A 288,358-nucleotide genomic window follows, 5' to 3' on the forward strand; every position below is an offset into this window, starting at 1 on the left:
GAACATTTTGCAAATGCACATAAAAACTACTGAAATATCACATTTACAGAAGTATTCAAACCCTTTACTTACTACTTTATTGAAGCACCTTTGGCAGCGATTACAGCCTCAAGTTTTCTTCAATATGAAGCTACAAGATTAGCACACCTGTATTTGGGGAGTTTCTCCCATTCTTCTCTGCAGATCCTCTCAAGCTCTGTCAGGTTGGATGGGGAGCGTTGCTGCACAGCTATTTTCAGGACTCTCTAGAGATGTTTGATCGGGTTCAAGTCCGGGCTCTGGCTGGTTCACTCAAGGACAATCAGAGACTTGTCCCGTAGCCACTCCTGCGTTGTCTTGGATGTGTGCTTAGGGTCATTGTCCTGTTGGAAGGTGGACCTTTGCCCCAATCTGAGGTCCTGAGCGCTCTGGAGCAGGTTTTCATAAAGGATATCTCTGTACTTCGCTCCATTCATCTTTCCCTCGCTCCTGACTAATCTCCAGTCCCTGCTGCTGAAAAACATCCCCACAGCATGATACTGCCACCACAATTCTTCACCATAGGGATGGTACCAGGGTATCCTCCAGATGTGACGCTTGGCATTCAGGCCAATGAGTTCAATCTTGGTTTAATCAGACCAGAGAATATTGTTTCGCATGGTCTGAGAGTCATTTAGGTGCCTTTTGGCAAACTCCAAGCAGGATGTCATGTGCCTTTTACTGAGGAGAGGCTTCCGTCTGGCCACTTTACCATAAAGGCCTGATTGGTAGAGTGCTGCAGAGATGGTTATCCTTCTGGAAGGTTCTCCCATCTCCATCAAGGAACTCTGGAGCACTGTCAGAGTGACCATCTGATTCTTGGTCACCTCCCTGACCAACGCACTTCTCCCCCGATTGCTCAGTTTTGCCGGTTGGCCAGCTCTAGGAAGAGTCTTGGTGGTTACAAATTCCTTCCATTTAAGAATGATGGTGGCCACTGTGTTCTTGGGGACCTTCAATGCTGCAGACATTTTTTGGTACCCTTCCCCAGATCCTTGCCTCAACACAATCCTGTCTCGGAGCTCTACGGACAATTTGCTTGACTTCATGGCTTGGTTTTTGCTCTGACATGCACTGTCAACTGTGGGACCTTTTACAGACAGGTGTGTGCCTTTCCAAATCATGTCCAATCAATTGAGTTTACCACAGGTGGACTCCAATAAAGTTGTATGTTGTTTCATAGCAAAGGATCTGAATACTTTGTTTTTTAAACAGAAAACATTTCAAAAAAACAGTTTTTGCTTTGTTGTTATGGGTTATTGTGTGTAGATTGATTACGATTTTTTACATTTAATCCATTTTAGAATAAAGCTGTAACGTACCAAAAGGTGGCAAAAGTTGAGGGGTCTGAATACTTTCCAAATGCACTGCATGTATTAGTAATGTCCCTAGCCGCTCATTTGTGGGGGCTCTTCCGGGATATTATATTATTGTTTTCCTTGAATGATACCGGTGTATGTTGCATACTTATTAACCATAATTGCTCAACTTTTATGCTGAGTCACTGTACTGAATGCAAACTGCTAGTTGTTAGTGCTGTGTTTTTTTCTCTCACTCTTGCTGCCTAATTAAGTATACAACATGGAGGTAGATGAGATTGTAGCCTGGAGCACTGAGCAAATAATAGTTCTACTGAGTAATGTATCTGTTGAAGTGACAGATGAAGAACTAAACAAAGACTTGAGTCATGTCAAAGCTTTTGGGAAGGTGTTGGTGCCCAATCAATGCTCATATTCCTCTGGTAAAAAGCAGCAAATCTTGGTTGAGATATCACATGACGTAAGACAAGAGTGTCAGATGTTGTAGGGATACCTGGGGAGGTTGGTCCCTGGCCTGTGCATGTCATTGTTACATCACCTGTATCTCCTGCTGATTGTGAATATTTCCAGTCTAAGCTGCTGTATCTTCTGAGGAACAAAGAGAAGATTGTTGCTGATGTATAAGTCCTGCCCTTGCTGTTGATCTAAACACTGAGCTGGTTAGCGCCATTATCTCATTGGTGGAGAAATGTCACAGTGTGCCTACTGATATGCTACTGTAAGTCTCGCATGTTCTCTGGTGTGAAGTCTACTCCCAGTAGAGAAGAGGAGCATGATCCTTGGGCTGAGCAGCTTTCAACCCAGTTGCTGCTGTAACCATATACTGCAAGCTAACAGTGAAATGGAGCTGCTGAGAAAATAACAGAATCATTTGAAAACTGAGATGACTCATCTTATGTCTGCTGCTGTCACCACAAGTAAGCCTGACACATACTCTTATTATATTCCAAAGTCAGACAGAAGAATGCTTATCCATCTCAAGGCCCTACCAAGGGTGAAGGTAGACTTGATATCTTCTGCTATAAACGTGGAGAGGATAGACACTTCAAATGAGACAGGGCAAAGAAAATCTGAAGAAATTCAACAAGAGTCTCATCAGCCAGAAACAGTCAATGGGAAACTACAAGGGACCCAGTAAAGGAGCGACCTGACATCCCGGTGAAGATACGTTACACCAAGTGCTGATACACCAAGTGCAGCAAGAAACATGCAGAAATTAAAGTCGTACTACCTATTGGCTTAGTGGGCCCTAGCGCTGTTGTTCCCGTACAGATTTAAGGCATCTATACTAAAACTTTACTTGTTAGTGGATCTCAGATTACTTTACTCTCCAGGTCCTTTTACAAGTACTTGACGCATCTGCCATTAAAGCCCATTGAACACTGAAAGATTAGCTCAGAGCAATACCCCTACGATGGCTATTTGTCACTGAAGTTGAAGTTCTTAAGATCAGTAGTAGGTGTAGCGGAGACTATTGATGCACTTGTGTTGCTATTTCCTGACTCGGCCATGACAGTTGAAGTCTGTATGCTGGTTGGTACGAACATTTCTGTGGTGATATGGCTGATGATGGCCTGCGAAGAGAAAGGAGGTGAAGACTTCCTGAGCACACTACGAGTTCATCCTGAGAAATCCCAACTGATGTTGATGACGAGAAAAGAGGAACAGTATGGTTCTCACAGACAAAACCAGTAACATTGCTACCTGGTGGAATAACAAGACTCACCAGAATTCCAAATTTTCCTGGATCACCTTGTACCCAAACCATCCTGGTGGATAGGCCTGACGAATTCCAATTTCCAGAAGATTCCCGGTGTCCATAAGAATTTCTTGTGAGACCTGAAATTCAGACATGCATAACAGTTGCAGTCAGGAATGTGTTATTGCAGGAAATCACCTCAAAAACTTGGCATGCCCATTGCTTACCTGTTTCCTGTAGATATAGCTCCTGATCCTGATGCCCCTGAGGGGATAAGCTCAACTTACCTGACAATCTGACTACTTCTTCATTCGACTTTGGTGATATACCTGTATCTGAAGATTGGAAGAAGAGGTTTTAACTGATAAGATGATGGAACGAAAATAAGTTCTCAACTCATGAGTTTGATGTTGGTTGTTCCAAGAGTACTCACCATAACATCAGAGTCACTGATGACACATCATTTAGGGAGAGGTCTCGGCGGCTTGCCCCAGCTGACATGGAAGATTTGAGAAAGCACCTGAAAAATGCTGAAATAATTTCTCAGTCAAGAAGACCCTGCTGATTGTGGTGATGAGGAAGAAGAACGGAACCATACGAATGTGTGTGGAATATAGAACACTCAACAGACATACAGTTCCTGACCAATACCCATTTCCACTGATTGAAGACACCCTGACCAATTTGAATGGAAGCAAATGGATCATGTTGGATCAAATAAGTCGATATTATCAAATTCCGATGACTGAAGGTGTCAAAGAGAAGAATGATTTCATACACTGAGTATACCAATCATTAGGAACACCTTCCTAATATTGAGTTTAAAATGTAATGATATTTTAGTGATATTGAATTGTATTTGGTTGTCAAATCAACCAAATATCAACATTTGAAGGAGATGAATCCTCTGATTAGATAGTTACAGGTTTCAGGTTAGAGAGTGAATTTCAGAAACATAAATTTTATTCTATAAGTACTTTTTATTAACTTAAGCAATAAATGGTAAATGCAATTTTCATATATACGGGTCCGCTGTAACACCACGCTGGGTAGAACAGAGAACTGGCCAACACACTAATATTATCTTCTAAAATACTCTGACAGAAGTAGTTCCTGCTTCCGAGCTGGCCAGTCAGAGTAGAGACTGGGCGTGGTTTAAACTCACTCAGCCTATCGTTGATTGTTGGCGCACGAGCTGGTCCCAGCCCCTAGTCTCTTCAGTTGATAGATGTAACTGTTGCTGTGTAGAATATCTATGCACTCATACTCTCGATACAGTTATCACACACCTGGCTCCTGTTATCTAACAGAATACCATTTGTTCTCGCAACACTATGTTCTGTATGTGTCCCAGCTCATTAATTAAATAGATAAACGCTTTTTGAGTCCCCCTTTTGACACCCCCTAGGGTGTCACTCATTATCCTTTATTTCAGCGGTCCCAACATAGTAATATGTTAATAGCATTTCATCAAAATAATAAAAAGTGTATTATTATTATTCAGAAACACAGAAAAAATCAACAACTGAAATATGCTTTTCGACTCTCCCATTTGACACCCACAAGGGTGTCATACTCAGAATACAAAGGTTAAAAGAAACACACATTTATTGTATAAAGAATAAAACCCCTCTTTTCCACCCTATTACTAAATCTTCTACATCCAATCACACCTCTATTTTTATTAGAATATTAAAAAGGCACACATCTATTTTTATTAGAAATATTTATTGTTTTCCAAATACAACCTAATAGGAACCAATACATGCATTTACACTGGCTGCTGTAGGCCTACATCAGAATCATATCTCTAATTATCAGGATTTTCGTTACCATCTTCATCAAAGAAACAGTCTAGCATCAAAACAAGATACAACCTAGAATCTCCAAACATCAAAATGGTCTCATAAAACATAGGCTTCTCAATGTGAAGGATACAGATTCATTCATCTACTAGGTCTGAGGCATGTATTCATCATTCCACTGGTCAGAGCTTGGAATCGGTCCGTATCTCACCATCTGTTGTGTCATTGATTTCTCCAGAGTCCTAGAAATAAGAACCTTTCACACCGGAATCATCCGCACAAAACTAAGACAATCACACAGGTGAAGATAGCCCTCAATACAGTGATCATGACATTTTCCCATTTTCCAAACATACTGTCAATCCAATTAGTCAGAGACGTATCCACCCCAGAGTTCTCTGCCAGCTCATGAGCTAGGTTGGTTAAACCAACCAGGGCCTTGGTCACTGATCCATCCGGAGCTGTGTCATCGGGGATGAAATCACAACATTCTGCTCAGAACCTCATACACCCCCACCCTTTTCAGCCAGTGACATATCCAAGACTATTCTATTCTGTCATCCCATCAACCTAGTTGCAACTGTTATCACCAGAAGATGCTTGATTCCTATTCAGAACTCATCAGGTAGCCCCCTTGGAACTCCAATGCTATCAATGTAAACTCTATTGTCAAAAGATCCTGATGGAGCACTCCTTCTCACTCTTCTACCTGACTCTGGGTAAGAGTAAAGACTCTTTCCTATGGCAAGCTCTATGTTCTTACTTCCCCTACGTCCCCTCCATGTGTGGAGTAGCGAGCCATACAATAATAATATCCTCCTGTAACTGTGAAAGGGGGAAGTCTGGATGTACTCGGCACCTGGGGACAGATATCACAGATCAACGCAACTGTCATTGTTCATCTCCTTGCCCTCTGGAACAGCTTTACCACACAGGCCATTCCCCTAGGTGAAGAATTCCATCAAATGGAAAGGGAATGGTTATGAACTGAGGTTTTGCTGTGGCGCAGGCCTAGCATTCTTCTTTCGCTACTGATCTGGCTTTATACTGAATTCATTCTAACCATAGGTTAGAATCCCCATAACCAGTTTCCACCTCAATCACTTCCTTAAGGAATAATGATATCGCTGACAAACAAAATGAATTTATTACATTTTGGCAAAATTGTAAACACAACACTATACTTACTGCACATGCATATACTGTACACCACACACCAGTACATAGCTTATTTATCATTACAATCACGAGTTTAGCATTTCTTTATAGAACTTCCAAATCAAATGCAATTCTAAGCTTGAGTTTACAGCGCACTGATGACGCAATGTCAAAGTGGCAAGCTTTCTAGCTCCCAATAATAGTAACAAAATCAAATCAGCCAAAAATATACAGCTTTTTAGAGTACAAATAATGCTACAAAATCATATCAGCAAATCAATAAACTGAGTAAGCAGTTAGATAAAGAGCGTTTTGTTAAAGCACACATTTGTTTATTTTGCAGTTATGTTAGAGAATGTTATAATTAGCCATAACAAAGAGAATGATGTTCTACTTTTCAAATTCATGATCAACATTAATTATGTTTTAACAATTTTTGGGCAAAATGACAAAAGTATTCTCAATTTATCTTAATGATGTAGGGAGAATGCATACGTGCTTTTCTTTAAAGCTAGAATCCTTAGTGGCTACATACATTTTTGACTTCTTGAAGAATAGAATTTATAAATGCCTCATGAACTTAGTTCAACTGTCGTACCCCATCAGAACAAAGTATACCCTTGTTTTACTCCAATGTTTGTAAATAATGTAAATGTAAGCAAACACTGTATTGATATCAAACTCTACATGTGATATCATGGATGGTCAGTCCTTGCTTCCATAGCGCTGTCTATGATTTTGAGTGTTACATTTCTCCAGCCCCATCCCTTAACTTTTTAGCGAAACAGAGGAAGGGATAGAGCTTAATTTATTATTTGCCTTTCTTTCTATTGGGGGGGGGGGGGGGGGGGGGGGGGTGTGTATATATCCTTTAATATTGCAGATATATTGTAGGTTCTATCAATTTAACTCCAACCCTCCGATGTCCACAGGGATAACGCTTTGTTATTGTTTCAATTAAGGATTTTAGCTTGAAGGCTTATTTGTCCCCCTAAAAATGAATAGCACATTGTTAGAGCTTTGAAATTAATCACGTGTGTTCCCACATCACCTCCACACAAGTGGTACCTCGAACTGCATTCAACTCCCTCCATTATACTCATTAATTTTTTTGTTTTTGTTTTCAGGAGATCCAGGGATATACAGATGCAGTATCTTAATTTGACCCTGCTTCTCACAGCAGGCAAATAGTCCTGCAGCAACAGGAAATGTGAATTATTATGAGGATTGTAATAAATGGCCATTTTTGTCTGGGTTGATAAATTTTTCGTTAGGAAAAATCAAGCCTGACATTTTTTAAAGTGGAAATTACAAATATTAGAAGCCTTAAGATAGATCTGTACATGCAGACCATTAGGCTTACTTTTACTCTTACAGGTGTTCATATTTGCGTAATAAAACGTCATAGTCTGACGACCACTGGGATTGGAGAACCACGTGTAAGATCACCCAGGACACCTGTATCTGTCTGACATTAACGTATGATTACATATACTTTTCAGGGTTGAAATCAGCAATGTAACATGTAGCCAGCCAGATTTTTTATTTTATTTTTATAATTAAAATTATTCTACAAAATTCTTGCAACCAATAGAATGTTATGTATATGGGGGATACAACCATCCCTGCTCTGTAGATTTTGCTGCGAAGGGACAGAATCATTAGATAATTTGTTTTGGTACTGTCCTTATGTAGCTTTTTTTTGGTCGCAGGTTCAGGAATGGCTGAAAAACCACAATATTTACTTGAAAATAGCACTGCTGGGTGGTCAGTCGATCAATAATATAATAGTACTTTTAGTAATGCTGGATGGTTTTTAGAGATAGATGGGAGAGGTTGATGGTAGCTGAAGGGTAAAAACATTTTTTATAACTAATGTAAAAGGTACCATGTACCATGTCCCGTGTCCATAAAATGTATATAGTATGTATAAGCTGGAAGTAGAAGCCTAAGTATTGTTGTCCATTAGTTTACTCCAATTAGGGGAGGGGAGGTAGGGTTAGGGGAAAATAATAAAGGAAAATACACTGCTCAAAAAAATAAAGGGAACACTTAAACAACACAATGTAACTCCAAGTCAATCACACTTCTGTGAAATCAAACTGTCCACTTAGGAAGCAACACTGATTGACAATGAATTTCACATGCTGTTGTGCAAATGGAATAGATAACAGGTGGAAATTATAGGCAATTAGCAAGACACCCCCAATAAAGGAGTGGTTCTGCAGGTGGTGACCACAGACCACTTCTCAGTTCCTATGCTTCCTGGCTGATGTTTTGGTCACGTTTGAATGCTGGCGGTGCTTTCACTCTAGTGGTAGCATGAGACGGAGTCTACAACCCACACAAGTGGCTCAGGTAGTGCAGCTCATCCAGGATGGCACATCAATGCGAGCTGTGGCAAGAAGGTTTGCTGTGTCTGTCAGCGTAGTGTCCAGAGAATGGAGGCGCTACCAGGAGACAGGCCAGTACATCAGGAGACGTGGAGGAGGCCGTAGGAGGGCAACAACCCAGCAGCAGGACCGCTACCTCCGCCTTTGTGCAAGGAGGAGCAGGAGGAGCACTGCCAGAGCCCTGCAAAATGACCTCCAGCAGGCCACAAATGTGCATGTGTCTGCTCAAACGGTCAGAAACAGACTCCATGAGGGTGGTATGAGGGCCCGACGTCCACAGGTGGGGGTTGTGCTTACAGCCCAAAACCGTGCAGGACGTTTGGCCTTTGCCAGAGAACACCAAGATTGGCAAATTCGCCACTGGCGCCCTGTGCTATTCACAGATGAAAGCAGCTTCACACTGAGCACATGTGACAGACGTGACAGAGTCTGGAGACGCCGTGGAGAACGTTCTGCTGCCTGCAACATCCTCCAGCATGACCGGTTTGGCGGTGGGTCAGTCATGGTGTGGGGTAGCATTTCTTTGGGGGGTCGCACAGCCCTCCATGTGCTCGCCAGAGGTAGCCTGACTGCCATTAGGTACCGAGATGAGATCCTCAGACCCCTTGTGAGACCATATGCTGGTGCGGTTGGCCCTGGGTTCCTCCTAATGCAAGACAATGCTAGACCTCATGTGACTGGAGTGTGTCAGCAGTTCCTGCAAGAGGAGGGCATTGATGCTATGGACTGGCCCGCCTGTTCCCCAGACCTGAATCCAATTGAGCACATCTGGGACATCATGTCTCGCTCCATCCACCAACGCCACGTTGCACCACAGACTGTCCAGGAGTTGGCGGATGCTTTAGTCCAGGTCTGGGAGGAGATCCCTCAGGAAACCATCCGCCACCTCATCAGGAGCATGCCCAGGCGTTGTAGGGAGGTCATACAGGCACGCGGAGGCCACACACACTACTGAGCCTCATTTTGACTTGTTTTAAGGACATTACATCAAAGTTGGATCAGCCTGTAGTGTGGTTTTCCACTTTAATTTTGAGTGTGACTTCCAATCCAGACCTCCATGGGTTGATAAATTTGATTTCCATTGATAATTTTTTGTGATTTTGTTGTCAGCACATTCAACTATGTAAAGAAAAAAGTATTTAATAAGAATATTTCATTCATTCAGATCTAGGATGTGTTATTTTAGTGTTCCCTTTATTTTTTTGAGCAGTGTATATTTTAAAAAATAAGAAAGAAAGAAATATATGGGGGATTGGAAATAATGCAAACAACTACATTGATAGAACCCACAATCTGCAATATTAAAGCTGATCTAACCCCCTTCTTTTTTTTTTACAAACATTCAAATAAAACACGTAGCCATGTATTCCGTATTTTACTCCAGTTTCCTAAATGTACATTATATTACATTTCTTCTCCTGTTCCCAATCAATTACAGTAACCGTCTCACAACAGTGACTACAACCATATAGGTCATGTATCTCCATCCAGCGCAACTGCACTACAGGGAGCGATCAGAGTTGGCTGAACTCTCTATAGTAAATACAAACACTCAGGCACTGATGGAGCCACAGTCAGCCACCTGTAGACTTCTAGCAGGACTAATACAATGGCACAGATCATCCATAACTCTCTGGCACTATAACTATCCGTAGTAAAAAGCTGCAAAGCTTACACATATTGACAGAGCTTACACATATTGACAGAGCTTACTCATATTGACAGAGCTTACTCATATTGACAGAGCTTACTCATATTGACAGAGCTTACTCATATTGACAGAGCTTACTCATATTGACAGAGCTTACTCATATTGACAGAGCTTACTCATATTGACAGAGCTTACTCGTATTGACAGAGCTTACTCGTATTGACAGAGCTTACTCATATTGACAGAGCTTACTCATATCTCGATTGCTACTAGCTAGAAATTATTGAAACTAAAGTGGGATTCTCATTACAGTATTAGTTCATTGCACACATTCCCCTTTTATTCAGGATCTGTAATGTTAAGGAACAATTTGAAAGAGACTCAGCCTGGGCTGGGACCATGACTCATCATGAGGTGTGGATGTGTAGGAGATGATCCACTCTTTCAATAATGCAACGACTTGAACAAATTTTCGCTGCGTGGTGAACCACTTTGAATCAAAGGCCAGCATCCTAATATCCCCACTTCTCCGAACATTGTTAATGGATCATTTTTATCCGTTATTCCGGATATTAACTCAAACGTTAAACATCTATGGGCATTTGTATACTCTGGTTGCTTTTGTTGAATACCATTCAGCCACAAATGAATGGATCACTAACTCCGGTTACCCCACCCATTCCAACTTTCTCATGTGGCCCAGAACATTTCAAATTAATCTCTTGGCAAAGTGGAGGTAAAACAATAGCAAAATGTCTTATGCTCTGAGCTGGGGCTTTTGTGCAGAACATATGGTGGTGCTGTACAGTGTTGTCCCTGGGTCAAGGGGTAGAACTTTTTAGCTTTATATATTTTTTATATCAAACTTAGAAATGTGTTGTTTTCACATATGTAGACACTGGTATTGTGCTTGGGATAATACAAATTAGGTTGAAAAGTGGTGAAATTGCCCTTTAAAGGCAGTTAGTGCTCTCTCTCTCTTAACATCATGTTATTCCTCTTTCCCTCTGAGTATAACAACCTAATGAGAAGCGTACCTAATGAAATGCACTAACAAGAGCAGAGTAGCCCTGCAGTGATCCTTGGGAGTGACCCATAACACTCTGCAGAGGAGTTAGGTGTTGATTATGGTTTTTACGATCAGCCAAACACCGAGAATCCTAAATTATAAAACTGTTAATTGCCTGAATCTTATCATTCTGCAATAGGTGATAGTGCTTATTCAAGGGTAATTATATGGATTACTTTTCCAATCAAATGCATCCTGCAATACCATAAAGCAGGGGTTCTTAAACTTTTTCAGCTCGAAACCCAAATGAGAAATTGACCGTCCTCATGTTACTCAAATCATCCTTCAACAACTCAAATTAAAAGAATAATTACTGTATATACGTAGATGTATAATGCCCAGGACCCACTTTGGGTCCCGACCCATAGTGTGAGAAACCTTGCCCTAAAGGGCTTGATATGTTACCACATTGTTTTGTGAATACTCACTTACTCATGTTAAAACAAGCTTGCTTTATCTACAGCACTGTGTGATTAATTCCTGCCTCACTCATCTCATGTTGCCCTGGTGTGGCTTTGATCTGAGTTTGCCCAGATGTGGAGTTGGTCTCAGATTGCCCAGGTGTGGAGTTGGTCTCAGATTGCCCAGGTGTGGAGTTGATCTCAGATTGCCCAGGTGTGGAGTTGATCTCAGATTGCCCAGGTGTGGAGTTGGTCTCAGATTGCCCAGGTGTGGAGTTGATCTCAGATTGCCCAGGTGTGGAGTTGATCTCAGATTGCCCAGGTGTGGAGTTGATCTCAGATTGCCCAGGTGTGGAGTTGATCTCAGATTGCCCAGGTGTGGAGTTGATCTCAGATTGCCCAGGTGTGGAGTTGATCTCAGATTGCCCAGGTGTGGAGTTGATCTCAGATTGCCCAGGTGTGGAGTTGATCTCAGATTGCCCAGGTGTGGAGTTGATCTCAGATTGCCCAGGTGTGGAGTTGATCTCACCAAAGCTTGTGTCTTTCCTCTCTTCCTTCCGGTGATGCAGATCCTTCCTCTCTTGGGCTGAGGAGGTGTCTTTGCTCTGCCACTCTGTCACTGTGTCAGTGCAGGTCACTCTCCTTGCCCCCTGTTTGGTCTCGTTGCTAGTCTGTTGGGAGGTGCGTGGGTCCCTGGCCATGCTGTAGCCGGTCTGGTTCATGGAGAGTGTACAGTGGGCCTCCAGCCTCTGGCACTGGGAGAGCCCGCGGAATGCTGAACGGAACTTCTGAGACATCAGGTTGTACACTACAGGGTTGATGGCACTGTTGGCATACATACAAATCCGACAGAACAGTACAAACCAGGCGTCCAGGTAAGGTGTGTCAACGAAGGAGTTAATAAGGACCAAGGTCCGGTAGGGCATCCACAGTAAGGCGAACAGGATCACCACCACTGACAGCATCTTGGTGACCTGTGGTAGAGACAGGAGAGGTGAGACCAGGGAAGACGTGTTGCAGTATCATTATAACACAATTTGGTATGTATCTGTGTGAGGCTTGGTTTAAGCAAACAAACACACTTTGGCCACTCTCAGCCAGAGTGGATTGGGTCTACGAGGCCCCAGTTGCCCTGAGTGACTTAGGGAGAACAGGCCCCCATCTGAGAGCTAGGCACATCCTCAAAGAAATCAGAGAGAGAGTACTGTAGGATCACTCAGCCCCTGGCTTTGTGACCATGGTGACGGCACACAGGCAGACATTCCAGAACCCCGGTGAGACAGATGGATAGAACCACCGTAACCACCACTCATTAGCCTTATCACTTCCAAACAATGGCACAGGCTTTCTTTTATCCCCTGCTCACCTTTCTGTCTGTATGAATTTTATACATGTGTTGTTGAAGCATGGCCACCTTTTTTTAGTCTTCCTACGTTTGATCATGGCAACACAAAAGAGGCAGGTTGACATTTATTGGGATGAGTCTTGTCCTTGTGTCAGAACTGAGCGATTTCCGCTAGATGGGCCAGCTCCAAAGTCAAAATTGGTTATTATTGTAAAAATTTATGTAAATAATAATGAGCTTTTTGGTCTTAATTTAAGGTTAGGGTTATGCATTTGGGTTAGCAGTGTGGTTAAGGTTAGGGTTAGGCTTATTAGGCAGATTTGATGACTTTGCTGCTGTGCCAGCTGGTGACCACACTGCAGAGCTGCCTTCAGAACAAAAACGGTAACCTGCACAAAAGAGGGGCAGTTGATAAACCTATCATACACGACCTATTTAAGCTTAATGCTATTCGAGATAAAGTACGCTTGTTAAACAGCAGTCATTGACAGCAATCCTGGTTGAAATAAAGAAATTCATGACACAACAAAGTGTTTAATTGAGGCGAGAGAAGTAGGGAGGTGGAAGCTTTAATTTTCCAACGGTGAGATGATGACACTTAACGCATCACCAGTAGAGGGATTATCAACATGAAGCCACAAACAAAACAGACAGCTTCAGGTTTGCATTAGGTTGAATACAGAACTCCAGTTTACCTTTGGATACACTACAATGATAATCACTGGTCTAGCTAATAGTGCAGAAAGAGTCACCCTTTGCAGCATCCTTTCTTATTAGGTACATTGGGAGATTGTCAACAAAAATCATATACTTATACTACGTCCTCGATTCAATCAGATCGAGCGTTAACCTGAGTTAGCTGACAACTGCATGTTTTGGCGCTCTTGGAGGTGTATGAGCTAACAAATCAGTGAGCGGCTGCTCGTGTGTCAAAAACCACTCCCTTCCTATTATCCTTACCACGTTAGAAGTTCAAAAGGGCAATAGAAAGTGTAGGCTCTATTAAGTATAGAAATAATGACAGTGTTGTGTTAATTTCAATGGGGGTATTTATAGCCTTTCAGTCTAATCGAGGTGTAGACAATATAACGGTTGCATGAACTTACGCGGTTGCATGGGATTTGAAGGATATAAAGTTGGGTGTAGTTTTGTTCCATCCAATGGCAATGTCCGTCATTTGTGGATTTGACAGCTCTATGTCATGGTTCCACTGTACACAGAGGGCAGCAGAGACCGCCCTAGAGACATTAACGACACTCAGGTGTGACCTATTTACTCGTTATGATTTCCCTGTTGAAACAAGTGTGTTTTCTGTTATCCTTTGCTGAAGCTTGAATTGTGTGGAATGTGCATTTGTCTCCTGAGTGAGTTTAAGACTTAGTGTTTGTTGTTTTCCCAGTGTTACTGTGATCCTTCCGTTACCATTTCTAAGTAAAGTACTATGTTATCCTTAACCACTGATTCATCATCTGGTCTCTTCACCTCACCATGTCACAGCAAGCTTACAGCACCTGGGGTTCCCAAGCAGTCTCCCAACCAAGTACTAACCAGGCACAACCCTGCTTAGCTTCCGAAATCACACGAGACAGGGCTTATGGCCATACCAGCCTGAATATGCCAGATCTCGGCATATTCATGCAATTCCAGTCTTGTTACATGAGTGAAAACATTAGCAGAATAATATTTTTTTTATACCACCATTATTCTGAGCTAATAGTCGGCGGTCCAATTAATAGACCTACTCTATTTAATGACAATAATATAATAATTTAGATCAAATCACCAATGTCTCTAGTAAAGGAGTTTTGTAGCCTATGTTTATTTTCTCTTTTTGACGCGGTCGCTGTTTGCAAATAATTACATCTGAGACCTCGTATGATCCTAAGCATTGTAACCTAATTTCAAAACGTAGCCTTACATCGCAGAGAGAGCCCCGACAGGGGGTGGTTCTACTAAGCTGACATATGGAATTGTTTTAAGATGGTCATACCATGGATCATTTAGAATTTTAGGACACCTGTAGGTATCAATAAAAAAAATATACAAAGTTGAAGTCGGAAGTTTGCATACACTTAGGTTGGAGTCATTAAAACTTGTTTTCAACCATTCCACAAATTTCTTGTTAACAAACTATCATTTTGGCAAGTCGGTTAGGACATCTACTTTGTGCATGACACAAGTAGTTTTTCCAACAATTGTTTACAGACAGATTATTTGACGTATAATTCACTGTATCACAATTCCAGTGGGTCAGAAGTTTACATACACTAAGTTGACTGTGCCTTTAAAAAGCTTGGAAAATTCCAGAAAATTATGTCATGGCTTTAGAAGCTTCTGATAGGCTAATTGACATAATTTGAATCAATTGGAGGTGTACCTGTGGATGTATTTCAAGGCCTACATTCAAACTCAGTGCCTCTTTGCTTGACATCATGTGAAAATCAAAAGAAATCAGCCAAAAAAATGTGTAGACCTCCACAAGTCTGGTTCATCCTTGGGAGCAATTTCCAAACGCCTGAAGGTACCACATTCATCTGTACAAACAATAGTACGCAAGTATGAACACCATGGGACCACGCAGCCTTCATACCGCTCAGGAAGGAGAAGCGTTCTGTCTCCTAGAGATTAACGTACTTTGGTGCGGAAAGTGCAAATCAATTCCAGAACAACAGCAAAGGACCTTGTGAAGATGCTAGAGGACACAGGTACAAAAGTATCTATATTCACAGTAAAACGAGTCCTATATCGACATAACCTGAAAGGATGCTCAGCAAGGAAGAAGCCACTGCTCCAAAACCGCCATAAAAATGCCAGACTACGGTTTGCAACTGCACATGGGGACAAAGATAGTACTTTTTGGAGAAACAAAAATAGAACTGTCGGGCCATAATAACCATCGTTATGTTTGGAGGAAAAAGGGGGACGCTTGCAAGCCGAAGAACAGCATCCCAACTGTGAAGCACGGGGGGTGGCAGCATCATGTTGTGGGGGTGGTTTGCTGCAGGAGGGACTGGTGCACTTCACAAAATAGATGGCAGCATGAGGAAGGGAAATTATGTGGATATATTGAAGCAACATCTCAAGACATGAGTTAAAGCTTGGTCGCAAATGGGTCTTACAAATGGACAATGACCCCAAGCATACTTCCAAAGTTGTGGCAAAATGGCTTAAGGACAACAAAGCCAAGGTTTTGGAGAGGCCATCACAAAGCCCTGACCTCAATCCCATAGACAATTTGTGGGCAGAACTGAAAAAGTGTGTGCGAGCAAGGAGGCCTAAAAAAGCTGACCCAGTTACACCAGCTCTGTCAGGAGGAATGGGCCAAAATTCACCCAACTTATTGTGGGAAACTTGTGGAAGGCTACCCAAAACGTTTGGCCCAATTAATAAATTTAAAGGCAAAGGCAAGTACTAATTGAGTGTATGTAAACTTCTGACCCACTGGGAATGTGATGAAATAAATACAACCTGAAATAAATCCTTCTCTCTACTATTATTCTGACATTTCACATTCTTAAAATAAAGTGCTGATCCTAACTGACCTAAAACAGGATTTTTTACTTGGATTAAATGTCAGGAATTGTGAAAAACTGAGTTTAAATGTATTTGGCTAAGGTGTATGTAAACTTCCGACTTCAACTGTATATTGGATGAAACTTTGAATTAAGACTTAATGCTATTAGCCCAGAGAAATTATTTAAATAATGTTTTGTACACTCAGTGTATAAGGATATATGCTTTACTGTGGATTGACCCGGATACCTTTGACACTGAAATGCTCTATTCACTTTCATTCATGTTTCAGCCCAGTACTCGGTTACCTAAAGACGAGGCTTGAGTCATAGTGCTATCTAACCTCCAAACGAGCTTCAATGCCATACAACACTCCTTCCATACAACACTCCTTCCGTGGCCTCCAACTGCTCTTAAACGCTAGTAAAACCAAATGCATGCTTTTCAACCGTTCGCTGCCTGCACCCGCACGCCCGACTAGCATCACCACCCTGGATGGTTCCGACCTAGAATATGTGGACATCTATAAATACCTAGGTGTCTGGCTAGACTGTAAACTCTCCTTCCAGACTCATATCAAACATCTCCAATCTAAAATCAAATCTAGAATCGGCTTTCTATTCCGCAACAAAGCCTCCTTCACTCACGCCGCCAAACTTACCCTAGTAAAACTGACTATCCTGCCGATCCTCGACTTCAGCGATGTCATCTACAAAATAGCTTCCAACACTCTACTCAGCAAACTGGATGCAGTTTATCACAGTGCCATCCGTTTTGTTACTAAAGCACCTTATACCACCCACCACTGCGACTTGTATGCTCTAGTCGGCTGGCCCTCGCTACATATTCGTCGCCAGACCCACTGGCTCCAGGTCATCTACAAGTCCATGCTAGGTAAAGCTCCGCCTTATCTCAGTTCACTGGTCATGATGGCAACACCCACCCGTAGCACGCGCTCCAGCAGGTGTATCTCACTGATCATCCCTAAAGCCAACACCTCATTTGGCCGCCTTTCGTTCCAGTTCTCTGCTGCCTGTGACTGGAACGAATTGCAAAAATCGCTGAAGTTGGAGACTTTTATCTCCCTCACCAACTTCAAACATTTGCTATATGAGCAGCTAACCGATCGCTGCAGCTGTACATAGTCTATCAGTAATTAGCCCACCCAATTTGACCTACCTCATCCCCATACTGTTTATATTTATTTACTTTTCTGCTCTTTTGCACACCAATATCTCTCTACCTGTACATGACCATCTGATCATCTATCATTCCAGTGTTAATCTGCAAAATTGTAATTATTCTCCTACCTCCTCATGCCTTTTGCACACAATGTATATAGACTCTCTTTTTTTCTACTGTGTTATTGACTTGTTAATTGTTTACTCCATGTGTAACTCTGTGTTGTCTGTTCACACTGCTATGCTTTATCTTGGCCAGGTCGCAGTTGCAAATGAGAACTTGTTCTCAACTAGCCTACCTGGTTAAATAAAGGTGAAATAAAAAAATAAAATAGTGCAATACAACCTACATGTAGGCCTACGTGTTCATGAGAGTCTCAGCTTTTGAATGGTGGGGTCATATTAGTTGCTATTAGTTGCTATCCCAAAGCATTTGGTTTTTCGGGATGTCTCCTGGTCTGTCACCTTCCACCACAGTTACAGAAGCAGGTTGATGTTTATTGTCATGAATCTTGACCTGGAGGCAGAACTGAGCTCCAAACTTGGCTATTATCATAAAGATGTATGAAAACAAACATTTGCTTTTTGGTCTAAATGTAAGGTTAGGGTTAGGCCTTAGGGTTATCAGTGTGGTTAAGGTTTGAATCAGATTTAAGACTTTGTGGCTGTTCCAAATAGTGACCCCTCTGCAGAGCTGCCTCCAGTACATGAGCTACCCCAGCCAAATCTGGACAAGGCAGGGCCAATTGTGCACCGACCTATGGGACTCCCAATCCCAGCTGGATGTGATGCAGCCTGGATTCAAACCAGGGACTGCAGTGATGCCTCTTGCACTGAGATGCAGTGCCTTAGACCGCTGCGCCACCCGGGAGCCCAGATTGAAATGCTGTGGATTGAGATGCAGCCCATGCAAGAATATAGAAACCTCTAACTTTTTGATGGGGATTTTTTATTATCCTCATTAAATTTCCTCGTGGGCGCACACATCGACTCTAGTTAAACACCTTTTTAACAGAAGGTGAATAGCTCAATTGATAGCAACATAGGACTATTACTAGTCTCTTTTTGTTTTTCTCAACTATAGATCTTCATAGCTCAGCGTCTGAATTTCATAGAGACAAACTAAAGATATCCCAATATGCATCGGAGTCAGTGGAGGCTGCTGAGGGGAGGACGGCTCATAATAATGGATGGAACTGAGCCAATGGAATGGCATCAACAACATGTAAACCATGTGTTTGATGTATTTGATACAATTACACTTATTACGCTTCATCCATTACCATCAGCCTGTCCTCACCAATTAAGGTGTCACCAACCTCCTGTGATCGGAGTTGCATCTTTCTTGTGCATTTTGCAGCTAATTTCTAGCGTAAAGTATTGCGGAGGAAAGCGCCATTCTAGATTGCTTTATACAATCAGAATCCGGTTTCGTTTTTCAAAGATGTAAGCTAACAAGGGGTTTGCTTTTTGCCATTTTCTTTAACAAAAATAGACTATGGCATACCCTCACATAGGCCTACCCCTTCAATTCAAGCACTGGTTTTAACTTAACACATCAAGCCCTTCATGGACACAGAGGTATTTAAAGAGTGGTGACACTATTGGAGGAGTTGGCAGACAAATCTGTGGACAGTCCATAATTTAGTCTGTTAAACAGGTAGGGCTACCTCTTATTGATTGCGCTGCGGCTGCCGCTTCATGTTTCAGCACCACAAAGCTGTCATGCAGTTACTCTAATCTGGTTTATTGTGAGGTCAATACCGCTGATAAAAAGCCTCATCATGCCTCACCTTTGGAGAGGCAAATATCAAAGATGCGACGAATATAAGCCAGGAGCCGACAGCAGCAACCCATGTGGGGACTTTGGCATGGGCTAGTGTATAAGGAAAGTACCAAAATACCTTGATAGGGGAGTCACTTTGTTGCAAGCAAGTTTGCTTTAACACTCAGGTGCATGTAATCTCCCAGTAGTAGCTTTTTAAGAAATCCGTTAGTAAAGCGTAGCACAGCACTACATTCTGCCTGTTGGTTGCAATTCACCCCCTCAGTATTGTGTGCTTGTTGTTTAACCATTGATACATTACATAGCCAAAAGTATGCGGACACCTGCTTGTCGAACATTTCATTCCAAAATCATGAGCATTAATATGGAGTTGATCCCCCCTTTGCTGCTACAGTATAACATCCTCCACTATTCTGGGAATGCTTTCCACTAGATGTTGGAAAATTACTGCGGGGACTTGCTTCCATTCAGCCACAAGAGTATTAGTGAGGTCGGACACTGATGTTGGGCGATTAGGCCTGGCTCGCAGTCGGCATTCAAATGAATTCCAAAGGTGTTCGATGTGGTTGAGGTCAGGGCTATGTGCAGGCCAACTGAATGTTCTAGGGGCCATTTTGAGACCTTAAGGAGCACCAGGTACTGCTGGAATGTCTACCAATGGCATGTCCATCTTTTTGTGAGAAATTACACTGGCCGCTCAAAACATTTATAAAGAATTTATAAAGTATAAATATCCCACACTTTAGATGAGGACACATAAAACGACTTAACTAATGGTTAGTAAATGGTTTATAAGGACCTGAACATGAGTGATGTTATTAATCATTATTAATTACTTTAAAAGTTGTTTATAAATGCGTGAATAACTAGATTACTATCATGATAAACAATTTACTAATTCATTATAAATGCTTTTGCACACGGTGTTATTATAAAGTGCTACTGATGATTATAGTCTCAGTTCTCCAACAGATACTCTTTGCTCTTTTATTCATTGGAAGTCTGAAGTTCTGATGAAACTCCTGTATACTTTTGAATGACTGGGCTAGATTCTATCAGATCCACGCCAGCCGACATCCGCAAAGCAGTTTTGGCGGTGTCGGAGGTGGAACTGCGTTAGAGTGTCATGGTTCTACCTGTCACCAGAGGGCGGCAGAGAACAACCAAGAGACATTAACGACACTCAGGTGTGTCCTATTTACTTATTATGATTTCCCTGTTAAAAGAGGTGTGTTTTCTGTTGTCCTTTGCTGAAGCTTGAATTGTGTTCCTTGTGCGTTTGTCTCCTGGGGGCGTTTGAGACTTAGAAGTAGTAAGCCTGTATTTCATTCAAGTGTTTCCCCTAAAATGGCAAAATAATACGGCCTAATATACAGTGGGGCAAAAAAGTATTTAGTCAGCCACCAATTGTGCAAGTTACCTCACTTAAAAAGATGAGAGAGGCCTATAATTTTCATCATAAGTACACTTCAACTATGACAGACAAAATAAGAAAAAAAAATCCAGAAAATCACATTGTGGGATTTTTAATGAATTTATTTGCAAATTATGGTGGAAAATAAGTATTTGGTCAATAACAAAAGTTTATCTCAATACTTTGTTATATACCCTTTGTTGGCAATGACAGAGGTCAAACGTTTTCTGTAAGTGTTCACAAGGTTTTCACACACTGTTGCTGGTATTTTGGCCATTTCCTCCATGCAGATCTCCTCTAAAGCAATGATGTTTTGGGGCTGTTGCTGGGCAACACGGACTTTCAACTCCCTCCAAAGATTTTCTATGGGGTTGAGATCTGGAGACTGGCTAGGCCACTCCAGGACCTTGAAAGGTTCCTTCTTACGAAGCCACTCCTTCGTTGCCCGGGCGGTGTGTTTGGGATCATTGTCATGCTGAAAGACCTAGCCACGTTTCATCTTCAATGCCCTTGCTGATGGAAGGAGGTTTTCACTCAAAATCTCACGATACATGGCCCCATTCATTCTTTCCTTTACACGGATCAGTCGTCCTGGTCCCTATGCAGAAAAACAGCCCCAAAGCATGATGTTTCCACCCCCATACTTCACAGTAGGTATGGTGTTCTTTGGATGCAACTCAGCATTCTTTGTCCTACAAACGCAACGAGTTGAGTTTTTACCGAAAAGTTATATTTTGGTTTCATCTGACCATATGACATTCTCCCAATCTTCTTCTGGATCATCCAAATGCTCTCTAGCAAACTTCAGACGGGCCTGGACATGTACTGGCTTAAGCAGGGGGACACGTCTGGCACTGCAGGATTTGAGTCCCTGGTGGCGTAGTGTGTTACTGATGGTAGGCTTTGTTACGTTGGTCCCAGCTCTCTGCAGGTCATTCACTAGGTCCCCCCCGTGTGGTTCTGGGATTTTTGCTCACCGTTCTTGTGATCATTTTGACCCCACGGGGTGAGATCTTGCGTGGAGCCCCAGATCGAGGGAGATTATCAGTGGTCTTGTATGTCTTCCATTTCCTAATAATTGCTCCCACAGTTGATTTCTTCAAACCAAGCTGCTTACCTATTACAGATTCAGTCTACAATTTTGTTTCTGGTGTCCTTTGACAGCTCTTTGGTCTTGGCCATAGTGGAGTTTGGAGTGTGACTGTTTGAGGTTGTGGACAGGTGTCTTTTATACTGTTAACAAGTTCAAACAGGTGCCATTAATATAGGTAACGAGTGGAGGACAGAGGAGCCTCTTAAAGAAGAAGTTACAGGTCTTTGAGAGCCAGATACTTATTTTCCACCATAATTTTCAAATAAATTCATAAAAAATCCTACAATGAGATTTTCAGGATTTTTTTCTCATTTTGTCTGTCATAGTTGAAGTGTACAGGTGTCTATGATGAAAATTACAGGCCTCTCATCTTTTTAAGTGGGAGAACTTGCACAATTGGTGGCTGACTAAATACTTTTTTGCCCCACTGTATGCCATTTCATAGAACTTTATTAGCCTACAGATTCATTCAATTATATATATACATTTCCTTCAGACCTCTTGACATTTCCCACATTTTGTTACATTAGTCTTATTCAATAATGAATGAAAAAAAAATATATTAAATGACAGCAATCTACACACAGTACTCATCAATGACAAAGCGAAAACATTTTTTTAGAATGTTTGCAGATTTATAAAAAATAAAAAACAGACATGCCTTATTTACATAAGTATTCAGACCCTATGCTATAAGACTCAAAATTGAGCTCAGGTGCATCCTGTTTCCATTGATAATCCTTGAGATGTTTCTACAACTTGGTTGGAGTCCACATGTGGTAAATTCAATTGATTGGACATGATTTGGAAAGGCACACGCCTGTCTATTTAAGGTCCCACAGTTGACAACAAAAACCAAGCCTTTAGGCCAAACAAATTGTCCGTAGAGCTTCGAGACACAATTGTGTCGAGGCACAGACAGATCTGGGGAAGGGTATCAAAACATTTTTGCAGCATTGAATGTCCAAAAGAACACAGTGGCCTCCATTTCTTAAATGGAAAAAGTTTGGAACCACCAAGACTCTTCCTAGCGCTGACCAACCATCCAAACTGACCAATCGGGGGACAAGGGTCTTGGTCAGGGAGGTGACCAAGAACCCGATGGTCACTATGAGTTCCTCAGGGGAGATATGAGAACCTTCCAGAAGGACAACCATCTCTGCAGCACTCCACCTATCAGGCCTTCATGGTAGCGTGACCAGAAAGAAGCTACTCCTCAGTTAAAGGCACATGACACACCGCTTGGAGTTTGCCAAAATGCACCTAAAGACTCTCAGACCAGGAGAAACAAGATTCTCTGGTCTGATGAAACCAAGATTGAACTCTTTTGCTTGAATGCCAAGTGTCACATCTGGAGGACACCTGGCACCATCCCTACAGTGAAGCATGGTGGCGGCAGCATCTTACTGTGGGGATGTTTTTCAGCGTCAGGGTCTGGGAGACTAATCAGAATCGACAGAAAGATGAAAAAGCAAAGCAGAGAGATATCCTTGATGAAAACCTGCTCCAGAGCGCACTGCCAAGTCAACGCAGGAGTGGCTTCGGATCAAGTCTCTGAATGTCCTTGAGTGGCCCAGCGAGAGCCTGGACTTGAACCCGATCGAACATCTGCTTTCAAACATTTCTAAAAACGTGAGTTTGATTTGTCATTATGGGGTATTGTATGTAGATTGATGTGTGCATTGTGGCGTACAGCAGGTCAGCCACCAGGGGGAGACTCGTCGAGGCCTGGTGACAGACGGTGTATACATCACGAGGCAATGGCTCCATCTGCTGGATGTGCCAGGTCTCGACAGATTCTCCGGCCAGGACTAATTGGGGCTGATTGGGGATTTGTGAGTAATCAAGGGCTGATTGCTCACCAGCTGTACAAGTCCCATAAAGCTGCCAGAAGGCTAGCACACAGGGGAGAGATTGGGGGGAAGAAAGGACTCCCATATAGTTGGGGACGGTACCAGAGGTAACAGGAGGGAGTTCAGTTTTTGATCCCGACAGGATACAGCGAGACCCGGAGCCCAGAAGACGGTATCCCAGCGAGGGTATCTTGGGGGAGACCTATTCTTATATTTTGGACTATTTAATAAACACCTTTGAAACTGAGCTAATCCTTCTCTGTCTGTGTCTGATCTGTGTAAACGTTCTGAAACCCACTGGTCCCCCCTACGGATCATCGAGGTGCCCTTTGAACGCATTGCCATGGACATAGTGGGACCCCTGGTAAAAACAGCACGAGGACACCGGTACATCCTGGTAATCGTAGACTATGCCACCCGGTATCCCGAGGCCATTCCCTTACGGGCGGTGGTGTCCAAAGGATTCAGGGATTCAGCCAGTACCAGTTACCTTCAGACGAGTCCCGTAAAACTTGTGGGGGTCATAGAGAAAAACAGAGAACACCATCGTATTTGTGATAATCTCCCCTTTCCATAGCGTGGTCATAAAAGTTTGTAGACCAAACAGTTCGGACGCTACAGACAGAAGTTGACACATCGGCGGTAACAACTTCTTGGGAGTCGTGGAGCAAAACAGAAAACAGTATTGTGTTCATGAGAGTCTCATCTTTCCATAGAGTGGTCATAGTTGTTTGTAGGCCAAACATTTTGGATGCTACAGACATTTTGATGAGAAGACTGATTTTCGGGATGTCTCATGGTCTGACAAACATCATCTGTAGCTTGGCCAACTTCTACCGCAGATGAGGAAGTCTGACAAAGGCGGATACGGTGGATTGCAAAAAAACAGATATCTCTAGCTTAAATTGACAAATTTTGATTGGCATTTTGTAATACGTTACTTAGATTGAAGCACAAGCTTTAAGGCTCAGACTTAAAGCTTGTCAATAGACTCATAAAACTCAGACGCACAGGTAGTGTTGGCAAACATTTGCCTGTCAACAGTACTTAGCACCTCTGAACAAAGTGTTGGCAATCAATCTCTTTTGTGTTCAAACCGCAAAGACCTTGGAAGTCGTCAGCCACTCAACCTTGTTAAAATACTCCAAACTAGAAGGTGGCAGTAGCTACCATCCCATAGCATACTTTGCATATGAAGTGTGACTGGCTCATCAGTGGATGTATGGAGGTGCCCGCTTTTTTTGGGGGCTCCCCCATGTATGGGTTTGTTTGGCTCAAAGTCAAGTTGTTGGCCACTAACGAGAATTGTGATTCTACTAGGAGAATCAATAGGTATGTTGCTACCGGGACGGCACGCAGCAGGTATCGTTTTTGTTCTAGCAAGAGAAGGATCAACCTCCCACTGTGATGAGTACCTATTGGCAGTTTATTGGCAGTGAGATACTTGTTGTGTTTCATGCATCACACTAAAATGGCATTATCAAAATTTTCACAATTTCACAGTATTATTTCAACCTCATAATATAATATATATACTGTATGTAAACAACATGACCCAAATTATGTGGGCACCTGCTCGCCGAACATATCATTCCAAACTTATGGGCATTATTATGAAGCTGGTCCCCCCCTTTGCTGCTTTAACAGCCTGGCTCACAGTTTGTGTTCCAATTCATCCCAAAGGTGAAAGATAGGGTTGAGGTCAGGGCTCTGTGCAGGCCAGTCAAGTTCTTCCACACCGATCTCGACAAACCATCGACCTCACTTTGTGCATGGGGGAATTGTCATGCTGAAACAAGAAAGGGCCTTCCGGAAACTGTTGCAACAAAGTTGGAAGCACAGAATTGTCTAGAATGACATTGGATGCTGTAACTAAGATTTCCCTTCACTGGAACTAAGGGACCTAGCCCAAACCATAAAAAGCAGCCCCAGACCATTATTCCTCCTCCACCAAACTTTAAAGTTGTCACTATGCATTCGGGCAAGTAGCGTTCTTCTGGCATCCACCAAACCCAGATTAGTCGTCGGACTGCCAGTTGGTGAAGCTTGATTCATCATTCCAGAGAATGCATTTCCACTTATACTGAGTCCAATGGCGGTGAGCTTTACACCACTCCAACTGATGCTTGGCATTGCGCATGGTGATCTTAGGCTTGTGTGCGGCTGCTCGGCCATGGAAACCCATTTCATGAAGCTCCCGATGAAAAGTTATTGTGCTGACGTTGCTTCCAGAGGCAGTTTTGAACTCGTTATTGAGTGTTGCAACTGAGGACAGAAGATTTATATGCACTACACGCTTCAGCACTCTGGTGTCCATTTCTGTGAGCTTGTGTGGCCTACCAATTCACGACTGAGCCATTGTTGCTCCTAGACGTTTCCACTTCACAATAACATCACGTACAGTTTACTGGGGAAACTCTAAATCAAATCAAATTCTATTGGTCACATACACATGGTTAACATATGTTATTGCAAGTGCAGCAAAATCCTTGTGCTTCTAGTTCAGACAGTGCAGTAATATCTAACAAGTAATATCTAACAATTCTACAACAAATACCTAATACACACAAATATAAGTAAAGGAATGGAATAAGAATATATAAATATATGGATGAGCAATGACAGAGCGGCATAAGCTGAGATGCAATAGATAGTATAGAAAACAGTATATACATATGAGATGAGTAATGCAAGATATGTAAACGTTATTAAAGTGACATTATTAAAGTGGCCAATCATTTCAAGTCTGTATGTAGGCAGCAGCCTATCTGTGCTAGTTTAACAGTCTGATGGCCTTGAGATAGAAGCTGCCTCTCGGTCCCAGCGTTGATGCACCTGTACTGAACTCGCCTTCTGGATGGTAGTGGGGTGAACAGGCAGTGGCTCGGGTGGTTGTTGACCTTGATGATCTTTTTGGCCTTCCTGTGATATCGGGTGCTGTACCCCCGGTGATGCATTGTGCAGACCGCACCACCCTCTGGAGATCCCTGCTGTTGTGGATGGTGCAGTTGCCGTACCAGGCGATGATACAGTGCGACAGGATGCTCTCAATTGTACATCTGTAAACATTTGTGGGGGGTTTAGGTGACAAGCCAAATTTGTTCAGCCTCCTGAGGTTGAAGAGGCGCTGTTGCGCCTTCTTCAACACACTGTCTGTGTGGGTGGACCATTTCAGTTTGTCTGTGAACTTAAACCTTTCCACCTCTCCACTGCTGTCCCGTCGATGTGGATGGGGGGGTGCACCCTCTGCTGTTTCCTGAAGTCCACGATCATCTCCTTTCTTTTGTTGACGTTGAGTGAGAGGTTATTTTCCTGACACCACACTCCGTGAGCCCTCACCTCCTTCCTGTAGGCTGTCTCGCCGTTGTTGGTAATCAAGCCTACTACTGTTGTGTCGTCTGCAAACCTGATGATTGAGTTGGAGGCGTGCATGGCCATGCAGTCATGTGTGAACACGGAGTACAGGAGGGGGCTGAGCACGCACCCTTGTGGGGCCCCAGTGTTGAGGATCAGCGAAGTGGAGTTGTTGTTTCCTACCTTCACCAACTGGGGGCGGCCCATCAGGAAGTCCAGGACCCAATTGCTCAGGGAGGGGTTGAGACCCAGGGCCTCAAGCTTAATGATGAACTTGAAGGGTGCTATGGTGAATGCTGAGATATAGTCAATGAATAGCATTCTTACATAGGTATTCCTCTTTTCCAGATGGGATAGGGCAGAGTGCAGTGTGATGGCAATTGTATTGTCTGTAAACCTATTGGGGGGGTAAGCAAATTGGAGTGGGTCTAGGGTTTCAAGTAGGGTGGAGGTGATATGATCTTTGACTAGTCTCTCAAAACACTTCATTTCGCAACAAAGCATCCTTCACTCATGCTGCCATACGTACCCTCGTAAAACTGACTATCCTACCGATCCTTGACTTCGGCGATGTCATTTACAAAATAGCCTCCAACACTCTACTCAGCAAATTGGATGTAGTCTATCACAGTGCCATCCATTTTGTCACCAAATCTCATATACCACCGACCAATGCGATGTGTATGCTCTCGTTGGCTGGCCTTCGCTTCATACTAGTCACCAAACCCACTGGCTCCAGGTCATCTATAAGTCTTTGCTAGTTAAAGCCCCACCTTATCTTAGCTCACTGGTCAGCATAGCAGCACCCACCCGTAGCACGTGCTCCAGCAGGTATATTTCACTGGTTATCCCCAAAGCCAACACCTCCTTTGGCCTCCTTTCCTTACAGTTCTCTGCTGCCAATGACTGGAACGAATTGCAAAAATCACTGAAGCTGGAGCCTTATATTTCCCTCACTGACTTTAAGCTGCATCAGCTGTCAGAGCAGCTTCCCGATCATTGCACCTGTACACAGCCCATCTGTAAATAGCCCACCCAACTACCTCATCCCCATATTATTATTATTTATTTATTTCTCCTTTGCACCCCAGTATCTCTACTTGCACATTCATCTTCTATACATCTATAACCCCAGTGTTTAATTGCTAAATTGTAATTATTTTGCCACTATGGCCTATTTATTGTCTTATCTCCCTAATCTCCCTACTTTTGAACACACTGTATATAGATTTTTCTATTGTGTTATTGTATGTTTGTTTATCCCATGTGTAACTCTGTGCTGTTTGTGTCACACTGCTTTGCTTTATCTTGGCCAGGTTGCAGTTGTAAATGAGAACTTGTTCTCAACTGGCCTGCCTGGTTAAATAAAGGTAATTATGACAGAAGTGAGTGCAAGTAATTTTGCTTTCTTGGGTACAGGAACAATGGTGGACATCTTGAAGCAAGTGGGGACAGCAGACTGGTATAGGGAGAGATTGAAAATGTCAGTGAACATACCAGCCAGCTGGTCTACCCGGGCTCTGAGGACGCGGCTAGGGATTCCGTCTGGGCCGGCAGCCTTGCGAGTGTTAACACGGAGAAGTACAGCCCACAGTCCTTGGAAGCGGGCCATGTCGGTGGCACTGTATTATCTTCAAAGGGGGCAAAGAAGGTGTTTAGTTTGTCTGGAAGCAAGACGTCGGTTTCCGTGACGTGGCCGGCTTCCTTATGTAGTCCGTGATTGTCTCTAGACCCTGTCACATACATCTCGTGTCTGAGCTGTTGAATTGCGACTCCACTTTGTCTCTATGCTCACATTTTGCTTGTTTGATTGCCTTGCAGAGGGAATAACTACTATTACTCTTTGCATTCGCCATATTCCCAGTCATCTTTCCATGGTTAAATGTGGTGGCTTTGCGCAAATGCCGCCACCTTTTTATTTTTTATTTCACCTTTATTTAACCAGGTAGGCTAGTTGAGAACAAGTTCTCATTTGCAACTGCGACCTGGCCAAGATAAAGCATAGCAGTGTGAACAGACAACACAGAGTTCCACATGGAGTAAACAATTAACAAGTCAATAACACAGTAGAAAAAAAGGAGAGTCTATATACATTGTGTGCAAAAGGCATGAGGAGGTAGGCGAATAATTACAATTTTGCAGATTAACACTGGAGTGATAAATGATCAGATGGTCACATACAGGTAGAGATATTGGTGTGCAAAAGAGCAGAAAAGTAAATAAATAAAAACAGTATGGGGATGAGGTAGGTAAAAATGGGCGGGCTATTTACCGATAGACTATGTACAGCTGCAGCGATCGTTAGCTGCTCAGATAGCAGATGTTTGAAGTTGGTGAGGGAGATAAAAGTCTCCAACTTCAGCGATTTTTGCAATTCGTACCAGTCACAGGCAGCAGAGAACTGGAACGAAAGGCGGCCAAATTAGGTGTTGGCTTTAGGGATGATCAGTGAGATACACCTGCTGGAGCGTGTGTTGCGGGTGGGTGTTGCCATCGTGACCAGTGAACTGAGATAAGGCGGAGCTTTACCTAGCATGGACTTGTAGATGACCTGGAGCCAGTGGGTCTGGCGACGAATATGTAGCGAGGGCCAGCCGACTAGAGCATACAGGTCGCAGTGGTGGGTGGTATAAGGTGCTTTAGTGACAAAACGGATGGCACTGTGATAAACTGCATCCAGTTTGCTGAGTAGAGTGTTGGAAGCAATTTTGTAGATGACATCGCCGAAGTCGAGGATCGGTAGGATAGTCAGTTTTACTAGGGTAAGTTTGGCGACGTGAGTGATGGTTCCTGGTTTCTGGTTTGGGCAGGTTTTAGTAGTCACAGTGGGTACACCATCTCATATACACTTCCTTATAAAAACTCACTCAGCGAATCACGGAAGTTAGAGTAACAGTGGTCCAGTGTTTTTCCAGCGCGAGTGCTACAGTCGATATGCTGATAGAATTTAGGTAGCCTTGTTCTCAAATTTGCTTTGTTAAAATCCCCAGCTACAATAAATGGAATTATATGGTTTCCAGTTTGCATAAAGTCCAGTGAAGTTCCTTGAGGGCCGTTGTGGTATCGGCTTGAAGGGGGAAATACACGACTGTGACAATAATCTAAGAGAATTCTCTTGGGTGATAATATGGTCTGCATTTGATTGTGAGCAATTCTAGGTCAGGTGGACAAAATAACTTGAGTTCCTGTATGTTGTTACAATTACACCATGAGTCGTTTATTCCTGTCGGCTTGATGTTCATTCCTGTCGACGTGACGCACTGACAATCCAGTGGCTGTATTGACTATGACAGCATATCCCGAGAGAGCCATGTTTCCGTGAAACAGAGTATGTTACAATCTCTGATGTCTCTTTGGAAAGCAACCCTTGCCCCGATTTTGTCGAACTTGTTATCTAGGGACCGGACATTAGCGAGTATTATACTCGGAAGTGGTGGTTGGTGTGCACGACTATGAAGTCTGACCAGAAGGCCGCTCTGTCTCCATCTTCTCCGGCGCTGTTGTTTTTGGTCGGCCTCTGGAATCAGTTGAAATGCCCTGGGTGGTGCGGACAAAGGATGCGCTTCGGGAAAGTCGTATTCCTGGTCGTAGTGTAAATTGTAAATTGACATCGCGCTGATATCCAATAGTTATTTCCGGCTGTATGTAATAACACGTAAGATTTTCATCAATGTAAGATTTTCTGTCAATGTGAGAAATAATACATAAAGAAAACACAAATTAGCTGGAAAACTTTGTTTTAGCTATTTTCCAGCAATTCTACGCATTTTGTCATGGGGCGGCTAGAAATCTAGCAGGGCATAAACGTGACAAACTGTTGTTGGAAAGGTGGCATCCTGATGGTGTCACGTTGAAAGTCACTAAGCTCTTCAGTAAGGCCATTTTACTGTCAATATTTGACTATGGAGATTGCATGGCTGTGGGCCAGATTTTATACACCTCTCAGCAACGGGTGTGGCTGAACTAGCCAAATCCACAAAATTTTGAAGGCGTGTCCACATACTTTTGTATATATAAATACACGTTTTTGACTACACTGGGCCTTTAAAATTAACATGAGCCAGTGAGATACCCTGAAGGAGCAGAGCCTAATGCTAAGACTAACATATTGTATGTATTGTAATCTTTTTCTAATCGTTGAATGAATGCGTGGTGTATCCTGTCTGAACCAAGTATATTATATTCCAAAACACAAAAAAATGTATCTGATGATTTTTGCATTGGATGGTGCCCACATTGATCATCCCAATTATAAATATCTGGGCATCTGGATTGATGAAAAGCTATCTTTCAAAAAGCATATTGATGAGTTAGGTGCACCGTTTGGTGTCACATTGTTAGTCAGTATGTGTTACACCTGTGCTGGTTGCCATCTCATTAGTGTTTCACCTTTGCTGGCCCTAATGGTATTCAAGAGTGGCTGGCCTAGTGCTCCAGTGGTCTTGAGAGATGTGGAGGGTTAACACGTTTAGTTGGCGCTCCCTATTTTAACTTCTAGACAAACAATCCTTTATTTGTTTTGTTTTGCTCAACTTTTTGGTTTGCTTCCTGTCTTTAAGTTTTTTGTTTGCCTCTTCTTGGGCAAATTTATTGGGAGCTCGTGGTGGGTGTCTTTTAGATTCCAGTTGTTGTTGTTAGTCAACTTTCAGTGGACACCTCCATGAATGTCTTTTAGAACCCCTCCTAAAACCCCACCAGTTTCGTTTGCCTGTTGTCAGTGACTCTTTGTTAGTTCCCCGTTCTGAGTGACAGTATTTTGTTTTCTTGCTGAGGAACATAACACATTTTAAAGCTAAATTCCAGCAATTCTACACATTTTGTCCTAACTTATGCCATGTTAATATGATATCTGAGTGAGAGTGACAAAATAAATGGGGGCCCCCTGGAGGTCAGGGCCCCTGGGCATGTGCCCTGCATGCCTGGTTGGTATTCGGCCATAATTACTACAAGTTTAGATAGCTGGCTAGACTAATTTAGCAACACCATTTTTTTAAAATCAATTGATCGAATTCTTGTTCTAGGTCATTGACAAAAACTCTGGTAATCAATATGGAAATGACTATAGACAACTTTTCAGAACCACTACCGGGTGAAGAATCCTTTGTTTTTTAATAATTGAAACACAAAGTGTTTATGATCTACTATTTTGAACAAAATAATGAGAAAGGAGACAGTAGAGGACACTGACACACTACAAATAAAAAAATTGTTGGCTGACATGGCAAATTGAGTGACTGTCAATAACTGACATAATAAAAACTGCTGACCCCTGGGCAAAATATTTTGTATCAGAAAACAGGCTAGACTTCTTTAAAGTCTTGTAGATCGATCCATTGCACAAACTTCCACCGTACCTTCATTGTTAACATACAGACGTCCGAGCTGCCAGACCCGGTCTCAGGGATCCCTTAGATCTCCACTGAGTTACTGTAGGTCAATCTGCTTTAAGTTTTTTGCACCTTACTTGTGGAATAATCTCCAAAGCTCTCTGAAACTGAAGGATTCGGTGCCTCTAGGGCCATTCAGACAGCTGATTGAGGACCCTTTTACTGAAGAATGTGTTTTTCTATGATTGAATTGTCTCTCTGTTTTGCTTTTCTTAGTGTGATTTGTATATTCTTTGTAATTATGACTCTCTGTCAAAATAAAGGTTACATAAAATAAAGGGTGCTCCATATTCGTTGACACACGCACCTGTTTCCTGGAGAAGAGCACACTCTTCGGGCGGCCCTGACGACCCCCTTTTCCTTCGTCTGCTGGTTCCTTGCAGCTCCTGCGGAGCGTGGTGGCGCCAGCAGAGACTGTACCCGCGTCGGGCCGGTTGGGGAGTTGGTTGAGGTACAGGACGCGGGCAATGAGGCCGTACAGGACTATGGCCAGGAGCAGAGGGATCACGTAGAAGATGGCAAAGTCAATGAGGTAAATGGGGAGGTAGAGGTCACGGGACACCTTGTAGCCACACTGGATGGTGCTGTCCTTCATTACCTGGATGTCCACCAGGAAGAACCACAGCATGCAGTAGACACAGGTGAACACCCACACCCCTGCTATGATCCGCTTGGCCCGGGACAACGTACACACTGTCTGGGCCCTCATTGGGTGGCAGATAGCAATGTACCTGGAAATGGAGAAGAACAAATAATAGACTCTTCGGCATGTTGTTCTACAGAGACGTTTATACAGTAAATTATTCAGATATTTTTTTGTATACAGTGCATTAGGAAAGCATTCAAACCCCTTGGCACTTTTTCCAAATGTTGTTATGTTACGGTCTTATTCTAAAATTGATTAAATAAAAAATGTTCCTCGTCAATCTACACACAATACCCGATAATGACAAAGCCAAAATAGGTTTTTAGACATTTTTGCAAATGTATAAAAATAAGAAAACAGAAATACCTTATTTACATACAGTTTGGACACACCTACTCATTCAAGGGTTTATCTTTATTTGTACTATTGTCTACATTGTAGAATAATAGTGAAGACATCAAAACTACGAAATAACACATATGGAAACATGTAGTAACAAAAAAAGTGTTAAACAAATCAAAATATATTTTATATTTGATATTCATCAAAGTAGCCACTCTATGCCTTGATGACAGCTTTACACACTCTTGACATTAACCTGTTAGTGATCTCTTCACGCGCCAATCCCTTTAGCGGGATCGATTTGACAACATCCAGTAAAATTGCAGAGTGCCAAATTCAAACTACAGAAATATCAATATTCAAGTTTCACGAAAATATAATCTTAACTTCTTGTTAATCCAGCCGCAGTGTCCGATTTCAAAAAGGCTTTACGGCGAAAGCAGACCATGCGATTATCTGAGGTCAGTGCCCCGCATACAAACACATAAAAATAATTTTCAAACAGGCAGGTGGCGACACAAAAGTCAGAAATAATGATATAATACATGCCTTACCTTTGAAGATCTTCTTCTGTTGGCACTCCAAAATGTCCCAGAAATGGTCCTTTTGTTCGATAATGTCCTTCTTTATATCCCCACAATGTCCATTGATTTTGCACGTTGGATTCAGAAATACATCGGTTCCAACTTTCCCAACTTGACTACAAAGAATCTAATAAGTTACCTGTAAACTTGGTCCAAACATTTCAAACAACATTCCTAATCCAACCTCAGGTATCCTAAAACATAAATAAACAATAAAATTTAAGAAGGGATAAACTGTTTCCAATACCGGATAAAAACAAAGTGAAGCGCGTTCCAGTTCACGCGCAGTCCACATTGAGTGACACTTACAAGTGACACTTCTTATACTCACAGACATTATTTTAACGATTTTAGAAACTTTAGAGTGTATTATATCCAAGTCTACCAATTATATGCATATCCTAGCTTCTGGGCCTGAGTAACAGGCAGTTTACTTTAGGCACGCTTTTCATCCAGACGTAAAAATACTGCCCCGCTGGTTGAGACAGACACCTGTTAATTGAATGCATTTCAATTAACAGGTGTGCCTTGTTAAAAGTTCATTTGTGGAATTTCATTCCTTCTTAATGCGTTTGAGCCAATCAGTTGTGTTGTGACAGGGTCGGGGTGGTATACAGAAGATAGTCCTATTTGGTAAAAGACCAAGTCTATATTATAGCAAGAACAGCTCAAATAAGCAAAGAGAAATGACAGTCCATCATTACTTTAAAACATGAAGATCAGTCAATCAGGAACATTTCAAGAACTTTGAAAGTTTCTTCAAGTGCAGTCGCAAAAACCATCAAGCTCTATGATGAAACTGGCTCTCATGAGGACCGCCACAGGAAATAAAGACCCAGAGTTACCTCTCCTGCAGAGGATAAGTTCATTAGAGTTACCAGCCTCAGAAATGAAGCATGAAGCATGGAGGAGGAGGTGTGATGGTGTCGGGCTGCTTTGCTGGTGACATTGTCTGTGAATTATTTAGAATTCAAGGCACACTTAACCAGCATGGATACCACAGCATTCTGCAGCAATATGGCATCCCACCTGGCTTGCACTTAATGGGACTATCATTTGTTTATCAACAGGAAACAGGAAAATGCCAACAAGTGCTCAGCATATGTGGGTACTCCTTAAAGACTGTTGGAAAAGCATTCCAGGTAAAGGTGGTGGAGAGAATGCTGAGAGTGTGCAAAGCTGTCATCAAGTCAGAGAGTGGCTACTTGGAATAATCAAAAATCAAAAATATATTTTCATTTGTTTAACACTTTTTGGTTACTACATAATTCCATATGTGTTATTCCATACAATGTAGAAAATAGTAAAAAAGAAGAAGAACCCTTGATTGAGTAGGTGTGTCCAAACTTTTGACTGGTACTGCTACAGACCCTTTTACTATGACATTCGAAATTGAGCTCAGGTGTATCCTGTTTCCATTGATCATCCTTGAGATATTTCTACAATTTGATTGGAGACCACATGTGGTAAATTCAGTTGATTGGACATGATTTGGAAAGTCACACACCTGTCTATGTAAGGTCCCACAGTTGAAAGTGCATGTCATAGCAAACACCAAGCCATGAGGTCAAAATAATTTTCTGTAGAGCTCCAAGACAGGATTGTTTTGAGGTACAGATCTGGGAAGGGTAACAAAAAATGTCTGTAGCATTGAAGGTCCCCAAGAACACAGTGGCCTCCATCATTGTTAAACAGAAGAAGTTTGGAACCACCAACACTCTTCCGAGAGCTGGCCGCCTGGCTAAATTGAGCAATCGGGGGAGAAGGGCCTTGGACAGGGAGGTGACCAAGAACCTGATGGTCACTCTGACAGAGCTCCAGAGTTCCTCTGTGGAGATGGGAGTACCTTCCAGAAGGACAAACATCTCTGCAGCACTCCACCAATCAAGCCTTTATCATAGAGTGGCCAGACGGAAGCCACTCTTCAGTAAAAGGCACAACAGCCTACTTTGTCAAAAGGCATCTAAAAGACTTTCAGACCATGAGAAACAAGATTATCTGTTCTGATGAAACCAAGATTGAAGTATTTAGCCTGAATGCTAAGCGTCACATCTAGAGGAAACCGGGCACCTTCCCTACGGTGAAGCATGGTGGTGGCAGCATCATGCTGTGGGGATGTTTTTCAGCGGCAGGGACTGAGAGACTAGTTAGGATTGAGGGAAAGATGAACTGAGCAAAATTCAAAGAGATCCTTAATGAAAACCTGCTTCAGAGCACTCAGGACTTCAGACTGGGGTGAAGGTTCACCTTCCAACAGGGCAATGACCATAAGCACACAGCCAAGACATTGCAGGAGTGGCTTCGGGACAAGTCTTTGAATGTCCTTGAGTGACCCAGCCAGAGCCCGGACTTGAACCCCGTCGAACATCTCTGGATTGACCTGAAAATAGCAGTGTAGTGACACTCCCCATCCAACCTGGAGTACGGATCTGCAGAGAAGAATGTGAGAAACTCCACAAATACAGGTGTGCCAAGATTGTAGCATCATACTCAAGAAGACTTGAGGCTGTAATCGCTGCCAAAGGTTCTTCATTAAAGTACTGAGTGAAGGGTCTGAATACTTATGTAAATGTGATATTTCCGTTTTTTACATTTTTTTACAAATTAACATACGTTTCTAAAACCCTTTTTTTTATTATGGGTTATTATGTGTAGACTGATGAGGGGAAAATAACTATTTCATGCATTGTAGAGTGAGGCTGTAATGTAACAATAATTGGAAAAAGTCAAGGGGTCTGAATACTTTCTGAATATATATATATATGTATATGGCTGGTACTTGATGATGTGTAAATGGGGTACGGTAGTTGAGGTGTCACTTACCTCTCCACAGTGAAGGCTGTAATGGAGCAGGAGGACACATTGATGCCAAGATACTGAAGGTAGGTGATACCAAGGCAGCCAGCATGCCCAAACACCCAGGTGCCCATCAGGCTGTCTGACACATTAGGCAGACCAGCGGCCACCAGCACGGTCAGGTCTGCTATGGCCAGGCTGACCAGGTAGCAGTTGGTGGGCGTACGCATGTGTCGCGTGGTGAGGACCACCAGAACCACCATGATATTACCCACAATGCCAAGTCCACAGACCAGCAGAACCAGGAACACTGCCACAGTCTTGTACTCCAGAGACTGAGATATGGGGTCCCCTGGGCCCACCAAGGAAATGTTGGTTGGGGTGTCCATCCTTGAGCTTACATTTTCTGTCATGATTGCAGGTAGTGAGTTTGTTTCTATTTGAGTAAGACAGAGAGAGTGAATGACACATGAACTGATATGCGTGGGAATGTAGGAATAAGTGTCCCTGTATGTGTTCTGTACTTGTTGCTAATGATAGTAATCCCTTTTAATGGTTTACTATGTTCCGTCTGTCTTTCAACCTATTGATATATTTTGTTTGTTTCTCCTCTTCAAAGCCTCAAAGTCTTGTAGGGATCTACTTTGACTTCAATAATCAAATTAGCACGTTGAAGCTAATTTTCCTCTGCCTTTAGCTCTTTTAAACAAATGAGCATTCCATTGATCCGCCTGAAAATAGAAAAATAATTGTAGTTAATTGGAAGAATACTACTAATCTACCTTTGGAAAGACATGCATTGCTGGACATGGTAGTTTGCTGTTTGTTTGAATGTCGACATTAGGAGTCAAACAATCGGCTCGACATGTGGTGGTTAAACAACACTTTATAAACCATCTTTATAGAACACCTGCTAGGTGTATATTCTCTGCACTGAACATTACTAACAGGGAAACATGATAAGCTACCACAGAGAATTATTAAAATGAGACATTTTAGTTTTGCCCAGCACTAGCTCAGCATAAGAAATTCCTAAAAAGCATGCCAGCGCTTTCCAGACACATTCCCAAAAGGATTAATGTCTAAACAACATACCGTATGTTTACTTGAAGACCACATAAAGCATATAAATATTAAATAGAATATTATTAACCTTAAGGAAAACAGGTTTGAAAGCTTAATGAGTGGGTGAAGTACAATAGAAGCGTCTATTCTCATATATTCAACACAATATCAATCCAATTGAACAAAAACATCAATATAATTTACACAAATATCAATCCAATAACCTCCTCACATTCCAGAGAATGAGTGTTTCAAATCTGCTTTAGGCTTAGTCAGAGTGCACATTTAGTGAGTGAAAGCCATCCAGACATCTGTTGCCCTTTTCAGTCTCCTTCACTTGTAATTGAAATCCGGGTTTTCTCTCTAATAAATGGAGGTGGAAATTAAAAGTAATCTAACTGAAGCCCACCATCAATCAGACACCCCCCCACGTCTCACAGTTCTACATTTTCAAATAAATTAAAATAAAATTGTATTTTTCACATGCGCTGAATACAATGGGTGTAGACTTTACTGTGAAATGCCTTCTTATGAGCCCTTCCAAACGATGCAGAGTTAAAAGGCAGATATGTACATTAAAGCAGGGTAAATTGACTAGGCATAGATAATAATACAAGTATAAAGAACAGGGTAGCAGCAGCATATGATGAGTATAAAAGTGTGTGTGTGTTTGTGTTGTGTCGGTATGCATGTGCACTCTTAGAAAAAAAGTTCCAAAAGAGATATTAGGCTGTCCTCATAGGATAACCATTTTTGGTTACAGGTGGATCCCCTTTGGGTCCCATGTAGAACTATCTGTGGAATGGGTTCTATATTGAACCCAAAAGGGTTCTACCTGGAACCAAAAATGTTTTAATCGAAGGGTTCTCCTATGGGGACAGCTAAAGAACCCTTTCAGGTTTTAGATAGCAGCTTTTTTTTTCTAAGAGTGTGTGATGTGTGTGTGGGGGTGGGGGGGTTGTGTGAGTGTATGTGTATGAAGTGTGTATATATAGTTTTGTGAGTGTGCATAGAGTCAGTGCAATATAGGGTCAGTGCAGATAGTGCAGGTAATCATTTAATTAACTATTTAGCAGTCTTATGGCTATTTAGCAGTCTTATGACTCAGGGGGTAGAAGCTGTCTTGGAGCCTGTTGGTCTGAGAGCCGGTCCTCCGGTATCGTTTGCGGGTAGAAGAGTGAGGGTAGCAGAGTGAACAGACTCTGGCTTGGGTGAGTTGAGTCTTTAGCAAGACTAGGGGTCTTCTTCTGACACGGCCTGATATAGAGGTCCTGGATGGCTGCGAGCTTTGCCCCAATGATGTACTGGGCTGTTCACATCACCGTCTGTAGCGCTTCGGGGTCGAGGGTGGTGCATTTGCCATTCCAAGCGGTGATGCAGCCATTCAAGATTCTCTCGATGGTACAACTGTAGAACTTTTTAAGGATCCGAGGGCCTATTCCAAATCTTTTCAGCCTCCTGGGGGGGAAGAGGTGCTGTCGTGCCCTCTTCACGACTGTGCAGTGTGTGTGTGGACCATGTTAAGTCCTTAGTGATGTGGATGCCAAGGAACTTGAAGCTCTCGACCCGGTCCACTACAGCCCTGTCGACGTGGATGGGGGTGTGCTCTCCCCTATTTCTCCTGTAGACCATATTCAGCTCTTTGGTCTTCCTGACATTGAGGGGGAGGTTGTTGGCCTGGCACCACACTGCTAAGTCCCTGACCTCCTCTCCATAGGCTGTCTTATCACCGTCGGTGATCAGGCCTACCACCGTTGTGTCGTCAGCAAACTTAATGATGGTGTATGAGTCTTGCATGGCCACGCAGTCATGGGTTAACACGGAGTACAGGAGAGGACTAAGCATACACCCCTGAGGGTCCTTCGTGTTGTGGGTCAGCGTGGCGGAGGTGTTGTTGTCTACCCTCACCACCTGGGCCCGGCCTGTCAGGAGATCCTGGATCCAGTTGCAGAGGGAGGTGTTCAGTCCCAGGGTCCCCAGCTTGGTGATGAGCTTGGAGGGGACTATGGTGTTGAACGCTGAGCTTTAATCTATGAACGGCATTCTCACATAATTATTTCCCCTCTTGTCCAGGTGGGAGTGGGCAGTGTGAATTGCAATTGGGACAGCGTCATTTGTGGATCTGTTGGGGCTGTATGTGAATTGGAGTGGGTCCAGGTTGTCTGAGATGATGGTGTTGAGGTATGTCATGACCAGCCTTTCAAAGCACTTAATAATTACAGATATGAGTGCTACAGGGCAATAGTCATTTAGTCAGGTTACCTTGGTTACCTTTAATTATGTTGGGCTGTTTGGCTGAAGCAATTTAATTTCATCACTATGCAGAGTGTAGTCCATGAGCCAGATCCCCAAGTCCCTAGAGTTGGAACATGTGTGAGGCAATGGCAGTGAGGCAATGGCAGCTTTATCTGTGTTATCACTCTTTCTTTCATCCCTCCATCCCATTCATTTTTCCCAGTGGTGTAAAATACTTAATAGAAAATCCTATAAAGTACTACTTAAGTAGTTTTTTGGTGTGTATGTACTTTACTATTTACTTCACTACATTCCTAAAGAAAATGATGTACATTTTACTCCATACTTTTTCCCTGACAACCAAAATTATTCCTTATATTTTGAATGCTTAGCAGGAAATGGAAATGTTCCAATTCACTCACCTATCAAGAGATTATCCATGGTCATCCCTACTGCCTCTGCATCTGATCAAATGCTTAGTTTGTAAATTATGTCTGCATGTTGTATTATGTCCCTGGCTATCCATAAATACATTTAAAAAACAAGAAAATTGTGCTCTATGGTATGCTGAATATAAGCCATTTTAAATTATTTGTACTTTTACTTTTGATACTTAAGCATATATTTTTGCATTTACAATGATACTTAAGTATATTTAAAACAAAATACTTTTAGACTTTTACTCAAGTAGTATTTTACTGGGTGACTTTCACTTTTACTTGAGTCATTTTCTATTAAGTTATTGTGGTGTCCCAGGAGGTCTACCCCGGGGGAGGGTAATAGAGGGGAGGTACGTGAGGCGACGTTGGCTCCCTCTGCTGGGAATACGGGAGCTGGGCACCCCGACACAGACAGCTCTAAGTGGAGGTAATTGGAGGAAAGTGCCAACCAGCCGTGGAGGCCAAATAAAAGGAGCACGGTGGCACACCGCAGGAGAGGAGGGGGAGAGACCGACACCAAGTAAAAGTAGAGAAGAAGGACTGAGCGAAACCGAAGTGATTTACTTTGCTATATTTATTTTCTGTCTTAGTAAAGTTGTTTTTGCGGACAAAAGCCCTGTCTCTGTGTCAATCTCTGCATGCTCAACCCAACACCCCACGGTTTACCACATATGGTGGAGAATGCTGGCATCTCAGTAGCTTTGGGTGCCGTGGTGTCGAGCATATGGAGATTACCATGGAGGAGCTTGTGGCTCAATTCATCCTCAGCCATCAGAAGCAACAGGCTCTCCAGGACCAAGCACTGGAGGAGCAACACCAACAAAACTGCAGACTGGTAGCGGAGGTAGCCCAGTTGAAGGTTGGGAGGGCTCAGGAGTCTGGCCTGAATCAGTTCCTGGTTCAGTTAAGGGAGGAAGATGACTTGGAGTTGTATTTGTTCACCTTCAAGAGGACGGCACAGCGGGAAGGATGGCCCAAGAGGGCCAGCCTGTTGGCACCCTACCTCTCTGGGAAGGCCCAGAAGGCCTACTTTGATTTGAAAACTGACCAGGCTGCGAATTATGAGGGACTCAAACAGGAGATACTGAGCCCTTATGATTTCAATCTCGCACGCCGTGAACAACTGGTCCACAACTGGGCCTTTGACCCCAACCGTTCCCCCCGGGCTCAGATGAGCGACCTGGTGCGCCTGACCAAGGGCTGGCTACTGATGGAAGTACCGTCCCTCCCGATGCTCGACAAGCTCGTCCTGGAAAAATACCTTCGGGCCCTGCCATACGAGATGAAGAAGACGGTGAGCATGGAGAGCCTGGAGGAATTGCTGACCGCGGTGGAAATTCACCAGAACATCCAGGATCTGCTGAAAGGGGCCCAAGCGGAGAGAGGAGACGCTGTGAGGGGGACGAACAACACAGAGGCGAGGAGCTGAAGAGGGCCCGGACAGAACCAGCCGAGGCTGTAAAGCGGGAGGGTGACCCAAACTGAAGCCGGTGGCTGCTGGACCCTGATCAGTAGAGCTATACCTCACGTGGAGCTATCCGGGCCGGGAGGGGGCTATGCCCTCCGCATCTCCCAGCTCTAGGGTAACCCGGGTGGCGAGTTACGTCACCTCCTGTTGGGCGCACACCGAGACAGCCCCTCCGATGGTTCCTGTGCAAATAAATGGCATCGACACCAGTGCTCTGCTGGACTCCGGCAGCATGGTGACCCTGGCCCACCCGCAGTGGCTCACCCGAGAGGGGAAGGAGGAACCGGGGGACAAGGAGGTGACAGTGTCCTGGGGACACGAAGAGGTACCCAACGGTGCCAGTGAGGATAACCACCCCAAGGGGGGAGTGCCAGATGCACGTGGGAGCTGTTCCTAATAACCTATCCGTGTCCATTCTCCTAGGTCGAAACTGCCCTCTCTTCCAGGCACTGTGGAGGAGGGACCTGGGGAGGCTAGCACGGGAGGTAGGAAGAAAAGAAAAATGGACGGTGGCCTGTGCAACCCAACCCCCGCCACAAAAGGTGTCCACTGGGCCCGAGTCGGATCCGGAGGAGGGAGACGACCCTGCTCCGGCAAGCGAGCCACCGGGCGAGGAAGACCTCAGGCTCCCCTTTATGGAGGTGGAGGCCCTAGATGGACCTCCCGACATGGGAATCCTCACAGGTCAGTTTGGGACGGCCCAATTAGAAGACCCCAATCTCCAGAACGCTAGGGGCCAGGTGCTTGTGGTGGATTGGGTACTGTTACCTGGGGTAAGTGATTGGCGCTACCCCCACTTCACAATCAAGCATAATTTATTGTATCAGGTAGTAAAGCATAATGGGGAGACAAAAGACTTGTTACTCATACCCAGCCAGTATGTTAGGACTGTTGCAGCTTGCCTACACCCACCTGCATGGGGCAGCCTGGGGATGGAGAAAACCAGGGAGCGGATCGGGAACTGGTTCCACTGGCCCAGAGTCAAGCGCGCCGTGGAGGACTACTGCCATAGTTGCCTGGCGTGCCAGATCACAGCTCCGAGGGTGCATTATCGAAACCCTTTGGTTCCTTTGCCCATTATAGGAGTGCCATTTGAGTGGGTGGCAATGGATCTGGTGGGTCCATTGGTGAAGACCGTGAGGGGAGACAATACATCCTGGTAATCATGGATTACACCACCCGGTATCCTGAGGCAATCCTGCTAAGCATGGCGGCAGTAAAAGGTATCGCACGGGAGCTCTTCCATTTATTTAGCCAGGTGGGTATTCCGCGGGAAATTCTGACGGACCAGGGCACTGCATTCATGTCTCGTGTGATGAAAGATGTCTGCAATCTGTTACGAATCAAACAGGTGAGGACCAGTGTGTACCATCCACAAATGGACGGGCTGGTGGAACGCTTCAATAAGACCCTAAAACAAATGCTGAAGAAGGTCATCGAGAGAGACGGGAGGAACTGGGACCAGCTGCTGCCCCACATGATGTTTTCAGTGCGCGAGGTATCCCAAGCATCCACGGGGTTCTCCCCCTTTGAGCTCCTGTATGGCCGTCGGCCTCGCGGGCTGCTGGACCTAGCCAAGGAGGTCTGGGAAGAGCAGCCGATCCCCCCCCCCCCCCCCCTTCGCAGTGAAGTAGAACATGTGGAGGAGATGAGGGAGAGGATGATGGCGATTTGGCCAGTGATGAGAGAACACATGCCCAGGAGCATGTCAACAACCCGGGGGCCCAACCACGAGAGTTCCTTCCCGGTGAGAAGGTCTTGGTGCTTATCCTTACAATGGAGAGTAAATTCCTGGCTACGGGCCCTACGACATTGTTGAGGCGACAACTATAAGGTCCACCAACCGGTGTGGAGAAAACCCCTCCAGCTTTACCACGTTAACTTACTGAAGAGATGGCACGCACGCGAGACCATGTTCTTCGAGGTGCCAGGGCGCACGGATCTCGTGGAATATCGGAGCACCAGCGACCTTTCAGCGACTCATGGACCACATCCTGCGGCCGCACAGTGTGTACGCAGCTGCTTATCTGTATGACATCATTGTGCACAGCGACAGTTGGGAGTCATCTTTGTAAGTTACAGGCCGTGGTTGATGCGCTAAGGGATGCAGGCCTGACCGCAAACCCCCACAAGTGCAAGCTGGACTACGCCGAGGTGGAGTACCTGGGATATCAGATCGGGAGGGGAAATGTGAAACCCCAAGAAAAAAAAATCCTGCCATTAGGAGATGGCCGGTCCCCCGAACCAAGAGGCAGGTGAAGTCATTCCTGGGTTTAGCAGGGTACTACAGTAGATGTGTACCTAACTTCTCAAAAAATCTCCTGGTCCAGAGAGACGTGTCTGACACAGGGGTAGGGGCTGTTTTGTCACAGGAGCAGGAAGGTGAGGAGTACCCCATCATGTATGTCAGCAGGAAGCTCCTCCCGAGGGAGAAGAAATACTCAATTGTCGAGAAGGAGGGCCACGCCATGAAGTGGGCACTGGACAACCTCAAGTATTACCTCCTCAGGAGGAAGTTCACCCTAATCACTGACCATGCCCCCCTTGTGTGGATGGCAAGAGGTAAGGACACAAATGACCGTGTCACCCACTGGTTCCTGTCCTTACAGCGATTCCCTATCATCCACAGGTCGGGGGCCCAGCACGGCATATCAGGACGCCCTATCCAGGAGGGATGCAAACCTAGCCCTGAGCATGCCTGCCTCCCAGTCGGGGCTAAGGGGGGGGGGGGGGGGCGTGAGGCGATGTTGGCTCCCTCTGCTGGGAATACGGGAGCTGGGCACGCCGACACGGACAGATCTAAGTGGAGGTAATTAGAGGAAAGTGCAAACCAGCCGTGGCGGCCAAATAAAAGGAGCACGGTGGCACACCACAAGAGAGAAGGGGGAGAGACCGACACCAAGCAAAATTAGAGAAGAAGGACTGAGCGAAACCGAAGTGATTTTCTTGTTATATTTATTTTCTGTCTTAGTAAAGTTGTTTTTGCAGACTAAAGCCTTCCTGTCTCTGTGTCAATCTCTGCATGCTCAACCCAACACCCCACGGTTTACCACAGTATCTTTACTTTTACTCAAGTATGACATTTGGGTACTTTTTCCACCACTGATTTTTCCCATAGGGATTTTACCCTATGACAAACAATGGCTTTTCATCACAAAACCGTTTGATGTTTCCTATTTTCATGATTACTTTATTGCCAAAGTGAGCAAACTTAGGCAGGAAATGCCAACAACGAAAAGTGAGCCATCGTACTCATGTATAAAAAAAAATTATGAAATTATGAAAGAAAAGCAATACAGGTTTGAATTTTGTAAAGTTAGTGTGGGAGAGGTGGAAAAAGTATTGATTGTTGTTGATAATAATGACACACCTCCAGGCATTGACAACATAGATGGAAAGCTGCTGAGGATGATAGTTGACTCTATACCCACTCCAATCTGTTATATCTTTAATCTGAGCCGAAAGGAAAGTCTTTGTCTTCAGGCCTGGAGGGAAGCCAAAGTCATTCCGCTACCCAAGATTGGTAAAGCGGCCTTTACTGGTTCTAACAGCAGACCTTTCAGCTTGCTGCCAGTTCATAGCAAACTGCTGGAAAAAAATGTGTTTGACCAAATACAATGCTACTTCTCTGTAAATAAATGGTTCAGCATGCTTATAGAGAAAGGCACTCAAAATGCACTGCACTGACATAATTGACTGATGATTGGTTGAAATAAATTCATAAGAAGACTGTGGGAGCTGTACTGTTAGATTTCAGTGCAGCCTTTAAATATGATTGACCATAACCTGTTGTTGGGAAAACGTATGTGTTATGGCTTTTCAGCCTCTGTCCTATCGTGGATTCAGAGCTATCTATCTAATAGTGTTTTCTTAAATGGAAGCTTCTCTAATGTCAAGCATGTAAAGTGTGGTGTACTCTAGGGCAGCTCTCTAGGCCCTCTACTCTTTTCTATTTTTACCAATGACCTGCCACTGGCATTAAACAAAGCATGTGTGTCCATGTATGCTAATGAAATCACTGAAACCCTGAAAGAGTTGCAGTCTGTTTTGAAATGGGTGGCAAGTAATAAACTGCCCCTGAACATCTCTAATACTAAGAGCCTTGTATTGTATCTTATATAGCGCAGGTGAACAGCAAACCTGGTTTAAAAAAACAAATAAAGCAACACCTCATGGCACAACGTCTCTACCCATGTGGCCTACTTGTTGTGTGTACTGACATGTACAGTATCAGTCAATAGTTTGGACACGCCTACTCATTCCAGGGTTTTTCTTTATTTGTACGTATTTTCTACATTGTAGAATAATAGTGAAGACATCAAAACTATGAAATAACACAGAAGGAATATTGTAATAACATTACGATTTACATAAATTTAACAACATTAACATGTTAAAGTATTCTGTCTGTAATGTCTTTTCGTTAAATGTCAGACCTCAGTAAGACTAGCTGTCACCATTGGCACCGGCTAATGGGGATTCTAATAGATCAAATCAAATATCAGTATACATTACAAGTTATTGCTCACATATACCCTTTAATCATACAGTTGAAGTCGGAAGTTTACATACACCTTAGAAAAATACATTTAACTCAGTTTTTCACAATTCCTGACATTTAATCCTAGTAAAAATGCCCTGTTTTAGGTCAGTTAGGATCACCACTTTATTTTAAGAATGTGAAATGTAAGAATAATAATAGAGAGTGTAACGGCTGTTGGTGGAAGAAGACCAAGGTGCAGTGTGATACATGTTCATATTTATTTATTGAACACTGAAATAACAAAAATAACAAAGAGAACGAACAAAACCAAAACAGTTGTCTGGTGCAGACACAAAACAGAAAACAACTACCCACAAAACCCATGTGGGAAAAAGCTACCTAAGTATGGTTCTCAATCAGAGACAACGATAGACAGCTGCCTCTGATTGAGAACCACGCCGCCAAACAACAAAGAAATACAAAACATAGAAAATGAACATAGAATGCCCACCCTAGTCACACCCTGGCCTAAACAAAATAGAGAATAAAAGACTCTCTATGGTCAGGGCATGACAGAGATAATTATTTATTTCAGCTTTAATTTCTTTCATCACATTCCCAGTGGGTCAGAAGTTTACATTCACTCAATTAGTATTTGGTAGCATTGCCTTCAAATTGTTTAACTTGGGTCAAATGTTTCGGGTAGTCTTCCACAAGCTTCCCACAATAAGTTGGGTGAATTTGGCTCATTCCTCCCGACAAAGCTGGTGTAACTGAATCAGGCTTGTAGGCCTCCTTGCTCGCACACGCTTTTTCAGTTCTGCCCACAAATGTTCTATAGGGTTGAGGTCAGGGCTTTGTGATGGCCACTCCAATACCTTGACTTTGTTGTCCTTAAGTCATTTTGCCACAACTTTGAAAGTATGATTGGGGTCATTGTCCATTTGTAAGACCCATTTGCGACCAAGTTTTAACTTCCTGACTGATATCCTGAGATGTTGCTTCAACATATCCACGTAATAGTCTTTTCTTATGAGGCCATCTATTTTGTGACATACACCAGTCCCTCCTGCAGCAAAGCACCCCCACAACATGATGCTGCCGCCCCCATGCTTCACCGTTGGGATGGTGTTCTTCAGCTTGCAAGCCTCCCCCTTTTTCCTCCAAACATAATGATGGTCATTATGGCCAAACAGTTCTATTTTTGTTTCATCAGACCAGAGGACATTTCTCCAAAAAGTACGATCTTTGTCCCCATGTGCATTTGCAATCCGTAGTCTGGCATTTTCATGGAGGTTTTGGAGCAGTGGCTTCTTCCTTGCTGAGCGGCCTTTCAGGTTCTGTTGAAAATAAGAATTTGTTCTTAACTGACTTGCCTAGTTAAATAAAGGTAAAATATATATATATATATATATATATATATATATATATATATATATATATATATACACATACATATATATATATATATATATATATATATATATATATATATATATATATATATATATATATATATACAGGACTTGGTTTACTGTGGATATAGATACTTTTGTACCTGTTTCCACCAGCATCTTTCACAAGGTCCTTTGCTGTTATTCTGGGATTGATTTTCATTTTTCGCACCAAAGTACGTTCATCTCTAGGAGACAGAAAGCATCTCCTTCCTGAGCGATATGACAGCTGTGTGGTCCCATAGTGTTTATACTGCGTACTATTGTTTGTACAGATGAATGTGGTACATTCAGGCGTTTGGAAATTGCTCCCAAGGATGAACGAGACTTGTTGAGGTCTACAATTGTTTTTATGAGGTCTTGGCTGATTTCTTTTGATTTTCCCATGGTGTCAAGCAAAGAGGCACTGAGTTTGAAGGTAGGCCTTGAAATAGATCCACAGGTACACCTCCAAAACTATAGTTTGTTAACAAGAATTTGTGGAATGGTTGAAAAATAGTTTTACTGACTCCAACCTAAGTGTATGTAAACTTCTGACTTCAACTGCATATCATTGGAAAGATTCAGAGCTATACATCAGACACATTTTTGGAATGTTCTGGTCAACAGAACCTTGACCATTGAGCTCAAGGATACCATGATACCTTTGATCTCTAGGGGCGGCAGGTAGCGTCACGGTTGGGCCAGTAACCGAAAGGCCGCTGGTTCGAATTGCCAAGCTGACTACGTGAAAAAAATATGTTGATGTGCCCATGAGCAAGGCACTTAAGATGAGCATCTACTAAATGACAACAATTGTAAACATGTAAATGATGCTACCAAGATTACGGATAATCCTGAATGAATCGTGAATAATTAGTTGCAGAGTGTCAAAGACCATACCCCCAAAACATGCTAACTTCTCACCATTACCAATAACAGGGTAGGTTACTTGTATGAAATATAATTGTAGTATGGCCAATACAATCTTAACATTTTTGTTGTGCTGTACAATACACAACCAAATGAGCCAGGTGTGTCAGATATAAACATGTTCAATTATTTATAGAGCTGTGGTAAGAATGTTCCCAAAAAGCTGTGTGAATTGCAGATTTCTGAATATGTCATAATTGCAACATTTAATCTTCAAACATATAAAAATGTTATCCTATTAACTCTTTTCATAAAATGCCAATACATTTAACCTAGTATATTGATGATGAGAGCAGCAAACCATTACACATAGTTTGACTCAATTAAGGTGTATTCTTACTATGGGCCCATAGCAGATTGGTCTGTTACTAGAATACTAAAAGTAATATAATTGGCCTCAACAGGCCCAACATTGGATTTTTACTACATTGTAATGGAATATATGGGGCAGGTTTATAGTCCTCAGTTAAAAGGATAACGTTGTTTATAATTTGAATCAGCCCAAATCCATGATTATTTAGATGTTTAAATCCATTTCACATGGATGGGCAAGCTACAATTATGGTCATACAAAATTGAGTGGTTTGGCGGCCATATTGGATACGTGAATCCTTTGATGGCCCTGTTTCTACAAATATTTTTAATACCCTGTTCTGGCTGTGTGTGTGAAATGTTGTGCATCTATCACCAAATTTATAATCCAAAAACATAGCTGCCCAACTACATGGAATTCAATAGCTAATCTTCCGACATTTTAATGTCAATTGGCTATTTTTAAACAATAGTTGTAGCTGATAGCAAAGTTGATTATATTATATATAATTTGAAAGGTAATTTTATGACATTTCAGAACTCAATTCAAAAGGAACTCGCATATCTGAGCAATCTTATTTGCAGGTGCATGGCAACAATTGAACAAGATGAAGGAAAAAGGATACCGCACACTGCTCTTGATAGTATCACTGATCTTTAATAAACTTACGTATCGGCCTCACGGCCTTCGTCAGAGCTTTTGTGATTTAAAAAAAATGTGCACCCTTATGTAAACCTAGCCCCACCCACATCCGTTCCACACATCGAAGGGGGTTGGAGGCAAAGGAAAAACAAATAAGTGCTACCAAATATAACAATATGCATTTCATAAATATTACACACGTGTATAAATAAGACGTATGAAACACGTCTGTAAAACCACAATGAGGACATGTTTTCATTAGTCATTGGGTACATTGTACGAAAAACATAGTAATCTTAAATAGGCACATAATTCATGTTCAAATTCACAACATAACATACAGTGCCTTGCGAAAGTATTCGGCCCCCTTGAACTTTGCAACCTTTTGCCACATTTCAGGCTTCAAACATAAAGATATAAAACTGTATTTTTTTGTGAAGAATCAACAACAAGTGGGACACAATCATGAAGTGGAACGACATTTATTGGATATTTCAAACTTTTTTAACAAATCAAAAACTGAAAAATTGGGCGTGCAACCGACCTGAACATTGAGTAATAACTTGTTCAAAGGAGGCTGGTGGGAGGAGCTATAAGAGGACATGCTAATTGTGATGGCTGGAATGGAATAATGGAAACAAACACATCAAGCATATGGAAACCACATGTTTGACTCCAGCCATTACAATGAGCATGTCCTTATATAGCTCCCACCACCAGCCTCCTCTGATTTTGTTATATACCAACATTGTTTGTAATAGGGTAAAATTCTTATGGGAAAACTGAATGGGATGGAGGGATGAAAGAAAGTGTGATAACACAGAGAAAGCTACCATTGCTTCACTGCAATCACACATTTACCAACTTTAGAGACGTTCAAGAAAATCACTATGAAACATCATCGGCCCAAGTCAGCCCGACCAAACCCACTGGCTCATGGACTAGAGATGATTGGAAGAAAAATAATTCTGTATTGTGGTCAGTAGGTCATCATCTACCAGCTGCAGGCTGTACCTTTAACAAACTGTTTAATAAACTACTAAGTTTGACCTTAAAAAAATGGAAGTAAGCCTTGTCTGCTAACAACAGATACCTTGTTGTGACTATTACATTTAAAGGCCTTAATTTCATTGTTTCAATTTTGCATATTCATCTAATGACACACATCTTTACAGTGTTCGGTGCAGTTTGAACTCTCTGCTGCCATCGGTTGCTCTGCTCATTCCTGCGAAACACACATCGTGAGAGTCATTATTGCTCTGGGCTTCAATTGCCTTGCTGTGTCATGACGAATGGCAACTTTAATTCTGATTGTGTTGGAAATGACATGATGGTAACTGAAGTCATGTGATGTGAATTAAGCTGTTGCAGATTTTGTGTCCCCTGACAGTATGGTCATAAATGGAAGAAACAATTTGGAACTTGTTTGTAAATCTGTCAGTGTATTTTGTGCCTGAGCTTAATAGCAGTATCTGTGACAACAGCATGAGAATCCACGGAGTCCAGTACAAGTTCTTTAAAATAGGTGGCTCATGGAGGCTTATCACAATCTTTGGGCATCATGGAGTATTGTCACTTCAAATGTCCAAGTAAATTAACTAAAACAATACTGTCATACAGATCTGCATAATTACTGAAATCAATTACATTAACTAATCATCAAACTCATTAATATATACTCAAACTCATAAATAATAATAATATTCAGCATTAACTTTACTGAGAATTAAATGTGATAGGCTTATCAGGTCGTCATGTCTATTTGAGAGACTTATCCACAAAATAATAAACAGCTACAATCTCCCACTACATGTCATTCTCAAATGCATAGCCCATAATACTGTCACCAAAACCCACAAAGATATTCCCCAGAACCCTGCTGTAGTGGCATCTCCCAGAGATTATTAAAAATGTATGGTGAATTTTGCAGGAAAATTGCAGTAAAGTATTAGGCAAACAATGTGAATGAATTATGGCGTTAATAACTTTGATCCCTTGCACATCTCTGGCACTAGTCCTCCACAACATTTGCGCACCTACCTCATATCCATTCTTGATGATTGATGTGCATGGACACACTTCCCCAATTTCTTGTTTCTTCAGATTATTTTCAGCTCTGTTATTCACCTTGAATACTGTGTAGCTAATAATTGTTTCTGTTGTCTAAGAGAATTTACAGTCTCGCGGACCAGCAATGAGGCTATGATGCGCCTTCACAGCCTCTTCAACGCTCTAAGTCGTGCATGCTTTCATCATGGCTCATGTCTCCCCCTTGCGTTGAACCGCTTCCCAAGTGCTGTCATTCACATAGCCTACGCTACTACTGTTCTTCCATCTTTCACTTGCATTAAACTGTTGTGGGGGTGCGTTTTGTTAATCATTAACCCCTGTAATCCTAAAATATGCAGTTCTGCATGCAGGAATACAGACTCCTATAGATAATTCAGCCAGTCATCAAGATCTACAATTATTTTTGACTCAGCTATGGAGGCTTCTTACAGGGTTCTGTTATTCTGATGGTAATCACTAGCCTGTAGCCTACAATGTACATTATTCCCTAAAATTAACACAGCAGGTCTAGCCCTCCACTTACACTTCACCTTCACAAGTCCATCACCTATGGGACAGCACCATCCCACTGAAATCAAATCGTATTTGTCACATGCGCCAAATACAACAGTACCTTACAGTGAAATGCTTACTTACAAGCCCTTAACCAACAATGCAGTTTTGAAAAAATACATAAAGAAAAATACAAAATAAAAGTAAGAAATAATAAAAGACCAGCAGTAACATAACAATAGAAAAGCTATATACAATACAAGTACAATATGTGGGGTCACCGGTTAGTCGAAGTAATTTCTCCATTCCTGTCATTATTGAAAGAGATCGTGATACCTCACATCTCAAAATAGGGCTACTTAATGTTAGATCCCTTACTTCAAAGGCAATTATAGTCAATGAACTAATCACTGATCATAATCTTGATGTGATTGGCCTGACTGAAACATGGCTTAAGCCTGATGAATTTGCTGTGTTTAATGAGGCCTCACCTCCTGGCTACACTAGTGACCATATCCCCCGTGCATCCCGCAAAGGCGGAGGTGTTGCTAACATTTAAGATAGCAAATTTCAATTTACAAAAAGAAAATGACGTTTTCGTCTTTTGAGCTTCTAGTCATGAAATCTATGCAGCCTACTTAATCATTTTTTATAGCTACTGTTTACAGGCCTCCTGGGCCATATATAGCGTTCCTCATTGAGTTCCCTGAATTTCTATTGGACTTTGTAGTCATAGCAGATAATATTCTAATTTTTGGTGACTTTAATATTCACATGGAAAAGTCCACAGACCCACTCCAAAAGGCTTTCGGAGCCATCATCGACTCAGTGGGTTTTGTCCAACATGTCTCTGGACCTACTCACTGTCACAGTCATACTCTGGACCTAGTTTTGTCCCATGGAATAAATGTTGTGGATCTTAATGTTTTTCCCCATAATCCTGGACTATCGGACCACCATTTTATTACGTTTGCAATTGCAACAAATAATCTACTCAGACCCCAACCAAGGAACATCAAAAGTCTTGCTATAAATTCACAGACAACACAAAGATTCCTTGATGTCCTTCCAGACTCCCTCTGTCTATCCAAGGACGTCAGAGGAGGACAAAAAAACATTTAACCACCTAACTGAGGAACTCAATTTAACCTTGCGCAATACCCTAGATGCAGTTGCACCCCTAAAAACTAAAAACATTTCTCATAAGAAACTAGCTCCCTGGTATACAGAAAATACCAGAGCTCTTAAGCAAGCTTCCAGAAAATTGGAACGGAAATGGCGCAACACAAAACGGGAAGTCTTCCGACTAGCTTGGAAAGATAGTACCGTGCAGTATCGAAGAGCCCTTACTGCTGCTCGATCATCCTATTTTCCAACTTAATTGAGGAAAATAAGAACAATCCGAAATTCCTTTTTAATACTGTCGCAAAGCTAACTAAAAAGCAGCATTCCCCAAGAGAGGATGGCTTTCACTTCAGCAGTAATAAATTAATGAACTTCTTTGAGGAAAAGCTCATGATTATTAGAAAGCAAATTACGGACTCCTCTTTAAATCTGCCTATTCCTTCTAAGCTCAGTTGTCCTGAGTCTGCACAACTCTGCCAGGACCTAGGATCAAGAGAGACACTCAAGTGTTTTAGTACTATATCTCTTGACACAATGATGAAACTAATCATGGCCTCTAAACCTTCAAGCTGCATATTGGACCCTATTACAACTAAACTACTGAAAGAGCCGCTTCCTGTGCTTGGCCCTCCTATGTTGAACATAATAAACGGCTCTTTATCCACTCTCTATCTCTGTACCAAACTCACTAAAAGTGGCAATAAAAAAGCCTCTCTTGAAAAAGCCAAACCTTGAACCAGAAAATATAAAAAACTATCGACCTAAATCGAATCTTCCATTCCTCACAAAAATGTTAGAAAAGGACGTTGCGCAGCAACTCACTGCCTTCCTGAAGACAAACAATGTATATGAAATGCTTCAGTCTGATTTTAGACCCCATCATAGCACTGAGACTGCACTTGTGAAGGTGGTACAGTAAATTACCTTATAATGGCATCAGACCGAGGCTTTGCATCTTAGTGCTGCTTTTAATACCATCGATCACCACATTCTTTTGGAGAGATTGGAAACCCAAATTGGTCTACACGGACAAGTTCTGGCCTGGTTTAGATCTTATCTGTCGGAAAGATATCAGTTTGTCTCTGTGAATGGTTTGTCCTCTGACAAATCAACTGTAAATTTCGGTGTTCCTCAAGGTTCCGTTTTAGGACCACTATTTTTTTCACTATATATTTTACCTCTTGGGGATGTCATTCGAAAACATAATGTTAACTTTCTCTGCTATGCGGATGACACACAGCTGTACATTTCAATGAAACATGGTGAAGCCGCAAAATTGCCCTCGCTAGAAGCCTGTGTTGCAGACACAGGACAAAACAGAGATGCTTGTTCTAGGTCCCAAGAAACAAGGAAATCTTCTGTTGAATCTGACAATTAATCTTAATGGTTGTACAGTCGTCTCAAATAAAACTGTGAAGGACCTCGGCGTTACTCTGGACCCTGATCTCTCTTTTGACGAACATATCAAGACTGTTTCAAGGACAGCTTTTTTCCATCTATGTAACATTGCAAAAATCTGAAACCTTCTGTCCAAAAATAATGCAGAAAAATTAATCCATGCTTTTGTTACTTCTAGGTTAGACTACTGCAATGCTCTACTTTTCGGCTACCCGGATAAAGCACTAAATAAACTTCAGTTAGTGCTAAATACGGCTGCTAAAATCCTGACTAGAACCAAAAAATGGATCATATTACTCCAGTGCTAGCCTCCCTACACTGGCTTCCTGTCAAGGCAAGGCCTGATTTCAAGGTTTTACTGCTAACCTACAAAGCATTACATGGTCTTGCTCCTACCTATCTCTCTGGTATGTTCTGCCGTACATACCTACAAGTACGCTAGAGTCACAAGACGCAGGCCTCCTAATTGTCCCTAGAATTTCTAAGCAAACAGCTGGAGGCAGGGCTTTCTCCTATAGAGCTCCATTTTTATGTAACGGTCTGCCTACCCATGTGAGAGACGCAAACTCGGTCTCAACCTTTAAGTCTTTACTGAAGACTCATCTCTTCAGTGGGTCATATGATTGAGTGTAGTCTGGCCCAGGAGTGTGAAGGTGAACGGAAAGGCTCTGGAGCAACGAATCGCCCTTGCTGTCTCTGCCTGGCCGGTTCCCCTCTTTCCACTGGGATTCTCTGCCTCTAACTCTATTACAGGGGCTGAGTCACTGGTGCTCTTTCATGCCGTCCCTAGGAGGGGTGCGTCACTTGAGTGGGTTGAGTCACTGATGTGATCTTCCTGTCTGGGTTGGCACCCCCCCTTGGGTTGTGCCGTGGCAGAGATCTTTGTGGGCTATACTCGGCCTTGTCTCAGGATGGTAAGTTGGTGGTTGAAGATATCCCTCTAGTGGTGTGGGGGCTGTGCTTTGGTAAAGTGGGTGGGGTTATATCCTTCCTGTTTGGCCCTGTCTGGGGGTATCATCGGATGGGGCCACAGTGTCTCAGCCTCCAGTATTTATGCTGCAGTAGTTTATGTGTCAGGGGGCTAGGGTCAGTTTGTTATATCTGGAGTACTTCTCCTGTCTTATCCGGTGTCCTGTGTGAATTTAAGTATGGTCTCTCTAATTCTCTCTTTCTCTCTTTCTTTCTCTCTCTCGGAGGACCTGAGCCCTAGGACCATGCCTCAGGACTACCTGGCATGATGACTCCTTGCTGTCCCCAATCCACCTGGCCATGCTGCTGCTCCAGTTTCAACTGTTCTGCCTGTGATTATTATTATTTGACCATGCTGGTCATTTATGAACATTTGAACATCTTGGCCATGTTCTGTTATAATCTCCACCCGGCACAGCCAGAAGAGGACTGGCCACCCCCGTAGCCTGGTTCCTCTCTAGGTTTCTTCCTAGGTTTTGGCCTTTCTAGGGAGTTTTTCCGAGCCACCGTGCTTCTACACTTGCGTTGCTTGCTGTTTGGGGTTTTAGGCTGGGGTTCTGTACAGCACTTTGAGCTATCAGCTGATGTACGAAGGGCTATATAAATACATTTGATTTGATTTGATTTAATTGAAGTAATATACACATGTAGGTAGAGTTATTAAAGTGCATAGATAATAACAGTAGCAGCAGCGTCCTGCGGGGACCGGGGCCTGGGATTAAAAATAAATAAAATATAAATAGGACAAAACACACATCACAACAAGAGAGACAACACAACACTACATAAAGACAGACTTCAGACAACAACATAGCAAGGCAGCAACACATGACAACACAGCATGGTAGCAACACAACATAACAACAATATGGTAGCAACACAATATGGTAGCAGCACAAAACAGGGTATAAAAAATATTGGGCACAGACAACAGCACAAAGGGCAAGGTAGAGGCAACAATACATTACACAAAGCAGCCACAACTGTCAGTAAGAGTGTCCACGATTGAGCCTTTGAATGAAGATATTGAGATAAAACTGTCCAGTTTGAGTGTTTGTAGCTGCAGCGAATTGAAAAGAGGAGTGACCTAGGGATGTGTGTGCTTTGGGGACCTTTAACAGAATGTGACTGGCAGAACAAGTGTTGTATGTGGAGGATGAGGGCTGCAGTAGATATCTCAGACATGGGGGAGTGAGGCCTTTTATAAATAAGCATCAACCATTGGGTCTTGCGACGGGTATACAGAGATGACCCGTTTACAGAGGAGTATAGAGTGCAGTGATGTGTCCTATAAGGAGCATTGGTGGCAAATCTGATGGCCGAAAGGTAAAGAACATCTAGCCGCTCGAGAGCACTCTTACCTGCCGACCTGTAAATTATGTCTCCGTAATGTGCGAGGGGTAGCCTAGTGGTTAGAGCGTTGGACTAGTAACCATAAGGTTGCAAGATCAATTCCCCAAGGTAAAAATCTATTGTTCTGCCCCTGAACAAGGTAGTTAACCCACTGTTCCTAGGCTGTCATTGAAAATAAGAATTTGTTCTTAACTGACCTGCCTAGTTAAATAAAGATCAAATTATAGCTTGGGTAGGACAGTCATTTGAATCAGGGTTAGTTTGGCAGCTGGGTTAAAAGAGGAGTGAATACGATAGAAGAAACCAAGTCTAGATTTAACTTTAGCCTGCAGCTTTGATATGTGCTGAGAGAAGGACAGTGCACCGTCTAGCCATACTCCCAAGTACTTGTATGAGGTGACTACATCAAGCTCTAAACCCTCAGAGGTAGAAATAACACCTGTAACACATTCTTCTTACCAAACCACATGACCTTTGTTTTGGAGGTGTTCAGAACAAGGTTAAGGGTAGGGAAAGACTTAACCAAATATGAAAATAGGATATAGAAAGATAACCCAGATGAACAAATAGGTCAAAAATCTAACACCAGACTCCCGGGTGGCGCAGTGGTTAAGGGCGCAGTACTGCAGCGCCAGCTGTGCCATCAGAGTCCCTGGGTTTGCGCCCAGGCTCTGTCGTAACCGGCCGCGACCGGGAGGTCCGTGGAGCGATGCACAATTGGCCTAGCGTCGTCCGGGTTAGGGAGGGCTTGGTCGGTAGGGATGTCCTTGTCTCATCGCGCACCAGCGACTCCTGTGGCGGGCTGGGCGCAGTGCTTCGTCTCTCCCGAGCCCGTACGGGAGTTGTAGAGATGAGACAAGATAGTAGCTACTACAACAATTGGATACCACGAAATTGGGGAGAAAAAGGGGTAAAAAATAAAAATAAAAATAAAATAATGATATGAACATCAAAAAATATATATATATAAATTCTAACACCACCATCCTCGTAAAACAAGGTTAAACCACATGACCTTTGTTATGGAGGTATTCAAAACAAGGTTAGGGGTAGAGAAAGCTTGTTGGACACTATTACTTTGTTTGCCAGCTGTATCATCTGCATATAAATGGATAAGAGAGCTTCCTACTGCCTGAGCTATGTTGTGATGTAAATTGAGAAGACTGTGGGGCTTAGGATTGAGCCTTGGGGTACTCCCTTGGTGACACGCAATGTAATTTACAAAATAGCCTCCAGCACTCTACTCAGCAAATTGGATGCGGTCTATCACAGTGACATCCGTTTTGTCACCAAAGCCCCATATAGTACCCACTACTGCGACCTGTATGCTCTCGTTGGCTGGCCCTCGCTTCATATTCCTCATCAAACCCACTGTTTCCAGGTCATCTATAAGTCTTTGCTCGGTAAAGCCCCGCCTTATCTCAGCTCACTGGTCACCATAGCAGCACCCACCCGTAGCACACGCTCCAGCAGGTATATTTCACTGTTCACCCCCAAAGCCAATTTCTCTGTTCAGCGCCTTTCCTTCCAGTTCTCTGCTGCCAATGACTGGAACGAATTGCAAAAATCACTGAAGCTGGAGACTCATATCTCCCTCACTAACTTTAAGCGCCAGCTGTCAGAGCAGTTTACAGATTACTGCCTCTGTACATAGCCCATCTGTAAATATCCCCTCCAACAACCTCACCCCCATACTGTTACTTATTTTTGTTACTCCTTTGCATTTATTGCCTTACCTCCCTTATCCTACCTCATTTGCATTCACTTGTATATAGACGTTTTCTATTGTATTACTGTGTTTGTTTATCCCATGTGTAACTCTGTGTTGTTGTTTGTGTCGCACTGCTTTGCTTTATCTTGGCCAGGTCGCAGTTGTAAATGAGAACTTGTTCTCAACTAGCTTTAAATAAAGGTGAAATAAATTACAAATAAAAAAATCACTGCGGAGTGTTTTTTGTTTTAACGTTATGGAAGTCATGTTTAATATTGAGCGCACGGTGGCGCCAAAGGACAATAACGTTGCCCGTTTGTGACTTAAACTGACAGTGTCGTATTTTGATGACGTCACTGCAATGGCCGCTCTCACTGTATCGTGTAGGTTTTTTTTATTTCCTCCAGGATAGCAGATAAATAACCATACCATTATTTATTGTAGAGCCTCAGACAAAGAGGAAGAGAGACGGGGTTGTTCTTAACGCCGCCTGTCTTCAACGAGGTTCAGGTTGGAAAGGTGACTGAAAATATTTAAAGTTTATGTAGCTAACGTTACTGGTGTTTGTAGGGGGAGGGTTGCATTGTTAATTGAACAGACAAGCATGCTTCGATAGCAGACCAGAAAGTGCTATTTTGCGTGTATAAAGTTGCTTTTCAGTTGCATTGGTTGGTTAAACATTTTTTAACTCATTGTGGCATCTTCTAAATACAAATCAGACGTTAGCCTCTTGTCTGGTATAGCCCTCGCAGTTTTCGGGCCTGCTTCACCCGGTAACTAGCTAACGTTAGCATTGTTGTTGTAAGCTAACGAGACATCTTTTCGTCCTACTGCGCTGAAGTTGCCTCTTAATTTGCTTATATCTAGCTACGCCATTGTTCTACTAAAAACACAGAGTCCCCCAGTTTTAATAAGAATATTGTGTTGAAGGCAGCTATGATCACCTTCTCTAGTTGAAACACAACTAGTTAACGTTCGCTTACTTCGCTAGGTAATTTCCCAATAAAATGTGATTTGATATAAAATATCAATATGTAATCATCTCTGACAGACTTATTGACCTGCGTGAAGATTACTATTCTCGAGATATGGCGGATGCACTCGCTACATGCATGTATCTTATTACGAACTTTGGGGCTATATGCAATCAGATTACTAGCTACAATTCGCGTTTTGACGTCTTCCATCGAGAAAGTGATAGACACACTATGTTGATGATTTAAATGAAATCACATTTTCTTGGTTACATACAGTACCAGTCAAGTTGACACCTACTCATTTAAGGAATTTTATTTTTTACTACATTGTAGAAAAACTATGACATAACACATGGAATCATGTAGTAACCAAAAAAAGACAAATCAAAACATTTTTGATTCTTCAAAGTAGCCACCCTTTGCCTTGACAGCTTTGCACACTCTTGGCATTCTCTCCACCATCTTTACCTGCAATGCTTTCCCAATGGTCTTGAATGAGTACCCACATGTTGAGCACTTGTTGGCTACTTTTCCTTCACTCTGCTGTCCAACTCATCCCAAACCATCTCAATTGGGTTGAGGTTGGGTGATTGTGGAGACCAGGTCATCAGATGCATCACACTCCTTGGTCAATAGACCTTACACTGCCTGGGGGTGTAAAAACAAATGATAGTCCCACTAAGTGCAAACCAGATGGGATGGTGTATCACTGCAGAATTCTGTGGTAGCCATGCTGGTTCAGTGTGCCTTGAATTCAAAATAAATCACTGACAGTGTCACCAGCAAAGCACCATCACACCACCTCCATGCATCACGGTGGGAATCACACATGTGAAGGTCACCAGTTCACCTGCTCTGCGTTTTACAAAGACACAGTGGTTGGAAGCAAAAATCGGAACTTTGGACTCATCAGACCACTGGTCTAATGTCTGTTGCTCGTGTTTCTTGGACCAAGCAAGTCTTCTTAATATTGGTGTCCTTTAGTAGTGGTTCCTTTGCTATAATTTGACCATGAAGGCCTGATTCACACAGTCTCCTGTGAACAGTGGATGTTGAAAAGTGTCTGTTACTTGTACTTTGTGAATCATTTACTTGGGCTGCAATTCTTGAGGCTGGTAACTCTAATGAACTTACCATCTGCAGCAGAGGTAACTCTGGGTCTTTATTTCCTGTGGCAGTCCTCATGAGCCAGTTCCATCATATTTCTTGATGGTTTTTGTGACTGCACTTGAAGAAACTTTCTTAAGTTCTTAAAAAGAAGAAACTTGTTAAAGTTCTTAATTTTTGATATTGACTGACCTTCATGTCTTAAAATAAGTATGGACTATTGTATCTCTTTGCTAATTTGAGCTGTTGCCATAATATGGACTTGGTCTTTTACCAAATAGCACCCCAACTGATTGGCTCAGATGCATTAAGAAGGAAAGAAATACCACAAATGAACTTCTAACAAGGCATACCTGTTAATTGAAATGCATTCCAGGTGACTACCTCATGAAGCCTGTTGAGAGAATGCCAGGAGTGTGTAAAGCTGTCATAAAGGCAAAGGGTGGCTGCTTTGGTGAATGTCAAATATAACATACATTTTGGTTACTACATGATTCCATATGTGTTATTTCATAGTTTATTTCTTCACTATTATTCTACAATGTAGAAAATAGTATAAATAAATAAAAACCCTTGAATGAGTAGCTGTGTCAAATTTTGGCTGGTACTGTATGCTGAACAAAAATATAAACCCAACATGAAACAATTAATGATTTTACTGAGTTCATATAAGGAAACCAGTCAATGTTCTATTATAATCTCCACCCGGCACAGCCAGAGGAGGACTGGCCACTCCTCATAGCCTGGTTCCTATAGGTTTCTTCCTAGGTTTTGGCCTTTCTGGGGAGTTTTTCCTAGCCACCGTGCTTCTTCACATGCATTGCTTGCTGTTTGGGGTTTTTACGGCTGGGTTTCTGTACAGCACTTTGAGATATCAGCTGATGTAAGAAGGGCTATATAAATTGATTTGAATTTAACTATGGATTTCACATAACTGGGCAGGGGCGCAGTCATGGGAGGGCATAGGCACACCAACCTGGGAGCTACTGACAAACATATGGGCCTAGCTCCCAAGTCGGTGGGCCTATGCCCACCTATGGCTGCGCCTAGTTTCATCAGCTGTCCGGGTGGTTGGTCTCAGTTGATCCCACAGGTGAAGAAGCTGGATGTGGAGGTCCTGGGCTGGTGTGGTTACACGTGATCTGCGATTTTGAGGCCTGGTTGGACATACTGCCAAATTCTCTAAAATTATGTTGCTTTATGTTTGAGAAATTAACATTCTATTCTCTGGCAAAAGCTCTGATGGACATTCCTGCAGTCAACATGCCAGTTGCACGCTCCCTCAAATTGAGACATCTTTGGCATTGTATTGTGTGACGACAACTGCACATTTTATAGCGTCCTTTTCTTGTCCCCGGCACAAGGTGCACCTGTGTAATGATTGTGCTGTTTAATCAGCTTTTTGATATGCCACACCTGTCAGGTGGATGGATTATCTTGGAAAATGAGAAATTCTCACTAACTGAGTAAACAAATTTGTGCACAAAATTGGAGTGAAATTTGGAACATTTCTGTGATCTTTTATTTCAGCTCATGAAACATGGGACCAACACTTTACATGTTGCGTTTATATTTTTTTTCTCTGTATATTTATCAGATGTTATTGCAGGTGTATCAAAATGCTTGTGATCCTAGCTCCAACGTTGCAGTAATATCTAACGATACACACTAATGTAAAATATTGGAATTTAGAAGTATTAGGACGCGCAATGTCGGAGTCAGGACTATGTATATGTACAGTTGAAGTCGGAAGTTTACATACACTTTAGCCAACTACATTTAAACTCAGTTTTTCACAATTCCTGACATTTAATCCTATTAAAAATTCCCTGTTTTAGGTCATTTAGGATCACCACTTTATTGTAAGAATGTCAGAAGAATAGTAGAGAGAAGGATTTATTTCAGGTTTTATTTCTTTCATCACATTCCCAGTGGGTCAGAAGTTTACATACACTCAATTAGTACTTGGTAGCATTGCCTTTAAATTTATTAATTCGGCCAAACGTTTCGGGTAGCCTTCCACAAGCTTCCCACAATAAGTTGGGTGAATTGTGGCCCATTCCTCCTGACAGAGCTGGTGTAACCGAGTCAGGTTTGTAGGCCTCCTCGCTCTCACACGCTTTGTCAGTTCTGCCCACAAATTTTCTATGAGATTAAGGTCAGGGCTTTGTGATGGCATATCCAATACCTTACCTTTGTTGTCCTTGAGCCAATTTTCCACGACTTAGGAAGTATGCTTGGGGTCATTGTCCATTTGTAAGACCCATTTGCGACCAAGCTTTAACTTCCTGACTGGTGTCTTGAGATGTTGCTTCAATATGTCCACATAATCTTCCTTCCTCATGACGCCATCTATTTTGTGAAGTGCACCAGTCCCTCCTGCAGCAAAGCACCCCGACAACATGATGCTGCCACCCCTGTGCTTCACAGTTGGGATAGTGTTCTTCGGCTTGCAAGCATTCACCTTTTTCCTACAAACATAACGATGGTCATTATGGCCAAACAGTTCTATATTTGTTTCATCAGACCAGAGGACATTTCTCCAAAAAGTACGATCTTTGTCCCCATGTGCAGTTGCAAACCGTAGTCTGTCTTTATGGCGGTTTTGGAGCAGTTGCGTCTTCCTTGCTGAGCGGCCTTTCAGGTTATGTCGATATAGGACTCGTTTTACTGTGTATATATATATACTTTTGTACCTGCTTCCTCCAGCATCTTCACAAGGTCCTTTTCAGTTCTGGGATTGATTAGCACGTTTCGCACCAAAGTACGTTCATCTCTAGGAGACAGAACGCATCTCCTTCCTGAGCAGTATGATGTCTGCGTGAGTCCATGGTGTTCATACTTGCGTACTATTGTTTGTACAGATGAACATGGTACCTTCATGCATTTGAAAATTGCTCCCAAAGATGAACCAGACTTGTGGAGGTCTCAAACTTTTTTTCTGAGGTCTTGGCTGATTTCTTTTGATTTTCCCATGATGTCAAGCAAAGATGCAATGAGTTTGAAGGAAGGCCTTGAAATACATCCACGGGTACACCTCCAATTGACTCAAATGATGTCAATTAGCCTGTCAGAAGCTTCTAAAGCCATGACATCATGTTCTGGAATTTTCCAAGCTGTTTATTGGCACAGTCAACTTAGTGTATGTAAACTTCTAACCCACTGGAATTGTGATACAGGGAATTATAAGTGAAATCATCTGTATGTAAACAATTGTTGGAAAAATGACTTGTCATACACAAAGTAGATGTCCTAACCGACTTGCCAAAACTTTGGTTTGTTAACAAGAAATGTGTGGAGTCGTTGAAAAACAAGTTTTAATGACTCCAACATAAGTGTATGTAAACTTCCGACTTCAACTGTATGTGTGGTAAGAAGTATAGACATTATGGACAGTATATGAATATAATATGTAGTATATCTGAAGAGTGGTATATGTACAGCAGTATTTCTACAGTGCATTCGGGAATGTATTCAGACCCCTTCCCTTTTTCCACATTTTGATACCTTTCAGCCTTATTCCAAAAAGGATTGACATAAATACAAATTCTCATCAATCTACACACAATGACAAAGTGAAAACAGGTTATTAGAAATGTTTGCTAATTTATTTACATAAGTATTCAGATCCTTTGCTATAAGACTCGGGTGCATCCTGTCCTTGAGATGTTTCTACAACTTGATTGGCGGCCAACTGTGGTGAATTCAATGAATTAAAAAAGAAAAGGAGAGCTGCACACCCTAGGAGCTCAGATGCAATAATTAAATAACCTAATATCTAATGTTTCGACAGACAAGCTGTTTTCATCAGGGTATTTCAATTCATTGGACATGAAAGGCACACACCTGTCTATATACAGGTTGACAGTGCATGTCAGAGCAAAACCAAGCCACGAGGTCGAAGGAATAGTCTGTAGAGCTCTGAGACATGATTGTATTGAGGCACAGATCTGGGGAAGGGTAGCAAAAAATGTCTGCAGCATTGAAGGTCCCCAAGAACACAGTGGACTCCATCATTCTTAAACGGAAGAAGTTTGGAACCACCAAGACTCTTCCTAGAGCTGGCCAAACTGAGTAACCGGGGGAGAAGGGCCTTGCTCAGGGAGGTGACCAAGCACCCGATGGTCACTCTGACAGAGCTCTAGAGTTCCTCTGTGGAGATGGGAGAACCTACCAGAAGGACAACCATCTCTGTAGCACTCCACCAATCAGGCCTTTATGGTAGAGTGGCCAAACAGATGCCACTCCTCAGTAAACGTTACATGACAGCCCGCTTAGAGTTTGCGAAAAAAGGCACCTAGAGGACTCTCAGATCCTCTGGTCTTATGAAACCAAGATTCAACTCTTTAGCCTGAATGCCAAGCATCACATCTGGAGGACACCGGTCACCATCCCTATGGTGAAGCATGGTGGTGGCAGCATCGTGCTTTAAGGATCTTTTTCAGGGACTGGGAAACTAGTCATGATCGAGGAAAATATGAATTGAGTTAATTAAAGCTCCAGAGTGCTCAGACTGGGGCTAAGGTTCACCTTCCAACAGGACAACAACCCGAAGAACACAGCCTAGACAATGCAGGAGTGACTTCGGGGCAAGTCTCTGAGTGGCCCAGACAGAGCCTGGACATGAACCCAATCTAACGTTTCTGAAGAGACCTGAAAATAGCTGTGCAGCAACTCTCCTCATCCAACCTGACAGAGCTTGAGAGGATCTGCAGAGAAGAATGGGAGAAACTCCACAAATACAGGTGTGCCAAGCTTGTGTCATACCCAAGAAGACTCCATGCTGTAATCGCTGCCAATGGTGCTTCAACATGGTACTGAGTAAAGAGTCTGAATGCTTATGTAAATGTGATATTTCAGTTTATTTGTAATAATTTAGCAAAATGTCTAAAAACCCATTTTTGCTTTGTTATTATGGGGTATTGTGTGTAGATTGATGAGGGGGGAAAGATTTAATCCATTTTAGAATAAGGCCATAAGGTAACAAAATGGGAAAAGTCAGAGGTCTGAATATGCACTGTATAGGATAGGCCTTGAATAGAATACAGTACATACTTATGAAGTGGGTAAAACAGTGTGTAAACATTATTAAAGTGACCAGTATTCCATTACGATGTACATAGGGCAGCAGCCTCTAAGGTGCATGGTAGAGTAACTGGGTGCTAGCTGGCTAATGACAGTGACTAAAGTTCAGGGCATGGTACTGAGTGGAGGCTGGCTAGTGACAGTGACTAAAGATCAGGGCAGGGTACTGAGTGGAGGCTGGCTAGTGGTGACTATTTAACAGTCCGATGGCCTTGAGATTTAGTTGTTTTTCATCCTCTCGATCCCAGCTTTGATGCACCTGTACTGGCCTTCTGCATGGTACTGAGGTAAACAGGCTGTGGCTCGGGTGGCTCAAGTCCTTGATGATCTTCTTGGACTTCCTTTGACACCGGGTGCTGTAGATGTCCTGGAGAGCAATGTTCCCCCGGTGATGCGTTGTGCAGACCATGTGATCAAGCCCGACAGAATGTCCTCAATGGCGCATCTGTAAAAGTTGGATGGTTTTAGGGGCCATGCTGAATTTATTCAGCCTCCTGAGGTTGATGAGGTGCTGTTGTGCCTTCTTTACCCACACTGTCTGTTTGGGTGGACCATTTCAGATTGTCAGTGACGTGTATGTCGAGGAACTTAAAGCTTTTCAATTCATCCACTTCGGCTCATCGATGTGGTTGGGGGCATGCTCCCTCTTCTCTCTCCTGAAATCCATGATCAGCTCCTTTGTTTTGTTGACGTTGAGGAAGAGGTTATTTTCCTGGCACCACTCTGCCAGGGCCCTCACCATCTCCCTGTAGGCTGTCTCGTCATCGTTGGTAATCAGGCATACCACTATTATTGTCTGCAAACTTGATGATTGAGTTGGAGGCGTGCATGGCCACGCAGTCATGGGTGAACAGGGAGTACAGGAGGGAGCTGAGCACACACCCTTGTGCGGACCCTGTGGTGAAGATTAGTGGAGTGGAGATGTTGTTTCCTACCTTCACTTGGTGGCCTGTCAGGAAGTACAGGGCCCAGTTGTACAGGGTGTGGTTGAGACCCAGGGCCCCAAGCTTGATGATGAGTTTGTTAGGGTAACATGGTGTTGAAGGCTGAGCTGTAGTCTATGAACAGCATTCTTACATAGGTATTCCGCTTGTCCAGATGGGAGAGGGCTGGGTGCAGTGTGATGATGATTGCGTTATCTGTGGATCTGTTGGGGCGGTATGCAAATTCCAGTGGGTCTAGGGTGTGGTAAGGTGGAGGTGATATGATCCTTAACTAGCCTCTCAAAGCACTTCATGGTGACAGAAGTGAGTGCTACGGAGCGATAGTAATTTAATTCAGTTATTTGCGTTCTTGGGAACATCTTAAAGCAAGTGCAGACAACAGACTTGGATAGGGATTGAATATGTCCGTAAACACTCCAGCCAGCTGGTCTGCGCATGCTCTGACGCGGCTAGGGATGCCGTCTGAGCCGGCAGCCTTGCGAGGGTTAACACGCGTAAATGTTTTACTAATGTCGGCCACGGAGAACGAGAGCTCACAGTCCACGGGAGCGTTGATGGCCCGTGTTGGCGTCACTGTGTTTTCCTCGAAGCAGGCAAAGAAGGTGTTTAGGTTGTCTGGGAGAAAGACGTTGGTGTCCACGACGTGGCTGGTTTCCCTTTATAATCTGTGATTGTCTGGAGTCCTTGCCACAAATGTCTCGTATCTGAGCCGTTGAATTGCGACTCCACTTGATTGCCTTACGAAGGGCATGACTGTTTGTACTCAACCATTTTCCCAGTCACCTTGGTGTGGTTAAATGCAGTGGTTCACGCTTTCAGTTTATTTTGGCAGTTATCTGTATATTGCCTAGAGACATTGTCTTTGTGTATTAACATTGCCAAGTGTATCTATTTTATTGACAGACAATTCTATTAGTAAATTCTTTCTTCTGTTTTAGTGGATCATTCTCCAATGGACACCCCTGAGAGTCCCACCCAGTCTCCTGAAAGCCCCAACCAATCACCCCAATCCCCAGAGGAAGAGAGGGGAATTTCTGACAGTGAGTTCCTGGCATCCCCCGAGGAGGAGGAGGACAGGCTGCTCTCTGACACTGAGCTGCTGAATGATGAAGACAACGGTGGTTTAGATGAAGAGGGTGGTGAAGGTGGGGACTCTGAGCTGGATGATGACGAAGATGGGGGGGTAGTTCAGGAGCGTATCTCTGACCCAGAGGATGATGAAGCTGATGGGGAAGGTGGAAGGGATAGGCATACTATTCTAGAACAGGAGCAGGAGGAGTCAGTGGGGATGGTGATGATGGGACAGGAGCGACAGGAAAGCCAATCAGATGAGGAGGAGGACCGGATCAGCCAAACTCCTAAGTCCCCTGATTCTGAGCCAGAGCAGGAGAGGTCATCCCCCTTAGCTGAGGAGATGTCCAGCCATGAGAAGGAAGATGAGAGTGGGGAACCGTCTGTGAAGCTGGCGGTGGAGACAGCAGAAGTAGATGATGAAGAGGAGGAAGAGAGACTGAGGAGGAGGAGGGTGGTGGTGAATCAGATGAAGGAGGAGTTGTCGTCTGTGTCCAGAGAGCTTGATGAGCATGAGCTGGACTATGACGAGGAGGTTCCTGAGGAGCCCAATGTTCTAGCGCCTGAAGAAGATGACGAGGTGGAGAAAGGACCCAGAGAAGGGGATGAGAAAGAGGACAAGAGCGTCAAAAAGAAAGAGAAGATACCAATCCTTCCTCCATCCCCGAAAGACGGTCCACCTAAGAAGCCTGAAGAGTCCAGGGCTCAGGACAGAGGAAGGAGAGATTCCTTTCGTGACAAAAAGGACGAGGATGACGGAGAGATTGATGAGGGAGAAATAGATGTAAGTAATGTGATTTATATGCTCTCTTCAATCTGCATTATACTTTTAATCAAGAAACTGATTTCTTTGAGTATGCAGGACTACTCACACTGAGATATGGGAGGGAAGCAAAACAGGAGAACAGATCAAGTACAGAACTGCAAAGTCAGAACTGGGGCTGTTGCAGTGACCATATTACGGTCACACCAACAGGCATGTATGTGTATTGACCACAGTCAAATTCCACGTGACCGTTGAGTCACGGTAATCTCCTATGCACTCTGTACATGAATGGCACTGATGCGTTGGGACTACACAACTCGCTAACGACCGTCAAGCCGCTATCGACCGTCAGCCCGCTAATGACTTGATACGCAGTGCACTATTGTCCCTCTAATCCAGCGTTTCCCAAACTCTGTCCTCTGGAATTGACTTTTTTGCCCAAACACTACACAACTGATTCAAATGATCAAAGCTTGAGGATTAGTTGATTATTTGAATCAGCTGGGTAGTGTTTGGGCAAAAACCAAAACGTGCACCCCTTGGGGTCCCGAGGACCGAATTTGCGGAACCCTGCTCTAACCACTCTGACATCAACGCAAATACACTGGAAAATCACATCAAACACTCATCATCAAAACAGTATTGTGCTTTTAAAACTCACTGTGATCGATCAACTTGAAAAAAGAAGTTCAAAAACAGGTTGAAACTAAGTGAAAAACGTGTTCGTTGTGGATCTTGTTTTAAAGCCAAACAAGGAAATGGACAGCACTTTCTAAGGGGATGATTCATTAAAAGCAATTGACGTGGCATGTAGTACGCCTATAGGCATATTAGAGCTTATGCATACGCCTATCTATGATCACGCCTGGGAAAAAAGTCTGAATTAATGTAATCATTGTGCCGTTATACAATACATAGCCTAATAGCCTACCACATATTCTTTGGTACGTAATTGGTCTAGCCTATAATCCAAAACTAAACTAATTCTAGTATTTGCCTTTGAGTGTGGACTGAATTATTATACATACTGGATGGACGGTTTACCTTATGCTACGCTCCAACATTACTATCCATGAGTCTGGGAGAGAACCTTCAGGCCTTGGTGATGCTGTTGGTTCATTGATTGTGCAGGGTGGCTACAGAGTAGGCTGGTTAGCCTACAATTACAGCGAATTAGTATTTGATTAGCCTCACCACCATGTGTTTCCATCTCCTCTCTCGTTCTCGTTCATTCCTTTTTGTGAGCGCATAGAGAGAAATATGTTTCATTGTGTAAAACATGTTACTATCGGTGTTCCTGAACAGATTTCACGTGGTTGCTTTCCCAAACGAAGCACTGTGTAGCTGCAGGAAGAGGGTTGGAGACCCCTTGACATAGTTTGGGTAGAATATCACCAGCTCCTCAAACAGCCCAAACATTTCTATATGCAATCCACAGGAGGCTGGTGGCACCTTAATTGGGGAGGACGGGTTCGTGGTTATGACTGGAGCTGAATCAGTGGAACGGTGTCAAATATATCAAACTCATAGTTTCCAGGTGTTTGATGCCATTCCATTTGCTCCGTTCCAGCCATTATTATGAGCCGTCCTCCCCTCAGCAGCCTCCACTGATACAATCCTGTGTGGAACACAGAGTTTTGATGATTGCCACTTAAAAGAGGATTCCAGCTTTCTACTGCAACTATATTTATTTCTCAGCTGCTAATATTCAGCACATTGCTCCGCTGTAAAACCAGAGTCGCCTACCCGGCACGATGAAAAAAGGAGCTATGGTAAAAAGCAGCCTCCAGTCGCTATTCGAGTGCATACGGATAACGTCTTTTTTCCCTTGCCCCAGTTCTGCACATTTGATAATGGCCCATTTTAAATCGAAACTAATTCCACATATTATTAAAGACAAGATTATATTGAGAATAATCTGATGGGTGCGAATGTGATCACTTGATGAGAGAACAGCGTGTGCAGCCTGAGGCAAGGAACAGAGCACAAGCTTTTTTTGTGACTTTCTCAAAACATAAATATACTCGCATCATGCAGCCCTTATATGTTTTGATTTCTAAGACAATCTAAGGTTTGTATTAGTCACAGCTAAAGTTGCAAAAAATGATGGACTTTTTAAAGGGAAGACTTTCCAAAGGCGCCCATCAGCGGCTTGTATGTGTGAAGGCCTGAAGATGCTGAACGTGTTAATTTAAAGGCAAATTACAGTGAGATCAGCAGTCGTTTGCATGACAGTTACCATCTGACAACATTTAATGACCGCCATAGCCCGAGTCAGAACCATGTGGCAATACAAATAACCTGCCTTGCACCCTGTCCCACTGACCTAGAGTCATAAGGTTACTTCACGGATGCACATGGGGAAGTGAGTTGATATTTAGTTGTTCCATTTGTGCAGGATGATGACCTGGAGGAGGGAGAGGTGAAGGACCCCATGGACAGGAAGGTCAGACCCAGGCCCGTCTGCAGGTTCTTCATGAAAGGTACCTCAACGTACTCTCCTGTGCACCACTCACGTGTACAACACCTGTCACCTGAAACTACACTGTGCAAACATTGCGTGTGCAACTTGAGCATTCCATTCTACACCAGAGACGTATCATGAAGGTTAAACCGAAGGTAAAAACGTGAACCACTTGATCAGCAACACAAGTCTTGCGTGTTGTTGCTTCACTGATGTTCTGCTTCTGTGGCCTGTGTAGCGTTTCTCTTCTTCAATGTAACGGTCCTTTTGAAGCAGTGATATTGAAGACACTTGTTTCAGACAGCAGGGGGAAGCATTGTACTTCATAACTTAAATGAAGATAATGTGGTAATGGAATATTATTAGGAGCTAAGCCACATACAGCGATGATGGATGGCAACTTACACCCAAACACCATTTACTTCAAAGTATTTTAATTCAATGAAAATATGCTTTTTCCAATTCCCATGTGTCTGTTTTCAAAATGATACAGCTCTGTTTTTCTTTTCCAGGTAACTGCACATGGAGTATGAATTGTAGGTTCATCCATCCAGGGGTCAACGACAAGGGCAACTACTCTCTCATCTCCAAGCCAGACCCCTTCTCTCCCAACGGGGCACCACCTGGAGCACCCCACCCCCTCATTCCTGGAAGCAACCCCTGGGTATGCACCACCGCTGCACAGCACCACTGCTGTATTTGGACCTGAAGAGTGTGTGTGTGTGTTTCTGCATTGGGTAAATGTATTGTGTTTACATCTGTTTCCCTGTCTCAGGGTGGACCTGCTGTTGAGGAGCTCCCTCCACCCCCTCCTCCAGTGGAGCCTCCTGTGGAGAGTGCCTGGGAGAGGGGTCTGAGACATGCCAAAGAGGTACAACACCCTCTCAGCTCTTACAAGCATATATGTACTCCTCTTCTGTACAGGTTACTTTTCAGCACCAGCTGATATTGAGTATGTTGATTTTTTTAATTGACATTTTTCTGAGAGGGTCACCCTGCTACATTTGGCTCGTGGTGCATCTTTATAATAATACAAGTGTGCATGTGTGTTTAGCCTCTATGGGTTTGTTCAGTCAGCAGGTTATGGTGAAATCCCAGACTTTCCTTGTGTAAAAATTGCCCTATTCCCCTAGGTGTTGAAAAAAGCTACCATACGCAAAGAGCAGGAGCCAGACTTTGAGGAGAAGCGCTTTAACGTGACCATTGGAGAGGATGAGCGAGACTTTGACAAGGAGAATGATTTCTTTAGGGAACGCAGCTACCGCATCACCAGAGAAATCAGAGACCCGGGGTAAGCTCAGGAGCTATGGTTCAAAAGAGAGAAAATATCTTGCCATGGTGGATGTTTTCAAGAATTGTTTTAGACTACGTCTCTGTTTAAACCGTTTTTGGCCTTTTCTTCCCCCGTAGTGACTTGGAGTTCAGAGACCCAGTCTATCCGTAAGTACAATGTAGGGGGCAGTAGTAACGTCCTCTTTTCATGCATCTCTTATCTCTACGTTTCCCTGCTTGATTATCAGCTCCTGCTCTGCTGTGAGAATCCAGCTGGTCAGTTATAATGATCAGCCCACTCCACTAGGCCTTATGATTCACATGTCTAATTATGGGTTTGTTCAAATATACAAATAAAATGAACCCTAAATTAAATAGATGGTGTATATAGCTGCACAGCTATTTATCTCTATTGTACGATTTGTCCTCGTTTGTGATGTCATTTCAGTAATGACCCTTATGCTGATCCATACTATGACTATGAGATGGAGGCCTTCTGGAGAGGGGGACAGTATGAGAACTTCAGAGTGCAGTACACAGAGACCCCTCTGCCCTACCACTACAGTGTAAGTACACTCAGAGCGACATCCACCACCCAAGGACTACACAACTTTAAACACAAATGCACAATCGATATTAACTTTGTCGGATTTGCATTCTACTTGTAAGTCTTTTGGTTAAAGAGAATCTTGAATGCGCCGTTGAAGCGTGAAGCAGGTTGAGCCTGGCTGGAGGTCTATGGCAGTGTGTTTACAAACCCACCTGTATGAATGTTAGGAGCGTGAACGTGAGCGGGACCCGCGAGAGCGCCATCGTGACCGTGAGCGGGACCACCGCGAGCGAGAACGCCGGCAGAGAGAACGTGAAAGGGAAAGAGAGAGGGAGCGAGAGAAGGAGAGAATGCGCAGAAAGGAGGAGTGGGAGAGGGATCGCATGAAGCGTGATGAGAAGGAGAGGCCCGTCAGGGAGCGGCCTCCACGTGAACCTCGGGAGAAGAAGGAGGGGGAGGACAAGCAGCCTAAAGGTCCCCCCAGGTCCCCCATCGATACCAACATGCCCCCCAAGTGAGTAGCATGTCCTTTATTACAGGTAGCAAGTCCTCTAGACCAGGGGTTCCCAAATTCGGTCCTGGACCCCCCCGTGCACGTTTAGTTTTTTTCCCTAGCAATACACAGCGGATTCTAATAACCAACTCATCATCAAGCCTTGGTTATTTAAACCCGCTGTGTAGTGCTCAGGCACTATTTCAGCTTAAGACCCAAATGACAAGTGGACTATTCTCCCATGACTCAAATAGTCCTCCAATGACTTAAATGAAAGGAAATGATGTGTGATTTATGTGTGATTTATTCTCAAAACTCGTGACCCACCTATCACATGCTGGGTCCCAACCCATAGTTTAAAGCCTCAATCCTTAGTTGAAACTAGGGATGGGCATTTTACATTTTTGCACTGTATTTATCTATATGCCAAGAGATCTCAACAATACTTAATTTATCATAACTATTACAGATAACAAATCCTAATTGCTGATTTGCCCCATATATATGATATACATGCATACATACAGTTGAAGTCGGAAGTTTACATACTCTTAGGTTGGAGTCATTAAAACTTGTTTTTCAACCACTCCACACATTTCTTGTTAACAAACTATAGTTTTGGCAAGTCGGTTAGGACATCTACTTTGTGCATGACACAAGTAAAATTTCCAACAATTGTTTACAGACAGATTAGTTCACTTATATGTGACTGTATCAAAATTCCAGTGGGTCAGAAGTTTACATACACTAAGTTGACTGTGCCTTTAAACAGCTTGGAGAATTCCAGAAAATTATGTAATGGCTTTAGAAGCTTCTGATAGGCTAATTGACATAATTTGTTTCAATTGGAGGTGTACCTGTGGATGTATTTCAAGGCCTACCTTCAAACTCAGTGCCTCTTTGCTTGACATCATGTGAAAATCAAAAGAAATCAGCCAAGACCTCAAAAAAATATGTGTAGACCTCCACAAGACTGGTTCATCCTTGGGAGCAATTTCCAAACGCCTGAAGGTACCATGTTCATATACAAACAATAGTACGCAAGTATAAACACCATGGGACCACACAGCCATCATACCGCTCAGGAAGGAGACACCTTCTGTCTCCTAGAGATTAACGTACTTTGGTGGGAAAAGTGCTAATCAATCCCAGGACAACAGCAAAGGACCTTGTGAAGATGCTGGACGAAACAGGTACAAAAGTATCAATATCCACAGAAAAACGAGTCTTATATCGACATAACCTGAAAGGCCGCTCAGCAAGGAAGACGCCACTGCTCCAAAACCGCCATAAAAATACGGTTTGCAACTGCACATGGTGGCATCATGAGTAGGGAAAATTATGTGGATATATTGAAGCAACATCTCAAGACATCAGTCAGGAAGTTAAAGCTTGTTCTCAAATGGGTCTTCCAAATGGACAATGACCCCAAGCATACTTCCAAAGTTGTGGCAAAATGGCTTAAGGACAACAAAGTTGAGGTATTGGAGTGGCCATCACAAAGCCCTGACCTCAATCCCATAGAACATTTGTATGCAGAACTGAAAAAGCATGTGCGAGCAAGGAGGCCTATAAACCTGACTCAGTTACACAAGCTCTGTCAGGAGGAATGGGCCAAAATTCACCCAACTTATTGTGGGAAGCTTGTGGAAGGCTACCCAAAACGTTTGGCCGAAGTTAAACAATTAAAGGCAATGAGGTGTTAAAAAAAAGGTAACAAATAATTATATAGCGAGGCTATATACAGGGGGCTACCGGTGCTGGTACACTGGTTTGTCGAGGTAATTGAGGTAATATCTACATGTAGGTAGAGTTATTATAGTGACTATGCATAGATGATAACAGAGTAGCAGCAGCGTGGAAGAAGGGGGGAAATGCAAGTAGTCTGTGTAGCCATTTGATTAGATGTTATGGCTTTGGGGTAGAAGATGTTTAGAAGCCTCTTGGACCTGTCGGGTCAGTAACTGGGGGATTTCGACTCATCCTTACCCCATATGAGATGTGCAAATTCATGCTTTCTCCCCCATGTTGAAATTAGACTGCAACCACAGCGCACACAACACGCACAACCAGTTACTTAGTGGGGAGACCAACAGCAGACTGTCAAAACAGCCGTGTTTCCCTGTCTTCGCTCACTTTGTGACCGACAGGCACCTGTCCTATCAATAGATCACTAGAAGATGCATATCATTCATTCTAGTGGGAAAGGGCAATAGTGTGCAACTGTAGCCAGCAATCTGGGGCATTCCTGAATGTGGGCAATCTTGCAGGAAGGCCTCCTCTGAGCGTCCCATTGGTTCTATCATCCCTTCCCACCCCCTCGATCACCCCATTGGTTCCTCTCCAGAGGGTGGTATGGACCTCCAGGACATCTACAGCACCCGGTGTCACAGGAAGGCCAAGATCAGAGGACCTCAGCTACCCGAGCCACTTCCTGTTCACCCTACCACCATTTAGAAGGTGGGAGACAGTGCAGGTTTATCAAAGCTGGGTCCAAGAGACTAAAAAACAGCTTCTCTCTCCAGACAATTAAACAGTCACCACTGAGCCAGCTGTTGTGAGATAATTGAAAGTACATGTCTCTACCATAAGCTGCCTCCAACGTCGTTTTAGAGAATTGGGCAGTATGTCCAACTGGCCTCACAACCGCAAACCACATGTAACCACGCCAGCCCACGACCTCCACATCTGGCTTCTTCACCTGCAGGCTCTTCGGAGACCAGCCATCTGGACAGCTAATGAAACTGTGAGATTGCACAACCTAATCATTTCTGAACAACTGTCAGCAACCGTTTTAGGGAAGTTCATCCGAATGCTCGTCGTCCTCACCAGGGTCTTGACATGACTGCAGTTTGGTGTCGTAACCGACATCATGGGCAAATGCTCACCTTCGATAGCCACTAGCAAGCTGGAGAAGTTTGCTCTTCACGGATGAGTCCCAGTTTCCCGGTATGGCATTGTGTGTGTGAGCTGTTTGCTGATGTCAATGTTGTGAACAGAGTGCTCCATGGTTGCGGTGGGGTTATGGTATGGGCAGGTATAAGCTACGGACAACGAACACAATTGCATTTTATCAATGGCAATTTGTAAGCACAGGATACCGCGATGAGATCCTGAGGCACATTGTTGTGCCATTCATCTACCACCCATCACCTTATGTTTCAGCATGATAATTCACTGCACCATGTCACAAGGATATGTACACAACCCCTGAAATCTGAAATGTCCCAGTTCATGGCCTGCATAGTCACCAGACAAGTCACCCATTGAGCATGCTTTGGATGCTCTGGATCGACAGCGCGTTCCAGTTTATATCCAGAAACATTGCACAGCCATAATCAACAGCCTGTTCAACTCTATGTGAAGGAGATGTCACGCATATATATATTTAAGGTATCTGTGAACAACCGATGCATATCTGTATTCCCAGTCATTTGAATTTCATAGATTAGGGCCTTATTTATTTCAATTAAATAATTTCCTCATATGAGCTGCAACTCAGTAAAATCTTAGAAATTGTTGCACGTCACCTTTAATATTTTTTTTTACTGTACATAGTCATTGAACACTTGCCACTTTAATACATTGTACATACTGTTTTACCTACTTCCTATGTATACACTCTATTCTAGTCAAGGCTCATCCTATATAACTACTGCTGGACACACTTTTCGATTCATATAATTGTCCATACAGTCTATACACACAATCATGTACATATATATTTATTTTCCGGGCTCAGACATTGCTCGTCCTGATAACATCTGCAAAATGTGTACGCGACCAATAACATTTTATTTGAAACTGACAAAATAATGGAAACACAAACATAGTGTCTTAATAAGGCGTTGTCAACCACGAGCCATAACAAATTCAATGCACCTTGGCTTAGATTCTCCAAGTGTATGGAACTCTATTGGAGGGATGCGAGACAATTCCATAATTTGGTGTTTGGTTGATGGTGATGGAAACCGCTGTCTCAGGCGCCGCTCCAGAATCTTCAATAAGTGTTCAATTGGGTTGTGATCTGGTGACAGAGATGGCATATGGCTTACATTGTTTACATGCTCATCAAACTATTCAGTGACCACTCATGCCCTGTGGATGGGAGCATTGTCATCCTATGGGGGCGTAGCCATGGTAGCCAAAATAATGGCTTGCCCAAAATAATGTCCCTAAGCATGATGGGATGTTAATTGCTTAATTAACTTAGGAACCATGTGTGGAAGCATCGGCTCTCAATATACTTCGTATACCTAATTTACTCAAAGGTTTCCATTATTTTAGCAGTTACCTGTATCTTAGTTTGCAAGGTTGGAAGACTTTAGAAAAGCAAGTACTGAATAAGACTCACATTCCTTTCAATCTTTTACCCAGATTTTAGCAGAGAAGCATATTTACACCAGTCAGGTGGATACAGACAGGTCACTACTGTATACAACTTAACAAGCAGAGGGGGATTCAAAAGTACAGTCTTCGTCAGCCGATATGGATAAATCATTAGGGCCGGCAAAAACATTCAAAACCTGCTGTATGTAAAATATTGTGTGCTTGTAAAATGAATAAACTGGACTCTGGATGATAACAATGATGTTTGTTTCCAACATTAGGGCTGTTTCCCTAAAGAAATTAAATCTGTTTTGTTTCTTTGCCATAACACTAACGAGTATCCTGATAAGGGTATCGTCCCGGCCCTATAAATCATGTCAAAACATTTAGCAAAAGCTTTCTCGAAATATCCCAACCTAAAAAAAGACCAATCAAATGTGTGTGTGGAAGTGGGCATGACCAATGGCCAAACATTTTAGAGGCCCCCCTCTTGGCTGCAGACACAATTTTGGCGTTTTAAAGCTAATTACCTTAAATTCTACACTTTTTGCCATGGGGCTGAGAGAAGAAAAAAAACAAGCTCATTTCCTTTTCTTAGAAGGGCCAATCTGCAGTTCCTTCATATATTTTTGGATAAATACCCATTAATTGTTGGAAGAATATAACTCAGGCTTATAAATGCCTCATGAGCTTAGTTAAACTTTCAAACCCCATCAGAACCCTAAATATTTGCTTATATTTACACCAATGTCAGTAAACATTGTAAACAAAAACACGGAATAGCTCTGTCGATGAATTTCAGAGTGGTTACATTTCTCCAGGCCCATCACTATCCAGCTACCTGCCCGGTTTTCAGCTCTGCACATTGAGACTAATGCCCCTTGTATATATAGTCATTAAATGCTAGTCACCTCATCATCTGTTTTATATACTGTTGTTTACTCACTGTGTATGTATACCGTATTCTCAACACAACTCCTAATCCTAATATACAGTGCATTCGGAAAGTATTCAAACACTGATTTTTTCCCACAATTTGTTAAATTACATCCTTATTCTAAAATGGATTAAATTGTTTACTTTCCTCATCAGTCTACACATAATATCCCATAATGACAAAGCAAAAACTGTTTTTTTTGCAAAATACATTTTACATATACATAAGTATTCAGACCCTTACTCGGTATTTCATTGAAGCACCTTTGGCAGTGATTACAGCATTGAGTCTTCTTGGGTATGACGCTATAAGTTTGGCACACCTGTATTTGGGAAGTTTCTCCCATTCTTCTCTGCAGATCCTATCAAGCTTGAATGGGCAGCGTCGCTGCACAGCTATTTTAAGGTCTCTCCAAAAACGTTAGCTCGGGTTCATGTCCAGGCTCTGTCTGGGCCACTCAGAGACTTGTCCCAAAGCCACTCCTGCGCTGTCTAGGCTGTGTGCTTATGGTCGTTGTCCTGTTGGAAGTTGAACCTCGCCCCCAGTCTGAGGTCCTGAGCACTCTGGAGCAGGTTTTCATCAATGCGCCATTCATCTTTCCCTTGATCCTGACTAGTCGAGATCAATGGGATGATGGGATGTTAATTGCTTAATTAACTTAGGAACCATGTGTGGAAGCATCGGCTCTCAATATACTTCGTATACACCACTCGAGAGCCCCCCACACCTATTTTTAAACATTCTGGTAAACAATCCTTATTTACTAGCTTTGGATGAAAGCGCGAATGTTCAGGTTGGGGAACTCCTATACCGAAATTTTCGCCACACACAAGAAGCAACAAAGAACTGTTGGCTTTCTGTTCTAAAGAGGTTAGGCCTACATTTAGGTTATACCCAGCCATACAAGTACTGGAACTGTGATATGATGGCCTACATGAGTGCATAACATGGCATCAGCATATGATGTAGTCTAGGCTGTGTGTTTACACTGCAGCATCAGATTTGGCTCTGGGTTTGTTGAGACTTTCTGTTCGAGCGTCTGTCCAAATATTTGGCTGAGGAAATGGGAGAGATTCCCAGTGTTGCAACAGCTCTGATCCATATCTTAGACTCTACAGAGAGGACAGTGAAACATCGCATCCCTTTAACTTCCAATCAGTCAGTGACTGGACTGGTGCTGTCACTGAACATTCTTTTGCCATCACAGGAACAGTCCTTTGTGCAGAATGTTTTTGAATGTGTGAATAATTATTTTGAGAGGTCATCAGATAAGGTCCGTCCGTGAAGGGAGGTATATGCCATACTATGTTATGAACATAAACTGAGGAATGAAAACAGTGTATGGAACCTTCTTTATTTTGTATTTCTCTCTCATTCGTTTGTGATGCTTTATTGCTAAATGTGTGATTGATTTGAATGCCTCTCTCAACCCCTCTTCCCAGTCGGCCGATGATGGAGCCGCCTCTCAAAACGGAGCTGATGCCCATGTCCAAGCGGCCAGATGAGTGGAAGGACCCCTGGCGCCGGTCTAAATCCCCCAGGACACGTCCGGGCATGTCCGGGTCACCACCGCGGGGCCGCCGGCGTCACCGGCCCTCTGGATCCTCTGTCTCACTGTCCAACTCCTCTAGGTAGCTTTCAATTCAGCCTTACCTCTAGTCTGATACTCTGGTAACACCTTAAATCAACACTTTAAAACAATGTTTTTATTCTGCAGTAATTTATATCTACTTGAGTACTATGGGTTTCTGTGTGTGTGTTAAAGAGTGAGGTTAACTGTGGGTTTTGTTCTACAGGTCTTCGTCCCGCTCTTCCTCCTACACAGGCTCCGGATCATCCCGGTCTCGCTCTCGCACCTCGTCCTTCAGCTCGTACTCCAGCCACTCCTCCCAGCACAGCTCCTTCAGCGGCAGCCGCTCCAGGTCCATAACACACACACTCTGCCTGTCTGTCTGTCCACCCCCACATCACTGTCTGTTGAGTAGGACACCCATTCACTGAGAGCATGGTAACCTGTAATCTCAGGTCTCCCATAAGAGAGCTGATATGTATCATGGATCGGAGATGACTTAGGGTTGTAATTAAACGTGGCCTTCTGTTTGTCTCACTGCAGGTCCAGATCGTTCTCCTCGTCTCCCTCTCCGACCCCTTCAGCACAGAGAAACGCCAAGAATAAAGCAGCGGCCCCACTGGCCCTAGGGCCCAAAGGGTAAAGCTATACTCATCCGTCCATAGACATACTGTATATTCATCGGTTGTGCTGTGCACTTCCATACAATTCACACAGATCATATGTACTTTTCCTTTCATGGCTCGAGTCAATATACAGTGGGGAGAACAAGTATTTGATACACTGTCGATTTTGCAGGTTTTCCTACTTACAAAGCATGTAGAAGTCTGTAATTTTTATCATAGGTACACTTCAACTGTGAGAGACGGAATCTAAAACAAAAATCCAGAAAATCACATTGTATGATTTTTAAGTAATTAATTTGCATTTTATTGCATGACATAAGTATTTGATGCATCACAAAAGCAGAACTTAATATTTGGTACAGAAACCTTTGTTTGGAATTACAGAGATCATATGTTTCCTGTAGTTCTTGACCAGGTTTGCACACACTGCAGCAGGGATTTTGGCCCACTCCTCCATACAGACCATCTCCAGATCCTTCAGGTTTCGGGGCTGTCGCTGGGCAATACGGACTTTCAGCTCCCTCCAAAGATTTTCAAATTGGGTTCAGGTCTGGAGACTGGCTAGGCCACTCCAGGACTTTGAGATGCTTCTTACGGGAGCCACTCCTTAGTTGCCCTGGCTGTGTGTTTCGGGTCGTTGTCATGCTGGAAGACCCAGCCTCGACCCATCTCCAATGCTCTTACTGAGGGAAGGAGGTTGTTGGCCAAGATCTCGCGATACATGGCCCCATCCATCCTCCCCTCAATACGGTGCAGTCGTCCTGTCCCCTTTGCAGAAAAGCATCCCCAAAGAATGATGTTTCCACCTCCATGCTTCACGGTTGGGATGGTGTTCTTGCTGTTGTACTCATCCTTCTTCCTCCAAACACGGCGAGTGGATTTTAGACCAAAAAGCTCTATTTTTGTCTCATCAGACCACATGACCATCTCACATTCCTCCTCTGGATCATCCAGATGGTCATTGGCAAACTTCAGACAGGCCTGGACATGTGCTGGCTTGAGCAGGGGGACCTTGCGTGCGCTGCAGGATTTTAATCCATGACGGTGTAGTGTGTTACTAATGGTTTTCTTTGAGACTGTGGTCCCAGCTCTCTTCAGGTCATTGACCAGGTCCTGCCGTGTAGTTCTGGGCTGATCCCTCACCTACGTCATGATCATTGATGGCCCACGAGGTGAGATCTTGCATGGAGCCCCAGACCGAGGGTGATTGACCGTCATCTTGAACTTCTTCCATTTTCTGATAATTGCGCCAACAGTTGTTGCCTTCTCACCAAGCTGCTTGCCTATTGTCCTGTAGCCCATCCCAGCCTTGTGCAGGTCTACAATTTTATCCCTGATGTCCTTACACAGCCCTCTGGTCTTGGCCATTGTGGAGAGGTTGGAGTCTGTTTGATTGAGTGTGTGGACAGGTGTTTTTTATACAGGTAACGAGTTCAAACAGGTGCAGTTAATACAGGTAATGAGTGGAGAACAGGAGGGATTCTTAAAGAAAAACTAATAGGTCTGGGAGAGCCGGAATTCTTACTGGTTGGTAGGTGATCAAATAATTATGTCATGCAATAAAATGCAAATTAATTACTTAAAAATCATACAATGTGATTTACTGGATTTTTGTTTTAGATTCCTTCTCTCACAGTTGAAGTGTACCTATGATACAAATTACAGACCTCTACATGATTTGTAAGTAAGAAAACCTGCAAAATTGGCAGTGTATCAAATACTTGTTCTCCCCATTGTAGATACTGAGTCAATCAATATTGATACTTCAAAGTCTTACATAATAATAGGGTAGTTTGCATGTAATGCACATGCTGAATTGTTCATCTTAGACATGTAGCTAGCATGCTTCTAGTATTAGTCTGTAGAATCACTGTCTCTTGAACAAAGCATGTGTTTTTCCCTCATGGATGTGACGTGTGTAAATGCTGCATGCCAAACAACAAACCAATGTCTTATCATCCTCAAGCATCCCATCGAAACCTGGTGCGCCTTCCCCTCCTGGTAGGGAGAAGGCTCCCCCCAAGAAGGCTCCAAGCCCACCACTGCCAGGCCAGCCTGGGAAACCCCCCAAACCCACCCTAGAGGGGGCTAAGCCTGGCAACTCCCGCGAGCCCCGTGAGGTGGGCCGACCCATGCCGCCTCAGGAGGTAGGCCGACCCATGCCGCCTCAGGAGGGGGGCCGACTCATGCCACCTCGGGAGGGGGGCCGACCCGTGCCTCCTCGGGAGGGTCAGGGGGGCCGACCCGTGCCTCCTCGGGAGGGTCAGGGGGGCCGACCCGTGCCGCCTCGGGAGGGTCAGGGGGGCCGACCCGTGCCGCCTCGGGAGGGTCAGGGGGGCCGACCCATGCCGCCTCGGGAGGGTCAGGGGGGCCGACCCATGCCACCTCGGGATGGTCAGGGGGGCCGACCCATGCCGCCTCGGGAGGGTCAGGGGGGCCGACCCATGCCGCCTCGGGAGGGGGGCCGACCCATGCCGCCTCGGGAGGGGGGCCGACCCATGCCGCCTCGGGAGGGGGGCCGACCCATGCCGCCTCGGGAGGGGGGCCGACCCATGCCGCCTCGGGAGAGGGGCCGACCCATGCCGCCTCGGGATGGTGGCCGACCCATGCCGCCTCGGGATGGTGGCCGACCCATGCAGCCTCGGGAGGGGGGCCGACCCGTGCCTCCTCGGGAGGGGGGCCGACCCGTGCCTCCTCGGGAGGGGGGCCGACCCGTGCCTCCTCGGGACGGGGGCCGACCCGTGCCTCCTCGGGAGGGGGGCCGACCCGTGCCTCCTCGGGAGGGGGGCCGACCCGTGCCTCCTCGAGATGGAGGCCGAGCCATGCCGCCTCGGGAGGGGGGCCGAGCCATGCCGCCTCGGGAGGGGGGCCGAGCCATGCCTCCTCGGGAGGGGGGCCGACCCATGTCACCTCGGGAGGGGGGCAAACCCCTCAACCTGCGGGAGGGCCGACGGAAGGAGCGGCAGCAGCACAATCCACCCAGGAGGTAGGACAGAAGTACACATTTGGTCAGAGATGGCCATCTGTCTTTCACAAGTTCCTTTGTCACATTCAACACAGCCAACCTGACATCTCAAGGTTATCCAATGATATACAAAGGTGTAACAGGGCTCGACATTCATGTCAGTGGTCCGCTTTAGCCAGTGAAAAAAATATCACAATAATGGTATTTTCAGTCTAGACTATAAAATTAATTTTAAAATTACATTAATTCCCCGAAGCTGTTAGTTCATGTACATTGCTGTGAAAAAGTATTTACCCCCTTTCTAATTTTCTCTATTTTTGTATATTTTTGATACTGAATGTTAAAAGATCTTCAACCAAAACCTAATATTAGATAAATGGAACATGAGTGAACAAATAACGCAACAGTTAAATATTTATTTCATTCATTTCGTAAACAAAGGTATGCAACACCCAATGCCCCTGTGTGAAAAAGTATTGCCCCTTACACTCAATAACTGGTTGTGCCACCTTTAGCTGCAATGACTCCAACCAAACACTTCCTGTAGTTGTTGATCAGTCTCTCACACCGCTGTGGAGGAATTTTGGCCCACTCTTCCATGCAGAACTGCTTTAACTCAGCGACATTTGTGGGTTTTCAAGTATGAACTGCTTGTGTCAAGTCCTGCTACATCTCAATTGGGATTAGGCCATTGCAAAATTTCAAATGTGTATACTTTTTTGCCATTTTCATGTAGACTTGATTGTGTGTTTTGGATCATTGTCTTGCTACATGACCCAGCTGCGCTTCGGCTTCAGCTTACAGACGGAGGGCCTGACATTCTCCTGTAGAATTTTCTGATACAGGCAGAATTCATGTTTCCTTCTATTAAGGCAAGTCGTCCAGGTCCTGAGGCAGCAAAGCATCCCCAAACCATCACACTACCACCACCATGCTTTACCGTGGGTGTAAGGTTCTTACTGTGGAATGTGGTGTTTGGTTTTCACCGGGCATAATGAGACCCATGTCATCCAAAAAGTTATACGTGTGACTCATCAGTCCATAGAACATTCATCCAAGAGTCTTGATGTTCTTCCAGGTGCTTTTTGTCAAACTTGATTGAACTTTTTGGATGAGATGGGTCACATTATGCCTGACGAAAACTGAACACTGCATTCCACAGTAAGTACATTGGCCTACCCACTTGGCAGTGAGGCCCAGCCAATCAGAATGAGTTTTTCCCCACAAATGGGCTTTATTACATACAGAAATACTCCTCAGTTTCATCAGCTGTCCGGGTGTCTGGTCTCCGAAGATCCCGCATGTGAAGAAGCCGGATTCGGAGGTCCCGGGCTCCGGTTGAGGCCGTATGCGGTTGAGGCCGGTTGAATGTAATAACAAATTCTCCAAAACAACGTTGGAGGTGGCTTATGGTAGAAATCAACATTAAATTCTCTGGCAACAGCTCTGGTGGACATTGCTGCAGTTAGCAAAATTGAGACATCTGTGGCATTGTGTTTTGTGACAACTGCACATTTAAGAGTGGCCTTTTATTGTCCCCGGCACACGGTGCACCTGTGTAATGATCATGCTGTTTTATCAGCTTCTTGATATGCCACACCTGTCAGGTGGGTGGATTCTTTTGTCCAAGGTGAAATACTCTCTAGCAGGGATATAAACAAATTTGTGCATACAATTTGAGAGAAATGAGCTTTTTGTGCATATGGACATTTTCTGGGATCTTTTATTTCAGCTTGTGAAACATGGGACAAACACTTTACATGCTTCGTTTATATGTGCAGTTTTGTCATGCAACACAAAGCCACAGATGTCCCAAGTTTTGAGGGAGCGTGCAGTTGGCATGCTGACTGCAGGAACGTCCACCAGATCTGTTGCCAGGGAACATAATTTTAATTTCTCTTCCATAAGCGGTCTCCGATGTTGTTTTTGAGAATTTGGTAGTATGTCAGACCACCTGTATGGCTTCGTGTGGGTGAACGTTTTGCTGATGTCAACGTTGTGAACAGATTGCTTCATGGTGGCAGTGGGGTTATGGTATGGGCAGCCATGAACAATGAACACAATTACATTTTATCGATGGCAATTTGAAAGCACAGAGATACCGGGACGAGATCCAACGGCCCATTGTCATCAAATCAAATTTTATTGGTCACATACACATGTTTAGCAGATGTTATTGTGGGTGTAACGAAATGCTTGTGCTTCTAGTTCTGACAGTGCAGCAATGTCTAACAAGTAATATCTAACAATTTCACAACATATACACACAAATCTAAGTAAAGGAATTGAATGAATATATAAATATATGGACAAGCAATGTCAGAGCAGCATAGACTAAGATACAGTAGAATAGTATAGAATACAGTACAGTGTCTTGCGAAAGTATTTGGCCCCCTTGAACTTTGCGACCTTTTGCCACATTTCAGGCTTCAAACATAAAGATATAAAACTGTATTTTTTTTGTGAAGAATCAACAACAAGTGGGACACAATCATGAAGTGGAACGACATTTATTGGATATTTCAAACTTTTTTAACAAATCAAAAACTGAAAAATTGGGCGTGCAAAATTATTCAGCCCCCTTAAGTTAATACTTTGTAGCGCCACCTTTTGCTGCGATTACAGCTGTAAGTCGCTTGGGGTATGTCTCTATCAGTTTTGCACATCGAGAGACTGACATTTTTTCCCATTCCTCCTTGCAAAACAGCTCGAGCTCAGTGAGGTTGGATGGAGAGCATTTGTGAACAGCAGTTTTCAGTTCTTTCCACAGATTCTCGATTGGATTCAGGTCTGGACTTTGACTTGGCCATTCTAACACCTGGATATGTTTATTTTTGAACCATTCCATTGTAGATTTTGCTTTATGTTTTGGATCACTGTCTTGTTGGAAGACAAATCTCCGTCCCAGTCTCAGGTCTTTTGCAGACTCCATCAGGTTTTCTTCCAGAATGGTCCTGTATTTGGCTCCATCCATCTTCCCATCAATTTTAACCATCTTCCCTGTCCCTGCTGAAGAAAAGCAGGCCCAAACCATGATGCTGCCACCACCATGTTTGACAGTGGGTATGGTGTGTTCAGGGTGATGAGCTGTGTTGCTTTTACGCCGAACATAACGTTTTGCATTGTTGCCAAAAAGTTAAATTTTGGTTTCATCTGACCAGAGCACCTTCTTCCACATGTTTGGTGTGTCTCCCAGGTGGCTTGTGGCAAACTTTAAACAACACTTTTTATGGATATCTTTAAGAAATGGCTTTCTTCTTGCCACTCTTCCAAAAAGGCCAGATTTGTGCAATATACGACTGATTGTTGTCCTATGGACAGAGTCTCCCACCTCAGCTGTAGATCTCTGCAGTTCATCCAGAGTGATCATGGGCCTCTTGGCTGCATCTCTGATCAGTCTTCTCCTTGTATGAGCTGAACGTTTAGAGGGACGGCCAGGTCTTGGTAGATTTGCAGTGGTCTGATACTCCTTCCATTTCAATATTATTGCTTGCACAGTGCTCCTTGGGATGTTTAAAGCTTGGGAAATCTTTTTGTATCCAAATCCGGCTTTAAACTTCTTCACAACAGTATCTCGGACCTGCCTGGTGTGTTCCTTGTTCTTCATGATGCTCTCTGCGCTTTTAACGGACCTCTGAGACTATCACAGTGCAGGTGCATTTATACGGAGACTTGATTACACACAGGTGGATTGTGTTTATCATCATTAGTCATTTAGGTCAACATTGGATCATTCAGAGATCCTCACTGAACTTCTGGAGAGAGTTTGCTGCACTGAAAGTAAAGGGGCTGAATAATTTTGCACGCCCAATGTTTCAGTTTTTGATTTGTTAAAAAAGTTTGAAATATCCAATAAATGTCGTTCCACTTCATGATTGTGTCCCACTTGTTGTTGATTCTTCACAAAAAAATACAGTTTTATATCTTTATGTTTGAAGCCTGAAATGTGGCAAAAGGTCGCAAAGTTCAAGGGGGCCGAATACTTTCGCAAGGCACTGTATATACAGTGGGGCAAAAAAGTATTTAGTCAGCCACCAATTGTGCAAGTTCTCCCACTTAAAAAGATGAGAGAGGCCTGTAATTTTCATCATAGGTACACTTCACCGATGACAGACAAAATAAAGAAAAAAAATCCAGAAAATCACATTGTAGGATTTTTAATGAATTTATTTGCAAATTATGGTGGAAAATAAGTATTTGGTCAATAACAAAAGTTTATCTCAATACTTTGTTATATACCCTTTGTTGGCAATGACAGAGGTCAAACGTTCTCTGTAAGTCTTCACAAGGTCACACACTGTTGCTGGTATTTTGGCCCATTCCTCCATGCAGATATCACTGCTCTAGAGGAGGTTTTGGGACTGTTGCTGGGCAACACGGACTTTCAACTCCCTCCAAAGATTTTCTATGGGGTTGAGATCTGGAGACTGGCTAGGCCATTCCAGGACCTTGAAATGCTTCTTACGAAGCCACTCCTTCGTTGCCCTGTCGGTGTGTTTGGGATCATTGTCATGCTGAAAGACCCAGCCACGTTTCATCTTCAATGCCCTTGCTGATGGAAGGAGGTTTTCACTCAAAATCTCACGATACATGGCCCCATTCATTCTTTCCTTTACACGGATCAGTCGTCCTGGTCCCTTTGCAGAAAAACAGCCCCAAAGCATGATGTTTCCACCCCCATGCTTCACAGTAGGTATGGTGTTCTTTGGATGCAACTCAGCATTCTTTGTCCTCCAAACACGACGAGTTGAGTTTTTACCAAAAAGTTATATTTTGGTTTCATCTGACCATATGACATTCTCCCAATCTTCTTCTGGATCATCCAAATGCTCTCTAGCAAACTTCAGACGGGCCTGGACATGTACTGGCTTAAGAAGGGGGACACGTCTGGCACTGCAGGATTTGAGTCCCTGGCGGCGTAGGGTGTTACTGATGGTAGGCTTTGTTACTTTGGTCCCAGCTCTCTGCAGGTCATTCACTAGGTCCCCCCGTGTGGTTCTGGGATTTTTGCTCACCGTTCTTGTGATCATTTTGACCCCACGGGGTGAGATCTTGCGTGGAGCCCCAGATCGAGGGAGATTATCAGTGGTCTTGTATGTCTTCCATTTCCTAATAATTGCTCCCACAGTTGAGTTCTTCAAACCAAGCTGCTTGCCTATTGCAGATTCAGTCTTCCCAGCCTGGTGCAGGTCTACAATTTTGTTTCTGGTGTCCTTTGACAGCTCTTTGGTCTTGGCCATAGTGGAGTTTGGAGTGTGACTGTTTGAGGTTGTGGACAGGTGTCTTTTATACTGATAACAAGTTCAAACAGGTTCCATTAATACAGGTAACGAGTGGAGGACAGAGAAGCCTCTTAAAGAAGAAGTTACAGGTCTGTGAGAGCCAGAAATCTTGCTTGTTTGTAGATGACCAAATACTTATTTTCCACCATAATTTGCAAATAAATTCATTAAAAAACCTATAATGTGATTTTCTGATTTTTTTTTTTCTAGTTTTGTCTGTCATAGTTGAAGTGTACCTATGATGAAAATTACAGGCCTCTCTCATATTTTTAAGTGGGAGAACTTGCACAATTGGTGGCTGACTAAATACGTTTTTGCCCCACTGTACATATGAGATGAGTGCAAGATATGTAAACATGTGGCCAATGATTTGAAGTCTGTGTATATAGGCAGCAGCATCTCTGGTCGTGATGGCTATTTAACAGTCTGATAGCCTTGAGATAGAGTTTTTCAGTCTCTCGGCCCCAGCTTTGATGCACCTGTACTGACCTTGCCTTCTGCATGATAGTGGGGTGAACAGGCAGTGGCTCGGGTGGTTGTTGTCCTTGATTTTATTTTTGGCCTTCCTGTGACATTGGTTGCTGTAGGTGTCCTGGAGTGCAGGTAGTTTTCCCCCGGTGATGCGTTGTGCAGACCGCACCACCCTCTGGAGAGCCCTGTGGTTATGGGTGGTGCAGTTGCCGTACCAGGCGGGGATGCAGCCCGACAGGATGCTCTCAATTGTACATCTGTAAAAGTTGTGAGAGTTTTACGTGACAAGCCACATTTCTTCAGCCTCCTGTTGCACCTTCTTCACCACTGTCTGTGTGGGTGGAACATTTCAGTTTGTCAGTAATGTGTACGCCGAGGAACTTAAAACTTTCCACCTTCTCCACTGCTGCCCCATCGATGTGGATAGGGGGGTGCTCCCACTGATGTTTCCTAAAGTGCCATTAATCTGCCGCCATCACCTAATGTTTCAGCATTATAATGCACGGCCCCATTTCTTGAGGATCTGTACAATATTCCTGGAAGCTGAACATGTCCCAATTCTTCCACGGCCTGCATACTCACCAGACATATCACCCATTGAGCATGTTTGGGGTGCTCTGGATCAACGTGTACAACAGCGTGTTCCAGTTCCTGCCAATATCCAGAAACTTAGCACAGCCATTGAAGAAGAGTGGAACAACATTCCACAGGCCACAATCAACAGCCTAATCAACTCTATGCGAAGGAGATGTGTCACGCTGCATGAGGCAAATGGTGGTCAAAACAGATACCGACTGGTTTTCTGGTGTCTGTATTCCCAGTTGCGGAATCAATAGATTAGGGCCTAATGAATCATTTCCTTATATGAACTGTAAATCAGTGAAGTCTTTGAAATGGTTTCATGTTGCGTTTATATTTTTGTTCAGTATAATAGCTTATTGTAGTGAACTCCGTTGCTGCTCCACTAGCTAGAGACTTCACTGGGTCTCATTTTGATCTTTTGCAAATCAAGTTGTTTTCATTATTTTCAGGCTGTATTTCACAGGTAGGCCTAATACCGGGCATATTTGTGTGGGTGTGTTTTATTTTTATTGAACTTGCATGACCGGTATCCCTCAGCTCACAAAGACACTTTGTACGGTAGCTAGATTAGCATCAGGGGGGGCCTTTTCCGTGAGCATTGCTGTGTGTTGGTGGAAGAGCTATCCTCTGTGCGAGGGTCAGGTGACACTATGGCTGGGCCTTCATCGGAAAGAACCTAGGTCTGGTGCTGTGCTGTAGAAGGGAAGGAAAGCACAGCGTGGGGGCAAGCCACTAGCTTTGGTTTCTCTGCCTGCCTTGGTAGAATACACTAGGCTCACACTATGTGTGTGGCGTGGTGTTCCCTGTGGAAAACATCATGTAAAACGTTTTGTCCAGTGGTCCTGCAGCTCTAAAGACACATTGTCCTCCCATGTAAAATGACTTGACCACACTTTTTATGTTAGTCATTTTGTTCAGCAATGATTCATAGTTAATAGGGTGACATTTTTATACATTTGCTTGACTCCTATTTAGTGGAACATGATCCTTTACTTAAATTCATACCATGCATACATTTTGAATAGGCTACTGTATGAATGATCATACATTTCTTTGATCTCCACTTTTAGTGGTTTATAATATTGAAAGGATGGGAGAATTAGTTAAGTACAAATATTTGTGCTTTTATGTTAATTTCATTTACATAGAGGGCTTTGGAACTGATCACCAACCTCCATGTACAGTCGTGGCCAAAAGTTTTGAGAATGACACAAATATTAATTTCCACAAAGTTTGCTGCTTCAGTGTCTTTAGATATTTTTGTCAGATGTTACTATGGAACACTGAAGTATAATTACAAGCATTTCGTAAGTGCCAAAGGCTTTTATTGACAATTACATGAAGTTGATGCAAAGAGTCAAGATTTGCAGTGTTGACCCATCTTTTTCAACACCTCTGCAATCCACCCTGGCATGCTGTCAATTAACTTCTGGGCCACATCCTGACTGATGGCAGCCCATTCTTGCATAATCAATGCTTGGAGTTTGTCAGAATTTGTGGGGTTTTGTTTGTCCACCTGCCTCTTGAGGATTTACCACAAGTTCTCAATGGGATTAAGGTCTGGGGAGTTTCCTGGCCATAGACCCAACATATCTGTGTTTTGTTCCCTGAGCCACTTAGTTATCACCTTTGCCCTATGGCAAGGAGCTCCATCATGCCGGAAAGGGCATTGTTCGTCACCAAACTGTTCCTGGATGGTTGGAAGAAGTTGCTCTCCGAGGATGTGTTGGTACCATTCTTTATTCATGGCTGTGATTTTAGGCAAATTTGTGAGTGAGCCCACTGCCTTGGCTGAGAAGCAACCCCACACATGAATGGTCTCAAGATGCTTTACTGTTGGCATGACACAGGACTGATGGTAGTGCTCACCTTGTCTTCTCCGGACAAGTTCTTTTCCGGATGCCCCAAACAATCGGGAAGGGGATTCATCAGAGAGAATGACTTTACCCCAGTCCTCAGCAGTTCAATCCCTGTACCTTTTGCAGAATATCAGTCTGTCCCTGATCTTTTTCCTGGAGAGAAGTGACTTCTTTGTAGCCCTTCTTGACACCAGGCCATCCTCCAAAAGTCTTCGCCTCACTGTGCATGCAGATGCACTCACACCTGCCTGCTGCCATTCCTGAGCAAGCTCTGTACTGGTGGTTCCCCGCCCTGAAGCCTTCTTCACAACAATTGAACTACTCTCCTTGAAGTTCTTGATGATTCGATAAAAAAATGGTTGATTTAGGTGCAATTTTTCTGGCAGCAATATCCTTGCCTGTGAAGCCCTTTTTGTGCAACGCAATGATGACGGCACGTGTTTCCTTGTAGGTAACCATGGTTGACAGAGGAAGAACAATGATTCCAAGCACCACCCTCCTTTTGAAGCTTCCAGTCTGTTATTTGAACTCAATCAGCATGACAGAGTGATCTCCAGTCGTGTCCTCGTCAACACTCACACCTGTGTTATCGAGAGAATCACTGACATGATGTCAGCTGGTCCTTTAGTGGCAGGGCTGAAATGCAGTGGAAATGTTTTTGGGGGATTCGGTTCATTTGCATGGCAAAGAGGGACTTTGCAATGAATTGCAATTCATCTGATCACTCTTCATAACATTCTGGAGTATATGCAAATTGCCATCATACACACTGAGGCAGCAGACTTTATGAAAATTAATATTTGTTTCATTCTCAAAACTTTTGGCCACGACTATACATGGTTACTTGGCACAAGAACAGGCAAACTGAATTGGTCACATACACATATTTAGCAGATGTTATTGCGGGTGTAGCGTAATGCTTGTGTTCCTAGCTCCGACAGTGCAGTAATATCTAATAATTCACAACAATACACACAAATCTAAAGTAAAAGAAAGGAGTTAAGAAATATATAAATATTAGGACAAGCAATGTCTGAGTGGCATTGACTAAAATACAGTAGAATAGAATACAGTATATACATTTGAGATGAGTAAAGCAGTATGTAAACATTATAAAAGTGGTCAGTGATCCCTTGTCTATGTATATAGGGCAGAAGCCTCTAAGGTGCAGGGTCGAGTAACTGGGTGGTAATCGGCTAGGGATGGCTATTTAACAGTCTAATGGCCTTGAAATAGAAGCTGTTTTTCAGTCTCTCGGTCCCAGCTTTGATGTACCTGTACTGACCACCTCTTCTGGATGGTAACGGGGTGAAGATGAATTTCTTCAGTTTCCTGAGGTTGAAGAGACGCTGTTGCGCTTTCTTCACCACACTGTCTATGTGGGTGGACCATTTCAGATCGTCAGTGATATGTACGCAGAGGAACTTGAAGCTTTTCACCTTCTCCACTGCCGTCCCGTTGATGTGTATAGGGGCATGCTCTCTCTGGTGTCTGGAGTACAGGAGGGGGCTGTGCATGTACCCTGTGTTGAGGATCAGCGAAGTGGCGGTGTTGTTTCCTATCTTCACCACCCGGGGGTGGACCGTCAGGAAGTCCAGGACCCAGTTGCACAGAGATAGGCTCCGAGCTTAATGATGAGCTTGGAGGGTACTATGGAGTTGAAGGCTGAGCTATAGTCAATGAACAGTATTCTTACGTAGGTATTCCGCTTGTCCAGATGGGACAGGGCAGTGTGATGGTGATTGCATCGTCTGTGGATCTATTGGGGTGGTAAGCAAATTGAAGTGGGTCTTGGGTGTCCGGTAAGGTGGAGGTGATATGATCCTTAACTAGCCTCTCAAAGCACTTTGTGATGACAGAAGTGAGTGCTATGGGGCAATGGTCATTTAGTTCAGTTACCTTTTGCTTTCTTGGGTACAGTGGTGGACATCTTGAAGCAAGTGGAGACAGCAGACTGGGATAGGGAGAGATTGAATATCTCTGTAAACACTCCAGCCAGCTGGTCTGCGCATGCTCTGAGGACGCGGAAGTAGGAAGTACAGTAATATAATTAATTGATTGCACAGATCTCATGTGGTATCAGAATAGCTTCAATGGAACTATTCACGTAGTGCAGATTGTAATCCACAACCACAACCTGGCACTACTCTGTCTGTTCATGGTTTAACAAAATATTATATGTTGCTTAGTTTGGCAAGCGGAGTAGGACAGCTTGTTAATAAGATGAGTAGGACTTGAAGACATGCTGTTGTAGGCTGTTTCTTGGGTTTTCCTCTCTGGTGAACTTGTATTGTCAGTCAGTTTATGTTAGTGTTTCTTCTATATTTACAAAAAACATCTGCCGGGATGCGCTTTTAAAGGGATATGGTGAGATTTTGACTATTAAATCATGAACTCATGGATACCATTTGTCTCTGTGTGCAGTTAGAAGTCGCTAACAAGCGTTAGCGCTGTTTCTAACTGTTTCTAACAGCTAGCTATGCTAGACTCAAGTCATTGCGCTAACACTAACTTCGAACTGCACGCAGAGCCATGCAAAAATCTCACATTATCCCTTTAAGATCAGTGGCAAGTTACAATGTATATAAGTAAACAGAGAGCAGTGGCGCGAATGAGCGCCTCGAGTGCACAGCCACCGCTTGCTCCTCATAATCTCCCTACAGTGAAGAGGCGCCTATCAGTTCTATTTCAGTTGGTGGCAATATAATTAAATGTTCATACATTTTGGAGTAGAATGTCCTTTTAAAAAGTCACCAGAAGTGGCCTTCTCACAGTCATTCTACAACAACACTCCTGCTCTGACTAAAATCTTCCGTCATATGTGATACCACACTCCATTCCTCCTCTGCCGGGACCGTAGTTTGTTTTCTATTATATGAATATGACCTATAAACCCTTGCCAAGTATGCAATGGGACTGATGCGTTGTTACAGTGATGTACAATCTGCTATTAAAAGTATGCTGATCTTTCCTCTCCTGTCTTTCTATTCCCCTGCTCCAGGCAGACGGTCAGTGGCAGTGTGAGTGGCAGTAGTTACTCTGGCTCCAGCTCTCGCTCAAGATCCCATTCCTCCTCTGCAACCATCTCACCTTCCGGATCCAAGAAGTCCAGGTAGAAATAACAGATCCTACTTCCACTACTGGGTAAATGCGGTGGTGGAAAAGTACCCAAGTGTCATACTTGAGTAAAAGTAAAGATACCTTAATAGAAGTAAAAGTAAAAGTCGCCCACTAAAATACTACTTGAGTAAAAGTCTAAAAGTAATTGCTAAAATATACTTAAGTAAAATATACTCAAATTCCTTATATTGGGAATGGGGCGGCAGGTAGCCTAGTGGTTAGAACGTTGGGCCAGGTTGCTGGATCGAATCCCTGAGCTGACAAGGTCAAAATCTGTTGTTCTGCCACAGAACAAGGCAGTTAACCCACTGTTCCCCGGTAGGCCGTCATTGTAAATAAGAATTTGTTCTTAACTGACTTGCCTAGTTAAATAAAGGTAAAAAAAAATGTATATTAAGCAAACCAGATGGCACCATTATTATTAAATTACGGATAGCCAGGGGCACACCAACACTCAATCATAATTTACAAACGAAGCAAGTGTGTGAATTAGACCATTTTTCTGTCTTTGCTAATCATTCAAAATGTAACGAGTACTTTTGGGTGTCGGGAAAATGTAAAAATCTAATTTTCTTTAGGAATGTGTGTTAACGTAAAAGTTGTCAAATTTAAATAGTAAAGTACAGATACCCCCAAAAAACTACTTAAGTAGTACTTTCAAGTATTTTTACTTTTACTTTACACCTTAGGATAAATGAGCATTGCACTGGTTTACACACAAATACAGAATAAACTACAATGTAACGTCTGAGGAAGTGATGCTGAACGGGTATTCCTTCGCCCACAGCTTAATTATTAGGATATTGGGAATCCTCCAAATCGACAAGATGTGGATATGATTGTTACTTGCTTTCTTTTCATACCACACTGAACAGACTACATATAGAAAGCCAGATATGATTGCTTTAAAAGCTGGCAATTATGGTGTTTAGTAAAGCACTTTGAAACAGACATGTATTGAACCCTTTCTCTCTTCTTGCCATGTATCCACTGGTCAACTTTGTAGAAAATCCAGGTACTACGTCAAATTTATCAGCCTTTTTCCCCCCCTGTACATCTGCTTCTCTTCATTCATATTAACTGTAATTTATCTGTTTGATTGATTTCTTCTCCATGTTGCCCCACCATTCACTCATTTGTTACCCTCTGTACGTGTGTGTTGTAATCAACTTTTTTCTCACTCTAAAATATATATTTTTACTGTGAATGTATGAGTTAAACTACGTGTAAACCATGTGTTTTTGTGGCGCAGCACTGAGTCTCTTTCCCTGTGTTCTGTGTGGTCTCTGTGCAGGTCTCTGAGTGTGAGCAGTGTGTCTAGCGTGTCCTCGGCCTCCAGCAGCAGCTCTGTGAGGAGCGCTGACTCAGATGACATGTATGCCGACCTGGCCAGCCCTGTGTCGTCAGCCAGCTCCCGCTCCCCAACCCCAGGACACCCCCATGCCCGCAAGGAGAGGGGCCCCCCACGGGACAGGGTCCCCAACAAGGACAAAGGTAGTGGTCAGGCTTTTGTTATAGACTCTTGACTCACTCTGTATTGTGTTTAGGTTGGTGTGACAAAGCTATAACAGAATCGCAGCATTTATTGGTTGTTGGTGACATACGTAGTGCTCTCCACACAGGGAAGCCCACTAAGAAAGATGAGCCCCATCCCCCCAGGGAGGACCGGAGGAAGATGGATCCCTCAGGCCTCCCTCCCAGAAACACTCACGGTCCCATGCCCAGGTCTGGGCCTGGCAGCAGGGGCCATGGTCCTGGAGGCCACCCCATGCACCCGCCGCACGGACCTCCCATGGGTCCCCCTGGAGGTTACGGCCAGCACAAAGACATCAAACTCACGCTCCTCAACAAGGTGACTAGTACTGGATTACTGTTGGAAGTCCCCAACCCAGGTAGACTACAAGTGATGAGTCTTTGAAGTTCTCTGAAGAGTATGTAGTTACGAGTTACACTAATATCACACCCTGTGACACTGATGTCATTACAGGGTTTTGACTTTGGGGAAGGACAGTCAGTGTCTGACTTCCTCATACTCGTGTGATGTTATCAGTGAGACTGAATAAGTAGATATATTATTATCAAGCCTCTGTATACAATACTTTTGTTTTCGCTAACATTTACTCTCAGTTAACTGAAAAACAAACATTATTTGAATACCACCATTTAAGATGTGATTTGATCTCAATTTAATGTACTCCATTTTGCATTTGGTGCTTGTTTAATGTCTGACGAACCATGGCGCTCTCTCACTCTGTAGCAGCAGGCAGAGCGGGGTAACAGGAAGCGATACATGCCTTCAGACAAGGACAGGCCGACCTCTCCCCTCAGCAAGAGGATAGCAATGTCTCCTGAGAGAGGTGAGGGCCTCAAACTGTCCAGAAAAGTCAGGGATGAATGTGTTATTTCCAAGGAAATCACACACACACACACACACAGACACACAAATATGTGGTTCAGTTAACCCAAATGTGAAAATCCAACACCAGAGAAACCTCACAATAGGCTGCATTCTCTATAATCTGTCCACACGTCCCTGTTGTATTGTTGGTAATCAACTTCCCCTCAATGTCCTGCAGGTCGTGGTGACAGGAGGATGCCTGGACGGCCCCCACTCTCTCCTAGAATGGACCGGCCCAGAGGCCAGGGCCCTCGTCCCATGCCCCCACCGGGAGAAAGGTAGGTGCCCTCTGTGCTGCATCTCACCCCAGATCAAACACACGACCCCAACCTGCCACCTCTTTGTTGGTGCTGCCCTTCTCCACTGCAGTAGTGATGTCATTTTAAGATTTTAGAGCAACCGCAAGCCTTTGTTTTGAATGTGGATCAAGTCACGAAAGTGGAATCCCAGAAGTATATGATATTTAAGAAATAAAGCCCGAGGTGGTGTGGTATATAGCAAATATACCACTGCTAAGAGCTATTCTTATGCATGACACAGTGTGCCTGGACACAGCCCTTACCTGTGGTATATTGGCCATAAACCACAAACCCCAGAGGTGCCTTATTGCTATTATAAACTGTTTACCCACGTAATTAGAGCAGTAAAAATTAATGTTTTGTCATAGAAATGGTCTGATTTGACAAATCAATACTTGTTTTATGTTCAAGTGTGTAAGGAGGGCAACAGTGAACCTGACACAATGCTGTAAAGCTAAAGAGACTTCCTTAGTTGGAAATCTAGTGGCCAATCAGCATTCAGGCCTCGAACCACCCAGTTTATAAACACCAATAATACACAGGGCATGTGACCGTGGTGCCACACCATGTAGAAATCTCACACAATGTGAGCCAAATCTACAGGTATCGTCTCTACCCTGGTAGATGTATCCTCATGATAACCCTTGTAAATTGTCAAAGGCATGTGGCTCTAAACCCAACCTTGTTCTTTCCCTGTTTAGAAAACGTCCTTTGTCCCCACCACCCAAGTCGTCTGGGAAAGGTCCAGGGGGGTTATCATCGGGCTCAGGCAAGCAGCCCCCAGGCGGCCCGGGCTCAGGCAAGCCTAGCAGCACACTGTCCCGCCGTGAGGAGCTGCTGAAACAGCTTAAAGCTGTGGAGGACGCCATCGCCCGCAAGAGGGCCAAGATCCCTGGGAAATAACCCTCACCCTGCTCGCCCACCTGTCTGCCCAAGTCACGCAGGCAACTACAAAGCATCAAGGGACATAAAATCACCAATCCCATTCATGACGCCTAGCGTTCTCTGGAGATTTTAAAAAGGTTTCTGTCCCAAAATGTAAAGGCTATTGTGTAATTGTTCCTCGACAAAATGGCCACCAAAACATTTTTGCTTGTTTGCCCTCAGAGAGAGGTTGTCTTGATGATTTTACAGTACTGAAGAAATTTAGTAGCAGGGTGTCATTGTTGCTCTCTCTTGTTTGTTTAATAAGAAAGGAGAATATTGACATTGTCTCAATGATAAGGTGAATTTATATACTTTTGATCCACTCTCTCGGTCTGCCCCTTTTACTGTCTCATATCTCTCATGTCTTATTTTTATTGATTTTTTTGTTGTTATTTTGGGGTTGGAGTTGGTCTTGCCCTGTTCGATTCTAAAAATCCTGGAAACCGCTTCTAGGCTCCCATCTGGTTCTCTGTACAAACATTTAGCTTCTGTATTCATTCAGACTGAGAAACATTGAACACGCTCAAAGGACCTCCAGTTCATGGTGGTCACATCTTAACCAATTACTTTTCCTCTTCTAGGTCTGTGCATTGTGTTATCTTACAGTGTGTATTTTACATACTGTTTTCAATCATAGTGAGCATATGACAAGCACCCTTTTTTTTCTCAAGTGTATGATTATAGAGAACAAATTGACAAATTGTTTTTTTTTTCTCCAGCTCTTCTCAAGTGATAAACTGTTTTATTTGTCCCACATTTTTAGTTGACACAGGAGTGTATGTTTGTGCTTTTGTGACAAAAGGCTTCTAAATAAACTATTTTGATAAAGCAAAACCATCTGAGCCAATTCCTTCTCTGCACACCCTCACTCTGCTACGTTTCTGTATACACCCCGGGTCAAACTGACCTGCCTTGACTAAACCCCAAATGAGCACATGTGTGACAGTATGCATGTGCACAGCCTTTGCAGATATATTTCTTACACCTGCAGCACACATGTTGCGTTTTAGAGTCCTTTGGTTGGCAGATCTGACACCTCTTACTTGCCCCAGCTGGGGCAGTGGCTAGTGGCTCCTCAGGCTGATCATGAGAGCTGGCCCTCTGAACAGCTTTCACAACTGCTGCAGATGCGTCTGCGGGGAGACGTTACAAGTGCCTTTCCCAGCTGCTCCAGGAACACCCTCTTCTTGTTGCGCTTACGAGTTATCCAGGTAGAGTTGTTCTATCTCCATATCACAAAGGTATTGTAGGAGGAAACATCAATGATGTTGTGGAAGATGACCAGGGGCCAGTGGGCAGTCATCCTTCTGCAGCTGTACGTTCCAATCACCTTATTTAGGTGGTCCACACCTCCTTTGTTGCAGTTGTAGTCTAGGATCATGGCTGGCTTCCTGTCCTGGCGATGGCTAATTTCGGCCTCTGTGTGCAGTGTGCTCAGAAGTAACACATTCTTGTTTTTCATTGGGAGGTAGGAAACTAGAGTGGTGGCGGGCGTGAAGGCAAACCTTGATGAGAAGACCTCTGTCCTTTGTCGCAAGCAGTGCAGGTGGGATCTCAGGCTTGTTCTTTCGAACTGTACCAACCATGGTGACGTTCCTCTTCAGGAGCTGTAGGTGACATGTCATGATAATTTACTGAAAGTTAGTAAGGTGGAAATGTGAGCCCAGCTGAACTGGTCAATGGTGCAAATCTACTGATTTAACATTTTATTATTGGAAAGTGAAACAGACATTGGAAAGTTCAAGGTACCAGCATTGGAAAGTTCCATTGTACAAGTCTTGATTTAATATGTTTGCTCTTTGGGGCAGGGATTTGATCATTGGAAAGTTCATGGTACTTGCCCTTATTGGGCTAGACTCATCTTTTCACCGAGCCTTTTCAAAGTGGCAGATTTGTATCTCTTAGACATGTTACTCAGTGGCAGATTGATAGTCTAGGGTCAGTTCCATCATGACCAGAATGTATTAGAAGAAACACACTAGTAGTTTATCTGCATGACAGCTCATTAGATTGCAAATGGAGGGAACTTCTACTTTATCACAAAGAAAACTACCTATTTATAATGAAGCATGTTGACTTCTGACAGTTTACTGTACCATGTGGAGTCCTTTCCAGATTTGTCTTTGCCTATGTATTGGCTTGATGGTGAGAATACCTGGAATTTTGAGAATCTCACCTGATAGTTTATTACAATGCACTGATAAGCCATTATTGTATGCCTATCTCTCACTGCTGTACAAACACGTCATGCTGTGCAAGAACCACCTTTGTTGGAAATAATTCAATCAGGAAAAACACAGATTAAAAATACTTTCGGGACTCTGTGGCATCGACTTGCTCAGTGTGAACTGCATTGTTGGTTAAGGGCTTGTAACTAAGCATTTTACGGTTGTATTCGGCGCATGTGACAAATACAATTTGATTTGATGTTAGTGAAGGGAAAGGATCCGATGGGGGGTCTGGAGAGAAGGAAAAGGCTCAGATGGTTTTGCTTTATCAAAATAGATTATTTAGAAGCATTTTGTCACAAAAGCACAAACATACACTCCTGTGTCAACTAAAAATGTGGGACAAATAAAACAGTTTATCACTTGAGAAGAGCTGGAGGGAAAAAAGCAATACTTCACATCAATGTTAATTTGTTCTCTATAATCACACACTTGAAAGAAAAAAATAACCCGTTGAAGTGGCCGTCCTGATGAAAACCATTGATTGCATCAGAGTGGGAAGACCCAGGTTGCAGGAGAAAGTTGTGGTCTTGTGGGAAGGCTGATGAGGTTTCCTATTGAAGCAGCTAAATATACTGTAATGAGAATTTAAGCATCATGTTCTGATGAACAAAGCAAAAATCATCAGCAAAGCAAAAGCCCATTGGTCTAACAACTAAATTAACCATAGTATAAGAAAATTATAATTTAATACATTATGTTACATTTATTATTAGTAGAAAACTGTGAAAAGGTGTAGTAGGATGCAGATCGAATCAGTTTTAGCATTGTATGTATTAATGAACAGTTTTGTTACATTTCTTCATAATTCCTAGCTTCTGTCTTGACTGAGAACATATCAGTAAGATTACTGTCAGTCATAAATGACTAGGGGATGCAGGTTGTCTGATATTAGATCTATCGTCAGCGTCAATATAGTAATTACATCAGATAAAAAAATATATGTGTATAAGCTATAGTATAAATCACATGAGCTCATATAAATTAATTTAATAACAGGTGATGTAATCTTAATGTAGACACTCACTGTAGGAAAGAGGATGCAGGGAACTCAATATTCCATTTCCTCCTACATGTGGATTTCCCCAAGCAGATAGTAGACTTGCCTATAAATTGTGTAGGAGCATGGGCATGATGGCACAAACCGAGCAAAAGCACCTGGGCTCCTCTACTACCAAGATATTTGATATTTTAACATGCCAGGCCTATTCAAGATTATGCAGGTAAGTGAGAGATTGACTGCCCTGATGGAATGAAGTGTATACACCTCAATTCATGTTGGGTTGCCTTCTAATCCATCATTATGGATAGGCCTTATTCAAATGGCAATTTCCAAATGTTTTTAATTTATTTAATCATTCCTTTGCAGACTCTAATTTTACTTGGACTTGTTATCGCTACATCAGAGGCACACAAGTATAAGGGATGCTTCAGTACAGAAAAACTGGAGCATAGAGCTCTCAAGATCCTTCACCGAAACCGGTACCAGACAGATGTTCATATTGATGAAACACAGTATCACAAACTGGGTATGAAGAAGACCTGCCCCACTGTGCTTCGTTCACAGTCAGTAGACTACAACAATCGTTCAGTCTCCCCCTGGCGGTACAGGTAAGGCATCTCTTTCTACTCTAAGTAAATACCTTTTGATAGGTCGAACATTGTTTTAACCATGCATCCATAATATTGTCAGTCTGACAATAACATCATTTGAGTAAATGTGCATGCCATATGGTTTGGAAATACATTTTCGGATAGCATTATTCATTGATTAATAATTGTCTATTTTGATAACTGGATTGCCACTTTTCCCTTAGCATCGATAGCGTGGAGGGACGATTCCCTGAAAAGATTGTTGTTGCTGAATGTCTATGCGAGGGATGCCTCATCATTAAAGGGCCTGGACACCACGGGGCCCAACATCATGCATATAACTCTGTGCCTATAGAGCAAACCCAGATGGTATTGATGAAGACCGTATGCCTGAACAACCCAGAAAAATACTCACTTACATCACACTTTGTCAAAGTGCCCATTGCCTGCACCTGTGTCAGGAGTAGGATATGATTGCCTCTCATAGAGGACAGTTTTTAGACAAACTGTCGTGACATGTTTCACATTTTGTTGTTTGTTTTTAAAATGCACTTACGCTGTTGAAAGTATTACACTTAATATGCTTATGGATAATACGCTATAGAGAATACATGCATTTTTATATGAGACAAAATGATTTGTGTACAGTATTTATGTTTCAAGATTGTATTTATTTGATGATCTATTGATTATTTATTGAACTAGCTATGTTCTAAAGCTGTTTATTTATATATGGTTTTTGGTGACTTTTGTTAATAGGCCTGCCTATTCCTTTCAACATCAATGTGTTCTTCTGTTGTTGTTTTCCCATCAGCTGCTCCACAGGCTCCCGAGTGGCGCAGCGGTCTAAGGTACTGCATTTCAGTGCTTGGGGTGTCACTACAGACACCCTGGTTCGAATCCAGGCTCTATCACAACCGGCCAAAATTGGGAGTCCCATAGGGCGGCGCACAATTGGCCCAGCGTTGTCCGGGTTTGGCTAGTGTAGGCCAAATTAAGAATTTGTTTTTAACTGACTTGCCTAGGTAAATTAAGGTTACATTTAAAATATATATATATATATATATATATATATATATATATATATATATATATATATATATATATAGCATCTCCACTACAAAGGTAGTATATATATATATATATATATATATATCCATGGATATTGATTGGTAGTGATGCATTTATAGAAATGTAGCATCATTTATGGGATTTTATTGTTGATTCCTTAATAAAGATGCCTAATGAAATATCTGCCCCTCTTGCTTTATTTAGTCCAGCCTACACATTCATTTTCTATACACTTGACCAATAAACTTGACCGCTTGATCAGTAGACAAGGTTAATTAATTTAGGATTAAATATTGATTTAGCTTCATGGGGGTCATAATGTATAATAACGTTATTAAATAGACTAAACAAAAAAAAAACGCGCAATGGAAAGCGCTGCATTATTACATTACATTAATAGCCATACATTTGTTTAGATTTGAGAATCAGCGCAGTTGAAGTCCCTGATCTATAGCCAACGTCATGGCTGCAATTCCTTCTAGGCGTCCGCCATTTCTTTATCCCTATTTTATGCTTTCAAATCTTTGAAATTATGACCAATCGGATGCACTCCTGAGCTACCCACAATATTACGTATACTTTCGGCGACAAGTGTTTTTAGCAGCATGGCTAAAAATGAGTAGCGGGTCTTGAATTGAAAACTGCAGGACCTCTGCTGTAGCGAAATAAAACATAAATATGACTTCAGCCATACTGTCTGCACTTTGTGTCCTCACTAAACCTATCGGAGGTAAGTTAATATTCAGTGTGATTTAGCTAAATACGTTCCTCATTAATATATATGTGTACATATATACAGTGCTAGCTAGATTAGCCACGTATGATACGGGAACGCTGTCTACGTTTAATTTGATCCGCTATACTGCATTTAATTTTATCCATGTCAGAAGAAAAAGCGCTGTTACTAGCTAGCTTGGTAAATCCGCTCAATCAATGGGCTTTGACTAAATCTGTCTGGATGTATGTGTGTCTGCTGACCCTATATGTCCCCTCCAGAGACCACAGTGTATGGTACCAAATACACTGAACAGGAGGCACTGATTGCTGCACTCCAAACCAACCAGGCCCTGCTGGAGGAGCGTCTGCAGGGGGAGAAGGGCCTGTACGAGGTGCGCAGACTGCGGGAGGAGGTGAGGGCAGGGGTGCCCTGGATCTGCACCGATACAGAGGACGTCACATGGAGCTTTGTCCAAGAGTGTCTGCTGCTGTTGCTAAGCCTGGCCCGTAACCTCACTCTCCAGCTAGAGCTCTTCAACCAAGCCCCCAGTCCTGCTATGTCCAGGTTGCGGACCCCTGAGATGGCCCCTCCTCTGCCCCCTGACGTGCTGAGCGTGGCCCAACAGAAGACACTTGGTGCAGCTCTTCAATTTGTTGTCTCCCTGGGCCTCTGTCCCTACCTGGCCCTGGGGGTGGGGGTGCCACTGGGGCGCAGGTCAGCGTTTGGGAAGTTGGTGGAGGGGTTGGTGTGTCATGATGTGGCCCCTGTCCCTGAGCGCCGTCTCCTGACCACCACTGCTGTTCTGCTGGAGCTGTCTGTGCTGTCATCACTGGCCACCATGGTCTACACTCGCCACCTGGGAGATGTCATGGCAGCGCTATGCCAGCTAGGATACCGCCCAGAGAAAGGCACCACTAAGGAAGAGAAGGTAATTCACTGTTCCGGCCTGACGATGTTGAATATGAATGATATTATTATAACTTGATATCATGGATTTGGATATCAGTTTTTCAGCAAAATAGGATGCCCATGTATTTTCTTGTTTTGTCTATTTGCCATTATGAAGTCAGTTATTCAACTTGTGATAGATAGGATTGGCATAACACCCTTTTGCCACTAGATGGTGGAAGTATTAAGCGGAGGAACAAGCAGGCTCACTCTTTTGATCACTCTTTTGATAATGTAGGAGATCAGTAAGGAGGAACGCAAGAACTGCAGGGAGGCTCTTCAAAAACTCTTGGGGAAAGTCTACCAGCCAATCGTTATCAAAGAGCTGCTTATTCTTCAAGGCGGTCCAAAACAGGTAGAGCGCAGTGAAGTATCTGTACACCATTACATATCAGTATGTCTTCCTCCAAGTACTTGTATATGGTGCTGTCTGTCTTCTCTGGTGTAACCGAATGTAGCAGGTGTAAAAGAAACGCCTGAGCGGCCTTTCTTTCTTTTTGATCATAACAAGAGAGAAAAAACTGTAGAGGGAGATTCTCTAATGCACTATTCATCCAATCCAGTAAATGTGGAGGAGGAGTTAAGATGGAGTATCACCTTGTTAATGTCCGAAAGCCAGAAATCCTTTTTTCCTGAAAACCGTAAACATCTGGTTGTTTTTGACACTGCTGATGGTAACTCTGGTATGATCTTCAAAGAGTATCTTAAAGGTCCAATGCAAATGTTTTATCTCAATATCAAATTATTTCTGGGAAATAATTAAGTACCTTACTGTGTTTTCAATTCAAATGGTAAAAAAGAAACACAAATAGCTTCTTAGTGTATAGGAAGTCACGCTGCTTGCTTAGCGAGTACCACTTCCTCCCGAATTGGGCCATACCTGGCGCAAACTCGGGGACCCCTGCCTTGCTAGCACACGTGACCACCCTCCTCAAGCATCTTACCAGCTTGCACTGACCTGTCATCTGGCGCTGGTCTTTTTAAACAGTGGGGACACTTCAGGCTGAGGAGTAAGTTTCACACATCCCCATGTGCTACATTAGCAAAGAGCATTTCTCAAGCAATAATTTTGCTAGGAGTGTCTGGGAGTGGTCTGAGTGGGGAGGGGATACTGAAAACTATCTGTTATTGGCAAAGAGGTTTAGAACTCTTCCTTATTAGTTTATTAACTGAGGTCTCCATGCAAGCCAAAATTCCAAACAGCTCTTACACTAAAATGGCATTACTTACTACGACTGTGATATGTGGTTGTCTCACCTAGCTATCGTAAGATGAATGCACAAAGTCGCTCTGGATAAGATAATCTGCTAAATGACTCAAATGTAAATGTCTCTCTGCCCTTCCAGGCCCCTCCAGGCCCTGGTACTAGTGGTGGCAATAGGAGCCCCCTGAGCCAGGCTCCCCCATGGCTGAGGCGTCTGTGTGGGCAGCTGCTGTCTGAGAGGCTGATGCAGCCCAATGGAGTCCAGTCTGTGATGAGGGCTATCCTAGAGGGAGGCGCAGGTGAGCTTCGCTGGAGATATAGGGGGAACATTTAGAAAACCCTGGCCATGAGATGGGCAAGAAACATCTACCAAACACTTAGGTATTATCAGTTGTTGTGATGAGTGACCCATATAATAATGCAGTTTCACTTTTTGTTCCCTCTCTCTCTAATAGGAGGAGAGTCTGATTGGAGGAAATGTGATGGTGTAGCCAGGATCCTAGCAGCCTGCCCTCAGCAGTCTCTATCTTCAGACAGCTACTACAGTCAGGTTTGCCCCCAGGTAAACCTGTCATGTTTTTAAAGATTTATGGAAATTGAACTTTCTGTACATACCAGCATAAAAGTCTAGATTCATTCTGGTAATAATATTCTGTCTTAATGGTCAGATTCTGGAGCTCCTGCACTTCAGAGACAAGCTGACAGCGCAGCAGTTCCAGCGTGTGGCCACCAGGGCGGCTCTCACCATGGTGCAGGACTGCCCAATGTTTGCCCTGCAGTACCTGCTCACTCCCCTCTTCAGCTCCCTTCTCCGCTGTGGCCAGATGACAGGTCAGTGCACGCTGTGCAGTATCTCTGAGAGAACAAATGTACTAATTACTTGCCTAAACTATATATGCAAATGTATGTGGACACCCCTTCAAATTAGTGGATTCTGCTATTTCAGCCACACCGTTGCTGACAGGTATATAAAATCAAGCACACAGCCATGCAATCTCCATAGACAAACATTGCCATACTGAAGTGCGCCGTGATTTTCAATGTGGCACCGTCATAGGATGCCACCTTTCCAACAAGTCAGTTCGTCAGATTTCTGCCCTGCTAGAGCTTCCCGGTCAACAGTAAGTGCTGTTATTGTGAAGTCAACATCTAGGTGCAACAATGGCTCAGCAAAACGCTGTAGCGTGAAGGGAAATCTTAAAGCTACAGCATACAATGACATTCTAGACAATTCTGTGCTTCCAACTATGTGGCAATAGTTTGGGGAAGGCCCTTTCCTGTTTCAGCGCGACAATGCTCTCGTGCACAAAGCGAGGTCCAAACAGAAATGTTTTGTCGAGATCGATGTGGAAGAACTTGACTAACCTGCACAGAGCACTGACCTCAACCCCATCGAACACCTTTGGGAAAAATTGGAACGCAGACTGTGGGCCAGTCCTAATTGCCCAATGTCAGTGCCCGACCTCACTAATGGTCTTGTGGCTGAATGGAATCAAGTCCCTGCAGCAATGTTCCACCATCTAGTGGAAAGCCTTCCCAGAAGAGTGGAGGCTGTTATAGCAGTAAAGGGGGGACCAACTCCATATTCATACTCATGATTTTGGAATGAGATGTTCGAGCAGGTGTTCACATACTTTTGGTCATGTAGTGTATGTTGGTTTGTTAAAAATGACAACTTCTGTAGGCTATATAACTGAAAAATAACCACCACTGTTGTTAGCTTGCACAGCTGATTGCAGCTGCTCACCGCTTTCTATCAAATTATTTGGTCTGTGCATCAGGGAAATTGACACTGCTGCAGAGATTGACTCCGCTGGCTTTTAATTAGAGTCTGCCGGTCAATGTCCTTACCACTCTGAAAATGACTTGGTATTTACTTGTGTGTGCGTGCGTGCATCTTAATATGTGCCTGTGTGTGTTTGTTTGCGTGTACATGTATGGGTGCCCATGCCTGTGTGTGTAAATTGTGGTATTGCTTGAGGAGCACTCTGTAAAGTTGGGCTAATTGAATATGGATGTCCCCCTGCTGTTAACAGGCCTGTGGTCTGGCTGCTGCTCTGACAGATAGATGGTACGCAGACACAGCAAATCTGCATCAGCAAAGAACTCCTCATTGATCCACTTAACCAACACAGGACACATCTACCCTATGAGACTCATCCTTAGCCTCTTTCTGTTTTGAATAGTATCTAAGTTTTATTTAAATCCTGCCCCAGTTACTATATTTTTTTAACATGTATTATGTGTGTGTGAAAACAATTATCCTCTATTCTGTAGGTATTGTCCCTTGCTGAATTCAGCGTGTGTTTTTTAAGCTCGCAAAATTCTGGCTCACGATTAAAGATGTCTGCTGGCTGTAAGTGCTTGTTTACGTGATGCTGAACATGAACCTCTAGGTTCAGACACAGCTTGGGTGGCTCTAGGCACTGAGTATGTTTGTATTTGTCAGGGGAGGGTCAAACCCGGGTCACAGTGGAGGAATGGGAGCTGACGCGCTGTGTGGAGGACGTGTTTAAGGTGAGTGGAACACAGACGATTAACTCAACCATGTATAGGCCAAACCTAGAGATTTACTGTATCACTCTCTCCTTCCATCTCTCAGATCTGTGTGGTGGGGAACAGCCCGTCTGCTCCTTTGCTGAAGGCTCTGGGAGAAGTGGTTCCTGTTCTCTTCGATCTGTACTGCTTTACCAAGAAGAATGCTTCCCACCTACGGTCAGTTCTCTGTTAGAGAAATACTGAGCAGTTGAAGCATTTCAATATCTGGCTATTACTAAATAGTCTCAATAAGCCCTATTTGTGATGGTCTCTGCTTTTTAGGTAGTTTCTAACTTTTCCCTGTGTATGCTGTGTGCTCCACAGCGCCCCCTGTCAGGAGATCCTGCTCTGGTACTTTGGCAACTCTGAGCTTTCTGTCGCCCTCTCAACCCTACAGCAGCTGTGTGCCATGGATGGAGGGGCAGGCGGGGTGGCCTCTGGCTTCCACTTCACCCCTGGTAGTGACGGAGGGGCACAGCTTAACCCCTCAGAGACCATCAGGTGACTGGCATTCAACATCACACAATTACTGGTCTCCAATGCTCCCATATGAGAAGAAGCTGCTAGTAAAACCCCTTCATTGGGCGGAGGGGTTGTTATCACTGATCGGATGACTGGGATTGATGGATGTAATGTAGTGGAAACTGCAAGTGCACCTATCCAGTCATGTTAGAAAAAACATTTAAATATACAATCATGCACCAAGTCTCTCCCATCATGTGTGTTGGTCTCCTCTACCCTTCATGTCTCAGTGATGAGGATGATGCTCTGTATGAGAAGGTGTCTGGGGAGCAGTGGAGGGTGGAGTGTCTGGCCCAGCTGCTGGCTGAGATGAAGGATAGCGACCTGCCTGGAGACTTCTTCCTGGAGCTGCTGCAGGTATCTAATGTACCACACAGACAGACACAGACAGAGAGACAGCCTATGGCTTTGGCCAGTATTGTCCTGCTGAGTTCCCCAGGTGGGGTTGGTGTGTAAATATGGACGCTCTCTTCCCTGGCAGGCGCTGACTTGCTGGGCTGCAGAGGAGGAGGAGGAAGAGGAGCAGGAAGTGGACACGTCAGCCATGACACTACTGCAGCTGGAGCAGCATCTGTTAGGGAAAGTCACAGGGAGGGGTCAGAAGCTGGCCCTACTGCAGGTGCTGGCTGTCATGTGTGAGGGCCTACCACACACTCTACTGCTGCGCAAGCCAACCCAGGTAACTACTGGTATACCCCCCACAGCTAAACTCAATGACCTTGCTCCTGTTCAAGATTGGATCATGTCAGATGCCAACAGTTGATTGACTTGAGTATTTTTTTTCACTGCTTAACTATTTATCTCCAGCTCTAAAGTTTGTCTCCCATCGTTTACGTTATTATCTCAGTTTATGTTCACCATTTTTCCGCTTGTAGTTTTGTGATGAGCTTTTATCAAACTTTAACTTTAAGTCTTTCTGTCTCTCCCTCCGCATCAGGGCTTTACAGAACACTGGTCCTCTGGGCCTCCTTATTGAGGAATGAGGGCATGATGAGTAATACTTTAAGAGCTCTAAGAATAGTGTGGTCTATCTCTGATTAGGTAAAAGACCCAGGGCTAGTGCTGTGCCATTTTGCCCGAGGAAAACCATTCACTCTCAGATTAGGAAACGTCTCTGATAAACTGGCTTCAGTTCAGTTGATAAGCAGTATTTTTAGCCATTTTATCTTGAGGGCCCTCAGCCAGGGGTTTTTGCAGAGACATTTTAAAGTTTTTTTTATGTTTAAAACTGTGGGTGTGAGAATTTAATAGCACTAGTTAATATGCACCTCTTGGTAGGAAATGTGTGGTTTGTATACATGCAGCTGTCTGTCTGTCTGTCTTGGAACTGATATGTCTGTCTGTGTGTTCTCTCCCAGGTGGTGGAGTTCATCGTGGCCATGCTGCAGAGGGCCTGTGTGGGTTTGGACCAGGTCCGGGCTGCTGCAAGTCCAGTTGAGACCCAGACACTCAGCATGGGAATGGGCCTGGTGGCCACCCTGCTGTCAGGACCCTCACCGGTACTGCACACACAGCTAGGGAACACACACCATTATGTTCAGGCAACAGGCTTTACCTTTGATACTACTGTAGATGAGTATGGTATCATACTGTATGATATGTGGCATTTTGTTTTGATGTGTCTCTCTCCTTGTCGCAGCTGAGTGCTGAGGACTACTCCTCGATGTCCAGGCTCCTCCCACCTCTGGAGGAGATTTCCCAGAGGCACCCTGAGGTGGTCATCCAGGAGCTGGCCTCAGACCTGCGAGCCGCCATTGCCACACACGGTGCCTACCAACCTGACAACGTGACACGAGCCACTCAATATCAAAGTCCCAAAATGGACAATAACGTGCCTACTAAGAAAAACTTCAAGACCCAAACATGTCCCTCGCAAGTCTCCCTAACAAGACTCTGCTCACCCACCCTTCATAACAACCCCAGCACAGACACTACTCAAACGCCTAACACTCGAGCCTCAATTCAGACCTGTATCCCCAACCTCAGAACACAGAGCAGCTCTGGTGATAGTCTGGCCCAGAAAACTCATCTATCCCAGAGGGTATCATCTGGGGCTGGCCAGGGTCCTGCAGGGGTGTCTGCTCCTGATGGGGGGCAGTCAGGTGGGAGGGGTGGCAGCAGTGAGCCCTCCAGTGGCACCCACAGTAGGGCCTTCTCAGACTGCATGCTCGGGGCATGTGATCCTGAGGTCCCCACCAGAGCAGTGGCCCTGAGAACCTTAACACGGGCCATACAGAACGGAGACCGGGAGGCTCTTCAGAATCAGGAGAAAGTCCTCATGGTGAGTAGAGCGGTGGAGAACCAGTAAATATTGCATGTAGCTTATAGAATATACAGTGCCTTGCGAAAGTATTCGGCCCCCTTGAACTTTGCGACCTTTTGCCACATTTCAGGCTTCAAACATAAAGATATAAAACTGTATTTTTTTGTGAAGAATCAACAACAAGTGGGACACAATCATGAAGTGGAACAACATTTATTGGATATTTCAAACTTTTTTAACAAATCAAAAACTGAAACATTGGGCGTGCAAAATTATTCAGCCCCCTTAAGTTAATACTTTGTAGCGCCACCTTTTGCTGCGATTACAGCTGTAAGTCGCTTGGGGTATGTCTCTATCAGTTTTGCACATCGAGAGACTGACATTTTTTCCCATTCCTCCTTGCAAAACAGCTCGAGCTCAGTGAGGTTGGATGGAGAGCATTTGTGAACAGCAGTTTTCAGTTCTTTCCACAGATTCTCGATTGGATTCAGGTCTGGACTTTGACTTGGCCATTCTAACACCTGGATATGAACCATTCCATTGTAGATTTTGCTTTATGTTTTGGATCATTGTCTTGTTGGAAGACAAATCTCCGTCCCAGTCTCAGGTCTTTTGCAGACTCCATCAGGTTTTCTTCCAGAATGGTCCTGTATTTGGCTCCATCCATCTTCCCATCAATTTTAACCATCTTCCCTGTCCCTGCTGAAGAAAAGCAGGCCCAAACCATGATGCTGCCACCACCATGTTTGACAGTGGGGGTGGTGTGTTCAGGGTGATGAGATGTGTTGCTTTTACGCCAAACATAACGTTTTGCATTGTTGCCAAAAAGTTCAATTTTGGTTTCATCTGACCAGAGCACCTTCTTCCACATGTTTGGTGTGTCTCCCAGGTGGCTTGTGGCAAACTTTAAACGACACTTTTTATGGATATCTTTAAGAAATGGCTTTCTTCTTGCCACTCTTCCATAAAGGCCAGATTTGTACAATATACGACTGATTGTTGTCCTATGGACAGAGTCTCCCACCTCAGCTGTAGATCTCTGCAGTTCATCCAGAGTGATCATGGGCCTCTTGGCTGCATCTCTGATCAGTCTTCTCCTTGTATGAGCTGAACGTTTAGAGGGACGGCCAGGTCTTGGTAGATTTGCAGTGGTCTGATACTCCTTCCATTTCAATATTATCGCTTGCACAGTGCTCCTTGGGATGTTTAAAGCTTGGGAAATCTTTTTGTATCCAAATCCGGCTTTAAACTTCTTCACAACAGTATCTCGGACCTGCCTGGTGTGTTCCTTGTTCTTCATGATGCTCTCTGCGCTTTTAACGGACCTCTGAGACTATCACAGTGCAGGTGCATTTATACGGAGACTTGATTACACACAGGTGGATTGTATTTATCATCATTAGTCATTTAGGTCAACATTGGATCATTCAGAGATCCTCACTGAACTTCTGGAGAGAGTTTGCTGCACTGAAAGTAAAGGGGCTGAATAATTTTGCACGCCCAATTTTTCAGTTTTTGATTTGTTAAAAAAGTTTGAAATATCCAATAAATGTCGTTCCACTTCATGATTGTGTCCCACTTGTTGTTGATTCTTCACAAAAAAATACAGTTTTATATCTTTATGTTTGAAGCCTGAAATGTGGCAAAAGGTCGCAAAGTTCAAGGGGGCCGAATACTTTCGCAAGGCACTGTAACTCAGTGGTTTGACTGTGTATCAACCAGGGGACCCATTGCAGTCATGGGTTTAATAGGTTCCCTCTGATTCAGTGTTATCTATCTTTCTACCTCCATCGCTGACTTCCAGGGTCTCCATCTCCCTTGAGAGGGCTCTTCCTCTAACACCATAGCCTCACGCAGGCCCTGGAGGCGTGGACAGTAGCAGCAGAACCCGTCTCTGTGGGGGTTACTGTCTGTTTGGGTGGAGAGGATGTTTAATAGATGAGGGGAGTTGATCAGAGACCCTGGGGGAATGCAGTGTGGTCTATGGGGACTTGTTAATCTGGTTGAGGGGTGGTGAGGTTGAGGGAACTGGATTATCACACTGGGTCTGGATCTCATTTAGTATTCAGTGTAATGAGCACCCCTTCTGTGCGCACCTTCCACGACCCCCCCCCCCCCCCCCATCCCGTCTCAGCCTAGGGGGTCCAGTACCTGGTGGGGGGTGGGGATCCTCTTTAATCTCCATCCTATTGTACTTCTCTTTGTGTTGGGTTGTTTTGGGACAAATTACAAGCACTATGAAGAAAATGATGTAGTGGTGAAATTATCATTTTTATAGGATGTCAGATGGGAAAGTTGACCAGCTTTGGTATAATGTGTCCTGTGATGGCTTTGTCTTCCAGCTCTTCCTGGAGAACTTGGAACATGAGGACACGTTTGTGTATCTGTCAGCCATTCAAGGTAGGAAGTCGATGGTCTCCAGGTGGTGCTTAACCATACATGTGTAAACCTTTGGTCTTTTACTTTAGTTTTGTGGGGTGATATTAACCTTTGGCTTCGGCTAGCTTTCCTTTAGCAAGTTGTAGCAAGTATAACTAGGATATAACTGTTGTATCTCATCTAATTTGCCCTAGAAACTGGAATGACATTAACTTGCAGTGGCATCTTCTTCATGGTATATAGGTTTTGCTGGGCTTAGAGTTTCTCAGTGACCCATTCTGTGTCCCTCTCCTCCCTGCAGGCCTGGCGGTGTTGTCTGACGTCTTCCCTGAGAGGATCCTGCTGCGGCTGCAGGAAGAGTACCAGAATGTTCCATCCTCTCAGAAGGAGAGGTCCCTGGAGACACGGCTGAAGGTTGGAGAGGTGCTGATGAGGGCTAGCAGGGCTATGGGTGAGTGGACTATTATCAACACAACTAACTGACCTACTAAAAACCTGCTCACCACACATCCTGGGAGAGGCTCCAGCAGTACACTCATTAACTCAATGAGATTATTATATTTTGGTGTGTAGATTGACCACACAGAGAAGGAAGCGCCTGCAGCTAGCCTCAATGACACAGTTTTGAGGTTAGGTTTTGACAGATTCATAGGCTGTTTTGTGAGGGACGTGTATGAATGATTGTGAATTTGCTTACTCATGTTAGTGTTTCCATTTGAATTATGCATACATGTGTGTTGGTCTATGTTAATGGTGTATGGGGCCCAATTATAGTTATAAAGTCCTAAAACGGTCGTAAAACAGACAGTACATGCTTGTTCCACACTGAGGAGACTATATCGAAACCTATCCCTCTCTGTTAGAATTCCTTGTTTGTGGTTTTTTCCCTCTCCCTGGTTTTGTCTGCCAGATCTCGATAGTACCATTTTCCGGGACAAGTGAGGGGTTATTCGGCATGCCCCCCTTCCCCTCCCTTATCTTGGATGTGAAAGTCCCCCAGACAGACCAGCGACGGTCTCTAATTGGCCCTGCTCCACTAGCCTAACAGAACATCATCTCAGCTGGTTTGTCGCCCCATTAGATACCCACAGGAATCTTTTGTCACTCCTCTGGATCATTCTCCCCTTTCTTATGCATCTGGGAAAATACCCCCGTCTGCCAAACCCTATATTCTGAATCCAACCATATTAGCACCCCATCTTTTTTTGTGTCCCCCCCACATACTACAGATGGGCATTTAAAATTCCTTTACTATTCAAGTAATATCATTATATTTTTCTGGGATATCCGGATAGCCAGAATGCAAAATCATAATAGAGAATTTGCTCTACAATGCAAAATGATGGCAGAGGTCAACAGCGGACAGACTGCTTTTCTCAGGTAGTTTTGGCTAACAACAACAGCGAAAGAGAAGTCTGATTTTCGCCATGACAGAACTGATTATAATACAAAAAGGTTTTCTGGTGAGTATTTTGTATTGATCTGTGTCAGGTCCTGTGGAAACTGTTAGGTGCGCGCCTGTAATTGCTATTTGACGTGCGGAACATAGCATACCAATGCTATGAGAGATAAAAACAAAGTGTACATGTATTTTTATTTTTTTTAAGAATTTAAAATGTTGTGCTATATCCTTGCAGGTAAAGCTTTTTCGCTGTTTAAATAGGCCTAAAAATAATTTAACACTCACTCAAGTAAGCGAATACTAACATCCATTAGGATATTCGATTAACCATGCCCATCCCTACCACGTACTGTATCCCCAGTGCACAAAAGGCCACTTTCCCTTTGCTTTTTCAGTGTATTGCACATTAATACATTTCCATCAAAGGAATTCTTGAGATTCTTTGGCCCAGGTCAGATCTTGGTCTGAGAGTGATGTAAATGTACAGTTTTGACTGACTGGACAAAGGAGCTAGAATAAGTCAGAAACAGATAGTAGTAAATGGGTAAGGGAAGCATGAGATTAGCAACTGGACGAATACAGGCCTGCTGACCTGGATAAAACACTCAATCATTCACAAACCGACACCCGTTTTCTCTTTTATTAAGGCAGTTATTAAAATACCATCCTTTGAAACATGGCTCTGACTGAGGAGTGGCCAGCTGAACTGGTGTGTATGGGTATCTGGAAGGTGGAGGCCAGGGCAGGCTGAATGATATCTCTCATGGTGGGTCTATCTGACTGGGCCAGCAGACTCAGCTGCAGGGACCACGGCTCAGTCCACCCATCTGGGTCTTACTTGGACACCCAGTCACCTGGCCAACTCCATGGCTCCACTGCTTTATGTTGTGGAATAGAGCAGGTTTTGCACTGTCAGTGGGGGGCTGTCTTAGAAAGACAGACACACACACACACACACACACTTACACACACTGAAAGGAGTAAAGCGTCTTCTCTATTTTAGTTTCTTTGCAGATTTAGCAACCACCTTTGTAAAAAAAAATAATAATAATAAAAAATAAAAAAACACACACACACACACACACACGAGTCAGCTCTTTGTATAGATTAAAACAACTTCACCAGCTGGACCAATAGGCAGGTAGTGTGATGCCATGTCCTCCTGAGGTGCATTGGAGGACAGACCAGATGTGGGGAAGTTTCCTCAGCACTGTCAGCAGTAGTCAGTTTTGCTGGCAGGTAATAGTACAGTATTTATAATCGTTAATAAGAATACAAACCTTATCATCTTCCTTCCTGTGTTTCAGGTGACCTGGCTCCCCACCATGGCCGGCCTCTGATCGGGGTCTTCCTGAGGGGTACGAGGGACGAGGACCGCAGTGTCCGCGCTAGCTGCCTGTCCAACCTGGGAGAGCTCTGCCAGAGACTCAACTATGCCCTGGGGCCTTGGGCTGAGGAGGTGAGGACCACTAGTAAACCATGTCATATGGTTAAACATATGTCTATCAGTTTATTTGCCTATAGTTTCTATGTACAGTACCAGTCAAAAGTTTGGACACACCTACTCATTCCAGGGTTTTTCTTTATTTTTACTATTTTCTACATTATAAAATAATAGTGAAGACATCAAAACTATGAAATAACACATATGGAATCTTGTAGTAACCAAACAAGAAAGTTGAAAGTTTTGTCAAGTGCAGTCACAAAAAACATCAAGCGCAATGATGAAACTGGCTCTCATGAGGACCACCACAGGAAAGGAAGACCCAGAGTTAGCTCTGCTACAGAGGAAATGTTCATTAGAGTTACCAGCCTCAGAAATTGCAGCACAAATAAATGCTTCAGAATTCATGTAACAGACACATCTCAACATCAACTGTTCAGAGGAGACTGCGTGAATCAGGCCTTCATGGTCGAATTGCTGCAAAGGAACCACTACTAAAAGACATCAATAAGAAGAAGAGACTTGCTTGGGCCAAGAAACACAAGCAATGGACATTAGACTGGTGGAAATCTGTCTGAGTCCCAATTTGAGATTTCTGGTTCCAACCTCTGTGTCTTTGTGAGACGCAGAGTAGGTTAACGGTTGATCTCCGCATGTGTGGTTCCCACCGTGAAGCATGGAGGTGGAGGTGTGATGGTGTGTGGGTGCTTTGCTGGTGACACTGTCAGTGATTTATTTTGAATTCAAGGCACACAACCAGCATGGCTACCACAGCATTCTGCAGCGATACGCCATCACGAAAGCATTCCACTGATGCTGGCCCATGTTGACTCCAGTGCTTCCCACAGTTGTGTCAAGTTGGCTGGATGTCCTTTTGGTGGTGGACCATTCTTGATACACACAGGAAACTGTTGAGTGTGAAAACTCCAGCAGTATTGCAGTTCTTGATACAAACTGGTGCTCCATGCACCTACTACTATTAGTAATATTACTATTATTATTTGTATTGTTTCATTCACTTCTGTTGTACCTGCACTGTTCTAGCTCGGAGCGTAAGAATTTCACTGTACCCTGCAAATGCATCTGTGACCCTGTGCATGTGACTAATAAAATAATCTGTCAATGAATCATCCTGAATTTGCCAATCACTCATTATATAGTGACGTAACTACTCCCTCTCTTAAATCTGTCAATGAGTCCAGATGTCCCCTGTCTTGGCGTATGGCTACACTTATAGCCATAGGATGGTTGGGGTCAGGGTGGGATTCATCTAGGGGTCCGGCGTCAGGGAACAGCAGGTATTGCCCAAGGTTAAAGGTCACGGTTCACTTTCTTCAGAGGGAGAGAACTGAACTGTGACTGTCTTGTCCTACTGCCCCTCTCTCAGCCTGTGCCTCTGCACATGACACATTTTTCCCAGCTCAGCAGTATTGTGTGTTGGAGTGTCCTCTCCTAAAGAGCCCCTCCCTCAGTGCTGAGATCAGGCTTTTCACTGGTGGGGAGAGCATGAGGGGGAGGGGCCCGAATCACTTTACTCAAACGCTCGTCCGCTCTAGTCTATGTTTGAGTTGACAGAAATGTGTGTGTGTCAGGGCAGCTTGTGGAAGGCCTGTCTGCCTGCTGCAGTGGTCAGGGTCCTAAATAAAGCTGCTTTGACGACCAGGGGTCTGTCAGCGAGGTCTGTGCACTGCAGGCTCTGCTTCATGAATACACATCTCTGTCAGGCTGAGTAACAGGGATGCCTATTCATGAGAGCCATGGCCCTCTGCTCTCTGCTACAGCCTAATCCCTCTCAGTCCATCGCAGCCTGCCGTCGGTGTGTGTCTATCCTACCAATATGTTAATCAACCCAGTGCACTAGCGGTAACCACAGCACTGTGGACCTTGGCAAGGTCACTGCTCCTTTATAGATCCTCTGAGAGTGTGTATTTACCTGTGTATGTGTTTGTTCTTCCTTAGTTGAGCACCTGTTTGACGGCACTGATAAAGACAGAGAAGGAGGCAGAGGTGCGGCGAGCTGCTGTCCACGTCATTGCCCTGCTGCTCAGGGGCCTGAGCGACAAAGCCACCGAGGTACAGTACTAGAGCAGTTGTCTGTACCCGTACAGGTACAAGAACCACATGGATACACAAATTTGTTGAGCACTCCTACACACATTTGTTGAACACTCCTACACACATTTGTTGAACAGTCATAAGAAGTAAAAAATGGTCATTGGTATGGCCTCCTACAGAATGTAATCTAATATAGTTGACATATTAGTGCGTGGAGATGTGTGTTGGAGGGCCGGCGGGTTGCAACAGAGATCGTTGCGGTCATCATTATGCGGTCATCATACTGCGGGCAGAAGCGGGCGGTCAGACAACTTTGGAGGGTTTTTTGTCCTGCAGAATATTTTGAAACGGTTGTCATTCTGCTTTGTATGCATTAACTTTGGACCACCTATTGTATTAAAAGTAGGGGTAAAAGTAGATTTTATTTCTTACCGGTACGGGACAAACACTTTTAAAAAATTTTATAGGCTAGGTTTAATCATAGAATTACATAGGCCTATAGAATCCCTAATCATTTCATATATGATCTCTGTGTTCTTAGCCTAGGCCTAGTAAAACAATGTATGACCTTTTTAATGTGGCATAAACACAACCAGTCATGATGTTTTCATCTGATTGTCAAACAATCACTTCAAAAAGGTGCTCCTGTAGGCTACCTGTGCATGTTCGTCCACTCACTATGATTTCAGCATCCAAACCCCAACAGTGCGCTGTGCATCCGCAATTTAATGAATGAAAAGAGACATCTGTAATGACATTCAGCGGTTGTCATTATGCCTTCACTTGTAGCCTGAATTGATGTGTCCACTACGAATGCATAGGCAGAGAATCACATGGCAGTTATCTTTCCAAGGAAATTAACTTAAATATGATTACACTATAGTTTACTACGGTGTCTGTGAATAAATATTGATAATGGAAACAAGTGGAGGGCACTTAGCCAACGTGAGTCGAAGTACAGTCAAAAATTGTGATTATCATTAAAAAGGAAAAGATGCAATGCGCATACCATGTTGAGAGAACGTTTTTTTTTTTACATTTATTTATTTCACCTTTATTTAACCAGGTAGGCAAGTTGAGAACACGTTCTCATTTACAATTGCGACCTGGCCAAGATAAAGCAAAGCAGTTCGACAGATACGACACAGAGTTACACATGGAGTAAAACAAACATACAGTCAATAATACAGTATAAACAAGTCTATATACGATGTGAGCAAATGAGGTGAGAAGGGAGGTAAAGGCAAAAATGGCCATGGTGGCAAAGTAAATACAATATAGCAAGTAAAACACTGGAATGGTAGATTTGCAATGGAAGAATGTGCAAAGTAGAAATAAAAATAATGGGGTGCAAAGGAGCAAAATAAATAAATTAATTAAATACAGTAGGGAAATAGGTAGTTGTTTGGGCTAAATTATAGGTGGGCTATGTACAGGTGCAGTAATCTGTGAGCTGCTCTGACAGTTGGTGCTTAAAGCTAGTGAGGGAGATAAGTGTTTCCAGTTTCAGAGATTTTTGTAGTTCGTTCCAGTCATTGGCAGCAGAGAACTGGAAGGAGAGGCGGCCAAAGAAAGAATTGGTTTTGGGGGTGACTAGAGAGATATACCTGCTGGAGCGTGTGCTACAGGTGGGAGATGCTATGGTGACCAGCGAGCTGAGATAAGGGGGGACTTTACCTAGCAGGGTCTTGTAGATGACATGGAGCCAGTGGGTTTGGCGACGAGTATGAAGCGAGGGCCAGCCAACGAGAGCGTACAGGTCGCAATGGTGGGTAGTATATGGGGCTTTGGTGACAAAACGGATTGCACTGTGATAGACTGCATCCAATTTGTTGAGTAGGGTATTGGAGGCTATTTTGTAAATGACATCGCCAAAGTCGAGGATTGGTAGGATGGTCAGTTTTACAGGGGTATGTTCGGCAGCATGAGTGAAGGATGCTTTGTTGCGAAATAGGAAGCCAATTCTAGATTTAACTTTGGATTGGATATGTTTGATATGGGTCTGGAAGGAGAGTTTACAGTCTAACCAGACACCTAAGTATTTGTAGTTGTCCACGTATTCTAAGTCAGAGCCGTCCAGAGTAGTGATGTTGGACAGGCGGGTAGGTGCAGGTAGAGATCGGTTGAAGAGCATGCATTTAGTTTTACTTGTATTTAAGAGCAATTGGAGGCCACGGAAGGAGAGTTGTATGGCATTGAAGCTTGCCTGGAGGGTTGTTAACACAGTGTCCAAAGAAGGGCCAGAAGTATACAGAATGGTGTCGTCTGCGTAGAGGTGGATCAGAGACTCACCAGCAGCAAGAGCAACCTCATTGATGTATACAGAGAAGAGAGTCGGTCCAAGAATTGAACCCTGTGGAACGTTGCGCCTTTTCAATAAACATTGTTTGCCCATTTATTTGTCTCTATCTGCAAATCGTTGTAAAAGGTAGGGTAAGCATACCTATTAAACCCACTTTTTCCATTAAGCCCACTTTCATCTTTGGATGCCAAAAATGTTATAAAATAAAACAACTTTTCTGCTGTTTAACGTTTCAACTAATTCATTTGGTTGTTACACCCAACTTTTTTATTCTAAGCCAATCAGATGTTGTATTATTAAGGTATTGACTGTTATGTATAAGTTCCCACTAATGGCTAATTTCAAAGCTGCAAAAAAACTTGTGTTGATGCTACCCTCAGATAAACAACATCTTCAGATATTTTAGAATGTGTTGATATGTTATAGCATGTTTCATGAGGATTCATTGCTATTTCTTGCCAATTGAAATAAGTGTTTTTCATGCTAGCAGTCATACATGCATGTCACAGTTACACAGTAGCAACAAATTGGTGAACTACAGCAAGATAATAGATTTCAGGCATTCTCAGCTTACATTTATTTTCAAAGCATTTTGTCTAATTTTACTGTTAAAACAACCTTGCATTGATATACATACAGTGGGGCAAAAAAGTATTTAGTCAGCTACCAATTGTGCAAGTTCTCCCACTTAAAAAGATGAGAGGCCTGTAATTTTCATCATAGGTACACTTCAACTATGACAAACAAAATGAGGAAAAAAATCCAGAAAATCACATTGTAGGATTTTTTTATGAATTTAAATTATGGTGGAAAATAAGTATTTGGTCAATAACAAAAGTTTATCTCAATACTTTGTTATATACCCTTTGTTGGCAATGACAGAGGTCAAACGTTTTCTGTAAGTCTTCACAAGTTTTTCACACACTGTTGCTGGTATTTTGGCCCGTTCCTCCATGCAGATCTCCTCTAGAGCATGGATGTTTTGGGGCTGTTGCTGGGCAACAGACTTTCAACTCCCTCCAAAGATTGTCTATGGGGTTGAGATCTGGAGACTGGCTAGGCCACTCCAGGACCTTGAAAAGTTCCTTCTTGCGAAGCCACTCCTTCGTTGCCCGGGCGGTGTGTTTGGGATCATTGTCATGCTGAAAGACCTAGCCACGTTTCATCTTCAATGCCCTTGCTGATGGAAGGAGGTTTTCACTCAAAATCTCACAATACATGGCCCCATTCATTCTTTCCTTTACACGGATCAGTCGTCCTGGTCCCTTTGCAGAAAAACAGCCCCAAAGCATGATGTTTCCACACCCATGCTTCACAGTAGGTATGGGTGTTCTTTGGATGCAACTCAGCATTCTTTGTCCTCCAAACACGACGAGTTGAGTTTTTACCAAAAAGTTATATTTTGGTTTCATCTGACCATATGACATTCTCCCAATCTTCTTCTGGATCATCCAAATGCTCTCTAGCAACTTCAGACGGGCCTGGACATGTACTGGCTTAAGCAGGGGGACACGTCTGGCACTTCAGGATTTCAGTCCCTGGCGGCGTAGTGTGTTACTGATGGTAGGCTTTGTTACTTTGGTCCCAGCTCTCTGCAGGTCATTCACTAGGTCCCCCCGTGTGGTTCTGGGATTTTTGCTCACCGTTCTTGTGATCATTTTGACCCCTCGGGGTGAGATCTTGCGTGGAGCCCCAGATTGATGGAGATTATCAGTGGTCTTGTATGTCTTCCATTTCCTAATAATTGCTCCCACAGTTGATTTCTTCAAACCAAGCTGCTTACCTATTGCAGATTCAGTCTTCCCAGCCTGGTGCAGGTCTACAATTTTGTTTCTGGTGTCCTTTGACAGCTCTTTGGTCTTGGCCATAGTGGAGTTTGGAGTGTGACTGTTTGAGGTTGTGGACAGGTGTCTTTTATACTGATAAGTTCAAACAGGTGCCATTAATACAGGTAACGAGTGGAGGACAGAGGAGCATCTTAAAGAAGAAGTTACAGGTCTGTGAGAGCCAGAAATCTTGCTTGTTTGTAGGTGACCAAATACTTATTTTCCACCATAATTTGCAAATAAATTCATAAAAAATCCTACAATGTGATTTTCTGGATTTATTTTCTCATTTTGTCTGTCATTTTTGAAGTGTACCTATGATGAAAATTACAGGCCTCATCTTTTTAAGTGGGAGAACTTGCACAATTGGTGGCTGACTAAATACTTTTTTGCCCCACTGTAGATGCCATTGACATTTAGTTGGACTTAAAGGGTACAGTAGCACAAAAGCACTCCCTCTATACAGAGTGTAAATGACAAAGAAATATTGTTCAATATGATCAATAATATTTTTGCATAATATTGTAGTCTATAGTGTATATTTATAGCCCTGCGCATTCGTTTCCAAATATTTTATGAGTAGACTTTGCTCTTCTGTCTTTTTCACCATAAATCACTGTTTGTTCCAATTAAGCCCAGTATGTTCCTATTAGGCCCAGTATGCTCCTATTAGGCCCAGTATGCTCCTATTTGGCCCAGTATGCTCCTATTTGGCCCAGTATGCTCCTATTAGGCCCAGTATGCTCCTATTAGGCCCAGTATGCTCCTATTAGGCCCAGTATGCTCCTATTAGGCCCAGTATGCTCCTATTAGGCCCAGTATGCTCCTATTAGGCCCAGTATGCTCCTATTAGGCCCACTATGCTCCTATTAGGCCCAGTATGCTCCTATTAGGCCCAGTATGCTCCTATTAGGCCTAGTATGCTCATATTAAGCCTGGTTTATATTGAAACACATGGGGATAGTGTGTTGATATCCCTAATATTTAATTACCAAAAAACATTCTTTTTTTTTCTCAGATTTGTTGGTTAAAACACACAAAAACTACAGGTATGCATATTATGCATCTAGCTATGGTGCCTTTACCAATATAGAAACCTCTGTACTCTCTCCAATACTTTTGGAGTGGACAGGTAGTCCTTGATGCAGAGAGAGAGAAGAACAAGATCAGGGTTGAAGGATAGAAGACCTACAAGAGGTGACAAAAATGCAAACATGAGGGACAGGAAGATGACAATTTGAAGACTGCTCATGCACTTTTGGGTGGGGGAATTGTCATATTGTTGTCTTTCATTCATCCAGGTGATTCTGTTTTTGGGTTCACCACCTGTACCTTTTTTAATACACAGTAGGGAGGAAGATTTGTGTTCTAACCAATCAGTAACACACCTGATTCAACTAATTGAAGTCAATGATTAGTTGAATCAGGTGTGTACTGGTTTGCAAGAACAAAAGTCCACATTGATCTCTGTGGACTGTCAGGATGAATAGCAATGATCAGTTTATTCTAACAACTTTAGGGGAGATGCATTTTATATTAGAAGGATTTCCACATCTCCCTCTGTTGGTTCTCAGTCCAGGAAAGTAGAGTTGTTTTTGTTCTTTCTTTGATAGTACTTGTAAATGTGATATTTCAGTTTTTAATACATTCTGGGTGTATTGTGTGTAGACTGATGAGGAAAAACAACAACAATTTTTGAGTAAGGCTGTAATGTAACAGTGGGAAAAAGTCAAGGGGTCTGAATACTTTCGAATGCACCACCATATGTTAGAAATGTGTAAACTTAGATTTTGGGGAACTTAATAGGTACCCTTACCCTATATGCAAAGTGTAGCTCAAGAAAAGGTTAGTGTCTGCTTTTATCATCCAGGCTGCTTCAAGTTCAGTAGCCGAACCTCTACGCTCCTAAATTGAGCGTGTGAGATCAGGTGTGCGTGTGGCCACAATTAAATGGAGTATTCATGGGAAGAGAAGCAATAGGCAGGTATCTTTCCAAGGGAATCTACTTCCTAAATATGATTAGGCTATAGTTTACTACGTTGCCTAAAAATAAATATTGCTCACTCATATTTGTCTGTCTGAAAATCATCCCACTCCTAAAAGGTAGGCTATATGCATAATGTAGCTCAAGAGAAAGTTAAACTCTGATCTCTTCAAACGATGTCTAGCCTACTGGCTGATATAGCCATAGCCGCAGCAAGATGTTTGCCCTCTCTACAGATGACTATATCGGTCTGCTAATACAGGACTAGTAAAGGCCCAGTGCACTACTTTTGTGAGAGAAAAAAGTCTCCATATATGTTTTTCTATTAATATATATTTGATTAATTCAGAATTTTCAACACGCCTACTTCCCATTGCTGTAGATATAGCCCAGTAATGGGCCATGTGAGAATCTCTGGTAATGTAACCAGTGGAGGCTCCTCAGAGGAGGAATTTCATCTAAATAAAAATAGTGAATCATTAAAAAATGTACCTTTTTTTTGATAAAACTATAGTAAATATATTCTCATGTCACCAAATAATTGATTAAAACACACTGTTTTGCAATGATGGTCTACAGTAGCCTCAACAGCACTCTGTAGGGTAGCACCATGGTGAAACCGGATGATAGCTAGTTTCCGTCCTCCTCTGTGTACATTGACTTCAATACAAAAACCTAGGAGGCTCGTGGTTCTCATCCTCTTCCATAGACTTACACAGTAATTATGAGATTGTCCTCCAACCTATCAGAGCTCTTGCAGCACGAACTGACATGTTGTCCACCCAATCAAAGGGTCAGAGAATTAATCTAGTACTGAAAGCATAAGCTACAGATAGCTAGCACTGCAGTGCATAACATGTGGTGAGTAGTTGACTCAAAGAGAGAGAAAGACAATAGTTGAACAGTTTTGAACAAATTCATCTCTTCAAAATGAAGGAGAAGCGAAAGAGGGAGAGAGGGATAGCCAGCTAGCTAACATAGCATCCCTCTCTGTTTGAGCGTGGTGTTTACTTTCACTTACTTAGCTAGTGAATGCAGCTAGCTAGTTTAGCCTATTCAAACACCTGGCTTAAACAGAGAGGGATGAGAGCTAGCTGGCTATGGCTATCCAACACTGGAACTCGTCAAGGTTAGCTTTTGGTTTTATAAATGTATTGCCACAGGGGCCTGCTGGTGTAACTGCCAAACTGTTTGCTGCTGACTGTACTGCATGATTGTAGCTGGTTTACTAACACTGTTAGTTCAATTAGCTATGTTGACAATGACATTAATATCGTGACAATGTAAGCTGTGTGTAGCGGTTAGCAGAAGTTTTTTTCGCCTGGTCAGACAGCTGATGTGTGAAGTCCACTGAAGTCCACAAGTAAAGTGAAAGGGTGAGCGGAGAAGAACGTGTAGATTTGAGAAGGAATCATGCTGTTTGTATTTGGCTGCTATGAAAGTGAACTGTGTTTACATGTATTAATTCTGCTGATTCTGTTGAAAAACGTTTCTTTAACGTAAGCAAAGGGAACAGGGATAAACATACCTGAATTTGTCCAATAGTAACTCTCGTTTCAAACTGTTGGACTAATGATTACACACTAGATCAGCTAGATGCAGGCAAGAGTGTGCAGGCAGTATTTGTCAATGTCTGTCACCTTGATTACTCAAATTTCCTTCAACCTGTGCACCTACGTTGTAAACTTTCATTCATAGGCTAGGTTGTAGTAACCTCATGATGGGTGTAGGGATTTTTTTTTTTATCATGTAGTAGCCTAAACCTATCAACGCAACATTGAATTGGGTGAATGGAATATGAATGACAAATCAAATGTCATTGGTCACATGCGCCGAATACAACAGGTGTAGACCAATCATGGTCCAAATGTGTGTTTGGACCATGATAGTTTGTTGATGTGGACACCAAGGAACTTGAAACTCTCGGCCCGCTGCACAAGAGCCCTGTCGATGTTAATGGGGGCCTGTTCGGCACTCCTTTTCCTGCAGTCCACGATCAGCTCCTTTGTCATCCAATACGCTGTAATAGAAATAAGGCCATGCTCATTAAAAAAATAATTGTCCTCCCTCATCTTAAACTGCACCGACCGCCACTGAATGTAACCTATTTCTTTGGTTATTTTTTAGCATTTTGAAATTGCCTAGAGGGTACAAAATGATTGGGAGCTGCGTCACATACACCTAAATAACATTGCAGGACTAGTTCTTGCAGGAGCGGGTGGGAGTTGGACAGAAAGCCAGCGAGAGCAGGCAGGAGCGGTATGAAAAGCTGTGGGTGGGAGCTGGATGAAGAACTCAGTCCCGCGCAGACCTCTGTGTGTCTTGGTGAACATCACTGTGTTTAGGCTACATGTGCAATCCTGGAGCCAGCTGGAATGGAGAAACAAATATCCCTGTCAGTGGTGATTTTAGCATGTAAATCTTGGTGGGGGCAAATTCCCCACCAAAATTGTTGATGCATGCCAGCAGAGCCACTACACAACACAACACTAAACAATACATTAATTGCACTATAACGGTGATAAACGGTGCCCACAACTGTTAGGACCTACATAAAGCTGTTCCAACAGCAGAGCTCTATTTTCAGCACCATGGAGTGAATCCTTACCACCACTACACCTGGCTTTCAGCAGAGCCTTGTCTGGCAGCGAAACAGTTCATCCTGCCTCATGTACTGCCTTTTAAAATAATCAGCTGATATGGCTGATTTACTTAAACAAATGTGGTTTCTACTGACAATTGAGATGTACAAACTATGGCATAAGGGGGCGATGAGCGAATAAGAGGCCATCCGTAATTTAGATTAAAACATTAATTAGCGAGCTTGGATGGACGTAGTCAATATAACTTTGTTCAGCACTTTTGAAACACACAGTGACAGAATTCAGAACATGGACCGTTCTTAGTGTTCTCCCTGCACACAAGTCAGAAATAAAGGGGGCATATAATCAGACAGTGGAAGCTCTTACAATATTCAATGATTACATTTCTATAAAGCAGGCTATATGTGCACCACCAAGTCAGAACAGTAGGCTAAGTTATGAGGGGGAAAGGGACCAAATTATTAGTGTGAGGCACACGGGCTACTAACATATTACTACATAACTAACATTTAGTCTTACTTTCTTAGCTACAGTATACAGTGCCGTGCGAAAGTATTCGGCCCCCTTGAACTTTGCGACCTTTTGCCACATTTCAGGCTTCAAACATAAAGATATAAAACTGTATTTTTTTGTGAAGAATCAACAACAAGTGGGACACAATCATGAAGTGGAACGACATTTATTGGATATTTCAAACTTTTTGAACAAATCAAAAACTGAAAAATTGGGCGTGCAAAATTATTCAGCCCCCTTAAGTTAATACTTTGTAGCGCCACCTTTTGCTGCGATTACAGCTGTAAGTCGCTTGGGGTATGTCTATCAGTTTTGCACATCGAGAGACTGACATTTTTTCCCATTCCTCCTTGCAAAACAGCTCGAGCTCAGTGAGGTTGGATGGAGAGCATTTGTGAACAGCAGTTTTCAGTTCTTTCCACAGATTCTCGATTGGATTCAAGTCTGGACTTTGACTTGGCCATTATAACACCTGGATATGTTTATTTTTGAACCATTCCATTGTAGATTTTGCTTTATGTTTTGGATCATTGTCTTGTTGGAAGACAAATCTCCGTCCCAGTCTCAGGTCTTTTGCAGACTCCATCAGGTTTTCTTCCAGAATGGTCCTGTATTTGGCTCCATCCATCTTCCCATCAATTTTAACCATCTTCCCTGTCCCTGCTGAAGAAAAGCAGGCCCAAACCATGATGCTGCCACCACCATGTTTGACAGTGGGGGTGGTGTGTTCAGGGTGATGAGATGTGTTGCTTTTACGCCAAACATAACGTTTTGCATTGTTGCCAAAAAGTTCAATTTTGGTTTCATTTGACCAGAGCACCTTCTTCCACATGTTTGGTGTGTCTCCCAGATGGCTTGTGGCAAACTTTAAACGACACTTTTTATGGATATCTTTAAGAAATGGCTTTCTTCTTGCCACTCTTCCATAAAGGCCAGATTTGTGCAATATACGACTGATTGTTGTCCTATGGACAGAGTCTCCCACCTCAGCTGTAGATCTCTGCAGTTCATCCAGAGTGATCATGGGCCTCTTGGCTGCATCTCTGATCAGTCTTCTCCTTGTATGAGCTGAACGTTTAGAGGGACGGCCAGGTCTTGGTAGATTTGCAGTGGTCTGATACTCCTTCCATTTCAATATTATCGCTTGCACAGTGCTCCTTGGGATGTTTAAAGCTTGGGAAATCTTTTTGTATCCAAATCCGGCTTTAAACTTCTTCACAACAGTATCTCGGACCTGCCTGGTGTGTTCCTTGTTCTTCATGATGCTCTCTGCGCTTTTAACGGACCTCTGAGACTATCACAGTGCAGGTGCATTTATACGGAGACTTGATTACACACAGGTGGATTGTATTTATCATCATTAGTCATTTAGGTCAACATTGGATCATTCAGCGATCCTCACTGAACTCACTGAAAGGGGCTGAATAATTTTGCACGCCCAATTTTTCAGTTTTTGATTTGTTAAAAAAGTTTGAAATATCCAATAAATGTCGTTCCACTTCATGATTGTGTCCCACTTGTTGTTGATTCTTCACAAAAAAATACAGTTTTATATCTTTATGTTTGAAGCCTGAAATGTGGCAAAAAGTCGCAAAGTTCAAGGGGGCCGAATACTTTCGCAAGGCACTGTACATATCTCCCTGGCATATTACATCATTTATGCAGCAGCATACAATACATTTTTGGACTCACCTTGTGCTGTGCTCACTTGAACAGGAAGGTGGTGTGGCGGTCCCTGTGGGCAAATTTGATTCATGATGATGACTGCTTGCTATCTAAGATTTTAAAAATATGATGTTAACATGATCAGTCCAATCAGTAGGCTAATGCAATTGAAGGCTTGTATCAAATTGTTGCTTACTGAAACTCCCAAAGCATTTCAATCCTTGTATAACATTTGAAGCAATAACATACCCGCTTCAAATCAAATTTTATTGGTCACATACTCGTGAATAGCAGATGTTATTGCGGGTGTAGCAATGCTTGTGCTTCTAGCTCCGACAGTGCAGTAATATCTAACAAATTACACAACATATACCCAATACACATAAATCTAAGTAGGAATTAATTAAGACTATATACATATGGACGATAGACGGCTGCGGTGGCGATCTGCATTCCTCTTTTGGCGTGTCACGGACGGCTTCCCATGTCTCCTCCGCGCGCCTGAACCAGTCGTCCACCGCAGAAACCTTGGTCTGACCCTGATGCCAAGGCGCCAGAACCAGCTGGTACCCTGGTACGCACAAGAAGGAAGAGAGGTTAGTGGAGTAATGGCGGAGCAAGTTCTGTGCCATCTCGGCCCAGGGCACAAACGCCGCCCACTCCCCCGGCCAGGACCGCAGAAACCTGCCCACATCCTGGTTAACTCTCGCCACCTGCACATTACTCTGGGGGTGAAGCCCTGAAGTAAGGCTGATCGATCCATGAATGCCTTCCAGCCCCTAGACGTGAACTGGGAACCCCGATCAGACACTATATCCTCAGGCAGTGCAGGAAGACGTGTGTAAACAAGGCCTCCGCAGTCTGTAGGGCCGTAGGGATACCGGGCAGAAAGAGGAGTTGACAGAACTTAGAGAAACGATCCACAATGACCAGGTTCACGGTGTTACCCTGTGAGAGTGGAAGATCAGTCAGAAAATCCACAGACAGGTGCGATCAAGGCCGCTGCGGAACGGGTAAGGGGTGTAGCTTACCTCTGGGCAGGTGCCTAGGAGCCTTACACTGTGCACACACCAAGCAGGAGGAAAAATAAACGCTCATGTCCTTAGCCAAGGTAGGCCGCCAGCACCTCCCGCTCAAACAGCGCACTGTCCGACCGATCCCAGGATGACCAGAGGAGGGTGACGTGTGGGCCCAATAGATGAACCGGCCACGAACAGACACCCAGCGGGACACTGGACGGGAGCGGGCCCCTAAACACCTACCTGAGCACTCTCACGACCACCCCGTGAGAGCCCTCTGTGGCCAAGAAACAGTGGAGTTATGACAAGCTAACCAGGGTAGGCCCAGCACCACGGGTAATGCAGGAGAGTCAATAAGGAAGAGACTAATTCTCTCCGTGTGACCCCCAAAGGAGGTGTCACCATGCCCAAAGGAGCAGTGACCTCCCTAATCAACCCTGACCCTAATGGTCGACTATCTAAGGTGTGAACGGGGAAGGGCACATCCACGGGAACAATTGTGATCCCTAAACTATGGGCTAATGCTCTATCAATAAAATTCCCAGCCGCGCCTGAATAGACGAGCGCCTTATGCTGGGAATGCGGGGGAAATTCAGGGAAAGTGACAAACACAAACATATGTGCAACAGAGGGCTCTGGGTGAAAATGGTGCCGGCTCACCTGGGGTGACGCTCGAGCGCCCTGCCTGCTGCCTCGATCCCCAGAGGAACCAACCCAGCACCGACCGGCAGTGTGACCTCTGCGGCCACAGATGGTGCGCGAGCTGGAACCCCCTCCGGTCTCCCTGCGCACCGCCCCTCCCAGCTCCATGAGTATCGGAGAGGGTTTCCTAGAGGATGGAACCACCAGAACCCGATCTGAACGTCCACGGGTAGCCTGCAGGTTGTCCAGCCGGATGGACAGGTCTACCAGCTGGTCGAATGTGAGGGTGGTGTCTCTGCAGGCCAACTCCCGATGGACGTCCTCGCGCAGACTGCAGCGGTAATGGTCGATCACGGCCCTGTTGTTCCATCCCGCACCGGGAGCCAGGGTCCTAAACTCCAGGGCGAACTCCTGGGCGCTCCTCGTCTCCTGCCTCAGATGGAAGAGGCGTTCACCTGCCGCTCTACCCTCGGGCGGGTGGTCGAAGACTGCCCGGAAACGGCGGGTGAACTCCTCAAACTGGTCCAACGCCGCATCTCCCTCTCTCCACATGGCGTTGGTCCACTCCAGGGCTTTCCCGGTGAGGCACAAGACGAGGGCGGACACCCTCTCACGGCCCGATGGAGCCGGGTGGACGGTGGCCAGGTATAGGTCTAATTGTAGCAGGAACCCCTGGCAGTTCGCAGCCTTCCCGTTGTACTCCTGGGGCAAGGAGAGATGAATCCGACTGGGACCAAGCGGAAGAGGGGCTCTTGGGGGAGACCCCGGTGGTGCTGGTGGAGGCGCTGGAAGAACTCCCTGTCTCTCCCAGCGGTTCATTGTCCGGACAACACGGTCTATGGCGGTGCCAAGATGGTGAAGCATTGCTGCATGCTCCTGGACACGCTCCTCCACCCCTATACCCGGAGTACCTGCTCCTGCTGACTCCATAGTTTGGGTCTGTGATTCTGTAAGGGGTGCGAACTGGCAGCAGAGAAGTCAGACGCAGGAGAGAAATAACTGTTTTTCCAACAGCGCAGTTTATTAACGAAACCCACCTGAAAATAGAATAAAATAAATTGGTACATAACCCAACGCACACCAGGACAGACGTGCACAAGCACTTACAATAAACAATCACCGACAAGGACATGAGGGAGAACAGAGGGTTAAATACACAACATGTAATTGATGGGATTGGAACCAGGTGTGATGGAAGACAAAACCAAAGGAAAATGAAAAGAGGATCAGCGATGGCTAGGTCGGTGACTTCGAAAAATCTCGGTTTGAATATTAGTTAGGCTACAATTGGGATATTGGGATGGGAAATGGTAAGTTGAGGTGAATGCTGCCCATGATCATCTTGTTTAATTTATTAGAACATTTTGCTATGTTATGTAGTTTAACAAGTTTATTACTTTGCTCTTCTCACGGTCGCTTCGTAAGTAGCCTAGGCCTACTCCCAACCAAAACCCTGTGACTTCACTCACTGACTTGTCTGATAATCAATCAATGTGATTTTGTTTCACTGAATCTCCGTCTGTATAGGCTATTTGGTTCATCGGTTTCTGGCTCCAGCATCCCAGAGTCACCTCTTCACTGTTCAGGTTGAGACTGGTGTTTTGCGGGTACTATTTAATGAAGCTGCCAGTTGAGGATTTATTGAGGCATCTGTTTCTCAAACTAGACACTCTCATGTCCTTGTCCTCTTGCTCAGTTGTGCATCGGGGCCTCCCACTCCTCTTTCTATTCTGGTTAGAGACAGTTTGCGCTGTTCTTTTTAGGGAGTAGTACACAGCGATGTACGAGATCTTCAGTTACTTGGCAATTTCTCGCATGGAATAGCCTTCATTTCTCTGAACAAAAATAGACTGATGAGTTTCGGAATTAAGTTTTTGGTTTCTGGCCATTTTGAGCCTGTAATCGAACCCAGAAATGCTGATGCTCCAGATACTCAACTAGTCTAAAGAAGGCCACTTTTATTGCTTCTTTAATCAGGACAACAGGTTTCAGCTGTGCTAACATAATTGCAAAAAGGTTTTCTAACGATCAATTAGACTTTTAAAATGATCATCTTGGATTAGCTAACACAACGTACCATTGGAACACAGGAGTGATAGTTATTGATAATGGGCCTCTGTATGCCTATGTAGATATTCCATTTAAAAAAATAGCCGTTTCCAGCTACAATAGTCATTTATAACATTAATAATGTCTACACTGTATTTCTGATCAATTTGATATTTTAATGGACAAAAAAAATGCTTTTCTGTCAAACAAGGACATTTCAAAGTGACCCCAAACTTTTGAACGGTAGTGTATATTCTAAATTGATTTTTTGAAATAGACACCCTCCCACATCTGCACACCACTACTACCACTCAACCCCGGCATGCACACGAGAGGTATAAAAAGTGTATGCAGGCAAGAATGTGATAAAAGTAGGCCTGTTTTAAGGGGGAGAAAGAAACATTGCCCTTCTTTTTTTTTTACAGGCAAAATACCGTAACTCCTATGTGAAAGCAGTTAAAGAAAACAGTGGATCTGTCTTTTCCTCTTCCCTTATTTGGAACACCAGTCTGAAAGCCACCTTTTATCGTTTATCCCTGAATACCTTTCTGTAGACATCATGATTCTCTCACTCACACAACCTTCAATACACACACCACAGTTTACAGCAAGTACCAGTGTTCCACAGTACAGCTCCCTGAATTCAACTGTTATTATGTCATGCACGGTTATAAATATGGAGTTACTGCCCAGGCAGGATATTTTTAGTTAGTATTTTGGTGTGTGCTGCACTCTGTGACCCTAGAGCATGTGAATCAGGTATAGTAGGTTTGCTTCCACAAGAACTGATTTCATTGCACTGTGGCCATCCTGGTTCCACACTCAGGAGGTGTGTGTTTGATGTGGTAGGTATGTGTTTGATGTGGTAGGTATGTTACCTTGGTGCCAGTCTGTGCCACTGTGACTCACATTGGTTTCCATTGGTAGATGCCCCTCCACCCCCCCTAACCTGATTGTTTAAACTGAGTTAACAGTCTGCTTATGGAGAACAGAGCCCGACTGATATGGGGGTTTTGGACTGATTCCGATGTTTTTTTTGGGGTTAAAACTTACAGATACCGATATCTGCTGATATACTGTTTTACAGCGGGAAAATTAATAAGTAAAATGTGTCCACACAGGCTTCTCAAAATTGCCATCCAAAAGAGCAATTGTCAAAGAAATATGCTTTTAAATGTTCATTTCTTACATTGTGACAATATTGACACATTATGAGAATGGCCACAAGTGTTCAGATAAGCATGAGATTCCCTTTTTTATCTGTGGAAATATCCTCCGAGATCGTTAACAAGCCAATATTGTTTGATAATATCAGCGAACCGATATATTGGTCAGGCTCTAATGGCGAGGCCACACTAATACAGAACTGATAGATGATAAGAGCCAGGGATTTTCCACAATGTGTGATGGGACTGGCCACTGTTGATGAGTTGTCTGGGAAAGTCTTCAAATTGTGCCTTAATGCTGTGACACTTTCTGAATTTTGAGAGTCCCATATCTTAAATTGATTGAAGGAGGGACTGTACACAAAAACGTTGGGCAAAAGACTCAAGGGGTTACAGGCAATACTGGTTCTTTTGATCTCTCAATAGTTGGTTCTCTGCTAACCGTGTGTGAAAATGTTTGTGTGTGTAAACTTAGTTTCATTGTATCAGTAGACCCAAAAGGCCAAAAGTTCAGGGATGTCATGTAGACAACATCCCTGTGTAGCCAGGGCCTCAGAATGTGTACACCAAATATGGGCATTCCTGAAAACAATATAGGCTAGTAGAGGAACCCTTTCTGTGGAGGAAGAAAACAATGTCCATATTATCACCTCTGGTGCTCTACACTGGCCGGCATACTGAAAACACTAGCAGAAGTGTGAAAACATTAGGTGTGTTCAACAGTAGAATCGGTTCAGAGCCTGTTCTTTGAAACAATTGGTCCTCTAATCTTGTCACCATGCTCCACAGTGTGATTACAGACTGTTGGCAGATTCTCACCAAGAACAGGAAGGAGACTTAGTAAAAGCATCCTGTTTTGACTTGCATTGTAACAACCATGTTATCTGGGGAAAGTCCATGCTCATCTTGTATGACATACTCTCTGTCCAACCAGAGAATCAAACGCTGAATACAAAGAACAGCTAACTCTCTAACTTCAGGACTGGACACTGATGTGTTGCTGAGGGTCAGTACAGTCTGGACAAAGAACCTGTTAACTTTACCCCCTTGTTTTATAGGGTTATTCACTCTCCATTCTATCTAGGCTGCTTGTCCGACCTTTGCATTACTGACCATTTGATTCCTTCGTATAGGCCAATATCTAGTCCCGCGTAGCATAGCTCCAAACCACGTTGTCCACTCCTTTTGGAAGTCTGAAGAATTTTGTATTAGCCGAAACAGCTAGAATGGTCCAGTCGCTACATTTTGACTGAATGTTAAATGTCAAGGACCCTCCCCCCACTGATTTTACACCGGGTTTCCAACCCATTGGAGCTACTTTCTGCCATTGACTTGACCAGGCTTACCGATTTAGAGATGCCTGGTTCTCGACTAGGCTAGCCAATATCTAGTTAGCTGTCTTTTGGTCGTATGACTTTTCAAATCTGTAACTGGTCTTCACAACACACTTTTCCCTTGGTTAAGTTTCTCAGGCCTTTCTCAGTCCTGTCATTTGGTTAATTGATGTAGCTGTGTGTGCAGCTGTTGTGGTGGCAATAACACTGAGTCCATGTGAAAATATCAGTTAGGTAGACCAGACATGACCTTAAACCTGATGACTCAAACCTGGTGATTGAGAAGAAACAGCTGATGGCTGAAGACCTGTGTCTACCTTGTGCTCCCAGGAACACTGATCACCTACCTACACCACACTCATTATGGCTCTGTGAGATCACTCTCTTATTCAGTTCTGTATACATCCCTCTAATCTCTCTCCCTCCATATTTTTCTCTCACCTTTTCTTGTCTTTCTTAATCTCCCAGGTCCTGAGTGATGTTCTGCTGGACCTGTACCGGGCATTGAAGTGGGTGGTGCGCTCAGACACTGATGATGTCACAGTGCTCCATGCTCAGCTGGCTCTGGAGGACCTTGACGATGTCATGAGGAGGTTCATCTTCCCTGTACAGAAGCTGGAGAAGAAGATAGTGGTTTTGCCATGAGATTTTAGGAACATGAGCACACAGAACAGCACACACACCCAACTAACCAGTGTTACGATAACTTTTTAGGAGTATCCAGGAGTAGGAACTAGGGGATAGTTTCAGACTGGGCACAACATTCCACCTTTTTGTCCAAGTTCCCGCTGAAGGTGAAAAGGCAGGCATTGAATGATAGCTGAACTGTGTGTAAAACATGACTTTCTCAACAAACACGAGAGTTACCTCTCTTGGTCATTTTCTCAGTGTTTGCAGTACATGGAGTTCCCCCAAGCCAGTCTGTGTCATGCTATCATTGTGACCATAGTGAATGAAGGGTATTTTATCACAATGACAGATCTAGGCCTTCTGCAGAGGCACCAAACTTTCCCTCTCTGGAAACCACACCTGGAAACCACACCTGTATGTTCCTATGAATCTTATAGTCTTAGAGGTAAACATTAGAGGTGATGATGATGATCAGCTGATAATGTGTGTGTGCCTCTGAATAAAATCCCATTACAGTGAAATAAAATAAAGGGAAATGAGTTTCCTTTTGTATGAACAAGTGCATGTTCTTTTGTTTGAGCGTTGTTCTTTACGGTGACCTCAGGCTGTTGTAGTTTGTGTTCTAGGCAGATGGCCCAGTGGAGCTGAAAGTAGCTCAGGAGCAGGGACTCCGAGCCACTAGGGACTAACCATGAATTCACCAGCACAGCACTTTTAGCTTCCTGCTTGCACTGTAGTCCCGTATTCATAACCATAAACAAGGTCAATTCTTGTAAGCAGTTGAGTAGTTATGTGATCCTTGCCATTATATGTGTATAGAATTGAGGACTGTACTGAAAATACTTTCGATCTAAACATGCCATGACGATATGTTTTTACATCTTTATTTAGATCAAAGTTCATGCATACAGTTATGGTTATGTCGTGAGGCACTTAATCAAATAGCTTATCAGTCTCTATGGAGATAGAGATGTTACATTAATACTGTAATGAATTTGTGTTTATTTTCAGCAAATTTGTGTAAATATTTGTATGAACATAAGATTCAACAACTGAGACATAAACTGAACAAGTTCCACAGACATGTGACTAACATAAATGGAATAATCTGTCACTGAACAAGGGTGGGTCAAAATCAAAATGAACAGTCAGTGTATGGTGTGGCCACCAGCTGCATTAAGTACTGCAGTGCATCTCCTCCTCATGGACTGCACCAGATTTGCCAATTCTTGCTGTGGGATGTTATCCCACTCTTCCACCAAGGCAAGTTCCCTGACATTTCTGGGGGGAATGGCCCTAACCCTCACCCTCCGATCCAACAGGTCCCAGAGGTGCTCAATGAAATTGAAATCCGGGCTCTTCGCTGGCCATGGCAGAACAGTGACATTCCTGTCTTGCAGGAAATCGTGCACAGAACGAGCAGTATGGCTGGTGGCATTGTCATGCTGGAGGGTCATGTCAGGATGAGCCTGCAGGAAGGGTACCACATGAGGGAGGAGGATGTCTTCCCTGTAACGCACAACATTGAGATTGCCTGCAATGACAACAAGCTCAGTCCGATGATGCTGTGAGACACCGCCCCAGACCATGACAGACCCTCCACCTCCAAATCGATCCCGCTTCCGAGTACAGGCCTCGGTGTAACACTCATTCCTTAGACGATAAACGCGAATCCGACGAAATGAGACGAAACCGCAACTCGTCAGTGAAGAGTACTTTTTGCCAGTCCTGTCTGGTCCAGTGACGGTGGGTTTGTGCCCATAGGCGACGTTGTTACCTTTGATGTCTGGTGAGGACCTGCCTTACAACAGGCCTACAAGCCCTCAGTCCAGCCTCTCTCAGTCTATTGCGGACAGTCAGCACTGATGGAGGGATTGTGCGTTCCTGGTGTAACTCGGGCAGTTGTTGTTGCCATCCTGTACCTGTCCCGCAGGTGTGATGTTCGGATGTACTGATCCTGTGCAGGTGTTGTTACACGTGGTCTGCCACTGCGAGGACGATCAGCTGTCCGTCCTGTCTCTGTAGCGCTGTCTTTGGTGTCTCACATTACGGACATTGCAATTTATTGCCCTGGCCACATCTGCAGTCCTCATGCTTCCTTGCAGCATGCCTAAGGCACGTTCATGCAGATGAGCAGGGGCCCTGGGCATCTTTCTTTTGGAGTTTTTCAGAGTAAGCAGAAAGGCCTCTGTAGTGTCCTAACTTTTCATAACGGTGACCTTAATTGTCTACCGTCTATAAGCTGTTAGTGTCTTAACGACTGTTCCAAGGGTGCATGTTCATTAATTGTTTATGGTTCATTGAACAAGCATGGGAAACAGTGTTTAAACCCTTTACAATGAAGATCTGTGAAGTTATTTGGATTTTTACGAATTATCTTTGAAAGACAGGGTCCTGAAAAAGGGACGTTTCTTTTTTTGCTGAGTTTACCTTTTCAAGCAACATGAGGTTCAGGTAAGTCATACTAGTGCAGCCGGACATAGAAATGCAGAAATGATGTGTGTGCCAGCCTGCCAGGGTTTGTCTCCTCAGCTTGACTGCCAAGGACATCCACACAGTGAGTGGGATGCTCTGATTGTGTGATGCTATGCTCTGATTCACCTCAGCTCACCGCAGGACAGGAACCCTGAAACACAGCCAGCCAAGTGGCGTACCACCCCACAGGCCCCATGCCATTGCAATCCATGAAATGGCTCTTACACTAATTACAGTACTGCCACGCCCTCTGAGCAGGAGATGGGGTGAGAGAGTAAGTGGGACCAGACACAGTTGAATACAGTATGTGTTATAAGATAATTGGTAACTTGGTGTTCAGGGTATGACTTGAGTAGTGTATGTGATTACAGGATGTACTGAGTGTGTGTGTCAGAGCTTTCTGCAGTTTCTCTCCCTCAGTCTATCAGCCTGTGTCAGACCTGCAGGCTGTCGGCAGCACCGGCGCAGGAGAGGAGGGGTGGGTAAATAAATAAGCCCATAAAGGATGCTTTGAGCCAGGCAGTGTGGAGGAGGGGAGAGGGGGTCTGCCTGAACAGTCCTGAGTCTTGTTGGAGGCTGGCTACACTGCAGTGAGCTAGGACAGGGAGGGGGAGCTAGTGAGAGGGTAGAGGGGTCTTGAAGGTGAGAGGAGGAAAATCAGCATCAGTCTGGGCAGCTATGCACCGAGCCGGGACAGTGTGACAGAGGAGAGTGGAGCAGGGATTTGGGCTGTGCTGCAAAGTGATGCAGAGTGGAGCTTCCACTGCAGCAGGGAAGCGAGATCGAAACAGAGAGGGCGACTGAAGGACAGGCAAGCAGGAGGCTACGGAGACCCAGTATCAGACCTCCAACCTCCAACCTCCAACCCAGTATCAGACCTACCACATTGTGACCCGACCGCTTGCCCATGGGAGAGACCACCGAGCAGACATGGACTCAAGACCGGATGGGTGAGATCCAACCAGGATCAGGGATGGGATCAGCTCATCTGCTATCCTCTTGTACACTTATCTCTGCCTAACACTCTCAGCTGTTGGGTGAGACTGGGATCTGAGGGCCTTCATGCCCTGAGACTGTCCAGGTAGATAGAAGAGAGGGAGAGGAGGAGGGGCAGGGGGAGGTGGGGGAGAAGGAGGCTTAGGGTGAGGTAGAGCTGTATTTTTGGATGAAGGACTCCCGAAATAAGCGAGCTGGAATAAAGATGTAGTGTGAGTGGGAAGCAGAACAAGTAGTGTGCTGTGCTGTGGAGTGGGGCAGACCGGGAGCAGGGGGTGGACTGACGGACACACAGGCGGCCTGACGGAGCTGCAGGGGTGACTCCAGTGGGGGAGACAGAGCCTGAGCGGTCCACTAGATCAGGAAGGTATGGGACAATGCTATGTTTTATGTTACTATGTGTGAAAGAAAGAAAGAAAGAAAGAAAGAAAGAAAGAAAGAAAGAAAGAAAGAAAGAAAGAAAGAAAGAAAGAGTGGTACGTTTGTGAAACCTCTGTGTAAGTAAGACCATAAAAATGTAGAGAGAGCCTTGTGTATAGCAAATGTATGCAGAATATTTTATGGAGAAAATGTGCTTGTTCACTGTGCTAATGGCCAAAAAAGGATGTCAGACGAAAAGTAGAAAGTAACATTTGGTTTGAAACAAACATTACCATCTCAGAATGTATGTATGTTTAATTGTATGTAAGTATTAGAAATAGAGGGAGTATGTCATGGGGTAAAGAATGAGTCACATTCTGTTTATGAGGAGATGAATGTCTCTTTGTGTGTGTGTGTGTGTGTGTGTGTGTGTGTGTGTGTGTGTGTGTGTGTGTGTGTGCGTGCGTGCGTGCGTGCGTGCGTGCGTGCGTGCGTGCGTGCGTGCGTGTTGCGTGTGTGCGTGTCGGCTTGTGTCAGTTTAGTGTTTTGAAAGTGTAGGGTACAAAATTATGTATTTTGTGTTAGAGCACAGTGGTTGGTTCCCTGAGGCTGGCGGAACGTTAGAAAGAAACGACAGCAACGCCTCAGAATTCTGTTTGAAGAAGTGACCTCTCCAAGGAAAACGTTGATTGTTTGACTTTCCATGGCATCACTGGTTGACTCCAAATTGGGGTCTGGTGGCCATTTGAAAAGGCCCTGTTGGGATTTGCCATCAGGCCTTATGGGAAGCGGTGCTGGTTTCTCAGTGGTTTCTATTTGACTAACTGGCCCAGTTACCAACTACCTCAGCTCAGTCTGCCACAGAAGTGCTTAAGCTGCTTTACCAAAACTCTCTGCAACCACATGTCTCTTTGTATGGGGGAACGTGAAAGATTACTTTTTATTCAATAATTTAAGAAAAGAGATCAATGTATTTTCCATGAGTATTTTTGCCATATAGTCTCTGCTTTTTGTGTACTCCTTGAAAGTGCCTCAGTCATTGTAAATGTGTTGTGAGATTTAAAGAGAGCCCTCTAGTGGGGAATAGATGTGCATTGTTATACATTGGCCTAACTGAAGATTATATATTATTATATTCTGAGTCATGGTGACAATATTACTAAATACATACTGCAAGAAGCTGAGTCTCCTGTGCATGGAAAGCAGAAAGATCTCTGGGTTTCTCAGAGAAAACTCCAGGGCTTTGATTCACAGGCTTGTATCTGATTGGATGAACCATGACTCATGAAAGCAAGGCTGTGGGAGTTACAGTATTGATAGAGTAGATTGATGAAGAGTCAAGTTGAAACCCAGCAATCAAGAGACTCCACTCACTTGCCCCATCCATCTCTCCCTTCACATGGTCATCCACTCCCCCTCCTTTGCTTGCTGTCATTCCTCCCTCCTCTCCTCCCTCCTACCCTTCTTCACTAGCCTCTGTAGATGTCCCCTGTCCCACAGCCCAAATGCTCATTCAGTCTGCACCAGCCTGCCATCACACCTGAGAATACAATCCATTCATTCTGTTGGAGGGGCACATTACACCTGCAAATACCTACCTGGGACCTGGGACTCACCTGGGAATAGCTACCTGTGCCCATGCTTGGCTCTCCTCTGTGAATGCTGAACTGCAGCTCACCCTAGAGCCGCTGGATTACACAGCAGATTCTTCATTTGAATGGGACATCCAAGATAGAGGAGATACTCCAGGAGATACTCCAGGAGATGTATGTTTAGGTAGCAGGGACAGAAAAAGCCTTGATCATGAACTGAAATCCTGCTTCTCCAGCTGTCATCATTACCACCACAGTGAGTACTTGCCTTTGACCACTCACTACTCTAAGGACTTAACAATATTGTTCAGGTATTCCCTCAACTCTGTTGTCGAAATGTAGAATTATACTCAGTGCTTGAAAGTGCATTGTGGTAGAAGGGTCCCACTGGGCACACCATGTCAATAATTGGGTAATATTTGGTTGATACTTTGATCAATGAGATTACAAACTATTTTCATCCACTCACAAAGACAGTCAAAAGTTTGTTGAATTCCCAATGTGTTATCAGTATGCTTTCAAGCACCTAAAAACACTAATTCCAATGGAAAATCTATGTCAGATTTTTGGTTAAGTTGTCAGGTGAATGCGATATCACTGCGCTTTCAACCAATTAAAAGCACAACAAATTTCAAATGGGAATACAATGTTAGATATTTAATGTGTTACCACTGTGCTTCATCTACTAGCACAACTAAATGACTTGAATTGCAGTTGAGATTATTTAAGTACATTGTGCAAGTGATCAATGTCGTTTGAGATTCTGCGCAGATTGTTATTGCAATTGTGAAGATTTCCAGAGACCTACATGCATTTGAACATGCACGCTTTCTATGATTACGTAACACATTTATTGTCAGAACAACCTCCAAATGTGGCCAGGATATATTCATCATTTTAAAGTTGAATAAATAGTTTTATGTTAGTTTGTAAGATAGACCTAACTTTAGGCTATTTATTGTATTACAGAGTAACATTGAATTGTGTTTGGTTGACAATGGAGATGTATCTACTGCTATCTTCCACCTGAATCCAACACATTGTTTGTTAACTGGTCGACAAGTTAATATTTACTCTACTGCAAAAGTGATTTTGAATTGTGTTTGGTTGTCAATGTAACCAAATATCATCATTTGAAGGATATGTGTCCTTGGATAGTTCCGTCTGTGCCACTGAATTCCAGTTTGTCTACAAATTAATAATTGGTACCGTATGTTAGATTCACGTCTCCAACCAAAAATCTAAGTTAATTAATAGGACTAAATCAAATCAATCTTTAAACGGGGTGGCAGGTTACCTAGTGGCAGGTAGCCTAGCAGTTAAGAGCATTGGGTCAGTAACCAAAAGGATGCTGGTTTGAACCCCTATTCAGACTAGGTGACAAATCTGTTAATGTGCCCTTGAGCAAGGCACATAGGCCATAGTAAAATGACCAAATTGCTCTCTAGTGGCCTCACATGTGGAATGTTATTCAGAATTAATCAAATAAATTAATAATTAAACCCTCTGAAAAATCCAGTGTTTCTATGTCAAATGGTTTCGTTTTATTTCAGTTTTCTGTCAAAAGTCAGTCAAATGTTTGGACACACCGACTCATTTCAGGGTTTTTCTTTCTTTTTGCTATTTTCTACATTGTAGAATAATAGTGAAGACATCAAAACTATGAAATAACACATATGGAATCACGTAGTAAGCAAAAAAGTGTTCAACAAATCAAAATATATTTTATGTTTGAGATTCTTCAAAGTAGCCAGCCTTTGCCTTGATGACAGCTTTGCACACTCTTGGCATTCTCTCAACCAGCTTCATGAGGTAGTCACCTGGAATGCCTTTCAATTAACAGGTGTGCCTTGTTCTTTCCTTCTTAATGCGTTTGAGCAATTGCGACAAGTTAGGTGTGGTATACATTAGATAGCCCTATTTTGTAAAAGACCAAGTCCATATTATGGCAAGACCAGCTCAAATATGCAAAGAGAAGTGACAGTCCATCATTACTTTAAGACATGAAGGTCAGTCAATGTGGAAAATCTCAAGAACTTTGAAAGTTTGTTTAAGTGCAGACCTAAAAACCATCAAGCGCAATGATGAAACTGGCTCTCATGAGGACTGCCACAGGAAAGGAAGACCCAGAGTTACCTCTGCTACAGAGGATAAGTTCATTAGAGTTAACTGCACCTCAGATTGCAGCCCAAATAAATACTTCACAGAATTCAAGTAACAGACACAACTTTTCAGAGGAGACTGTGAATCAGGCCTTCATGGTCGAATTGCTGCAAAAAAAACACTACTAAAGGACACCAATAATAAGAAGAGACTTGCTTGGATGAAGAAACACGAGCAATGGTCATTAGACTGGTGGAAATCTGTTCTTTGGTCTGATGAGTCCAAATTTGCGATTTCTGGTTATAACCGCCGTGTCTTTGTGAGACACAAAGTAGTTGAACGGATGATCTCTGCATGTGTGGTTCCCACCGTGGAGCATGGAGGAGGAGTGATGGTGTGGGGGTGCTTTGCTGGTGACACTGTTGGTGAATTATTTAGAATTCAAGGCACACTTAACCAGCATGGCTACCACAGCATTCTTCAGCGATACGCATTCCCATCTGGTTTGCGTTTAGTTGGACTATCATTTGTTTTTCAACAGGACAATGACACAACACACCTCCAGGCTGTGTAAGGGCTATTTGACCTAGAAGGAGAGCGATGGAGTGCTGCATCAGATCACTTGGCCTCCACAATCACCCGACCTCAACCCAATTGAGATGGTTTGGGATGAGTTGGACCACAGAGTGAAAGAAAAGCAGCCAACAAGTGCTCAACATATGTGGGAACTCCTTCACGACCGTTGGAAAAGCATTCCTCATGAAGCTGGTTGAGAGAATGCCAAAAGTGTGCAAAGCTGTCATCAAGGCAAAGGGTGGTTACTTTGAAGAATCTCAAATATAAAATATATTTTGATTTGTTTAATACTTTTTTGGTTACAACATGATTCCATATATTTGTTATTTCATAATTTCGCTGTCTTCACTATTATTCTACAATGTAGAAAAAAATACAAAAGATAAAGAAAAACCCTTGAATGAGTAGGTGTGTCCAAACTTTTGACTGACACTGTACATAAAGTGTAATATTGGGATGCAATCCCAAAATGTAATACATTTCAACTCCATATCTGACATGGTACAGATGTGTTCTTTTTTTGTTGTTGCCTATAACCATGTGTGTGAGGTGTGTTTCAAAGTAGATGTGTTTAGAACTACCAAGAATCACTCTATGTGACCTTGACTTAGCCCACTGCAGTAAAGGTTAACCCTAATTGCTCCTGTAAGTCGCTCTGAGTAAAGAGTCTCCTAAATTACTTTGACTACTAACTTGTAGATTACTACTAACTTGTAGATTCCATTTGAAATCAGCCAAAGCATGAAACCTTAGGCCTATCTGTCTTGTCTCTTTTTAGTTGAACCCTGGGTTGAATTTATACAATAGCTGTTGATGGCTTTCCAAATGCTATGTAGGATTAATAGCATCATTGATGATATATGAGTGATAAAGTATAGTTACATTTAATTTGCTCTGTTAAATCTACCTTTTGGAATGACTTTGATAGCAACAGTGAATAAGTGGATATTTGTCATCAATCATCCTCACAATAGCACATGGGTAAAAGTCAGTGATACATATTAAAGCTGGGCTTGGTTAAACCCTGGATGGGAGACCAAAGGGTGGCTGTAGATAGATTCAGTAGGAGGTGCTTCCCAGCCTATTGTTTTTTTTGTTGCTTTTAGCGGATATTACATTGAAGATCTGACTTTGTTTCAAAGGTACAAATTCCACATATTTTATAGAAGGTTTGTCAATTGGTTACCATGATGGCATAATGCTATGGTTGAAATTTCACCCTCCCAACAGTTTACATTGAAGACTTTTTTCAAATCCAATGTATTTTCCATGTAGATTCCATGTCACAATGCGTTGACATATTACGTTGAAAGAACATATGATTTAATCAGTTTGTGCCCAGTGCAGTCTCTCTCTCTCTCTTGTTGAATTTATTCATTGCTTTATTCATCGGCTGTGCAGTCCAACTTGGAAGTCCATCTTTCTACCTGAAACATGATTTTCAGTCCATAGAGTTTGATTTTCAGTCCATTCTTCTCTAATCCTGCTTGCTAACAGCCCCCCCCCCCCCAAAAAAAAAGTGAATGTGGCCCTCTAATTAGTCTGTCTGCCTGTCTGTCATCTCCTGTATGCCCAGGGAGCATTCATGGCGTGCTGGCTGCCTCACCCTCTTATTGTCCCCCATGGTCCCCAGATCATAGACTGGCCCTCAGAGGGGAATAGTTACTGTATATGTGTTGTCAGTGGACACTGAATTAATCTGCACTCACTTTCACATAAGCAATTCTAGATGCAATATCAGGCATGGTGGAATATTAATGGAATAACGTAATATTATGGAAATTCTGTTCAGGTGGTGTATTACTTATCCTGGTGGTGTACATTATTGACAATGCCTACAAGTAGCTTACAGAGTATTATTACATTGAATGCAGGTTGTATAGAAAAGATGAGTGGTAAACTGCCTGAGGACCATGATGTAAATTCACTTTATGAATTCCATTTCTGCCAATGCTTTCCCTACAAGTGGATGTTATGATATGAGGTCTGTGAATGAAGGCCGTCTTTCCCCAGCAGAACCGAAGCAGGGGGCACAGGGAGGTAATTTCATCAATGAAAGGGGGGATTGTTCTCCATTCTGGCCACTCCTGAGTGCCTTCCAAGCCCTGCCTGGTCTTTAATTAAAGTAATTAACCTGGGGGGGGGGGGGGGGGGGGGGCAACAGCAGATGTCTAACTCAGTGAACTGATCTCATTTCCATTTAATGTTTAAAGGTTGTAAATGGCTATGTTGTTTCCCCATGTTTATTCAGCTTTCTGTAGGTGGGGTCATTTAATTTGGAATTTTTGAGATAATGTTTAGATCTTCATATTTACATATTTAGAGTTATGAACAATGCATTTAGTTATTTATGTTTCAGAAGAAGACTGGTTATGAAGTGTGACAGATAAGACAGGAAAATTCAATGTGATGACGTTGAATCAAAGTTGAGAACTTATTGAATTTGTAAAAAAGTCATTAAAGTAAGGGATGACACACAACTACTTTTCTCTTTCCCCCCTTCTGACACCCAGGTGGCGTCACACATCTCTGCATTCCTGGCACATATCTCAGCTTGGATGTCGGCCCAACACCTCAAGCTCAACCTCGACAAGACTGAGCTGCTCTTCCTCCCAGGGAAGGCCTGCCTGTTCCAAGACCTCTCCATCACGGTTGACAACTCCACTAAAGGACCATGGTACTTGTCTACAGAGCAGCAAGAGGAACTTCTCCGCTCTACCTTCAGGCTATGCTCAAACTCTACACCCCAACCCAAGCACTCTGTTCTGCAACCTCTAGTCTCTTGGCCCTCCCACCCCTACGGGAGGGCAGCTCCCGCTCAGTCCAGTCCAAGCTCTTCTCTGTCCTGGCACCCAAATGGTGGAACCAGCTTCCCCCTGAAGCTAGGACAGCAGAGTCCCTGCCCATCTTCTGAAAACATCTGCAACAACCCTACCTCTTCACAGGATATCTTAAATAATCCCACAGCCCCCCAGACTTGTGAACTAACACTGGCATTCTTTCCCCCTTAATAGGTCTGATTTTGCTGATAGACACTTTATTGACGAAAAATGTGCTTGTCTTAGTTGCTCTAAGTCGCTCTGCATCAGAGCATTTGCTAAATTACTAAAATGTAAATGTAAATGTAGTCTTTTTTTTAACCTAAATCCATTGACGTGGGTACATTTTTTTTTATTTCACATTGAATTCACGTTAGTTGACAACTCAACCAAATGTAAATAAAAACTAGACGTTGAACGTCTGTGCACAGTGGATGAGCGCTGTCTTTCGTCCATCAGTTCTTTCTGGAATCATGAATCCATTCCCTCTCTTGTTCCCTCCAGATGCCCTCTCGCTGTAGGACTGTGCTGCATATCGTGACGACCACCCTCTTTGCCGCTGTGGTCCTTTTTGGGATCCTGCTGGCTTACGTGACTGGCTACCAGTTCATCCACACAGAGCAGCACCACTTGTCTTTCGGCCTGTACGGAGCCATCCTATCTCTGCACCTCTTCCTCCAGAGCCTGTTTGCCTTCCTGGAGCACAGACACATGCGCAGCCCCGCCCAGCCCCAGCACCTGCGGCGCTCTGTGGCCCTGTGCATCGCTGCCTACCAGGAGGACCCAGACTACCTGAGGAAGTGCCTCCGCAGCGTGCGCCGCATCTCTTTCCCCGGCCTAAAGGTGGTGCTGGTGGTGGACGGGAACAGGCCGGAGGACGGCTACATGATGGACATCTTCCAGGAGGTGATGGGTGGAGCGGACCAGGCCGGCAGTGTGGTGTGGAAGGGGAACTACCACAGTGACGGGGGCGGGGGTGGAGGGGTGGGCAGAGGGGGGGCCAGAGCAGCGTCCCTGCATGCGGAGGAGGCTGCACGTGTGGCCAGGCTGGTGAGGAACTGTCGCTACTCCTGTATCATGCAGGAGTGGGGAGGGAAGAGAGAGGTGATGTACACAGCTTTCAAAGCCCTGGGAGACTCTGTGGACTATATGCAGGTAAGTCTCTCTCAGTGGTTGAATTTTGCATCAGTGTGTCATCTGTCCTGCTTGATAGAAATAGGTCATCTAACCTCATTGTGACTGAGTCTCCACAGACATTGACACAAGGTCTTGTTTTGATGCTCTTCGATTAGAGAACAATATCACAAATCTGTGAACACGTACACACATGCAGACACACACATATACTCACACACACACACACAAACACACACCCTTTTATTACATATTATAGCAATGGACTGATATTTCTGTGTTGCTCCTGGGCTTGTGGATTGTTATAAAAACAAAGATGCACATTGAGCCATACACAGTGCATTACTGCATTGTCAGGGTCGAAGTTCATTTGTTCAGCTGACCCTCACCTGTGTGCTTCTGGAACACCTGTGTGCTGTCAGCAGTCTCTAAATTATCTCAGGTAACTTGAGTGGCATCTGATGAAACACAATGGAGCTAAAACACCTGCTGTGGCCCTAGGCTGCCGTCTTGAGTATTTCTCAATCATCAATAGACAGTTAATCACTCGTTTGTTAATGTAGACCAGTGTGTATTGTAAACATACTGTATGATCCCAACAGCTATCGTAACGTCAATAGTAAGATCAATGGCCTATTGTGTGATGGATAAGCAAATCAGATGAATCCACTGTCTAAACCAATACACATTACCACCAACTTGGCTTCATGTCAGTTATATTATAAGAGTAGAAATAAGGCCCCCATGTGTGTGCCATTGCAGGTGTGTGACTCAGACACAGTTCTGGACCCAGCGTGCACCATAGAGATGCTGAAGATTCTAGAAGAGGATGCAAAGGTGGGGGGAGTAGGTGGAGATGTTCAGGTGAGAGACTTCTTTCTCCAAGAAGACCCTTCACAATGGTGTTATTGTCTTCCTTCCTATACTAGTACACTGAATCAATCATCTGCAACAGTTTCTCCTGTCCTCTTATTGTTTCCCTTCAGATCCTGAATAAGTATGACTCGTGGCTCTCCTTCCTGAGCAGTGTGCGTTACTGGATGGCCTTCAACGTGGAGCGGGCCTGCCAGTCCTACTTTGGCTGTGTGCAGTGTATCAGTGGTCCCCTGGGCATGTACCGTAACTCCCTGCTGCAGCAGTTCCTGGAGCCCTGGTATCACCAGACCTTCCTGGGCAGCAAGTGCAGCTTCGGTGACGACCGCCACCTCACCAACCGCGTGCTCAGCTTCGGCTACAAGACCAAGTTCACCGCTCGCTCCCAGTGCCAGACTGAAACGCCAACGCGCTACCTCCGCTGGCTCAACCAACAGACCCGCTGGAGCAAGTCCTACTTCAGGGAGTGGCTGTACAACGCTCTCTGGTTCCACAAGCACAGCCTCTGGATGACCTACGAGTCTGTGGTGACAGGCTTCTTCCCCTTCTTCCTGGTTGCCACAGTGATCCACCTGTTCTACCGTGGGCGCCTGTGGAACATCCTTCTCTTCCTGTTGACAGTGCAGCTGGTTGGCATGGTGAAGGCTACCTACGCCTGCTTCCTGAGGGGCAGTCTGGTCATGATCTTCATGTCTCTCTACTCCCTCCTCTACATGTCCAGCCTGCTGCCAGCCAAAATCTTTGCCCTGCTCACTATCAACAAGGCTGGCTGGGGCACATCAGGGCGGAGGAAGATTGTGGTGAACTTCATTGGGGCAGTGCCTGTCACAGTGTGGGGGGCTGTGCTGCTGGGTGGGGTGGCATACACCATCTACTGTGAGACCCAGGAGCCCTTCAGTGAGACAGAGAAAGCCCTGCTCATCGCTGGGGCCATCCTTTACGCCTGCTACTGGGTCATCCTGCTGGTTCTTTACCTGGCTATTGTAGCCAAACGCTGCAACAAGAGGGAGGAGCAATACCACCTGCCGTATGCAGAGGCATAAGAGGCATAACAATTATCAGTGTTTCAATGGTGCTGCTGGAACAGCTGAGCCAGTCTTTGGCCCCACCCCTCTCATGCCATTCTGTCTCCATGGTGCTAAACCTCTGGTTCTAAGGGACATATGTGGTATGAATGTGTTGTAGAGTGCTCTACCAGTGGTCATGAGTTACAAGGGCATGGTGCTTTCCATAGATATAAAGCACATTATCATACAACCCGTTTACAAGAGATTGTAAGAGCTATGACACAGGCATGGGGGTTTGGGCTTATCAAAACAAGTATATGTGTCAGTATGAAGCAGTGTTGATATGTCTCCAGCCTGAGTTGAATGACTGAACATAGACACAACGTAAGACACATGTACGGAGGGCCCTCTTTGCCTCAATCAGGTGACACAATGATCTACAGTTGTATTTCTTTAATACAGTAATTTAAAGACAATCCAACATTTATACAGAACTCATAAATAAATTTTTGGTGCTGTTGAACAGTGCCCAAGATAAAAGTTTAGCTCATATGGTAATAGTCCAATCTTCCAATGCCTGCAAGGATATTTAAATCCAATTAAATGAGTCAGATAATTTTGTGTGGGCATTTTATTGTATGAGTGCCACATTGTATACACATTACATACAGTATCAATGCTCATTACAGGATATAATTTACCAACCGAGGATAATCCATCATTCATTCCATCATGTAAACTGCTATGACCAAAGACCACTTGTTTTTTTACCGCATGCCTGACCATTAGTATAATACAAGTACTAACTCCACATTGCTGTTATTAGTCCAGAATAAGAAAATAGAAAACCATGATCCCCTTTTAACAAGGCCATTGGTATTAGTGTAGGTGCCATGTCTAAGTTAACATGTTTTTGTTGTTGGAGAATGGAGATACTGTCGTTGAAGTTTCCACTCTTGTGCTTTTTAAGTTGTGTCAATATTATTTTATTCAGTGAGAATTGCATAACTTGAAAGTGCAAACAAGACACAAGAAACAACGCTTGTTTACAGGGTTGCTCAGCCTCTGGCGCAGTAGGTCAATTTGACGGTACAGTATATTTCCATGACCACACAGAGGAGATCAAAGGTGATATGACTTTCTTTCCCTTTTCAGTCTGAGTAGATATTAAAGGACAAACTTGGTAGGTTGGCCATCCATATGCATTTGCAGTGTTGTCTTAGCTGTAAATCAGAGTTTGCTGTTGTTGAGGCTCAAAACTGCAACCTCAACATTAGCCACAGGAATAATGTCTCCATCTACTTTCAAGGGTGTATGTAATGTGACTGTGTAATAAGACTCACAGTGGTATAGATATTGGGATTACATGAACCAATTAGAGGCATAAATAAAATAGAGAGATGACTGTGATTGATGTTGTATGGTGTGTAGATATCATATACAATATTTGTTATAGTAGCGTATCTATCAGGCTGAACATCTGCTCAGTCTACAATATTGTCTTTCATGCCGTTTTTGATTTCCTTGATACTTCCTGCCTCTGATGTACACTCAGAACCTTGAGCTGTGACAGTTTCCGACCACTCATGTTTGACAATAAATCAATGGGTCTCATAACGCTGAGTGACAGTAGATGTCCACCCATATTTTGTAGGCATATCTTCCATGGAAAAACATTCTTATAATAGAACTTGTTTGAATATAATTATAGAACTATTCAATAAGTCTTAACGTGACTTAAAATCGATACCAGAATGTTCTAGGCATTCTCTCAATGCCGCAGAACGACTGTTGAGCCTAACCAAAAAGCCATGGCAGCTCAGCTCATACATCATTCAATGTTTACAAAAGGCAACGTTTCAAAGAATATTGCCAAGTAATATATTTTCTGTATTGAACATTTACAAAGATATTTTGAAGATGCGTTAAGAATGATGGGGTGAAGAACAGGCTTATATTTAAAAGGAATTATGGAGTTCTGATTTCATGAAACAGCTGTTTACATCATGTTTATAGTATGATGTAGCCAGCACATCATGGTCAGTGAATTCGGTGTGGTTTGGTCTCTAGAGCTCAACATTGCTACACTGCTATTTGTGAAGTTACATGGATGAGAGATAAGACTTATTTTATATGACCATTTAGGGATGATATGTAGATTTAAAACAGGTCCTGTAGAAGTAATTAACCAACAGATAACATTTCTAACAGTAGCATGGTAAAAAAAATATTTTAAAAACTCTCAGAATCAAGCAACAGCATATGGCTATTGATACACAACATAACACATATAGTTTTATTGGTATAGAACAGCTGAAAATAAAGTATTGTAACCACCCATGTATTTCATTATGAACATATTTAAATACAGTATAAAAGACATGTTTTTGGAAAAAGGTTTTGTATTTAAATTTCAATCAGAACATTTATTTTTTACACTTGTACAGCGGTTGAAAAACTGTATGTTTTTGTATCTGAATAAAAACATGCTCATTCCACTGTTGTACTGATTTCTTTCCCATCTGAAAATAAACACAGTACAAATGGCATATCAACACATTAAATCATGTCACAAAAATGCAAAAATGATTGAAATATCTTGATTTTACTAATACACCACCGCATACAGCAAATTCGAGGAGCATAACCACTTACATATCTAAACAAATATGTACACAGTCTAGTTCCAGTGGTCGATAACCTCAAGCCAGAGGAGTGTGTCCCAAATACAGTCTTGCACTGTGTGCTCCATACTTGTGGATTTGAAGTCATTAAGAGAGCAGCATGTACTTTCCTCCCACAGAGGTGACCAGGGTCATTAGGCACAAAACGGAACACTGAAACAAAGAGGGACGATCTGAACTTGTCAAATTTTTCAGTAAAAATGGTTTTTCGACAGTGAGCCCTAATGCATATGACCAAGTACTTCACTAAACTTTCTTGGGTACATTAGTGATGATGGGCTTTGGGCGAGTCTTGAAGATAAGCTTCTTCTTGATGAGGGCGGCGACAGAGTAGGTGGTGGGGTTCTGATGGTTGGTTTCCATGGGAACCTCGTCCCCCTGCGGGAGGCCGGAGTGTTTCATCAGGACAGCGAAGGGCTTCTCCAGTTTGACCACCTTTCCATAGAGGATGTGGTGTCCCACAATGAGCACAGGCACACCCTGGGGGAGGGGATACAGGTGAAGACAAACAACATCTCAGAGTGGAAAGAGGTGAGGTAAGAGAAGAGTGTACTAACACTATATTATAGTGCCATGTTATCCTGTACCTCTTTGGTGTAGAGCAGATCTCCCATCAGGTTCCCAGACAGTCCAGAGTTCTGCCTGGACACCATCTCCCCCTGGAGTTCAACCAGAAGCCACTCAGCAGGACCAGTCCCATCCACACTGGACAGGGATGGATAGGGGAGTAGAAACAGACGTACTCGCCAATTACATTTTTTTTTTTTTTTTTTTTACCTTTATTTAACCAGGCAAGTCAGTTAAGAGCAAATTCTTATTTTCAATGACGGCCTAGGAACAGTGGGTTAACTGCCTGTTCAGGGGCAGAACGACAGATTTGTACCTTGTCAGCTCAGGGATTTGAACTTGAACTTGCAACCTTCCAGTTACTAGCCCAATGCTCTAACCACTAGGCTACCCTGCCGCCCCCTACATAACTAGACATCAAGCAGTCACTAAACATAAATTAATCTTTAACACACTACAACAGACTGATTGACACACGTTTTATTTTTTTAACCCTTATTTTACCAGGTAATTTGACTGAGAACACATTCTCATTTACAGCAACAACCTGGGGAATAGTTACTGGGGAGAGGAGGGGTGTGAATGAGCCAATTGTAAACAGGGGATGATTAGGTGGCCATGATGGTATGAAGGCCAGACTGGGAATTTAGCCAGAACACCAGGATTAACACCCCTACCCTACTCTACAATAAGTGCCATGGGATCTTTAGTGACCACAGAGAGTCAGGACACCTGTTTAACCTCCCATCTGAAAGACAGCACCCAACACAGGGCAATGTCTGCAATCACTGCCCTGGGGCATTGGGATATTTTTTTAAACCAGAGGAAAGTGTGCCTCCAACACCACTCCCAGCAGCATCTGGTCTCCCATACAGGGGACAGACAGACTAGGACCAACCCTGCTTAGCTCCAGAAGAAAGCGAGCAGTGGGGTGCAGGGTGGTATCCTGCTGACAGATCTAACTCTGTTCATTAACATCTTATGAAATTAAATACATAGATATGTAAGGTACACTACTCTGAATCAATGTTTTATACTGCGACGAGACAGACAGAACCCGTGTAATAAGAATTCAGATGATTGACAAGTCTTACCTTGAATTTATGATTATTTGAACCATCGTACTGCTCGCAGAAATATAACTAAAACACAGAGGGGGTGAGGAGAAGAAGAGAGATGCAACATAGGCACTTAACTAGACATTGTTAGGTACATATAATGATGCGTTAACGCTTATTCTGTCTTTCACAAATCCTGATTGTTTTCATGTTTTTCCCGCCAGCAACATGTACCACCTTCTTCCGGCGCACAGTCGCGTCACTCACATCTAGGGTTTCCGGTTCAAAGGTGTCCAACGTGGTGTTTGCTGTAATTCAACGTTTGAAACTCTTAGCAATGAACGTTTGGTGAAAGTGAAGAAAATACTAAAGAAGGGGGTGATATAAGTAAGCGTATTTGTTTTACTCTTTCTATGTTCAATATATATCGGTACTTGCCAATAATGTAATAATTTGTTGATAGGCATGTTCTTGTCTTTCAGTGTAACGTTACAGCGAGCGTAGCTAGCTAACCGGCCAAATTGTGAGCTAGCAAGCTAACTTTAGCTAGCTATCTTTATCCAAGTAGGCTAGTTTTGTAGTTGATAGTTATCTTGTTGCGGTTTACATTTCAAATTATATATTTAACATGATGGTCGTTTATCCGCTAACTAGTTATTGTAACTAAGTCCATCAACGTTAGCTAACATTACTGTTTTCCATGCAAAACTATTCATTCTCTTTTTAATTTTAACATGTATCTGTTTTCTTAGATACGCAACAATGGGGGAGTTCAAAGTGCACCGGGTTCGGTTTTTCGACTACATGCCCACAGCGATCAGAGCCATGGCATTCAATGCCCACACAGAGAGACTAGCCCTTGCACGAATGGATGGGAGTGTCGAGATTTTCAACTTCACTGACCACTATTTCCAGGAAAAAGTTAGTCGCATACTTAGTTATTTTATGGCATGTTCAGAATGTAAAGAAACATTTTGTTTGGCCATTACATTCTATCAAATTTTAAAAACTTCAAACCTCTCTTGTTTGGCCATTGTTGATCGACATTGTTGACAGAAATTGCCTCAGTGTGGTTGCTAAAACTTGCCATTAACACTTGTTTTGGATCTGTAGGTTATCCCAGGGAAAGACTCCCGATCCACTGAGTCTCTGTGTTGGGTTGGAGGACGCCTTTTCAGTGCTGGCCTGAATGGAGAGATCACAGAATATGACCTGGAAAACCTAAGACCCAAGTACTCCCTGGAGGCATATGGGGGCCCCATTTGGACCATAATCAGCAATACTCAAGGGACACAATTAGCGGTCAGTTACCCCTCTAGAATCAATGTATTTTCTGAAATATTCCAAGTATGCCTGCTGTAGGTGTGTTTATTTTGCTATTAAAACAATGTAAATGTGTGTTTTTCACCTGTTAGATTGGATGTGAAGATGGGACAGTGAAGTTGTTTGAAGTACTTGAAGAGCACATACAGTTTGAGCGCAATCTGGACAGACAGAAAGGTAAGAGAAACGGTCCTTCTGATTTAATTGTTCAAAAATGTGTTCCTTCCTTAGATTGCAGCCTTTCTTATGCTATTTAAGGGGTGGCAGGGTAGCCTAGTGGTTAGAGCGGTGGACTAGCAACCAGAAGGTTGCAAGTTCAAACCCCCGAGCTGACAAGGTAGTTGAACAGGCATACACTGTTCCTAGGCCGACATTGAAAATAAGAATTTGTTCTTAACTAGTTAAATAAAGGTAAAATATGGGAATCCTCATTCACACTGTCAATGGGTGTTGAGAACTAAACCTCTTGTTGTAGTGCAGCCCTGTTAAACATTCTAATCCTGTCTTTCAGGTCGCATCATATCCCTCTCCTGGCACCCCTCTGGCACACACATCGCTGCTGGCATGATGGACATGATCCGTGTCTTTGATGTTCCAACTGGTGAGCTATGATCTGCTTTGAATAATCAATTTACATGCGAAAAGTAGTGTTGAATTCATACTTGTTTCAATGGGCCAGTGAGGTTGTGGTGTTATGTTGCAGTTGTCAGTACTCTGATGTCCATGTAGCTACTTGTAGTTTGACCCCTGTTTGTTGTCTCAGGTCATGCTGTACAGAGGCTCCTGGTGGACCGGGGCTTTGGAGGCTCTAAGAGTCAGGAGACAGTAGTCTGGAGCGTGGCCTTCCTGTCAGACCATACTGTTGTAAGCGGGGACTCTGCTGGGAAGGTCCAAGTCTGGGACGGACACACCGGCACTCTTGTCAAAACACACCTGGTGACCAAGTGGGATGTGCTGGCACTGTCTGTCTCTAAGGTGAGAGGATATTCTCTGTGATGGACACCTGGCGTTAACAAATATCTTATCTCTCCTTCCGGATTTGCGCACTCTATTTTTATTCAGAGGGGAGGGAGCAGGGTGAAATGTCTGAAGGCATGTATTTGTTTGACACAACTACTGTTTATGTTTCACTAGAATGGAGCTTCCTTCCTGACTTGGCTGTGTGTGATTGACAGGACGAGAGCAGTGTGGTGGCAGGGACGTCAGAAGGCACTGTGATCCAGTTCCAGTTCATTGCTCCTACTCTGCATCAGCAGCAGGACAAGGAGTGGGTCAGAACCAGGACCTTCAAGAACCACACGCATGATGTCAGAGCCCTGGCTGAGATCGAGACTGCCATCGTCTCTGGAGGTCAGTACTAATGCTCAAATGGAGGAAGATGAAATGCTACTGTAGTACAATAAATGTTGCTTTATATTGACAGCATAAAGACTCATTCTGGATACATTATTTTCTCAGGCATGGATACCCACCTTGTAGTGAGACCCCTCTTGGAGAAGTTTGATGAGAAGTCACACGCTTCAGGACTTCGGAAGATCCACTTTCCCCATGTGAGTACAGAAATGGCAGAAATTACTCTGGTGTCAGTTGTTGCAAATAATATCAATTGCATTGATTCTGAATAGTGAATTCAATGGAATATTCCTATTAACTAGGAACATGTTTTTTTATTATTATAGAATTGCCTTAAGGCTGGGTTCGATTCTGTTTTATTGTTTTTTCCCCAGCGGAATCTAGTATCCTGTGCGAAGAAGGCAGGACTACTGCTCTTCCAGTTCCCTGGTCAGCTGGAGCTGTGGAGACTGGGAGATAGTGATGGACATGGTGAGAACCACACACACACACACACTGTTTAGGAAGATGGGAGAAATACAGTCAATATCGTTGACTCTTTTCAAACAAAAGGCAGTGGTCATCACACTTGTCTAGTAGGTATAGTTGTTGTGTGCAGTATTTGACAACTCATCTGTCTTCCTTTCAGGGAAGCCAGGAGACCGCTTGCCTCTGAAGAGGAAGCCGGAGAAACTCCTCCTTCTGAAGAGAAAGGTAGCTACGTGGCTCCTGTATATCAGTAGAACCATCTAAGATCGCCCGACCCTCTAGCCTTTCCTCTTAGCTTATCTGAGCACAGTATACAGTGAATCTGAATGGCATAGTCTTGAGTTTATAAACTCAGCAAAAAAATAAACGTCCTCTGACAAGGCTATACAAGGCTTAAATCAAGTCAAAATCAAAAGTAACAGTCAGTATCTGGTGTGGCCACCAGCTGCATTAAGTACTGCAGAGCATCTCCTCCTCGTGGACTGCACCAGATTTGCCAGTTCTTGCACCAAGGCACCTGCAAGTTCCCGGACATTTCATGGGGGAATGGCCCGAGTCCTCACCCTCCGATCCAACCGGTCCCGGGCGTGCTCAATGGGATTGAGATCCGGGCTCTTTGCTGGCCATGGCAGAACACTGACATTCCTGTCTTGCAGGAAATCACGCACAGAATGAGCAGTATGGCTGGTGGCGTTGTCGTGCTGGAGGGTCATTTCAGTATGAGCCTGCAGGAAGGGTACCACATGAGGGAGGAGGATGTACGCACTGCGTTGAGATTGCCTGCAATGACAACAAGCTCAGTCAGATGATGCTGTGACACACCGCCCCAGACCATGGCGCACCCTCTACCTTCAAATCGATCCCTCTCCAGAGTACAGGCCTCGGTGTAACACTCATTCCTTCGACGATAAATGCAAATCCGACCATCACCCCCGGTGAGACAAAACCACGACTCGTCAGTGAAGAGCACTTTTTTCCAGTCCTGTCTGGTCCAGTGACGGTGGGTTTGTGCCCATAGGTGACGTTGTTACCTTTGATGTCTGGTGAGGACCTGCCTCTCAGCCTATTGCGAACAGTCTGAGCACTGATGGAGGGATTGTGCATTCCTGATGTAACTCGGGCAGTTGTTATTGCCATCCTGTACCTGTCCCGCAGGTGTGACGTTCGGATGTACCGATCCTGTGCAGGTGTTACACATGGTCTGCCACTGCGAGGACAATCAGCTGTCCGTCCTGTCTCTCTGTAGCGCTGTCTTTGGCCTCATGCTTCCTTGCAGCATGCCTAAGGCACGTTCATGCAGATGACGAGGGGCCCTGGGCATCTTTCATTTGGAGTTTTTCAGAGTCAGCAGAAGGGCCCAGAAGTGTTCTAACTTTTCATTACTGTGACCTTAATTGTCTACCGTCTGTAAGCTGTTAGTGTCTTAACGACTGTTCCAAGGGTGCATGTTCATTAATTGTTTATGGTTCATTGAACATGGGAACCGTGTTTAAACCCTTTACAATGAAGATCTGACAGGGTCCTGAAAAGAGGATGTTTCTTTTTTTGCTGAGTTTATAATGTTAAAGGAATGCTCTTTAACTGTAGTATTGTTGTGACCTTTGCCCCCAGGGTGAAGATCATATCTGCTGCAGTGCCCTGTCCTCCTGTGGAGGATGGCTAGCTTATTCCACCGTGTCCTGCGTGCGTATCTACAGGCTGCAGACGGACAATAATAACATCAGTATTACCAAGGTATTACCAAATCCTGAATGTGGATAAAGTCAGCTTCCTCACCTGTACTGTATCATGCGTGTCACTCTGGCAGTAGTGGCAATGACAACAAAATGTATTCATATATTGAGATATTTCTTCTACTATTTGATCTCTGGTTATGAACTGATTTCCACGATTGTAAGTCAACTAAGTCAATATTCCAGGATTGATTTCTCATTGTTTGACTAATTCATAAGATCCTGTTCTTGTTGATTGTCATTTGAGTTTGTGGAATCTGATCATTGATTGTGTTCAGTTTTCCTAGGGGTGGTGATATTTGCAATCATTAAAATGGACCAGCCATTATTTCTATGCCATTATTAATTAATCCCAGGGGTGTTCGCCGGGGTTGAGGTCAGTTCTTCCACCCCGATTTCGAAAAACTATTTCTTTATGGACCTCACTTTGTTCATGGGGTCATTGCCATGGTGAAACAGGAACTGGCCTACCTCAAACTGTTGACATGAAGTTGGAAGCACAGAATTCTCTAGAATGTTATTCTATGCTGTAGCATTAAGATGTCCCTTCATTGGAACTAATGGCCCTAGTCTGAACAATGAAAACAAAAAACAATTTGACCATTATTCCTCCTCCACCAAACTTTACAGTTGGCACTATGTATTCGGGCAGGTAGCGTTCTCCTGAGATTCGTCCGTTGGACTGCCAGATGGTGAACTATGGTTCATCACTCCAGAGAACGCGTTTCCACAGTTTCACACCACTCCAGCCGACGCTTGGCATTGCGTGATCTTAGGAGTGTGTGCTTGGCTATGATAAGCTATTGACACAGTTCTTGTGCTGAAGTTACTTCCAAAGGCAGTTTAGAACTCGGTATTGAGTGTTGCAACTGAGGACAGACACATTTTACACATTTAACCTTCACAATAACAGCACTTTAGGTTGACCGGGACAGCTCTAGGACAGAAATTTGACAAACTGACTTGGCATCCTATGACGGTGCCACGTTGAAAGTCACTGAGCTCTTCAGTAAGGCCATTCTACTGCCATGTTTGTCTCTGGCGATTGTATGGCTGTGTGCTCGATTTTATACACCTGTCAGCAACGGGTGTGCCTGAAGTAGCCGAATCCACTGATTTGAAGGGGTGTCCGCATACCTTTGTGTGTATATATAGTGTAGGTTCAGCAATATATTTTGTTTTTAGAATATATTTGAACTACCTCACTTGTCACCCCCTCTCAGGTATCCAAACTCCCAAAGGCTCTACGCTCTGCACACCAGCTCTGCTTCTCCTCGGACTCCTCCAAGATGTTTGCTGCCTCCAGCCAATCATCAGTCCTCGTTATTGCTCTTACCCAGTCTGAGTGCAAGTATGTGCACACCCTCAAGCCCAAGTCAGGTCAGTGGATCCTCCGATATGTCAACTCAGTTTGGTTGTTCTTCACTGGAAAACCATAGCTTTCTTTTGTATAATTCCGATTGTAAACTCTGATTGTGGCAGCATGGTCTCACTCTGACGTTTTCTTCTCCAGGGTCCAGGCAGCCCATTCACCTAATGACTACCAGTGTAGATGGGAAGTGGCTGGCGGCCGCAAATAGTGACTGTGAGATCCGCGTCTACAATCTACAGAAACTAAAGGTGGGTGGGTTTTCCAGCCAAGCTCTACAGCTGCTTGTTAGACTACAAGTAACATTGTAAAAGTTGTATAATCTTCTACCAATGACAGCCGCTCATGGCCCTGTTCTTGTGTTCCAGCTCCATTGTATAGTACCTGTTTATGGTTCCTGTCCCAGTGCCATGGGGATCCACCCCACCACCAACAACATGACAGTGGTGCACGCTGACCAACAGGTAAACACCATGCCATCCCCTCACATTGCTGCCACTGCAGTTGTAGATATTAGTATCTCTCAATTATACCTTTTACAGGATTGATCTTGTTGAAATTGTTGTCATTTCCCCTGTAGGTTTAGGATTTAGTACTCTTGACACGTGTAGTTATGCTGACTGTTCTGTGGTGCATGTCTGTAGTTATTTGAGTACTCTATAGTGGAGAAGCAGTACACAGACTGGAGCCGAAAGCTGCAGAAGCAGGGGCTCCACAACGTGTGGTTGGACCGGGACACACCTGTCACCCATGTGACCTTCAACCCGAAAAACCCAAATCAAGTTGTCCTGCACGACATGCACATGTTCTGCATAATCGACCAAAGTCTGGTAAGAAACCTGCATTTCCCAAAGGCATCCTCCTTTTTGTTTTTCTTTCAAGTGTTTATTCATCAATGTCCTTGTCATAATGGCCTTATTGGTTTTAGTGGCCTAGTATGGATCATGCTGAATGTATCATTTAGAAATACCCCTGCTGTAAGTGGCCTGTGAGGTTATCACTGTCCCCTTTTCCCCCTCAGCCCCTCCCTGACCAGAAGACCCAGTTTTACAATCAGATGACCCTCAGGAGCCTATCAGAGCAGGAGAGGCCCAGTCACCTCCATGCGTTCAAAATATGCAAAACCTTCCAGGTGAGTCTCCTCTTTTTGGCCAGGTAGAACCCAACCCCAAACTGGGACAATATCAGGATTCTGTTGGATATACCCTGTATACAGTGATGTTTAAATTCTGTAAATATAACAGGTCAAATCAGTATGTTTTATTCATGTGTCTGTTCCTATGATATGTCCTGTGTAGGACCTGCTGTGTGTGAGCCTGTTGGATGACCAGTCTCTGGTGGTGGTGGAGCGCCCTCTCCTGGCCATCACATCTCAGCTGCCTGCTCCAGTCCGACAGAAAAAGTTTGCAACATAAACATGGCCGAGAAGTGTGTTTTTATGTTTGTCTGTGGCTGCACTTCAATTCTCTAACCTTCTCCCTGAGGTGGACATACATTCATTGGATTTAAAAAGAATGCCATTTCAGGGAGCAGGGGAGGGAATCGGAACACAGCCTGTGTCTTCACCCCTGACCCATGCTTTGTAAAGACTGTTTGATACGTTAATAAATGAAATATTTACTGTAATGTACAGACTGTTTTGTCATCCACCCCAAGGTAGTCACTTAAGGTTAGCAAGAATGGTAGATCGTGCTTTTGCGTTAATGGTTAGGTTTTAGTGTAAGGTTTTGCAGTTATTTAGGTCTGTACAATAATGTGAATAGCAGACCATGCCTCAAACAAGTTTATTTAGAATACACAAAGCAACATTACAGCACCAGTTTGACAACATTTGGATATCACTGTTTCACTCAGAGTTACATCTTGTTCATACCTCTAGCTTATTAGTTGTGTAATTCAGTCTTTGTGTGTAGACCCGCTTATTGTCCTGTTAGAAGAGGCAGCCTTGGAACTGAGCACCATTTCATTTAGTACTCAAATACAGACGTGGACTCCTAACCACTCACTGTTTATTATACTAAAGCACATTTTTGTGAAAATACTGGATGGAATAGGATCAATTTGATTCACTTTCGATAGTTTGAACTATTCGATGTTCTGAAAGTGATGTGATCATTGGTGTAAGGCCTAGCTTGCTCTCCCACTATGATAGACAGACAGCCTTTGTTCAAGCTGTCAGTAGAGTGGAGGGTAGTTGTGAAGTTATTACATGAATGTATGGAGTCTGTGGTTCTGGTTGACCCCCAGCTGTTTCTGGGTCTGTTTCTGGGTTTCAGTCTGATAACCATAAATCCTGTGTGTTTATGGGACCTTCATCCTGCTCGCCTGAAGGGTGAGTGGGCCAACAGCAGCACATGGTTCTTATTTTCTATTGACCAGCCCTCAAGTAGCCTCAGGTTAGGATTCAATGTCTGGGTTTACACAGGCAGACCAATTTTTCCACTAGTTTTGAGCAATTGCATTTCTTTTCACAGTTCTTTTTCAGAGCTGATCTGATTGGTGAAAATACTTATTAGTTGGAGAAACATTGGTCTGCCTAGGTGGCGGGTGTGTGTGTGCGTCTAGTTGTGGAGTGTTTTGCAGTGGATCTACTTAGATATTATGTATAGAATAATGGCATGTTTTATTTTTATTTCCCAGTTTGAGATGGAAAGAAAAGTGCTTTGATGTTTACTGTCTTATACCTTTCTCTGCTTCAACCATAACGCCATTATTCTTTACCCATGACAAAATCACAACACGTTTCTGTGTGTGAATCTCTCAAAGTAGTGTATTATGTGTTAATCCTGCCTGGACCATTATTACAACAAAAGTGAGTATACCAGTTAGAGAAGAGGTAGGAAATGTAGGCTTGTTTTCGTCCTTTTCCCAGGCCAGACATGAGAAATGTAACGCACCGTGAGGTTACCAGGTCTGGTTTGGTTGTGTTCTGTTGATGAGAGGTTTGGTATCTGGGCTCTGATAGCTGAGGTTCTGTGGAGAGGTATCCGATGCTCTAAGGAAAGACATTGATCTGTTGTGATGAGTATGAGCATTTACTATCTGTCACAAATTGTTATTATAGATTGTTAGATTGTCCTCTGATAGCTCTGGCATAGGCAAAACATTTTGATGAGGGGAAAATCGATACTGTTACATAGAGCAATATTATTTTGGACAATATATATTTTTAGCTGGTGCTAAATTGACTGTACCTGTGCCAAAATGCTTGTATTTTTCATCCTATAGCTTCTTCTCCATCTTTTAAAATAGTGAGCCAACATGTTTTCAGGTATTTCATTTCCATGATTGATCAAAACAAATGTACTTATGCTCTCTCTAGTCTCTGCAGCAGACATAGAGAGCAATATCTTTGGAACATCAAATCATAATACATATTGTATTGGCACCTAAATATCGTGATAATATCATATAGTGAGGTCCCTGGTAATTCTCAGCCCTAGCAAATAATATAGGCTATATTATGTCCTTTTTGTTTTTCTAAATGCATCTAGTTTTCTATCCCAGTAAGACCTACCTCATCCCAGATGTTTGTGGTGGTGTTTCTCATAGGCCACAGCATTATTAGAGCTGCTTCCAGTTCCTATGGTGGAGAAATGACAGGTGTATAAAAGAGACCCCAGTAGTTGATCCAAATGCAGTAATAATGATTGAGTATACAGGACAGTTGATCATCACACCTACCCAAGTAATCCTTATAGTCCTTGTAGGACTTTTGCCTCATGGGACGTCCGTCTGGAAGAGAGAGAGCACCTCCAGTTAGTTTATGGCAGTTTTTAGAATTCCATTGCATGGGTGTTGACTGAATCTGACCTTACCAGAGTTACCACGCGACTTGATGCACTGTCCCCTGTTGGGGATGCCAACGGCGGGGTTTCCTTGGTTGATGATGTGGCACTCGTAGCCCGTGGGACAGTGAAGGGGCTCGTCACCATCCTCTGTGGTGCTGCATGCCTCCGCTATTGGGAAGGGGACACACAGGTCAGAGGTCAACTAAACACATACTGATGATGTAGACTTCAGGTGGGTTTAATGGTTCCAGGCTACTCACCCTGCAGTACCTCCTCTGGACCGTCTAGAAGCCAGCCATTCCCTCCCAGCCACCGAGGCTTGGGTTGAACCAGCCAGTCCAGCACTGGTCAACACAAACACACGTCATTGGAAAGTTTGATCCTAATTATATCGTCAGGACATAAATGCAAATCCTTGTGGTTAGAACCATGCTCATGCTATATATGACCATGTGTGCTGTCAAATGGGTCGACAAGTATGATTTTGTTTACTGTATACTAGATCTATGGTGCTCACCTGGTGGTGGCTGCACTGACTCCAGACAGGCGTAGATGCAACCGTTGTAACAGCAGCGTTTGTGGCGCTCACACTCTGAGTCAGAGCGGCAGCCGGGCACCTCGCAGGCCCGCTCCGGTAGCATCTGAGGTGGGGGTGGGCAGCGGTCGTTCTTCTGGTGCTGGGTGGACTGGGACTGCTGGTTCGGATACTCATAGTCCTGAGAGGAGATGAGATAAGATAATTACTTCATTGTTTGCTGAAATATAAAGAGACCTGGGTCCTTTCCAACATAATAGCTATTGTAGGCCTATAAAGATAAATAATGGTAAGTGTGCTTGTCCTATCCTTTTGACCAGCAGGTGGCAGTAACTGATTTATTTATCATACTTGTTGCAACATTATCCATCAGCTTCTTCTATTTCTTATGTTTTCAGTGTAATGTAGCTGTCATGCCTGCCAGTACTCTAAAAATGTGGGGGGATGAAGAATTGAAGAGTAACTCAATATGGAGGGAAATAGGGCTGTGAACATGAGCCAGAGATCTCCACAAGTGATACACTGTCAAGGAGGTCCTGCCTGCCTCAAACCCACACACATTCTCCACCTCTCCTGAACAGTGGTGGTCTGTGATTGTGTGTGGGATTGAGGCACATTCTCCACCTCTCCTGACCAGTAGTGGTCTGTGATTGTGCCACAAACCCACACACATTCTCCACCTCTCCTGACCAGTGGTGGTCTGTGATTGTGCCTCAAACCCACACACATTCTCTACCTCTCCTGGACAGTAGTGGTCTGTGATTGTGCCTCAAACCCACACACATTCTCCACCTCTCCTGAACAGTAGTGGTCTGTGATTGTGCCTCAAACCCACACACATTCTCCACCTCTCCTGAACAGTAGTGGTCTGTGATTGTGCCTCAAACCCACACACATTCTCCCCCTCTCCGGAACAGTGGTGGTCTGTGATTGCTCGTAAAGAGCTTGTGAAACACTTACATAATCAGATCTGTAATACAGCCATGACTGTGCTTACTGCTTTGCTTGGTTCAATAAGCTACAACTATTTCCATGCACCCATGTGGTGAACTTCACCCATTAGAGGCTGCACTTCCTGTAAGCTCTGGAGGAGGTCATAGGTCAAACACAGGTTTATTTAAGTTTGTGGTCACTGTGTGTGATGTGCACACCACTTTCCTCATATTTTCTAGTGTTATTCCACAGAGGAGCTGCTCTGGCCCAGCAGCAGATCCAGTGAGGTCAGGTTTCCGGTTGAGGTATTGTACAGTGCCAACCAGACACAATCTGGGAGGCTCACTCTGCCAATACAAATTCCTCTGCTCTATCATCCTTCATCAAGCAGTAGTTAATCAGAATGCAAATATTCCGCATTGTCTGGCCTAGAGAGAACGAAAGCCCATCTATAGCATGGAGCTCCATAGCAGATACTGTAAACTCAGGTGTGCATCCTGCTTGCTACTCACGTAGTGGATACCCTCTCACTAATTAGTTAATGTGCTTGCAGACTGATCAAAATTGTTAAAACTGCACTGTTTATATGGCAGACTAAGCAACTGCTCTTCCAAATCAACCGTAAAAATTAAAGCAAATGTTTGGTATGGGTGTTTGTGACACACAGAATGCATATTTGTAATAAACACACACATCGTTTGCTTCATCAGATGCCAGCCTGGCGGGTGGGGTGCCGGGTCTCACCATGGCTTAGTGACTGAATCAACTTGTGGCGTTGGCGTGGCAACACACAGAGGCACTACTTTTTGTCCCTCCCTGTCAGTGTGACCACAGTGCGTCCTCAGGCTGTGCCTTGGTTAGGGTATTGATCTTGATTTGACGCCAATTGACTACGTCTTAGGACCACTTCCAGATTGTTTATGTACTTTAGTGATTCACCTTAATCTTTACAGTGATTCAAGTTAATCTTTACAATCTTTACAGTGATTCACCTTAATCTTTACAATCTTTACAGTGATTCAAGTTAATCTTTTGAGCTCTTGACTTCATTAGGGTTCTCTTCATACTGAGAATTTGTGCTTTTAGCAGCCATGGTCTACGTTGGCCAGATTGTAACAAGCATCTCTCAGATATTCTGACTGTCTGTCTCCTGAGGGTTTCTAGGCCTAGTCATATTAACCTAACCTATATTATCTCAAAACCAGTGGAAAGGTGAAAGAGAAGCTAATCAAATGTCATAATGCTGTTCAGTCTACAAAATAATTATAATCCTATAAACACATGATTATGGGATGCAAAGTAGGCCATTCACTTTCATCCTCATGTCATCCTATATCTTTACAAATGCAACTCCAGGTTTAAAGTACAAGAGTGAGACTGATTATCTCTGTGAATGGATAATGTGAGTTACAGTGACCATGGTTCATTATCTGCTCAGTTCCCATCGTTTCCCCTCAGATCTCAGTAACAGAGGAAGTACAGTGCCTTGCGAAAGTATTTGGCCCCCTTGAACTTTGCGACCTTTTGCCACATTTCAGGCTTCAAACATAAAGATATAAAACTGATTTTTTTTGTGAAGAATCAACAACAAGTGGGACACAATCATGAAGTGGAACAACATTTATTGGATATTTCAAACTTTTTTAACAAATCAAAAACTGAAAAATTGGGCGTGCAAAATTATTCAGCCCCCTTAAGTTAATACTTTGTAGCGCCACCTTTTGCTGCGATTACAGCTGTAAGTCGCTTGGGGTATGTCTCTATCAGTTTTGCACATCGAGAGACTGACATTTTTTCCCATTCCTCCTTGCAAAACAGCTCGAGCTCAGTGAGGTTGGATGGAGAGCATTTGTGAACAGCAGTTTTCAGTTCTTTCCACAGATTCTCGATTGGATTCAGGTCTGGACTTTGACTTGGCCATTCTAACACCTGGATATGTTCATTTTTGAACTATTCCATTGTAGATTTTGCTTTATGTTTTGGATCATTGTCTTGTTGGAAGACAAGTCTCCGTCCCAGTCTCAGGTCTTTTGCAGACTCCATCAGGTTTTCTTCCAGAATAGTCCTGTATTTGGCTCCATCCATCTTCCCATCAATTTTAACCATCTTCCCTGTCCCTGCTGAAGAAAAGCAGGCCCAAACCAGGATGCTGCCACCACCATGTTTGACAGTGGGATGGTGTGTTCAGCTGTGTTGCTTTTACGCCAAACATAACGTTTTGCATTGTTGCCAGAAAGTTCAATTTTGGTTTCATCTGACCAGAGCACCTTCTTCCACATGTTTGGTGTGTCTCCCAGGTGGCTTGTGGCAAACTTTAAACGACACTTTTTATGGATATCTTTAAGAAATGGCTTTCTTCTTGCCACTCTTCCATAAAGGCCAGATTTGTGCAATATACGACTGATTGTTGTCCTATGGACAGAGTCTCCCACCTCAGCTGTAGATCTCTGCAGTTCATCCAGAGTGATCATGGGCCTCTTGGCTGCATCTCTGATCAGTCTTCTCCTTGTATGAGCTGAACGTTTAGAGGGACGGCCAGGTCTTGGTAGATTTGCAGTGGTCTGATACTCCTTCCTTTTCAATATTATCGCTTGCACAGTGCTCCTTGGGATGTTTAAAGCTTGGGAAATCTTTTTGTATCCAAATCCGGCTTTAAACTTCTTCACAACAGTATCTCGGACCTGCCTGGTGTGTTCCTTGTTCTTCATGATGCTCTCTGCGCTTTTAACGGACCTCTGAGACTATCACAGTGCAGGTGCATTTATACGGAGACTTGATTACACACAGGTGGATTGTATTTATCATCATTAGTCATTTAGGTCAACATTGGATCATTCAGAGATCCTCACTGAACTTCTGGAGAGAGTTTGCTGCACTGAAAGTAAAGGGGCTGAATAATTTTGCACGCCCAATTTTTCAGTTTTTGATTTGTTAAAAAAGTTTTAAATATCCAATAAATGTCATTCCACTTCATGATTGTGTCCCACTTGTTGTTGATTCTTCACAAAAAAAATACAGTTTTATATCTTTATGTTTGAAGCCTGAAATGTGGCAAAAGGTCGCAAAGTTCAAGGGGGCCAAATACTTTCGCAAGGCACTGTAGTGTCTGGATCCTGTCTGTCAGTCTATCAGTCTACCTGTCTGAGTGCCAAGCTGCCCTACCCTGCGATGCACTGTGCCGTGCTGCATGTGTCTGTTTGGTGTTCAGTCCCACATTGTTTATTTATTGTTTATTGGTATCTTCCTGCTGGGCCACAGAGATGCCGGCAGCCCTGTTATACTGGTGTTTACTGGGAGCATTGTCTTCCAGGGCAGGGTTTTCAAAGCTGAGCGCTGCAGCTGTGGTCTAAAGCAATCAAAAACCAAATTTGGCTGCAGACTGCGATGTAAACTGTGATCAGGCCATTGAGGTCTGTATTGTATCTAGTTCTTAGATCTGACACTTCCTGATTCCGAGAACTCCAGGAAGCACACCATGCAGCCTCTCCAGTGACTATGTATAATGTGATACTGTCATACAGCTCAAATGGATTGCACTGATTATTTCATACTAGTCATACGTATGGCCATGCTATTTGGATCGGTATCTCCTCCTTTCTCATGTAATATAACTACATGCATTATCCAGCCTCCTTTTCATGCAGAGTTCTCCTGTGCTGTGAAAGGTATCTAGACCAGCCTTGCTCTAGATGTTGTGTGGCCCCTGGGCACTTAGTTAATTTCCTGCACCGACTCTGACTGACAGCTGGCAGGGTCTGACCTTAGTCTATAAAGAGATGGAGTGTAGCCAGACAAATGCTGGAGAGGGGGTGAAATTATGTTTTAGTCAGATATTATATCTGTTTGGGCTTCTTGCGGTCAATTTGCAGTCTACAAATTAATTGTAGCTATGTTCCGGCACCCTGACCAGCCACTCATGAAAAAATTGGCCTGCGGCTGAATCTAGTTGATGGTGTACAGTAACGTACAGACCATGCTCACATCATCTGACTGGGATTAACATTCAGAATGCCTATCAAAGTCCACATCACCTGACCACCTCTGCCAGTGGACTGAGTGTATTAACTCTGACCTACCCAGCAGTATCGTCAAACCAAGTATAAAACATACCTTACCTCCTGTGGATTTCTTCCAGAATATTTGTTCCAATATATTACTGTATGGCAAGGCCATATGTTTTGTACTTGTTACGAATATTTTCAATTTTTGTCCTACTCATAGACAGAGTGGTATTTACTGGCTACAATAGAGGGATTATCTGCTATATTGAGTCCTGCCATCTTGGAATAGCCTATACTGTAAATGAACTTGGCCACCATGCTGGAATGTGCAAAGTTAGGATGCCTGTTCCAATTCGGTTCGTTCTGATGTTTTAGCCCACAGACAGCCCAATTCCATGGGATTCATTCCCTTATGGCTCCCATAGATAAAGAGCTGTAGCTGTAAGATGGTAAACAGAGGTGTGAGAATCACCTGGGGAGGACATAAAATGCTGAGAGAGGCCAAGGCAGATGGGCCAGAGCAGAAACAGAACAGGAAGGCCAAGGATTTGCTGAGCATCTGCAGGCCCAATCTAATTTCAGAGCCTGACAAAAGCTTGTCCCCATCGAGGGAAATGAATGGAACTGTACAGATTTAGTACAGTTGAGAACATCACGAACATTCCTATATCCCCCTTGATGGGACACAATAAAAGGAGTATTACTCCAGAATTTGCATCAACATTCTCTGGGTGCTGTCTAAGCAGTGGCAGCTGTGGTTATTGAAATGCTCTCCCCTTTCTAGCAGAATGTTTGCATGTTTCTGGCTGTGCTGGCCGGCTGTGCTGGCCGGCTGCTCATTCTACTTTGCTGGTCTGGAGGGAGAAAGAGAGCTGCACCTTGTGCCCCTCTGCCTCCTGCACCTCTCCCATCTTTCCCCTCCCTCCTCCCCTCCCTCTGTCTGCTGCTCTCACACAGCCCCTCTGTGACAATGGCCATGCTCTGTTTCTCTGTGGTCTGTCTTCTGCATGACTGTCTGTCACTCCTCCACTCCTCACACAGCCTTCATGAAACCATAGTGCTGCTATTGCTAAGACTGAGCACACTGGAAGGGTTTACATGAATAAGATGCCTGGGCTTTTAAAAGCTGTGTAATGATTGAATGACGAGGGCAATGATATTGACAATAGCTTATAAATGGCCTCACAACAAGGTGTCCATGCAGTCAATACTGAGTTTATGCCTCATCCATTAAACACCACTCTGTGGGCACTCTAATGGAGAGGGGTCACTTGGGGCTGCCTGGCAATGGGATGAAATCATTTAATTAAACAGTCCAATTAATTTGAGTCATCTCACTCGAGAACTTTGGCACTTATGAACTTTGCAGTTTAAGCTGCAATTACAGCGGAGCAAAGTGCCAGAAGGATTTGACCCAGTGCCCCAGTTCTGGACTAATCTGAGCCAACACTACACCACGACTACTGACCTGAGGTGACCCAGTGCCCCAGTTCTGGACTAATCTGAGCCAACACTACACCATGACTACTGACCTGAGGTGACCCAGTGCCCCAGTTCTGGACTAATCTGAGCCAATACTACACTACGACTACTGACCTGAGGTGACCCAGTGCCCCAGTTCTGGACTAATCTGAGCCAACACTACACCATGACTACTGACCTAATGGGACAAGATAAGATTGCAGCACTGAGGAGGGTGCGCGTCTTGTCGGTTCCTGTTCGAATTTGTTTGCTCAGAATGTCTGGGCAACAATTTCCTTTGATCGACAAGCACTTCTGCATCCCTTACTATCGGGCAGAAGGTATCAAAGGATGAGGTCTGACACAAACAGGCTCAGAGACCGTTTCTATCAACAAGCCATCAGAGACAGTTTCTATCAACAAGCCATCAGAGACAGATTCTATCAACAAGCCATCAGAGACAGTTTCTATCAACAAGCCATCAGAGACAGATTCTATCAACAAGCCATCAGAGACAGTTTCTATCAACAAGCCATCAGAGACAGTTTCTATTAACAAGCCATCAGAGACAGTTTCTATCAACAAGCCATCAGAGACAGTTTCTATCAACAAGCCATCAGAGACAGTTTCTATCAACAAGCCATCAGAGACAGTTTCTATCAACAAGCCATCAGAGACAGTTTCTATCAACAAGCCATCAGAGACAGTTTCTATCAACAAGCCATCAGAGACAGTTTCTATCAACAAGCCATCAGAGACAGTTTCTATCAACAAGCCATCAGACTGAACACTTGAACTGGACTGACCACCTGCTCTTATTCTCCGCAAGGCAACACACACACAACCATTACTGGCTTATTCAGACAAAAAAGAAAGGCAAGGGAAGGCAACAGGTGTTGCACATGCTGGTGACATGGAGTTGTGAATGAAGAGTGAAGGAAGTGAAAGAGGTGGAAGGCTTGGAGAATAAAGCATTAGGTCACGGCCACCTCAGCATGTTCCAATTAAAGTGGTTTTGAAGCAGCGTCCTTCAAGAATGTCAGTTTGGCCATCCGTCGTGAGGGAGGGAGAGAAAGAAAGAGAGAGAGAGAGAGAGAGGGAGGGAGGGAGAGAGAGGGAGGGAGGGGGAGATAGAGAGAGAGGGGGGGGCACCATAGTGCACCGGCCCTCGTTAACTATGATCAATCAAACCTGCACTGAGCTGAGTTAACGAGCTAAGGCCCACTGAGTTCCTGCCCCAATAACCCTAACATCCTTTACACCAGGTTCACACAAACACATACACTCGTACCGCACACACACACATCCTTCTCTGTACCTTCTATTTTGTAGTCTTGTGAGAGTTTTTTTGATAGAGTTCAAGCACATTACTCAGTACGTTTATCTTCAGACATACACACCTCTACTGAGCTCTTCAACAGAGACATAGTCACATCACTGTTAACACCCTCCTCTCACCTCAGTGCCAAAACTGTTTTCAGTGTGAAACCTTCAAACTACACCCCTCTGCCATCCTGCTAAAACAGAGTATGTATTGTATTTACACCAGCCTTTCCCTCTCTCTTCTCACACACACGCGCACGCACACACACGCACACACACGCACACACACGCACAAACACACACACGCACACACACACACACACACACACACACACACACACACACACACACACACACACACACACACACACACACACACACACACACACACACACACACACACACACACACACACACACACACACACACACACACACACACACACACACACACACACTGCTGCAGAAACAGTGTAGGTACTCATATCAGCTCTAACTAACCCCCACCTTTTGGTTAAGCCCTCTCTTCCTGATCCGCCGGGCGCCTCCTGACCCACAGGACAGCACCAGCATGCAGAGCACCAGCACCAGCGGTGTCCGGACATGACAGCCAGGCATGGTCTAACACGGAACTCTTCCTGTACTCCTCACACTGTTTCGTCTCTTCTTCTGCCACTCCTTGTATTCTGTATTGTATCCTTATTCCTTGGAGTTTAGAAAAGGTGGCCTGTTTTTCTTTGTATGTCTTGTGTTTTATCCTTCCCTCCAACGCTGTGTTGTTCAGTCCAGTGCTTGGTATTCCTTATTGGGCCGGTATTGAGGCAGGGGCTCCTGTTCTTGTGTTCCTGTGAAGCCAGCGATTACACAAGCTCTGCTACAGGACAAGTCTTTATAGCCATCTGAGCAGGGAAAACTGCAAGGGAAAATCAGGAAGAGGAACGGAAAGAAGGAGAAAGAATGAATAGAGCTACTGTGGAGAGAAAAGGAAAGCGGGAGATAGTTAAGGGAGTCAAGGAGAGGAAGTGAAATGCAGCTGTCTGTGCATCAGTTATTCTGAGGAGAGGGTTAAATCGGTCTGCTGGCACGACAAGCACGTCTGCCTATGACTGAGCGAGGGAAGGAGGGAGGGAGGGAGCGGGAGGAGGGAGCCCTAAGGAGGGAGGGGAGAGAACAGAAGACCGAAAGATGTGTAGAATGAGATATTGTTGCCCCATGTGTCTGTAACTAGAGAGAGAGAGAGATGGAGAGAGACATCCATCCTTGAGTTTGAGTATATAGTATTTGTCTTTGGGAATGTACTGTATGTGTTAAAGAGAGTAGGAAAAACATTGAGAGCTAATGCTGACAGCATATAGTACATTTCCAGTATGGACTGTATGTTAGAGTTAATGTGTATGTATGCCTGTATTCAGTTATGATTGTTGTATACATTGTTGTATATATTGTTGCATACATTTTACACAATGAGTTTAATTTGTGGAGATAGGAAATGCATGATATACAGTCATGGCCAAAAGTTTTGATAATGACACAAATATTAATTTTCACAAAGTCTGCTGCCTCAGTTTGTATGATGGCAATTTGCATATACTCCAGAATGTTATGAAGAGTGATCAGATGAATTACAATTAATTGCAAAGTCCCTCTTTGCCATGCAAATTAACTGAATCCCCCCAAAAAACATTTCCACTGCATTTCAGCCCTGCCACAAAAGGACCAGCTGACATCATGTCAGTGATTCTCTCGTTAACACGGGTGTGAGTGTTGACGAGGACAAGGCTGGAGATCACTTTGTCATGCTGATTGAGTTCGAATAACAGACTGGAAGCTTCAAAAAGAGGGTGGTGCTTGGAATCATTGTTCTTCCTCTGTCAACCATGTTTACCTGCAAGGAAACATGTGCCGTCATCATTGCTTTTCACAAAAAGGGCTTCACAGGCAAGGATATTGCTGCCAGTAAGATTGCATCTAAATCAACCATTTATCGGATCATCAAGAACTTCAAGGAGAGTGGTTCAATTGTTGTGAAGAAGGCTTCAGGGTGCCCAAGAAAGTCCAGCAAGCGCCAGGACCGTCTCCTAAAGGTGATTCAGCTGTGGGATCGGGGCACCACCAGTACAGAGCTTGCTCGGGAATGGCAGCAGGCAGGTGTGAGTGCATCTGCACGCACATTGAGGCGAAGACTTTTGGAGGACGGCCTGGTGTCAAGAAGGGCCGCAAAGAAGCCACTTCTCTCCAGGAATACATCAGGGACAGACTGATATTCTGCAAAAGGTACTACTGAGGACCGGGGTAAAGTAATTATCTCCCCTTTCTGATTGTTTGAGGCATCCGGAAAAAAGCTTGTCCAGAGAAGACAAGGTGAGCGCTACCATCAGTCCTGTGTCATGCCAACAGTAAAGCATCCTGAGACCATTCATGTGTGGGGTTGCTTCTCAGCCAAGGCAGTGGGCAATTTTGCCTAAGAACACATCCATGAGTAAAGAATGGTACCAACACATCCTCGGAGAGCAACTTCTCTCAACCATCCAGGAACAGTTTGGTGACGAACAATGCCTTTTCCAGCATGATGGAGCACTTTGACATAAGGCTAAAGTGGTAACTAAGTGGCTCGGGGAACAAAACATTAATATTTTGGGTCCATGGCCAGGAAACTCCCAAAACCTTCATCCCATTGAGAACTTGTGGTCAATCCTCAAGGGTGGACAAACAAAAACCCACAAATTCTGACAAACTCCAAGCATTGATTATGCAAGAATGGGCTGCCATCAGTCAGGATGTGGCCCAGACGTTAATTGACAGCATGCCAGGGCGGATTGCAGAGGTCTTGAAAAAGAAGGGTCAACACTGCAAATATTGAGTCTTTGCATCAACTTCATGTAATTGTCAATAAAAGCCTTTGGCACTTATGAAATGCTTGTAATCATACTTCAGTGTTCCATAGTAACATCTGACAAAAATATCTAAAGACACTGAGGCAGTACACTTTGTGAAAATTAATATTTGTGTCATTCTTGACTATACATTCCTGAGAAGGTTATATATTGAAAGGATGATGTAGACGGTCAACCAGAAAGAATAAAAGCATGTTGCGTGTTCCAGGGAAGGAGCCACTTGTCTATGAAAAAACATGTTCCCTCTCAAACTAGGACATATCCCCTCACCCTTCTCACTCCCTAACTCCCCCTAACCCCCGTCATTCCCGTATCCTGCATTGAAAGGGGGAAAGAATGCTAAGCCTGCAAAAATCTCTGTCATTATTAGTTTTACAGGAGCAAGGCCCATGCCACAATGGGGCCCAAGCTATAGTAACACAAAAGAGAGAATGAAGAGAGAGAGAATAGCGAGAGAAAGACATGCCTGTCTGTCGCCAGCGGGGCCTGGATGGGGCATGGGGTCGGGAAAGTAGCTTTACTATAAAGACCCCTGATGATGTAACCATGGGATGTTCCCTGCCAGGAATGGTACTGCATCCATAGCGGAGGTGATACAGTAGCTACAGTAATAACAGCAGAAACCAAAAATGATGGAGCTAGAAACTAAAACTATGATAACATACCTCAGAGAACCATAATGCAACAATATGTGGAGCTCAGACCATTCATTACAGGACGGTTGGGTCATGTTGATTGTCGCTTTAAGCTGATTATAACCACGTAACACAGCAGTGGTAAACTTGTTGAGTGGTGTTTATTGGCATGGTGATTATAGCCAGACTAGAGACAGCTAAGTGTAGACATGTGGCGGTGCTCCATGCAGTCACTCTCATTTCTGCACTGTTAGGTTAGAGAGTCACTTCCCCTGTCACGGTCACCTGTCACCCCAGACTGCCCAACCCCCACATCCCCCCCTGCATTCGTCACTTGCCCATCCCTGCACTAGCCTAAACCCAAGTACACTCCACTCTGTCTACCACCCAACCACCAGCGCAACTCTTTGTCCCCTTCTATAGCAAGGGCACAGAGAAACTTGACTCGGATAACCTTGACACGGAACCTGGGCGCCCCCTTCACATGCAACAGGACCTGACTATGTTGAGTGTCTCTGTGTTCGTTAAATTCATTCTTATCCGGTCTTGTTACACAGTGTGTATGTATATGGGTGGCAGTTTGAAGTTACAGTGTGATCGTATTGGTTTTCCCAGGCAGTGTAGAAAGATATCGCAAACAGATATTCTGTGATGCATGCTGATTAAGCAAGGCAACACACACACACACACACACACACACACACACACACACACACACACACACACACACACACACACACACACACACACACACACACACACACACACACACACACACAGAGAGAGAGAGAGGCATACATTCATTTGATCTGAGGCAGTGTTCTCTGGAGATTGGGATGTTTCTGTTAGAGCAGAGAGGGCTTTTTGCACACATCACATGCTTCAGATCTCAGTGTGTATTGCTGCTCTAATGCAGCCCAGATGGACCACTGTCACGTCTACTCCCGCTCCCCCTCTCCAGCCCTCGACGTCTCCGGTCTACTAACCACCGGTCCTGGCAACCATCATTACGCACACCTGCACCCCATCATGAGGCACACCTGGACTTTATCCCTCCCTGATTACTTCCCCTTTATCTAGCGCTCCGTTGTATCACCCATTAGGTAGTATTGTTTCCTGTTTTCATGTTTAGGCGCTGCTCCTGTTTTTGTATTCACTCCATGTTCAATCCTATTAAACTCACCAACTGCACCTGCTTCCTGACTCCCTGTGTCTCCGTTACAACCACGGTGGATAGCCATGTCACAGGGCATTAGGGACCTGAGTATGGTGATGAGACAAATCAAATCAAAATGTATTGGTCACATACACATGGTTAGCAGATGTTATTGTGAGTGTAGCGAAATGCTTGTGCTTCTAGTTCCGACAGTGCAGCAATATCTAATGTAATCTAACAATTCTACAACAACTACCTAATACATACAAATCTAAGTAAAGGAATGGAATAAGAATATATACTGTACATATAAATGTATGGATGAGCAATGTCAGAGCGGCACAGGCAAGATGCAATAGATGGTATAAATACATTATATACATATGAGATGAGTAATGCAAGATATATAAACATTATTAAAGTGGCATTATTGAAGTGACTAGTGAACCTCCTCTAAATTGTGCATCTGTAAAAGTTTGTGAAGGTTTTAGGTGACAAGCAAAATTTCTTCAGCCTCCTGAGGTTGAAGAGGCGCTGTTGCGCCTTTTTCACCACACTGTCTGTGTGGATGGACCATTTCAGTTTGTCCGTGATGTGTACGCCGATTAATTTAAAACTTTCCACCTTCTCCACTGCTGTCCCATCGATGGGGATAGGGGGGGTGCTCCCTCTGCTGTTTCCTGAAGCCCACGATCATATCCTTTGTTTTCTTGTTGTTGAGTGAGAGGTTGTTTTGCTGACACCACACTCCAAGTGCTCTCACCTCTTCCCTGTAGGCTGTCTCATCGTTGTTGGAAATCAAGCCTACTACTGTTTCGTCGTCTGTGAATTTGATGATTGAGTTGGAGGCATGCATGGCCACGCAGTCATGGGTGAACAGGGAGTACAGGAGGGGGCTGAGCATGTACCCTTGTGTGGCCCCAGTGTGAGGATCAGCGAAGTGGAGATGTTGTTTTCTACCTTCACCACCTGGGGACAGCCCGTCAGGAAGTCCAGGACACAATTGCACAGGGCGGGGTTGAGACCCAGGGCCTCTAGCTTAATGATGAGCTTGGAGGGTACTATGGTGTTGAATGCTGAGCTATAGTCAACGAACAGCATTCTTATATAGGTATTCCTCTTGTCCAGATTGGATAGGGCAGTGTGTTATGGCGATTACATCATCTGTGGACCTATTGGGGGGTCAGCAAATTGAAGTGGCACTAGGTTGACAGGTAAGGTGGAGGTGTTATAATAGATAGGGGGGGAAGGGATGATGTTAACGCAGTAGTCTAATATATTGTTCCCCAAATGAGAGACCCAATCAGGGTGGTCCCCACTGGGTCAGGGATTAGCAGTGATGGGCTGGTAAACCAATCCGCTTCTATTGCAGCCCCTGACATTAACTGTTGGGCATACCAGAAGGACAGTAAAATCTCCCTCAGTTTTTTATGTGACCACGTTTTCCAAAAACTCTGAATTAAGATACAAAGATGTCTGCAGAAATAATGGGGTGTCAGCTATGATATGATGCCTTGAGTTTGTACAAATCTATTTTGGTTATTGAACTACAGTAAGTGAAGTGGATCAACCCCCCAGTAAAACAATTACATGATCTGTACTATACCAAAGGTCATCCATAATATTGAAAACATTGTGACCACTCTAACAATGGAAATACATGTTCTCAAAGATGGAAAGCAGATGGGAGGAGGCAAGATCAGATGGGACCATTCTAGCCAATGAGAGGGCAGATTCGTGTGTGACAGCCACAACTCCAATATAAGAAAAAAGTTATTTTCAAAGTTACCGAAATGCCACGTGCATCCACTTACAGTGAGGGAAAAAAGTGAATGATCCCCTGCTGATTTAGCACGTTTGCCCACTGACAAAGAAATGATCAGTCTATAATTTTAATGGTAGGTTTATTTGAACAGTGAGAGACAGAATAACAACAACAAAATCCAGAAAAACGCATGTCAAAAATGTTAGAAATTGATTTGCATTTTAATGAGGGAAATAAGTATTTGACCCCCTCTCAATCAGAAAGATTTCTGGCTCCCAGGAGTGCTCCTAATCTCAGCTTGTTACCTGTATAAAAGACACCTGTCCACAGAAGCAATCAATCATATTCCAAACTCTCCACCATGGCCAAGACCAAAGAGCTCTCCAAGGATGTCAGGGACAGGATTGTAGACCTACACAAGGCTGGAATGGGCTACAAGACCATCGCCAAGCAGCTTGGTGAGAAGGTGACAACAGTTGGTGCGATTATTCGCAAATGTAAGAAACACAAAAGAACTGTCAATCTCCCTCGGCCTGGTGCTCCATGCAAGATCTCACCTCGTGGAGTTGCAATGATCACGAGAACGGTGAGGAATCAGCCCAAAACTACACGGGAGGATCTAGTCAATGATCTCAAGGCAGTTGGGACCATAGTCACCAAGAAAACAATTGGCAACACACTACGTCGTGAAGTACTGAAATCCTGCAGCGCCCGCAAGGTCCCCCTGCTCAAGGAAGCACGTCTGAAGATTGTGAATTAACATCTGAATGATTCAGAGGACAACTGGGTGAAAGTGTTGTGGTCAGATGAGACCAAAATGGAGCTCTTTGGCATCAACTCAACTCGCCGTGTTTGGAGGAATGCTGCCTATGACCCCAAGAACACCATTCCCACCGTGAAACATGGAGGTGGAAACATTATGCTTTGGGGGTGTTTTTCTGCTAAGTGGACAGGATAACTGGGTCGTGGATGGGAAAATGGGTCGTGGATGGGTATTCCAGCATGACAATGACCCAAAACACACGGCCAAGGCAACAAAGGAGTGGCTCAAGAAGAAGCACATTAAGGTTCTGGAGTGGTCTAGTCAGTCTCCAGACCTTAAACCCATAGAAAATCTGTGGAGGGAGCTGAAGGTTCGAGTTGCCAAACGTCAGCCTCGAAACCTTAATGACTTGGAGAAGATCTGCCAAGAGGAGTGGGACAAAATCCCTCCTGAGATGTGTGCAAACCGGATGGCCAACTACAAGAAACGTCTGACCTCTGTGATTGCCAACAAGGGTTTTGCCACCATGTACTAAGTCATGTTTTGAGGGGTCAAATACTTATTTCCCTCATTAAAATGCAAATCAATTCATAACATTTTTGACATAGATTTTCAGGATTTTTTTGGTTGTTATTCTGTCTCTCACTGTTCAAATAAACCTACCATTAAAATTATAGACTGATCATTTCTTTGTCAGTGGGCAAACGTACAAAATCAGCAGGGGATCAAATACTTTTTTCCCTCACTGTATATCAGTGCATTCGTAACAACCTAACCAATACAAAACGTACATTTGATCAAATAGAGCTCGCCAGCTTGTAGTCCTTAAAAAACTGAAATGATTTACCTCTGGTTCATTCAGCCATTCCTATTGACAAAATGAATAGGGGAAGAATATGGTGTTGGAATAAACACTGATATGGTTAACACAGGCTTATGAGATCTTATACATATTGTTTTATGAGACAGTATCAGTCAGTTAACATGACCTTTATGAATGTATGTGCGTTGTGTTTATTTATTATATAAACGCTTCAAATTGGACAAAAAGTGAAGATTATCTCAGAACAAAACATGCCAGATCTCCTAAGCTTGTGTTTACCACAGACCTTATTTTCAGCATTTATCCATTTCCCCATAGACTTTGTTCAACGAACCATGGTGGAGTTAGTGCCTACAAAAAGATGCATTACTATTGCGCTCTATAAGCACAAAAAAAAATTCTGGACCAAATTCGACACTCTTTCATTGACCTCCATAAATAAATTCCTCACTTCGTGGTCTTATTTTCGTGGACAGATTTTGGGCGGAGTAACTCCTCTCACGTCGCCTCTTCCTCTTTGACTATACATACATGCATGATTATTAATGTTCTTCTCTTCATGATGATGTATCCTAAATAGGTACACAATGGTAGAATATTTTAATATCCTCCTTTGCATGTTTGGATATAATTCTACACATTTTATTATTCTAATGAGCTCTGCTCCCTAACAAGACGAAATCTGTACAATTCATAGTCTATGTTTCACAAGTTTGGACCTCACAGTACAGTACCTTAGAGCATAATACATTACTGTACCCTACTCATGTGTGCTCTACTGTACTATACTGAACTCTATTCAGGTCTACTGTACAGAACTATACTCTACTTTTCTTTACTTTATTATACTGTACGGCTCTCTATTGTGCTCTACTGTACTGCACTGTACTGTGTTGTTCTCTACTGCGACTGTGGTTTGTGACCACTATGATTTCCCATTGTGGCCAATTCAATTGCAATCATTCTGTTACTGATTTTTCTGTCACTCAGTTACCGATTTGGTTACAGAGTGACATGTTTTAATCAGTTAATAATTCAAAAACAAAATTGCTATCATGAAAAACACGACAACTAATTGGTAGGTCTACCTTTACTTGTTACTTCTGTGAAGTTTCATAAATATATCTTAAAGATATGGGGGGGGGGGGGGGGGGGGGGGGGTTGGTAACAGAATGACAAGAGACTCACATTTTTTCAACTTATAGAAGGCAAATCATTTCTGCAAAACTACACGGAAAAAAATATAAACGCAACATGCTACAATTTCAAAGATTCTACTGAGTTACAATTCATAAGGAAAACAGTCAATTGAAATAAATGCATTAGGCCCTAATCTATGGATTTCATGACTGAGAATATAGATATGCATCTGTTGGTCACAGATACCTTAGCCAGTCAGTATCTGTGACCACCATTTGCCTCATGCAGCGCATCACATATCCTTTCCATAGAGTTGATTTGGCTGTTGTTTGTGGCCTGTGGAATGTTGTCCCATTCCTCTTCAATGGCTGTGCAAAGTTGCTGGATATGAGCGGGAACTAGAACACACGGTCGTACATGTCAATCCAGAGCATCCCAAACATGCTCAATGGGTGACATATCTGGTGAGAATGCAGGCCATGGAAGAACTGGGACATTTTTAGCTTCTGGGAAGGAATTGTGTACAGATCCTTGTGACATAGGGGTGTGCATTATCATGCTGAAACATGAGGTGATGGAGGCGGATTAATGGCACGACAATGGGCCTCATGATCTCATCACGGTATGTCTGTGCATTAAAATGGCCATCGATAAAATTTTTGTTGTTCATAGCTTATGCCATCCCATCCCATAACCCGACTGCCACCATGGGGCACACCATGGGGCACTGTTCACAACGTTGACATCAGCAAACTGCTCGCCCACACAACACCAGCAGTCTGCCATCTGCCTGTTACAGTTGAAATCGCGATTCATTCGTGAAGAGTACACTTCTCCAGTGTGCCAGTGGCCATCGAAGGTGAACATTCCAGAGCATCGTAACTGAAATCGGTTACGAGTCAAGACCCTGGTGAGTACGACGAGCAAGCAGATTCCCTGAGACAGTTTCTGACAGTTTATGCAGAAATTCTTTGGTTATGCAAACCCACAGTTTCATCAGCTGACCGGGTGGCTGGTCTCAGACGATCCCTCAGGTCAAGAAGCCAGGTGTTGGAGGTCTTTACTCCAACATTATTGTTTCTAATACCTTTTAAATCAGGAGCAATGAAAGTCGTGCATTCTTCTGTTTTAGTTTTTGACATTTAGAAGTTCTCCAGGCATGAATTAAATTCTGGAAGTGTAATTAATATGCATGTCAGTGCTGAGATGTAAATCTCTAAGCAGACTAAGGAGAACAGATTTACAAGCTCTTTTGAGTGTGTATTTGTGAGAAATGTCACGTTATTTGTGCTTGTGTTTTTGAGAGAGAGATTGTAAGTCTGTATGGTGTAATAATGTGTGTGTTATATGTAATTTTATTATCGATTATACAGGAACCAAGAGGCCCGGCACCATTCTTTCTGCTTTACAACGCTCACAGTAAATAAATCTATGGGAAATGTTCCGTAGTTGGTAATGAAAACAAAAATGTGTGCACAAATCTCTATCTCCCCTCTCTCTCTTCTCCCTACAAATGCCTTGATTGCAGTATGCATGGTGAGAGTGCTCTATTATGTGCTTATGCTATGGTTATTATGTGTGTGTGTGTGTGTGTGTTTGGGGGGGGGGGGGGGGGGGGGGGGTGGACGGAGAGCTTGGAAACACCAAAACACTGATGAGGCCGAGCAATACATCTGTTTTGAGGCTAGCCAGCCTGGCTTCAGAGGATTTCGTATTATTCTGTATGTAAATCTGAGACACTCCATTTAGTATGTTAAGTATACATCTGTGGATGTCTGTCAACCGTTTTGTATGATATGTTACGAATTACAATTTGTATTATATGTTACAAATTTTCAAAATGTACAATATGTTACAAATTTGCAAAATGTGCAATATGTTACAAATTCGCTAAACATATGATATGTTATGAATTCTGGCTAGGGTTAGGGTTAGGGGTTAAGGTTGGGTTAAGTTTAGGAGTTAGGTTAAAGGGTTAAGGTTAGAGTTAGCTAAAAGGGTTAAGGTTAGGGGAAGGGTTAGCTAAAAGGGTTAGGGGAATGGTTAGCTAACATGCTAAGTAGCTAAAAAGTAGTAAGTAGTTGAAAGATGAAAGTTGTCCGTGATGAGATCCAACCTCACAACCTTTGGGTTGCTATAAGTTTGTGTTATACACCAACCCATCCACCCCGACCAACCACCCACCCTGCTTTGTTTTTGACTTAAGTAACCATCTGTCTTATGTAACCATACCAAATGTAACATATCATATTAATTTGAGTCTCCAGGATTTATGTTTACTATGTTACGTCTAGTCTACAAGACCAGGCTGGGCTGGTACTGGATGAGAAGGACGGTGCAGATCAGTGAGATAGGAGGGGATGGGGACAGGTGGAGACAGACAAGGGCCGTGTCTGAATATCCATGTTGCATCCTAAATAGAAGGCAGTTTGAGTATGCAAAAAAATAAAGTTTTATAGAACATGACATTTCTAAAATCGGATGTCATACTAATTTCAGCTTTTCATCCAGTAGAAATTGCAGCATACTATTGAGGAAGGGAATCTTCTTTTCACACCCATGTGTGTTCGACAACAGCTGATGATCAGAATGAATGAATGAATGGCAGGGAACAAGCGTGATTGTGCAATCGATGACGCCTTCTCAGTATGTATGTTGATAATTGTTGCTTACTGCATAGGTTTGTACTAAACAGTACATTCTAATAGTGTGTAGTATAATTAGTACACAGCAAGCAGTTTAAAGGTGCAGCCGCTTTTATCTCAATATCAAATCAGTTCTGAGTGACAATTAAGTACCTTACTTTGAATGTTTTTCAATTAAAATGGTAAAAATAAAAAAAAAATAGCTTCAAGAATTTTGCTAGGACTGTCTTGGAGTGGGGAGGGGAAAACAAACTGTTATCAGCAGAGAGGTTTGGAACTCTTTCTTATTGGTCTATTAACTCATTTAGCACCACAACAGACTGTACTTTCAGGCGGCCTTTTCAAACAGCTCTTACACAAAAAGGTCATGATCATCAATTTCACAGTTTCACAGTATTATTCCAACCTCATAATCTGGAAATATATATATAACATAGGAAAATAATGTTTTTGACTGCACTCGGCATTTAAGTAAGTAGCAGGCAAGACAGATTTCGGACACTGCTAAGGTGTGGTGCTCAGAGGCTAAACAGCTGTTGGGCTCCTGTCTCACTGCAATCACAGGAGACACTTTTAATACTCACCACTGCATCCTGTATCAAAAGGTTGGCTGGTTCTCATTAGTCCACTTCATTACTCCTGTTTTGTTTACAAAGCTCTATGCTCTACTACATAAGCTTCCAACTTACCTAAATTCATTGATAAAGTATAAAAAAGTAAAATAAGGAAACCTGTTCACATCAACTCGAGGTTCCTCGGGTCTCCACCAAACTAAGTAAATCTGTTTTTAATTTTAATGTACCTCATTGCTGGGACAACTAGAAAATGCAGTGGCTTGCGAAAGTATTCACCCCCCTTAGCATTTTTCCTATTTTGTTGCCTTACAAGCTGGAATTAAAATATATTTTTTGGGGGGTTTGTATAATTTGATTTGACACATCTAAGCTTGGCACATCTAGACACTGGGATTTTTGTCCATCCTTCAAGGCAAAACTGCTTCAGCGCCTTCAAGTTGGATGGGTTCCGCTGGTGTACAGCAATCTTTAAGTCATACCACAGATTCTCAATTGGATTGAGGTCTGGGCTTTGACTAAGCCATTCCAAGACATTTAAATGTTCCCCTTAAACCACTCAAGTGTTGCTTTAGCAGTATGCTTCAGGGTCATTGTCCTGCTGGAAGGTGAACCTCCGTCCCAGTCTCAAATCTCTCAAAGAATTTCCCTGTATTTAGCACCATCCATCATTCCTTCAATTCTGACCAGTTTCCCAGTCCCTGCCAATGAAAAACATCCCCACAGCATGATGCTGCCACCACCATGCTTCACTGTGGGGATGGTGTTCTCGGGGGGATGAGAGGTTTGGGGTTTGTGTCAGACATACATTTTCCTTGATGGCCAAAAAGCTCAATTTTAGTCTTATCTGACCAGAGTACCTTCTTCCATATGTTTGGGGAGTCTCCCACATGCTTTTTTGCGAACACCAAATGTGTTTGCTTATTTTTTTCTTTAAGCAATGGCTTTTTCTGGCCACTCTTCCATAAATCCCAGCTCTGTGGAGTGTACAGCTTAAAGTTGTCCTATGGACAGATACTCCAATCTCTGCTGTGGAGCTTTGCAGCTCCTTCAGGGTTATATTTGGTCTCTTTGTTGCCTCTCTGATCAATGCCCTCCTTGCCTGGGTTTTGGTGGGCGGCCCTCTCTTGGCAGGTTTGTTGTGGTGCCATATTCTTTCTATTTTTTAATAATGCATTTAATGGTGCTCCGTGAGATGTACTGATATTTTTTTTATAACCCAAATCTAATCTGTACTTCTCCACAACTTTGTCCCTGACTTGTTTGGAGAGCTCCTTGGTCGTCATGGTGCCGCTTGCTTGGTGGTGCCCTTTGCTTAGTGGTGTTGCAGACTCTGGGACTCTTTCAGAACATGTGTATATATACTGACACCATGTGGCACTTAGATTGCACACGTGGGCTTTATTTAACTAATTATGTGACTTCTAGAGGTAATTGAACTTTTCATTTTTTACTTTTTTTAAACAAGTTCTTTTTTTCATATCACTTCAACAATTTGGACTATTTTGTGTATGTCCATTACATGAAATCCAAATGAAAATCAATTTAAATTACAGGTTGTAATGCAACAAAATAGGAAAATAATATTTTTTCATCTTGGCTTTCAAGATTGTTTAGTTTTCAGTCTTTATTCACTTTGAGTCTAGGATTTTGAACTTTAGCATTTTAGAATTTTTACAACTTTGTTTAGAAGAAAGACGAAATGAACGACACTATAACTGGTTTTAAACTGCTCATCTGGGAGGGTCTTTGTGCTTGTAGCTCGTTATCCTAACCCCCTGCAGCTGGCCCAATCACAACTCATTAGGAACATTTCCCCATGACCTCCCCCAATCAGTGCCGCTCTTCCACCCCCAGGGAGAGAGGGAGCCATCCACACTGGGCTGGAGGAGTATCCTTTCCCCCCTTTAACCTAGGCCTCTACCTACCATTTTCACCCTCCACCTTATTAACCTTCCTCCCTTTCTGTGCACCTTTTTCCACTCCATCATTTCCCTTTCATCTCCTTACCAACTTCTCTGTCTGGTTCTTACTTCTCCCCCCCCTCTCTCTCTCTCTCTGCCTCCAGCTGTCCCTCTCTACCCTCACCCTACAGCTACAGCCGGGGGCCCTTTGAACTCAGGTAGCTGCCCGAAATTCCACAATGTGACCCCTGAAAGCATGGTCAAAGCAAACATTTAAACTTGTAGTTACTATAGCGACATTCTTCCCTGGAGTCCAACAGTGAGGTCAAAGTGAAGGGGGGTTGATTAGGGTTGGGGATGTGGTAGGGACTTGGGGGAATGGGAGGGGAGATGGATCGGAGATCCTATTGAGTTCTTCAGGACTCCAAAGGACTCGGTCTTCCTGCTTTATAAGAGTTGAAGACTGAGGTCACCTGAGGTCCCATGTCCCACTTTCCCAAGGTATCATTCTCTCCTCTCTCCCTGTAATGACAAGGCAGGAGGCCTTTATTTGTCCTACTTTTTACCATCCCTTCATCATAACTTAAGCATATGTGTCACGCTATACCTTTCAGCGGCTGTATGCATTCAAGCGGATTCCCACAGTTATCTTAATTTGCCGTATGAGCCTACTGTACCATTTCTTCCAGAACAGCACTGAGGGCTTGTGTAGTTGAATGAGGAAATATGATGTTCAGAACAGTTTTCACATGTGGGACCTTGAAGAATGTTTGCCTGATACAGTATCAACATGTATTTTTACAATGCATACAATATGCTCAAACAAGAAAGGGAGATGTGGGTTTAGATAGTTTATACTGGAAAGTGATCAAAAGATGAAACAGACACTTACAACAGAGAATAGGAGTTTTAGTTCCATGGGATGGAAATGCTGTGGTAATTTGTTTATTTGATCTGGTAGTCTTCTGTAAAAGATAATAGGTGGGCTCTATCACTTGGCAGTCGGCCATTTCACGCACCCAAAGGGTCCTGGTGTGTGTGTGTGCGTGCATGTGTATGTGACGGTATGCCTTTGTACGTGCGTGCATGTGTGTGTTTGTTTGCATGTGGTGGGAGATTCCCAAGCAAGTGTTTATGGAACAGCTGGCTTTAGCTAAACCTCCGTTTCTAGTTTATTATTCCAGGTTTATGGAAGGTGACTACTTTATTTAGGCGTATTTGTATTAGTCCAGCGGTAAGATTTTTATCAGAGTGCCTGTGTTATTGCAGTTTTGTGGAGTTTACTTATCTTGGATGTATATTTTGCAAAAAACATTGTAGAGCAGAGTAAATGGAAAGCACTCAATTTGTTGCCTTTGTGAGCAATGTTTCACAGTACACAATCTAATTTCCCCTTAAATGTCTCATGTTGGGAGGATGACAATGAGTTAATGTGTATGTGCATGTTTGTTCAGCTGTAGATTTTACCATTTACTACTGCAAAGGTTATTCCCCCTATTACTACTGATCCACTAAACTATTTACAACAGCTAAACTCATTATCTAACTAATTTGACTTAGTGCCAGCTCCAGCAATAAATATATTCAGACATGATCCCCACTGAGTTTAGCCATAGACTCTACTTTAAAATACCTCTAAGCTCCACTAGAGGGAGTAAGTGTTATCAAACTTGTCCCAGCTATTTGAATGAGTCATATCAGAAGCACTACACATGTCCTACAAAGCATTGTTGTGGAGGATTGCACATTTTTGGTCATTATCACATTTTATGTTTTGTAATGAGTCAAAAGTGAATCACTGCATAGTTGTTGTGATACTTGAGGCCATCTGGTAGAGTTTTCCTTATTAGCTCATTTAAACTCTGTGAAGAAAAGAGGTGTCTGCCAGTGTTGTGTGAGTGAATAAGGCACTAGTTTCTGCAGAAACAGTTTAGATGATAAATCTTCAGAAGAAGGAATGTGATTGTCACTATTCTGTGGAGGTCCTTGTCTGTTCTCCATCCTCGTACTCCCAGTCTGTACAGTCCTTTTTGCTGTGCTATACCGTCCACTTCCACAGCTCCTCCCCCTTCTGCCTGTCCATAGGCGGATCATACATGTCCCGTCCTGGCTGACCCCTGAGCCCTGCGATTCATCTGGTGCAGCAGGAGCAGAAAGAGGGCAGAGATGAGGAGGGCCACGCCTGCCATGAGGAAGCCTGTCCCATAGTCACTCATCTTGTCTATAAGGAATCCTGGGTGAATGAAAGATGGGACTCAATTATTACCATGTCCATGCATGTATTGTCATCTTCCGTAATTATGGGATATAAGGAATGTGTTCCCCTCACTAAGGATTGCTTTCTATTGCCATACACTAAGCTGTTTAAGAACACCACAGGCCAACGCATTTCTTGCTTTTAACCCTTCCTTTATGTTCGATTCGGCCTACACCGTTCATGTTCCGGGTCAATTTGACCCGTACAGTAAGTACATCAAGCTCATAAATGTATGATTTTAATCTCCTAAAATGTATTTTCCGGTAGCTTAGAATGTCCTTTTTCATATGCTTTTTTTCCCTGAGTTGATAGACCAGCTGTTCAATTATTTTTCCTACATGTTTGATTACTGTGCCAAAGTCATAAATTAATCAAATTATAAAATTTTATGACATCTATGTAATTTCTGTCCCTCGGCCTTTGAATATCAGGGGGAAACATACTTATGATCATCATGGATATATCTTTACTGCACATAAGACCGTTAGTCTCTAGCACAAAGGTCAAGGTCAAATTGACTTAAAATTGGATTCAGATCAGTGTTGCTGAGCTTCTGAGCATCATAGGGAAATCAAACAAACATGTGATCAGCATGGTTGCAACATTCCTGCTCAGAAAGAAGCTTGTTTCTAGGACACACTGCTCAAATGTTATGTACACTAAGGTAAACTTGTGGGTCAAATTCAAATCTGTGTTGCTCAACCTCTGAGCATCATAGAGAAATATACATACTGTATATATATATATATCTGGCCCCTATATATATACAGTGCCTTGCGAAAGTATTCGGCCCCCTTGAACTTTGCGACCTTTTGCCACATTTCAGGCTTCAAACATAAAGATATAAAACTGTATTTTTTTGTGAAGAATCAACAACAAGTGGGACACAATCATGAAGTGGAACGACATTTATTGAATATTTCAAACTTTTTTAACAAATCAAAAACTGAAAAATTGGGCGTGCAAAATTATTCAGCCCCTTTACTTTCAGTGCAGCAAACTCTCTCCAGAAGTTCAGTGAGGATCTCTGCATGATCCAATGTTGACCTAAATGACTAATGATGATAAATACAATCCACCTGTGTGTAATCAAGTCTCCGTATAAATGCACCTGCACTGTGATAGTCTCAGAGGTCCGTTAAAAGCGCAGAGAGCATCATGAAGAACAAGGAACACACCAGGCAGGTCCGAGATACTGTTGTGAAGAAGTTTAAAGCCGGATTTGGATACAAAAAGATTTCCCAAGCTTTAAACATCCCAAGGAGCACTGTGCAAGCGATAATATTGAAATGGAAGGAGTATCAGACCACTGCAAATCTACCAAGACCTGGCCGTCCCTCTAAACTTTCAGCTCATACAAGGAGAAGACTGATCAGAGATGCAGCCAAGAGGCCCATGATCACTCTGGATGAACTGCAGAGAGCTACACCTGAGGTGGGAGACTCTGTCCATAGGACAACAATCAGTCGTATATTGCACAAATCTGGCCTTTATGGAAGAGTGGCAAGAAGAAAGCCATTTCTTAAAGATATCCATAAAAAGTGTTGTTTAAAGTTTGCCACAAGCCACCTGGGAGACACACCAAACATGTGGAAGAAGGTGCTCTGGTCAGATGAAACCAAAATTGAACTTTTTGGCAACAATGCAAAACGCTATGTTTGGCGTAAAAGCAACACAGCTGAACACACCATCCCCACTGTCAAACATGGTGGTGGCAGCATCATGGTTTGGGCCTGCTTTTCTTCAGCAGGGACAGGGAAGATGGTTAAAATTGATGGGAAGATGGATGGAGCCAAATACAGGACCATTCTGGAAGAAAACCTGATGGAGTCTGCAAAAGACCTGAGACTGGGACGGAGATTTGTCTTCCAACAAGACAATGATCCAAAACATAAAGCAAAATCTACAATGGAATGGTTCAATAATAAACATATCCAGGTGTTAGAATGGCCAAGTCAAAGTCCAGACCTGAATCCAATCGAGAATCTGTGGAAAGAACTGAAAACTGCTGTTCACAAATGCTCTCCATCCAACCTCACTGAGCTCGAGCTGTTTTGCAAGGAGGAATGGGAAAAAATGTCAGTCTCTCGATGTGCAAAACTGATAGAGACATACCCCAAGCGACTTACAGCTGTAATCGCAGCAAAAGGTGGTGCTACAAAGTATTAACTTAAGGGGGCTGAATAATTTTGCACGCCCAATTTTTCAGTTTTTGATTTGTTAAAAAAGTTTGAAATATCCAAGAAATGTCGTTCCACTTCATGATTGTTGTTGATTCTTCACAAAAAAATACAGTTTTATATCTTTATGTTTGAAGCCTGAAATGTGGCGAAAGGTCGCAAAGTTCAAGGGGGCCGAATACTTTCGCAAGGCACTGTACTTCGCCACCATGGCCTTTTTTTGCCTTTACCTCCCTTATCTCACCTCATTTGCTCACACTGTACATAGACTTATTTTTCTACTGTATTATTGACTGTATGTTTGTGTTACTCCATGTGTAACTCTGTGTTGTTGAATGTGTCGAACTGCTTTACTTTATCTTGGCCAGGTCGCAATTGCCTACCTGGTTAAATAAAGGTGAAATAATAAAAAATTAAAAAAATGTAAGAATGCTGTTCATCGACTCCAGCTCAGCATTTAACACCATAGTACCCTCCAAACTCGTCATTAAGCTCGAGACCCAGGGTCTCGACCCCGCCCTGTGCAACTGGGTCCTGGACTTCCTGACGGGCCGCCCCCAGGTGGTGAGGGTAGGATACAACATCTCCACCCCGCTGATCCTCAAAATTGGGGCCCCACAACGGTGCGTTCTCAGCCCTCTCCTGTACTCCCTGTTCACCCATGACTGCATGGCCATGCAAGCCTCCAACTCAATCATCAAGTTTGCAGACAACACTACAGTGGTAGGCTTGATTACCAACAACGACGAGGCGGCCTACAGGGAGGAGGTGAGGGCCCTCGGAGTTTGGTGTCAGGTAAATAACCTCACACTCAACATCAACAAAACAAAGGAGATGATCGTGGACTTCAGGAAACAGCAGAGGGAGTAGAAGCACAAGCATTTCGCTACACTCGCATTAACATCTGCAAACCATGTGTATGTGACAAATAAAATGTGGTTTGATTTGGTGGAAAAATGACTTAAAATAGTATTTTAGTGATTTCAAACTCTGTTCCAGGTCAAATTTCCCCGGAACATAAGAGAAGGGATAATCAACATAACACTTTGATTTAGCTACATTTTCTGTATCTTAATAGCCTTGTAAATGAACTTGAAACAGAATTTGGTGATCTGATATTTTGATACTGTGCTAATCCAGAGCTTTAATTGTGTTGATAATGATCCCTGGGCTGTAGTCTCTCTGCTAAGCCCCCCCCCCCCCCCCCCCCCCTCTCTCTCAGCAGTAGTGTTTAATCAGAGGAAGGAGTAATGGAGAAAGAGAGAGAGAAAGGACTTCCGGCAACTGGGTGGAACTGAAATCTGTCCGAGAAACAATATGGTTCCCCCTTACAAACTGGATCAGGCCTACATTAATTTACAAAGCAATTACACGGATCGTTATGATACAGTGAGAACTACATTCCTTCCTCCTGAAATCCAGCCTCTCCAACTTCAACAACTCACGTCTCTTCTCTATTACTGACAGGAAAATGATAAACTCAGTTAATTGTCTCCTGGAATAGCTATAGCCACAATTAAAGTCATGTTTTTTCTTTGGTGACCGGGCCAGAGTTTGACATAAGAGGTTTTTCCACCTGATGTAGTGTTGAAGGTGCTCTGAGGCAAAACACTTTCTGGCATGCCCCGAACTGTGTGGTGCTAAGCCAAGACCTGATTTGGTAGCCTATATTTACTGCTATTGTTTAGACCAGAGGGGCAAAATATAACCACCTTAGTAATCAACCCCAAATGCTATGGTTATCAGAGCCTTTCTGAAGGCAGTGGGGCACGTCTATTATACTGTTGGTATTCTTCCACTATGTTGTATTGTGTGTTTTTGGTTTGTGATCCAACAGAGTTAACGTTTAAGAGTACCTTTGCTATTTATATTTTTACCCAATGCTGTGCATGCAGTTGTTCACAAGGTCTTTGAAGAATCATGATCTGTGAAACATTATTTTACATTCAGACAAAGAGCTGGAGTGGAGTGTGTGTGCTAGAAGAGGAAGTCAATGGAGAGGAAACCCATCCCAGAGAAATACATTTATTATGGGGTCAATGGCCCATGAAATTAACTGTAAAGCACAATGATATACAGTGGGGAGAACAAGTATTTGACACACTGCTGATTTTGCAGGTTTTCCTACTTACAAAGCATGTAGAGGTCTGTAATTTTTATCATAGGTACACTTCAACTGTGAGAGACGGAATCTAAAAAAAATCCAGAAAATCACATTGTATGATTTTAAAGTAATTAATTAGCATTTTATTGCATGACATAAGTATTTGATCACCTACCAAACAGTAAGAAGTCCGGCTCTCACAGACCTGTTAGTTTATCTTTAAGAATCCCTCCCGTTCTCCACTCCTTACCTGTATTATCTGCACCTGTTTGAACTCGTTACCTGTATAAAAGACACTTGTCCACACACTCAATCAAACAGACTCCAACCTTTCCACAATGGCCAAGACCAGAGAGCTGTGTAAGGACATAAGGGATAAAATTGTAGACATGCACAAGGCTGGGATGGGCTACAGGACAATAGGCAAGCAGCTTGGTGAGAAGGCAACAACTGTTGGCACAATTATTAGAAAATGGAAGAAGTTCAAGATGACGGTCAATCACCCTCGGTCTGGGGCTCCATGCAAGATCTCACCTCGTGGGGCATCAATGATCATGAGGAAGGTGAGGGATCAGCCCAGATCTACACGGCAGGACCTAGTCAATGACCTGAAGAGAGCTGGGACCACAGTCTAAAAAAAACATTAGTTACACACTACGCCATCAAGGATTAAAATCCTGCAGCCCACGCAAGGTCCCCCTGCTCAAGCCAGCGCATGTCCAGGCCTGTCTGAAGTTTGCCAATGACCATCTGGAAGATCCAGAGGAGGAATGGGAGGGAGGTCATGTGGTCTGATGAGACAAAAATATAGCTTTTTGGTCTAAACTCCACTCGCCGTGTTTGGAGGAAGAAGAAGGATGAGTACAACCCCAAGAACACCATCCCAACCGTGAAGCATGGAGGTGGAAACATAATTATTTGGGGATGCTTTTCTGCAAAGGGGACAGGATGACTGCACCATGGTGAGGGGAGGATGGATGGGGCCATGTATCGCGAGATCTTGGCCAACAACCTTCTTCCCTCAGTAAGAACATTGAAGAGGGGTTGTGGCTGGGTCTTCCAGCATGACAACGACCCAAAACACACAGCCAGGGCAACAGCATCTCAAGGTCCTGGAGTGGCCTAGCCAGTCTCCAGACCTGAACTCAAAAGAAAATCTTTGGAGGGAGCTGAAAGTCCGTATTGCCCAGCGACAGCCCCAAAACCTGAAGGATCTGGAGAAGGTCTGTATGGAGGAGTGGACCAAAATCCCTACTGCAGTGTGTGCAAACCTGGTCAAGAACTACAGGAAACGTATAATCTCTGTAATTGCAAAGAAAGGTTTCTGTACCAAATATTAAGTTCTACTTTTCTGATGTAGCAAATACTTATGTCATGCAATAAAATGCTAATTAATTACTTAAAAATCATACAATGTGATTTTCTGGATTTTTGTTTTAGATTCTGTCTCTCACAGTTGAAGTGTACCTATGATACAAATTACAGACCTCTACATGCTTTGTAAGTAGGAAAACCTGCAAAATCGGCAGTGTATCAAATACTTGTTCTCCCCACTGTATATTTGTGCACCGTCTCTGAATATAGGATCTCTGTATATGAATGTTAGTAAAAGCCATCATCTACTGGAGGATGACCATTCGAAGGAAGAGCTCAAATCCCTCAATGGTTAGCTACATGAAGTTATGTTCAATTAAAACCAGAACATGGTTACAGTAATCACACGGTTCATAACTTAAGATTACATTTTCTATAAGCAAATGCCTTTTGGAATTGCACAACCAGAGACAAGGTCATAGAGAATACCCTTGAGCTAATGACAGATGAGCTCACCTGCGATGGGCGGCCCCAGGAGGCCACCGCTGCTGCGGATGAGCATGAAGAAGCCGAGGGCACTCCCCAGCCGCTGCACGCCAACCACCTCAGCCAGCACGGTGATGTGGATGGAGACGGTGGCCCCGTACACCAGGCCATAGGCTGAACTGAAGGCAGCCAGTTCAAGGAAGGAGGAGGCGAGGGGACACAGCAGCAGGACTATACCCAGCAAGATCACAGTGGCAGTCAGCTGCTGCACCATCTCCACTAGATGCAGGTTGGCCACCCAGCCGAAGAACACCCGGCCCGTCAGGTCCAGAACTGCTGAGATGGACATGAGGGCAGTCGCCTGATACTCATCCACTCCCTGGCTCCGGGCATAGGGCACAAGGAAGAGGGCCGGAGCAAAAAAGCCCAAAGCAGCAAACACCCCGAACATGGAGTAGACCATGAAGCGGGGGTTGGTGATGAGTGTGTAGTCCACATAGCGCAGGACTTTGCTCCATAGCTCAGCCTTTCTGGCCTTCTGGGCTTGGGCCTTGCCTGTCCGTTCCACTGTCCCCTCCGAGCTGGATTTAGTCTGGGGCAAGGCATCCAACGTCAAGTCTCCTTCCTCCTCTCTGACCTCCTTGGGAGGCAGCTTAGTGGGGGTGTTCAGGGGACGCAGTAACATCCCACAAACACACAGGTTGAGCTGCAGGCCCCCCAGCACCAACATGGCCCCCCTCCAGGAGTAGTGGTCCACCAGCAGCTGGAACAGTGGAGTAAACAGGAAGGTGATGATGCACTCTCCTGCGCTGGCCAAGGCGTTGGCCATGGGCCTCCTCTTCTCAAAATACCAGCCTACCATGGTCACTGTAGGGGTCCAGGTCAGGGCATAACCAAAACCTACAGGGCAAGTAAAGACCACAGCACTGTGTGTGGGACTGGAGAAATAATTAATTTAAGGAAAGATTGGGATTGGGGGGTTGAACTTATTAGAAACATAGTTAAATTGCAGTCAATTCTCATAAATCATGAACAGAATGCATCAATGATTCGTATTTCCTTAAACTTTCTGAAGAAGTAATGTCTGTTTCAATGCGCCTGTGTGATGTTGTGTAGCCAGTTAGCATGCCTAAACAGTCATTTCTAAAAATGCTTTCCCCGAAAACCTTCTCAATGAAATGTTGACTAGGCCTACCTAGCAGAATGATATCATGAGTATTTGTATCATCGGGTGGGCATTTGTTTTGCAAACTCTTCCCATCACATGAAACACCGCTACAAGAACCGCTAGCTCCAAACTCAATGGTCTCTAGCTGGTGCACAGTTGAATTAAAGGTCATCTTCACCTTTACCCCCCCAAAAAATATGATTTTCCCCAGACCTCAAAAGTAGTCTCCTGATTTAGTGTAAACATTCTTGTGGCCTTATAATATCAAATGTGGTTATTTTTCCATCTTTAAAAAGTGTGTTGTTGAGAGTGAAAAACAGAAAAAAATTGGGAAAAATCCCAGACCTGGAATAACGAATCTGAGAAAATGGAATTTGGCAAGAAAATTATAAATAATGTTAATTACCATGTTCTATGTATTCCTGTCTGGGGAGACTGAGATTAACATTACATGTCATGATAAACCTTAAGCGCAGACCAAAGAGCCCAACTCCCCCTGCCCTAGGACTCTATTTTCTCTATCTATTGCGGTTTAGAAAGTAAGGAGTTTTGAGATTAATTAAATGCGTATTATCTACTTGTTATTCACAACAACAAAAAAAAAAAAAAAAAGGGAAAAAATGTTTTATCACTTTTTGGGTCCTAAATAATTTGCATACCTGATCTATGTGTGTTTGTACTTACCGGTTAGGAGCCCAACAGTGATGTAAAGTTGAACCAGGTTCTGTGCGTAAGCCCCAGCCACCATCCCCACACAGCTCAGTAGACCCCCTATCATCACCACGGCCCGGTGGCTGTAGCGAGCACTCAGAGCAGACGCCATGGGGGCTAGACAAGGAAACACAGGACAGACAGACAGACTCAGCATCAACACTTTGTGAAAGACGTATGCAGCCAAGAGTTCTCAACTGATGTGAAGTTTACAGTGCTGATTACATTTCCATATTCTATTGTAATCCTGTTAGTCTGTGCTCTCATCTGATTGCAACTAGTTTGATTCATTTATCCGTTTCTCATCAACACATCTTCGTGCTCTTCATGTACACTCCATTTCTCTTATAGATTTGTTTTCTTGTGGTTTTTACTCTTTGACTGAGGTGGCATCAATTACACACTCCAAAAACTCAGGTCAGAAATGAGAGTGGTGAGCTTCAGCAAAACATTGTTCTTCTAGAGTGGGGGTCTGGCGACTAGGCAATTTATTTTTGCTTTTTCTTAAAATTTCATGCACAAGATTACTTTCTAATATATCACTTAACAACACTACAGCTAGCAAGATGGAATGTTAATGGGATGAATGGCCAAAATAAACGAGTGGCCTGCTTAGATTCCTTTTGTAGACATAACGTTTATGTTATATTTATTCAAGAGTCGCACCTAAAATAATCTGATGCCCAAAGTTTTGCAAAAAGGCATTATGTTGCAGTGTCATCCTCTGTAGATCCCAAAACTCGTGGCTCCCTTGTTGTCATGAGACGTAGTTTAACATGGACTGTTCTGGGAAAATATGGTAGCGCTGACGGTAGAAAATCATATATCATGTAACAAAACTGCAATCTTAGGTAGGAAAATGACTTTCACATCAGTATGTGCTCCAACCCAGTATGAGCCTACTTTTAATTTTGTAATTGTTTATTTTAAAAAAAATCTAACCGTGTTGATGTCAAATATTACAGGTTTTTCTCTGATCATACGTGCGGATATGAATGCCATTTTATTAACTTTGGCCACCAATCTCAAATGGCTTTCACACCCGTGTCGGTGGCATTTAGCAACCTGGTCAGGGATTTTAACCTCACTGACATATTCCTACGTCTAGACAATTTCATTTTTACTCTGTTTCTGATCATAACTTAGTCAGAGCATCATGCCGGCATTTCAAAGTAACGTTAAAAAAGAACAAACCATTTTGTACTCTATTTCAAAACGAACTAGTTTGATTAACACAGATTGTTGGGTCTGTTGAAAATGTCCTTATCCAGCTCAACATTCAACACCATAGTGCCTTCCAAGCTCATTACTAAGCTAAGGACCCTGGGACTGAAAACCTCCCTCTGCAACTGGATCATGGACTTCCTGACAGGATAACCCCAGGTGGTGAGGGTAGGCAGCAACTTATCCGCCACGCTGACCCTCAATACGGGGACCTCTTAAGGGTGCATTCTTAATCCCCTCCTGTACTGACTGTTACCCCACAACTGTGTGTCCAAGCACGACTCCAACACCATTATTAAGTTTGCCCGACGACACTACGGTGGTAGGCCTGATCACCGACGACGATGAGACAGCCTATAGGAAGGAGGTCAGAGACCTGGCAGTGTGGTGCCAGGACAACAACCTCTCCCTCAACGTCAGCAAAACAAAGGAGTTGATTGTGGGCACAGGAAATGGAGGGCTGAGCATGCCCCCATTCACATCAACAGGGGTGCAATGGAGCGGGTTGAGAGCTTCAATTTCCACATCACTAAGGATCTATCGTGGTTCAAACACACCAACACAATTGTGAAGAGGGCATGACAACTCCTCTTCCCACTCAGGATGAGGAAAATGTTTGGCATGGGCCCTCAGATCCTCAAAAAGTTCTACAGCTGCACCATTGAGAGCATCTTGACTGGCTGCATCACCACATGGTATGGCAACAGCTTGGTATCCTACCGCAAGGTGCTATAGAGGGTAATGCAGATGGCCCAATACATCACGGGGTCCAAGCTCCCTGGCATTCAGGACTTTTATACCATGCGGTGTCAGAGGAAGTCCCTAAAAATGGTCAACGACTCCAGCCACCCAAGTCATAGACCGTTCTCTCTGTTACTGTTTGGCAAACTGTACCGAAGTCTGGAATCAAACAGGACCCTGAACATACATAAGACTGCTAAATAGTTAATCAAATAGCTACCCTGACTATCTGCACTGACGCTTTTTGCAATAACTTTTTTGACTCGTTATATACGCTGCTAGTACTGTTAATTATCTGTCACTTTATTCCTAGTTATATTTACACTACCGGTCAAAAGTTTTAGAACACCTACTCATTCAAGGGTTTTTCTTTATTTTTACTATTTTCTACATTGGGCTTTTTAACCAAAAAGGAGAGTGATGGAGTGCTGCATCAGATGACCTGGCCACCACAATCCCCCAACCTCAACCAAATTGAGATGGTTTGGGATGAGTCGGACGACAGAGTGAAGGAAAAGCAGCCAACAAGTGCTCAGCATATGTGGGAACTCCTTCAAGACTGTTGGAAAAACATTCCAGGGGAAGCTGGTTGAGAGAATGCCAAGAGAGTGCAATGCTGTCATCAATGCAATGGGTGGCTATTTGAAGAATCTCAAATATAAAATATATTTTGATTTGTTTAACACTTCTTTGGTTACTACATGATTGCATACGTGTTATTTCAGTTGTGATGTCTACACTATTATTATACAATGTAGAAAACAGTAAAAATAAAGAAAAACCCTTGAATGAGTAGGTGTGTCCAAACTTTTGACTGGTACTGTAGGTGTCCCTACATCACCCTGGCTAAAGCTGTCAGCTGCTTACAACTCTATACTGACACCTGGTGGCTAATATCGCAGAAGACTGACATGAAATGTTTACATATTTATTTAACCTTTATTTAACCAGGTAGGCCAGTTGAGAAGATCTCATTACAACTGCGACTTGGCCAAGATAAAGCAAAGCAGTGCAACAAAAACAACACAGAGTTACAAATGGGCTAAACAGACGTACAGTCAATAACTCAATAGAAAAATCCGTATACAGTATGTGCAAATGTAGGAAGGAGGTAAGGCAATAAATAGGCCAATTGTGGCAAAGTAATTACAATTTAGCAATTAAACACTGCAGGGATATATGTGCAGATGAGGATGTGCAAGTAGAACTACTGGTGTACAAAAGAGCAGAAAAACAAAAACAAATATGGGGATGAGGTAGGTAGTTGGTTGGATGGGCTATTTACAGGTGGGCTGTGTACAGTTGCAGCGATCAGTAAGCTGCTCTGACAGCTGACGCTTGAAGTTAGTGAGGGAGTTATGTCTCCAACTTCAGTGGTTTTTGCAATTCGTTCCAGTCATTGGCAGCAGAGAATTAGAAGGAAAGGCAGCCAAAGGAGGTGTTGGCTTTAGGGATGACCAGTGAAATATACCTGCTGGAGCGCGTGCTATGGGTGGGTGTTGCTATGGTGACCAGTGAGCTGAGATAAGGTGGAGCTTTACCAAGCAAAGACTTATAGATGACCTGGAGCCAGTGGGTTTGGCAATGAATATGTAAAGAATTATGTAAAGAATATGTATTATGTAAAGAATATGCCCAAGAATTGAACCCTGTGGCACCCCCATAAAGACTGCCAGAGGTCCGGACAACAGGCCCTCTGATTTGACACACTGAACTCTATCTAACAAGTAGTTAGTGAACCACGCGAGCCAGTCATTAGACAAACCAAGGCTTTTGAGTCTGCTGATAAGAATACAATGATTGACAGAGTTGACAGCCTTGGCCAGGTCGATGAAGACGGCTGCACAGTACTGTCTTTTATCGATGACGGTTATGATGTCATAAACATAAACTGACATAAACATGTGGTAGAAATTAGTATAGTAGTAATAGTCAAAGAAATGTCCAGAAGGGTTGGAGCCTATATTTAGATCCATGTTTGCCTTGAATAATACTAGTTTAACTCACTCAGATTTCACTTTAAAGAAAGTCCGATTTCATTGGACAAGTTAAGGACAATTAAAGGAAAATCATGTTTTAATTGCCTTCGATCAAGGTTCTCACCTCCACAGTGTATGGTTGCCACAGCAATGGATGTAATCCAGGAGGTTCCTGTTGCTGTGGCCTCAAAGTAGCCGTGGATCTCCATGTAGAACACTCCGAAGGCCTTGATCACTCCAAAGGTCAGCCCAAACACCAGGAAGCAGGCCAGCAGGATGAACCATCCGTAGCCTCCATCAGGGGGGCCCACCGTAAACTGCTGTCGGTACTGCACAGTCCCACTCTTCACTGGGGAGTCCATCTCCAACCTTAGGCTGACAGGCTCTTCTCAAGCATCTATGGTAAGATACAGTAATAGATATGATAATATCAATTTGTTCTTATATCTGCCCATCCCGTTTAAACAGGTGTTGTGATTTCACCTTTATTTAACCAGGTAAGCCAGTTGAGAACAATTTATCATTTACAACTGCAACCTGGCCAAGATAAAGTAAAGCAGTGCGACACAAACAACACAGAGTTACAAATGGGATAAACAAATGTACAGTCAAAAAACAATAGAAAAGTCTATATACAGTGTGTGCAAATGTAGTAAGATTAGGGAGGTAAGGCAATAAATAGAACATAATATCGAATAAGATACTGTATGTCTCCAACTTCAGTGATTTTTGCAATTCGTTCCAGTCATTGGCATCAGAGAACTGGAAGGAAAGGCGGCCAAAGGAGGAGTTGGCTTTGGGGATTACCAATGATATATACCTGCTGGAGCGAGTGCTACGGGTGGGTGCTGCTATCCTGACCAGGGAGCTGAGATAAGGCGAAGTTTTACCTAGCAAAGATTTATAGATGACCTGGAGCCAGTGGGTTTCGCAATGAATATGATGCCAGGGCCAGCCAACGAGAGCATACAGGTCGCAGTGGTGGGTACTATATGGGGCTTTGGTAACAAAACGGATGGCACTGTGATAGACTGCATCCAATTTGCTGAGTAGAGTGTTATTTTGTAAATGACATCGCCGAAGTCAAGGATCGGTAGGATAATCAGTTTTACGAGGGTATGTTTGGCAGCATGAGTGAAGGAGGCTTTGTTGCGAAATAGGATATATTCTAGATTTAATTTTGGATTGGAGATGCTTAATGTGAGTCTGGAAGGAGAGTTTACAGTGTAACCAGACACCTAGGTATTTGTAGTTGTCAACATATTCTAAATCAGAACCTTCCAGAGTAGTGATGCTAGTCGAGCAGGCAGGTGCAGGCATTGATTGGTTAAAGAGCATGCATTTGATTTGACTTGCATTTAAGAGCAGTTGGAGGCCACGGAAGGAGTGTTGTGTGGCATTGAACCTCGTCTGGAGGTTTGTTAACACAATATTCAAAAAAGGGCCAGATGTATACAGAATGGTGTCATCTGCGTAGAGGTGGATTAGAGAATCACCAGCAGCAAGAGCGACATCATTGATGTATACAGATAAAAGAGTTGGCCCGAGATTTGAACCCTGTGGCACCCCCATAGAGACTGCCAGAGGTCCGGACAACAGGCCCTCCGATTTGACACACTGAACTCTATCTGAGAAGAAGTTTGTGAACCAGGCGAGAATCATTTGAGAAACCAAGGCTGTTGAGTCTGCCGATAAGAATGCGGTGATTGACAGAGTCGAAAGCCTGGCCAGGCTGTTGAAGATGGCTGCACAGTATTGTCTAACCTTTCGATGGAGGTTATGATATCATTTAGGACCTTGAGCGTGGCTGAGGTGCACCCATGACCAGCTCGGAAACCTGATTGCATAGCGGAGAAGGTACGGTGGTCTCAGACAATGATCTCAGTGCTATTACACATGTAACTTGACCTTAGTTTCATCACTTATTGCCTCACAATAGCAAGACTTGAATGAATCATTATCACACGTTACAATGTCCATTTTGTGGCATTATCAGTCTTGTTGTTAAAGCTGATTCCCACGTAAATTAGCCTTTGAGTGACCAAAACATCACCCATAATATTTTTATGTACTTTTTCTCTCATGTCAAACTATCAGGAAGTCTGAAAAGAGTGGGAGAGGAGCAAATAGTCTGAATGGGCGGGGAGCTCAACTTTTACTGACAGTTCTTTGAATTGCCTACGTCAAGCAATGTGTGCTCGATGCTGCAGTAAGATCGCCTCAAGCAAATTTGCTGATACACAAAGAACTCAAACAAATTGAAATTGCAACATCCAGTCCTGTCATACATCACGGTTTCACTGTTCACGACCTTTAAGTAATCTACACCAGAGTACAACAGATGTGTGAAGTGCAGCCTTCAACACAGCATTATTATTGCCATCTGAAATAGTTGCCACTGACCAAGTCACTGACCTGCCGTTACCAGAAGTACAGTATGAGAGCTACTGCATGGATGGTTTAGCTGTCATAGTGGTCTGATGAGTGGTTGGCTCAGTCAGTCCCGATCTGTAGGTAGAAAGATCACACTGACACTCACTAGCACAGACACCACATTAATTCTCCGCTAGGATACAAAGGTTAAAGATGGGGCGGGGGGGGGGGGGGGGGGGTTATCAGGCCAATGTGACCATTACTTTTTAACCAGCCTCTCACTCTGCTGCCTAACACTAGTAAAAATGGGTCCAATGCCGGTCGTTATTTACATGTACATGTATATCAGTATGGGCAAATGATATTGCCATCCTCAGGTTCATACAAACTTGGCAGAGAGACATGTTATGATCACAGGTTCATGGTTGCTAGCTAGGCCACGTGTAGACTGCCACAGTACCAAAGTGCAATGCAATATGTCAGTAAACTGTCTCAAGGACATTGATTGGTCTCATTTTGCACTCCTGTTCAGTCATTTTGTTGTATTTTTATGGGTACAGTGTTTTCTTGTGTTTTCATAACTTTTGCATACTACTCTGTTATTCAACCCAATGATTCCAAAGGTGTTGTATCACAGGTTGATGATTACAAAACCAGGGCCTCTGTCACAAGCCCTGGTCATGTCCCTACGCACGGTAACTGTAACCTCATGTAACTCAGCCAAACAAGAGGACTCTCATAACCAGGCCAGACATATTCAACCCATTCCTAGCATATCTTTGTGTAAGGACACTCGCATGCATAAGTGTGTGCCTTCAGATTTTTCTACTCTGTTATCCTGTTTGCGCCAGAGGGAAAGAGGTCCTCTCTCCTCTGATAATATGGTGTTCTGTAAGCTAAATGAGCAATAGAGACTGAGTTACTGGGTTACTGGTAGCACTGACTGTACAGTTGTGAGACCAGCTATATTTAATCACAGATTAGACCCTAGCAGTTTACCTGTACCTCAGAGGAGGACTGTGACGTGGTGTGCTGGGAAGGAAGGCCAAATCTGTCCCCAAGAAAACATACAGCTTTGAACTGGATGAGAAAGTTAGTATTTTCACTATTGATTAATGAAGCTTTTGCTGAATACTTTGTTTTTGTCGAACTTTGCTATGTTCCACTGTCTCACATCTTTTACTTAACCCACTGAGCCAGACTAGTGCTAAAATAGCATCATTTCTCACTCCAAGGGATTCTGGTAACAAAATATTTTATGTTGTGTCATGATTAGCTATGAGGGATTTCGATAGTCTCCTCTAAATTCTTGTAAAAGTTATTCTGGAATCTCCTGTTTTGGGGTTTAAAGCTTAGAATGGAGAAATAAATACATCTGCTGCTTCCCCAGTTGGATGGTAATTTAGAAAGGAACAGATCTCCCTGCCTGTATTATGGCAACATATCTTTACATATTACTGAATATTACACACGATTTCTCGTAAGCGAAAGTCTGTGTGGCTCCATAGTAATAGCTTTTGCAGAAAAGCTTGTTTGGTCATGGTGATGGGACAGTAAATAATACATCTCAACTGCTGGTCAGTATGCTAAAAGGTTGATAGTGGTGAGACATTATTGAATTATACATATATGGTGGGGATACATCTGCTGAATAATACAGTTGATTGATAGTGGTCATATACAGGACAAACCCTGAATAATGGATCCATGTTGGTGAAACCCATGACCTCCTGGTGGATATGGAGGAGGAGAGGCAATATACTGTACTAAAGGACCTGTGGTGGTGTCCGGTTGTCTGTATGTGTGCTACTGGATAGCTCTGTCTTATTCCCCTACAGTGTTCATTATTGTGAACTGATGGTTGTTTTCTGTATCCAGATGTTGCTGGTGTCCTATTCTCATGGGATCAAATGTAATGCATGTTATAGTACTGAGTGGTACATCAAGATCACCCTTGGTCATATGTATTTTTTGTTTAGGATAATATCAGCAGTCTTCTATCAGCAGTGCAAACATGTATGTTATTACATTATTCTTACATATCTGTTTGGGTTTGCTTAGTCAGCTCTAATCACTATGAGCCCTATTCAATCATGAATCTACACATTCATTTCTACACTCTTAGAAGAAAAGGGGCTATCTAGTACCTAAAAGACTTCTTCAGCTGTCCACATAGGAGAACCCTTTAAAGAACCCTTTTTAGTTTTGGTTCCAGGTACAACTCCTTTGTTCCATGTAGAACAGAGGAGGCTGGTGGGCAGAGCTATAGGAGGACAGGCTCATTGTAATAGCTGTCCAACCTTCATCAATGTCCAACCTCCAGCCAATCAACGAGGAAACCTTGAACATGGGCTAATAAAAGAAGGTCACGATAACAGAACAATGAGGTGTTAATGACTCACAGGTTATTCCACAATCCACAATCCTTGATTAGCTCTCAAATTGGATTCAGTCCAGTGTTTACATTGGAAAAACAGGCTAAATGTGTAATTGAAAAATCGCATCTGATAATTACCCTTCATTATTGGAACATACAGATTTGGACAGCAGGGTATTTCTTCCCACCCCATCAGTTACAGTGGGCAGTCAATGTGTTTGTGATGACCATGTTCTTGTGCTTACAGTCTGATCTGCTCATCCATCTGAGCCCCACCTTTTTCACTTCCTCCCCCAGAATGTCTAAGTCAATGCCTTGATCAATCAGGAAGGTCCCACGGCATGCCGATGCCTGTTTAATAATCAGAGCACACAGAGCAGCCTGATACTTCTGCTCTGCTTCGTCTAACCCATAGTGTGTTCATAGATCAGATTTGTTTTTTAGCAGAGTGTGAATTATTCCACCCAGCCAGCGAAGAGAACAGCCCTGTCAGAAATACTGCTGACTCAGGCATCTTCAGGGAAGACTTGGATTGAGGCTCTGGAAATGGATTTGACCTTTGACGCGGTTAACCATTAATCCATGGCAAAACTTTGAACGTGCCCTCCGAGGGAGCGGTGGACAGGGAGAGCAGCCACGTGTCACAACCGTGACCTGTAACTATTGTAAAGTGAATGGTAAAACTAATGCCTCTGTCTGTCCTGTCATAAACTATTTTATCCGCTCCGGATGAGAATGAGCTGGATATTCTGGGGCATTCTGGGGCATTCTCGTCTGGCAGCCATTCAACTCCTGTGGCATTATACCAAAAAGCACAGGTTTCTCCCGGTTTATAGAGGTGGTTCTACTGTTAGATGATGTGTAGGAAAACCAGAAGTACAGCCAAACTTGGATAACCTGTCAGGATCATGTCATGTTCGTCTGTACCTGATCTAAGAGCTTTCCCTATTATCATGCTGGACCAGACAGATGCTGTTGGACTGGTAATACTCTAACAGACAATGTTTTACAATGCAAGATTATAGAAAGACAAATACACAGTGCATTCGGAAAAAAATCAGACCTGTTAGATGCATTCAGGATAAAGAGTTCAATCTTAGTTTCATCAGACCAGATAAATTTGTTTCTCATGTAGGTGCCTTTTGGTAAACTCCAAGCGGGCTGTCATGTGCCTTTTACTGAGGAGTGGCTTCCGTCTGGACACTGCCATGAAGGCCTGATTGGTGGAGTGCTGCAAAGATGGTTGTCCTTCTGGAAGGTTCTTCCGTCTCCACAGAGCTCTGTCAGAGTGACCATCGGGTTCTTGGTCACCTCCCTGACCAAGGCCCTTCTCCCCTGATTGCACAGTTTGGCTGGGCGGCAGCTCTAGGAAGGGTCTTGGTGGTTCCAAACATCTTTAATTTAAGAATGATGGAGGCCACTGTGTTCTGGGGACCTTCAATGCTGTGGAAATGTTTTGGTACCCTTCCCCAGATCTGTGCCTCAACACAATCCTGTCTCGGAGCTCTATAGACAATTCCTTCGACCTCAAGGTTGATTTTTTTTCTTACACTGTCAACTGTGGGACCTTATATAGACAGGTGTGTGCCTTTCCAAATCATGTCCAATCAATTGAATTTACCACAGGTGGACTCCAATGAAGTTGTACAAACATCTCAAGGATGATCAATGGAAACAGGATGCACCTGAGCTCAAATTCAAGTCTCGTAGCAAAGGGTCTGAAAACTTACAGTTGAAGTCGGAAGTTTACATACACCTTAGCCAAATACATTTAAACTCAGTTTTTCATAATTCCTGACATTTAATCTGAGTAAAATTCCCTGTTTTAGGTCAGTTAGGATCACCACTTTATTTTAAGAATGTGAACTGTTAGAATAATAGGAGAGAGAATGATTTTTTTCAGCTTTTATTTCTTTCATCACATTCCCAGTGGGTCAAAAGTTGACATACACTTAATTAGTATTTGGTAGCATTGCCTCTAAATTGTTTAACTCGGGTCAAACCTGTTTCCTCCAGCATCTTCACAAGCTGTTGTTCTGGGATTGATTTGCACTTTCGCACCGAAGTACGTTCATCTCTAAGAGACAGAATGCATCTCCTTCCTGAGCGGTATGACGGTTGCGTGGTCCCATGGTGTTTATACTTGCGTACATTTATACTTGCGTTTGTACAGATGAACCTGGTACCTTCAGGCATTTGGAAATTGCTCCCAAGGATGAACCAGATTTGTGGAGGTCTACAATTTTTTTTATGAGGTCTTGGCTGATTTCTTTTGATTTTCCCATGATGTCAAGCAGAGACACAGAGTTTGAAGGTCGGTCTTGAAATACATCCACAGGTACACCTCTAATTGACTCAAATGATGTCAATCAGCCTATCAGAAGCTTATAAAGCCAAGACATAATTTTCTGGAGTTTTCCAGGCTGTTGAAAGGCACAGTCAACTTAGTGTATGTAAACTTCTGACCCACTGGAATTGAGATACAGTGAATTATAAGTGAAATAATCTGTCTGTAAACAATTGTTGAAAAAAATACTTGTGTCATGCACAAAGTAGATGTCCTAACCGACTTGCCAAAACTATAGTTTGTTAACAAGAAATTTGTGGAATGGTTGAAAAACGAGTTTTAATGACTCCAACCTAAGTGTATGTAAACTTCCAACTTCAACTGTGTTTTCTAAAATGTCTAAAAACCTGTTTTTGCTTTGTCATTATGGGTATTGTGTGTTGATTGATGAGGAAAAACATGTATTTGATCCATTTTAGAATAAGGCTGTAACGTAACAAACTGTGGAGAAAGTCAAGAGGTCTGAATACCTTCCGAATGCACTGTACATGTATATCAGATCTATTGTCCATGCATTTACACTCTGAAAAATAAGAGGTATCTAAGTGACTCCTATTCATCTCATGAGAAATATGGAAACATTTAATTTTCAAAGAATTGATAATGTGCCTTTGACACAAAAAGAAAAGGTCATACAGCTGCTGATGAGGAGTCTAAATGTGGATCTCCCTTATTTGTTGGGCGAGCACACAGACACTGGAGAATTGTCTTGCTTCCCCCCTACTGTGTTTTCATCTGTCCTTACATATCACAAAGCCATGGTGTGTTAACCAAGTCTGAGATTTTAGCCTAAACTATGCATCGCTGTAAGATTCTATGATGATCTTTTCACCCCCATCTAGAGTTAATTAGCACTCTCTCATTGGCTCACAGATACAGTGGGCACACAGGGGATTTTGATGGGTTGTGTGCGTGTGTCTGTTGCAGGTGCTCAGCTCTTGGTGACCATGGTGACAGTTGCCATTTCTTGAATCTGTTGCAGGATTTCCATTAAAACACATCTAAGAGCATCAGGGTAGGTAGTCACAATTCACTTCCATCAGTTGAGATAACATTCATGCACATTCAAATACAAACAGTGTCAACTTTGGGGAAAAGGTACATGGTTATTTAGTTATCAATCCAACCAAGAAACAAAACATTCATTTTGAGCCAGAAAATCTATATTTGAAATCTCATGGTAAGGAATTTGGGACTAGATTAGAGTCAAATTGACACTGTGTAAATGTTTAGGACAATAAGTCTTACCTGTAGATGCTCACCGTTGCCCTCCAGGTGTATCCTCAAGAGTTGTCCTCACACTAAGTGTCCTGATGGTAGAAGAGTGTTTACAGGTTAACAGCAGAGGGGTTGGGAAGGAGCCTAATGAGGGTGGCTCAGGTAGGGTAAAGTCCCTGTGGGGATCTCTGCTCTGAGTTCATTATAAGGCTGGGATTCAAACCGATCACGCTTTGTCGACGATGCACATTTTAAAGGCAATGTTTCTGCGATTGCGGAGAGCATATTCACAGTAAACACTGCATATGTCGGCTCAATATATATATATTTTTTTTCAAGCAAACGTTAAATTGGATCTACTGGTGATTGGATTAAATTTTGGCCTACACAAAAAGGTTGTTCGGAACCGGTCCAGAACAGTTTAAAGTCCCCTAAATAGGGAACTTGAAGTGTAAACCTAATTTTCCGGCGCTATGAATTTAATCCCGGCACTGTCCATAACCACCAAATTTATCAGGAGTTGTGGTTGTGGCGTCTGGGCCCATAGCAAGGTAGGTACAAAATAGGTTTTCTAAACAAACAACTTCCTTGTGCATAATGATTATAACTCACTGTTGACTGGGCTTTGGATGAGCCATATTAATCCTTAGGGCTTGATTCTATCCGTATTGAGGAAGTCCAGTGCTATAGCACGATTGAAATGTAAAGGCAATGTTGACGTATTCGCAAAGACTGCACTCACGGTAAACGCTGAATAGGGTAGTTCGGGTCAACTAGCCCCCCTTAAAAAATAATGTTAAGCACTGTTATTGCAGAAAGAGTGAGCAACTTATTATGTGACTTGTTAAGCACAATTTTACTCCTGAACCTATATAGGCTTGCCATAACAAAGGGGTTGAATACTTATTGACTCAAGATATTTCAGCTATTTATTTCTTATTAATTTGTATTAAAAAAAAAACATAATTCCACTTTGCCATGATGGGATATTGTGTAGCCAAGTGACAAAAGATCTACATTTAATCCATTTTCAATTCAGGTTGTAACTCAACAAAATGTGGAAAAAGCGTAACTTTGCTTTTTTTGTGTCAGCGATTAGACATTTTGTTTAATGACTACCTCATCTCTGTAACCAACACATACAATTAGGGTCCCTTAGTTGAGCAGTGCATTTCAAACAATGATTCAACCACAAGGACCAGGGAGGTTTTCTATTGCCTCGCAATGAAGGGCACCTATTGGTAGATAAAAAAATAAAAAACAGACATTGAATATTGTTAATTACACTTTGGATGTCATTACAAAGATACAGGTGTCCTTCCTAACTCAGTGGCCGAAGAGGAAGGAAACCACTCAGGGATTTCACCATGAGGCCAATTAGTGACTTTAAAACAGTTACAGAGTATAATTGTTGTCATAGGAGAACAACAACATTGTAGTTATTCCACAATACTAACATAATTGACGGAGTGAAAAGAAGGAAGCCTGTACAGAATCAAAATATTCCCTATCCTGTTTGCAACAAGGCACTAAAGTAATACAGAAAATAATGTGGCAAAGCAATTCACTTTTTCTCCTGAATGCAAATGGTTAGGTTTGGAGCAAATCCAATACAACACATTGCTGAGTACCACTTTCCATATTTTCAAGCATAGCGGTGCCTGCATCATGTTATGGGTATGTGTGTAATTGTTAAAGGACTTGTGAGTTTTTCAGGATAAAAACGAAACAGAATGGAGCTAAGCACAGACAAAATCCTAGAGGAAAACCTGGTTCAGTCTACTTTCCACCAGACTTTGGGAGAGAATAACCTAAAACACAAGGCCAAATGTACACTGGAGTTGCTTCCCAAGAAGACAGTGAATGTTCCTGAGTGGCCAAGTTCAAGTGGCCAAGTTCAAATGTTTGTCTAGCAATGATCAATAACCAATTTGACAGAGTTTGAAGAATTTTGAAAAGAATAATCCAGGTGTGGAAAGTTCTTAGGGACGTACCCAGAAAGACTCACATCTGTAATCGCTAACAAAAGTGCTTCTACAAAGTATTGACTTATGAGTGTGAATACTTATTACATTTTTTATTTAATTTGCAATACATTTGCAAACAATCCAAATAAAAATGTTTTTACTGTGTCATTATGGAGTAGTGTGTGTCGATGTGGGAGAAAATACCTATTTATCCATTTTGAATTCAGGCTGTAACACAGCAAAATGTGGAATAAGTGAAGGGGTATGAATACTTTCTGAAGGCACTGTAGACCTAACTTCAAGTCAAATCAAAGTTTTTTGGTTGCGTACACAATTTAGCAGTGGGTCCGGCAAAATGCTTGTGTAACTAGTTCCTAACAGTGCAGTAAAATGTCAAACAAGTACGCAAATAAAAATAATTAAAAACTGGAAACAAGTCATCAAGAATGTAGAACGAATCCAAATAACAACAAAAATAATAATGTATCAGTAATCTAAATGCAATCTTGGCATATATACACCATCAAGCATCTGTGGGTTCGATTACAGGCTCAAAATGGCTAGAAACAGAGGCCTTTCTTCTGAAACTCGTCAGCCTATTCTTGTTCTGAGAAATGAAGGCTATTCCATGCGAGAAATTGCCAAGAAACTGAAGATCTTGTACAACGCTGTGTACTACTTCCTTCACAGAACAGTGTAAACTGGCTCTAACCAGAATAGAAAGAGAAGTGGGAGGCCCCGGTGCACAACTGAGCAAGAGGACAAGTACATTAGAATGTCTAGTTTGAGAAACAGACACCTCACAAGTCCTCTGTCTGTGTTATTTTGCCCATCTTAATCTTTTCTTCTTATTGGCCAGTCTGAGATATGGCTTTTTCTTTGCAACTCTGCCTCGAAGGTCAGCATCCCGGAGTCGCCTCTTCACCGTTGAGACTGGTGGGTTTTTCTTTATTTTTACTATTTTCTACATTGTAGAATAATAGTGAAGACATCAAAACAATGAAATAACACATATGGAATCATGTAGTAATCAAAAAAGTGTTAAACAAAACAAAATATATTTTATATTTGAGATTCTTCAAAGTAGTCACCCTTTGCCTTGATGACAGTTTTGCACACTCTTGGCATTCTCTTAACCAGCTTCAGGAGGTAGTCACCTGGAATGCATGCTGGTGACACTGTCAGTGATTTATTTAAAATTCAAGGCACACTTAACCAGCATGGCTACCACAGCATTCTGCAGCGATACGCCATCCCATCTGATTTGCGCTTAGTGGGACTATCATTTGTTTTTCAACAGTCCAATGACCCAACACACCTCTCTAGGCTGTGTAAGGGCTATTTGACCTAGAAGGAGAGCGATGGAGTGCTGCATCAGATCACTTGGCCTCCACAATCACCCGACCTCAACCCAATTGAGATGGTTTGGGATGTGTTGGACTGCAGAGTGTAGGAAGAGCAACCAACAAGTGCTCAGAATATGTAGGAACTCCTTTAAGACCGTTGGAGTAGCATTCCAGGTGAAGCTTGGGAGAGAATGCCAAGAGTGTGCAAAGCTGTCATCAATACAAAAGGTGGCTACTTTGAAGAATCTAAAATCAAAAATATATTTTGATTTGTGTAACACTTATTTGGTTTCTACATGATTCCATACGTGTTAGTTCATAGTTTTGATGTCTTCACTATTATTCTACAATGTATAAAATAGTAAAAATAAACAAAAACCCTTGAATGAGTAGGTGTGTACAAACTTTTGACTGGTACTGCATATATACATGTAAGTAACTTTTCTAAATGAGGAAATATCAGCTCAACTTACCTCAGAATCATTTAGTTGGAGTGACGTTTTTTTTAGACGAGACAGATTACATTTTTAGCTGAGCAAGAGCAGTGTCAGGGAAAGAATTGAAAAAGAAATTGGTGACATAAAGTGGTTTCTGTGAGAATTGTTAACCCGGTGGGCTAGTAAGCTCACGTTACCCTATGTCGGCTCAATAGGAAATTACTTTTACATTTAAATTGTGCATATGGCATTTTGAAGACATAACCAGCCATGTAGGAAGGTAGCACACCAACTGAAACATTCGTTTTGATTTAAAATGAGTTTGTCTGACCTTTTCTGACCACCCAAAAGGAAACTTTTCCACTATTTGCTTTTTACTTTAGACAAGCCATCTGAGTGTTATGAGAGCAGCAAATATGAATCATTATGTCCGTTCAAACGGAACCTCAATTCAATTTCATCTTATTGATGGAAACGGGATCTAATGTAAATCTAGTTGACAAATGGAGGTAATATTCTAGAGTATCATTTCCATCCCACTCAGCCCTGAGGTGGTTCACATTTTAGAGAATGTATTTCATAAAACACTGCCAAATGTTATAATGTTAAATGTTCGTTGTACAGTGCATTCGGAAAGTATTGACTTTTTCCACATTTTGTTACATTACAGCCTTATTCTAAAATGGATTCAATAGTTTTCCCCCCCTCATCAATCTACACACAATACCCCATAATGACAAAGCAAAACAGGTTTTAGAAATGCTTGCACATTTATTAAAAATTAAAAATCAGAAATATCACATCCCCATAAGTATTCAGACCCTTAGTACTTTGTTGAAGCACCTTTGGCAGCGATTACAGTCTTCTTGAGAATGACACCAAAAGCTTGGCACACCTGTATTTGAGGAGTTTCTCCCATTCTTCTCTGCAGATCCTCTCAAGCTCTGTCAGGCTGGATGAGGAGCGTCGCTGCACAGCTATTTTCAGGTCTCTCCAGAGATGTTTGATGGGTTTCAAGTCCGGGCTCTGTCTGGGCCACTCAAGGACATTCAGAGACTTGTCCCGAAGCCACTCCTGCGCTGTCTTGGCTGTGTGCTTATTGTCGTTGACCTGTTGGAAGGTGAACCTTCACCCCAGTCTGAGGTCCTGAGTGCTCTGGAGCAGGTTTTCATCAAGGATCTCTCTGTACTTTGCTCCGTTCATCTTCCCCTCAATCCTAACTAGTCTCCCAGTCCCTGCCGCTGAAAAACATCCCCACAGCATGATGCTGCCACCACCACCATGCTTCACCATAGGAATGGTGCCGTGTTTCCTCCAGATGTGAGGCTTGGCATTCATGTCAAAGAGTTAAATCTTGGTTTCATCAGACCAGAGAATATTGTTTCTATTGGTCTGAGAGTCCTTTAGGTGGCTTTTGGCAAACTCCAAGCGGGCTGTAATGTGCCTTTTATTGAGGAGTGGCTTCCATCTGGCCACTCTATCATAAAGGTCTGATTGGTAGAGTGCTGCAGAGGTTGTTGTCCTTCTGGAAGGTTCTCCCATCTCCACAGAGGAACTCTGGAGCTCTGTCAGAGTGACCATTGGGTTCTTGGTCACCTCCCTGACCAAGGCTCTTCCCCCCCGATAGCTCGGTTTGGGCAGGCGGGTGGCCAGCTCTAGAAAGAGTCTTGTTGGTTACAAACTTCTTCCATTTAAGAATGATGGAGGCCACTGTGTTCATGGGGATCTTCAGCATACGTTTTTTGTTACCCTTCCCCAGATATGTGCTTCGACCCAATCCTGTCTCGGTGCTCTACGGATAATTCCTTTGACCTCATGGCTTGGTTTTTGCTCTGACATGCTCGGTCACCTGTGGGACCTTATATAGACAGGTGTGTGCTTTTCCAAATCATGTCTTATCAATTGAATTTACCACAGGTGGACTCCAATTAAGTTGTAGAAACATCTGAAGCATGATCAATGGAAACAGGATGCACCTGAGCTCAATTTCGAGTTCCATGGCAAAGGGTCTGAATACTTGTGTAAATAAGGTATTTTTATGATTAATACTTTAGCAAACATTTCTATAAATCTGTTTTCGCTTTCTCATTATGTGGTATTGTGTGTAGATTGATGAGCCAAAACATGTATTTAATCGATTTTAGAATAAGGCTGTAACGTAACAAAATGTGGAACAAGTCAAGGCGTCTGAATACTTTCCGAATGCATTGTATATTACTGTACTCGCCCTTCTCCTTTACTGGGTGGCGCTGGGTTTTTTCTGTATGTATTATTCATGACAAAGTCAGCCATGGGTTATTCTGATTATTTTCATAACATATCAGAAAAGGGACAAGCCTCCCTGATGGTTTACATTGATTGTCATCCTGTATCCATCCCACTCCTGGACTACACTGTCTGAGTGGGTCTTACTGGACTGCCATAGGCTACTTGCACTCAACCGGAACATCGTTGAAAATTCATAGTGGCTCTTCTCACCCCAATGCTTTGAGTGTGTGTGTGTGTGTGCGTGCGTGCGTGCGTGCGTGCGTGCGTGTGTGTGTGTGTGTGTGTGTGTGTGTGTGTGTGTGTGCGTGTGTGTGTGTGCGTGTGTGCGTGCACACTGTGAGAGTCTAATGTAAGCTGATAGGGTTTCTCTGCATTTCCATCATGGGAAATTAGAGCCCCATTAGGGTAAATACTCTGTCTCAAACAATTTGCAGCTGATTAAGATGCAATTGGGCCCAGTTTTTCTCTCTTCTTACTGCACCTCTCTCCCTCGCTCTATTTCTGTATCTCTCCCTTCCTCTCCTTCACCTTTATCTCTGAAGGTAGAGAACATGTACAATCAACTTGTTGATATTCATCTCTCTACTCCTGTAATTGTGTCGCAGTTCAAACTGTGGTTGTGTAGTTTCATGTACAAAGTTATGAATCCCTGTAGTGAGCCACAATCCCAATAGACAGATTCTCCAAGATTCTGTGCCATTTTCATTTGATTTTTTCAACATAGGCAAACAGGCCAGAGTAAACACTGTGAGATAATATCTCTCTGAGGACAGAACAGATGATAATGGAAATTAGGAGAGAAAACAGACAGATAGTTGTGTGAAAAAAAACAGGAGAGAAAAAGAGGTGACCTTCAAAAGAGCACAGGTCCAAAGGTTGAGTTCTATAGCTAGCTGGTCTCATGCTGTTTCATTAACAGTTCTAGATTAAGGGAATTTAATACATGTACATGTGAATGTTTTTGACCATAAACACATTTTCAAAGGTTTTAGGGTTTTTTGAAACCACATTTCAACAAACCAAAGTCTGGTGGTAAAACACAATGTGGTCCAGTCTTCTGTCATTCAATACAGTTATCCAGCTGCTGTAAGAGATGATGCGGGTGTTGAACAGAGAGGCACTTGGAGGGTCATTCGGCGTAATACCTGTGTGACTAAGGCATACACACCCAGATAGACGTCCTTTAGGCCTACAAAATCACCTTGGGCAGGTCGACGGAGAAGCTATATCAATAATGGGTGTGATTCCCGGGACCACCTGTACATAAAATGTATGCACGCATGACTGTGAGTCGCTAGGAATAAAAGCATCTGCTAAATGTCATATACAGTGCCTTGCGAAAGTATTCGGCCCGCTTGAACTTTGCGACCTTTTGCCACATTTCAGGCTTCAAACATAAAGATATAAAACTGTATTTTTTTGTGAAGAATCAACAACAAGTGGGACACAATCATGAAGTGGAACGACATTTATTGGATATTTCAAACTTTTTTAACAAATCAAAAACTGAAAAATTGGGCGTGCAAAATTATTCAGCCCCTTTACTTTCAGTGCAGTAAACTCTCTCCAGAAGTTCAGTGAGGATCTCTGAATGATCCAATGTTGACCTAAATGACTAATGATGATAAATACAATCCACCTGTGTGTAATCAAGTCTCCGTATAAATGCACCTGCACTGTGATAGTCTCAGAGGTCCGTTAAAAGCGCAGAGAGCATTATGAAGAACAAGGAACACACCAGGCAGGTCCGAGATACTGTTGTGAAGAAGTTTAAAGCCGGATTTGGATACAAAAAGATTTCCCAAGCTTTAAACATCCCAAGGAGCACTGTGCAAGCGATAATATTGAAATGGAAGGAGTATCAGACCACTGCAAATCTACCAAGACCTGGCCGTCCCTCTAAACTTTCAGCTCATACAAGGAGAAGACTGATCAGAGATGCCGCCAAGAGGCCCATGATCACTCTGGATGAACTGCAGAGATCTACAGCTGAGGTGGGAGACTCTGTCCATAGGACAACAATCAGTCGTATATTGCACAAATCTGGCCTTTATGGAAGAGTGGCAAGAAGAAAGCCATTTCTTAAAGATATCCATAAAAAGTGTCGTTTAAAGTTTGCCACAAGCCACCTGGGAGACACACCAAACATGTGGAAGAAGGTGCTCTGGTCAGATGAAACCAAAATTTAACTTTTTGGCAACAATGCAAAACGTTATGTTTGGCGTAAAAACAACACAGCTGAACACACCATCCCACTGTCAAACATGGTGGTGGCAGCATCATGGTTTGGGCCTGCTTTTCTTCAGCAGGGACAGGGAAGATGGTTAATATTGATGGGAAGATGGATGGAGCCAAATACAGGACCATTCTGGAAGAAAACCTGATGGAGTCTGCAAAAGACCGGAGACTGGGACGGAGATTTGTCTTCCAACAAGACAATGATCCAAAACATAAAGCAAAATCTACAATGGAATGGTTCAATAATAAACATATCCAGGTGTTAGAATGGCCAAGTCAAAGTCCAGACCTGAATCCAATTGAGAATCTGTGGAAAGAACTGAAAACTGCTGTTCACAAATGCTCTCCATCCAACCTCACTGAGCTCGAGCTGTTTTGCAAGGAGGAATGGGAAAAAATGTCAGTCTCTCGATGTGCAAAACTGATAGAGACATACCCCAAGTGACTTACAGCTGTAATCGCAGCAAAAGGTGGCGCTACAAACTATTAACTTAAGGGGGCTGAATAATTTTGCACGCCCAAGTTTTCAGTTTTTGATTTGTTAAAAAAGTTTGAAATATCCAATAAATGTCGTTCCACTTCATGATTGTGTCCCACTTGTTGTTGATTCTTCACAAAAAAATACAGTTTTATATCTTTATGTTTGAAGCCTGAAATGTGGCAAAAGGTCGCAAAGTTCAAGGGGCCCGAATACTTTCGCAACGCACTGTATATACAGTATACACATATAGTATATTATTAAGAGTTGGTGTCCTTTAGAAATGGTCTGATCATTCCCATCTGCCCAGTGTTGTGTTTACGCTTAGGTGGTTGGGTCTATCAGCATGTTGACCAGGCTGTGCATGTTGAGAAACATGTCAGAGTCAGTCTTCGTGGTGCAGGGGCAGACAGAGGCAAGCCTCTCCAGCCTCAGTCAGACCAACTGGGATGAATACTCTGACAGAAGGTTACTTCTCAGTTTCCTGACCCGTGGCTAATGAGATTAGTTCTTTCTCAACATATCAGCGTTCCCACTTGTAGCCGTGGAAACACTTGTATCTTATGCAATTGTATGTTGACACTAAACCAATCACCTCTAACCTTACACAGTATAGTATGTTTTTTACTAATACAAAGCTGCTAATTTTTGTCTATTCAAAATGACCCCATTTCAAAGGGAACAAGCACTCATTAAGATCAGGTGTTGGCAATTAGTGGGCTCGGGCCAACACACCTGAACACACTTAACAAGATAGAGGATAGAGTTTTCTTGTGGTTTTTATGGAAAGTTTTCTTAAAGTTCTCTGATCAATTTGAGACATGACTTGAAATAGAACCCTGATGAAACCTGTTGAAAAGGTTATGCTGAAGTACTGCAATTAAAACAGAAGACCATTGTCAGAACTATTTGATAACATTCCCAATGTCAAACCAGTTGGAGAACATTCCTAGAACATTACCAAAAATTGAAATGAAATGTAACCATATTTGAACTTATAAGAAAACTTTCTGTTAAAGTAATGAAATACACTGTACCAAGAAAGTAACTTTTTTTTGTGAAGTTCTATAAATGTGCTGAGAACGCTCCAAAGTCAATCAACTATCCTGCACCATTCCCAGAAAGTTTTTGGGAAGGTTGTAGGCAAAATAACCATAGGACAACCCCGCTCTCACCAAGCTCTAAGAAACATATGGTTCTCAGAACGTCATGTGCTAGCTGGGATTGCATTGCAGTGCCTGACTATATATCCTTGTTTGAACTGTCCTATATCCAATCAAAGGAGTTAATGACATAGTATTGATTGATAAGTCTCACCTAGGGGTTCTGAGTTAAAACTAATTACCTGTCTTTTGCAATGACATTGTTCACATAAATCTGTAATCTCTCTTTACAACCTGCTCATGTCTCAAATATCTCTTCCTGGCTGAGGTTTCACACGTCTGATAATTGCCTGTCAATTCAATTAAATTCAATTCATTTCAGTTCAATTCAAGGGGCTTTATTGGCATGGGAAACATATGTTAACATTGCCAAAGCAAGTGAAGTAGATAAAATACAAAAGTGAAATAAACTGCAATAAATTGCCTGTCTCTCTGTCTGTATATTTGCCTCTGTCTTTGGGAAATGTAATCACTCACAGGATCTGGCAAGGATCTTTCCATCCCTTGTACGGACCTCTCAGTCTATCATAAGGACACATCATAACAAGCTACTGTCATTATAGTGCACTCAATAACATTTAAATGAGATTTCAATTACAGTTTAGGTACACGTATTGCATTTACTCATTGTTACAGGCTAGGGTTAATGGTTAGGGTTCAGCCGGGGTGTGGGCATGAAGCTAGGGTTAGGTTTAGGATTAGAATTAGGGTTGAGATTTGGGTTAGAGTGGAACCAGGATGAGATATGAAGCTAGGGTTATGGTTACGTTTAAATCTCAGCGTAAATGTATAAATAGTCCCATTGAGTAGAGTTATTAAGTTGACCTAACTCAAAATAATAACTACAGTCTAAATACAGTTTTTGTTTATTGCATGAGCCACTAATATCTCCAATAGCTTTCTACTGGTTGATTTTGGTGCATTTGATTACTTCTGTCAGTAACCAGAAGTCCATTGGCAAATTCTCTTCATGATAACACCCCCAGCTGGTCTAAACATGACATGGCATGTGGACAAGTCACTTGGCACTTATACACTGAGTATACAAAACATTAAGAACACCTGCTCTTTACATGACATAGACTGACCAGGTTAATCCAGATGAAAAGTATGATCCCTTATAGATGTCACTTGTTAAATCCACTTAAATCGGTGTAGATGAAGGGGAGGAGACAGGTTAAAGAATTTAGACTATTGAGACATGGATTGTGTATGTGTGCCATTCAGAGGGTGAATGGACAAGAAGATTTAAGTTCCTTTGAACGGGGTATGGTAGTAAGTGCCAGGCGCACCGGTGTGTGTCAAGAACTGCAATGCTGCTGTGTATTTCACGCTCAACAGTGTCCCGTGTGTATCAAGAACGGTCCACCATCCAAAGGACATCCAGCCAACTTGACACAACTGTGGGAAGCATTGGAGTCACAATTGGGCCAGCATCCCTGTGGAACGCTTTTGACACCTTGTAGAGTATGCCCCGACAAATTGAGGCAGTTCTGAGGGGCAAAAGGTACAACTCAATATTAGGAAGGTGTTCTTGTTTTGTACGCTCAGTGTACATCACTCACTCAGTTCATCCTCCTCTACTGTAAGATTAAGTATAAAGTATAAAATATACACATTAAAGTGTCAGCTTCTTGGCTTTCTGATTGTGTCGTCATACATACAAGCTGCTGCTCACAATTACAATTACATTTGAGGTACAAGTATTGCATTAACAAGTATTGCATTTATTCTACTGTACAGTAGAGATGTTGGAAGAGCTTGGAATTTGGTTGACCTCCTCCCACTCCGTAGAATGTTATGCCACTGGGGATTGCAGAAATCAGTTTCTCCTAATTGAATGAAATTTAACTGGGAATATGCCCTTTTTGAATAAATCTGGTGTTATATACAGTATAGTTTGGATCAATGCCAGCCACCTTATGAGACGGCACACCTCAACTTAATGAAGTGTCATTAAAAGAAACAGAACTACATGCATTGATTAATACCGAAGTAGCTTGACTTTTCACTTCACATTTAAAATCCAACGTCATACCTCTGTTAGTGGGTTCTCCTCTCCATTCAACCTTAATTTCCCAACTTTCCAATCAATCTTTATATGTTGACTCCAATTAAATAAAATGGTTAAATGTGATTAATTAAAACAACATTTTAAGAGATAGGTAAAATGGAGGCAGACACAATCAAATGGTTCCAAGTCTGGAGTAGAGAGGGACAATATGCTAAATGACTGGGGCTTTGGACGTAAATTGTTACATTTGATAGACCAAATAATCTGAAGAAGTGCTACGTCTTATAGCCTTATAGAGCAATACCTCATGAGATATACTACTAAAATAATCTTTAGAGCTGGGTTTTGTGCATGCAGAGAGGCATCCATCTACCAGTGCAAGTTAAAAGACATCTAATAAGCCCAAGTGTACCATTATGATTACATTATGACATTACTCAAATGTAGGATAATATGCCAACTATGCACGTTTGTTACATTATAAAATGTCTTACATCATTCTAAATGATAGACCATATACAAGGAATTCTATGATTACAAGAGTCCCGTGTGATTGAAGTGGATTGGATCCTAAAACAATTCAAAACAACAGAGGGTGCATTTCAGTAGTGTACTGTAACTAAGTACCTGTCCTTATGATCTGCCTGTTAATCCCCTGTATCATCTAGATTACAGCCACAGCTGTCTAGGGGGCCCTAGCTGACTCCTGCCCTCTGCTCTCTGCGCCCAGGGTTTAATGAGACTTGGTGGCCCTTTAACCCATGGACTCAGTTCTTGGAGAAGAGGGTCACCTAACATAGACATACTTTCTGACACAAAGAGATCAGGTTAAAGAGTGGTAGCGAGGTCAAAACAAAGCTATGGCCATGCTGCTTCATTCATGCTAGATGACCTAGGGCTTGGAGGATGTGATCTTTATTATGTATGTAAAGACAGGTATTAAGAAAAGCCACATAGGATGTCTGCCAACAGAGTAATGCTACATTAATGATTTGTATAGGTAAAGGCCCCTACACACTTTTCGGAAACTACGCAAACACAGCGAAGGAGCATCGTTGCCTACAGTTGAAATCGGAAGTTTACATACACTTCGGTTGGAGTCATTAAAACTCATTTTTCAACCACTCCACCAAATTCTTGTTAACAAACTATAGTTTTGGCAAGTCGGTAACATCTACTTTGTGCATGACACAAGTCATTTTTCCAACAATTGTTTACAGACAGATTATTTCACTTATAATTCACTGTTCACAATTCCAGTGGGTCAGAAGTTTACATACACCAAGTTGACTGTGCCTTTAAACAGCTTGGAAAATTCCAGAAAATGATGTCATGGCTTCATAAGCGTCTGATAGGCTAATTGACATAATTTGAGTCAATTGGAGGTGTACCTGTGGATGTATTTCAAGGCCTACCTTCAAACTCAGTGTCTCTTTGCTTGACACCATGGGAAAATCAAAAGAAATCAGCCAAGACCTCAGAAAAAAATTGTAGACCTCCACAAGTCTGGTTCATCCTTGGGAGCAATTTCCAAACGTGTGAAGGTACCACGTTCATATGTACAAACAATAGAACGCAAGTAGAAACACCATGGGACCACGCAGCCGTCATACAGCTCAGGAAGGAGACGCGTTCTGTCTCCTAGAGATGAATGTACTTTGGTACAAAAAGTGTAAATCAATCCCAGAACAACAGCAAAGGACGTTGTGAAGATGTTGGAGGAAACTGGTACAAAAGTATCTATATCCACAGTAAAACAAGTCCTTTATCGACATGACCCGAAAGGCCGCTCAGCACGGAAGAAGCCACTGCTCCAAAACCGCCATAAAAAAGCCAGACTATGGTTTGCAACTGCACATGGGAACAAAGATCATACTTTTTGGAGAAACGTCCTCTGGTCTGATGAAACAAAAATTGAACGGTAAGGCCATAATGACCATCGTTATGTTTGGAGGAAAAAAGGGGGAGGCTTGCAAGTCGAAGAACACCATCCCAATCATGAAGCACGGGGGTGGCAGCATCATGTTATGGGGGTGCTTTGCTGCAGGAGGGACTGCTGCACTTCAGAAAATAGATGGCATCATGAGGAAGGAAAATTATGTGAATATATTGAAGCAACAACTCAAGACATCAGACATCAGTCGGTCACAAATGGACCTTCCAAATGGTCAATGACCACAAGCATACTTCCAAAGTTGTGTCAAAATGGCTTAAGGACAACAAAGTCAAGGGATTGGAGTGGTCATCACAAAACCCTGACCTCAATTCTATAGACAATTTGTGGGCAGAACTGAAAAAGCGTGTACGAGCAAGGAGGCCTACAAACCTGACTCAGTTACACCAGCTCTGTCAGGAGGAATGGGCCAAAATGTACTCAACTTATTGTGGGAAGCTTGTGGAAGGATACCCGAAACGTTTGACCCAGGGTAAAAAATTTAACGGCAATGCTACCAAATACAAATTGAGTGTATGTAAACTTCTGACCCACTGGGAATGTGATGAAAGAAATAAAAGCTGAAATAAATCCTTCTCTATACTATTATTCTGACATTTCACATTCTTAAAATAAAGTAGTATTCCTAACTGACCTAAAACAGGGATTTTTTACTAGGAGTAAATGTCAGGAATTGTGATAAACTGAGTTTAAATGTGTTTGGCTAAGGTATATGTAAACTTTCGACTTCAACTGTGTATTAAAGTAGTAAAAAGTTTATTATTTCGGAAGTTTACAGTGAAATAATCTGTCTGTAAACAATTGTTGGAAAAATGACTTGTGTCATGCACAAAGTAGATGTCCTAACCGACTTGCCAAAACTATAGTTTGTTAACAAGAAATTGGTGGAGTGGTTGAAAAACAATAATAATAATAATGACTCCAACCTAAACTTCCGACTTCAACTATATGTACTTTTGTGCGGCAAAGATTTTGGAATGGACAGTATATGACTGGACCATTACATTGACCCCCCCTCCGTTTGTTTTGTACACTGCTGCTACTCACTGTTTATTATCTATGCATAGTCACTTCACCCATACTTACATGTACAACTTACCTCGACTAACCTGTACCCCTGCACACTGACTCAGTACCGGTGCCCCCTGTATATAGCCTCGTTATTGTTATGTTATTGTGTTACTTTTTATCATTTTTTTTAAACTTTAGTTTATTTGGTAAATATTTTCTTAACTCTTCTTGAACTACACTGTTGGTTAAGGGCTTGTAAGTAAGCATTTCATGGTAAGGTCTAGACTTACATTCGGCGCATGTGACAAATAAAGTTTGATTTGACGATGCTCCATCACTCTGTTTACGTAGGCTGTTTATGTAGGGTGTGTAGGGCCCTTAAAGAAAGAAACAACAACTATCTTTTGGTATTTATTTCATTAGTCCATTGTTGATATAGTCCCAAAATGTTTTGCATGTCAGCAATCAAGTTTTCAAGATATATAACTTACAGCTGGTATTGATGCATTTTGCATCAGATGATGCTGCGTCTTGGCAGCTTAATCTCACTTACACGGACTAATGTTTCAACCCGGCACATACCCTCTCTGATTTATCTTTTCAGGGAATAGGATAGGATATATCTTCCCAGAAAGACAAAAAACTATGACAACTGCGTAGTTGAGATTACTTGTGTTTTTATTTGGAGCCTAACAAAGTTAATTCTATGCCGATGGCTCTCTGTCTCCTGTAGATTATAAAAGGACTATGAACACTGCTCATCCAATATCCTCTTCCTGCAGGTCACAACGGAAGATGTGGTGGAGTGACAAATAACTCCATGCCCATGACTCCAGACACTCAAGCAGCCAAATCCAGTGTTAGTCTGTGTGTGTCTTTGTATTTGTTGCAAAGGGAGAAAGAGAGAGGGTTTATTCAGCATGGGAGAGTCAGAAGCATCCATCTGAGATTTTTTTAAAGTACAGCTTTCAAAGCCTCTCAGAAATAAAATCAGCAGAGTTGAGCTCAGTACAGATGGGTCTAGGGTAGACAGATGGCTATGGCTTCCATTGGCCCAGGTCTGCACATTCTGATCTCAGATAGAGATTGAGACTAAAATTAAAACAATTATGTTGTGGGTGAGCTACGCAATATTTTCAGAGATAAAGACAGCCATGGAAAAAATTACTTTGGATTGGATCTTTTACTGCATCTTCTATTAAGTCTGTGATTAGTAAGCCTGCTGAGGCCTCCCTGTTCCTAGTGTGCTGTGAGGTCTGTGGGCCAGGGCAGGTGAGGCCTGTCTGTCTGTCTAGAAGGCTCCAGCTGGCAGCCTGGGGCTGTGGCTATGCTGGTTATTCCCTGAGACCACACCACCGTTCTCAAGAAGGGACAGGGACTCCAGAGAGCGAGTGCTCTCCGTGTCTGGGCACATGTGGCGCAGCCCTGGGGGAGGGAAGTCCTCGCTCCCCTCCTGACCTTCCCTGCTGGTTGCCGCCAGGGCCGCTGCAGCCGCACACTCCTCTTTGAACAGGCGGTTGTGCTCCTGCTTGAGCTCCTGGTAGCTCTTAGAGAACATGTGGAAGATGGAGGTGGCTGGGAAGGCCATGATGAGGATGCCACTCAGAATGCTGCTCAGCGCCACCACCTGGCCAGGGATGCTGCGTGGCACCATGTCGCCGTAGCCCACTGTCGTCATGGAGATAATGGCCCACCAATAAGAGGCGGGTATGCTGCTGAAGTCCTGGGCTCCGGTCAGCTCGCTCTCGGCCAGGTGAACCAACGGGGAGAAGAGGGTGACGGCCACACACAGGAAGAGCAGCAGAAGGCCAAACTCTCTGGTGCTCTTCCTCACCGTCAGGCCCAGGGTCTGCAGGCCCAGAGAGTGACGGGCCAGCCTCATCACATACAGGATCCTCAGGGCCCTCAGGATCCGGAGCACCAGGCCCAGCTTGTCCAGGTAGCTGGTCCCCCCGGCCTTCTCATGGTCCAGGGCCGGATCATCCTCATCCACCACCAGGGACACATAGTAGGGCAGGATGGCCATGGCGTCAATGACGTTGAGGGGCCCTCGGATGAACTCCAGCTTGCTGCGAGCCTGAATGAAGCGCAGGATCCACTCTAGGGAGAACCAGGCCACGCACACCGTCTCCACGATGAACATATGGCGACACTTCTGAGAACACTCACCCTGTGGCACAGATAGACAGAGAGACAGATTAAGAGATTGGGGCGAGAGAGAGAGGGGGGGGGGGGAGATTTGGACAAACGGAGAGAGGAGTAGGTAGAGAGTGTTGAAGAGGAAGAGAGAGAGAAAGGCACACACAAGGGGCGGGACAGAAATCAGCAGGTTAGATAATCATCTAGGGAGGAATTACATGTGCCTAAATGGAACTTCATTCCATTTTCGTGCACTTTCCTCTCTTCGAGCATTCTGACCTTGAACTTTAGTATGGGGAAACGCATGTGTCAGTCAGCTATTCATTTGGGGTGGAGATCACAGAAATGGGGGTGTGGCAGAGGTGCGTCTACAGATAAGCATATTCTGATCTTGACTTGATTCCCTAATAATTCCACCACCTTTACGTGCAAGGAAACCCTGAAAAAGGTTGAGCAAACCCTGTCGGTTTCCAAGTGGAAAAACATCTGCTTTCTTTTCCAGAGAGAAATAACAGCATTCTCCATTCACTGCAATGTATAAATTGATAAGAGCTATTGATAAGCCCTAGTTAAATGAGTAATCCGCTTGAAGAAAGAGATTGCAAATACAATAGCAGTTGTTTTAGATTATTTTTCCTTCATTCCAGTAATACGGCAGAAAGCATATCAACATGACACGTATTTCTGCCCCTTTCCCACAGTGAAGTACAAAATGTGCTTTTAATGTGGGCAATGTTGCACCAAATGTAACCTTTGTGCACTCTTGAATGTTCTAATTACAGTGCCTTGCGAAAGTATTCGGCCCCCTTGAACTTTGCGACCTTTTGCCACATTTCAGGCTTCAAACATAAAGATATAAAACTGTATTTTTTTGTGAAGAATCAACAACAAGTGGGACACAATTATGAAGTGGAACGACATTTATTGGATATTTCAAACTTTTTTAACAAATAAAAACTGAAAAATTGGGCGTGCAAAATTATTTAGCTCCTTTACTTTCAGTGCAGCAAACTCTCTCCAGAAGTTCAGTGAGGATCTCTGAATGATCCAATGTTGACCTAAATGACTAATGATGATAAATACAATCCACCTGTGTGTAATCAAGTCTCCGTATAAATGCACCTGCACTGTGATAGTCTCAGAGGTCCGTTAAAAGCGCAGAGAGCATCACGAAGAACAAGGAACACACCAGGCAGGTCCGAGATACTGTTGTGAAGAAGTTTAAAGCCGGATTTGGATACAAAAAGATTTCCCAAGATTTAAACATCCCAAGGAGCAATGTGCAAGCGATAATATTGAAATGGAAGGAGTATCAGACCACTGCAAATCTACCAAGACCTGGCCGTCCCTCTAAACTTTCAGCTCATACAAGGAGAAGACTGATCAGAGATGCAGCCAAGAGGCCCATGATCACTCTGGATGAACTGCAGAGATCTACAGCTGAGGTGGGAGACTCTGTCCATAGGACAACAATCAGTCGTATATTGCACAAATCTGGCCTTTATGGAAGAGTGGCAAGAAGAAAGCCATTTCTTAAAGATATCCATAAAAAGTGTCGTTTAAAGTTTGCCACAAGCCACCTGGGAGACACACCAAACATGTGGAAGAAGGTGCTCTGGTCAGATGAAAAATGTCAGTCTCTCGATGTGCAAAACTGATAGAGACATACCCCAAGCGACTTACAGCTGTAATCGCAGCAAAAGGTGGCGCTACAAAGTATTAACTTAAGGGGGCTGAATAATTTTGCACGCCCAATTTTTCAGTTTTTGATTTGTTAAAAAAGTTTGAAATATCCAATAAATGTCGTTCCACTTCATGATTGTGTCCCACTTGTTGTTGATTCTACACAAAAAAATACAGTTTTATATCTTTATGTTTGAAGCCTGAAATGTGGTAAAAGGTTGCAAAGTTCAAGGGGGCCGAATACTTTCGCAAGGCACTGTATATACCCTGACATTCTGTTTCCTACTATTTGTATCATGCTAAATATTATTAGCCTCTATCAGTAGCAACTGTGAGTAATAAACACACATTTAACTGCCAATTTAGTGTTAGTTCCCATTCAGTTGGTAGCCTACATTTAGTATCATTCCATTCAATGTTTCGTTTAACTTAATTTGCTTCCCTGTAAATTCTGTCACAGCCATGTGGTTGTTGCTGAGGATCACTAGTAATAGTGGATAATATTTTAATGCAATAAAAATTGTACATGAAGGCCTACGAAGCAGAAACAAGAACTGCACTTCCCTACCTTCAGGCTATGCTCAAACCCTACACCCTAACCCGAGTACTAAGTACACCTCTGGTCTCTTGGCCCTCCCACCCCTATGGGAGGGCAGTTCCTGCTCAGCTCAGTCCAGTCCAAGCTCTTGTCTGTTCTGGCACCCCAACGGTGGAACCAGCGTCCCCCTGAAGCTTGGACAGCAGAGTCCCTGGCCATCTTCCGAAAACATCTGAAACCCTAACTCTTTGAAGAGCTACCCTCCCCCACCTCCCAAAAAAATAAGCCTTTCGTGAACTAACACTCGTACTTCACTTTTTTCCCCTTTACTAGCTCTGACCTTGTTGATTGCTACTTTATTGAGGAAAAATGTACTTACTATGACTGTGATATGTGGTTGTCCCACCTAGCTAGCTTAAGATGAGTGCACTGTAAGTCGCTCTAGATAAGAGCTTTTTCTACATGAAAAAAATTATATTAAATCATTATGGAGCGCAAACCAAACTGTTATTACAGTTTGAACCTGACGCATGGTGTAATACTTGGTGGTTGTCATTACACAGTTCCATGATCAGTGCGGGCAATAGGGTATATGCAGTGCATTCAGAAAGTATTCAGACCCCTTGACCTTTTCCACAGCATTTTCCACGTTACAGCCTTATTCAATTTTTTTTTACAAAAATCCCTCATCAATCTATACACAATACCCCATAATGACGAAGCAAAAACAGGTTTTTAGAAAATGTTGAAATATAATTTACATAAGTATTCTGATCCTTTACTCAGTACTTTGTTGAAGCACCTTTGGCAGCGATTACAGCATCGAGTCTTCTTGGGTATGACGCTACAAGATTGGCACACCTGTATTTGGGGAGGTTTTCACATTATTTTCTGCAGATCCTCTCAAGCTCTGTCAGGTTGGAGGGGGAGTGTCGCTGCACATCTATTTGAAGGTCTCTACGGAGATGTTTGATCGGGTTCAAGTCCGGGCTCTGGCTGGGCCACTCAAGGACATACAGAGACTTGTCCCGAAGCCACTCCTGCATTTCGTTGGCCCTGTGCTTAGGGTCATGGAAACAGGATGCACTGAGTTCAATTTTGAGTCTCATAGCAAAGGGTCTGAATACTTATGTAAATAAGGTATTTTTTTAAATATATTTTTTTATTGTTTTCGCTTTTATTATTGGGATTTGTGTGTAGATTGATGAGGAAAACTAGTAATTTAATCAATTTTAGGCTGTAACGTAACAAAATGTGGTAAAAGGGAAGGGGTCTGAATACTTTCCCAATGCACTGTATTTATACTATTGTACACTATGCTCCCTATTATAATTCAATGTACAGTCCATCATAACCATGGGTTGAAGAATGGTAAAAAAAAAAGTCCTAGAAGTCTGAACTGGGCCCCTAGTAATTAATACATCCTCAGCTAACACCTACTCTGCATGCTACACTGATAGCTAAGTGGGACACAATCAATTCATTACGCAGGATCAAAGATTAATTCGACACACTGGGCATGACCCCAAAAGACAAAAAAGCCAGAATCCCCTTTAACCGCCTTAAGTGGGGCAGGTAATTAAACACTCATAGGCCAAATGGAAAAAAAACTGCCACCAGCTATATCCACTGATCACACACACACACACACACACACACACACACACACACACACACACACACACACACACACACACACACACACACACACACACGCCTCATTCCTCACTCTCACCTGTCCCTGCCTCTCCCATCAGCCCTCTCATCCCTCACTCCCTCCCTGGCTGGCTTCTATCCCTCTTCCTCTCTTCCTACCCATCTCTCTCCCACCATCCCTCTCACACACACACATTCTCTGTTTTATCCCTCACACAAACACTTGTTTTCTCACCCTCATTTTTCACCTCCCTCCCCTACTTTCTCTCCTTCTCACACATCCCTCCCCCTAATCTCTTTCCCTCTCTCTCTCTCGCTCTCTCAGAGCGGGAGTCATTGTTATCTTTCTGTGTGTACTTCGTGCCTTCTTCAGTCAGTACAGTGGCGGTAGAGTTAGAGCTGCTTTAAACCGATGCTTGCTGTAGGGCTATTAGCCTCAATGTAGAGAGGTTACTCACTGTCCCTCCAGCTCCTACAGGCGATCATGCACCTGGCCACTGGAGGGGAGATTTGTACTTCTTTCAGTAGGACTTTTATCTTTCCTAAGCCAAAGGGATCTGGGAATCTTTCCCAACCTATGGATATTTAATCTCTACTCCTCCTGTCTCTCACTCACATTCAGTCCATCTCTTGCCCATTTCTCAACCCCTGGGACTTCTCAACCTCTACCCTATCTATTCATCACTCACTCATTCTCCCCCCTCCTCTCTTTCCAGAGGGCTGACCTGGGCTAAGAGGTAAATACATATTCCTTGTGCTCTGGGATTTTGAGCACATTAAGGTAGAGTGATGCTCTCCCACTCATCTGCATGATGCTTGATTTCTCAGAGCTAAGGCATTCCCTCTAATCTTATCTCGCTGACTTGTTCTGTAACAAATGTCAATGACGTCTCATTTTAACAGCAGCAGTCAATTCAATGCGGCTACTGCTAACTTGCCTCTGACTGGAAAACAAATCATCAAGATCAGTATTGACAAATTCCAAAGTCAGAATGTAACAAGTAGTGACGGAATTGAATAATTAAAAAGGGCCAATGGGAGTAACATAGTGTACAACCAACTGCCTGACATGTATGACAGCTTACTTGGCTACAGTCAGAAAGGGTTAGCAACATTCTCAGAGATGCTTCTAACAGAATAACAGTGTTGTATCACTCAATGGCACCACAGTTTCTAGTGTGAAATGTGTCTACTCATTTCCAAGGCTTTGGATTTTTTTTTTTTTGAAGGGATAGTTCACCCAAATTACAAAATGACACATTGGTTTCCATACCTTGTAGGCAGTCTATGGACAACATATGACAACAATTCATGCTTTGGTTTAGTTTCCCTGGCATTGTATCCACATACTAACATTTTAGCATTTGTGCCGCAAATCCCATTCAAATCATTCAAATCATTTTACGTCAGTCAGGATAAAGGCTCCATTAGTTAATTATTATTAAATTGTTTTAATAAATAAAAAAGAGAAGAAAAAAATGTTTTTTGCTTGGTGAACTCTTCCTTAAAACCTTTGAGGTCAGGGCTTTGTGATGGCCACTCCAATACATTGACTTTGTTGTCATAAAGCCATTTTGCTACAACTTTGGAAGTATGATTGGGGTCATTGTCCATTTGGAAGACACATTTGCAACTGTTAGGGTTCGTTCCTTTCGTCCTTGTCAATCATCATTGGCTCATTGGTGAAATTAGCATTATGACAATATATTTAATTAAATAATTCAAAAACCTTTATTAATGCAATTGCAGACAGAAGTTGACAATCAGGAACATAGCACACATGTTTCCGAGTAAGTTCTGCATCAAAGGAAAAGTCCACGTTGCTTTTATCATGCTTGTAGTCAACCCCCTGTGATGTCACTGCAGACATCAACTCCCGAGCCCGTACGGGAGTTGTAGCAATGAGACAAGATACTACAACAATTGGATACCACGAAATTGGGGAAAAAAAAAAAACTATAGTTTTGGCAAGTCGGTGAGGACATCTACTTTGTGCATGACACAAGTCATTTTTCCAACAATGGTTTACATAGAGATTATTTCACTTATAATTCACTGTATCACAATTCCAGTGGGACAGAAGTTTACATACACTAAGTTGACTGTGCCTTTAAACAGCCTGAAAAATTCCAGAAAATTATGTCATGGCTTTAGAAGCTTCTGATAGGCTAATTGACATAATTTGAGTCAATTGGAGGTGTACCTGTGGATGTATTTCAAGGCCTACCTTCAAACTCTATGTCTCTGCATGACATCATGTGACATCATGGGAAAAAATAAATCAGCCAGGACCTCAGAAAAAAAATTGCAGACCTCCACAAGTCTGGTTCATCCTTGGGAGCAATTTCCAAACATCTAAAGGTACCACGTTCATCTGTACAAACAATACTACGCAAGTATAAACACCATGGGACCACGCAACCGTCATACCGCTCTGTCTTTTAGAGATGAACGTACTTCGGTGCGAAAAGTGCAAATCAATCCCAGAACAACAGCAAAGGACCTTGTGAAGATGCTGGAGGAAACAGGTTTGACCCAGGGTAAACAATTTACAGGCAAATGCTAATTGAGTGTATGTAAACTTCTGACCCACTGCGAATGTGATGAAAGAAATAAAAGCTGAAATAAAATCATTCTCTCTACTATTATTCTGACATTTCACATTCTTAAAATAAAGTGGTGATCCTAACTGACCTAAAACAGGGAATTTTTACTCAGATTAAATGTCAGGAATTGTGAAAAACTGAGTTTAAATGTATTTGGCTAAGGTGTATGTGAACTTCTGACTTCAACTGTATATAGTCTCTTGTGACAGCCTTAGCTGATTCAGTTCTGGGTGTAAAGATGTGTTTAAATCATTGGGTAAAACTAGCCTAACTTCACACAAAACACCTGTAAAAACATTCAAGTCTCATTGTCACAGTCAAGACTTCCACAAAGTAATTACCCATTGAAATAGAAGCTTAAGTAGTGTAAGAGAAAGAACATATTCTGAGATATTGATTTTGTGATTGCTCATGTAGATTTACTGTATGATTCTGTCCATATTTTTCTCTCTCTCTATCATTTGTCTTCACAGGTTCTCTGGCCCTAACAAGGAAATTGTTCCGGATGAACCCCATTACCATCATTTGCAGTGAAATTATGTTTTGTCTGCTATTATAACTGTCTGTGTCTATGGCTGTGTACATACAGTATGTGAATGTGAATACAGTACTGTATTTGGGCAGATTGTCAAAGAGCTGTGTATGTGCGTGCGCGCGTGCGTGTTTCTGTGCAGAGACACCCTGAGTAACAAGAGCAAGCTCCTCTTATTGAAGTAAGACTGCAGTATAAATAAGTGAAGACAGTAGACAGAGCCGGGAGCACAGTGGATAGATCACAAACCAGGGGCTGCTGCTTTATCTTAGAAGAAGGTCTTATAAGAATGTCTATACTTTGGCTTCTGCCTCTACTCTTTTTGTCAGCTGCTAACTGTCATGTATATAACTGCTGGTCTCACGGTAATTGACCGTTAATTAACATAAACACGTTTAGCATCTCCGGGCTAGTGCATAGCCTATAAGTCACTGATACAGACCTGGAATTCCTCCTTATGTTGGGCCCTGTTCTGGCTATGCCATATGGCAGTGGGCTACATTAGTTAATTTAGCAGACAAGATGTTCTTATAATTCCCATGGAAGTATTTTATGGTGACAAGAATACAATTGAACATAGCTGAATAAAAAATAAAGGATATTTTTCCCCAAACGATTTCCGAGGGAGTGCGCATGTAGCTATTCTGTGTTGAGCAGTTAACAAAGTGATCATTTGAAACAGGTCCTCTTATATGGTTAATTTAGAAATATTTATGGAACTTAAGTTGTGATACAAACCTTAAACTATATGATTTGATTTCTAATGCATTCTAAGGCTGCATGATGCAACTCATAATGTTGCAAGAAAGGCATATGCTTGGCTCTGTTTCTTGAGCAGGCTACACACACCTAATCAGTCTCTTCACAATTTGACCAGCACTTAATAACATTCTAACCCATCAGTCTATTCTGAATTTAATCTGGTCTTTAGATATAGCCTACATTGTGTGGAATAATTTTTTATTTGGAATGGGCCACAAAAAAACAACAACATGTAATCTGTTGCCTGCACTCCAATAGCAAATGGAGGTTACGTTTTTTATTAGTTATTTATTTAAAAATAGGCTCATAGGCCTAAAGTGGGGCAAAAAAGTATTTATTCAGCCACCAATTGTGAAAGTTCTCCAACTTAAAAAGATGAGAGGCCTGTAATTTTCATCATAGGTACACTTCAACTATGACAGACAAAATGAGAAGAAAAAAATCCAGAAAACCACATTGTAGGATTTTTTATGAATTTATTTGCAAATTATGGTGGAAAATAAGTATGTCGGCTTTTTCCATATTAATGACCCAAGGCTCGTATTTCTGTGTGTTTTTATGTTATAATTAAGTCTATGATTTGATATTTGATAGAGCAGTCTGACTGAGTGGTGGTAGGCAGCAGCAGGCTCGTAAGCATTCATTCAAACAGCACTTGCATGCGTTTTGCCAGTAGCTCTTCGCTGTCCTTCAACCATTGAGCTGTTTATGACTTCAAGCCTATCAACTCCAGAGATTAGGCTGGTGTAACCGATGTGAAATGGCTAGCTAGTAAGCGGGGTGCGCGCTAATAGCGTTTCAATCTGTGACGTCACTCGCTCTGAGACCTTGAAGTAGTTGTTCCCCTTGCTCTGCAAGGGCTGTGGCTTTTGTGGAGCGATGGGAAACAATGCTTTGAGGGTGGCTGTTGTCGATGTGTTCCTGGTTCGAGCCAGGAGAGGGACGGAAGCTATACTGTTACACTGGTAATACTAAAGTGCCTATAAGAAAATCCAATAGTCAAAGGTATATGAAATACAAATGGTATAGAGAGAAATAGTCCTATAATTCCTATAATAAATACAACCTAAAACTTCTTACCTGGGAATATTGAAGACTCATGTTAAAAGGAACCACCAGCTTTCATATGTTCTCATGTTCTGAGCAAGGAACTTAAACGTTAGCTTTTTTACATGGCACATATTGCACTTTTACTTTCTTCTCCAACACTTTGTTTTTGCATTATTTAACCTGCTTGGGATAGGGGGCGTCCGGATGAAAAGCATGCCCAAAGTAAGCTGCCTGCTACTCAGGCCCAGAAGCTAGGATATGCATATAATTGGTAGATTTGGATAGAAAACACTCTAGGTTTCTAAAACTGTTAAAATTATGTCTGTGAGTACAACATAACTTATTTTGCAGGGGAAACCCCGAAGACAAACCATCCAGGAATTTTTGTTGTCGAGGTGACTGTTTTCAATTAATTTTCTATGGGAATCTAGATTTCTGAGGCATCTGGTTGTAGTTCCTAGGGCTTCCACTAGATGTCAACAGTCTTTAGAAATTGGTTGATGTTTTTCTTTTGAGTAATCCAAGAAGTACGGCTGTTCAGAATGAGTGTTGAGTCTAGTGTACTGTTGTGTTTGGGGCGTGCGACCTAGCGCTCGCTCCACTTTCATTTTATCCGCTATTGAACACGGCTTATTCCGTCTTAAATTTTATACATTAATTACGTTTTAAAATACCTAAAGTTGAATTAGGAAAGTTGTTTGAAATGTTTGGACCAAGATTACAGGTAATTTATTAGATAATGTGTAGTCATGCTGGGCAAGTTGGAACCCGCCAAATAAATGAATAAATAAACAAATTGGGGATATAACGACGAATTAATCGAACAAAGGGACCATTTGTGACGTTTATGGGACATATTGGAGTGCCAAAAGAAGAAGATCTTCAAAGGTAAGGCATGAATTATGTAGTTATTTCTGAGTTTTGTGTCGCGCCTGGCGGGTTGAAATATGATTGTCATGTGTTTGTTTGATGGGGTGCTCTCCTCAGATAATACCATGGTTTGCTTTCGCCGTAAAGCCTTTTTGAAATCGGACATGGTGGCTGGATTAACAAGAAGTTAAGCTGTATTTTGGTGTGTTGCAATTTTATGCAAGTTAAATATTTCTAATCATTTATTTCGAATTTTGCGCGCTGCAATTTCACAGGATGTTGTCTAGCGGAACCCCTAGCCGTAAAAGGCTAAACCAAATTGAACAGGTTTCATTATTTATTTGAGGCTAAATTGGTTTTATTGATGTATTATATTAAGTTAAAATAAATGTTCATTCAGTATGGTTGTAATTGTCATTATTACAAATAAATAAATACATTTTTTTTTAAAATATCGGCCGATTAATCGATATAGGCTTTTTTGGTCCTCCAATAATCGGTATCGGCGTTGAAAAATCATAATCGGTCGACCTCTAATAGAGGCCATCAAAAACACTGTTTTCTCAGGCCGTTGCATAGCATAGCCTATAGAAATGTTGCGCAACATGGGCTTATAGGAACGTTTATTTCATTGCATGCATCAACCAGCAATGAAGACCTAGTTCTCGCTGCGCAACAGGTGATCCTACTCAAATTCTGAATGCCAGAAGCTTAGTTGACCTGATTCATCAGTCACATGGAACTTGACTGTGGTCATGACTCACTGTAACAGCCCTACCCATAAGGCAGTGAACTTTATTCATACAAAAATCGACCTCTGAAATGAAAACAGCGACAGATTTAATCTGAGCCCGGAATTTTCAAAAGTTATGCCTACCTTTCCACCCTAGACAGAGCAGGCCTACCGACACAGAAAAACGTAAGCTTTAACTGCTGGCTACTCTTCTTCCGTGGCTTAACCCAAAGAGAGAAGATCACAGGTGTTTCTCTAAAAACTGTCTGGGTTTAAACATCATCTACACTGTAAAAAAGTTTGGGGGATTAAGTCAAAATAATTTATTTAATCTATTCAAGTCAACTAAATGTGAAAAATGTGTTGATTTGACAAATCACCTTAATTTAAATTGACTTCAACTCAATAAAAGCTGTAAACAAAATAAATCAAGTTCAGTTAGCAAAGAACAATTTATTTTTTCAGAGGGCTCAAATACTTATATCCCTCATTAAAATGCAAATCAATTCATAACATTTTTGACATGCGTTTTTCTGGATTTTGTTGTTGTTATTCTGTCTCTCACTGTTCAAATAAACCTACCATTAAAATTATAGACTGATCATTTCTTTGTCAGTGGGCAAACGTACAAAATCAGCAGGGGGTCAAATACTTTTTTTCCCTCACTGTATGTTAACTTTATTAACAGTTGACGTAACAAAATTGGAAAAAGATTCAGCTCAGAATAGTAAGTTATGGCAAATGGTTAACTCTTATGAATTGAAGTAATTGGCTTTAGTTCAGAACTCAAGCTTTAAGGTTGTTTCAACTTGTTATTTCCAGTCATCCAGTTGAGTGGCCTTTTTCAAGCGCAGAACATGTCACGTTATCCTTGCTTAGACCATTTTGTTATGTAAACTTTAAATATAGGTATGAAAACTGTGTTACTAGTTACAATAGCTTAATTTAAACTTGACTTAACAAAATGTGAAATTAATTCAACTAAAATGGTCGGTTATACTGTCATGATGTGGAATTAAATTTCTTATTTGTCAACATAAATGTTGCTTTAGTTATGATAACTCAACATTTATTGTTAATGTAATACAAGTACCTAATGCAGCCACCAGCTGCATTAGGTACTGCAGTGCATCTCCTCCTCTTGGACTGCACCAGATTTGCCAGTTCTTGCTGTGAGATGTTACCCCACTCTTCCACCGAGGCACCTGCAAGTTCCCGGACATTTCTGTGGGGTATGGCCCTAGCCCTCACCTTCTGATCCAACAGGTCCCAGACGTGCTCAATGGGATTAAGATCTGGGCTCATCGCTGGCCATGGCAGAACAGTGACATTCCTGTCTTGCAGGAAATCACGCACAGAACGAGCAGTATGGCTGGTGGCATTGTCATGCTAGAGGGTCATGTCAGGATGAGCCTACAGGAAGGGTACCAAATGGAGGAGGATGTCTTCCCTGTAACGCACAGCGTTGATTGCCTGCAATGATAACAAGCTCAGTCCGATGAAGCTGTGACACACCACCCCAGACCATGACAGACCCTCCAACTCCAAATCGATCCCGCTCCAGGGTACAGGCTTCAGTGTAACGCTCATTCCATCGACGATAAACGCGAATCCGACCATCACCCCTGGTGAGATAAAACAACACCGTCAGTGAAGAGCACTTTTTGCCAGTCCTGTCTGGTCCAGCGACAGTGGGTTTGTGCCCATAGGCGACTTTGTTGCCAGTGATGTCTGGTGAGGACCTGCCTTACAACAGGCCTACAATCCCTCAGTCCAGCCTCTCTCAGCCTATTGCGGACAGTCTGAGCACTGATGGAGGGATTGTGCCTTCCTGGTGTAACTCGGGCAGTTGTTGTTGCCATCCTGTACCTGTCCCGCAGGTGTGATGTTTGTATGTACCGATCCTGTGCCGGTGTTGTTACACGTGGTCTGCCACTGCGAGGACGATCAGCTGTCCATCCCATCTCCCTGTAGCGCTGTCTTAGGCGTCTCACAGTACGGACATGGCAATTTATTGCCCTGGCCACATCTGCAGTCCTCCTGCCTCCTTGCAGCATGCCTAAGGCACGTTGACGCAGATGAGCAGGGCCCTGGGCATCTTTCTTTTGGTGTTTTTCAGTCAGTAGAAAGGCCTCTTTAGTCTTTCATGACTGTGACCTTAATTGCCTCCCATCTGTAAGCTGTTAGTGTCTTAGCGACCGTTCCACAGGTGCATGTTCATTAATTATTTATGGTTCATTGGAACAAGCATGGGAAACAGTGTTTAAACCCTTTACGATGAAGATCTGTTATTTGGATTTTTACGAATTATCTTTGAAAGACAGGGTCCTGAAAAAGGGACGTTTCTTTTTTTGCTGAGTTTATAATCGGATCCATTTTATTTTCTTCAATCTTAAGCTAACAAGGGGTAGGCCTGTGCTTTTAGACATTTTCTTTAATAAAAGGTAGACTATGGCGTAACCTCTCATTCACCCTCAATTAGAGTCTTGGTTTTAACTTGGCCTACCTCTGTGTCAGTGAAGGGCTGTTATTTAAAGAGTCCATGGTGAGTCGAGGAATTGACCGACAAATCTATGGCTATAGCAGCCTATATCCTACTTTCGTGTCGAACAGGTAGGCTTACCTCTTATATCTTAAATAGGAAGAAAAAGGCTCCAACACAAAGCCCTCTTGCTGTTAGTAAAATTCTAATTAAATTGAAGATGGTTGAAATGAGCTGTCCATTTCTGATTGATTGTGCAGCTACTGCTTCAAGTTTCAGCACCACATGGAATCATGTAGTAACCAAAAAGGTGTTAAAGAAATCACAGCTTTGCTGTGACAGCTTTGCACACTCTTGGCATTCTCTCAACCAGCTTCATGAAGTAGTCACCTGGAATGTGTTTCAATTAGCAGGTGTGCCTTGTTAAGTTAATTTGTGTAATATCTTTCCTTAATGTGTTTGGGCCTTTGGGCTTAATGTGTTTGTGACAAAGTATGGAGTGGTATACAAAAATTATCCCTATTTGGTAAAAGACCAAGTCCATATTATCCAAAAACCATCAAGCGCTGTGATGAAACCGGCTCTCATGAGGACCTCCACAGGAAAGGAAGATCTCAAGCAGGTGATTCTCCTTTACTTTGGAATTGTGTTGCAGGCACCTGCAATATAAAAATCATTAATTAAACTGGTTTGAATAGAGAAAATACTAATTCCCGTGTTTTGTATCACTGTGTGTACCACAATAAGCAAGGAGAGAAACAACCCATTTAATTATGAGGTCAGACACAAGATTGTAGCCCAGCATGGACAATCTCAAGGCTACAAGTCCATCTCCAGAGACATTGATGTTCCTCTTTTTACTGGTACTGTGTGTGTGTGTGTGTGTGTGTGTGTGTGTGTGTGTGTGTGTGTGTGTGTGTGTGTGTGTGTGTGTGTATATATCAGGGTGATTATTATTTTTTCCATTCATGGCACCAATATATCTATTTTTGTTAACTTTCTGTAAAAATGTGTTATATTGAGTTCCTTTATTTCATAAGGGGTATGAATACTGAGTATGTCCACTTCCTTGTCAGACCATTAATACATTTTATTGGTAAACTGCACGGTAATGTACAAGTTAAGTATTTTTGTGATCCAATACATGATATGGTACTTATCATAGTTCGGTTGTAATCCAGAGAGGTTAGAGAAATGATCTAGATCCTCTATTAGGGTGTGCAGGGATCCAGATTTAAGAGGAAATTTGAGTCATCAGTGTACAATGACACTTTTGTTTTTAAGCCCTGGATTTCTAGCCCCTCTACATGGTTGGATCTGGTTTTAATAGCTAACATTTCAATTGCAGTAAATCAATATGCTGAAAGTGGACAACCTTGTTTTACTCCTCTTGACAATTTAATACTTTCTGAGAAGTAGCCATTATTTACTATTTTACAGCTGGGGTTACTATACATAACATTAACCCATTGTATAAGAGATTCTCCAAAATTAAAATAGTCCAGGCATTTATATATAACTTCTATTTGTACTTTATCCTGGATTTTTCATAGTGTTCTATTGTTTCAAGTACTTGTCTTTTTGCCACATTTTGCCTGTTAGCTGACTAGCTTTATATGTCATTTTTGAGTCACTGTATGGTTGGTTATAGCAGATGCTAAATGTTTTTTCTGGTTTGTTATTACTAAATATATGTGCCTTTTTATTATAGGTAAATCAACCCCGTTTTCATGATTTCTGGTAGATACCCAGTAGAATAATCCTATCAGATTTTGTAACCAGTCCTATAGGATAGATTCCAAAATCTGATTGGATTTTATAGAGGATTTTTTTACTAGGGAAAATATGGTGGTGGATCTTTGATGTTATGCTTCAACTGGTCCTTGTTAACCTTGTTAAGGTCAACGGCATCATGAACCTTACCTAGTATCAGGACATTTTAGCCAATAACCTGGTTGCTTCTACCAGGAGGCTGACACTTGGCCACAAGAGGATATTCCAGCAAGACAATAACCTTAAGCACTAATCAAAATCCACATTTAAGAAGTGGTTAATTGACCACAAAATCAACATGTTGCAATGGCCATCTCAGTCTCCGGAGTTGAACCCCATTAAAAACCTGTGGTTTGAATTGAAGTCCATAAACGCAGACGAAGAATATCAAGGTTCTGGAAAGATTCTGTATAGAGGAATGGTCTAAGATCCCTCCCAATGTATTCTCCAATCTCATAAACCATTAAAAAAAAACCTTAGTGTTCTTATCCTCGCAAGGGAAGGTGCTAGAGTATTGAAAACGGGTGACAATAATTTAAATTAATTATTTAAAAAAATCTCTTTCTCTGAGCAATTGTATTAGTATAGCATACAATAGCTCCGTTTTTGAATTATTTATTTTACACAGTCTGTTTTTGCTTGTTTTTTATCATGGGTGTCATCTATAGACTTCACTGTATTGTGCTCTCTTTTCAATCTCCAAAGCACAAAGAGGAGGGGGTTTGATTGCCCTAATGTCTCATGTCCCCACTCGTCTGTTCACTTCCTAGGTTATCATCACACACAGGAAATACTACAGCCAGATGCCAAACTGGTACACGACCAACTCAACAGACAAATATCATCACACACTGAGAGACTGAGCACACACATGCCCATCTTAAAATCTTGAATATTCATAATCCCGACTTGATGCAGTGTACAGTAGATGAGGCAGACCGACACTAATGCCTCTATACTTTCCTGTCTGTCAGTGTAGTGTAGACTTTATGTTAACCTGGAGCGTAGCGTATAGTAGCCCAGCCTCATAGGCATTCATCTCAATCTCCCTTGTTTGGGAGGCTGGAGAGCATCCTGGCTCCCACAGGAGAGAACAGCATTCCCCTTAACAACGGCCTTTTGTGTCTTAATGGAGAAAAATGGCTCGCTCAGGGTGAGAAGTGGGATGAGGGGATGGATAAAGATGAGGTGACATGGAAAACATGTGGTCCCCTTCACACAAGTCTCTATTTCTGTTTTGACACTCAGTCACGCAGCAGCAGCGGCGGAAGCAGTAGCAACAGCAGTAGCAGGTGCCTTACCTGAAACTTCCGTTCTCTTTTATGTACAATCTCCTCAAATAGAAGCACACTTCTGGAAGTTATCTTTTTTTTTTTTTTACCAAACACTCATCAGGCACGTGGATTTTTTTTCCTCAACACAATCACACACATGCGCACACTTACGCAAGTGCACATACGCACGCACACACACACACACACACACACACACACACACACCCTTGAGCAATCGCACACACACACATCACCACAGGGGCATTAGGGCGCCCTGCTGGCAGAATGAGGAGGCGCTTGGTTGCGGTCTAGTTCGGTCTAGCTCCTGGCGGAATGGGATTCTAATGTGCTGCTCTGGTTAGCTGGGGACAGCAGCACTACAGGGGGGCTGCCTACTGTTGAGTATGGCCCGAGGGAGAGAAGGTGACATGGGGAACAACTCTCTCATTGTCTACCCTATTTGTCTCAGTGAACACAAGTGTAATACACCTGCCTGAGCCTGGGCCTCCACGACCAGGGTCACCTTCAAACCACAGTACATCCACTATTACTTATATAGTGTCTGTCTGTGTATGACTGCTTGTCTGCAGAAATATGTGCAGTGCCTGTACTGTTTGTGAATAGACACATCATGTGCTACTATGCTTTATCTAAACACAACTTGACAACCATAAAACACATTTACATACTGAATGTATGACCAGATAGGCTGTAATATCCATAATAGTCCTTCCATACAGCTCTGCCTCTCTCTAAGGCACCTCATTCCTCTACTCCTCTGTGGCTCTCCACGGCTCTATAGAGGGTTAAATCCCCTGTTCCAGCTCCATCTCAGCTCTTAAACCCAGACATGCAGACACCGAGCAGGCCTGAGTGCCTCTGTAGGTGTGCGTGTGTGTATGCATGTGTGACTCATAAGAGAATGACTCATAAACACCTCTGTGGAGGAGAGGTAGAAGAGGTCAGCCCAGTGTGTGTTTACTCTGTCCTATCTCAACCGTCCCATCCACCAGTTTAGTCTGCTTGACTCCCACATCCCAGCACGGCACAGAAAGTTAAGAGGGAGACTTGTTTATACCCAATTTCATGTAAAATTTAAACATGCATCTTTAATTAGGTGCTGTTTTTACATGTAAAATGAGGCTGTTGATTGATGATACTGTTTGCTTCAGTGAGTATTTCTACATTTGGAGAATGGAAAATGATAGCATGGGAGGTGGACAGGGCCCTAACCAGGGTCTTATTGTTAAGCCCTGTTTATACCTGGTTCTAACATGTCTGTTGTCCTGATCTCGTCCACATTCTGATTGTGCCCACATTGGTTGACAGATGTAGACATTCAAAAGATGCATTGTGATCTGATTGTAATGAGATCTTCCGGAGGTAGTCGAAGACACATCTTGCATGTATATCCTTGAAGTGAAAACAAATCTGGACAATGAAAGCATATACAGTTGAAGTCGGAAGTTTACATACACCTTAGCCAAATACTACATTTAAACTGCAATCCCTAGATAGCTGGCCATTAGGTTCAGGGTTGGTCAGGGAGGCAGGCCATGGTTCCACTGGACATGGTGACGCAGGGGAATCATAGGGAGCGAATTAGTCTTTTCATTATCGATTCGCCTGCGTTTCCAGTGGTGCTGGGGATTCCCTGGCTGGCTAGTCACAATCCTAAGATTTCGTGGAGTCAGGGGGTTCTCCAGGGGTGGTCAGAGGAGTGTTCTGGAAGGTGTCTGGGAGTTTCCATCGGTGCCAGAGTCCAGACCAGGGTTCCACGGTGCGCATCCCCCCTGAACATTATAATTTGGCAATCGCTTTCAGTAAAAAGAGAGCGATTAAATTACCACCTCATCGACCGGGGGGAGGGGGGGGGGGGTTGTGCGACAGATCTCCAGGTAAACGCTGCGCTTCCCAAGAGTCACGTGTACCCATTGTCCCAGGAGGAGACTTTGGTTATGGATACATATGTCACGGAATCTCTGGGACAGGGGTACATTCGGCCCTCCATCTCACCCGTCTCCTCGAGTTTCTTTTTTGTGAAGAAAAAGGAGGGAGGTCTGCGTCCGTGCATTGATTATAGAGGTCTAAATGCCATCACAGTGGGGTTTAGTTACCCACTACCTCTCATCGCTACGGCGGTGGAATCATTTCATGGAGCACAGTTTTTCACAAAACTGGATCTCTGGTGCGTATTCGGGATGGAGACGAGTGGAAAACCGCATTTAGTACCACATCGGGCCACCATGAGTACCCCGTGATGCCTTATGGGTTAAAGAATGCTCCAGCCGTCTTTCAATAGTTTGTAGACGAGATTCTCAGGGACCTGCACGGGCAGGGCGTGGTTGTTTATATCAATGATATTCTGATCTATTCCGCCACCCGTGCCGCGCATGTGTCTCTGGTACACAAGGTGCTTGGTAGACTGCTGGAGCATGACGTATCCGTCAAGGCTGAGAAGTGTGTGTTCTCCAAACAAGCTGTCTCCTTACTGGGTTATCGCATTTCCACCTCGGGGGGGTGAGGGAGTGTGACCGCATTAAGGCTGTGCGTATTTGGCCGACCACGGTGAAGGAGGTGCAGCGTTTTTTGGGGTTTGCCAATTTCTACCGGAGGTTTATCCGGGGTTTTGGCCAGGTAGCGGCCCCCATTACCTCACTGCTGAAGGGGGGGGGGGGGGGGGGGGGGGGTGGGGGCGGTGCTTTTGTGGTGGTCGGCAGAGGCGGACAGAGCCTCCAATAGGTTGACGGCGCTGTTCACGGATGCACCCGTGTTGGCGCACCCGGACCCCTCTCTAGCATTCATAGTGGAGGTGGATGATCCGAGGCTGGGGTGGTTGCCGTGCTATCACAGCGCTCTGGTACGCCACCAAAACTCCGCCCCTGCGCTTTCTTTTCGAGGAAGCTCAGTCTGGCGGAGCGTAACTATGATGTGGGGGACCGGGAGTTGTTAGTGGTGGTCAAGGCCCTGAGGGTGTGGAGACACTGGCTTGAGGGGGCTAAGCACCCCTTTCTCATCTGGACCGACCACCAGAATCTAGAGTATATTCGGGCAGCTAGGAGACTGAATCCACGTCAGGCAAGGTGGGCCATGTACGTCACCCAATTCAGGTTTACTCTGTCGTATAGACCAGGCTCCCTGAACGTAAAGGCTGACGCGCTGTCCCGTCTTTATGACATGGAGGAGCAGTCCACCAAGCCTACTCCCATCCTTCCATGGCACCAGTGGTATGGGAGGTGGACTCGTACATCGAGCGGGCATTACGGGCGGAGCCTGCGCCTCCTCAGTGTCCGGCTGGGCGTAAGTACGTGTCGCTTGGTGTTCGGGACCAACTGATTTGGTGGGCTCACACCCTACCCTCCTCGGGTCATCCTGGGGTGGCGAGGACAGTGCGGGGCCTCCGGGGGAAGTATTGGTGGCCCATTTTGGCTAGGGACGTTAGGGTTTATGTCTCTTCCTGTTCAGTGTGCGCCCAGAGTAAAGCTCCTAGGCACTTTCCTAGAGGGAAGTTACACCCCCTCCCCGTTCCACAACGGCCATGGTCTCACTTATCAATGGATTTCCTGACCGATCTTACCCCGTCTCAGGGGAACACTACGGTTTTGGTGGTTGTGGATCGGTTTTCTAAGTCCTGCCGTCTCCTCCCGTTGCCCGGTCTCCCTACATCCCTACAGACTGCGGAGGTGTTATTCACCCACGTCTTCCGGTGTCCTCCGGGTGTGTTGGGCTACCAGCCGGTCCTGGCACCTTGGCATCCAAGTCAGACCGAGGCTCCTGTGGTGGAGGAGTGGGTGCAGCGCTCCCAGGAGACCTGGAGGGCCGTCCAGGAATCGCTCAGACAAGCCAGTGGATGGCAGAAGAGGAGTGCTGACCGCCACTGCAGTGAGGCCCCCGTGTTTGTACCGGGGGACAGGGTCTGGCTCTTGAACCGAAACCTACCCCTCCGCTTCCCCTTCCCGGAAGCTGGGGCTGCAGTGTGTGGGGCCCTTCAAAGTCCTGAGGAGGATAAACGAGGTGTGTTATCGATTACAACTCCCTTCCTATTATCGTATTAACCCCTCGTTTCATGTGTCTCTCCTCAGGCCAGTGGTAGCTGGTCCCCTGCAGAACGGTGAGGTGCCGGAGGTCCCTGTTCCCCCTCTGGACATCGAGGGGTCCCCGGCGTACACGATACGGGCCATTCTAGACTTGAGACGCCGGGTGAGGGGCCTGCAGTCCCTCGTGGACTGGGAGGGGTACGGTCCGGAGGAGAGGTCCTGGGTACCGGTGGGGGACATCTTGGATCCGTCAATGTTGAGGGATTTCCATCGCCTCCATCCGGATCGCCCTGCGCCTCGCCCTCGAGGCCGGTGTCGGCGCGCTGTGGGACCCGCTCGTCAGGGGGGGGGGGGGGGGGGGGGGTACGACTCCTACCGAAGGTAGGGGGTCGTCATCACCGGCCTACTAGCTGTCACTGATCCTTTTTTCCCCCTTGTCTGTTTATTAGTTACACCTGTGTTTAATTAGGTTTATTGGTGGGGCTTTATAATCCAGCCGGTCCGCCTACTGGGTGTGCGGGATTATTCACTGTGTACATTTTGTGCACGACTGTAGGTCACGGTTGTCCGTGTATTTGCGTATTTTCTGGACTGTTTAGTTCCCCGTGTGTTGGAGCATTTGTTTGGGTTGGGGTCGATTTCACCTGTGTGGTGAATTAAGCATGAGCGAAGCCAATGCCCAATATAATGTAGGCTTCAATAAAAAATACTCTTTAGGCTACTTTTACAGGATATTGACACTTTATTAATTCATAAAGCAATTTGCTAACATGCATTCTCCTTTTTATCGATTGTCGCTTTTATCCATGCATTTTTTAAATTTGACCACGCGTCTTGCTATACATTATGTTATCATATTGCATGCATATTGATGTTCAGTTAGCGAATCATCACTGATCAATGAGGAAATTAAACCACAGTTGAGCTCCCAGCATGTCGCTTTTTCCACTTAGGAACTGTTTAGCAGGGGCGCAACTTTCACACATTCTGAAGTTGCAATTTTTTTCCCCCCACAGCTTTATCATTGCATTGTGGTAAAATTGTAGCAACCTGTCAGAGACGTGTATAGGTGGCAGGGAAGTCAGGTGCAGGAGAGTCAAACGGAGTGTAAAATGGAGTCTTTTAATAAATGTCCAAGTAACATGCTCCATAACACTAATAAGAAAAAAATGAATATAAACAAATGGGTACAAAGACCCGTCGCGCACCTATACAAATAACACTACACTGACAATAAACAATCTCTGACAAAGACATGAGGGGAAACAGAGGGTTAAATACACAACAGGTAATGGATGGGATTGAAAACAGGTGTGTGGGAAGACAAGACAAAACCAATGGAAAATGAAAAATGGATCGATGATGGCTAGAAGACCGGTGACGTCGACCGCCGAGCACCGCCCGAACAAGGAGAGGCAACGACTTCGGCAGAAGTCGTGACAGTATCCCCCCCCCCCCCCCCCCCCCCCCCCCCCCCCCCCCGACGCGTAGCTCCAGCAGCGCGTCGACACCGGCCTCGGGAATGACCCGGAGGGTGAGGTGCACTCCCCCGGCTGGTCCTGGCAATAGGACCACAGAAACCTACCCACATCCTGGTTAACTCTCTCCACCTGCCCATTGCTCTCGGGGTGAAAACCTGGGGTAAGACTAACCGAGATCCCCAGACGTTCCATGAATGCCTTCCAGACCCTTGATGTGAACTGGGGACCCCGATCAGACACTATATCCTCAGGCACCCGATAGTGCCGGAAAACATGTGTAAACAGGGCCTCTGTAGTTTGTAAGGCCGTAGGGAGACCGGGCAAAGGGAGGAGATGACAGGACTTCAAAAACCGATCCACAACGACCAGGATCGTGGTGTAACCCTGTGAAGGTGGAAGATCAGTAAAAAAATCCACCGATAGGTGCGACCACGGCCATTGAGGAACGGTTAAAGGTTGTAGCTTACCTCTGGGCAGGTGTCTTGCAGGAGCCTTGCACTGGGCGCACACCGAACAAGAGGAAACATAAATCCTCGCGTCCTTAGCTAAAGTGGGCCACCAGTACCTCCCATCAAGACAGCCCATTGTCCGACCTATCCCAGGATGACCAGAGGAAGGTGACGTGTGAGCCCAATAAGATCAATCGGTCGCGGACAGCAGACGGAACGTACAGACGACCAGTTGGACACTCAGGAGGAGAGGGCTCTGCACGTGACACCCGCTCAATGTCCGCGTCCAGCTCCCACACTACTGGCACCACCAAACACAAAGCTGGGAGTATGGGAGTGGACCGCTCCTCTGTGTCATACAGCCGAGACAATGTGTCTGCCTTGATGTTCTGGGAGCCTGGTCTGTAAGAAAGAGTAAACACAAAACGAGTGAAAAACACAGCCCACCTTGCCTAGCGAGGATTCAGTCTCTTCGCCTGCCGGATGTACTCCAGAGTGCGGTGGTCAGTCCAGATGAGAAAAGGGTGTTTAGCCCCCTCAAGCCAATGCCTCCACGCCTTCAAGGCTTTTATGACAGCTAACAGCTCCCGGTACCCCACATCATAGTTTCGCTCCGCCGGGCTGAGCTTCTTCGAAAAAGAAAGCACAGGGGCGAAGCTTCAGTGGCACACCCGAACGCTGAGAGAGCACTGCTCCTGTCCCAGCTTCGGATGCGTCCACCTCAAGTATGAATGGCAAAGAGAGAGCCGGATGAGCCAACACAGGTACCGAGGTAAACAGAGTCTTCAGGTGTCCAAAAGCCCTGTTCGCCTCAGCTGACCACTGCAAGCGCACTGGGCCCTCCTTTAGCAGTGGGGTAATGGGAGCAGCAACCTAACCAAAACCCCGGATAAACCTCAGGTAGTAATTGGCAAACCCTAAAAAAAACGCTGCACCTCCTTTACCGTGGTTGGAGTCGGCCAATTCCGCATGGCTGTAATGCGGTCGCTCTCCATTTCCACTCCTGAAGTGGAAATCCGATGCCCTAGGAAGGAGATGGATTGTTGACATATAGATCATGCTCCAACAGGCGACCAAGCACCCTGCGCACCAGGGACACATGTATCAGAATATCATCGATATACACCACTACCACTAAATGCCGTCTTCCACTCATCACCCTTCCGAATACGCACCAGATTGTACGCACTCCTGAGATCCAATTTTGTGAAGAAGCGTGCCCCGTGCATTGACTCAATAACCGTATTTATCAGAGGTAACTATATTTCACCGTGATTTTATTTAGACCTCGATAATCAGGAATAAACGGGAGTAAACCGCCATCCTTCTTCTTCACAAAAAAGAAACACGAAGAGACGGGTGAAATGGATGGCTGAATGTACCCCTGATGCAGGGATTCAGAAACATATGTATCCATAGCCACCGTCTCCGCTTGCGACAGGGGATACACGTGACTCCTGGGATATGCAGTGTCTACCAGGAGATCCAGGAGATCTATCGCGTCTATCCAGGAGATCTATCGCACAATCCCCCCGTCGATGAGGTGGTAATTGAGTCGCCTTTTTACAGAAGTCAAGAGCCAATTCGGGGGGAATGCGCACGGTGGAGACCTGGTCTGAACTCTCCACCATAGTAGCACCAACGGAAACCCCATAACACCTACCTGAGCACTCTAGCGACCACCCTGTGAGAGCCCTCTGTGGCCAAGAAACAGTGGGGTTATGACAAGCTAACCAGGGTAGGCCCAGCACCACAGAATACGTAGGAGAATCAATAAGGAAAAGACTCATCTTCTCCTTGTGACCCTCCTGCGTTATCATACACAAAGGTGCGGTGACCTCCCTGATAAACCCTGACCCTAATGGTTGACTATCTAAGGCATGAATAGGGAAAGGCATATCCACAGAAACAATAGGGATCCCTAAACTACGAGCTAAATTTGTATTAATGAAATTCCCAGCCGCGCCTGAATCTACTAGCGCCTTATACTGGGAATGCAGGGAAAAATCCAGAAAAGTGACAGAGACAAACATTAGTGCAACAGAGGGTTCTGGATGAGAATGTTGCCTACTCACCTGGGGTGATGCCAGAGTGCCCTGCCTGCCTTCTCTATTCCCAGAGGAACCAACCCGGCACCGACCAGCAGTGTGATCTCTGTGTCCATAGATGGTGCTCCAGCGGGAACCCCCTCCGGTCTCCCTGCGCACCATCCCTCCCAATTCCATAGGTTCGGGAGAGAGGGTGCGGGAGGATGGAACAACCCCGATCTAGACGTCCACGAGTAGCCAGCATGTTGTCCAGCCTGATGGATATGTCCACCAGCTGGTCAACGTTGAGGGTGGTGTCTCTACAGGCCAGCTCCCGACAGACGTCCTCGCTTAGACTACAACGGCAATGGTCGATCAGGGCCCTGTCGCTCCATTCAGCGCCGGCAGCCAAGGTCCTAAACTCCAAAGCAAACTCCTGTGCACTCCTCGTCTCCTGCCTCAGATGATAGAGGCGCTCACCCGCTGCTTTGCCTTCGGGTGGGTGGTCGAATACTATCTGGAAATGGCGGGTGAACTCCTCAAAATGGTCCAACGCCGCATCCTCCTCTCTACACACAGCGCTGGCCCACTCCCGGGCTTTCCCGGTGAAGCATGAGGCGAGGGCGCAACTCTTCTCACGGTCCGATGGTACTGGGGAGACCGTGGCCAGATACAAACTCAGTTTAAGGAGAAACCCTGGCAGCCGGCAGTATCTCTGTTGTATCCCATGGGTAGGGGTAAATGGATCTTGTTCGGTTCAGGAGGGGTAAAAGCGTTCAAGGGAGATCCCGGTTGTGGTGGTGGAGGCGCTGGAGAAACTCCCTGTCTCTCCCAGCGGTCCATATTCTGGACAATGCGATCCATGACGGCGCTTAAACAGTCAATCTCCTACGCTTGTTCCTGGACGCATTCCTCCACCTCCATGAGAGTAGTGTCCTCTCCTGCTAACTTCATATATTTTGGTCAGAGATTCTGTCAGAGACGTGTGTATAGGTGGCAGGGAAGTCAGGCGCAGGACAGTCAAACGGATTGTAAAATGTATTTTAATAAATGTCCAAGTAACATGCTCCATAACACTATTAAGAAAAAAAATGAATATAAACAAATATGGGTACGAAGACCCGTCGCGCACCTATACAAATTACACTACACTGACAATAAACAATCTCTGACAAAGACATGAGGGGAAACAGAGGGTTAAATACACAACAGGTAATGGATGGGATTGAAAACAGGTGTGTGGGAAGACAAGACAAAACCAATGGAAAATGAAAAATGGATCGATGATGGCTAGAAGACCGGTGACGTCGACCGCCGAGCACCGCCCGAACAAGGAGAGGCAATGACTTCGGTAGAAGTCGTGACACAACCGTGTGCTTTAGGACCATGCGGACACCAAGTGGACAGGTAGGCTGTTTGAAGTGTTCAGTCAGCTGGATTTAGGACCACAGACAACACAGAGCAGGATGACAGGCTGTGTGAAGGCAAAGCTTCTGGAAGGCTTGCTGTCACGCCCTGACCTTAGAGAGACTTTTTATTTCTCTATTTGGTTAGGTCAGGGTGTGACTTGGGTGGGCAAATCTATGTTTCTATTTCTTTGTTGGCCTAGTATGGTTCCCAATCAGAGGCAGCTGTTTATCATTGTCTCTGATTGGGGATCATACTTAGGCAGCCCTTTTTCCCACCTTAGATTGTGGGGTCTTGTTTTTGTGTAGCTGCCTGTGAGCAGCCCAGAACGTCACGTTTAGTTTTTGTTTGTTTGTTTGTTTGTTTGTTTGTTTGTTTGTTTGTTTGTGTTTGGTGAGTTTCGATTTATTAAAATATGTGGAACTCTACACACGCTGCGGCTTGGTCCGCTCATTTCAACGCATGTGACACTGGCTGGACCAGAATGGGAGAGTTGAGCATAATTCAGTGTGTATGTGTTGCCCTCTTTCACCGAGTTGTAATAGAAAGCAGAGAAAAAAACAGCTACTATTTAGTTGACTGATGTAGCTGGCAAAGTAACTGCTGTTTAATTTAACAGAAATAAACAACATTTTATTTGTAGTGCTGAGCTAGTATTGTAACTGACGTGTAACGTTAGCTAATGTTTCATCTCCTCTCGACTGAGTTGAATGAATAAGCTACACTAGCTAGTAGCTACCTCATCCAGGTCAGCTCTAGCCTCTAGTTATCTGTCAGATAGTAATACTAGCCACCTCATATCACTATCTAACAGCTGTTGTTTGTATGGAAATGTTTTGTCCCGTTTCAGAGGTAAATGAACTTGGCAAGCTTTTGCCAGTTGATGTACCATTAGAGAGAGATCTGGTCAAAAGTTGGCTAACGTTAGCTATTCTTTTTGCCTAAATCACAATAGACCTGAATCAAACGATGAAACCATCGGCCAAACGATTGAAAATAGATATTATGACGTTTTTTCAGTGCAATGTGAGTTTAAGAGTCAGTATGGCAATGTAACATTGTTGATCTGGCAGTTTCCCTAGCTAATTCCCTACTTTTCAGACTGACACAGTAATAAACAGCTCTACCTTTACAGTCTTCACTGTCATGGTGCACAGTAGAGCTCTAAGCTGGACCAATTTCTTCATCCTGCTACGCCCCCACCTTCTGGTTTTCTGTCTGCCCAAACCAGACCGCAGTCCTGCAATGTTATTTTTTAGGTGTATGTGACGAAGCCATGGTCCCAGAAATGTTACACCCTATAGGCAATATCAAATGCGCAAAAATATCTTAAGGAATAGGTTAAATGACCAGATATTGCCATTAAATGGAAGATGGGTTATCCTCCCACAATGTCAAGTTATGTATGACTAGATTTTATTTATTACAAGATTAAAGGTATACTGGGCAAGATTCATAAGGTCTGGATACCTTATATGGAATACAGTACGACTAAAGAAGTCTGTATTGAAAACATGCCCACGTCAGGGGAGATACCTAGCTGCTGGGCTGCTCAGTCCTGACCCTGGAGTTCTGCCGTCCTCTGTGTTGTCACTCTGGCCTTGGCCTGACACACCCAAACTAATAATGAATGTTTCACTAAGATCCTTAAGCTGAGTGGGGTGTGTTTGGTTTGGGCGCTGCAGGGTGGTGGACCCTGAGGGACAGGACAGGGCGACCCATCTAAACTCAGCAAAAAAAGAAAAGTCCCCTTTTCAGGACCCTGTCTTTCAAAGATAATTCATAAAAATCCAAATAACTTCACAGATCTTCATGCCTCATACATTCAACCCTTCAAGGGTTTAAACACTGTTTCCCATGCTTGTTCAATGAACCATAAACAATTGATGAACACGCGCCTGTGGAATGGTCGTTAAGACACTAACAGCTAACAGACAGAAGACAATTAAAGTCGCAGTTATGAAAACTTAGGACACTAAAGAGGCCTTTCTGCTGATTCTGAAAAACACCAAAAGAAAGATGCACAGGGTCCCTGCTCATCTGTGTGAATGTGCCTTAGGCATGCTGCAAGGAGGCATGAGGACTGCAGATGTGGCCAGGGCAATAAATTGCAATGTCTGTACTGTGAGATGCCTAAGACAGCGCTACAATGAGACAGGACGGACAGCTGATCGTCCTCGCAGTGGCAGACCACGTGTAACAACACCGGCAAAGGATCCGAACATCCAAACATCACAGGTTGGTACAGGGTGGCAACAACAACTACAACAACTACATCAGTGCTCAGACTGTCCGCAATAGGCTGAGAGAGGCTAGACTGAGGGCTTGTAGGCCTGTTGTAAGGCAGGTCCTCACCAGACATCACCGGCAACAACGTCGTCTATGGGCATAAACCCACTGTCACTGGACCAGACAGGACCTGCAAAAAGTGCTCTTCACTGACGAGTCACGGTTTTGTCTCACCAGAGGTGATGGTCGGATTCGCCTTTATTGTCGACGGAATGAGCGTTACACAGAGGCCTGTACTCTGGAGCGGGATCGATTTGAAGGTGGAGGGTCCGCCATGGTCTGGGGCGGTGTCTCACAGCATCATCGGACTGAGCTTGTTGTCATTGCAGGCAATCTCAATGCTGTGTGTTACATTGAAGACATCCTCCTCCCTCATGTGGTAACCTTCCTGCAGGCTCATCCTGACATGACCCTCCAGTATGACAATGCCACCAGCCATACTGCTCGTTCTGTGCATGATTTCCTGCAAGACAGGAATGTCAGTGTTCTGCCATGGCCAGCGAAGAGCCCGGATCTCGAGCGCATTGAGCACGTCTGGGACCTGTTGGTCTCGGAGGGTGATGTCCGGGAACTTACAGGTGCCTTGGTGGAAGAGTGGGGTCACATCTCACAGCAAGAACTGGCAAATCTGGTGCAGTCCATGAGGAGGAGATGCACTGGAGTACTTAATGCAGCTGGTGGCCAGACCAGATACTGACTGTTACTTTTGATTTTGACCACCCCTTTGTTCAGGGACACATTATTCCATTTCTGTTCGTCACATGTCTGTGGAACTTGTTCAGTTTATGTCTCAGTTGTTGATCTTTTTATGTTTATACAAATAATTACACATGTTAAGTTTGCTGAAAATAAACGCAGGTGACAGTGAGGACATTTTTAAAATATTTTTTATATTGTGTGCAAGTAAAAAGAGTTCTACTATAAGTCCTATGAGATCATATGGAGGATTTACTGTTTGTGTGTTTTATGTATTTATTTGTATTTATTTCACTTTTATTTAACCAGGTAGGCTAGTTGAGAACAACTTCTCATTTACAACTGCGACCTGGCCAAGATAAAGCAAAGCAGTGTGACACAAACAACAACACAGACTTACAGGAATTACATGGAATAAACAAGTGTACAGTCAACAACACAATAGGGAAAAAAAGAAAGATAACATACAGTGTGTGCAAATGGCATGAGGAGGTAAGGCAATAAATTGGCCATAGTAGCGAGGTAATTACAATTTAGCAAATTAACAATGGAGTGATAGATCAGCAGATGGTGATTGGCAAGTGGAAATACTGGTGTGCAAAAGAGCAGAAAAGTAAATAAAAACAATATGGGGATGAGGTAGGTAGATTGGGTGGGCTATTTACAGGCTATGTACAGCTGCAGCGATTGGTTAGCTGCTCAAATAGCTGATGTTTAAAGTTAGTGACGGAAATATAGGTTTCCAGCTTCAGCGATTTTTGCAATTCGTTCCAGTCATTGGCAGCCGAGAACTGGAAGGATAGGTGGCCAAAGGAGGTGTTGGCTTTGCGGATGACCAGTGAGATACACCTGTTGGAGCGCGGGCTACGGGTGGGTGTTGTTATCGTGACCAGTGAGCTGAGATAAGGCGGAGCTTTACCTAGCATAGACTTATAGATGACGTGGAGCCAGTTAGTCTGGAGATGAATATGTAGCGTGGGCCAGCCAACTAGAGCATACAGGTCGCAGTGGTGGGTGGTATAAGGGGCTTTGGTGACAAAACGGATGTCACTGTGATAGACTGCATCCAGTTTGATGAGTAGAGTATTGGAAGCTATTTGTAAATGACATTACCGAAGTCGAGGATTGGTGGGATATTCAGTTTTACGAGGGTAAGTTTGTCGGCGTGAGTGAAGGAGGCTTTGTTTGCGAAATAGGAAGCCGATTCTAGATTTAATTTTGGATTGGAGATGTTTAATATGAGTCTGGAAGGAGATTTTACAGTCTAGCCAGACACCTAGGTATTTGTAGTTGTCCACATATTCTAAGTCAGAACCGTCCAGAGTAGTGATGCTAGTCGGGCGGGCTGGTGCGGGCAGCGAACGGTTGAAAAGCATGCATTTGGTTTTACTAGCGTTTAAGAGCAGTTGGAGGCCACGGAAGGAGTGTTGTATGGCATTGAAGCTCGTTTGGAGGTTAGTTAACACAGTGTCTAAAGAAGGGCCAGATGCATACAGAATTGAACCCTGTGGTACCCCCATATAGACTGCCAGAGGTCCGGACAACAGGCCCTCCAATTTGACACACTGTCTGAGAAGTAGTTGGTGAACCAGGCGAGGCAGTCATTTGAGAAACCAAGGCAGTTGAGTCTGCCGATAAGAATACGGTGATTGACAGAGTCGAAAGCCTTGGCCAGGACGATGAAGACGGCTGCACAGTATTGTCTTTTATAATTTTTAGAAAGAGAGGGTCCAGATTGTCTAGCCCAGCTGATTTGTACGGGTCCAGGTTTTGCAGCTCTTTCAGAACATCTGCTATCTGGATCTGGGTGAAGGAAAAGCTGGGGATGCTTGGGCGAATAGCTGCGGGGGGTGCAGAGCTGTTGGCCAGGGTTGGGGTAGCCAGGAGGAATGCATGGCCAGCCGTAGAGAAATTCTTATTGAAATTCTCGATTACCTAGCTTCAGAGCAGTGGGCAGCTGGGAGGAGGTGCTCTTACTCTTCATGGGCTTTAGTGTCCCAAAACTTTTTGGAGTTAGAGCTACAGGATGCACATTTCTGTTTGAATAAGCTAGCCTTTGCTTTCCTAACCGACTGTGTGTTGGTTCCTGACTTCCCTGAGCATGTTAAGGATGCTCTGGATCGACATGTTCCAGTTCCTGACGATATCCATCAACTATGCACAGCAAAGAGGTGTGGGACAACATACCACAGACCACGATCAACAGCCTGATCAACTCTATGGGAAGGAGATGTGTCGCGCTGCATGAGGCAAATGGTGGTCCTACCAGCTACTGACTGGTTTTCTGATCCAAGCCCCTACCCTTTTTCCAAGGTATCTGCAACCAAGAGATGCATATCTGTATTCCCAGTCATGTGAAATCCATAGATTAGGGCCTAATTCATTTATTTCAATTGAATGATTTCCTGAAATGAACTGTAACTCAGTAAAATCTTTGAAATGGTTGCGTTTATGTTTTTGTTCAGTGACTGTAAGTGTGCTTCGACGCTTGCTTCTCGCTCAGGTCAGAGTGCTACCATAGAGCTTGTGGTGCACAGGTGATAGAAGGCTATTTCTGACAGAGACAGTCGTTAAAAAAAACAGCTCTGCGGAGATGGAGAGATGCAGGTCTGGTTTACACTGGCCTCTTCTGATTAATGTCCTGGGAGGGATGCTATTAAACATCACATATAATCCCACTCAAATATACTGCAAATAAGAACATAAACCACCATTCAATTACTCCCTCTGTCTGAGTTGCTGAATTAAATACAGGAGCATATTTTAGGAGCTTTTCTGGTGCTACAAGGCCATGCAGTTAGGAGACATGAATCAGAGAGATACTTTAGTGTCCTACACACACTGTGCCGCAAAAGTATAAATAACTTGAGAAAAGGCCAATAGTTGTCTGACATAGGAAATAAAATGTTCACTTGGACATGCTGAGAATAGACCTAGTTCTTTGTCCGTGGGATCAAATTATAATAGTTTTTCAATATAATCCAAAGCATTCCAACATTGTCTGACAAAGTGGGATTCAATGAAGGTTTGTGCTGTTAGGGTCAGAGCGTGGTTAAGCATTCTGGCCCTGTGGGTGTTGTTGGGGTCAGAGCGTGGTTAAGCATTCTGGCCCTGTGGGTGTTGGGATTTTTTATTTAGCTGCTATGGACTCACTGGGGGTTTATACAACCACACTCAATTTACTCTCCCTGAATTTATACACTATGCATTTGCATTTAATAAATACATCAGGGAATGCCCACTTTTTCCTCAAAGTCTTACTATGTTGAATTTCTGGGCTCCCGAGTGGCGCAGCGGTCTAAGACACTGCATCTCAGTGCAAGACGTGTCACTACAGTCCCTGGTTCGATTCCAGGCTTTATCACATCTGGCAGTGATTGGGAGTCCCATAGGGCGGTGCACAAGCGTTGTCCGGAGTAGGCTGTCATTGTAAATAAGAATTTGTTCTTAACTGACTTGCCTAGTTAAATAAAGGTTAAATTGAGCAATTATTTAAATTCAGCATCATTCTTTCAAGGGAAATGTAGTATTTTTTTCTAACAAACATATCTGTATATATTTGAGGATGTTATGTTTCCCGGAAATAATCCGAATTCATGTAAACATTAGTTTTGAAAACATAGCTTGTCCAGAAAAAGTGTCTCTGTAAGGGTTTTCCGGTGGTGAAGGAGAGGCGGACCAAAATGCAGCGTGGTTATATTGATTCATGTTTAGTAAAAACCGATAAACACTACAAAACAATGAACGTTGGAAACCAAAAACAGCCCTATCTGGTGCAAAACACAGAGACAGGAACAATCACCCACAAACACACAGTGAAACCCAGGCTACCTAAATATGGTTCCCAATCAGAGACAATGACTAACACCTGCCTCTGATTGAGAACCATATCAGGCCAGACATAGAAATAGACAAACAAGACATCCAACATAGAATGCCCACTCAGATCACACCCTGACCAACCAAAACATAGAAACATACAAAGCAAACTTTGATCAGGGTGTGACAGTCTCTTGGCACAATTTACACTGGTATGGTATAGGTTGAGCCGCGGGACAAGGTAAGTCAAGCCACCTACACATTTCTGTACTGAATGAAATATTTATACTACCTTTTTCATGTCTCTCTTTATTTCCCAAACACAATTCAACACAATCACTTTTTTGTCTTTTAATCATTTTGAGCATATTTGAACACTTTGTACTTTTTTTAACACCTAATATAGGTCAGGCCCTGTTGTTACCTCATATCCCAGAGATAATGCCTTGCATTACACCTGGGAAGAGAACATTTGCTCAACTTGCCATTGGCTAAACCATTGGCTCAACTTGGCCATTGGCTCAACCAGTGGCGGTCGGCACCTTTTAAGTTGAGGGAGGACGATAATTGTTTTATGAATATGGCTTTATTTCTATTATAGCATACTAGATGACTGTCATTCATATTCCATTCATCCAGTTCAATGTTACATCGAAAGCTTTAGACTGCAACATGATACTCAAATTGTCCCCATCCCATCATGAGGTTGCTACAACCTAGCCTATGAACGTAGGTGCACACAGGTTGAGAGAAAAAGTTGAGGTGAAAGACAGTGACACATGGTCAAACAGTGGCACATTCACCTTGCACACTCTTGTCTGAATCTAGCTGATCTAGGGTGTAATCATTAGACTAACAGTTACAAACGACAGTTTCTATTGGCCAAATTCAGCTATGTCTATCCCCGTTTTGTTCCGTTTCCTTCCAATTAAGAAAAGTTTTTCAACAGAATCGGTGGAATGAATACCCCCCCGGATTACACGTAAGCACAGCTCACTTTCATAGCAGCCATGTTGTATTCATTCTCACATCTACGCGCTCTTCTCCACTCACCTTTTCCCTTCACTTGTGGACTTCAATGCACAACACAAGGCGAAAAAACCTTTCCAAGCCAAACCATAACATAACAGCTGAACGCTACACACAGCCTACATCGTTGTCACCATATTAGCTAAAGTAACATCATAGTCAACATAGCAAATAGAACTAATGTGTTAGTAAACCCACTACAATCATGTGGTACAGTGTGCAGTTTAGCAGTTACACCGGCTGGCCCATTTTACAAATAAACCAAAAGCTTACCTTGACTTGGAAGAGTTCCAGTGTTGCATAGCCATAGCCAGCTAGCTAACATAGCATCCCGCTCTTTGCGCCGGGTGTTTGAGTAGGCTAAACTAGCTAGCTGCATTTGCTAGCTACAGTTAAAGTCAGGAATTTACATACACTTAGGTACACACACTACTCACAGTTTTGCACTGCAGTGCTAGCTAGCTGTAGCTTATGTTTTCAGTACTAGATTCATTCTCTGATCCTTTGATTGGGTGGACCACATGTCAGTTCATGCTGCAAGAGCCCTGATAGGTTGGAGGATGTCCTCCGGAAGTTGTCATCATTATTGTGTAAGTCTATGGAAGGGGGTGAGAACCATGAGCCTCCTAGGTTTTGTAATGAAGTCAATGTATCCAGAGAAGGACAGAAGCTAGCTGTCCTCTGCCTACACCATGGTGCTGCCACACAGAGTGCTATTGAGGCTACTGTAGACCTTCATTGCAAAACAGTGTGTTTTAATCAATTATTTGGTGATGTGAATATATTTAGTATAGTTTTATCTAGAAAGGATAACTTTTTTAATGTTTCACTCTTTGTATTTTTATGAAATTTACTGAGGTGGATGGTTCTCCCCTTCTTCCCCTGAGGAGCCTCCAGTGGGCTCAACTTACCCCAAGGCAAACATTTTGACTATATTAGCCCCCCAAAATACAAGGATGCACTTTCATGCTAGGTTTAGGACCTCATATTGAAGCTTATAGAGACCCCAAATGATGGATGTAACAAACTTAAAAGTATCTACTTTGGTTTAGATGCAAGCATGATCAAAACTCTTAACACAATACATTCATTTGACTTTTCTTCGACATTACTTGCTTACCACATTTTCCATATGGTTTCCTAAATATTTGGTCAAATGATTAATAATTTTGTGTATGGTTTTCTCTCTCACACACACACACACACACACACACACACACACACACACACACACACACACACACACACACACACACACACACACACACACACACACACTACCCTCAATAGCACACTCACACATACACACAGAGTAGAGATGCCTGAGTGAATAGGGTAGTTTGGCCCATGCCACCATGCCAGCCAGAGACAGTGACTAACAGCCCTACTGTGTGAATTAAATATTACATGCCGGCAGCTCCTGCAAGACCAATCTTGCTGGACCTTCTCTAGCTTCCCTCAATTGGAAATATAAATGAGACTGCAGATCTTTTCCACATAGATAGACAAACAAACAACTTCACTCACGTGTACAGTACGTCACACCCCGCTGGCACACAAGCATACACACCACACACACACTTTGAACATTCTCTCTTTCTCTCTCTCTCGCTCTCTGTCCAATACTGGGGACACTGCCAGAGAATACTATGATATGATTGTGAATGTGACTTCTGCCATGATGATGTGATAGTTTTGCCCATAGAGCTCCAGTGTCTGAGGAAACCACAGTGTGTCAGCACCCGGTTACAATGCAGCGAGTTCATTATTAGCCGTGTGTGTGTTAGCTGACATTGGAAGGTCTGGCTGGTCCCAGTTCATTACTTCCCACTGTTGACTGACATTGGGGAGGTCTCGCTGGGCTGACTTTATTATTCCCTGCTGCTATGAGAAGACACAGATGGGAGCACACGCTAAGCTAGGGAACAGACCTCCACAGGCAATCTTCCTGGGGCATTAGAGTGGCGTGTGTGTCAAAATGAAATTCCATTTTATTGGTCGCATACACATATTTAGCAGATGTTATTGCAGGTGTATCGAATTGCTTGTATTCCTAGCTCCAACAGTGCAGTAATATCTAACAATTCACACAAGTCTAAAAGTAAAAGAAAGGTATTAAGAAATATATAAATATTAGCACGAGAAGTGTCGGAGTCCGGAGTATATACAGTGCCTTCGGAAAGTATTCAAATTCCTTGACTTTTTCCACATTTTGTTACGTTACAGCCTGTTTCTAAAAATTCAATTGATCATCCTTGAGATGTTTCCACAACTTGATTGGAGTCCACTTGTGGTAATTTCAATTGATTGAGCATGATCTGGAAAGGCAAAAATCAAGCCATGAGGTTGAAGGAATTGTGTACCAAAAACATTCTGCAGCATTAAAGGTCCCTAAGAACACAGTGGCCTCCATCATTATTAAATGTAAGAAGATTGGAACCACCAAGACTCTTCCTAGAGCTGGCCGCCCGGGCAAACTGATCAATCTGGGGAAAGGGTCTTGGTCAGGGATGTGACCAAGAACCCGATGGTCACTCTGACAGCACTTCAGAGTTCCTCTGTGTAGATGGGAAAACCTTCCACAAGGACAATCTTCTCTGCAGCACTCCACTAATCAGGCCTTTATGGTAGAGTGGCCAGATGGAAGCCTCTCCTCAGTAAAAGGCACATGACAGACCACTTGGAGTTTGCCAAAAGGCACCTAAAGGACTCTCAGACCATGAGAAACAAGATTCTCTGGTCTGCTGAAACCAAGATTGAACTCTTTGGCCTGAATGCAAAGCGTCACGTCCGGAGGAAACCTGGCACCATCCCTACGGCGAAACATGGTGGTGGCAGAATCATGCTGTGGGGATTTTTTTTTTAATTTTATTTCACCTTTATTTAACCAGGTAGGCTAGTTGAGAACAAGTTCTCATTTGCAACTGCGACCTGGCCAAGATAAGGCATAGCAGTGTGAACAGACAACACAGAGTTACACATGGAGTAAACAATTAACAAGACAATAACACAGTAGAAAAAAAGGGGAGTCTATATATACATTGTGTGCAAAAGGCATGAGGTAGGCAAATAATTACAATTATGCAGATTAACACTGGAGTGATAAATGATCAGATGGTTATGTACAGGTAGAGATATTGGTGTGCAAAAGAGCAGAAAAATAAAAATAAATAAATAAAAACAGTATGGGGATGAGGTAGGTGAAAATGGGTGGGCTATTTACCAATAGACTATGTACAGCTGCAGCGATCGGTTAGCTGCTCAGATAGCAGATGTTTGAAGTTGGTGAGGGAGATAAAAGTCTCCAACTTCAGCGATTTTTGCAATTCGTTCCAGTCACAGGCAGCAGAGAACTGGAACGAAAGGCGGCCAAATGAGGTGTTGGCTTTAGGGATGATCAGTGAGATACACCTGCTGGAGCGCGTGCTACGGATGGGTGTTGCCATCGTAACCAGTGAACTGAGATAAGGCGGAGCTTTACCTAGCATGGACTTGTAGATGACCTGGAGCCAGTGGGTCTGGCGACGAATATGTAGCGAGGGCCAGCCGACTAGAGCATACAAGTCGCAGTGGTGGGTGGTATAAGGTGCTTTAGTGACAAAACGGATGGCACTGTGATAAACTGCATCCAGTTTGCTGAGTAGAGTGTTGGAAGCAATTTTGTAGATGACGTCGCCGAAGTCGAGGATCGGTAGGATAGTCAGTTTTACTAGGGTAAGTTTGGCGGCGTGAGTGAAGGAGGCTTTGTTGCGGAATAGAAAGCCGACTCTTGATTTGATTTTCGATTGGAGATGTTTGATATGGGTCTGGAAGGAGAGTTTAGAGTCTAGCCAGACACCTAGGTACTTATAGATGTCCACATATTCAAGGTCGGAACCATCCAGGGTGGTGATGCTGGTCAGGCGTGCGGGTGCAGGCAGCGAACGGTTGAAAAGCATGCATTTGGTTTTACTAGCGTTTAAGAGCAGTTGGAGGCCACGGAAGGAGTGCTGTATGGCATTGAAGCTCGTTTGGAGGTTAGATAGCACAGTGTCCAAGGACGGGCCGGAAGTATATAGAATGGTGTCGTCTGCGTAGAGGTGGATCAGGGAATCGCCCGCAGCATGAGAAACATCATTGATATATACAGAGAAAAGAGTCGGCCCGAGAATTGAACCCTGTGGCACCCCCATAGAGACTGCCAGAGGACCGGACAGCATGCCCTCCGATTTGACACACTGAACTCTGTCTGCAAAGTAATTGGTGAACCAGGCAAGGCAGTCATCCGAAAAGCCGAGGCTACTGAGTCTGCCGATAAGAATACGGTGATTGACAGAGTCGAAAGCCTTGGCAAGGTCTATGAAGACGGCTGCACAGTACTGTCTTTTATCGATGGCGGTTATGATATCGTTTAGTACCTTGAGCGTGGCTGAGGTACACCCGTGACCGGCTCGGAAACCAGATTGCACAGCGGAGAAGGTACGGTGGGATTCAAGATGGTCAGTGACCTGTTTGTTGACTTGGCTTTCGAAGACCTTAGATAGGCAGGGCAGGATGGATATAGGTCTGTAACAGTTTGGGTCCAGGGTGTCGCCCCCTTTGAAGAGGGGGATGACTGCGGCAGCTTTCCAATCCTTGGGGATCTCAGACGATATGAAAGAGAGGTTGAACAGGCTGGTAATAGGGGTTGCGACAATGGCGGCGGATAGTTTCAGGAATAGAGGGTCCAGATTGTCCAGCCCAGCTGATTTGTACGGGTCCAGGTTTTGCAGCGGCAGGGACTGGGAGACTAGTCACGATTGAGGGAAAAGTGAACGGAGCAAAGTACAGAGAATGTTATTTTAAGAATGTGAAATGTCAGAATAATAGTAGAGAAAATGATTTATTTCAGCTTTTATTTCTTTCATCACATTCCCAGTGGGTCAGAAGTTGGCATACACTCAATTAGTATTTGGTAGCATTGCCTTTAAATTGTTTAACTTGGGTAAAATGTTTTGGGTAGCCTTCCGCAAGCTTCCCACAATAAGTTGGGTGAATTCTGGCCCATTCCTCCTGACACAGCTGGTGTAACTGAGTCAGCTTTTTTAGGCCTCCTTGCTCGCACACGCTTGTTCAGTTCTGCCCACACATTTTCTATAGGATTGGGGTCAGGGCTCTGTGATGGCCTCTCCAATACCTTTACTTTGTTGTCCTTAAGCCATTTTGCCACAACTTTGGAAGTATGCTTGGGGTCATTGTCCATTTGGAAGACCCATTTGCGACCAAGCTTTAACTTCGTGACTGATGTCTTGAGATGTTGCTCCAATATATCCACATTATTTTCCTCCATCATGAAACCATCTATTTTGTGAAGTGCACCAGTCCCTCCTGCAGCAAAGCACTCCCACAATATGATGCTGAAACCCCCGTGCTTCACGGTTGGGATGGTGTTCTTCGGCTTACAAGCCTCCCCCTTTTTCCTCCAAACATAACGATGATCATTATGGCCAAACAGTTCTATTTTTGTTTCATCAGAGCAGAGGAAATTTCTCAAAGTACGATCTTTGTCCCCATGTGCAGTTGCAAACCGTAGTCTGGCTTTTTTAATGGCGGTTTTGGATGGGCTTTGACTATAGACTCAGATGCAAATGTTGCGACGCACAAGGTAAACATAGCTATAGCTAATTCCACTCAAACTCCAATAAGTCGATCTGTTCTAACCATGAACACAAATGACACATCTCGTCATTGCGAACAATCACTCCACTTTGTGGGGAATATGACCACAAAATGCAACTCAAAGAGGCCATACCTGGAAACAGTCCTGGAGGACTGCATGACCCGTGATGCGCTAATTGATTCCGGTTTGACAATATCGCTCATCTCTAAAATTTTGTTCAATGATCTCAAAAGGGCTTGCACCCAGCAAAACATTAGTTAAAAATGTAACGATGCGACACTACACTTCAAGGTTTCACTCAGCCTACCTCGCCTCTCACAATGCAATTCATGCTGGAACTACACTTCCAAGAGGTATCGCTTGTTCATCCTGTGTATGTTAGCAGCCTTGAAACTGAACACCTGCTACTTGAAGTAGACTTGATGGATCGGTTGATCCCACTGATGGATTGAAAAAACAACCAATTGTGGTCACAGGTAACCGTGCCGTCTCCACTGACCACACTGTCTTCTCCTAACTGGCTGCAACACAGTCATCCACAAGGAGTATCTGTCGACAGGACCCCTTGGGAAACAGACGTTTCAACAGCTCTTGGTTCCAGAATCTGACTCAAACAGATACTACGATATCTCGTCACATTCAAGCAGCAAACCTGATTGACTATTCTTTTCATGATTTCGAGCCAGCAGTCACTGTGAGTGAGTGAGCAACTTCCATCCTCCTTGGAGTCATGCGATGCTGTTGCTAAGATTAACTTCTCTTGTCCTTTACACACATCCACATGCGCCCCGTCCGTCTCAGGAAACAAAGAATCAACGTACAGAGTGGATTCTGTTTCCGATTATACATTTTCATTTTCTGTTTGAGAGGGACTGAAACCCCTTTCTATGAAACTAATGACGTCAGTCCCACCACTGACCCGATGACTCCCACTGGTGAAACACTGTCGATATCGCAGACAAATATCCTTGTCTCAGTTCGCAGGTACTGGAATGGTTGCCACACGTGGACGCTGTGGTGACTGGAAGGACACAACAGCCAATGAACGTTTTGAAGCACAAACACCAGGAGATTTGGTTGAAAGGTTACAGCCAATCTACTATCAACGTGGCTGCTGACAACTCGTACAAAGGGTTCAACTGTTTTGTTTGTGCCTTGGACACCAACACCAACCACTGGTGGGGGGAATACTAGCACAAAGGGGGGGGGGGGGATACTAGGCCAGTGGGGGTGGGGGGGTCGAGACTACGTGCAACACTTTACGAGGCCACCTGATCAGGAAACAAATCAAGTTGTAAACTTCCCCACGAGAACAGAGAGGAGCGGGCCGACAAGTCCCTCAACGGGGATAACCTTAGAATACACCTGAGATATCACTGATGTGTACCACACTGGTCGTAAAAGAAGTCCAGTGGACTTTCCACCTCCAAAAACAAATGGTAACATGAATCATTCCTTGCCATACGTCTCAACTATAATGCAACTAGTAAAATGCTCTAATCATGTGTTCCGATAGGATAACATTTCTGAATGAATTGGTAGGATAGCTGGTCCCCTTGGGTACCAGTACCAATGCCAGCAACGGTCAGTCCGGCCACAGTCAGTAAGAAGGTTAGAGACCGAACAAATTGCCCTTGATAACAGCGACAGAGGAGGTAGTAGTCACTCAGATTGCAACACATAGAAGGGAATCTCCAAAACACTCTTCTGATGGTTAACCTTTTCACACGTACCAACACATGGGTGTGATCATTCTACAGTAGTCCCTGTAGCGTAAGATCAAACCGGTGTGATTAGAACGTCCAGTTTCGAATAACTCATCAGCATTTGAGCTGGCCACACTGTTTTTTCAGAAACATTTTGCACAAACACAGTCCTTACAAAGTTATATCCAGAATGTGAGCAGTTTATTTTTGGATGCAATGTTCAGACATTCACAGAAGTAGCTTCAGCATAACACAATCATCCAAACCGGAAAAATGTAGGCTACATTTGTCCTAGCGCTAACTGAGGAAAGATTGACAACACAAGCAGTCATATTTTTATAACACTCAGCTGACAGAAACTACAATATGCTAATAGCAATTACTATTTATAATTAACTTCTTTGGGGTACCCCCCCTTCTTCTCAATTTCCGCCTAAAGACATACCCTAATCTAACTGCCTGTAGCTCAGGCCCAGAAGCAAGGATATGCATATTCTTGGTATCATTTGAAAGGAAACACTCTGAATTTTGTGGAAATGTGAATTGAATGTAGGAGAATATAACACAATAGATCTGGTAGAAGAAAATACAAAGAAATTAATTTGGCGCCCTCTATTTTCACTGGTAGTTGTCATATCGATCCCGGTATCGGGAATGCAGCCATAACAGGTTTAAGAACAAATCATTTTTTACAATGATGGCCTAGGAACAGTGGGTTAAGTCCCTTATTCAGGGGCAGAATGACAGATTTTTACCTTGTCAGCTCAGGGATTTGATCTAACAACCTTTTGGTTACTGGCCCAACACTCTAACCATTAGGCTACCTGCATCCCCAATGCTGCCCCAATGTTAATGTTGTGTGTTAATAACGTCTGTCTAAGTTACTGCCTAGATCCACCAGCCTGGACAACCGGACGACGGGTCCGGAACGACAATCCACAACCTTGACATCCCGTGGCCATTCTTGTGGGGGTCTGCAGCTTGCAGAAATCCTACCAGGGTAAACCACCAGAGGGGGACTGCTACGATGATCCACAAACCAGGACATCCCGTGGTCATTTTTATGGTAAGTTGCAACTTACAGAATCCTTCCAAGATTGAACCCACCAGAGGAGGACTGTAATGACTGTCCTGTGAGGATCAGGATGGGTCAGATCAGCTTGGCGGTGGATGACAGTAGCCAGGCCCTCTCTTTCCCGTCCAGTGTGATCCAAAGGAATGACTTTGGCTGTTCACGCTGAAACTCTAACAAGTTCAAAAAGTGAATACTGGACAAACATTTCTAACATAAGAATGTGGGGAATGTTCAGAGGGGATCTGAAGAAAAATAATGTCCTATTGGTTTTTATTTTGTGATGTCTTTAAAAGGGTTATAATGGAAATACTGTACATGAAATATGAAAAATGTAGAAAGTATTTTTGTTAATATATGAATGTGATTTTAGGAGCCATAAGAGAATCTATCCTTTAAAAACTGTGAATAGTAAGTAGCCGCACCCCGAGTGAGGTCAGAGAGTGTGTCAGACTGACAGAGATGTCCCCTTTGGCCAGAGTGCATAAAAGGATTGCCAACAGAGATTAACATTAGAACAGACAATCACTGGTACGGCTGATCAGCTGTTCCTAAGTCAAATATCTAGAAAAGATAATCTAAGTTGGACCATCCTACTACTCTTCAAATCATCCTACTGTATTACTCTTCTTAAATCACAGTATCTTACTACGCTCATCACCAATGGGAACCGTCGACACGGCTGGCTAGCTATCTTCCAGAGTGAACAACAGTAGAAAAGGGGAGACCCCTTTCGGACATTCGGAGCCATACAAGCTTGTCGCTGAAAGGCCAACAACCTTCCTAAGGAGGGCTGGTTCCGACAGAGATAAACGGCGAACGAAGGCATTCACACTTAACGTTAAATACATTAATGATTTCATACTTAAAATGGGCGGCGGTTCGTGTGCAAAGTATATGATTACTGTGGGAATAGTTCTAAAATCTATCAACAATAAGTGTCCTTTTTTCTCTCTCTTTCCCCCCTCTTCATTTTCTATGTAACAAGCCGCCATATGTTGTCCGTCTATTTGGGACCTATTTCTCAAGTATTATGTGTGTATGTTTATTGTGTGTTATTATTTAGTTAGCTAGTAAATAAATAATTTAACCGATTTGTGTAGTACTGAATCATGAGTAAGTCTGGGGATTTTGCATATCCTAGAACATTACGACTGTTCAGAATGATATGATAAGAGGTTATGATTTAATACCTTGACTGTTTGATGGATGTGATAGGTAAAGACCTTTAGAGTTTAATTTGGGAGATGGGTAACTCTTTAAAGAATCGCTCTTGTAGTGCCCCAAATTCCTAATGAGTTAATTGTTACATGGTTCATTTAACTTCTTGACGCACCCATCCCGTTAGCGGGATCATTTTCGTCAACATCCGCTGAATTGCAGAGCGCCAAATTCAAATTAAATTACTAAAAATATTTACATTTCATGAAATCACAAATCGCAAAACACAGCTTAGCTTGTTGTTAATCCACCTGGCATGTCAGATTTCAAAAGAGCTTTTCAGTGAAAGCATGCCAAGCGTTTATGTAAGGACATCTCTCTCAGCAGACAAAACATTACAAACAGCTAGCAGCAAAGTAGATTGGTCACGAAATTCAGAAAAGCAATAAAATGAATCGCTTACCTTTGATGATCTTCGGATGTTTGCACTCACGAGACTCCCAGTTCAATAAAGACTATTTTTATATCTAAAATACCTCCATTTGGTTGGCGCGTTATGTTCAGAAATCCATAGGCTCGAGCAGTCACGTCCGGGTAGACGAAAATTCCAAATAGTATCCGTAAAGTTCGTAGAAACATGTAAAACGTTTTTTATAATCAATCCTCAGGTTGTTTTTACAATGTATAATCAATTATATTTCAACCGGACTGTAGCTTCTTCAACAGGAGAGAGAGAGAAAATGTCTGCTCCACTCTGTTGGCGCATGCAAAACGCTGCTGGCACCCAGCCATCCAATGACGCGATGTGATCTTTTTCAGAATAAAAGCCTGAAACTATGTGGAAGCCATAGGAAAAGGAATCTGGTTGATATCCCTTTAAATGGAGAGAAGGCATGCAATGGAACAGAGAACTTTCAGGAAAAACAGCACTTCCTGGTTGGATTTTCCTCCGGTTTTCGCCTGCACTATCAGTTCTGTTATACTCACAGACAATATTTTGACAGCTTTAGAGTGTTTTCTATCCTAATCTGACAATTATATGCATATTCTAGATTCTGGGCCTGAGAAATAGGCAGTTTCATTTGGGTACGTTTTTCATCCAAACATCAAAATACTGCCCCCCCTACACTCAACAAGTTAATCAGGTAACAATTAAACATAGTTAGTTGATACGATAAATAACAGTCATCAGATTAATGAAAGTAAAGTCACGGCAAAGTGATATGATCTTTAACTAGTCTCTCAAAGCACTTCATGTTGACAGAAGTGAGTGCTACGAGGCGATGGTCATTTAGTTCAGTTACCTTCGCTTTCTTTGTGAAAGGAACAATGGTGGACATCTTGAAGCAAGTAGACTGGGATAGGGAGAGATTTATAATCTCCGTAAACACTACAGCCAGATGGTTTGCACATGCTCTGAGGACGCGGCTAGGGATGCTGTCTGGGCCAGCAGCCTTGCAAGGGTTAACACGCTTAAACGTCTTACTCAATTCAGCCACAGAGAACAAGAGCACACAGTCCTCGGGAGCGGCCCGTGTCGTTGACACTGTGTTATCCTCAATAAAAGGCGAAGTAGGTGTTTAGCCTTTCTGGGTGCAAGACGTCGGTGTCCGCGACGTGGCTGGTTTTCCACTTGTAATCCCTGATTGTCTGGACTCCCTGCCAACATCCCCTATACACTTCCTGATGAACTCAGTCACAGTGTCAGTGTATACGTCAATGTTATTCTCAGAGGCAACCCAGAACATATCCCAGTCCGTGTGTGTGTGTGTATGTGTGTGTGTGTGCGCGCGCGCATGCGTCAATGTGTGTGTGAGAGGGAGAGTGTGTGTCAATATGTGTGTGAGAGGGAGAGTGTGTGTCTGTGTGTGCGTGAAGGAAAGCGTGTCCTGCATGCAACTTTTGATGGTCAGTGACTGAAAGACCAATTTAGCTGCATTATACTGTATGCAGCCAACTGAGAAGAATATGAATCAGTTGAAACGCACACAAACACGACAAAAACTATACACATACTGCACACACACACGCATGCATACACACACGCGCACACATACGCACACACACACACACCTGACATTGGGTGCAGGGTAATAAAGTGAGAAGTAATTCCGGAGCTTGTCCATGCCCTGTTTGTGCTATGGCCAGCATATTGATAATTGTTGTTAATGGACATACTGTCTTTCAGAATAAATCTGATGTGAGGATGAATCACTGTGGCTTTAAGCAATGTCCTTAATCACAAGTCATTATCAATCTGAGTCCAAGGAAAACTAACCTGTCGAGGAGGCCCCAAACACACACACACACACACACACACACACACACACACACACACACACACACACACACACACACACACACACACACACACACACACACACACACACACACACACACACACACACACACATAAACGAGACACACTCCAGTGAGGGTGACAAATGTAAGTTACCTTGGTGGATATTTCTAAAGCTACAGCCTTTACAGCACTATGGAGGTCATTGTTAATGTTTTGGGGGTTGCGGGGGGTTGCGGGGGATTGGCCTCACTCACCCTGTCCTCCTCCTCCCTGAGGTCTGGCATGGTGCTGATACACAGGCTGATGACGGTCACTGCTACCATCACCACCGACAGGCAGGCAAAGATCTTTCCTGGCAGGCCAGACTGTGGATTCTCCACCATATCCCTCAGCTGGTTCATGAACTTGCGATAGCGTGTCTCCTCAACTGGGGGGCGCAGCATGGCATGCCTCTGCCTTTGCTCTTCCTCCTGCCGCTCGTGTTCCTTCATCTCCTCGATGCGCGTGTACATCTTCCTCTTGCAGCAGCGCTCCATGTAGGTCATCTCTACGCCCCAGTAGAGCAGCTCATCATGTAGCGACAGCACACACATCTCCCTCAGCATGCGCAGCTTCCCCGCCGCCAGGAAGTTGAGAATGACGCGGAAGGCCGAGGGGCTGCGGTCAAAGAAGAACTCTCGCCGTGTCTCGTCGTAGTCGTCACACACGCCGGCAATCTCCTCTGGGCTGCTGAGGCCACAGAGCCGTCCCAGCCGGGTCAAGGGAAACTGCTCCAGCGTGCTCCAGGGAAAAGTGTAGCGGTTGCCTCCCACGTTGATGACCGCTAGTAGACCATGGTCCACCGACAGTAGGTCCTCTGGTCGTCTGATGAACTGGGCCCTCTGGTAGTAGACACCCTTGACCGTCTCCGTCTCAGGGATCTGGGTGAAGATAGCATCGAGGCTGCTATCATCGCTGGCCGAGAGGTTGCTGAAGTCGTGGTTTGCATTGCTGATGATAGGCATGGCGGCATCGGGGTGGGTAGCCGGCTGGGCTGGTCACACTGGGTCTCAGTGGCTGGTCTTGGTGTTGGGCATCCCGGGGCTGGGGATCAGGTGAGTCCCTTCAGGCTCTGCAGAAGGATCAAGTGGGTCCCAGGCTGGTGGCGTCATGCAGACACTGAGAGAGAGAGAGAAGAGAAGAAGGACATTAAATCTCAGTTAGACTGCAGTGGTGTAGAGGCTCCTCCTCATCTACAGTACATCCCTAGTCCAGAGACTGACATCAGTGACTCCGTAATGGATCAGAGCTCAGTACTGCACTGTCAAATAAAATACAATTGTATTTGTCACATGCTTCGTAAACAATAGGTGTAGACTAACAGTGAAATGCTTACTTACGGGCCCTTCCCAAAGTTCAGAAAAAAAATAATATTAATAACACAAGAAATAAATACACAATGAGTAATTATAACTTGGCTGTATACACGGGGTACCAGTACCAAGTTGAGGTGCAGGGGTACAAGGTAATTGAGGTAGATATGTACATTTAGGTAAGGGTAAAGTGACTATGCTAGATAATGATAGATAATAAACAGTTGCAGCAGCGTATGTGATGAGTGAAACGAGTTAGTGCAAAGAGGGTCAATGCAGGGGGTCCGGGTAGCTATTTGGTTAGCTATTTAGTAGTCTTGGGGGTAGAAGCTCAGGATCCTGTTGGTTCTAGACTTGGTGCATCAGTATCACTTGCCATGCGGGAGCAGAAAGAACAGTCTGTGACTTGGGTGACAATTTTTAGGGCCTTCCCCTGACACCGCCTGGTATAGAAGTCCTGGATGGCAGGGAGCTCGGCCCCCGTGATTTATTGGGCCATCCCCACTACCCTCTGTAGCGCCTTGTGGTAGGATGCCAAGCAGTTGCATACCAAGCGATGATGCAGCCAGTCAAGATGCTCTCAATGGTGCAGCTGTAGAACTGTTTGAGGATCTGAGGGCCCATGCCAAATCTTTTCAGCCTCCTGAGGGGGAAGAGGCATTGTCGTGCCTTCTTCACTACTGTGTTGGTGTGTGTGGACCATTCCTTAGTGATGTGGACATCGAGGAACTTGAAACTCTTGACGCGCTCCACTATAGCACTGACGATGTGGATGGCGGTGTGCTCTGCCCTCCGTTTCCTGTAGTACAGTACAGTACAGCAGTATGGTGGGGGGCGGCAGTGTAGCCTAGTGGTTAGAGTGTTGGACTAGTAATTGAAAGGTTGCAAGTTCAAATGCCTGAGCTGACAATGTACAAATCTCTCGTTCTGCCCCTGAACAGGCAGTTAACCCACTGTTCCTAGGGCATCATTGAAAATAAGAATTTGTTCTTAACTGACTTGCCTAGTTAAATAAAGGTAAAATAAAAAATGTAAGAAAATGGTCAGTAGAGTCACTGACTATCCTCATCAGACATCACCCTTCAGAGAACACCTCTACTCTTCCCATCAAACTAGCCCAGACACATCACCTGTCATAATGAATGGGTGTGAATCTCTACCTGTGAGGATGAGTAAAGCTGAGGATTAAGCTTGAAATGTGTGGTCCTGTTTATGCCATATGGTATAGTGACAGATATCTAACAGGGCTACTCTTTTCTCAAGATGTTTATGACTCCAACTGATCTGACTACTACTTAGATTTGTTGCACAGTGGAGTGCTTTTCACACCTCTACTACTGCACATTTTAATTGTGATATAAAATGCCACCGTCAATTTAGCATGTGGGGCTATTAGCATATACCTTCGAGAACATTAGGGAGGTGGATAATAGTTGGTGGATAATTACAGTTTAAATCAGCGGTGGGCTACATAATGTAACTCCTCTAGTTCTGCATAGGGGATTCAATAAATCACTCCTGTCAAGGTGTTTCATTTCCATCGTGGTGGGAGAGAATTATACACTGTTTATTAATAGAATAACTGGCAATACAGTATTCCCGTCTGATGGTTGGTTGCTTTGCCGAGTGGAAAGTTAATTGAAATAAGTGTTTTAGCGGCGCAGTGGCATTATCAGGAACATTCCCTCCACTGCGCTCACTAGTGACAGACACAGAAGACACAAGTTTCCATCTGCTATAGGTCCATTACAAATCCATTGCGTGCCATTTCATGAAATAGCCTAAGAACCATGTAGCCTGAGAGACACACACACACACACACACACACACACACACACACACACACACACACCACCGGCATAACGCAGTTTCGCTGGAATCCTGTGAGGTCGAAGTTAGGCCCATATAGACCACCAATCGCTGTCCATGGTGCTGAAATTGAATGGATTATAGGCTTTCTGTGTTGCCACTGCACGTATATACTTGCTTTAGTTAACGGATACATGTTTATTGGTAGGCCTATTTGGTCAACATTTTCTAATGTTAAGCCTAACATTTCACGAAACTGTCTCGCAATGCTGCCATTTTTAGACTGTGGGCAGGTGGCAATAATGTAGACCCAGACAGTCTTTCCTGAGACATTGTGCATTATATGTCCATTGCGCTGCGCAAAATGTAATATTGCATGATGCATGCTAAGATATAGCATAGACTGTTGATACTGCAACCCCACAACTCAAACTCCGATTCACCAGTAGCCTATGCACGAAAGCACAAACCGCTTTTTTTGTTCAAGCCCTCAAGAACTGTTGTCCGCTAAATATAATCTGTTTGCATCTGCCAATTTAATGGCTGTCCAGAATCCAGACGACCTGTCCCCAGAGCTTCCTATACATGTACTTTCTGTAACGTGTTGAGGCCGGCAATTAAGGAGAATGAGACGCTGTATTTGAAGCACAACCCAGTTTACCTGATGTTGCTATGGCAATCAAGCTGTTTTTACATCACCGTAACTGTCGCTTCTGCGAACTGATCGTTTTATAAACTAAAACTCATAAAGAACTAGGCCTACCTAAAAAGGATGAGTCTATCAGTCTGATATGTACTTTGACCACGTGAGTAAGCTCCGCTCATTGCACTGGCGCCGTCATAACCTTGACCACGGCATTTATTCACCAATATCCCCCTATTCTTTCAAACTGTTGAATTGTTTCTTTTTAAAGGCCCGAGTCACTTTTTCAGTCACATTCCTGAAGCCCAAGAAACAAACACTTATTTTCCTAGTAGCCTACATATGGAAAATAAAAAGGTTCTGAATTCGTTTTTGGAGGGTTACTATCAAAATGATGTATATATAGCCTATGTAAAATAAATGTACAACGATGACAGGCGCATGGGCCCCCAGAACTCGTGGGCCCACCCGCCTAGCTGAGGGCTGCGGAGGTGTCCGATACACACACACACACACACACACACACACACACACACACACACACACACACACACACACACACACACACACACACACACACACACACACACGGGTGATTCTGCATAGAAGTCATCTTTAAAAAGTAAAGGAATTTCTACGTCAAGTTACAAAGCTACATGGCGACAATAATAGGTTATTACAGACTATTATAACAAGTAGCCTATTTTCTGGAACCCATAGCCTAATCGTCTTTTAATGTTTTATTATAAAGCTTATCGGTGTGTGTTGAATGCCTTGTCTTATTGTCTTGAACGTCCCACTAAATCATTGGCTGTCACTGTACAATACTGTAGGCTACATCATGTTAAACAGCGGAGGCAGCTCTCACTATATATCATATAGACTATTGGTTATTTATTTTTAAACAGATCAAACAGCTGTTTTGGTTATTCCAATTTATCAAACGAGGAGTGTAAAGGTGATTGTACTTTATATAACATCAAAGCTACTTACTATTCTATCATAATCATGTTATTACTTCCAAGATATGATCAGATTTGTAATGACATTAAACTCCAATAAGCACAATGACCATGACAAATAGGCCTACATTATTTGACCGTGAACGTTGAATAATAAGAATGAAGACTGAATAAACTTGTCACGTACCATATTAGTGAAGAGAAGAGCTCTCTAGTTCTCAGTCCGTTTGATCATTCAACATCAGTCACTCTCACCGAAAAATACCAGATGCTACATGTTGTATCCACGGGATCCACAGTGTCCCAACCTGTAAACGCGATTAAAAAGTCTTCAAAATACGAAGAGAGAAAATGAGACAAGCGGAGTGTCCCGTTACAAGATCCGTACTGCAGAGGCGTTGCGATGCGCGCTCTCCACAGATGAGCACGGGTAGGGTATAGCTTACCCCAAGTTTGCGAAGAGTAGGTGAGTGTCGTGAGTAGCTTAAGTGCCTTTCCCTTACCAGTTAAGTCACCTCACAAAGCCTAACTTTGAGTACCACATTTCGCCTTTCCCTTTACTGCTAATTTCTACGTTAATACAATGAGATAGATTCGATGGACCCTCTCGTACCATACAGCCCCAGCAAAAAAAACGAATGTAGGCTATCCTGATGTAGTGTTTGGTTTTCAGTGCAGCACTGCCTATGCTAGTCTTGTTCTGCGGGCAATAGGGTTATTCCATCGACTGACAAACTCCGGCGCCAAGCTAACATTTTCCATCCCGTAGCCAGCAAGCGGTTCTGCTGCTTTGTTACTCTTCATACCTCCCACTGGGGAGCGCGGATCATTTCGATCCCAATAATGTTTTTATGCAGCGGTGGATCATGGTCGCAGTGGGAAATAAGGTCCTTAGTCTGATAATACTAGGCATTAATCTGATATAGACCTATAGGTACAGATAAGCTCATATCAAATGTAACATATTTAGCAGGAGTATGAGGTAGCCTATGATCATCAAATCATTCTAAAGGAATGTGGTGAATTCTGGTAAAGGGTTTCATCATGTCTTACCACCTATGTTTTAGGATGTGTCTTTATTACAGTCAACATGGGTTATACAGTTAGTTTAGTCACTTGTCAGTGTATCAACATCAGCACTGCTCCCCAACAGAACAGAAAGAACACGAAAACCATCACCTACTGTACCTGGCAGGCAGATCCAGGAAACATTGCATGATCATCACCAACAGCAAGAAGTCAATAGCCTAACAATTATTTATTCACAGAAACCTATATTATGGATAGCTAAGCCTACGTGCATGTGCTACAGTCATCTAGCCAACCACACACACACCTCATCATGTTGCTATCATACACCTAAAAGTACTAAATACAATCCAGACACTCATTGTGATGTACAGTACACCTTTTTTATTTTACCTTTATCAGCATTATGCAAACGTCACATCCTCACTCACCAAGGACAAAAATATAAATGCAACATGCAACAATTTCAAAGATTTTACTGAGTTACAGTTCAGATAAGTAAATCAGTCAATTCAAATAAATTCATTAGACCCTAATCTATGATTTCACATAACTGGGAATACAGATATGCATCTGTTGGTCACAGATACCTTAAGAAAATGTAGGGATGTAGATCAGAAAACCAGTCAGTATCTGGTGTGACCACCATTTGCCTCATGCAGCGCGACACATCTCCTTCGCATAGAGTTGATCAGGCTGTTGATTGTGGCCTGTGGAATGTTATCCCATTCCCCTTCATTGGCTGTGCAAAGTTATTGGATATCGGCGGGAACTGGAACACATGTCGATCCAGAGCATCCCTAACATGCTCAATGGGTGGTGACATGTCTGGTGAGTATGCAGGCCATGGAAGAACTGGGACATTTTCAGCTTCCAGAAATTGTGTACAGATCCTTGCGACACGGGGCAGTGCATTATCATGCTGAAACATGAGGTGATGGCGGCGGATGAATGGCAGGACAATGGGCCTCAGGATCTCATCACGGTATCTCTGTGCATTCAAATTGCCATTTATAAAATGCAATTGTGTTCACTGCCCGTAGCTTATGCCTGCCCATACCATAAACCACACAATGGGGCACTCTGTTCACAACATTGACATCAGCAAACCGCTCGCCAACACTGTGCCATGCACGCTGTCTGCCATCTGCTCGGTACAGTTGAAACTGGGATTTATCGATGAAGAGCACACTTCTCCAGCGTGAGCATTTGCCCACTGAAGTTGGTTACGACACCGAACTGCACGCAGATGAACTTCCTGAGACAGTTTCTGACAGTTTGTGCAGAAATTCTTTGGTTGTGAAAACCCACAGTTTCATCAGCTGTCCGGGGGGCTGGTCTCTGGACGATCCCGCAGGTGAAGAAGACGGATATGGAGGTCCTGGGCTGGCGGGGTTACACGTGATCTGCGGTTGTCAGGCCGGTTGGACGTACTGACAAATTCTCTAAGATGGCGTTGGAGGCGGTTTATGGTAGAGAAATTAACATTACATTATCTGGCAACAGATCTGGCGGACATTCCTGCAGTCAGCATGCCAATTGCACACTCCCTCAAAACTTGAGAGATCTGTGGTATTGTGTTGTTGACAAAACTGCACATCTTAGTGGCCTTTTATTTTCCCCAGCACAAGGTGCACCTGTGTAATGATCATGCTGTTTAATCAGCTTCTTGATATGCCACACCTGTCAAGTGGATGAATTATCTTGGCAAATGAGAATTGCTAACTAACAGGGATGTAAACAATTTCTGCACAACATTTTAGAGAAATACGTTTTTTGTGCATATGGAACATTTCTGGGATCTTTTATTTCAGGTCATGAAACATTGGACCAACACTTTACATGTTATGTTTATAATTTTGTTTAGTATAGTAGTCTATGCATGCACAAGGTGCAGTTTTACAAACAAAGTGTTGCAGGGGAAATTGTGCCCACACCCACTTTGTCTTTGAGAAGGCTCATTAGGTTGTGAATGCCTGAGGAAATGCTAAAACATGCAAACAGTTTTTATAAATTCTCATGTCTGACAGGCTGAGCTGGGGAGTGGAGACATTAGTGGGAGAGATGAGAAGTGAGAGTGGGGAAGACAGACAGTGACCCAGGCACAGCTTATTGTCCCCTCCATGTGTCCGGGGGGTTAGTATAGGAAACACAAGACTAATCACACATATACTGTACGTTTCATGTTAGTATTTTGTGACAAAGGAAAAGAGCTATGCAAATAACACAGTTAAATAGATTATATGCCTCACAATACCTCTCCTTTTCATTCTGTCTGACCATTATCAATCAATCAATCAAATGTATTTATAATGCCCTTTTTACATCAGCAGATGTCACAAAGTGCTTATGCAGAAACCCAGCCTAAAACCCTGAAGAGCAAGCAATGCAGACGTAGAAGCATGGCTGCTAGGAAAAACTCCCTAGAAAGGCAGGAACCTAAGAAGAAACCTAGAGGGGAACCAGGCTCTAAGGGGTGGCCAGTCCTCATCTGGCTGTGCCTGGTGGAGATTATAAGAGGACATGACCATTAAGGCCAGATCGTTCTTCAAGATGTTCAAACATTCATAGATGATCAGAGGGGTCAAATAATAATCACAGTGGTTATAGAGGGTGCAACAGGTCAGCACCTCAGAAGTAAATGTCATTTGATTTTTCATAGCCTGGCATTCAGAGATCGAGACAACAGGTGCGGTAGAGAGAGAGAGAGAGGGAAACAGATTATGCAATCTCCACCGTTCTGCCCATCCACCAAACACAAACAAACAGACTCATTGAACCAAACACACTCAGACATCCACTCGTTATGGCTCATAGAACTGGATGGCAGCTCCATATACCTACAGAGAGAGATATATGGGCAGACATACACACACACACACACACACACACACACACACACACACACACACACACACACACACACACACACACACACACACACACACACACACACACACACACACACACACACACACACACACACCTAAATGGTGATGTTCCAGGGGTCCACTCTGGCCCCCTGCTCTCTCAGCCGTGCACTGTGGGTGTCCTCATTAGTGGGATGGTAGCCGGTGACGCCGGCAGAACAGAGATCCTCGGCTTGATAGATAAAATCATCCTAGGGATTAGGCCCTAATCCCCAGCAGCGGGGAGATGAGATCGCAACAGCAAGCATGCTGGAACAGCAGGGATCTGATGAGCCATGAGGCGCTGTGTATGAGTGCAGTAATCTCTGAAAATCCTTTGGCAGCCCAAAGACCCACACTCTGACTGGCATAAATTTGATCCCTCTGCATGTTCTGATCAGGCTAATTGCCCTCAAAGCAGATGTGTCATTAGTCAGATTAAGAGGATGGAGGCTGGTGGGCAGGTGACCGGTGAGGAAACAGGCTACTGCAGGAGCCCTGCTAGCCGGAGGCCATGTAGTTAGTTATCTTTATTAATTCAGAGAACAGATGATACAGTTCAAACGTAATAAATACAACATTGCGTAACAAATGGGACATAATGAACTTTAACTAACTAATGCTCTAACTATAACTAAAGCTTTTACACAATGATACTTCATCTAATGAGGCCTATATAAAGAATGGGTAATTATGAGGTAACTATTATGTAATTACTATCTGAACATGCAATTATCTGGCAGGTACTGGGGAAGGCAGGTGTGCGTAATGATGGTGGCAGGAGTGTGTAATGCTGGGGAGCCTGGTGCCCTCGAGCGCCAGGGGGGAAGAGCGGGAGCAGGCGTGACAGTAGAAGCACCTTTGGCGGAGATTACAGTTGTGAGTCTTTTTGGGTAAGTCTCTATGAGCTTTGCACACCTGGATTGTACAGTATTTGCCCATTATTCTTTCAAACATTCTTCAAGCTCTATCAAGTTGATTGCTGATCATTGCTAGACAGCTTTTTCATGTCTTGCTATAGATTTTCAAGTCGATTTAAGTCAAAACTATAACTAGGCCACTTAGGAACATTCAATGTCGTCTTGATTAGCGACTCCAGCATAGATTTGGCCTTGGGTTATAGGTTGTTGTCCTTCTGAAAGGGGAATTCATATCCTAGTGTTGGCTGGAAAGCAGACTGAACCAGGTTTTCCTTTAGGATGTCATGCTGGTATAAAGGATATGGAGACAGGCGCAGGAATACACAATAGGTGTTTTTAAAACACCCAAAACAGACACGTATACAAAAACACTGGGCTGTTCCTAAACAAAAGAGCGAGGGTAAACCTTGTTGAACGACACGGGACGATATCCGTAATACACAATATATAAAGTACGTAGCATAACAGCTGCACCATGCATAGGTACTCACACCACCAACGGACATGGGAACAATAACCGACAAAGACAGAGGGAACATTTATAACATACTAAATGGGAACCAGGTGTGTGTAATCATTCAAGACTGTCCGGGGTTGATGATAATGAATCCCATTCAGTGAAGCCTAGAAAGTGACGTAGACCTCCGGAACTGGTGAACAGAATGAGCATCAGTACCAGGATTTTTTCCGTGACCGTGACATAGGATTTTGTCCATAGTGAAATCCCTGAGCAGCTTCCTTCCTCTCCTGCAAATGAGTTAGGAAGGACGCCTTTATCTTTGTAGTGCCTTGGTGTATTGATACACCACCGAAAGTGTAATTAATGCTCAAAGATATATATATATATATATATATATATATATATATATATACTGTATATACATACATACATTTGAAGTCGGAAATTTACATACACCTGAGCCAAATACATTTAAACTCAGTTTTTCACAATTCCTGACATTTAATCTTAGTAAAAATCCCCTGTCTTAGGTCAGTTAGGATCACCACTTTATTTTCAAAAATGTGAAATGTCAGAATAATAGTAGAGAGAATGATTTATTTCAGCTTTTATTAGTTTCATCACATTCCCAGTGGGTCAGAAGTTTACATACACTCAATTAGTATTTGGTAGCATTGCCTTCAAATGGTTTAACTTGGGTCAAACTTTTTTGGAAGCCTTCCACAAGCTTCCCACAATAACTTGGGTGAAATTTGGCCCATTCCTCCTGACAGAGCTGGTGTAACTGAGTCAGGTTTGAAGGCCTCTTTGCTCACACATGCTTTTTCAGTTCTGCCCACAAATTTTCTATAGGATTGAGGTCAGGGCTTTGTGAAGGCCACTCCAATACTTTGACTTTGTTGTCCTTAAGCCATTTTGCCACAACTTTGGAAGTATGCTTGTGGTCATTGTCCATTTGGAAGACCCATTTGCAACCAAGCTTTGAGATGTTGCTTCTATATACCCACATAATTTTCCGCCCTCATGATGCCATCTATTTTGTGAAGTGCACCAGTTCCTCCTGCAGCAAAGCACGCACACAACATGATGCTGCCACCCCCGTGTGTTAAGGTTGGGATGGTGTTCTTTGGCTTGCAAGTCTCCCCAATTTTTCCTCCAAACATGGTCATTATGGCTAAACAGTTCTATTTTTGTTTCATTAGACCAGAGGACATTTCTCAAAGTACGATCGTTGTCCCCATGTGCAATTGCAAACTATAGTCTGGCTTTTTTATGGCGGTTTTGTTGGCAGTGGCTTCTTCCTTGCTGAGCGGCCGAAATAGACTCTAAATGAGACTCGTTTTACTGTGGATATAGATACTTTTGTACCTGTTTCCTCCAGCATCTTCACAAGGTCCTTTGCTGTTGTTCTGGGATTGATTTGCACTTTTTGCACCGAAGTATGTTCATCTCTAGGAGACCGAATGCGTCTCCTTCCTGAGCGGTATGAGGGCTGCGTGGTCCCATGGTGTTTATACTTGCGTACTATTGTTTGTACAGCTGAATGTGGTACTTTCAGGCATTTGGAAATTGCTCCCAAGGATGAACCAGACACATTTTCTATATGTCTTGGCTGATTTCTTTTGATTTTCCCATGATGTCAAGTAAAGAGGCACTGAGTTTGAAGGTAGGCCTTGAAATACATCCACAGGTACACCTCCAATTGACTCAAATGAAGTCAATTTGTGTATCAGAAGCTTCTAAAGCCATGACATAATTTTCTGGAATTTTCCAGACTGTTTAAAGGCACAGTCAACTTAGTGTATGTAAACTTCTGACCCACTGGAATTGTGATACAGTGAATTATAAGTGAAATAATCTGTGTGTAAATAATAATAATTGTTGGATGCACAAAGTAGATGTCCTAACCGACTTGCCAAAACTATAGTTTGTTGACAAGAAATTTGTGGAGTGGTTGAAAAACGAGTTTTAATGACTCCAACCTAAGTGTATGTAAACTTCCGACTTCACCTGTATATATATAACCTGCCAGTCATTCAGGAAAGATACTACCCTTGTCGCTGCAGAACCACAATCACCTCTGGCTATATATATATATATATACAGTGCCTTGCGAAAGTATTCGGCCCCCTTGAACTTTGCGACCTTTTGCCACATTTCAGGCTTCAAACATAAAGATATAAAACTGTATTTTTTTGTGAAGAATCAACAACAAGTGGGACACAATCATGAAGTGGAACGACATTTATTGGATATTTCAAACTTTTTTAACAAATCAAAAACTGAAAAATTGGGCGTGCAAAATTATTCAGCCCCTTTACTTTCAGTGCAGCAAACTCTCTCCAGAAGTTCAGTGAGGATCTCTGAATGATCCAATGTTGACCTAAATGACTAATGATGATAAATACAATCCACCTGTGTGTAATCAAGTCTCCGTATAAATGCACCTGCACTGTGATAGTCTCAGAGATCCGTTAAAAGCGCAGAGAGCATCATGAAGAACAATGAACACACCAGGCAGGTCCGAGATACTGTTGTGATGAAGTTTAAAGCCGAATTTGCCATGCCTCTGTTTTGTTTGAATAGCTGAAGTCAACTAGCTTTTCAATGTTTTAATCTCATTTACACACTTACAGTATATCAAGAATGGGCAATTCCACAAAATATATAAACAACCCTTGCACAACACAAGCACACAGTAGTGCAACCAAGTTACAGGAATACAACGGTAATCTACTCTAGTAGTGTATACTGTATGCACATCCCTCTTTTCCTCACAACAACTAAGTGCGCAAGGTTCATTCAAAGTCTTTGAGGTGACCAGGACACAAATGTGTCCTTAAAGGGTGAGGAGACACACTAGCCAGAGGTGATTGTGGTTCTGCAGCGACAAGGGTAGTATCCTTCCTGAATGACTGGCAGGTTATTGGTGCTGTGGGGTGATCAGTTTCCATTTCAACAGTTCACTGCAGATGCAGCTTGCATACCAAATAGACCCATTGACTAACTTGAATGTTATCCCAACCTGAATGATGCTGGGGATACTCTAGTAGTGCAATGGTTGGTTGTCTGGTTGTGAAGGAAATTATGTGAAAGGGCTGTCACAAACAAACTTGCCTTTAGATCTGTGAGTGAAGTTTTTTTTTGTTTTTGGCAAAATATCCTGCAGGTCATGTCCTACATATTTCTTTATATTGCTTTGGAAGTCAGGTAGAATGATAATTTGTCCAATATTAACTGTGGGTGATTGGCATTGATTATGGACTGGGGCACACCCAGCAGGAGATGTTGAGAGTGACAGAATCTGTGATGGTAACCCCAGGTTACTTAGAGGTTGGTTAGAGTTTAGCCAGTGGCGATTTTAGCATGTAAATCTTGGTGGGGCAAAATATATATATTTTACGCATGCCAGCAAAGCAACTACACAACACAACACTAAACAATACATGAATTGCACTATAACGGTGATAAACGGAGCCCACAATTGTTAGGACCTACATAAATATGTCCCATCAGAAGAGCTTTCTTTTCAGCACCATGGAGTGAATCCTTACCACCGCTACACCTGGCTTTCAGCAGAGCCTTATCTGGCAGCGAAACAGTTAATTCAGCCTCATTTACTGCCTTTTAAAATAACATAGCTAACATGGCTGACTTAAACAAATGTGGTTCAGATGTACAACCTATGGCATTAGGGAACGACAAGCGGATAAGAGGTCATCCGTGATTTCGATTAAGACATTAATGAGCGAGCTTGGATGAACGTTGTCAATATAACTATTTGTTCAGCACTTTGAAATGTACAGCGACAGAATTCAGAACATTGGCTGGATAAATAAAGGGGAAATATAAGCAGACAACAAAAGCTCTTACAATATACGATGATTCCATTTCTCTCAAACAGGCTATAAGCTACATGTGCACCATGAGGGAGGAAATGGACCAAATTATTAGGGTAAGGCACATGGGCTACTAACAGCTTACTACACAACATACACTTAATATTACTTTCTTGGCTACAGTATACATATCTCCCTGGCATTTTACATAATTTATGCAACAGCATACAATACATTTTTGGACTCAAAAATGTCCTTCTTGTGGACTCCAGAAAGAGGTGCGAAATCCCGACTTGGAATTCCAAGTTGGATGACCATTCAAAATTATTTTCCATATGTTCGCAGTCGGAGCTAGTTTTATCAGAGTTCTCAGTTGTATTGAACTCCCTGAAGTCTGAGATTTCCCAGTTCCTGGTTTCCAGTTGTTTTGAATGTGTCCGAGTCATGCTGGATTGACAGCATGGACAATGTATTAAAACTTTTCTGGCCCATGGCGCTACCCCCTTTTTTGTGATATCCAATTTGTAGTTATTTGCAGCAACTCTACTACGGACTCGGAGCCAAGCCGCACTGATTCTTGACACACTGCTCGCTTAACCTGAACTGATGTTCGAGGTCAGCTGGCAGGCTGGCAGGCGCCCGGCGCCCAGCCTGCCACAAGGAGTCGCTAGAGCACGATGAGACAAGGACATCCTGGCTGGCCAAACCCTCACCTAACCCGGACGACGCTGGGACAATTGTGTACCGCCTCATGGCTGTCCCGGTCACAGCCAGCTGTGACACAGCCTGGGATTGAACCTGGGGCTGCAGTGGCGCCTTAACACTCATTGTTGAATTTGCGATTTGCATCTTGTTGTGTAATGTTTATGTCCAATGGCCAATAAGCACTGATACGTTTTATCTACAATTTCTCTTCATATGATAAAGATTGAAAAGGATTTGCAAGTAGATTGCCGACTTGATGCATGACGATGACTGCTTGTCTAGCTTGCTAGCTACGATTTTGAAAGTATGATGTTAACATGATCAGTCCAATCAAAGCTACGTGATTTGACATAATTTTATCTGTGGTGTCATGACGTTGGCCTGGGGGATAGGTTTATGACAGTCATAAATACCTCTTCCCCCCTTTTCCCTCTCTCTACCCCACTGAGGTTACATTTGCAAAACCCTTGGTTAACATAGAGATTCTGGGAACATCAGAAGGTGGGGAGAAATTAACTATATTCTGGTAATCCGAACAATTGAACATATGCGGTGGTACTTAATGAATATGATGTCAGTTCGGTTGTCATCTCAGACATTCTCATCAATGATACGATGACATAAACTCTACAGTGGAAAGTCTACACATCAGAGTTATCGGATTCACATGGAATTGTTGTTCAATTTAAATGTTTGAATATGAAATTATTCGTGATGAGATTAAATGTGATTTTAGCTTCTAAAATGTGAGATTTGGGTTTTCATAAGATAGGGCTGCTCAATCAGTGGCCCGCCCCTGTGAAGGGACATGGGCTATAAATCTTTTCAAACACACCCTCCTCTCCCTTCCTATATAAGCCCTTGACGACAATATAACCTGTTCCGAAGATGTGAGGACGACGGTCCTATGTCAGAATGGTTCAGATGTCTCCTGACCCCTCCTGTCTCAGCCTCCAGTATTTATGCTGCAGTAGTTTATGTGTCGGGGGGCTAGGGTCAGTTTGTTATATCTGGAGTACTTCTCCTGTCCTATTCGGTGTCCTGTGTGAATCTAAGTGTGCGTTCTCTAATTCTCTCCTTCTCTCTTTCTCTCTCTCGGAGGACCTGAGCCCTAGGACCATGCCCCAGGACTACCTGACATGATGACTCCTTGCTGTCCCCAGTCCACCTGGCCGTGCTGCTGCTCCAGTTTCAACTGTTCTGCC

General features: G+C 43.4%; 11 protein-coding genes across 17 annotated transcripts; 5 read left to right on the forward strand and 6 right to left on the reverse strand.

Moving 5' to 3' along the window:
* Positions 1-11,569: 11,569 nt before the first annotated feature.
* On the reverse strand, positions 11,570-37,220 carry LOC110494458 (thyrotropin-releasing hormone receptor-like). Its single transcript, XM_036934666.1, has 4 exons — positions 36,835-37,220; positions 32,747-33,170; positions 11,847-12,487; positions 11,570-11,657 (listed from the first exon to the last, which is right to left on the reverse strand). The coding sequence occupies exons 1-4, from the start codon at positions 37,218-37,220 to the stop codon at positions 11,570-11,572; spliced, it is 1,539 nt and encodes a 512-aa protein (XP_036790561.1).
* Positions 37,221-59,284: 22,064 nt separating this feature from the next.
* Positions 59,285-99,865, forward strand: LOC110494462 (zinc finger CCCH domain-containing protein 18). Of its 3 annotated transcripts, none has more exons than XM_036953889.1 (20): positions 59,285-59,456; positions 67,989-68,905; positions 71,286-71,370; positions 71,864-72,015; positions 72,127-72,222; positions 72,485-72,642; positions 72,762-72,791; positions 73,072-73,189; positions 73,401-73,687; positions 80,375-80,563; positions 80,729-80,854; positions 81,046-81,141; positions 83,095-84,114; positions 95,289-95,399; positions 96,414-96,422; positions 96,702-96,901; positions 97,030-97,259; positions 97,665-97,764; positions 97,984-98,083; positions 98,806-99,865. In XM_036953889.1, the coding sequence occupies exons 2-20, from the start codon at positions 68,003-68,005 to the stop codon at positions 99,005-99,007; spliced, it is 4,212 nt and encodes a 1,403-aa protein (XP_036809784.1). In that variant the 5' UTR covers positions 59,285-59,456; positions 67,989-68,002; the 3' UTR covers positions 99,008-99,865. The 3 variants fall into 3 exon arrangements, with proteins under 3 accessions (XP_036809784.1, XP_036809789.1, XP_036809794.1); XM_036953894.1 differs by having other exon boundaries at positions 97,668-97,764; positions 98,806-99,061; XM_036953899.1 differs by lacking the exon at positions 96,414-96,422 and having other exon boundaries at positions 98,806-99,686.
* Positions 99,866-101,003: 1,138 nt separating this feature from the next.
* il17c2 (interleukin 17C2) lies at positions 101,004-104,102 on the forward strand. 2 transcript variants are annotated; one of them, NM_001185030.1, is given in 4 exon segments: positions 102,398-102,482; positions 102,629-102,870; positions 103,077-103,897; positions 103,950-104,102. In NM_001185030.1, coding segments are annotated over 3 exon segments (519 nt in total). In that variant the 5' UTR covers positions 102,398-102,455; the 3' UTR covers positions 103,327-103,897; positions 103,950-104,102.
* A 340-nt stretch (positions 104,103-104,442) lies between these two features.
* On the forward strand, positions 104,443-137,691 carry tango6 (transport and golgi organization 6 homolog (Drosophila)). The gene is made up of 18 exons (XM_021569556.2): positions 104,443-104,653; positions 104,920-105,569; positions 105,828-105,944; positions 106,936-107,092; positions 107,249-107,355; positions 107,462-107,624; positions 109,243-109,310; positions 109,396-109,508; positions 109,656-109,832; positions 110,084-110,210; positions 110,335-110,532; positions 111,212-111,352; positions 111,493-112,134; positions 114,459-114,516; positions 114,797-114,946; positions 117,205-117,356; positions 119,301-119,414; positions 136,968-137,691. The coding sequence occupies exons 1-18, from the start codon at positions 104,602-104,604 to the stop codon at positions 137,142-137,144; spliced, it is 3,363 nt and encodes a 1,120-aa protein (XP_021425231.2). The 5' UTR covers positions 104,443-104,601; the 3' UTR covers positions 137,145-137,691.
* A 2,443-nt stretch (positions 137,692-140,134) lies between these two features.
* Positions 140,135-153,561, forward strand: has3 (hyaluronan synthase 3). 3 transcript variants are annotated; one of them, XM_036953918.1, is made up of 4 exons: positions 140,135-142,808; positions 148,555-149,205; positions 149,947-150,048; positions 150,171-153,561. In XM_036953918.1, the coding sequence occupies exons 2-4, from the start codon at positions 148,555-148,557 to the stop codon at positions 151,098-151,100; spliced, it is 1,683 nt and encodes a 560-aa protein (XP_036809813.1). In that variant the 5' UTR covers positions 140,135-142,808; the 3' UTR covers positions 151,101-153,561. The 3 variants fall into 3 exon arrangements, with proteins under 3 accessions (XP_036809813.1, XP_036809826.1, XP_021425257.2); XM_036953931.1 differs by having other exon boundaries at positions 140,135-141,097; XM_021569582.2 differs by having other exon boundaries at positions 140,136-140,967.
* chtf8 (CTF8, chromosome transmission fidelity factor 8 homolog (S. cerevisiae)) lies at positions 153,463-155,632 on the reverse strand. The gene is made up of 3 exons (XM_021569617.2): positions 155,410-155,632; positions 154,336-154,453; positions 153,463-154,228 (listed from the first exon to the last, which is right to left on the reverse strand). The coding sequence occupies exons 1-3, from the start codon at positions 155,433-155,435 to the stop codon at positions 153,995-153,997; spliced, it is 378 nt and encodes a 125-aa protein (XP_021425292.1). The 5' UTR covers positions 155,436-155,632; the 3' UTR covers positions 153,463-153,994.
* On the forward strand, positions 155,621-163,245 carry LOC110494472 (U3 small nucleolar RNA-associated protein 4 homolog). The gene is made up of 17 exons (XM_021569567.2): positions 155,621-155,760; positions 156,126-156,294; positions 156,487-156,675; positions 156,789-156,873; positions 157,208-157,297; positions 157,460-157,671; positions 157,872-158,046; positions 158,155-158,246; positions 158,424-158,520; positions 158,678-158,742; positions 160,129-160,251; positions 161,474-161,630; positions 161,764-161,870; positions 161,988-162,083; positions 162,264-162,449; positions 162,641-162,751; positions 162,918-163,245. Exons 2-17 carry the CDS (start codon positions 156,136-156,138, stop codon positions 163,032-163,034), a joined length of 2,061 nt encoding a protein of 686 aa, XP_021425242.1. The 5' UTR covers positions 155,621-155,760; positions 156,126-156,135; the 3' UTR covers positions 163,035-163,245.
* Positions 163,246-163,387: 142 nt separating this feature from the next.
* LOC110494484 (WAP four-disulfide core domain protein 1) lies at positions 163,388-174,766 on the reverse strand. Of its 2 annotated transcripts, none has more exons than XM_021569596.2 (7): positions 174,170-174,766; positions 165,928-166,126; positions 165,671-165,754; positions 165,438-165,578; positions 165,304-165,354; positions 165,137-165,202; positions 163,388-164,614 (listed from the first exon to the last, which is right to left on the reverse strand). In XM_021569596.2, exons 1-6 carry the CDS (start codon positions 174,278-174,280, stop codon positions 165,138-165,140), a joined length of 651 nt encoding a protein of 216 aa, XP_021425271.1. In that variant the 5' UTR covers positions 174,281-174,766; the 3' UTR covers positions 163,388-164,614; position 165,137. The 2 variants fall into 2 exon arrangements, with proteins under 2 accessions (XP_021425271.1, XP_021425279.1); XM_021569604.2 differs by having other exon boundaries at positions 163,388-164,632.
* Positions 174,767-188,797: 14,031 nt separating this feature from the next.
* Positions 188,798-204,631, reverse strand: si:dkey-246g23.4 (uncharacterized protein LOC559426 homolog). Its single transcript, XM_021569630.2, has 5 exons — positions 204,539-204,631; positions 202,248-202,520; positions 198,153-198,296; positions 196,331-197,200; positions 188,798-190,192 (listed from the first exon to the last, which is right to left on the reverse strand). Exons 2-5 carry the CDS (start codon positions 202,483-202,485, stop codon positions 190,050-190,052), a joined length of 1,395 nt encoding a protein of 464 aa, XP_021425305.2. The 5' UTR covers positions 202,486-202,520; positions 204,539-204,631; the 3' UTR covers positions 188,798-190,049.
* A 20,911-nt stretch (positions 204,632-225,542) lies between these two features.
* LOC110494509 (potassium voltage-gated channel subfamily G member 4-like) lies at positions 225,543-227,482 on the reverse strand. Its single transcript, XM_021569642.2, has one exon. It carries the CDS (start codon positions 227,455-227,457, stop codon positions 226,606-226,608), a length of 852 nt encoding a protein of 283 aa, XP_021425317.1. The 5' UTR covers positions 227,458-227,482; the 3' UTR covers positions 225,543-226,605.
* A 45,144-nt stretch (positions 227,483-272,626) lies between these two features.
* LOC110501813 (potassium voltage-gated channel subfamily G member 4) lies at positions 272,627-278,065 on the reverse strand. Its single transcript, XM_021579654.2, has 2 exons — positions 277,479-278,065; positions 272,627-273,683 (listed from the first exon to the last, which is right to left on the reverse strand). The coding sequence occupies exon 2, from the start codon at positions 273,527-273,529 to the stop codon at positions 272,708-272,710; it is 822 nt and encodes a 273-aa protein (XP_021435329.2). The 5' UTR covers positions 273,530-273,683; positions 277,479-278,065; the 3' UTR covers positions 272,627-272,707.
* Positions 278,066-288,358: the final 10,293 nt, after the last annotated feature.

This window comes from Oncorhynchus mykiss, chromosome 2, assembly GCF_013265735.2.
Source record: "Oncorhynchus mykiss isolate Arlee chromosome 2, USDA_OmykA_1.1, whole genome shotgun sequence".
NCBI classification, from domain to species: Eukaryota; Metazoa; Chordata; class Actinopteri; order Salmoniformes; family Salmonidae; genus Oncorhynchus; species Oncorhynchus mykiss.

Excerpts from the sequence above, each read along its gene's own strand:
- LOC110494484 (XM_021569596.2), bottom strand. The coding sequence starts at position 174,280 with ATGCCTGGCTGTCATGTCCGGACACCGCTGGTGCTGGTGCTCTGCATG. Across the intron at positions 165,755-165,927 it reads GTCAGTGCAGCCACCACCAG|TGCTGGACTGGCTGGTTCAA; the intron begins GTGAGCACCATA and ends TGTGTTGACCAG. Across the intron at positions 165,579-165,670 it reads TCCAGAGGAGGTACTGCAGG|CGGAGGCATGCAGCACCACA; the intron begins GTGAGTAGCCTG and ends CCTTCCCAATAG.
- il17c2 (XM_036933501.1), top strand. The coding sequence starts at position 102,563 with ATGGATAGGCCTTATTCAAATGGCAATTTCCAAATGTTTTTAATTTAT. Across the intron at positions 102,871-103,076 it reads GTCTCCCCCTGGCGGTACAG|CATCGATAGCGTGGAGGGAC; the intron begins GTAAGGCATCTC and ends CTTTTCCCTTAG.
- has3 (XM_036953918.1), top strand. The coding sequence starts at position 148,555 with ATGCCCTCTCGCTGTAGGACTGTGCTGCATATCGTGACGACCACCCTC. Across the intron at positions 149,206-149,946 it reads ACTCTGTGGACTATATGCAG|GTGTGTGACTCAGACACAGT; the intron begins GTAAGTCTCTCT and ends GTGCCATTGCAG. Across the intron at positions 150,049-150,170 it reads GAGTAGGTGGAGATGTTCAG|ATCCTGAATAAGTATGACTC; the intron begins GTGAGAGACTTC and ends GTTTCCCTTCAG.
- LOC110494458 (XM_036934666.1), bottom strand. The coding sequence starts at position 37,220 with ATGACAGAAAATGTAAGCTCAAGGATGGACACCCCAACCAACATTTCC. Across the intron at positions 12,488-32,746 it reads TGCTCTTCTCCAGGAAACAG|GTCACCAAGATGCTGTCAGT; the intron begins GTGCGTGTGTCA and ends TCTCTACCACAG. Across the intron at positions 11,658-11,846 it reads ACACCTGGGCAATCTGAGAT|CAACTCCACATCTGGGCAAA; the intron begins CAACTCCACACC and ends GCAATCTGAGAC.
- LOC110494472 (XM_021569567.2), top strand. The coding sequence starts at position 156,136 with ATGGGGGAGTTCAAAGTGCACCGGGTTCGGTTTTTCGACTACATGCCC. Across the intron at positions 156,676-156,788 it reads CTCAAGGGACACAATTAGCG|ATTGGATGTGAAGATGGGAC; the intron begins GTCAGTTACCCC and ends TTCACCTGTTAG. Across the intron at positions 162,450-162,640 it reads GCATAATCGACCAAAGTCTG|CCCCTCCCTGACCAGAAGAC; the intron begins GTAAGAAACCTG and ends TTTCCCCCTCAG.
- LOC110494509 (XM_021569642.2), bottom strand. The coding sequence starts at position 227,457 with ATGTTCATCGTGGAGACGGTGTGCGTGGCCTGGTTCTCCCTAGAGTGG.
- si:dkey-246g23.4 (XM_021569630.2), bottom strand. The coding sequence starts at position 202,485 with ATGGACTCCCCAGTGAAGAGTGGGACTGTGCAGTACCGACAGCAGTTT. Across the intron at positions 198,297-202,247 it reads GGCAACCATACACTGTGGAG|CCCCCATGGCGTCTGCTCTG; the intron begins GTGAGAACCTTG and ends TTCCTTGTCTAG. Across the intron at positions 197,201-198,152 it reads CACTGTTGGGCTCCTAACCG|GTTTTGGTTATGCCCTGACC; the intron begins GTAAGTACAAAC and ends CTTGCCCTGTAG.
- tango6 (XM_021569556.2), top strand. The coding sequence starts at position 104,602 with ATGACTTCAGCCATACTGTCTGCACTTTGTGTCCTCACTAAACCTATC. Across the intron at positions 112,135-114,458 it reads ATCAGGAGAAAGTCCTCATG|CTCTTCCTGGAGAACTTGGA; the intron begins GTGAGTAGAGCG and ends TTTGTCTTCCAG. Across the intron at positions 114,517-114,796 it reads GTATCTGTCAGCCATTCAAG|GCCTGGCGGTGTTGTCTGAC; the intron begins GTAGGAAGTCGA and ends TCCTCCCTGCAG.
- LOC110501813 (XM_021579654.2), bottom strand. The coding sequence starts at position 273,529 with ATGCCTATCATCAGCAATGCAAACCACGACTTCAGCAACCTCTCGGCC.
- chtf8 (XM_021569617.2), bottom strand. The coding sequence starts at position 155,435 with ATGGTTCAAATAATCATAAATTCAAG. Across the intron at positions 154,454-155,409 it reads CAAATAATCATAAATTCAAG|TGTGGATGGGACTGGTCCTG; the intron begins GTAAGACTTGTC and ends ATCCCTGTCCAG. Across the intron at positions 154,229-154,335 it reads ATCTGCTCTACACCAAAGAG|GGTGTGCCTGTGCTCATTGT; the intron begins GTACAGGATAAC and ends CCCCTCCCCCAG.
- LOC110494462 (XM_036953889.1), top strand. The coding sequence starts at position 68,003 with ATGGACACCCCTGAGAGTCCCACCCAGTCTCCTGAAAGCCCCAACCAA. Across the intron at positions 73,190-73,400 it reads CTCTGCCCTACCACTACAGT|GAGCGTGAACGTGAGCGGGA; the intron begins GTAAGTACACTC and ends TATGAATGTTAG. Across the intron at positions 80,855-81,045 it reads TTCAGCGGCAGCCGCTCCAG|GTCCAGATCGTTCTCCTCGT; the intron begins GTCCATAACACA and ends GTCTCACTGCAG.